The sequence below is a fragment of the Ornithodoros turicata genome, chromosome 3, assembly GCF_037126465.1.
Source record: "Ornithodoros turicata isolate Travis chromosome 3, ASM3712646v1, whole genome shotgun sequence".
Lineage (NCBI taxonomy): Eukaryota > Metazoa > Arthropoda > Arachnida > Ixodida > Argasidae > Ornithodoros > Ornithodoros turicata.
Genome location: NC_088203.1, coordinates 195,211 through 439,855, shown reverse-complemented (window position 1 = coordinate 439,855; position 244,645 = coordinate 195,211). Strand labels below are relative to the sequence as shown.

General features: G+C 46.7%; 11 protein-coding genes and 2 long non-coding RNA genes across 31 annotated transcripts in view; 4 read left to right on the top strand and 9 right to left on the bottom strand.

The window, feature by feature from the left end:
- Positions 1-43,039: 43,039 nt before the first annotated feature.
- Positions 43,040-43,851, bottom strand: LOC135387773 (serum amyloid A-2 protein-like). The gene is made up of 3 exons (XM_064616890.1): positions 43,693-43,851; positions 43,426-43,627; positions 43,040-43,373 (listed from the first exon to the last, which is right to left on the bottom strand). Exons 1-3 carry the CDS (start codon positions 43,694-43,696, stop codon positions 43,070-43,072), a joined length of 510 nt encoding a protein of 169 aa, XP_064472960.1. The 5' UTR covers positions 43,697-43,851; the 3' UTR covers positions 43,040-43,069.
- Positions 43,852-48,746: 4,895 nt separating this feature from the next.
- LOC135387772 (uncharacterized) lies at positions 48,747-60,735 on the bottom strand. Of its 3 annotated transcripts, none has more exons than XM_064616888.1 (9): positions 60,670-60,735; positions 60,227-60,299; positions 60,129-60,158; positions 60,043-60,075; positions 59,906-59,991; positions 59,651-59,755; positions 59,555-59,599; positions 59,451-59,492; positions 48,747-49,203 (listed from the first exon to the last, which is right to left on the bottom strand). In XM_064616888.1, the coding sequence occupies exons 1-9, from the start codon at positions 60,724-60,726 to the stop codon at positions 49,120-49,122; spliced, it is 555 nt and encodes a 184-aa protein (XP_064472958.1). In that variant the 5' UTR covers positions 60,727-60,735; the 3' UTR covers positions 48,747-49,119. The 3 variants fall into 3 exon arrangements, with proteins under 3 accessions (XP_064472958.1, XP_064472957.1, XP_064472959.1); XM_064616887.1 differs by lacking the exon at positions 48,747-49,203 and adding an exon at positions 54,098-54,308; XM_064616889.1 differs by lacking the exon at positions 48,747-49,203 and adding an exon at positions 54,098-54,308 and having other exon boundaries at positions 59,717-59,755.
- Positions 60,736-69,154: 8,419 nt separating this feature from the next.
- LOC135387768 (protein FAM76A-like) lies at positions 69,155-112,319 on the top strand. Of its 5 annotated transcripts, none has more exons than XM_064616881.1 (16): positions 69,313-69,453; positions 69,540-69,689; positions 81,739-81,808; positions 81,866-81,905; positions 82,055-82,174; positions 88,124-88,240; positions 88,292-88,375; positions 105,704-105,749; positions 106,030-106,094; positions 106,312-106,369; positions 106,421-106,576; positions 106,633-106,775; positions 106,832-106,894; positions 106,947-107,085; positions 107,135-107,236; positions 111,964-112,319. In XM_064616881.1, the coding sequence occupies exons 1-16, from the start codon at positions 69,328-69,330 to the stop codon at positions 112,051-112,053; spliced, it is 1,569 nt and encodes a 522-aa protein (XP_064472951.1). In that variant the 5' UTR covers positions 69,313-69,327; the 3' UTR covers positions 112,054-112,319. The 5 variants fall into 5 exon arrangements, with proteins under 5 accessions (XP_064472952.1, XP_064472950.1, XP_064472953.1 ...); XM_064616879.1 differs by having other exon boundaries at positions 81,511-81,808; XM_064616880.1 differs by lacking the exons at positions 105,704-105,749; positions 106,030-106,094; positions 106,312-106,369; ... (4 more) ...; positions 107,135-107,236; positions 111,964-112,319 and adding exons at positions 101,042-101,128; positions 101,606-101,777; positions 102,462-102,623; positions 102,676-102,813; positions 102,872-103,112 and having other exon boundaries at positions 69,156-69,453; positions 81,511-81,808.
- On the bottom strand, positions 110,858-114,421 carry LOC135387769 (FAST kinase domain-containing protein 5, mitochondrial-like). Its single transcript, XM_064616884.1, has one exon. The coding sequence runs from the start codon at positions 114,149-114,151 to the stop codon at positions 112,364-112,366; it is 1,788 nt and encodes a 595-aa protein (XP_064472954.1). The 5' UTR covers positions 114,152-114,421; the 3' UTR covers positions 110,858-112,363.
- Positions 114,199-115,078, top strand: LOC135387771 (dephospho-CoA kinase domain-containing protein-like). The gene has a single exon (XM_064616886.1). The coding sequence runs from the start codon at positions 114,366-114,368 to the stop codon at positions 115,047-115,049; it is 684 nt and encodes a 227-aa protein (XP_064472956.1). The 5' UTR covers positions 114,199-114,365; the 3' UTR covers positions 115,050-115,078.
- Positions 114,841-120,016, bottom strand: LOC135387766 (centrosomal protein of 83 kDa-like). Of its 9 annotated transcripts, none has more exons than XM_064616877.1 (10): positions 119,829-120,016; positions 117,710-117,832; positions 117,504-117,654; positions 117,166-117,381; positions 116,636-117,113; positions 116,195-116,577; positions 115,925-116,074; positions 115,788-115,870; positions 115,265-115,397; positions 114,841-115,043 (listed from the first exon to the last, which is right to left on the bottom strand). In XM_064616877.1, the coding sequence occupies exons 2-10, from the start codon at positions 117,811-117,813 to the stop codon at positions 115,035-115,037; spliced, it is 1,707 nt and encodes a 568-aa protein (XP_064472947.1). In that variant the 5' UTR covers positions 117,814-117,832; positions 119,829-120,016; the 3' UTR covers positions 114,841-115,034. The 9 variants fall into 9 exon arrangements, with proteins under 9 accessions (XP_064472947.1, XP_064472940.1, XP_064472942.1 ...); XM_064616870.1 differs by lacking the exon at positions 114,841-115,043 and adding an exon at positions 115,087-115,205; XM_064616872.1 differs by lacking the exon at positions 114,841-115,043 and adding an exon at positions 115,087-115,205 and having other exon boundaries at positions 119,861-120,016.
- On the top strand, positions 119,867-123,212 carry LOC135387770 (collagen alpha-1(XIII) chain-like). The gene has a single exon (XM_064616885.1). The coding sequence runs from the start codon at positions 120,307-120,309 to the stop codon at positions 122,056-122,058; it is 1,752 nt and encodes a 583-aa protein (XP_064472955.1). The 5' UTR covers positions 119,867-120,306; the 3' UTR covers positions 122,059-123,212.
- Positions 123,213-123,243: 31 nt separating this feature from the next.
- LOC135387762 (cohesin subunit SA-1-like) lies at positions 123,244-126,851 on the bottom strand. Its single transcript, XM_064616864.1, has 2 exons — positions 126,025-126,851; positions 123,244-125,974 (listed from the first exon to the last, which is right to left on the bottom strand). The coding sequence occupies exons 1-2, from the start codon at positions 126,682-126,684 to the stop codon at positions 123,326-123,328; spliced, it is 3,309 nt and encodes a 1,102-aa protein (XP_064472934.1). The 5' UTR covers positions 126,685-126,851; the 3' UTR covers positions 123,244-123,325.
- On the top strand, positions 126,842-141,521 carry LOC135387763 (CTP synthase 1-like). Of its 3 annotated transcripts, none has more exons than XM_064616865.1 (13): positions 126,842-127,040; positions 128,420-128,600; positions 129,143-129,312; positions 134,303-134,404; positions 134,455-134,571; positions 134,622-134,705; positions 135,011-135,379; positions 135,431-135,519; positions 135,572-135,666; positions 135,722-135,828; positions 135,887-135,983; positions 136,036-136,188; positions 140,729-141,521. In XM_064616865.1, the coding sequence occupies exons 1-13, from the start codon at positions 126,975-126,977 to the stop codon at positions 140,980-140,982; spliced, it is 1,884 nt and encodes a 627-aa protein (XP_064472935.1). In that variant the 5' UTR covers positions 126,842-126,974; the 3' UTR covers positions 140,983-141,521. The 3 variants fall into 3 exon arrangements, with proteins under 3 accessions (XP_064472935.1, XP_064472936.1, XP_064472937.1); XM_064616866.1 differs by having other exon boundaries at positions 126,842-127,044; XM_064616867.1 differs by lacking the exon at positions 126,842-127,040 and adding an exon at positions 128,096-128,243.
- A 5,364-nt stretch (positions 141,522-146,885) lies between these two features.
- LOC135387765 (uncharacterized) lies at positions 146,886-156,479 on the bottom strand. The gene is made up of 3 exons (XR_010421251.1): positions 156,405-156,479; positions 148,616-148,712; positions 146,886-147,153 (listed from the first exon to the last, which is right to left on the bottom strand). It is a non-coding gene; the product is annotated as an uncharacterized LOC135387765 (long non-coding RNA).
- LOC135387764 (SCAN domain-containing protein 3-like) lies at positions 152,498-156,404 on the bottom strand. Its single transcript, XM_064616869.1, has 2 exons — positions 155,762-156,404; positions 152,498-154,968 (listed from the first exon to the last, which is right to left on the bottom strand). The coding sequence occupies exon 2, from the start codon at positions 154,592-154,594 to the stop codon at positions 153,614-153,616; it is 981 nt and encodes a 326-aa protein (XP_064472939.1). The 5' UTR covers positions 154,595-154,968; positions 155,762-156,404; the 3' UTR covers positions 152,498-153,613.
- An 18,050-nt stretch (positions 156,480-174,529) lies between the features above and the next one.
- On the bottom strand, positions 174,530-234,484 carry LOC135387760 (LHFPL tetraspan subfamily member 3 protein-like). Of its 3 annotated transcripts, none has more exons than XM_064616861.1 (3): positions 233,959-234,484; positions 192,108-192,353; positions 174,530-175,587 (listed from the first exon to the last, which is right to left on the bottom strand). In XM_064616861.1, the coding sequence occupies exons 1-3, from the start codon at positions 234,368-234,370 to the stop codon at positions 175,385-175,387; spliced, it is 861 nt and encodes a 286-aa protein (XP_064472931.1). In that variant the 5' UTR covers positions 234,371-234,484; the 3' UTR covers positions 174,530-175,384. The 3 variants fall into 3 exon arrangements, with proteins under 3 accessions (XP_064472931.1, XP_064472933.1, XP_064472932.1); XM_064616863.1 differs by lacking the exon at positions 233,959-234,484 and adding an exon at positions 232,818-232,840; XM_064616862.1 differs by lacking the exon at positions 233,959-234,484 and adding an exon at positions 197,090-197,110.
- Positions 234,485-236,832: 2,348 nt separating this feature from the next.
- The window catches only part of LOC135389790 (uncharacterized), a 15,012-nt gene continuing 7,199 nt past the window's right edge, over positions 236,833-244,645 (bottom strand). The window contains exons 2-3 of the long non-coding RNA XR_010421580.1: positions 237,658-237,865; positions 236,833-236,932 (exon numbers count right to left, since the gene is read on the bottom strand). This is a non-coding gene — a long non-coding RNA (uncharacterized LOC135389790). The remainder of the gene's footprint in view (positions 236,933-237,657; positions 237,866-244,645) is intronic.

Below are 244,645 nucleotides of genomic sequence, written 5' to 3'. Positions count from 1 at the left end.
GCTCAATTTGCGCTCGTTCTGTGGTCCATCTTATCAACGACCGCTGTAATCTATCTTTTCTAACGTTTTTAACTCAAGAGGATTGCTCATTTAAACACAAAGGAAAACCATTGGAAATAAGTCCCCAAACGTCTTCATTCTACCGCGACTTTTTGTTGAGCAGCAGTGATGGATGACCCATTAGACGAAGAACATGCTTCGAGGACTCAATTCATCAGCAAAGCTCTTTTGGCAGAAACACTTATTTGCTTTCGTAGTACCTAATTAATTGATTGCAGCTCGTTCCTCCGGAGAACGCAAATTAGCAGATTACGTCGATATAACGTCACCTCTCCTGGCGACATCCCGATGTTCTCGTGAGGCTCTTAGGGTCGGAGCCATTTTACAAATAGGACGCTAACATTGATACGAAGAAAGATGAAAGTCACTGAAAAGGTTAGCCAGCTTGTTCTGGATTACCGGTCCAGGGCTCTACCAATTGAGCTAAGCTAACACGCCTTCTCAGTGACTTCCAAGGGTGCGTCATCTCAGTTCTCTCTACTGATACGAAACTCGAATTAAGTGAGCGGAGGGAGACCTTCAACGGTGGACGTCACCCACCGGCGATGATAAACATTTGTGGCAGAATACGTATGTTTGTCGAACAAACCCTTTTAAGCTTGTTAATGTAAAATCTGCGCCTTCGTTAGCCGGGAGAAACGACTGTGAGATCAATGGGAGAAATCAGATCTTGCATGAACGTTCATCTCGAACATAAAAAGGAAGGCCGCTTCCTGCACAAGGGAAATCGCTCATAGAAATCTGAAAAGAAGCCAGTTTTCAGTGGAAAAATATTCCTGTCATAAAGGTGCTTCCAAACGAGCTTTCCTTTGGTCCTCAAACCGGCAAAATTCAAGTCCAAACAAGTTTATCTGATGTGACGAAATGCAAAAATGAGGCTCGTTTGCTCCGGTAGCAGTATCGATCTCTGACGACCTTCTTCTTTTGGACGCCTCATGAATTTTTGGACGTCTCCCAACCGTTTCCACTATGTTCTCACCAGGGATGGGGGTTTCAGGAAACAAATCGGATTTAAATCAAATCAGCATGTTGTAGAAGACGCTAAATGAAATGCACATCAAGTTCGGATTGAAATTTATTCGGGTAAATCGAGTCACTTTAGATCCCGATTTCTTTTCAGGACGCCAAGTCAAATATTTTATAAATCCGGATTTTTCAAATCCACCGCAAATCCGGAACTAACGCTGCTGAACAGCTGTGGAATGGTTGTCACAATCGTTTTCGAAGCTCATATTTTTACACAGAATACCGATTTCCTAACAGTTGCGTAACTAAGGCCATTGAGCTCCATCAGCGGTAAGAAGGACGAATATTGTGCAGTCTTGTACGGTCACGTGACACATTGCTTCCTCTGCAGTATTTACGTACGAGTGCAAAGAACTATGTGAAATAGAGAGATGGGAACAGTATTTGGTGGAGAGTTGGAAGGATAAGGTGGGGTGTATCCGCCCGTTTCATCGACGCCGTTTCATCGAAAGCTGTTTCACCATCTCATTGAATGCCGCTTCACTCACACGTCACTATGTGGTTTCTACAAGACATGCAGATACGTCTTACGTTATGGAAGCGTATACGAAGAGGGGAGTCAAGTCCTGTAGATCACATAAACAAAATACAGAAACCGACACTGAAGATTTAAGACACGTAAGCAGAAAATGTTCGTGTTCCCGCGCGATAACTTTGATATTTGACAGTCTATTTGAGATCCATTTGAACAGTGTCATAACGGCGTTTCTGACAATTGAGTGTAGGGTAGTTGAAAGGCTAAATTACTGTGTGACTGTTTCTATATGAATGTCTATATTACTCGTCAGTCAAATCGGTTTCTGACGAAACAAAAAATGAGGAGGGGTCTTCATAACATATCCCAGTGGTGCCTATAGAATGGCAGAGGATAATTAGTTCTGATCAAATTACCGATTGTCAAACTACAAGAATATACGGGTATTTTGAAAATAAGACTCAAGTCCACGGTGTAAGCTGCCGGAGAATGTTGATTATTATAAATACACGTACTTGGGTGTCATTACTAGAAACGATCTAAAATTTGATAGCCATAATAAACACATGCGTTCTAAACGTACTCTACGACTTTGGATGTGATAAAGGAAATTTCGCTTTGGAGCAACGCAAGAAATTAATAGCGTATAAATAATGGGGTCTCCTTGGAATATACGCTTCAGGAGTCTGGGATCCCTAAAATGGCGCCCTATCCGAAAATATATTTAAAAAATGCAACGGTCTAGTTCACAGTTCATATTTTCCAGGTGCAGAAGTACTCCATCGGTAACATCTACGAGGTAATTACATTTAAATAATACAAATGAATGACTAAGTTGCGAAATCTTGGTTTGGTTTGCAGCCCTATGAATTGTCTCTGAAAAGTAGGCTCAATACTGCTAGAAAAGCGTCGCCAGGCTTATAAACGGAGAAAACAGCTGATATATCTAGGTATCGGTCATTGAAGTCGTTACGTCGTTACGTGTGAGGTGGGAAAACGAAGTTTTTGTGAACGCAATGCATAAAGATTGCTAAAAATTATTGGATTCGCCAACACACGTCATCAAGAAAAAACAAAACAAAAAAACTAACAGGAAAATTTATTATCTGTCATGATTGTTATGATGCGAGTATGTCCTTATATTACATACACGTATTTCAGGCATTTTATTGCAATAACAGTATGATTGCAGAAATAAAAAAACGATTCGATGAAACCGCATTCGCTGAAACGACCATGTTTCGACGAAATGGCCCTCGATGAAATGTCACAGATAGGGACTAGAGCGTCTCTTTTTTTCGCGCATTAAGTATAGGCGGTAAATTGACGTGATTCAATCTAAATTCCAGGGATTCCAAATCCGTAAGCAAAAATGTGATTAAATCCAAATTCCGGAGCAAAAGTGGGATGCAGCCCAATTCCAAATCCTGCTCATACTGAAGCCGCCAATCAAATTCAAATCAAACCTGCCAGCCTCCCTTTTGGTGGATTTAAATCAAATCCGAGCTTTCAAATCCCCAACACTGGTTCTGACTACCTCTTTCGTGGACGTTTTTTTTTTTATATTTATTAACGTATATCTGTACTGAGATGTATATTCCAGGTCATGAAGCCCCCCTTTCTATGAAACATACAAATTCCCTAAACATATTTATTGATATTGATGAGAAAGACCGACACCCGCGAGAACAAAATGATATTTACGAGAGAGGAGCGACTTTGTATACTATGACGCTGAAAGAGAGTGGAAATGACTTGCTCTCGTTTACGCATCTTATAGAAAAGTTCAAGAAAAGTTCAGGTGGTGTTGAAAGAAAATTGACGCAAATAGTAGATAGGGATATCCGTTCCGAGATGTGAGAGTGTCGGAAACTCATAAGATTGGGAAATAAATCGAGATAATTTTCACTGTGCGCTTTAAAAACTGAATTTGACCGCATAGCACGTTCTGCGCCAACCATCGCCACGAATGATAGGGTTATAATTTCTGATTCGACACGCTTTCGACGTCTTTACATCCAACAACTTCCCCTAGACAACAACACATTGTTCGAAGCAGTCAACGTACGTGGCAATCCAACCGTAATATTCAGTGCGACTCAGGAACTCAACTTTCAGCATTGTTTTGGTAGGTGTCACCATTCTGCAAGTGGGCTTCACCTAGCGCAAGGGTGCATTAGGTGAAGCCCACTTCACAAAATTACCAGTATGGCTATACTGTACGTACTTTTCCGCAAGAAATGGCGAAATGTAACGTTTTGATGTCAGGTGAAACCCACCTTACGGAGCAGCTAATGTTGCTTCGTGTCGTTTTCTCCCCTTGCTATTCTTTGTAAAATTATGTGCATTTTTTGGCACACTTTCTTTTCTTCTGTTCTTTCCTTTGTAACTTTACTTGTGCATTTTTATCATGTACTTTTTGTACTATCGACAAAATTGAGCAAGAAAAAAAAAACAACAACAACAACAAACGAACATTATGGGACAGTGATCGCAACGTCCGCCTGTACCATGGGCGTCCGTGTGACTTATTTTTTTTTAGCCTAGGTCAAAGTAATTCATTCAAGGGGAGGTTTTGAACGTACAACAGATAAACGCAGGACATGTATGCACAAGACAAGCATGAGGACAATCGAATGCTCTGATAATGTTCAAACGATTTGACGATATCCGAGTACAGCTCTTGATTCGACAGCTATTCTATTCAGTATAGCTTTTGATTCTTGATTCATTCGGCAGAGCGTCGCACCGGGCACGAAAGTAGCGACAGGCGACTGACGGGACTACAGGTGCATTAGCTATACCTGAGCGAGACCAACGGGACACACATGAATTTGCAGTACGCAACAGTTAACCACAACGTGAAGTTTGTGTGTCCCGTGACGCGCACTAACACCCAGCGTATAACTAACGTACCCTAACTTCTAACCTAACCTAACCCAACCTAACCTAACCTAGAGGAGAGCACTACAGTGTATGGAGTTGTAGATTGAGAAGTGCGACGAATATAAAAATGGAAGCCAATGACGCGCTCATTAGAAATGAGTCGTCCCAGTAATCCGGTGAACGGGGGAGGTTGTAACGCAGGTAGGGAAGATCATGTCGCTTTCTTGATTACCTTGAGGCGAAAAAGAAATTGGCATGAGAGCAGCAGAAAGTGAAATAGTTGTTGATGCTTTCAATAAATGTGGCAAGACAAATTTATAGAAGTAAGTGAGCGGTAGCGTGTTTCTTCATTTTTCTATTTTTGTTCTCGTCAAAAGTACAATGATTTGTAAATTATCATCACAACTGCACTATCCAGGCTTTGTCGATTGTTCTAGCAATGACTCAGGCAAAAACAGCCAGATATGCCTCACGAGTCAGCAAAGGTATACCATCCAAGTCCTCTATATAGGATAAGAGCCTTCGAATGCTTCCCTGCGATGATCAAAAACAAGGCGGTGACTTTGCTGGAGAGCAAGTCTGGTGGTGGTGGTGGTGGTGGTGGTGAAAGGGCTTGCCGTTGTCGGCCTCACGTATGTGGGCAACGCCACGACTGACGCCCTGGGGAAATGTGCGTCCTGGGCCGACTTCTAGGGGAACTGTGCCGACATATGTCTGAAAGCGTCTGAGGAAAACCCAGGAAAAACCCCAGACAGCACAGCCGGCACCGGGATTCGAACCCGGGTACCGAGCAAGTCTGGGTTTTCCTGTACCGTCTAAGCAAGGCTAGCGAATGGCCTGTCGCTGCTCTCCGCGTAGGAAGTACGCATATATAATATCACGTGGGATAATTTGTGATAGTACTTATACGGGTCAATTTCGTCTTCTCTTTCGTAAACGTATGACCGGAATGGAAATGAGACTTGCGGATGAAAAATGGGGTGGCGGGACGCCTTCCCTCACCTTCCGACGCCCCTGCATACAGACGGACTCACAGAACGGGACACCAGCCACGCGCAATTCAGTATCGCACCTGACCGACAACAATGACGTACAGGTGCGCGTCCCTCTGCCGTCAGCACTCTTTTCTTTTTCTTTTGCTGACCACTTCGATATTTAGACATTTCGTGGATCAGAACTCATCCCTCAGATTCGGGTCGCCAAGAATGGTCCCTCACTTGAAGACCTTCGTAGCGTGTGATGTCACTGATGAACTAGCTTGTGGACGTTACCTCCGGTGGACACAGGAAACTGATAGCCAACGTCATTCCCGAAGAAGCCCCGGAGGCGAGGTCGCATCCGTGAGGCACATAAATAGCTTGTTTCATAACACACACCATATGCGCACCACATTACACGCTATTAACGCGTCAATGTCAGGTTGAAACTGCCACACCGTTATTGGGGTGCACGAGCCCACAAAACAAGGAAGGGAAAGCAAAGGAGAGGTTAGTACAGATCATGGAAGTACGGGAGAAAAAAGGGGCCTCCATCTAGAGGTCATTAGTGGTAATTCCGCGCTCTTCGCTCGCAGGTAGTCAAGAATTATATTCGGATATCGTCTAATAATTTGAACATTATCAGAGGACCGTCTGCATATCAGAGCAGTCGATTGTCCTTGTGCTATTGTCTTGGGTCTATTGGTTGTACCTTTTTGCCCCCCCCCTTCTTCTTTGCCCCATGCTGAAGAAAAGTCACAGGGACGCCCATGGTACAGACGGAGAAATCGTGCCAAAAACGCACATAATTTTACGAAGGATACGAAGGGGAGACAACGATTCGAAGCAACACAAGCTGCTCCGTAAGGTGGGCTTCACCTGACATCAAAGCGTTACATTTCGAGATTTCTGGCGGAAACGTACGCACAATTTGGCCATACTGGTAGTTTTGTAAAGTGGGCTTCACCTAATGCACTCATGCCCTAGGTGAAGCCGACCTGAAGACTCGTGACGCCTACTAAAACAATGCCCAACTTTGGGGCGCTTGCGTCGAACAGTCGCCATCTTGCTTCGCGATGGCAATGACAACCGGTCGAACTGACGAAATCACGCGTTCTACAACTAATGCGCATGCGCGACACTCGGACTGGACGTTTCATTCGGGATAAAATGTCGCTGGTTCCTCTAATGACAAGGGAATTGCGGTAGGTCTTGTAAAAAACACAATGTTTGATAGGAAGGGATGTGTCCTGTGTAACGCTAGGTGCTTTCAAGTTGCTGCAGGCAGTGTGAGTTGCTGAGGCGTATGTCCGTCACCGTCATGAAAGTGTTTCACTCCTTTGTACTCTAGGAGCGGGTTGGAAATTGTTGGTTCATACTCTATCGCGATCTCAATGAAGGCGTCTGAGGGATGTTTGGCATTGTCAGTTCCGCGAAACTGCCTGCCTAGCACTAGTTGATCCTGCTCTTCGTTTTTAGGGCCAGAACAGTACTATTTTTGAAATGTGATGTGGGCAAGCTTTCGTTTGTCCCATCCGGGCAATAAGACTGCCCGGGTCCTTCAGCAAGATGGGCGTAGCACCTGTTCTTCGGTTTTAGGGCAACGCAGTGTTGTTTTTGTAACGCTATGCAACGTGGATCAGTAGGAAGATGACGGAAATGAAAAAGCAAAAAGAAGAGAGAATTCATATCAGTGGTGGATATTATACCGGATAATGCTTTACTATTACACGGACTCCCCGTTGGCGTTATCACGGAAATATTGGCGCAGTATGGGCAGCCCATATTTGTCCAATATTAAGCTTGTTTGCACTCCCCATATTGGTAGCCCATATGGGCCCGATATTGTATTGATATTGGCGTGCTGCTTGGGCTTTAGGTGTCGCACGGACCCTGTAGAGTCCATGCACAAAGCATATCATATAGGACTCTGAAACCCCGCATGAATAGGAGCTACTCTGCTGTCCACCAAAACCGGGTAAATTTGTTCTACGGAAGATTATCTACGCAGTTGTTCACTTAAAAGGAAAATATCATAATAAGAGTTCCACACGTTCCTGAAGGGGAAAACAGGAGTCGAACGAGAGTATTACGTAATTTTACACCCCTTGCTGCTGTTTAACTCTTACCAAACACCCTTGCAACTCCCTGTTTATCTGTTTCTATGCTTTCATGCTTTAATAACTCCCTTCAACCAGCGCTTTACTCCGCGGTAAGAGTCGAGCGCGGGGCGTCTGCATATTCTTGGTCCGTTTTCGTTCTTTTCATTGCGTAGTCTAGCAACACTGACATCGCGGTAGAGGCACTGATCTCTATAGTATAGGCTGGATCGCGCATAGGGTGCTCCACAGCGTGGTCACCGGCCGCCATATTGGTGGGCCCAACGCATTCTGTCGTCTGCATTTAGTGCAAGCGGGGCCGCCCGTATTTTTTAAGATTTACTTTAAACTAAATGGCATGTCATGCCAGTTTGTTGCAGCTTTGAGTACACTTCACACGGACAGAGAAAGAGGGATATTGTTTCACAGGTAAGCTCTTTATTTTTGGGGAAAAAATCTGTTTATTCGTATCGCATGCATATGACAACTCGGACTTGTTTGCATTGCAACTTCGCTGGTGCCATTGCGTACTAAGAAAGTATGTGTGGCTGCTCCTACACATCTCAAGACCATGTATTTTCAGAATAAGGATCGAGGTTGTGTGTTCTGCAATACACACAGAGACACTCGTAGAACATAATAAGATAACAGAAAAAGTCAAACGAGAACCATACAACACCAAACCACACAATAACGAACGAGAACCGCGGAACACCACACGAAAACCGAACAGAAAGGAAAACAAACAAAAAATATAAAAACGGAAGTACCTCACAACAACAAACAGTGTGAAACCTTCCTGAGCAAAAAAAAAAAAAAAAAAGAATTTTGTAGGTTGACATTCACCGAATTCACCTTCATGCGTATGCTCCCTATGCACAACACTTACGGCCCCCTATTCGGAATACAGGCAGCGGAGAAGAAAAACAAGGCAAATACCATTAAAAACTACAGGAACACATTTGGAATACATCAGCACACTGATTCCTAAGAAAGATGCGTGCTAATCAACAATGAGGAGCGTTTAAATCGCAATAAATGCTCCACATCAAATCGCTTCCCATTGTTTCCTACGGGAGCAGCCGGCGCCAGTGGGCCCTCCAACATGGCGGCCGGTTGCCGCACCTCTCTCCCACGCGGCCCTCTCCTATGCGCGATCGAGCCTTTATACATAGAGATCAGTGGGTAGAAGTGTGCGCCGCATTTTCGGTACGCAAATTCGGGAACGTTTTCAGTTCTAGAGCAACTATTTTTGCAGTAATCATATGGTATGGTCTTTTTAATCTTCATTCTGTGTCTTGAGGGTTTGAGTGGGGTTCTCTTATTATATACCTGCTATATGACATCAGAAGGTGTTTTTCAACAAATTGTTGCAAGTTGATCGTTTCCTTGGCCCTCAAGGCCCAGTCATATCTGGAGGTATACTTTGGCACCATTGTGTACAGCGAACGTTGCCCGTCAATAACGAGAGCTTCTGCATGGAGAGGCTCGGTAAGGCAATAGCCACAGACGGACAGGTTCATGTGCTCTTGGAGATTTTGACAGTTGCGTTCCCGTTGCGTGTCTACACTCTTGGATCTGGATCATGTGTTTCGCGCTGGAGTTTTAAAGTGGCACTAAAATGCAAAAACAACTTGTTCTCAAATGAAAGTCAGTGTTTCAGTTAGTATAATGCAAGCAAAATTAGTTGACACAGTGCTACCGTTCAGAAGAAAAACGCAATGAAAACGTCTTTGGCGGCAACGAATGGGAACCACAGGAGGCATCCAATGCAGGGGAAGCTTACATATCGTGGCCCTGTGGATTTGGAACTGGCCCAATCGTAGTGTTCCGTATATGCGCGGCATGATGCGCATTTTTCAATACCGATTCACTGAATTGTAGCAGAGAACAGTTTTCGCGAATGTTCCACTGACAACACATATCGTCCTTCGAACAGCGACGCCAGTTCGCTTCACAACTCGCACTATGTTTTTCACCGGGACTGCTCCATGGTGTGGCACGCGCATCGATGCGCGAGCTGAAACGACGTTCACTGCTTAGCGCCGAAGCAAGAAAGAGCCCGGTATAATTTCGATAGTAGTTCCGTAACAGAATCACAGTTTTGCATTATGATAACAAGTACGAAATTAACGTAGCCTGTAACGTAATTTGAAGAGAACATGTTTTTGTATTGCAGTGCCCCTGTAATGTGACTTCACGACTGCTTCCTGTTAGGGCAGGGGTGAAGGTCAGCAGTGTACGTAACGGCAAGCCCTATCACCACCACCACCACCACCACAAGCAGTGTACGTACCTGGTTGGTTTCCATGGCATAAAGTTAAGCAGAATTATGGTGTTTGCCTTCCGTATTTTGCGTACACTCGTACGTGGTCTGGAGCATGAGTTATGCATAATCTGGTTTGTGTACGTTTTGCATTTACTGTTTAGAATTGCTCGCTACCTGCCATTCTACCTTCAATAAATATGAGTTGCACCAATTTGTTGTTTTCTTGCAATATATAATTTTGGAGAGATTGCGCTACATTGAAGGACTGACATGAAATGCGTGGGATTTAGGGTTCGTATCCTCAAGCACAATCTACCTGGGAGACACCCGAGTGGACGACATTAAATCTCGAAACTAAAGGTAAACTCTTACTTGGAAACTAATTTATGCAGGCTCTGACAATTCGACGGGGCATAGAACCGCACGTACGTCATGTATGGGAAATTCATAACTACTCTGCATATCATAGCACAGTTGGTTAAATATGAAGACAGTGAACAGGAGGCATAGCGATAATATCTGTACACGACACTGAAGACACGGCATTTAATTTGCGTGAGCTTCAGTTTTTGCCTTGAGAAGGTATTTGAACTTGAGGTAAGTACCAACAACAACTTTATTTTGGCTTTGGAGAGTGGGGAGCTTCATCGCTACAGGCGATACTCTACCCCATTGCTGGTGGGAAAGTGGGAAATAAAATAAAGAGCCCCGTCACAATAACCATCGAAGTCCGATGGTGTCCAGAAATGTCAGAAGAGCTTTGCGCGCAGAGCGTTGCTGGGCTGGATTAGGCCAGGGGCCAAGCAATTTCGATAGGGAGAAGGGGCGAGAGTCGAGCTGACGAAGAGACTCGGAGAGTGTGGTTCAGGAAGGTTGGTAGTGGGAGCAATGAAGAAGAATATGCTCCAGATCCTCAAGAACACCACAGTGGCAGCAGGTGGGAGAGTCAAGTTGTCTCAAGCGGTAACGCCACTGAGCTGTAAAGGCCACATCGAGTCGCATTCGGTTGAATAATGCAGCATCTTGACGAGAGGTGTTTCGTGGCATGCGGAAAGCGAGCGTTGGATCAACTCTGCTCAACATAGAGGGGGGAAGAATGTCGGTTGTCCATTGGCGGGAAGCCAGGGGTGTCACTAGGCGTCGGAGAATTGAATGGCGGTCTCCTCTCAGCAGAACAATGCTGGTCCGTTTCCGATACGAGAGTGTTGCTTCTGCGGCGCTGTCGGCCTGCTCGTTCCCCACGACACCACAATGGGCTCGAACCCACTGGAGAACTAGCCTGTGGCCTGCTGCGTAGATAGTGTGGTAAGCCATTAACACATCTGTGACTAGGGGTGCGGATGGACCTCGTATGCCGGAATTTTCAATTGCTTGAAGTGCAGATTTGGAGTCTGTGAAGACTGCCCATTCCCGCGGTGTAAAATCAGCGATGTGTTGTAGAAAGAAAAGAATGGCATAGAGTTCCGCAGCTGTGGAGGAGGTTGGATGTGAAAGGCGTCTTCTGTGCACTACGCCTTCGGATGGTATGACGAATGCTGAGGCGGACTTGTTGTTTCGGGATGCGCCATCGATATATGCTGCCGTAAACGTAGAAAACTTCTCGTCTACCAGAGCATGAAAAAGGGCTCGGAGGACTTGAGGGGGACCTGATCTCTTCTTTCCAGAAGGTTTGGAAGGCGTACAAAAGTGGGCGGTACCGGTAGAGACCGGGGGGCTTCCGGCGGTATAGTGTCCTTAGTTATGAAGCCAGTGACAGCCTGGCGTGTCCTCTGCGCTACTCGATAGAAGTCGCCTGCAGGGTGGTATCTAATTTTCCTGAGGAGCGGGTGGCGGGGAATGTGAGCACGCAAACGGAGGAAGTGCCGAGCCGTTTCACGTTCACGGAGGACCTCAAACTGGAGCTCATCAGCTTCAGCCAGTACTTGCCGTGTTTCAGCCATTCTTGGAACTCCGAGGCATCGACGAAGGCTTTGAGCAAACAGGGACCGAAGTGTATTTAATGAAGTGGTTGATATCCTGTGCAGAATAGGAAGGCTGTAAAGCACAATCGCCCTCACCAATGCCGCGTGAACCGCGAGCAGGGAACGCTGATCACAGCCCCATCCTGAGCCAGAAAGATGTTCAATTGCGGGGAGCCATCGCTGCACTTTAGTTTCAAGGTGTTTAATGTGCCGAGCCCAGCGCAAGTCCGAGTCGATTACCACGCCAAGGAAGCGGTGGAAGCGTACCGGCTCAAGCTTTTTTGTACCAAGCCAAAGAGGGAATTTGGCCATAGCTTTGCGCGTGAAAGGGAGCTCGACACACTTTTCGGGTGAAAGGTCCATCCCAAGGTGCGTGAGGTACGTATGGATATTATTTAAAGCGAGCTGCAGGCGGCGGTCTATGGCTGGGCGTGATTTGCCTACTGTCCAAAGGGCGACGTCATCTGCATACACGGAAAACGACACTTTACGAGGAATTACTGATTGTAGGCCGGCCATCACCACGTTAAAGAGTGTCGGGCTGAGAATGCTTCATTGGGGGACTCCTTGTGGAACAGGATGCTGAGGGTTTTGGCCTTGGGACGTACGGACAGCGACAGTTCGGTCCGCAAGGAAGTCTTGGAGCCAGATGCAGAGCCGACCGGATACCCTAAACGAGCGCAAGGCGTGCAGCACACAAATGTGCGAGACGGTATCATATGCGCGCTTGATGTCGAGGAAAACCGATAGGACGATCCGTCGATGGGCACGAGCATGTTGAACTGTAGAGACTAGGTCGAGAACTGGATCCATGGAGCTTCGGTGGCGACGAAATCCAGCCATTTCGTGAGGGAACGCACGTTGTTTTTCGAGCCACCAGTCGAGGCGATGCAAAACCATTCTCTCCATCAGTTTCCCCATACAGCTTGTCAGGCTCACAGGGCGAAAGGAGGATAGGGCATTTGAGGGCTTGCCTGGTTTCAGGATGGGAACAACCAATGCCTCCTTCCATGTTTGTGGTAAAAATCCTTGTCGCCAAGACGTATTATACACATGAAGGAGAGCTTGAAGTGACCGCCCGTCAAGGTTTCGCAGGGCGACATAGGTGATTTTATCGGGTCCAGGGGACGAGCCGGCGTTCACAAGCTGCAACGCTGCCTTTAGCTCGATTAGTGTGAAGTCGCGGTCCATAACTTCCTGGAGACGGGGCCAGTCTTGGTGAAGTTCAGCAGTCAAACTGTGGACAAAACTGCGGTGTAGTGGCGTGGTCGAGGCAGCCGCCGGAGTCGTTAGTACCACACAGAAGTCCGTCGCTAGCGTGTTTTCGTATACACCCTTAACGATAGCCGAGGCCGCGAGAGGATTCTTTTGAGGGGGCGCCTCCTTCAGAGATCAGATTGTCCGCCAGATCTTCGTGGCCGGATCAAACGGTGAAAGGTGGTTGCAAAACTTGCGCCAACGCTTCCTGTCCTCTTTCTTAAGTTCTCGTGTTACTTTAGCTTTCATCCTGCGGTATTCCAGAATGTCCGTAAGTTGCCCTGTCCGACGAGCCGTTCTTTCTGCTCGGCGACGTAATGCTCTGAGGTGGTTAATTGCTGGGGAATGACCGACATGGCCTGTTACCCTTTTAGACATGACCACCGCTTCCTGAACACCGCGGGTAATGGCTTGAGAGAGAGCCTCTGGAGACATACCGGTGTGCACAGATGTTCTGAGGCCCGCACGAAAAAGTCTCCAGTTTGTGAAAGAAATCAGTCCAGTAGTTGCTGAGAGGGGCAGTCTGTCGTGCGAAATATATAGAGAAAATATATAGGTAAGTACCATTCGTTAAAACTGATAATCATACTTTGGTCTACTCCAGCACTTACTACCATGTGTGCATGTTCAACGCTCAACCCAATACTTGGCTGCAAAAGCGAACCTCAGGTCAGGTCTGTGTAGGAGACGGTGAAAGGTCGACTCAAACGACTCCCTCCAAGATATCGGTGATCGAAACTCCCTTTGCCGCAAGGGGGCACTTGGTGTCAATACCTGCAATACCCGTTTCAGCCATTGCGTGTCCCTCGAGGCAATACGATGGGGTTTGCTGGTAGAGAGTACAAGCTAACTGTTGCTTCCCGGAGTGGTTCTGTTCTACGTATATAGGTACTTGAACACGACAAACAGGGTCGTCGGATAAAAAAGGCAGGAATGAATAATGTATTGATGTGGTGACCAGGCCGTTATCTTCCTGACTCCTGTCAAAGCAAGATCTGGTGATTTACCGATAATTTAAGTTGAGAGTAAGGAGAGGTCTGAGGCCCTCCCAGTTGTCGACAGGCCTAAGAGCATGGCCAATTTGAATAACAACTTGACTAAAGAGAGATCAGCGTTGCCACCTAATGAGCGCAAGCAGAATGTAACACTTGAAACTGGCCACGTTTTTGTGCACCTAGGCTGGGGAGCTAGGGGTTATGTTGAAGATACCTGTCAGTAAGACGAGACTATGGGGTGTCTTCCCGTGTCGAGGCCTTGGGACAGACTGTGAAACTGACGGCCTGTAATGTTCATAGTTCTATATAGGATAGACCTTGGTCGTGGGGGAAGGCAAGGAAATTAGACGCTCAACCGTCCCATTGAGGAGAACCACCAGAGGCTCCAGCAGCTCCAGTTTGGAACCCTGGAGCTGCTGTCTAATTTGGTTCACTGCGCCTCGCTCCGAAGTCCAGAATCTCCCTGTCGCTAGAAAGGGGAGAGTTTCACTTAGGGCGATGGGACCTCTCCGTCTGACACAAGTGCGCGTGTCTTCGTCAACTGGACTCTCGCCCCTGCTCCCTATGAAAATTGCTTGGTCCCTGGCCGAATCCAGCCCAACATCAACACCAGCAATGGGGTAGAGTATCGCCTCTGGCGATGAATCATCGTCTTAAAATAATGTTGTTTCTTCTCCGCTCGACCCTCCAGACTCCAGGCCCTCGACAAGACGCCTGCCACCTCTGGAAGACACAAGGTAGAGGTGCCCTCGGGAGGTGGCAGAAGGAAGGCCTCACCCGGCTGCGGCCTGGGTATCTGAGGTGGCGGCCGGTAGCTCATTGTCGGAGCTCGTCTTCATGGTGGGGTCTGTCGGGGCCCTTGGGAGCTGATACTCAAGGCGGGGTCTGGCGGGACCTCGGATGGCGGGATCAATCATGGAAGAAGGCGGTAACGCCAGCGAGCTGCTGCTGCATGGCATCCATTCGGGCTTGGTTATAACGAGCAGGGGAGGCAATTTCTGAAGAAGGGTGGCAAGGGTATGTTGCAGAAGGCCCGCACCTCATCAGGGAAGATCATAGGGATTCCCTTCAGGGGGCATCAGAAATTAGCGACACAATTTGGCTCGAGAAGGAACTAAAGAGGGTGCCACTCTCGGGGGTCAGGAATAGTTAGGGTGCAGCTCGGCTCGTAAAGGGCCACTCTCGAGCACTGTGTGGGCCAGCACAGAGGAGGTACACAGCCAGTGCTCTGCAGTAGAATTATGCCCTAAGCTACTTTGGCCCAACTAAATTCGCCATAGGGGAAAGCTACTTGGGCCGTAATCGGGGTTGTAATGCACAGGGAAAAATCACGCCCTAAGGGGCCAAATACAAGGACCAGCGTATTCTGCTCGTAATCGCTGCGTAATCGCTCCATAAATGCACAGTGCGCGTATAGTGCACAGTGTGCCTAGGAAGTTACTGGCGCCCTAAGCCGGGTAGTTTTGAGAACAGCCTGCCTTAGTGAAAGTTTCTTGCGCCCTAAACGGGATAGCACTGAACAGCGCTTGTCTCACTGCATTTGCACGAGGCAAGATAATTTTTATGATGAATAGTTTTCTGATCTACGAACAACAACCGAAAGTTACGAGGGAAGGTCTTAATGCTGATCTGCGGGCACTAGGTGCACAGAGCGAAAAGAAAGACTTACCAAGTTTCATGACACTATTTCGTGAAGACTGGGAAAATTACCAAAGAAATAGCGGGGAGCAAAAAATGGCGACTATTCTCGTTCGGAGCCGAGAGAAAATACGGCGAAAGAGGGAAATTGGGTCAACAGCAAAAGCCTGAGTCTGGGCACACAGAGGTCTTTTGCATTATGGAGTTCATCCACCATATACGCCATCTTGTCAGAGGAAATTGGGGAGAAGGGAAGCACACAACGTTGCGTCTCCTAATCTTCGAATGCGGCTATTTCTAGCGGAATCTCCAGGCAAATGCTATGTGATACATGATAGTAAGTGCTGGAGTAGACAAATTCACTGTTTCTTCGCGCGTCATAGAAACTGTAGCTGAGCGTCTCTTGGCTGTGCTTGTTTTCCCTTTGTTGACGTTAGCTCCAGTAGTGCCTGTCGTTTCTTACACAAGTTTCATTTTCAAGCCTTTTTGGTGTATCAGTGAGCACCTTAGGCCTTTCTTTCTTCCTTCCTCTTTTGCATTTTCCTGTGCACAAAACCGAACAATGTCAAATTCCCTCTTCTCTGAAGAGCCACATGACATATGTTTAATCTAAAAAAAGATACGATACACAAGCGCTTGTTCCGTCCTCCTAACAATAATAATAATAATTTTATTTCAAGAATTCCTGAGTATTCGTGAAATATCAGCAAAATCAAATAACGAAGGTTCAAAGAAAAGCGCGCATCCCATCAATGCGCTGTCCCATTTCTCACTCTTCACGTCAAACCACCGCGCGTCAAACTACCCTGGATAGGCCTAAAAGTCGTAGAGTTAATATAGGAATACTCTAGAGAACGTACTTGGCGCGCCGTCAATGGGATTCTCCTATCCCAGAGCGTGACCACCCGGGAGCAGCCATCCGTTGGTCATGGACAGTGTTAGTGGACGAATTTCTACGCCCTAACTACAGCTGAGCTGCTCCTTTGTTGCCAACCCTGTGCAGTCACATGGGATAACAAACGGGGAAACAGCCGATGGTAGGAAGTGAGGCAAGCCGTGTAATTGCGTTGAGTACGTAAGAACCATCAGGATACGTGCAGAATTGATAGTGCAATCGGAATCACAAGGTAAACGTTGTCATATAAACGTGACTCATATTTTATCTATGAGATTACACAGCCAACCCTTTTCTTTCCCCCAACACAGATGAAGGTGTTTACCGCCTATGAAGTGTTTGAAGTGGCGTTTGTATGCTTTGCGAGCGAAATCAATAAATCGTTACGTCACAGCAAACGTCAAGGCACACGTGACTCTAAAGATGGCGGCGCCCGTGATCGGCGGCCAAACCGTTTGTAAACAATGCGGCGGTTGTTTCTGGACGACGTTTTGGATGTTTTTCGAACACAATAATTATTTTTATCTGATAATCTCGCAATAAAACGCGCAGTTTTACACATAAAGCCTCGTATTGTTCCAAAGATGCGACGACGACCGCGCGTTAAGACTTACCGCCGATGCGATGTACTTAAACAAAGGTGAAATGGGCTACCATGTTGCGGAAGAAGCACCGCATAAAACTACATGTAAACAAAGTCACATGACCTCAAAATGACGTTTTCTATGACGTGCGACAAGGACAAGATGGCAGTTTTGCCAAAAGCACGCGCTTGAGGGTAGTTACAACAATGGCGGATTTGTGTCACCCCTGTAGTCCGACCCCCCTTGCTAAAAGTGCGGTGGGCACCAAGCACTCTCCAGTGCACATTTCGCACCTTATTTCATTTGAGGCGCATAATACGCTAGTCAGTAAAGCAGGAGGTCGGATGCATACTTTTTGGAGCCGGAAAGGCCATTTTTCATTAACAACATAAAAAAATAGAAAACAAAAAACGACGAACCAGTCAGTCAATATAATTCACAACTGCGGCCGCCGTGGTGCCATCTGTGGAGAGTATCTTCAATTGCACAGCGCGGTAATTTTGAAAAACATTTTTACTGTCCCACTACTCCAACCGTCCTATACCTCCCGCCTCTCCCCTAATCGGTACGTAACCGGAAATTCTGGTCACCCATGAGCCGAAACCGTAACCGGAGTCGAAATATAAGGTTCCGGTTACCAGATCGTAACATACGCTTCACATGTAGAAGCATACTGGCATGCGAAAGTAATACGACTGTAACTTCAGTGTTAGGGCCAGCTCTCACTTGGCGACGCCTTACGCGACGTCGTGAGCGAAATAGAGCGACGTCGGAAATAGACGCGCATTTCCGGCGTTGGGAGAAAAGAGACGTGGAGCCAAAAAATAAAAAAAAACACCATGCCAGACTTCTTTCACGACATCTGCGAGAGCTGCAGAGAACGATATACTGGCGACCAATAAGGTGACACAGAAAGGCCACGCCTCCTGACTTTTCGTCTGCTTTGAACGACGGAATGCCACTGTGAACATGAAACATGGGAACAACATGGGAAACACGGGGAAAACATGGGAACATGAAAACCGCGCACTCTTACGGGACGGCGGAAATGTGCCCATATTTCCACCGCCAGCACACGATGTCGCGTCGGGCGTAGCCAAGTGAGAGCTGGCCCTCGGGGGATCCTGGAATATTGTAGCAAACGGTTTTCTCTATGCTCCATTTCAGCGGATTGACGGTAACCTAACTTGAACATAACCACTCGCCGCCGGCACTTCGATAAAGCTTTGTTCTCGTCAGCATCGGGTCTTTGTCAAGCTCCCACCCGATAAGCGTGGCCCATACACTGAATGTGCGATGAGTTTCGTACTACCTGGTTCAGGCAGCTTGGGCTCACAGAGATATCAAGGGGCTGATCTAGGATTTTAACGCAGAACGTGCTTAGACGTTAGTTTTCGTCACGGTCCAGGCCACGCCTGTCTGACCTTTCCCCCTTTCTTTATCTTTAATAAACATATCCCCCACCCCAACGCCGCGCTCGGGCGTGACGGGCGTGACGGAAGAAAAATTCGGTACCGTCTGGTTGTGGCGGATACTTTACTCTCGCCTACGGCCACAACGGAGACTGTAGCAGGCTATAGACAAAGTTTGGTCACGCTGTATGATAAGCTAGACACATTCTTTGTCAGCATGATCAAGCTTGCTTAATTTTTAATGATTAGAGGCCTGGTGTGAACGCGTGACAAATATCAAGCAGTGCAACAATATGCTGGTAAATGTTGTTGACCAAGCCGGTCCAACTGTTTTGTAGCTGTTGATGTGGGTCAACCGAGTTATTTACGCGGTGCCCGCCCCTCGTTGTCAACATCCCCGAATGGGCCAGTGTAACCTCATACCCAAAGCATGCAAGGTCTGTCTCTGCTTTATTTTTATTTATTTTTGTAAACAAAACAGTCGTCTCTTTTCCAAGCTACGAGGTGGTCGTGTGTTTTATTGTCTCTGTCAAGTTCGGGCGCCTCCTGGCGATCTCTACGGTCTTCCAGACAATGCAAAGTTTTCCCAACCAATCTACCGGTGACGCGCCCAGTAAGACGCACAGATCTGACCTCTCCTCACCGCATCAAAACTGCAAACATAAAAAGTGTAAAATTATCTAATTTTTAGCGAAAATTCATGACAGCGTTCACGTTGAGGTTCCTCCGCGTCTCACTTAGCAGAGCAGAAGTGCTGGGGTAAATCCCACAGAGACGGAACCATGAAGGCGGCATTCTGGGAGTTGGTTTGAAGAATCTCTTTTTCCCCCAAATTTGTCCACTCGATGACGACAGACGCTCAGGGAGGTGACGAATCCGTCTTCCTAAGTCCTGTTGCGTAGTTTCAGCACACTACTGCTTAGTATTACAATAAACTAAAATTACTAAAAACTAAATTAGTCGTAAAAATTTTGTCTTTCTTGGCGACATATGCTTCAGAGCCCTGCCTACGTCACGCAGACCCATGTTCATGGCAGGAACCACCAGCTCCGCTTTCACGCCGAGACTGGGAGGTGACACGGGTTCGAATCCTGTCGCAGGTTTTCCCTGGGTTTTCCGAGACTTTCCAGACGAATGTCGGCACAGTTCCCCCTGAAGTCGGCCCAGGACGCATACTAACCCCCTTCCTGCTGTCCTCTCTCCATCTGTCCACGTCTGTACGCCGCTCATAGCCACAGTTGCTTCGCGGCGCTAACGCGGAATGCAACCGAAAATAAAATTGTCCTTTCCATGATTTCCTTATTTCGGTTACCGGTGATCGTAACCAATAAAGGCCCCTTTGCAAAGTTGGAGATGTGAACTGTAACCGAACCGGTTTCGGTTTCAGACAAACTTTGGTATCTTCAACGAATGTCTGGCACTTGAAATTTCATCTTCCATAAAAGGTGGTCATCCTGTTTATGGGACGGGCATTCCATTGGAGGAATACTTGCGGTTAAGTTGTGTTTTAGATAAACATATGCTCAATATGCAGCCACAGAGCTCAGGATATTTCTCGTTTCTGTATAGACTTGCTTGACACAGCGGCCTCCACAGGTGGCGCCGTCACCGCGGAACACTGATGTCTCGCCGTGACACGCCGTTAGAGCCGACCCAAGATCGTGTCACTTCCCTGCGCCGGGCTGACGAGCTCCAACAAGAGCAAAACAGCTGTCCTCAGCTGGGAGTACACTATCAGACGATAAACATATGCTCAATATGCAGCCACAGAGCTCAGGATATTTCTCGTTTTCTGTATAGACTTGCTTGACACAGCGGCCTCCACAGGTGGCGCCGTCACCGCGGAACACTGATGTCTCGCCGTGACACGCCGTTAGAGCCGACCCAAGATCGTGTCACTTCCCTGCGCCGGGCTGACGAGCTCCAACAAGAGCAAAACAGCTGTCCTCAGCTGGGAGTACACTATCAGACGATAAACATATGCTCAATATGCAGCCACAGAGCTCAGGATATTTCTCGTTTCTGTATAGACTTGCTTGACACAGCGGCCTCCACAGGTGGCGCCGTCACCGCGGAACACTGATGTCTCGCCGTGACACGCCGTTAGAGCCGACCCAAGATCGTGTCACTTCCCTGCGCCGGGCTGACGAGCTCCAACAAGAGCAAAACAGCTGTCGTCAGCTGGGAGTACACTATCAGACGATAAACATATGCTCAATATGCAGCCACAGAGCTCAGGATATTTCTCGTTTCTGTATAGACTTGCTTGACACAGCGGCCTCCACAGGTGGCGCCGTCACCGCGGAACACTGATGTCTCGCCGTGACACGCCGTTAGAGCCGACCCAAGATCGTGTCACTTCCCTGCGCCGGGCTGACGAGTTCCAACAAGAGCAAAACAGCTGTCATCAGCTGGGAGTACACTATCAGACGATAAACATATGCTCAATATGCAGCCACAGAGCTCAGGATATTTCTCGTTTCTGTATAGACTTGCTTGACACAGCGGCCTCCACAGGTGGCGCCGTCACCGCGGAACACTGATGTCTCGCCGTGACACGCCGTTAGAGCCGACCCAAGATCGTGTCACTTCCATGCGCCGGGCTGACGAGCTCCAACAAGAGCAAAACAGCTGTCCTCAGCTGGGAGTACACTATCAGACGATAAACATATGCTCAATATGCAGCCACAGAGCTCAGGATATTTCTCGTTTCTGTATAGACTTGCTTGACACAGCGGCCTCCACAGGTGGCGCCATCACCGCGGAACACTGATGTCTCGCCGTGACACGCCGTTAGAGCCGACCCAAGATCGTGTCACTTCCCTGCGCCGGGCTGACGAGCTCCAACAAGAGCAAAACAGCTGTCCTCAGCTGGGAGTACACTATCAGACGATAAACATATGCTCAATATGCAGCCACAGAGCTCAGGATATTTCTCGTTTCTGTATAGACTTGCTTGACACAGCGGCCTCCACAGGTGGCGCCGTCACCGCGGAACACTGATGTCTCGCCGTGACACGCCGTTAGAGCCGACCCAAGATCGTGTCACTTCCCTGCGCCGGGCTGACGAGCTCCAACAAGAGCAAAACAGCTGTCCTCAGCTGGGAGTACACTATCAGACGATAAACATATGCTCAATATGCAGCCACAGAGCTCAGGATATTTCTCGTTTCTGTATAGACTTGCTTGACACAGCGGCCTCCACAGGTGGCGCCGTCACCGCGGAACACTGATGTCTCGCCGTGACACGCCGTTAGAGCCGACCCAAGATCGTGTCACTTCCCTGCGCCGGGCTGACGAGCTCCAACAAGAGCAAAACAGCTGTCCTCAGCTGGGAGTACACTATCAGACGATAAACATATGCTCAATATGCAGCCACAGAGCTCAGGATATTTCTCGTTTCTGTATAGACTTGCTTGACAGAGCGGCCTCCACAGGTGGCGCCGTCACCGCGGAACACTGATGTCTCGCCGTGACACGCCGTTAGAGCCGACCCAAGATCGTGTCACTTCCCTGCGCCGGGCTGACGAGCTCCAACAAGAGCAAAACAGCTGTCCTCAGCTGGGAGTACACTATCAGACGATAAACATATGCTCAATATGCAGCCACAGAGCTCAGGATATTTCTCGTTTCTGTATAGACTTGCTTGACACAGCGGCCTCCACAGGTGGCGCCGTCACCGCGGAACACTGATGTCTCGCCGTGACACGCCGTTAGAGCCGACCCAAGATCGTGTCACTTCCCTGCGCCGGGCTGACGAGCTCCAACAAGAGCAAAACAGCTGTCCTCAGCTGGGAGTACACTATCAGACGATAAACATATGCTCAATATGCAGCCACAGAGCTCAGGATATTTCTCGTTTCTGTATAGACTTGCTTGACACAGCGGCCTCCACAGGTGGCGCCGTCACCGCGGAACACTGATGTCTCGCCGTGACACGCCGTTAGAGCCGACCCAAGATCGTGTCACTTCCCTGCGCCGGGCTGACGAGCTCCAACAAGAGCAAAACAGCTGTCCTCAGCTGGGAGTACACTATCAGACGATAAACATATGCTCAATATGCAGCCACAGAGCTCAGGATATTTCTCGTTTCTGTATAGACTTGCTTGACACAGCGGCCTCCACAGGTGGCGCCGTCACCGCGGAACACTGATGTCTCGCCGTGACACGCCGTTAGAGCCGACCCAAGATCGTGTCACTTCCCTGCGCCGGGCTGACGAGCTCCAACAAGAGCAAAACAGCTGTCCTCAGCTGGGAGTACACTATCAGACGATAAACATATGCTCAATATGCAGCCACAGAGCTCAGGATATTTCTCGTTTTCTGTATAGACTTGCTTGACACAGCGGCCTCCACAGGTGGCGCCGTCACCGCGGAACACTGATGTCTCGCCGTGACACGCCGTTAGAGCCGACCCAAGATCGTGTCACTTCCCTGCGCCGGGCTGACGAGCTCCAACAAGAGCAAAACAGCTGTCCTCAGCTGGGAGTACACTATCAGACGATAAACATATGCTCAATATGCAGCCACAGAGCTCAGGATATTTCTCGTTTTCTGTATAGACTTGCTTGACACAGCGGCCTCCACAGGTGGCGCCGTCACCGCGGAACACTGATGTCTCGCCGTGACACGCCGTTAGAGCCGACCCAAGATCGTGTCACTTCCCTGCGCCGGGCTGACGAGCTCCAACAAGAGCAAAACAGCTGTCCTCAGCTGGGAGTACACTATCAGACGATAAACATATGCTCAATATGCAGCCACAGAGCTCAGGATATTTCTCGTTTCTGTATAGACTTGCTTGACACAGCGGCCTCAACAGGTGGCGCCGTCACCGCGGAACACTGATGTCTCGCCGTGACACGCCGTTAGAGCCGACCCAAGATCGTGTCACTTCCCTGCGCCGGGCTGACGAGCTCCAACAAGAGCAAAACAGCTGTCCTCAGCTGGGAGTGCACTATCAGACGATAAACATATGCTCAATATGCAGCCACAGAGCTCAGGATATTTCTCGTTTCTGTATAGACTTGCTTGACACAGCGGCCTCCACAGGTGGCGCCGTCACCGCGGAACACTGATGTCTCGCCGTGACACGCCGTTAGAGCCGACCCAAGATCGTGTCACTTCCCTGCGCCGGGCTGACGAGCTCCAACAAGACAAAACAGCTGTCGTCAGCTGGGAGTACACTATCAGACGATAAACATATGCTCAATATGCAGCCACAGAGCTCAGGATATTTCTCGTTTCTGTATAGACTTGCTTGACACAGCGGCCTCCACAGGTGGCGCCGTCACCGCGGAACACTGATGTCTCGCCGTGACACGCCGTTAGAGCCGACCCAAGATCGTGTCACTTCCCTGCGCCGGCTGACGAGCTCCAACAAGAGCAAAACAGCTGTCCTCAGCTGGGAGTGCACTATCAGACGATAAACATATGCTCAATATGCAGCCACAGAGCTCAGGATATTTCTCGTTTCTGTATAGACTTGCTTGACACAGCGGCCTCCACAGGTGGCGCCGTCACCGCGGAACACTGATGTCTCGCCGTGACACGCCGTTAGAGCCGACCCAGATCGTGCCACTTCCCTGCTCCGGACTGACGAGTCCTAACTAGAGCGAAACAGCTGTCCTCAGCTGGGACTACACTATCAGGCTATAAACACATGCTCAACGTGAAGCCACACAGCTTCGGCTATTTTTCCTTTTTATATGTACTTTCTTGCACTGTGGCCTCCACAGGTAGTGCCGTCACCGTGGAACACTGATGTCTCGTCGTGACACACCGTTAGAGCCGACCCGAGATCGTGCCACTTCCCTGCTCCGGACTGACGAGTCCTCACTAGAGCGAAACAGCTGTCCTCAGCTGGGACTACACTATCATGCTATAAACACATGCTCAACGTGAAGCCACACAGCTTCGGCTATTTTTCCTTTTTATATGTACTTTCTTGCACTGTGGCCTCCACAGGTAGTGCCGTCACCGTGGAAACACTGATGTCTCGTCGTGACACACCGTTAGAGCCGACCCGAGATCGTGCCACTTCCCTGCTCCGGACTGACGAGTCCTCACTAGAGCGAAACAGCTGTCCTCAGCTGGGACTACACTATCATGCTATAAACACATGCTCAACGTGAAGCCACACAGCTTCGGCTATTTTTCCTTTTTATATGTACTTTCTTGCACTGTGGCCTCCACAGGTAGTGCCGTCACCGTGGAACACTGATGTCTCGTCGTGACACACCGTTAGAGCCGACCCGAGATCGTGCCACTTCCCTGCTCCGGACTGACGAGTCCTCACTAGAGCGAAACAGCTGTCCTCAGCTGGGACTACACTATCATGCTATAAACACATGCTCAACGTGAAGCCACACAGCTTCGGCTATTTTTCCTTTTTATATGTACTTTCTTGCACTGTGGCCTCCACAGGTAGTGCCGTCACCGTGGAACACTGATGTCTCGTCGTGACACACCGTTAGAGCCGACCCGAGATCGTGCCACTTCCCTGCTCCGGACTGACGAGTCCTCACTAGAGCGAAACAGCTGTCCTCAGCTGGGACTACACTATCATGCTATAAACACATGCTCAACGTGAAGCCACACAGCTTCGGCTATTTTTCCTTTTTATATGTACTTTCTTGCACTGTGGCCTCCACAGGTAGTGCCGTCACCGTGGAACACTGATGTCTCGTCGTGACACACCGTTAGAGCGACCCGAGATCGTGCCACTTCCCTGCTCCCGGACTGACGAGTCCTCACTAGAGCGAAACAGCTGTCCTCAGCTGGGACTACACTATCATGCTATAAACACATGCTCAACGTGAAGCCACACAGCTTCGTCTATTTTTCCTTTTTATATGTACTTTCTTGCACTGTGGCCTCCACAGGTAGTGCCGTCACCGTGGAACACTGATGTCTCGTCGTGACACACCGTTAGAGCCGACCCGAGATCGTGCCACTTCCCTGCTCCGGACTGACGAGTCCTCACTAGAGCGAAACAGCTGTCCTCAGCTGGGACTACACTATCATGCTATAAACACATGCTCAACGTGAAGCCACACAGCTTCGGCTATTTTTTCCTTTTTATATGTACTTTCTTGCACTGTGGCCTCCACAGGTAGTGCCGTCACCGTGGAACACTGATGTCTCGTCGTGACACACCGTTAGAGCCGACCCGAGATCGTGCCACTTCCCTGCTCCGGACTGACGAGTCCTCACTAGAGCGAAAACAGCTGTCCTCAGCTGGGACTACACTATCATGCTATAAACACATGCTCAACGTGAAGCCACACAGCTTCGGCTATTTTTCCTTTTTATATGTACTTTCTTGCACTGTGGCCTCCCACAGGTAGTGCACGTCACCGTGGAACACTGATGTCTCGTCGTGACACACCGTTAGAGCCGACCCGAGTTCGTGCCACTTCCCTGCTCCGGACTGACGAGTCCTCACTAGAGCGAACAGCTGTCCTCAGCTGGGACTACACTATCTATGCTATAAACACATGCTCAACGTGAAGCCACACAGCTTCGGCTATTTTTTCCTTTTTATATGTACTTTCTTGCACTGTGGCCTCCACAGGTAGTGCCGTCACCGTGGAACACTGATGTCTCGTCGTGACAACACCGTTAGAGCCGACCCGAGATCGTGCCACTTCCCTGCTCCGGACTGACGAGTCCTCACTAGAGCGAACAGCTGTCCTCAGCTGGGACTACACTATCATGCTATAAACACATGCTCAACGTGAAGCCACACAGCTTCGGCTATTTTCCTTTTTATATGTACTTTCTTGCACTGTGGCCTCCACAGGTAGTGCCGTCACCGTGGAACACTGATGTCTCGTCGTGACACACCGTTAGAGCCGACCCGAGATCGTGCCACTTTCCCTGCTCCGGACTGACGAGTCCTCACTAGAGCGAAACAGCTGTCCTCAGCTGGGACTACACTATCATGCTATAAACACATGCTCAACGTGAAGCCACACAGCTTCGTCTATTTTTCCTTTTTATATGTACTTTCTTGCACTGTGGCCTCCACAGGTAGTGCCGTCACCGTGGAACACTGATGTCTCGTCGTGACACACCGTTAGAGCCGACCCGAGATCGTGCCACTTCCCTGCTCCGGACTGACGAGTCCTCACTAGAGCGAAACAGCTGTCCTCAGCTGGGACTACACTATCATGCTATAAACACATGCTCAACGTGAAGCCACACAGCTTCGGCTATTTTTCCTTTTTATATGTACTTTCTTGCACTGTGGCCTCCACAGGTAGTGCCGTCACCGTGGAACACTGATGTCTCGTCGTGACACACCGTTAGAGCCGACCCGAGATCGTGCCACTTCCCTGCTCCGGACTGACGAGTCCTCACTAGAGCGAAAACAGCTGTCCTCAGCTGGGACTACACTATCATGCTATAAACACATGCTCAACGTGAAGCCACACAGCTTCGGCTATTTTTCCTTTTTATATGTACTTTCTTGCACTGTGGCCTCCACAGGTAGTGCCGTCACCGTGGAACACTGATGTCTCGTCGTGACACACCGTTAGAGCCGACCCGAGATCGTGCCACTTCCCTGCTCCGGACTGACGAGTCCTCACTAGAGCGAAACAGCTGTCCTCAGCTGGGACTACACTATCATGCTATAAACACATGCTCAACGTGAAGCCACACAGCTTCGTCTATTTTTCCTTTTTATATGTACTTTCTTGCACTGTGGCCTCCACAGGTAGTGCCGTCACCGTGGAACACTGATGTCTCGTCGTGACACACCGTTAGAGCCGACCCGAGATCGTGCCACTTCCCTGCTCCGGACTGACGAGTCCTCACTAGAGCGAAACAGCTGTCCTCAGCTGGGACTACACTATCATGCTATAAACACATGCTCAACGTGAAGCCACACAGCTTCGGCTATTTTTCCTTTTTATATGTACTTTCTTGCACTGTGGCCTCCACAGGTAGTGCCGTCACCGTGGAACACTGATGTCTCGTCGTGACACACCGTTAGAGCCGACCCGAGATCGTGCCACTTCCCTGCTCCGGACTGACGAGTCCTCACTAGAGCGAAACAGCTGTCCTCAGCTGGGACTACACTATCATGCTATAAACACATGCTCAACGTGAAGCCACACAGCTTCGGCTATTTTTCCTTTTTATATGTACTTTCTTGCACTGTGGCCTCCACAGGTAGTGCCGTCACCGTGGAACACTGATGTCTCGTCGTGACACACCGTTAGAGCCGACCCGAGATCGTGCCACTTCCCTGCTCCGGACTGACGAGTCCTCACTAGAGCGAAACAGCTGTCCTCAGCTGGGACTACACTATCATGCTATAAACACATGCTCAACGTGAAGCCACACAGCTTCGGCTATTTTTCCTTTTTATATGTACTTTCTTGCACTGTGGCCTCCACAGGTAGTGCCGTCACCGTGGAACACTGATGTCTCGTCGTGACACACCGTTAGAGCCGACCCGAGATCGTGCCACTTCCCTGCTCCGGACTGACGAGTCCTCACTAGAGCGAAACAGCTGTCCTCAGCTGGGACTACACTATCATGCTATAAACACATGCTCAACGTGAAGCCACACAGCTTCGGCTATTTTTCCTTTTTATATGTACTTTCTTGCACTGTGGCCTCCACAGGTAGTGCCGTCACCGTGGAACACTGATGTCTCGTCGTGACACACCGTTAGAGCCGACCCGAGATCGTGCCACTTCCCTGCTCCGGACTGACGAGTCCTCACTAGAGCGAAACAGCTGTCCTCAGCTGGGACTACACTATCATGCTATAAACACATGCTCAACGTGAAGCCACACAGCTTCGCTATTTTTCCTTTTTATATGTACTTTCTTGCACTGTGGCCTCCACAGGTAAGTGCCGTCACCGTGGAACACTGATGTCTCGTCGTGACACACCGTTAGAGCCGACCCGAGATCGTGCCACTTCCCTGCTCCGGACTGACGAGTCCTCACTAGAGCGAAACAGCTGTCCTCAGCTGGGACTACACTATCATGCTATAAACACATGCTCAACGTGAAGCCACACAGCTTCGGCTATTTTTCCTTTTTATATGTACTTTCTTGCACTGTGGCCTCCACAGGTAGTGCCGTCACCGTGGAACACTGATGTCTCGTCGTGACACACCGTTAGAGCCGACCCGAGATCGTGCCACTTCCCTGCTCCGGACTGACGAGTCCTCACTAGAGCGAAACAGCTGTCCTCAGCTGGGACTACACTATCATGCTATAAACACATGCTCAACGTGAAGCCACACAGCTTCGGCTATTTTTCCTTTTTATATGTACTTTCTTGCACTGTGGCCTCCACAGGTAGTGCCGTCACCGTGGAACACTGATGTCTCGTCGTGACACACCGTTAGAGCCGACCCGAGATCGTGCCACTTCCCTGCTCCGGACTGACGAGTCCTCACTAGAGCGAAACAGCTGTCCTCAGCTGGGACTACACTATCATGCTATAAACACATGCTCAACGTGAAGCCACACAGCTTCGGCTATTTTTCCTTTTTATATGTACTTTCTTGCACTGTGGCCTCCACAGGTAATGCCGTCACCGTGGAACACTGATGTCTCGTCGTGACACACCGTTAGAGCCGACCCGAGATCGTGCCACTTCCCTGCTCCGGACTGACGAGTCCTCACTAGAGCGAAACAGCTGTCCTCAGCTGGGACTACACTATCATGCTATAAACACATGCTCAACGTGAAGCCACACAGCTTCGGCTATTTTTCCTTTTTATATGTACTTTCTTGCACTGTGGCCTCCACAGGTAATGCCGTCACCGTGGAACACTGATGTCTCGTCGTGACACACCGTTAGAGCCGACCCGAGATCGTGCCACTTCCCTGCTCCGGACTGACGAGTCCTCACTAGAGCGAAACAGCTGTCCTCAGCTGGGGACTACACTATCATGCTATAAACACATGCTCAACGTGAAGCCACACAGCTTCGGCTATTTTTCCTTTTTATATGTACTTTCTTGCACTGTGGCCTCCACAGGTAGTGCCGTCACCGTGGAACACTGATGTCTCGTCGTGACACACCGTTAGAGCCGACCCGAGATCGTGCCACTTCCCTGCTCCGGACTGACGAGTCCTCACTAGAGCGAAACAGCTGTCCTCAGCTGGGACTACACTATCATGCTATAAACACATGCTCAACGTGAAGCCACACAGCTTCGGCTATTTTTCCTTTTTATATGTACTTTCTTGCACTGTGGCCTCCACAGGTAGTGCCGTCACCGTGGAACACTGATGTCTCGTCGTGACACACCGTTAGAGCCGACCCGAGATCGTGCCACTTCCCTGCTCCGGACTGACGAGTCCTCACTAGAGCGAAACAGCTGTCCTCAGCTGGGACTACACTATCATGCTATAAACACATGCTCAACGTGAAGCCACACAGCTTCGGCTATTTTTCCTTTTTATATGTACTTTCTTGCACTGTGGCCTCCACAGGTAGTGCCGTCACCGTGGAACACTGATGTCTCGTCGTGACACACCGTTAGAGCCGACCCGAGATCGTGCCACTTCCCTGCTCCGGACTGACGAGTCCTCACTAGAGCGAAACAGCTGTCCTCAGCTGGGACTACACTATCATGCTATAAACACATGCTCAACGTGAAGCCACACAGCTTCGGCTATTTTTCCTTTTTATATGTACTTTCTTGCACTGTGGCCTCCACAGGTAGTGCCGTCACCGTGGAACACTGATGTCTCGTCGTGACACACCGTTAGAGCCGACCCGAGATCGTGCCACTTCCCTGCTCCGGACTGACGAGTCCTCACTAGAGCGAAACAGCTGTCCTCAGCTGGGACTACACTATCATGCTATAAACACATGCTCAACGTGAAGCCACACAGCTTCGGCTATTTTTCCTTTTTATATGTACTTTCTTGCACTGTGGCCTCCACAGGTAGTGCCGTCACCGTGGAACACTGATGTCTCGTCGTGACACACCGTTAGAGCCGACCCGAGATCGTGCCACTTCCCTGCTCCGGACTGACGAGTCCTCACTAGAGCGAAACAGCTGTCCTCAGCTGGGACTACACTATCATGCTATAAACACATGCTCAACGTGAAGCCACACAGCTTCGGCTATTTTTCCTTTTTATATGTACTTTCTTGCACTGTGGCCTCCACAGGTAGTGCCGTCACCGTGGAACACTGATGTCTCGTCGTGACACACCGTTAGAGCCGACCCGAGATCGTGCCACTTCCCTGCTCCGGACTGACGAGTCCTCACTAGAGCGAAACAGCTGTCCTCAGCTGGGACTACACTATCATGCTATAAACACATGCTCAACGTGAAGCCACACAGCTTCGGCTATTTTTCCTTTTTATATGTACTTTCTTGCACTGTGGCCTCCACAGGTAGTGCCGTCACCGTGGAACACTGATGTCTCGTCGTGACACACCGTTAGAGCCGACCCGAGATCGTGCCACTTCCCTGCTCCGGACTGACGAGTCCTCACTAGAGCGAAACAGCTGTCCTCAGCTGGGACTACACTATCATGCTATAAACACATGCTCAACGTGAAGCCACACAGCTTCGGCTATTTTTCCTTTTTATATGTACTTTCTTGCACTGTGGCCTCCACAGGTAGTGCCGTCACCGTGGAACACTGATGTCTCGTCGTGACACACCGTTAGAGCCGACCCGAGATCGTGCCACTTCCCTGCTCCGGACTGACGAGTCCTCACTAGAGCGAAACAGCTGTCCTCAGCTGGGACTACACTATCATGCTATAAACACATGCTCAACGTGAAGCCACACAGCTTCGGCTATTTTTCCTTTTTATATGTACTTTCTTGCACTGTGGCCTCCACAGGTAATGCCGTCACCGTGGAACACTGATGTCTCGTCGTGACACACCGTTAGAGCCGACCCGAGATCGTGCCACTTCCCTGCTCCGGACTGACGAGTCCTCACTAGAGCGAAACAGCTGTCCTCAGCTGGGACTACACTATCATGCTATAAACACATGCTCAACGTGAAGCCACACAGCTTCGGCTATTTTTCCTTTTTATATGTACTTTCTTGCACTGTGGCCTCCACAGGTAATGCCGTCACCGTGGAACACTGATGTCTCGTCGTGACACACCGTTAGAGCCGACCCGAGATCGTGCCACTTCCCTGCTCCGGACTGACGAGTCCTCACTAGAGCGAAACAGCTGTCCTCAGCTGGGACTACACTATCATGCTATAAACACATGCTCAACGTGAAGCCACACAGCTTCGGCTATTTTTCCTTTTTATATGTACTTTCTTGCACTGTGGCCTCCACAGGTAGTGCCGTCACCGTGGAACACTGATGTCTCGTCGTGACACACCGTTAGAGCCGACCCGAGATCGTGCCACTTCCCTGCTCCGGACTGACGAGTCCTCACTAGAGCGAAACAGCTGTCCTCAGCTGGGACTACACTATCATGCTATAAACACATGCTCAACGTGAAGCCACACAGCTTCGGCTATTTTTCCTTTTTATATGTACTTTCTTGCACTGTGGCCTCCACAGGTAGTGCCGTCACCGTGGAACACTGATGTCTCGTCGTGACACACCGTTAGAGCCGACCCGAGATCGTGCCACTTCCCTGCTCCGGACTGACGAGTCCTCACTAGAGCGAAACAGCTGTCCTCAGCTGGGACTACACTATCATGCTATAAACACATGCTCAACGTGAAGCCACACAGCTTCGGCTATTTTTCCTTTTTATATGTACTTTCTTGCACTGTGGCCTCCACAGGTAATGCCGTCACCGTGGAACACTGATGTCTCGTCGTGACACACCGTTAGAGCCGACCCGAGATCGTGCCACTTCCCTGCTCCGGACTGACGAGTCCTCACTAGAGCGAAACAGCTGTCCTCAGCTGGGACTACACTATCATGCTATAAACACATGCTCAACGTGAAGCCACACAGCTTCGGCTATTTTTCCTTTTTATATGTACTTTCTTGCACTGTGGCCTCCACAGGTAGTGCCGTCACCGTGGAACACTGATGTCTCGTCGTGACACACCGTTAGAGCCGACCCGAGATCGTGCCACTTCCCTGCTCCGGACTGACGAGTCCTCACTAGAGCGAAACAGCTGTCCTCAGCTGGGACTACACTATCATGCTATAAACACATGCTCAACGTGAAGCCACACAGCTTCGGCTATTTTTCCTTTTTATATGTACTTTCTTGCACTGTGGCCTCCACAGGTAATGCCGTCACCGTGGAACACTGATGTCTCGTCGTGACACACCGTTAGAGCCGACCCGAGATCGTGCCACTTCCCTGCTCCGGACTGACGAGTCCTCACTAGAGCGAAACAGCTGTCCTCAGCTGGGACTACACTATCATGCTATAAACACATGCTCAACGTGAAGCCACACAGCTTCGGCTATTTTTCCTTTTTATATGTACTTTCTTGCACTGTGGCCTCCACAGGTAGTGCCGTCACCGTGGAACACTGATGTCTCGTCGTGACACACCGTTAGAGCCGACCCGAGATCGTGCCACTTCCCTGCTCCGGACTGACGAGTCCTCACTAGAGCGAAACAGCTGTCCTCAGCTGGGACTACACTATCATGCTATAAACACATGCTCAACGTGAAGCCACACAGCTTCGGCTATTTTTCCTTTTTATATGTACTTTCTTGCACTGTGGCCTCCACAGGTAGTGCCGTCACCGTGGAACACTGATGTCTCGTCGTGACACACCGTTAGAGCCGACCCGAGATCGTGCCACTTCCCTGCTCCGGACTGACGAGTCCTCACTAGAGCGAAACAGCTGTCCTCAGCTGGGACTACACTATCATGCTATAAACACATGCTCAACGTGAAGCCACACAGCTTCGGCTATTTTTCCTTTTTATATGTACTTTCTTGCACTGTGGCCTCCACAGGTAATGCCGTCACCGTGGAACACTGATGTCTCGTCGTGACACACCGTTAGAGCCGACCCGAGATCGTGCCACTTCCCTGCTCCGGACTGACGAGTCCTCACTAGAGCGAAACAGCTGTCCTCAGCTGGGACTACACTATCATGCTATAAACACATGCTCAACGTGAAGCCACACAGCTTCGGCTATTTTTCCTTTTTATATGTACTTTCTTGCACTGTGGCCTCCACAGGTAGTGCCGTCACCGTGGAACACTGATGTCTCGTCGTGACACACCGTTAGAGCCGACCCGAGATCGTGCCACTTCCCTGCTCCGGACTGACGAGTCCTCACTAGAGCGAAACAGCTGTCCTCAGCTGGGACTACACTATCATGCTATAAACACATGCTCAACGTGAAGCCACACAGCTTCGGCTATTTTTCCTTTTTATATGTACTTTCTTGCACTGTGGCCTCCACAGGTAGTGCCGTCACCGTGGAACACTGATGTCTCGTCGTGACACACCGTTAGAGCCGACCCGAGATCGTGCCACTTCCCTGCTCCGGACTGACGAGTCCTCACTAGAGCGAAACAGCTGTCCTCAGCTGGGACTACACTATCATGCTATAAACACATGCTCAACGTGAAGCCACACAGGTTCGGCTATTTTTCCTTTTTATATGTACTTTCTTGCACTGTGGCCTCCACAGGTAGTGCCGTCACCGTGGAACACTGATGTCTCGTCGTGACACACCGTTAGAGCCGACCCGAGATCGTGCCACTTCCCTGCTCCGGACTGACGAGTCCTCACTAGAGCGAAACAGCTGTCCTCAGCTGGGACTACACTATCATGCTATAAACACATGCTCAACGTGAAGCCACACAGGTTCGGCTATTTTTCCTTTTTATATGTACTTTCTTGCACTGTGGCCTCCACAGGTAGTGCCGTCACCGTGGAACACTGATGTCTCGTCGTGACACACCGTTAGAGCCGACCCGAGATCGTGCCACTTCCCTGCTCCGGACTGACGAGTCCTCACTAGAGCGAAACAGCTGTCCTCAGCTGGGACTACACTATCATGCTATAAACACATGCTCAACGTGAAGCCACACAGGTTCGGCTATTTTTCCTTTTTATATGTACTTTCTTGCACTGTGGCCTCCACAGGTAGTGCCGTCACCGTGGAACACTGATGTCTCGTCGTGACACACCGTTAGAGCCGACCCGAGATCGTGCCACTTCCCTGCTCCGGACTGACGAGTCCTCACTAGAGCGAAACAGCTGTCCTCAGCTGGGACTACACTATCATGCTATAAACACATGCTCAACGTGAAGCCACACAGGTTCGGCTATTTTTCCTTTTTATATGTACTTTCTTGCACTGTGGCCTCCACAGGTAGTGCCGTCACCGTGGAACACTGATGTCTCGTCGTGACACACCGTTAGAGCCGACCCGAGATCGTGCCACTTCCCTGCTCCGGACTGACGAGTCCTCACTAGAGCGAAACAGCTGTCCTCAGCTGGGACTACACTATCATGCTATAAACACATGCTCAACGTGAAGCCACACAGGTCGGCTATTTTTCCTTTTTATATGTACTTTCTTGCACTGTGGCCTCCACAGGTAGTGCCGTCACCGTGGAACACTGATGTCTCGTCGTGACACACCGTTAGAGCCGACCCGAGATCGTGCCACTTCCCTGCTCCGGACTGACGAGTCCTCACTAGAGCGAAACAGCTGTCCTCAGCTGGGACTACACTATCATGCTATAAACACATGCTCAACGTGAAGCCACACAGGTTCGGCTATTTTTCCTTTTTATATGTACTTTCTTGCACTGTGGCCTCCACAGGTAGTGCCGTCACCGTGGAACACTGATGTCTCGTCGTGACACACCGTTAGAGCCGACCCGAGATCGTGCCACTTCCCTGCTCCGGACTGACGAGTCCTCACTAGAGCGAAACAGCTGTCCTCAGCTGGGACTACACTATCATGCTATAAACACATGCTCAACGTGAAGCCACACAGGTTCGGCTATTTTTCCTTTTTATATGTACTTTCTTGCACTGTGGCCTCCACAGGTAGTGCCGTCACCGTGGAACACTGATGTCTCGTCGTGACACACCGTTAGAGCCGACCCGAGATCGTGCCACTTCCCTGCTCCGGACTGACGAGTCCTCACTAGAGCGAAACAGCTGTCCTCAGCTGGGACTACACTATCATGCTATAAACACATGCTCAACGTGAAGCCACACAGGTTCGGCTATTTTTCCTTTTTATATGTACTTTCTTGCACTGTGGCCTCCACAGGTAGTGCCGTCACCGTGGAACACTGATGTCTCGTCGTGACACACCGTTAGAGCCGACCCGAGATCGTGCCACTTCCCTGCTCCGGACTGACGAGTCCTCACTAGAGCGAAACAGCTGTCCTCAGCTGGGACTACACTATCATGCTATAAACACATGCTCAACGTGAAGCCACACAGCTTCGGCTATTTTTCCTTTTTATATGTACTTTCTTGCACTGTGGCCTCCACAGGTAGTGCCGTCACCGTGGAACACTGATGTCTCGTCGTGACACACCGTTAGAGCCGACCCGAGATCGTGCCACTTCCCTGCTCCGGACTGACGAGTCCTCACTAGAGCGAAACAGCTGTCCTCAGCTGGGACTACACTATCATGCTATAAACACATGCTCAACGTGAAGCCACACAGGTTCGGCTATTTTTCCTTTTTATATGTACTTTCTTGCACTGTGGCCTCCACAGGTAGTGCCGTCACCGTGGAACACTGATGTCTCGTCGTGACACACCGTTAGAGCCGACCCGAGATCGTGCCACTTCCCTGCTCCGGACTGACGAGTCCTCACTAGAGCGAAACAGCTGTCCTCAGCTGGGACTACACTATCATGCTATAAACACATGCTCAACGTGAAGCCACACAGCTTCGGCTATTTTTCCTTTTTATATGTACTTTCTTGCACTGTGGCCTCCACAGGTAGTGCCGTCACCGTGGAACACTGATGTCTCGTCGTGACACACCGTTAGAGCCGACCCGAGATCGTGCCACTTCCCTGCTCCGGACTGACGAGTCCTCACTAGAGCGAAACAGCTGTCCTCAGCTGGGACTACACTATCATGCTATAAACACATGCTCAACGTGAAGCCACACAGCTTCGGCTATTTTTCCTTTTTATATGTACTTTCTTGCACTGTGGCCTCCACAGGTAGTGCCGTCACCGTGGAACACTGATGTCTCGTCGTGACACACCGTTAGAGCCGACCCGAGATCGTGCCACTTCCCTGCTCCGGACTGACGAGTCCTCACTAGAGCGAAACAGCTGTCCTCAGCTGGGACTACACTATCATGCTATAAACACATGCTCAACGTGAAGCCACACAGCTTCGGCTATTTTTCCTTTTTATATGTACTTTCTTGCACTGTGGCCTCCACAGGTAGTGCCGTCACCGTGGAACACTGATGTCTCGTCGTGACACACCGTTAGAGCCGACCCGAGATCGTGCCACTTCCCTGCTCCGGACTGACGAGTCCTCACTAGAGCGAAACAGCTGTCCTCAGCTGGGACTACACTATCATGCTATAAACACATGCTCAACGTGAAGCCACACAGCTTCGGCTATTTTTCCTTTTTATATGTACTTTCTTGCACTGTGGCCTCCACAGGTAGTGCCGTCACCGTGGAACACTGATGTCTCGTCGTGACACACCGTTAGAGCCGACCCGAGATCGTGCCACTTCCCTGCTCCGGACTGACGAGTCCTCACTAGAGCGAAACAGCTGTCCTCAGCTGGGACTACACTATCATGCTATAAACACATGCTCAACGTGAAGCCACACAGCTTCGGCTATTTTTCCTTTTATATGTACTTTCTTGCACTGTGGCCTCCACAGGTAGTGCCGTCACCGTGGAACACTGATGTCTCGTCGTGACACACCGTTAGAGCCGACCCGAGATCGTGCCACTTCCCTGCTCCGGACTGACGAGTCCTCACTAGAGCGAAACAGCTGTCCTCAGCTGGGACTACACTATCATGCTATAAACACATGCTCAACGTGAAGCCACACAGCTTCGGCTATTTTTCCTTTTATATGTACTTTCTTGCACTGTGGCCTCCACAGGTAGTGCCGTCACCGTGGAACACTGATGTCTCGTCGTGACACACCGTTAGAGCCGACCCGAGATCGTGCCACTTCCCTGCTCCGGACTGACGAGTCCTCACTAGAGCGAAACAGCTGTCCTCAGCTGGGACTACACTATCATGCTATAAACACATGCTCAACGTGAAGCCACACAGCTTCGGCTATTTTTCCTTTTTATATGTACTTTCTTGCACTGTGGCCTCCACAGGTAGTGCCGTCACCGTGGAACACTGATGTCTCGTCGTGACACACCGTTAGAGCCGACCCGAGATCGTGCCACTTCCCTGCTCCGGACTGACGAGTCCTCACTAGAGCGAAACAGCTGTCCTCAGCTGGGACTACACTATCATGCTATAAACACATGCTCAACGTGAAGCCACACAGCTTCGGCTATTTTTCCTTTTTATATGTACTTTCTTGCACTGTGGCCTCCACAGGTAGTGCCGTCACCGTGGAACACTGATGTCTCGTCGTGACACACCGTTAGAGCCGACCCGAGATCGTGCCACTTCCCTGCTCCGGACTGACGAGTCCTCACTAGAGCGAAACAGCTGTCCTCAGCTGGGACTACACTATCATGCTATAAACACATGCTCAACGTGAAGCCACACAGCTTCGGCTATTTTTCCTTTTTATATGTACTTTCTTGCACTGTGGCCTCCACAGGTAGTGCCGTCACCGTGGAACACTGATGTCTCGTCGTGACACACCGTTAGAGCCGACCCGAGATCGTGCCACTTCCCTGCTCCGGACTGACGAGTCCTCACTAGAGCGAAACAGCTGTCCTCAGCTGGGACTACACTATCATGCTATAAACACATGCTCAACGTGAAGCCACACAGCTTCGGCTATTTTTCCTTTTTATATGTACTTTCTTGCACTGTGGCCTCCACAGGTAGTGCCGTCACCGTGGAACACTGATGTCTCGTCGTGACACACCGTTAGAGCCGACCCGAGATCGTGCCACTTCCCTGCTCCGGACTGACGAGTCCTCACTAGAGCGAAACAGCTGTCCTCAGCTGGGACTACACTATCATGCTATAAACACATGCTCAACGTGAAGCCACACAGCTTCGGCTATTTTTCCTTTTTATATGTACTTTCTTGCACTGTGGCCTCCACAGGTAGTGCCGTCACCGTGGAACACTGATGTCTCGTCGTGACACACCGTTAGAGCCGACCCGAGATCGTGCCACTTCCCTGCTCCGGACTGACGAGTCCTCACTAGAGCGAAACAGCTGTCCTCAGCTGGGACTACACTATCATGCTATAAACACATGCTCAACGTGAAGCCACACAGCTTCGGCTATTTTTCCTTTTTATATGTACTTTCTTGCACTGTGGCCTCCACAGGTAGTGCCGTCACCGTGGAACACTGATGTCTCGTCGTGACACACCGTTAGAGCCGACCCGAGATCGTGCCACTTCCCTGCTCCGGACTGACGAGTCCTCACTAGAGCGAAACAGCTGTCCTCAGCTGGGACTACACTATCATGCTATAAACACATGCTCAACGTGAAGCCACACAGCTTCGGCTATTTTTCCTTTTTATATGTACTTTCTTGCACTGTGGCCTCCACAGGTAGTGCCGTCACCGTGGAACACTGATGTCTCGTCGTGACACACCGTTAGAGCCGACCCGAGATCGTGCCACTTCCCTGCTCCGGACTGACGAGTCCTCACTAGAGCGAAACAGCTGTCCTCAGCTGGGACTACACTATCATGCTATAAACACATGCTCAACGTGAAGCCACACAGCTTCGGCTATTTTTCCTTTTTATATGTACTTTCTTGCACTGTGGCCTCCACAAGTAGTGCCGTCACCGTGGAACACTGATGTCTCGTCCTGACACACCGTTAGAGCCGACCCGAGATCGTGCCACTTCCTTGCTTCGGACTGACGGGCTCCAAATAGAGCGAAACAGCTATACTTTTCACCGTGTTTGCTTTCGTCGACATTTTAGGTGGCAACAAAATGTTATGGCGACCCCCCTGGTAAAAAGCAAAGCAAGCAGAGAAGCGAAACTGTGATTGGCAGGTCGAGCCTCTTTTTGTGACTCCTCCCAATGGTCAGACGGCTCTGCCCAAGTACAGACGCGGCGACGGTTCGCCCTGGCAAACCTCACCCGGCGGAGTTTCGTGCCCAGAAAGAGTATCAAAGGTTTGGGCTTGACAGCCGTTGAGAATGGAGCTCCCGTTGGACGCTACCGCAAAGTGACAAGTTGGCGCAGTTATTCCAGTTTCGAACGCAAAATGCGTTGAAGCGATTGAAATTCATTGCCAATTGACGGAAGCGTATGGAGAGTCGTTCTTGGATGTCAAAAACGTTCGGAAGTTGCGTAAAGAATTTTACAGCCGGTCGTACTGAAATTCACGACAAGCCAAGGAGCGATATACCGCCAATTTCCGACGAGACAGTCGCGAAGGTTGAGCAAACCGTGCGTGACGATCGGCAGATCTCTTTTAATGACATTTTGGTTGATGAGGTTTCAAGAAGCACTACCCACAGGTGTGATGCAATATCGAAAGGTGTGCGCAAGACAAATGCTGACTATAAAGACCACAAACGACAACGAGTTGATTCTTCCCGCGAATTTCTTCGCCGCTGTACGCAGACAGAAAGGACAATTTTTTGGAGTCGATTGTCACGGGTGACGAAACCTGGGTGTTCCACTTTACATCTGGGACCAAACAACAATCATGCGAGAGGCGGCATCCCTTTTCGCCGCGAAAATTCAAACAAACACAGTCTTCCTGTAGATTCATGACAACTGTGTGTCCGGAGTGGGTATTGTTGGTCGACTTTATACCTGCTGGGACCACAATAAATGCTGTCAAGTACGGTGAAAGTCAGACGGGTAATTGAGAACCGGAGAAAGGAATGTTGAGCAAGGGCGCACTCTCCACGACAATGCTCGCCACACGTCGCTCTCCTGCAAAACTTTGGCTGCCGACCCAGTGACTACCATCTGTTCCCATTTGGCCGGAAGGCGATTCAGCTCCGACGAAGAGGTGAAAGACCAAGTTCAACGCTACCTCAAGGACATGGCGGCGAGCTCATATCACATGGGTTGTGTTCGAGAATCGGAGTCGTGACGTGTGAGTGTCATCGTACGTCGTCGACTCAAGCGACTGGACTCTCGAGCACCTCTAGATACCTCTAGTGTTGATTTCTCGAATTTTCGAGCGGGAGTCTCTGCGATGACGTCACGAGAGCCTCACCAGGGCACCCAGCAAGTGTCGACTCTCTCGAGTTGCTCGAGTCCAATAAACGAACACAACAATGGGCATACAAAAACTGTCACAGTGTCTACAAAAATACGTCGACCGAAATGGCGATTATGTAGAAAAGTAGATATTTGTTTAACCTTTAAAATGATGTAAATATTATAGAAAATAAACGTTTTTCTTTTGCGATTGCTCTCGTATTTTGTCCGAAATATCCGCGGATCCCAACCTCAGCATCATTCCGTCTGTCGACAGATTGATGAGTGTGATCAAGTGGCGCAACTGCCATGATAAGCGACCACACATCGAGTCAGCAATCAGTGGCTCCCATGAGTTGAAAACATCAAACGAATGGCATAATGTTTGCTCGAGCCAGAGCCTATACGCCGTGCTCTTGGCCACCAATGCTTAGGCCTCACAGGAATTAATGTTCCCTTCTTCCAGCCACACGATGGCTTCCCTTACAGAGTGTTTGACTATACGAAAATCTACGTGTAATACCCTTTTTTAGGGAGTATGAGGTCCTCTCCTCCGTATGAGTCTACCCGTGTGCGATCACCTCCGTAATGAAACATTTAGAGAAAGAAAAGTATCACGTAGCTTTTCCCTGAACATGTCAAACGTTGTCAGCAATCCATTCCTTTAGGGTTAATCGCCTGTGTACGCAACCAAGCCAGTGTGCAAAGAGCATTAACAAGCATGTTGGCGTACACTGACTCCCGGATAATATTATTTATTCATTATATGTGGCTCATATACCTACAGTGTAACGTATGTAATGAGAAAATAACTAGACCGCGTTCCGCAACCTGTGGAAGCTTAGGTAATTCTATCTCGCCAGAAATGCTTCACTTGAGGCACAACACCTTATCAATATCGGCAGTACGCTTGGAGTTCAATGAATGGCAATAGCGATAACGCATCGTGTTTGCGATACATTTTCATATTCCTCTTCCAAAAGACACGACACCTTGTGTATTTCATAATAAACGCGCTAAAAAAAAAAAAAGCAGAGAAAGGGACGGGCAGGGAGCAGACAGAGGTAACGCACTTTCTGCTTACACAGCGGTTTATCTGCTCCGAACAATACAGCTGCAAAACACAGTTTTAAATGTGCTCTCAACACGCTTACTTGTGCAGCTGATTGTATGACGGAAACTAGCTTGGTAGCAAATATTATGCAGTATGATACCTGTGTGTGTTTCGCAAATGTGAGCTAAAAAGTCAGAAAATGGGCAGAATAACACAAATTATATTCCTAACTACTCAATTGCGCTTTGCTTATAAAAGTTAATGAAATTGAGGAAGGTCTTCACATCAGTCTGCCTGATTAAAAAGTAATTGAAACCAATGACAATAAGAGATTATGCTTCATCGTTATGTATCTATCTTTGCCCTCTGTTTTCCACGTCTTCCGTATATTATGAGAAAGAGTCCGCCGCTACCGGTATTTGTAGCGGAAATACTTTTTTCCGTTGCCAATTGAAAATGTAGAGCGATCGTTACTCCGCTACTAAAAAAAGTAGCGAATGGCGAACTTGGCTGTAAGTAGCGACATGCTTCATGATGCATAAATACTGCAACGTCTTTACGCACATTCGTCAACAGGTTTCTAATGTGTTGCTTAGAGAAGGGCATGGTAGCGGAAAAGTAGCAGCATTGTACTTACGTTACATTTATATTGGTATCGTTAGTGGTACCGCGTTACTTTTCACATTTGTAGCGAGGCTAGTATTGCGCTACTTTTTATGGAGTAGCGGGTAGCTGTATTGCGTTACTCTGTTTTGTTAGCGGCTACAACACTGCCTATAAATACCTAGGTGCTTCAAATCTCAGTTGGAAGAATAACATAGAATATATCAGTAATAAAGATAGGGCAGCGTAACTGGGCTTGGCAGCTCTCGAGGTTGTGTCTCTTTTATACGCTCTAGCTTTGAAGAGCCATCCTATGTATGAACCTCACAAGGTACGAATAATCATACGACCACTTTCACATTTATTCCACGTTCATCAAAGAAATTCCCAATAAGCGACTTTTATATAAGAAGTCTCGTTGATGCAGCTCTATGTATATCAAATGTATTGTACAAATCCTTGTTGTCGGCATTTTTTTTACTTGTTTGTGAGCATTCCACCCCGTTCCATTTATTACTTTTACACATTTGTTTCTATTAACCCCTCTGAGGGTATTAATAACATTTAAAGAATAAAACTAAAATACCAAATATGATGAATACCGGGCAAATAAATAAATTTTTATTTTGTTATACAACCGTCGTAGTTTCCTCGGTTCCAAGGTCAGTATCATTCCCATAAGCCGCGTACTCTACTGGAGGCCATCTCCAACCACACCTACGACTGCTGGGGTTATAGGTACAATCTACAGCTCGGAGAAATTTGTCACCGCAGTCGTGTTGGTCTCTGCCGTGTCTTGTAGCTTCCTCGTACTTCCAACTCTCACCGCTAACGTTTTCGCGACAGTCGCTGATTTCCTTTGCGGCGTCCTTAGCTGCCTGAGACTTATTGCAGTTCTTGACGGCGTTGTAATTTGCTTGGCAGTGGAAGTACCTAAAAAGATGAACCATTTGTACGGATAACTCTATTTTTTAACGCTACTAACCTTTCGCAGTTCCTGCAGCGAGCCCGTCGCATTGTCTGGTAACCCCTGAACATTTCTCTAGTCGCACATAGCCTGTCTCCACTGAGAAGAGAGACAGAGTTGGTGCCCAGACATCGAAGCATGGATGCCCAGACGGGTCCCTGGAACTGGGCTTGAGCAGTCCACGTGGTCAACGCCACAAGGAAAAACGACAGCAGAAACCCTGCGTATGTCTTCATTCTAGCACGCTTGCAATACATCAGGAATAATAAAACACACGTGACTTACTCATGTTGATGCAGACGTATCTACTGTAGATTCCATGGCTTTTTATACCAGCAACACAGGACCGGTAATTCTTGACCTTGGAGGATTCTTCCGGGTTTGTTACAACCCCTCGCTACGTGTTGGCACTTGGCGAACAGGTCGACGACTCGATGGGCTTTGGAGCCAAAAACCGGTTCGTTTCCTCTCAGGGTGTTTGTATAAAGTGGTAAGCATGGACGCCAACTGCTTCATTGCCTCTTCTCTTTCAAAAATACTGATTCTCCAAAAACACTCTAAAAACAGAGTTTCACCGCATAGCACGCTCCAAGTTAACAATCATCCCGAACGGCAACGTTCTCCCTTGATATGATGAAAACGGGGGCGTACGCCATTTTTGTGACAATTATGAACAGCATAATGCCACAAAAATGATGTACGCCCCCCTCCCCCCCTCGGCCTAGTTTTCAGCAAATCAGGGGAAACAATAATGTCACTCGGGATGACGGTTGGCTAGGTGCGTGCTATGTGGTGAAGTTCATTTTTTTAAGAGTGTAGAACATGAAACAAATGTGATCTACATGACTTTGTGACATGACACGACTATGTTTTTTTTTTTAATTCCGTGTTAGCGCCGCGAAGCAACTGTGGCTATGAGCGGCGTATAGACGTGGACAGATGAAGAGAGGACAGCAGGAAGGAGGACACGACTATGTGGTCTACAGGACTTGACTCCCCTCTTCGTACACGCTAGTGTAGAACATGATAAAATTCAGTTGCTTACGAAACACTGTTTCTGAAAGCCAGGGATTGATTTAAACCGCGATAAGTCGAGCGGTCGCTGTGTCGATTATCCGTCACAAAATAGGTGAAATCATAGGCGGAGAGTTTTCATTCTGCCGAAGGTCCCCCCCTCCATGCACAAAGGTCAGGCATGGAGTCCGATTGTGGCGTCGTGAGGCGCAGGATTTAGACGTTCATTCGCATGAAACTCGCGATAACCAGGATGGGGTGCCGCTAATATAAACAATTTAAACACAAAACATTGAAAAGTAAACCTCTTAAAAATCCAACTCTCAAAATGAACTTTTAAAAATATACCATGTAAATACCAAAGGGGTCAAAATGAACGCTCAAAAAAATCTTTTCGTTTCGTTTAACAAAGCATCGCTAGCAACTGTTGAGCGCTCGTTCGTTCGTGCATGTGTTCGCATTGCAGTGACTTCCAAGTTGAGCACGGTTGTTTGGCGTACAAAGTACGAAGCATACTCATGCTCATAGGAGCCAAACGAAATTCGCTGACTTCGTGACCATTTCTCGAAGCTGATTGTCCATTTCACTCGCGGCCATGTACCACGTAACTGTAGCAACCGTAGGGTAGATTTGGGGGGATTCCGAAACGATTTATTTTTAACGATATGTCCTTAACCGTGGATTCCTTAGCGTTTTTATTTACACGGGGATATTTCGGTGATTATTTTAGGGCGTTCATGCTTAGGTGGATATTCTGGGTGATTTATTCTTAACAGTGGCTACTTGCGCGTATCCTCTGCTTAGAGATACATATTTTCTTCAGCGATATAATTTGAAACAGTTTATTTTTAAAGTGATCGTCGCATCCGTTTCAGGCGACTTGCAAACTACAGTGTCGTTTTATTCCTCATGAACTGTCGAACACGCCATCGCGAAAGCCCCACACGAAATAGTGGCGTTGTTCGGCTGTTATTCGATGGAATACATGACAAGAGCAGACAGCAGATGTTGTGTGTATTCCGTTAATCCCTCTCTCAAAAGGCGTGAAAACGTATTTATTTAAGAACCCATCCAGAATCCGGACCGGGACGCTTTTGATCCGCAGTCGTCTGGAACGCATTGTCTGGAACGCGTCTGCGAGGCATTGGGATGTCAACATGTCCGACGCGAAACTCATTATTGTTAACGATATATTTTGCAGCCATATATTTTTCATGGTGGATTATTGAGCGATTGTTTTTTAGGAGGGGATTTTCGCGCGGTTGATTTCTCATCGGGGAATTTTACGCAACTTATTGTAAAAGAATGTATTTTGAAACATTTTTTTCTTAAAGTATTTATTCCTAAAGACTTATCATAGTGTTGTAACCCCCGTTTATTTTAGCAGGGGGAGTTAAGCGTGATTTTTTAGCGTTTTATTTTTCCATGTTATTTCAGCATACACCATATACGTTATGTCGTTCGTCTTGAGACTCAGCTGGGTAGACTCCTCCTGTGTCCTGGGAAAGTTCCGGCGGGCCCCCAAGTCCCTACGCAGTCGGCGCCAATGAGTTTTGAAATCGTCCCAGCAGCGTACGCAGGTGAAATATCGTCTTTCAAAGCAAATTATGCAAAAAGTGTGTCAATGCAAAATAATCTAACAAAACGTAAGACGACACCTAACGATAGCTGCGGGTTCGAGTCCCGGAACACGCTGGCTTTTCGTTAGGTGAAATTCTAAATTGTATTGACACGGACTGTTGTCTAGATATGTGTCCTTCCAACGACGGATCAGCCCAAACAAGCGTCAATTGGAGCCATACATGAAAAGAAGCTCTGCTTTCTGTTATGCTGCTCAAGTGAGCGTCTCCTATCTAGCAAAAGTGTTGCTACAAAATGTCACTTCCGTAGCACGTTCATTCCGATCCGAGAGTAATCGGATGGATCCGGAAAACAGAGAATCGTCATTTCCAACTGAGAAAAGCTCAACAAAGGATTTTGGTCAAGTCATGACTACCTCTTACGAGGTTCATTCACTGCACAGAGAGTACTTGCGTTCGTCTCCAAGCCACGGAAACGCAACCGGAATGTCTCTCGAGGTATTTGAGGTTCCAATCCCACCACCGGCTGGGGTTTTCCCTTAGTTTTTTCAAGACGGAACAGTTACCCCTGAAGCCGGCCCTGGACGCATAATAACCTACGACTAAGGAGTCCTTCCTGCTGTCCAACTGTCCACATTTGTACGTCGCTCATAGCCACAGTTGCTTCGTGGTGCTTACACGGAATCAAAACAAACAAAAAATTCATCTGCTCTGCTTGAATGCTGGTTGGTGAGAGCGTTCCGTATTGCGCACAGTGTTAACGCTCGTCTCGCTTATATTTTATTCCATCAAGTCGAGGAATCGCTACAGGGTCATTTCTTTATCTAAACTGGACGACTATGAAGTAATTTTAGCAATTTTAACTAGCACTCAACTCGATATTCCAACGTTTTTTTTTTCTCTCGCAAGAATGGAAACTAAAAGAGCGAGTGTGTAACTATCCGCTTCGAAAAGAACCTTTCATCAGAACAAATTACGGTAGACAATCGTTAAAATATACTTGGCAATCACTGTTCAACCGATATACAGAACAAGACGCGGAACTCTGTCGTGTTTTCTTTAGGAAATATTACGTTATGCAATTTGTACGAATGCTTAATTGGTCCATTATGCATATACTTGGTATTGAAAATACCAATAATAACGTATATAGTTAGTATCTTATTGTATCGTTCAGTGCTTAATTATATTTACATTGGGTAGGCACTCAGAATGCCAATAGCGTCAATCCTTACTGGCTTTTTGCTCTTCCTTCCACCGCTAAGAAAAATAAAACTTTTTTTTCTAACCTCCGGAAAACTTGGTGATTAAAAACTCTGATAACCTCCCTCCAATTTTCGCTAAATGAAATCTACGAAACCCGGATTATTATGTTGGATAGCTTACTTTCTACTATATACGTTAAACCAAACTGGCCGCGCTTTTAAAGAATGAAAAAAAAAAATACTCGCGTTGATTTTAGTACTATTAAAAAGAATTATTTGATTAATGGGGGAAAAAAGTCCGTAGTAGCTACCAGGGGTCTCCCTTTCGATGCACTTGCCATTCACAATCAGTTTCCATGGCAACAGCCCCTTTCAGCAAAAGTTTCCAACTAAATAGAAGAAAATGAAACGGGGTCAGCCAGACAGGCTGCACAGTTGGTAACTGACGTGTTCAATGAGAGTGTTTGGATATACACCAAGACGCAGGTGATCTGATTGAGAAGCTTCCATTACGGTACGTGTGTTCTCCAGGATTCTCTGAGATGCAGCGAGTATATTTAAACGTCAGCAACTTCCTTTTCATTGTGTGACCGTCAACGACGAAGCAAAACACAGAACCTTTGCCCAATATTCCATATCGATCATAAAGCGACTGTAGAATTATCCCGTTACAATAAGAGGCATGTCATCACGTGGGACAGTAAGAGAGTTCATAATAGAAGAATTGATCCCATGAATAAAGTACGCACTTGGGCGTAGTCCGAACGGCAACAAAACTGGCGAACAGAAAGAGCGACCCGGCAGTCGTGCCGGAGTCTGCCAAGACCGGGGTTCGACAACCACCTGGAACAGCTGCTAAGAAAAAGCAACGTCTCGCAGCCGCAGCCAGGGCGACCGTCTTTGCAATTGAGGCAAAACGCAACGGTGGAAAGATGCTTGTTGGTGGAGGTCCGGTTATAGTGGACTCAGCAGTTGGCCACAGATCTAATGAAAGAGATCCCAAGGAGCTCAGTGATTATTTGCAGGTGAGGCTGCATGTTGTAAAACACAGGGCATTTTTTTTCTTGCTCGTTTACAAAGTGCCGAGACCCTTTCTCCCTAACCTCAATCAATATTTGCGGCGCCCGAACATTAAGGCTTCGTCATCATTGAAACCAGAGCGGCCGATGGAAATTATGCGTGACAGGAGTTTTAATACAATTCTGACAACCGTTGGTGGTATTTTTTCACTAATGAATTGGCGGAATTTCGGCACAACGAAACCTTAGCTCCTTGGTTAATATTTGTTCAGTATTTTACTATTTTACTAGCTTTATAAGACCCCGGATAAAAACGGTATCCATTTTTGAGAAGAGCATTTATTGTATATCAAGTGCTCCTCATACATGACGTGAGAATCTTGACGGTGGTTTAACATGAAAGCGTGTATTAAAACTCGTGGCAAGTACATGAATATTTTTGGATTCCGCGAAAGACCTGAAGAAAGAGCCTCGTTGTCTCTAAACAAGAGCTACATACCCACATTAAAGAACCCTTCTGAATAAGGCGATCAATATACAGTTTTATTCTGCTTCTGTTGCCATTTTACAAAAGGGTGGAAATTTTTCAGGTGGAATTTGACGACGTCTTCGGCGAACCGGAAGGAACGTATTCTTTGAAGCCGGTTTGGAGAACATCTACCAAGGTGTTCACCCACTCCAAGAACTTTTGTTACAAAGTGTTGAGTCTGCTCTGTGGGATTCCTCTGGCATTGATAATCGGCATTAGCTTCGCCTGTCTCTCCTTCCAACATATCTGGTGCATCGGACCAGCCATTCGACATTGCCGCATTAACTGTCACGTGGTCCGAGCGTACATGCGTATTATCCTGGAATCATGTTGCGCTCCCTGCTTCTACGAGATGGGTCTGCTGCTCAACAGAATAAGGGTCCAGCACGTTTCAACAACGGAAGTCGTGTAGCCTTCTTCGTACATTCATATCCCCGATGTGCCAAATCCTGCAATAAAAAGGCCCTCTCTAACCTATCCGGTACACTTCTTCCAAGCTTATTTTGTCCAGAATTGAGAACGTCTTTCTTTCCATGTTTTCGGGGGCAAATCCTGAAACGAGCACGTACTTTGACATCACCTTCGGCTTATCTGTTAATGAAAGAGAGGTGGAACTGACGCTGTACCGGTTTACTTATCTGGCCACCAGATTGGTGCCAATCAGCTCCATCTCTATAAAACACGTGACCCTCACGTCAAGTTAGTGCTTTGAGTTATGTCTCAAAGTACGTCCTCGTCTCGGGAGGTTTAAATAATCACTGCCATTTCCCCGAAAACACCTAAATTTCAAGTCGTTCAGTCTGCCTGGGATAACCGCCATGTAAGTAGATAAGTCTCATAGTGTTATTATAAAAATTGTGGATAAAAAAAACGCCCTGCATATCTAGCATCCTGGCTTAATCAGTTTCAACATCCCAATCCGTGCAATAATTACTAGTGATGTCGCTATCGAAATTGGAACAAGTTCGCTGACGTTCGATATTTCGCTTGTGTCTTTATCCCTCAAGTGTTTATGACTGGGTCTTACGTTTGCATTATGACGCTGCCGGTTTATTTGCGCTTCACCGGAAAAGACTGTAAAAATGCATTTTTCGCATTTATAATCAGCCCGTAAAATGTTCCTGTGCGAATATTCCTGACATTAAGAATCATTTTGAAAAACATCCAATGCGCTTTTAGTAGACATGGCTACGAAAACTTTAGGAAAGCCAAGCTGATGCATGTAACGTGCCCATCTTATTTCACTGTCGTCTTTTTGATGAGTTCTTCGATAGTTAATATATAGCTTTGTATTTTGTCGGATCACGATGATTCTGAAAGCTGGTAGAACGACATCATTAACAATGTTTCCCGCGTTCAATTGATTGGTCCCTGTTGATCAGAGACACACACACACACAAATGAAAGTGGCCACCCAAGGGACCTAAAGGACACTTTGGAACGTCTGTATACAGAAAGACGCAGTACAGAATGGCTCCAAATATATTCAACAGCTGGAAAGTACAGCATTCTGTAAATTAACAAGTGACATCTATGTGAATAGCAGCATATTATATAAGCTTCCATTGAAACAAGGAAAATATTGCAAAATTCCTGAGCAGGAGAACTATAGACTATAGAAAAATAAATTGTTGTTTACTGAGAGGGTTCGGAACTATCAAGTGTACTAGCTGAGAACATGACTCTCCTAAACTGAAAGGGAACATCTGTCTGGGATCCTCACTACGTCAACTTAACTAGTCTTCTTGAATCCGTACAAAATCGAGCCGCTCGATTCATCACAAATACTTATTCGTTTCCTTCCAGTGTATCATCCCTTAAACACTCTCTTCAATTGCCGGAACTCTCTACACGCCGAAGATATTTCCGTCTTTGTCGCTTTTTCAAATTCTTCCACAATCCCCAATTGCACCCTAACTTCCTGCCTCATACATTTCCGCCCGACTCCGGTGTAGATCCCTTCATTTCTCGTTTTTCCCAATGACCGAATGGAACTCTCTTCCCCAGGCACACATTTTGAAACCTTCAAGAATATACTTTCTCAATACCTAGGTTTGGAAACGTTGAGGTTCATTTTATTGTGATTTCTCATATTGTAGCACATTGCTCTCATTGTACTCACTGTAAATGTCTTTTTTGCCTTCCCTCCCTGATGTAACGCCCGCAGGGCCTTTAAGGTACAATCATAAAAATAAAAAAAACATGGCTATACGTTTCTTTGGCACAAATATGGTCGTTAGAAAAGAGGAGGCTAGTAATGTTACCGGTATCAGTAAACCGGCTGATATGCAGAAAATAGAATACTGTCGGAAACGGGATGTTGAATAGAATATAACTTGTCTCGTGTTTATATATATGAGAAATGTTAGCCGCACTTAAATATTCAATCAGTAAGGAGTAAATAAACCAAATTTGAAATCATTCTGCAAGATATAAAATGTCCATAATGCTCAGAGAAACATGGTGGAAAATTATATATTGCAACTACGTAGAAGGATATCGAACTCTCTATTTGAGCCCGAAATCAAGACGAAGTATAGGGATAGCTATTCTTGCGAATAATTTGGACTTGTCTAACTTTTATATTATCACGGATCACTTTGAAGAGCTGAGCGTCTCCTAAATTCATTTATGTTTATTGTTGTCTATCGCACACCTGCATCTGATGTCGCTGCCTTTTTTTTTATTTTACACGGTTATTTCACATATGTGTCCCAGCAGAAATATCGTTCATACCTAGGTGGAGATTTCAATATTGGCATGTTATTGGATCATTCTACGAGAACCCAGTTTCTGATGTTATTGGATGGATGCGAGTTCTGTAATACCATTGATGTACCTACGCGTATTAGAGAACATTCGTCAACTTTGCTCGATTTATTCCTAACAAATTTTCGTTTTTCATTGTTGACACCTTGTGTTGTGACAAGTGATATCAGCGATCACTTGTTTGTGAGCTTAATTGCCAACAGATCAATTACTCAGAGATGTTGAGAAAAAACGTTTCAACTTATTTCCAATGATAGTATGAGGACCTTCAACCCTAATGAAGCCTATCATGAATTTTTTTAATCGGTTTTTAGGATTGTGTGCCTTCAGTTTTCCTATATTTACAAAGAAATTAACCGAAAGCTTTCGGAAGCCATGGATGTCAAGTTCATTGTTGAAGATGGTACGTAAGAAAAACAAGTTATATCGAAGATTTCTGGAAACGACGGACTTAGCGCTCCTGGAAGTATATAAACAACTCAGAAATCAGCTCACAAAACAAATAAAACGGGCGAAGAAGAATTATTCTCTACTGGACAGACAGGGAAGTCGAACACAATTTGGAATACATTGAACAGACTATTAAATAGAGATATTAAGCCACTGTCACCTGATGAAGTCCATGTTGATGGAATGGTTTTAAAAGGATTCGACGTGCAGAAAGCTCTAAGTCATACTTAGTAGACTTATTTTCTGGTGATAGTTCCCGTCGACCTGTGAGGATTTTCCATATACTTCAAGCAAGTCGATGTTTCCTGTTTTCGTTGAAAATGCTGAGGTTCTGTCTACATTCTAAACATTAAGTAACACTAAAGCTACTTAACGTCTTAGAGAGTATAGTGCCTTGCCTGACATACATATTCCCCGAAAAGATGCAGATATCAGCTTTGCACAAAGCGGGAAATTCTTATGAGTTGTCGAATTTCCATACTTCCGGTATTTCCAAAAGCGTTAGAAAGGGTGGTATATAATAGGCATTTATCATTCTTCGAACAACATTCATTTATTGCAAACTCGTAAAATCGGTTTCGCAAACATAGATCCACAGAACTTGCTTTACTGAAACAAAAGAAATAATTTTTACGAATTTTGAATACTGGAAATGTACACTTGGGGCATTCGTGGATTTTACATGGGCTTTTGATTCGATAATTCGTGCTATTCTGAAAAAAAAAAATCTGACTCATTATGGTGTGCGCGGTATTCCTCTTTCTCTTATCAGCCCGTATCTCGAACATAAAAGTGTACGTGATAAATAATATTTGTTCTTGAGTTAAAGATATCAAGTGTGGTGTGGCCCAAGGAAGCATATTGGGACCCTTACTGTTTATTACGTATATTAATGACATTGTTAGTCCGGAAACGGAATTGGTTTTATGTGCTGATGAAACCATATTGTTTTTGACTGGTATTACTGGTACGGAATTGGTGACCGAACCGGTCACTGTCTTGCGAACATTTTTATGTGGCCTATTAACAATAAGTTAAAAATCAATGCACGTAAAACTAAATGTTTTCTATCCCAACCAAAAAACAAAAACGTGAATCGCCTGGGGCAAGAAAAGGTGTTGACTCTGTTAGACTGACACTGTCATTAGATGTGTATTTTTCTGTCAAGATGAATTGGGGTAATCATATTCATTCTGTGCGGTCAAAAATATCAACTGCAATGGGTACGATTTACAGGAACAATGACAACCTACCAGTTAAAGTTATGTTCACGCTCTATTATGCGTTGATACTATCTCACATACTGTTTCCTTCTGTGGGGTACCGCCACAAAGAGTATTTTGGATGATATTCTTGTAATTCAAAAAAAGTTGCTCTGTCTCATGGAATGTTTGCCATATAATCATACAACAGACCTATAGAAAAGCAACTTTTGAAAATAACACAACCGTCTTTGAGATATCCAATCTGTCACGCTCTGGTTACGCATATTTTCATCGCCTCCCTGGATTATCCCAAAACGTAGAACAACATATGGTGAACAAAGATTATACTCACTACTTTGCTCAAAAATGTTGATACAGCAAGTCCTACAAAAGATTCGTTAGAGAATACATCTCCAATTAAAACTAAAATTGTTTTTATTGCATTGCCGATGTGCTATGTATCTTTAAAAACAATTTGTTGATACAAGTTCGTTTGTGCTGTTACTGTATGGAAGCAGATGCTCCCCTCGTCAAGTCTCGAAAAGTGACTTTTTGTATCCATTCACCCGTATGCTCAAATAAATATTATTATTATTATTTCTCGTGACGGTTATAGACCAGTTGAATAATTTGTGCGGAGGATTACTACCGTTAAGCAAAGTTCACACAGGTAAAGACGTGCAGGAAAGATGCGCCTTTAAAAAAAAGAAAGAAATTCGTATCCCGTCCAATAAATAAACGTCCAATAAAATAGAACAATCACTCATGAGGGTGTGGAACAACATCTGCTCTTTTCAGTATCGATCGCGCCTAAGACATCGAAGGGCGGTGGCCAGTGGCGTCATATTAACCGGAGTATTTCGTATCGAACGATGTCGTTATACAAAACTTTGTGCAAGCACTAATGTAAAAACCTGCGCTTTTTAGCAATCCAACAGCTTTTTTTTTTGTCACTGTACGTGGACATGACATTTCTGGACCAACCATTTGTGGATTATTTCAATTGTTTCAGCCTAACGACGTCTTCCGGTTAAGCCGTGAACGGGACACAGTTCTTGCGTCAAGTGGGACGAAATTTGTGGCAATGCAGTTCTGGTGGTTGCTGTCATCGTCTGTGTAGAATGCTTCCTCTGAAATGAACACGAGTCTTCTTAGCTTATGAAGTATTTTTGTGAAACAGGAACGATTGACAACTGTGGAACGTCTTACACTCGCACAATAAACCAACATTTAAGCGTTTCCAACAGAACGTTGACGTGACAAGACCCATTATAAATAGCTATTTTTGCTCCACCCAAGTGAAATTTTATTTACTACAGTCGGTTACCCTGGTAGAACGTTTGCCCAGCCTTTCAGGGGTCATTTTCCAAACAAATCCAAGAACCAACACTTGCGCATCAATCGAAAAAAAAAAAAAAAAAAATCCTAAGGCGCATAACTTGAGATGTTTAGTATATATATACTAAACATTCCAGGTCATGTGCCTTATGAAGTTTTTTTCGATTGATGATACTGCGTTACCCCGCGAATACCTTAGTTGTTTTGCCTATGTGCAATTATGTTCACACTTCTCTCAAGGAAAGGCACTACTTTGGTCATACCCGAAAAATCGTCACACGTTTTTGGTTTGGACAATATGTATGACCTTGGTCGTTTTATAGACTGTGGCGCATACCAACGAAAGATCTGGGATGTCAAAGGAAGCTTCATAATGAAGTAGGCACGATATTGAACTTGTTTTCAAAGCTCGAAAATGCGTTTCACCTGTTGCAAGCTAAGATGGGAATATATATTGTCCATCTCGATTGAGATTGTGGCGATGTCAAATATTATGCAAATATGTTTCAGCGTGGCCAGTATTCACAATAACCGAAGATGTTCATTGTACATACGGAGTCATGCTAGAAATGGCTTCTTTTTCTTCTTTTCTTTTTCCAGGGAAACGGTTAAAAAGAAAGGGCGGTTGACAAAAAGGTGGAATTGATGCTCTTCACCCCAACTTGATCCTCCATGCAATTATAGTTAGCTGTATTTGTTATTGCAAACAATTACAGAAAAATTTCTTTCTTTTCTTTTTTTTTGCTTGAGGGGGGAGGCTACACCATGTTTCTCTCAACCGATGTCATCGACGCTTCTATGAACCGTTCCGAACCTTTATTTTTTCCCCAAGTCAACCTGAACCCAACCGAGTCCGAAATAATCCGTTTGCTCCTAGCCGATTTTTTTCATGCGCGTACGGGTGTTCCACCTAATGCGTCAAACAATCAAAATTTATATCGGGGGTAGAGAGATGTTGTCAAGACTTCCGAGCACTTTTATCAATTTTAGGTCGCGAGCAAATTGAAATTTTCCAAGCCACGTTTTCTCCAAAAAGAGAAAGCGGCATTGCAACATCCATTCCCGACTGCTACAATTATAATAAGCGTGAGAAAGCCGTCGTTACAGGAGGGACGCTATGCCTCCTGCAGGTTGAACGGTCTCATTAAATAGCTCTCAGATAAGGTAAACACGCGTTACCAGCTCTCATGGCTGACCTTGCTGGCCATGTCACGTTGAGACTGTGAGGTACCCCCGGCGGTGCTGTCTGGGGTTTTTCCTGGGTTTTCCTCGGACACTTTCAGATATATGTAGTATAGGCACAGTTCCCTATTCCCCGTTAGTCGTGACGTTGTGTGGCCGACAGCGGCACCCTCAGCCTTGCAGCACCATCACGTTGCTTCATTTTTTACACATATATAGTGTTGTCTGCGAACGTCCCCTTTATTGGTGCTTTCTAAGCGGGCAGACGCTTCTCCAACCTTTTCTTTCGATCATACGTGAAAGAAGCGAGGCGACGATTTTACCGGCGGTGAAAAATACATACACTCCTTTCCCTCTCCCAAACGCAATACCAAAAGTATCATTTCGGGGCAACACCCGCAACCTCCCCCTGGCACAGTTTGTTTTCCATGATTTTGCTGGTCACGGCAGCAGGGTTATACAGCCCAAAGTTAAAAGCGTGAGAGAAGGAAACAAGAAGAAACAGTTTTGTTCCGCCGCATCTTGCAAAAACTTGAGGCAGGCAGATAACAATTTGTACACCTCGAAACCACGTTTCCTTTCCTTTTCTTTCTTTTTTTCTCGTTTTTTCCCAGCCATTACCACTGTAGTAGTGAATGTATTTTGCAATGGAATGCGGCAAATCCCACACAGCGCTTTCAGTTTCATAAAAAAAGAAAACATGAGGTTGACTTTTCAAATGTGTGAGTTCAATTGAGCAAATTCTGGTGACTTAAAATTGACGAAACTGCTCGGAAGTGATGGGAAAAGCTACCCCAAAATATAATACCTTGGCCCCTTAGTTTTCGGATAACTAGGTTTTTAATAAGATTTTTAACACGTTATGTGAAACACCCTGTAGGATATTATATTCTTTGCCGCGAGTATTAGTTTCGTTTTCTCAATAGGATCACGCCGAAAACACATTTTTCTTCCATATTCCGCAAAATTTAGTAGTTGAACGTAGTCGTGAAAAAGGGTTTATGCGAAGATAACCTCACAAATCAGGAGAATTAGGCTCATAATATTTTCCTTCGGGCTGACGAACGTGCTCGTCTACGTGCGCTGTTAACATTAGAATGCGCAGAGGTGATATTCCTTCACTGCCTCGCAAAGGTTTTCGGTTCTTTCTATTTTTTTTATTTTATTTTTTTAGACAAGATCTTGTCAAACTATAGCTGAGGTTCTGCGGCGGTAACTATGGCGAGCGTAGCAGCAACGAAATGACGCCACATTATCACGTGGTGCAACGGATGCCACCAATCACATCACATCATGAGAGAACTGGTGACTGAACTTTCGAGTCCTACAGCTGGCTAACCTTTTCATCTTACATCACATCACTTGCAGCACCGCCATTAGCGCTTTTGTGCGCATTTTGTGCGCTTATAGCCACAGTACCAGACTCCTAACAATGGGGCAGAGTGGTTTATAGGGAGAGTTTGGCCATTAGGAGGAGCCTAAGTTGAAGCGCGTCATACGACGTCAAAGCTTACCGCGCTCTATTGTTATACCTAGAGTCCCTAGAGTTGTCCCGTCGTCAGCTGGTCGCCATATTGAAGCTGATCGTTGTTTACGATGCAAGGAGGGAAGACACGTGCGCACATCGTCCTTAAAACTCTTTCAGTTTGGCAACCAAGTCCCACAGGCCGCTGTGGGTCATAAGCCGGTTATTCCTGTAGATTACATTCACTGCGACAACAAATCTGTCGACTAGCTGGCGGACAGCATCAAAATGGCTTCGCGTCAGAGTATCGACACTGAGGTCCAACGTAGAGCAGGAGCGCCATTTTGTTTCCGCACCACACCGGTACCGTCCCCATTTGGGGATCCGAGACAGCTAACATAATGCTCCCTGTGGGATAGATAAGCGTGTATGATTATTGGGCGATAATCCATATATTGTCCACCAGCACGTCCCGATGATGTCAAGGCCGTCAGCCTTGATGAGCAGCTTGCAAGAGAACGGAACATTTCACCCGCGTACGATAGACGGCATCGTGCGCGTAATGCGTACCATAGGCCGCATAGGCGCTAAAATGCGCCTTAAGTGCGCGTGGCTACCGTGGCGAGGAAACAAGATGGCGCATGCTTGCTCTTGGAACTCAGTGTCGATATTCTGACGCGAAGCTTATTTAGTGACGCTAGGAGAGCTTGACAGTTGAGAAGCGGATTCTGCTTGGATTCAGGCTTTTTAGGCGGTGCAACGACGCCTGTGACGTCAAGATAGGCTCCACCCATGAGGCGGCAAAAAATCAGAGAATGGCCAAACTCTCTGCAATGGGCGGCTACGCACGCCATCTGAAGAGTGAGGGTGGAAGTAGAACATAGCCAAGCAGCACGCAACAACGCACCTGAACACGTAGGTAAGTTGTTCGGTCTCGTCCGTTGTTGTGTGCTGATTGGCTGTGTCTAGGGTCTCCAACTTTCGGATTAATCCGAAAAAGTGCGGAAAACATACGCCGATAAAGTTTTCGGATAAACTCTTGTTTTTGGAGATCCCAGAATTGGGCAGTCAGGGTTTCAATTCACAATGTGAGTCAACCCAATGCCGTCATTTCCACCAGTTCAGTTTTGACTTGGAGTTGGGTGGCCACGATATAGAGTTGTCGTTGTCCGCGGGTACTGTCAAATCACAGTAAACACCGCAAACGCGACATCTCAACGGCACATACGCTTGGAGCAACCGGTAGACACAGGTAAGTACAACGAGTTTCATTTTGTATGTAATGTATGATTTGGATCGTGAGAGAATGCGTCTTTCGTCAGTCGTCACACGCAATACTAAATGGCGACAAAATGCCTCAAAAAGTATCCCGACACGACACGTTGACAAAACTGCTTGGGTATCTCCTCTCCGTCGGCGCTATGTCGTACGAGGGTGGTGACGTCACCAACGAAGTAGCCAATGATTATGCCTATCTGGTGATTTGATTTGTTTTTTCTTTTTTTTGTGCGCATTAGCTACTAAGGCCATAATGCGCCAAATAGTACTGTAAGTGTTATTTGGGTAAATATGCTTATCTAGTAAATGTCCTGGGTCCGAGAAAAAATGGCGGATAGTGTGCGTTCAGAATACGACGAGTGACTGACTCGGTCGCGTTGAAAGACGAGTGGAATAAGGAACGAATTGTTCTAGTTTACTGCGTTTTATTACGTCAGCAATCGTTAAATAAAGCGTAAGCGAATGTATCTCTGGCAGCCCTGTTCCAGCAACACAGCGGTTCACAGTGTCATGTATCTGAGAATGGCGCACGCGAAGCTGTACTCGCCGGCAAAGGCGCATCGCAGGTGATTCCCAGCAGCATGCCTCTCTGGCGTACACTCGTTAATGCAAACGACCCTCCTTAGTGTACCACACATGAGTCGCAAATTTTTCTCCAAATTTGGGATATTAACTGAGCCCGGAAAATAATAACCTCTGAAAAGCATCTTCCGAATGTGGCCAAAAATGCTACGAAAATCCAGCCTACATCCAGCCGCCTATGTTCTACATGTACCCGAAGAGACTGTAAGGCGACCCAAATCGTCCACAAAGCGACGTCGCGGTATCTTGGAGAGGTGTGTGCCGTCGGACACGATTCTCAGTAACGACGTCTGTCTCGGACAGACGCGCGCACCTTCCCGACATATTTTATTCATCATAAAGGTGAATAAATCGGGTGTGAACGAAGCTTTCTATGTGTGCGACATGGACATAACCGCTTTTCTTTATTGGAAAACACGAGGCCTACCTTTTTCTTTGAGTATTGTAGAGCATAAAATGAAAAGACGGCCTGGAAGGAAACGCCGTTTAAATGTTCTGCCACGCACGGACGGACGGACGGACGAAACTTACCCAAAGAAATATTTTCACGATCCACACCAATCTTGGAATGCCACTCTGCGAAAAAATTCTCTCGTATTTATTTGAGCCACAGTGGTGGATGCTTACAAATCTCGGTAAGAAGGGAGGGACAAAAAAGGACACCAGTCCAAAGCCAGCCTCCAACGTATTCACCGTTAGCATTAGCAGCACGCTGCCGTTTATAGACGTCCTCTGTACAATGAAAACAGCTGTGTGGTAATTATTATGCCCTCTGGGGTGACTGACACATAAAGAAACTATTTCGTACTGGCAGAGATAGATGCTTGAGGGTAGTTACAAAAATGTGTTAGCAACAAACAAGTTTGGACCTTTCTATGTTACCTTGCGAGCAGCTTTTATAAGAGACGCTGCGGATGTAATGCTCAGAATTTGTGAGGCCAAACAGAAGACGGAGAATGAGAGCATCGCTGAAAACAAAGGTCCTTCAGGACACAAGTTAAATTGCGTAGTAATCTCACCTGGCCGAAACCAGCTCGACTGGTGCAGGTCCCCTGAAACAACAATACTATGCTACTTCCACAAACTGATTATCTTCTCCACTCACCGTAAAATAGAACAAAATATTCCTCTCCTTCTGAAATGGCGGTAACGTGGCGGTAACGTGGCGTTAACGTGGCTGTAACATAAGTTAAGGACAGATACCTAATTTCACTGGATCCGCAATCAAAGTAAGCAGGAAGGCCAGTATGATGCCCAGGACGAGCCAGTGATAAACCTGTCACAACCACCATATTTCGCAGTTGAAGCAACCATGTACGACGTAAATTATGTCTCGAGGTGGGCGTAGTACTGTAGAGTGTCTTATGGGTTTTTAAAAATTACTCAGTGTGTTTCAAAGTGAATTAACGCGTGAAGGAAGACTATATATCGAATCTCAAAGTATAAGAATTATAAAAATGCGTGGTCTAGAACATTCTTGTTTCAGTTTGTTCGTTACCTTGTCTCCTTTCAGGTAAAATCATTTTTGCTTTAGTGTTTATTCGTGTTTGTCAAAAAAAAAAAAGACCGACTACGGCACGGCAAAGACTCGTTATTATGCAAATGGTCGCCGCAAAACGAAGTAGATGTTAAAAGTTGTTTCTTACAAAGGATGTAACGGAGAAGAGTAGCAACAAATATTCTGCACGTCGATGGAAAGCCATGCCTCGATGGTGGCGAAATTCTTCTTCTTCTCCTTCACAAGGTGAGCACACTTATGCGGTGCCGCCATGGTAATTTCGGCCACCTAGTGTTCTCTAACGTGTGCCGGAAACAATGTTTACGGCCCCCCAACAGTCCTCGGTCCGAACCGAGCCCACCCGGGATTCCTTTTTGAAGAAACGATACGTTTCGTTGATTATGTAATTGAAAGCATCGTCAACGAGATTCCGCAGCTTGCTGTCACAGGCAAGTTCCAATGTAACTGTCCATACCCTACATAAACGTGCATTATCCTTATCAAAAAGGCGTTGAGTGTTGAGACCCTTACAAATGCCTCACAAATCTTGGGAATACCGCAGTCACGACAGGGATTCGCCAGTCGTACGCCAGAAACATTGGCAGAATCAACGGCGAAGAGCAACTTCTCGAGTCCCTCCGCCCATTGGGTGTGATCAATACTACTAAACTACTACTAATACTACTAAACAAAACAAAAACAGTGTTCTTGCCCTTCACCAAGCGATCATTCACAGACGTCGTATTGCCAACTGTAGGACCATTCCAGACTACCGCATCATCACCGACAACCGACAGACAATATCCAATCAGTCAATATACACAGTAAGCAAAAACAAATGCCTTGGTGCAATCAACTTTCCTGGTGTCATCAAATCGAAGCCGTAAAACGCAAAGCAAGCTCGCTCCTCAATGCCATGCGCACTATCGCTGGACTTGCATGGGGACCACAGAAACAAATCCTCCACACAGCATACGGGATCCTGCCGCAGATTACCTTCTGTCTGCCTCACTTCCACGACGGCAGCAGGACAGATTAGTATACAAGCTAGATTGCATTTATTCCATAGGCCTTAAGTGCTCGGCGTCCCACGTAGTACACCGGAGACAACCGCATTGGAAAAACCCAACACACCAAAACTCAAGGTCATACAACTCCAGGAAACAGCCAAACTCACCTGCGGCGCATGTACAGGCACAAGAACCACCCACATACACGAATTCATGTCAAATGTACCTGGTCCGCGTTTGGAAAAGCAGTTGGTAACCTCAAAGCAGTAGCAATCCAGTAGATCACCAATCACCACCATGGCGGAATACCCGGCCACCAACCAATGTTACCACCCTTGGACTAGGCAAGAAGAAACTTCACAAGAAGGGACAAAATAAGTCGTACTACAAGTGATAACCAGCCTGGAGAAGGACTACTCTCCGACTTACACTGATGGTTCAGTGGCCACCAATGGAGCCACATCAGCAGTGTTCGACCCGACAACACAAGCCACCCTCACGAACAAGCTCAGCCACAAGACATCATCCACAGAAGCAGAACTACACAGGATCCTCTCAGGGTACCCAAGTCATGGGTGATCCTCACGGATTCAAATCCGGCGATCCAGACAGCAAAAGAGCGGTCTCAAAGGTGGCCACTGTTCACCATCAGCCTGCCACTGTAATTGCTGCTGTCCCAGTTACTGACCCAGCTGTCTCTAAGGTGGCCACTGTCCACCAGCAGCCTGCCACTTTAATTGCTGCTGCCCCAGCTGTTGCAAACAGCAGCTACTTAACAGGCTGATGGTGGACAGTAGCCACCTTAGAGACAGCTGGGGCAACAACTGGGGCAGCAGTAATTAGAGTGACAGGCTGATGGTGGAGACTGGCCACCTTAGAAACAGCTGAGGCAAAACTGGGGCAGCAGCAACTACAGAGGCAGGCTGATGGTGGACAGGGGCCACCTTAGAGGCAGCTGGGGCAACAACTGGGGAAGCTTGGTATGTAACAATGTACAGTGGTTGGGTGATGGTGGACAGGGGCCACCACAGAGACAGCTGGGGCAACAACTGGGGATGCTTGGTATGTAATAATGTGCATAGGAAGGGTGATGGTGGACAGGGGCCACCTTAGAGACAGCTGGCGCAACAATCGGGGAAGCTTGGTGTGTAACAATGTACAGTGGTAGGGAGATGGTGGACAGGGGCCACCATAGAGACAGCTGGGGCAACAACTGGGGATGCTTGGTATGTAATAATGTGCATAGGAAGGGTGATGGTGGACAGGGGCCACCTTAGAGACAGCTGGCGCAACAATCGGGGAAGCTTGGTGTGTAACAATGTACAGTGGTAGGGAGATGGTGGACAGGGGCCACCATAGAGACAGCTGGGGCAACAACTGGGGATGCTTGGTATGTAACAATGTACAGTGGTAGGGTGATGGTGGACAGGGGCCACCATAGAGACAGCTGGGGCAACAACTGGGGATGCTTGGTATGTAACAATGTACAGTGGTAGGGTGATGGTGGACAGGGGCCACCATAGAGACAGCTGGGGCAACAACTGGGGATGCTTGGTATGTAATAATGTACAGTGGTAGGGTGATGGTGGACAGGGGCCACCATAGAGACAGCTGGGGCAACAACTGGGGATGCTTGGTATGTAATAATGTACAGTGGTAGGGTGATGGTGGACAGGGGCCACCATAGAGACAGCTGGGGCAACAACTGGGGATGCTTGGTATGTAATAATGTACAGTGGTAGGGTGATGGTGGACAGGGGCCACCATAGAGACAGCTGGGGCAACAACTGGGGATGCTTGGTATGTAATAATGTACAGTGGTAGGGTGATGGTGGACAGGGGCCACCATAGAGACAGCTGGGGCAACAACTGGGGATGCTTGGTATGTAATAATGTACAGTGGTAGGGTGATGGTGGACAGGGGCCACCATAGAGACAGCTGGGGCAACAACTGGGGATGCTTGGTATGTAATAATGTACAGTGGTAGGGTGATGGTGGACAGGGGCCACCATAGAGACAGCTGGGGCAACAACTGGGGATGCTTGGTATGTAATAATGTACAGTGGTAGGGTGATGGTGGACAGGGGCCACCATAGAGACAGCTGGGGCAACAACTGGGGATGCTTGGTATGTAATAATGTACAGTGGTAGGGTGATGGTGGACAGGGGCCACCATAGAGACAGCTGGGGCAACAACTGGGGATGCTTGGTATGTAACAATGTACAGTGGTAGGGTGATGGTGGACAGGGGCCACCATAGAGACAGCTGGGGCAACAACTGGGGATGCTTGGTATGTAACAATGTACAGTGGTAGGATGATGGTGGACAGGAGCCACCTTAGAGCAGCTGGGGAAGCTTGGTATGTAACAATGTACAGTGGTAGGGTGATGGTAGACCAGGGCCACCTTAGAGGCAGCTGGGGCAACAACTGGGGAAGCTTGGTATGTAACAATGTACAGTGGTAGGGTGATGGTGGACAGGAGCCACCTTAGAGCAGCTGGGGAAGCTTGGTATGTAACAATGTACAGTGGTAGGGTGATGGTAGACAGGGGCCACCTTAGAGACAGCTGGGGCAACAACTGGGGAAGCTTGGTATGTAACAATGTACAGTGGTAGGGTGATGGTAGACCAGGGCCACCTTAGAGGCAGCTGGGGCAACAACTGGGGAAGCTTGGTATGTAACAATGTACAGTGGTAGGGTGATGGTGGACAGAAGCCACCTTAGAGCAGCTGGGGAAGCTTGGTATGTAACAATGTACAGTGGTAGGGTGATGGTAGACAGGGGCCACCTTAGAGACAGCTGGGGCAACAACTGGGGAAGCTTGGTATGTAACAATGTACAGTGGTAGGGTGATGGTAGACCAGGGCCACCTTAGAGGCAGCTGGGGCAACAACTGGGGAAGCTTGGTATGTAACAATGTACAGTGGTAGGGTGATGGTGGACAGAAGCCACCTTAGAGCAGCTGGGGAAGCTTGGTATGTAACAATGTACAGTGGTAGGGTGATGGTAGACAGGGGCCACCTTAGAGACAGCTGGGGCAACAGCTGGGGAAGCTTGGTATGTAACAATGTACAGTGGTAGGGTGATGGTAGACCAGGGCCACCTTAGAGGCAGCTGGGGCAACAACTGGTGAAGCTTGGTATGTAACAATGTACAGTGGTAGGGTGATGGTGGACAGAAGCCACCTTAGAGCAGCTGGGGAAGCTTGGTATGTAACAATGTACAGTGGTAGGGTGATGGTAGACAGGGGCCACCTTAGAGACAGCTGGGGCAACAACTGGGGAAGCTTGGTATGTAACAATGTACAGTGGTAGGGTGATGGTAGACCAGGGCCACCTTAGAGGCAGCTGGGGCAACAACTGGGGAAGCTTGGTATGTAACAATGTACAGTGGTAGGGTGATGGTGGACAGAAGCCACCTTAGAGCAGCTGGGGAAGCTTGGTATGTAACAATGTACAGTGGTAGGGTGATGGTAGACAGGGGCCACCTTAGAGACAGCTGGGGCAACAACTGGGGAAGCTTGGTATGTAACAATACAGTGGTAGGGTGATGGTAGACCAGGGCCACCTTAGAGGCAGCTGGGGCAACAACTGGGGAAGCTTGGTATGTAACAATGTACAGTGGTAGGGTGATGGTGGACAGAAGCCACCTTAGAGCAGCTGGGGAAGCTTGGTATGTAACAATGTACAGTGGTAGGGTGATGGTAGACAGGGGCCACCTTAGAGACAGCTGGGGCAACAACTGGGGAAGCTTGGTATGTAACAATGTACAGTGGTAGGGTGATGGTAGACCAGGGCCACCTTAGAGGCAGCTGGGGCAACAACTGGTGAAGCTTGGTATGTAACAATGTACAGTGGTAGGGTGATGGTGGACAGAAGCCACCTTAGAGCAGCTGGGGAAGCTTGGTATGTAACAATGTACAGTGGTAGGGTGATGGTAGACAGGGGCCACCTTAGAGACAGCTGGGGCAACAACTGGGGAAGCTTGGTATGTAACAATGTACAGTGGTAGGGTGATGGTAGACCAGGGCCACCTTAGAGGCAGCTGGGGCAACAACTGGGGAAGCTTGGTATGTAACAATGTACAGTGGTAGGGTGATAGTGGACAGAAGCCACCTTAGAGCAGCTGGGGAAGCTTGGTATGTAACAATGTACAGTGGTAGGGTGATGGTAGACAGGGGCCACCTTAGAGACAGCTGGGGCAACAACTGGGGAAGCTTGGTATGTAACAATACAGTGGTAGGGTGATGGTAGACCAGGGCCACCTTAGAGGCAGCTGGGGCAACAACTGGGGAAGCTTGGTATGTAACAATGTACAGTGGTAGGGTGATGGTGGACAGAAGCCACCTTAGAGCAGCTGGGGAAGCTTGGTATGTAACAATGTACAGTGGTAGGGTGATGGTAGACAGGGGCCACCTTAGAGACAGCTGGGGCAACAACTGGGGAAGCTTGGTATGTAACAATGTACAGTGGTAGGGTGATGGTAGACCAGGGCCACCTTAGAGGCAGCTGGGGCAACAACTGGGGAAGCTTGGTATGTAACAATGTACAGTGGTAGGGTGATGGTGGACAGAAGCCACCTTAGAGCAGCTGGGGAAGCTTGGTATGTAACAATGTACAGTGGTAGGGTGATGGTAGACAGGGGCCACCTTAGAGACAGCTGGGGCAACAACTGGGGAAGCTTGGTATGTAACAATTAGGGCAGCGGCAACCAGGGCGGCAAGCTGATGGTGGGCAGTAGTCACCTTAGAGATAGGCGGGACAACAACTGGGGCAGCAACTACAGTGGTAGGGTGATGGTAGACAGCGGTCCCCTTGGTTATGCTACCTATTTAGATATACCTTGGTGGTATGTCAGAATAACCGACGGCTCATTTCTCAGGCTGTAGGAGTGTTCTTTAAGTGTAATATTCAGGCACCTGCCCGTCTGCACCTAGAGAACACTCCCACAGCCTGAGAAATGTGCGGTCGGGTAATCTCGTATACCAGTGCGATAGATGTGGTTGTGTTGCTAATTCACGGGGCACCATTGTCAAGGAGAACGAGGCACCAAATCACTCGGGAGATCATCGAAGCCCATCACACACTTTTAACTGGAGAAGGCAAATGTGTTAGTCAACCATCTGTTGCACTGTACGATAAAGAAGTTGTCTTCCCAAACAGCTATAAATACACACCTGTTATCTATTGGGAGCGATGCGGAGCGATGCGTCGTTCTGCATGTGTGAAGTCTTGAATGTCGGCACGTGTCGCCTGTTACCGCCCAAGCAGCACAATGTACCGAAACTCGAGTGCAATAGGGGTGGCCGGTATGTGTCTTATCAATGTTCTTTAGTTTCAAAAGTCTGTTCGAGGCCTTTACCTACCCGTCCACCCCTATTGCACTCGACTTTCAGTACATTGTGCTGCTTGGGCGATTGGTGTATTTATGCCTCCCTTTTTTCTTCAGTACACTTCAGTTGTGAGTGGTTCTGTGTGTACTTTATGTCCTCGTGTTTCGCGTCCCCAAATATTGCAGTATGCTATTCCCATTTCACCTAATCCGGATTACCCGATTAAAGAGGCAAGAGGGGTGACAGGCGTTTGGTGAAATGTTCCTAAACCGCAAATATCTCTTCTAGAAACCACAGATCGCAAATATGGAAGCTTCGTTAATTCCTTTGGTGTAAATTTCCCACCCACAGTTGTCTATATCGTTTTGCGCACTAGAGACGCATAATCTTTCAAATGTGATTAAGAGGTAACTCGTCACTTAACCATGCTGGAAAACCCATCTTTTCGGTCTCCAACATAAATCGCGCTCATTTTGATTCCGTTGGAATGACATTTCCGTTTGGGCGACCGGTCAAAAGAGGTTCGTCTTCCATGATAGAGACGTTTGGACTTTCCACCTATAATGGTCTCCCACAAGCCCCATACAAATTACGACAAAAAAAAAAGAACAACTGGCCAGCATTAGAAGGTGTGTGAAAACTCGACATGACAAGTGGCGTGGTGATCATTTCCCGCATCAGCTATTTTCTGGACCGCAGAGATCGGACAACGCAAGCGCACAATAATTTCGTCCAAGTCTGATAAAAGCATGGGATCTCGTTTCCTGTGGAGAACAGAGACGCCCATTGGATTTAGCAGTGCGACCAAAAATTGTGATTTATTATATGGAGGAGTTGTATGAATTGTTCAACCGATATGAGCCGTGATACTGGAGAAAACATAAATGTGACATCCGTGTTTGAGTAATGTCAATTGCCACAGACGTCATTTTTAGCACCCTGTTTTCTTCCTATAAAACTGTCAAGTATGCCAGTAAGATGCACCATGCCAAGTAATTTGCACCACAGAGTCACAATTATCGCATAATTATCACATAATACAGGGTGTATGCTATAAAAGCTCAGTCACATTTTCGTGCAAGAAGTGATACCTCCTTGATTCTATACCTCTATCACGAAAAGACTTCCTCTGCCTCAAAGTGAATAATTTATGCTAGAGGAACCTACGAAACGATTGTGGTTACCTAGCACTATGTAACAAAATAAATATGACCATGCAAACTTTCACCTCCATCCATCGGTATTGCGCATAGGAAACACATGAAGACGAAAGTTTCCATGGCCGTGTTTATTTTATTACGCAGTGAATGGTAACCACAATTTTTTCGTAGGTTTCTCTGGCATAAGTGATTCACTGTATGGCAGCACAAGACCGCCTCTCAAATAGATATAGTGTCACGCGCACTGACCTTTTATATTGAATTTAAAGTACGCCGCAAAAAGCTATCGTGCGCAACGGCGGTAGAGAGCAGTCTGTGTCCTGCATAGAACCTCGCGTTGACGCTACAAGGATCACATTCGTTGATTGGTCTTGAGAAATGTCTGCTACTCCGCTGTTCCGGGTTCTCAAAAAGCATTGCTCAGTCAGGATTCGGCAGCTCCTTCTGTCCCCATTCTCCGGAAGAACTGGCAAAACTGGTTTACAGCGGAAAAGGGACAAGGCGCTGACTGGCGCTGACCTCCACTGACCAGCGAAACAGAAGGAGTTCTCCCTGTAATGTATCGATGACGTGGTACCATACCTTCTCCTCCTGGTTGTACCCGGAGTGGCGAGCTAAGGAACGCGCGGGGCCATATGCATGAGCTTTTTATATTATTTTTTTTCTGGGAAAACAGATCAACACACAATTGCAACAAATGCGTGCAACAAATTGCACACATCAAAACCTTTCGTTCTATTCGGTAAAATGACACACACACTTTCATCAGACGTTTTAATCTGAAAACTTTTTGGATGACCCTCTGTACTCCTTTCATATATTCTATATATTAAAGCTAAACTACTTCAATATATTCTATATAGCTTCAATCCTTCAGTGCTATCAGAGCCGCCACAACACGAAGAACACAGACGAAGACACAGACAGTCATACCACTCACCACTCAAGTTTATTGGTACAACACACAGGTACAACCAAACAACACTTATAGGCATTCAGATAAGCCAACAAAAAAAAAAAAAAAGAAGAAGAGGAGAAGGAGAACGAAAGAGAAGGTGCCATATTCTAATCAAACACGGAACCCAGTGCTGTGCCTGAAAAAATGCCAACAGCTGAGTATTTAACTTAATGGAGAGCGAGCTAACCACCGTGTCCCAAATATCTCGAATAGATTGCCGTTCAACAAATGTTCTGCAAAGTTTAATCACTTCACTATGCCGTTTTTCTGTCATTAGCTGTCGCTTTGTACTCGTTGAAAGTAGCTCCCTCTGTGGGTGGCGACGACGACGTAGAAGAAGAAGATGCAGGCGGACGAGAACGTCTACATACGGTACGCGCGACTGGCCATCTACGCAGGCAAGACAGCGTTAGGATACTCTGCGCCTTTCATCTGGGCACCTCTTGTGACGAATCACGTCTTTAACGAGGTACGAGTGGCAGCTGTTGCGTACAACAAGTCGTTCCACATTGGCACTTTTCAAGGTATCTATAGGGAAAACATGATTTTATGCAGGCCTCTCGTACTCTGTTCGTCCTCATCATCATATATGTGCAACTGTTGCTGGGCACCGTTCACCCAGGTGCAGCAAGCGTCATGGTTTTCTTTTACCTGCCTTTCCTTGAGCTCAACAGGACGGGCGACCTTGACTTGCATTACTTTTCGGTACGTACCCCAACTGTAAAACCGGATCATCTAAACGTCAAAACACCATTTTCAGGAGTAGTAACCGCATTAATTGTTCACCATACCTAAATACCGAAAAAATGAGCTTTATCTGTAAATTGTGCTTAGGGCATTTTCCGCTGTGGTATATAAACAAAAACCGCTTTCTGCAGCACTCTCTCTTTCCGAAGACATTTTGCTGAGGTTTTCTACTCATATCCACTGCTTGGAATTGATATAAAAACCAATTATGCTTTATTGTGCTATAGAGAACATAAACGAGCAATCACATATCCCCTTCGTGATGCCCTCCATCAAGAGTTACCGTGCAAAATATTTTCGTTCTGTCACTGCTACTCAAGTGACGTCATCAAGTCCAGGGTGTCGGAGCGAACCGAAAACCGAAAAAAACCGCTATTTTGGTGCGAACCGGAGCGGAATCGAAACCGTATAAGTTTTTTTCACTCAGGAGGGAAACCGAAAAATATATTTAACGGTTTTCGGTCCAAGAAAAAACTTCGCCGGTTTGGACTAGACTACGGATAGGCGAATGAAACAGACGTCGTGTGCTTTGAAGTCATGTCATGGATACTAGCTTACGGTTACTGTGGAATGTATGTCGGTATACTATGACCCTTAGGCTCCCTTTGTAATGGTTTATCGTTCGCGCACGCACACAGACTTAGAGGTACATGTGTAGTGTTCGTTTTAATTTGATCACCGCAAACTTTCCGCAACTAAACAGCGACCCAATGGTGCTGCATAACGGCTTGTTTATCGGTAATGTCGCGCAACGCGTCCCTTGTTTGAGAGCAGCTAAGTTGAATACATTTACGTATACGCGAGGGCAAGCCCATGCGAAGTGGCAACTCTTTTGTGGACAGGACACGAAGAAAATAAAACGGAGCCGTCGAGCGCGTTTGTGAGTGAAGGTGAAGGTGTTCCTCGATTTGCGTCGTTCTCGTGCGGTGGTGCTTGCTGGCTAGACAGTAGCAACAGACATTCGGATGGGACGCGATCGCTCCAATCCAGCAAGAAAGTACTTTACGTATGATATGACGACAAACAAGTCCGTTTGTAGCATGTGCTTCAAGAAAGGAGAAAGCCCATTTGAACAGACAGTAACTTTCAGGAACCAGGAGCTACCAATTTCACAGCTGTTTATTAATATTAAATACCATGTATGCGGAATAAACGGGTTTACATTTTGTAACATTGTTTTTTTTTTTTTGTGGGGATGAATATTCCCAGCAGAAGCGGAACCGGTTAAAAACCGGTATGAACCGTTATTTTTTTGCTCCGGAGCAGAACCGGTACCAGATCGTTTATGATGTAACCGGAACGAAAACCGGAACGAAAAACGTTTCGGTTCGACACCCTGAATTCAAGTCCTCTGTCACATGCGAGAACTACGTCCCCTCATTCCAAATAGTGACAAAGTTGTTTGCGGCATTTTGTTGCGCAGCAAAAAAGGAAAGAGGGCCTATTTTTCTATAGCGTCCAATTTTGACTTTCCTTTCCGGTCCGCCTCCGAAAGAGAACGTTCCGCTATCAGTTTTCTTGTCTTCTAGCAGGACCTTGTAGCTTCTTATTGGCTCAAGCAGCACCGCTGTCTTATCTGCTGTGACGTATGGTGTTCATGTTATTTGGCAGCATACAGAACGAGGGTATCGTTAACAAGTGCCAAGGTCATCGAAAGCGAAACCCAATTGCCAATTCTCTATTTCCCATGGCAATAAGCGCCCATGCAGCACAGGGGAAATCATCCGTTCTGAAACCCATGTACCGTAACATTAATAAAATATTTTCAAATTCAAAATAAAGGGATTGTCTTTGGACGCGATTAGTAAAGTTATGCTCTCGCTATCAGACGCGCTGCTGGAAGCACTCAAGATTCCATTCGTTAGGAAAGCATTGAAACTATCACTAGGTGAAGAAGGCTTCTGACGAAAGTTACTGAGAGGAACGAAATCAGTGGAAGGAAAGTCGCATTAAAAAATATGAGCATAAGATGTGCTCTCGCTTTTTCTTCATACTTCTACATGAACGATATTTTTAAATATATCGTGGTTGACTAGGTTCTTGAAGGAACAGCCGCAGGTGGGGTACGTCTTCTCTATAGACGTCGTACATCTGTTCTACTCTGTGCCCCATAGAGAGCTCTTTGCATCTGTTAGAGAATGTATTCAAGAGAATGGTGTTGTCTCATTCCAAAATACGGCAGGCGCGAGTGTGGAAGCGTTCCTTTCACTTTTGCAGTTTTATCTAGGCTCCACTTTTATTTCTTTTGACGAGCATTACTATATACAGCGCCAAGGTATTTGTATTGGGTCTTGTGTCGCGCCTGTATTGTGCAATATATTTTTTGCAAAGATGGACCGTAAACTTGGTGTGGTCTTTGACAAAAGTGCTGTGTTTTAGGTATGTTGATGACTTTTTAATCGTTCTGAAACACCAAGGAAAGACTGGATCTCTCCGGTTTTATCGTCGTTTTACAATGTGCCAGTTCGCCTGCACCCTTGCACTTCTGCCAAAGACTGGATCTTTAAGAGAAAATGACAACTCTGTACGACAGAATCTAAACTTGTTATCTATCCACTATTAGAATAGGAAGGGAGTTGCCTCCGGACAGAAGCCGCCGATATTTCGAACAGAGACTGTACTTCTTCTGGGCGCCCAGAAGAAGAACAGTCTCTGTTCGAAATATCGGCGGCTTCTGTCCTGAGGCAACTCCCTTCCTACATCTCTACCGGTTCGCTGGATTTCTACCCATCTACACTATTAGAATAGGAGCTTTTGAATTTGCGTATATGTACGTTCTTAGAGTGTTTCTCATCTCTCCTCCCCCCGACTGCCAGTATTGTAGATAAATAAATGCAATATATTTATATACGGATCAGAATACAAAGCACTTTGTTTTGATGCTTCCCTACAGTTTAGCTAGCCTGAGACTCGATCTCGAACTTGTCGTTATCCCATAACACTTGGGCATGTGATTCGCCTACCACAGCGGTTTTGGAGCGCGCCAACTTGAATGTGATCAGCTTTCACATAGCGACGCTTCGAGCTGGAGGAAGAAAGGAGATGGCGCTCCATTTTGACTAATCGAAGATGCCTTCCATACGGAAGCTTTATTTTGGGCTCATATTGTAGGAGTAGTATAGATAGGGTGAGAAACTACGGGGGGTCCAAACTACGGCACCCCTACCCCTGAGCCCTGCGCGTATTTTTCCCTGCGCGGTGCGTGTGCGGAGGGTTGTCCACGTGATTATCAGCGGGGGAGGGCTGCGTGCGCGCTCATCGTAGCATATTTTTCAGCCTGGGCAGACTTCTTTGACCATACTCGGGCCGACTTCACATATTTTTCCGATACAACAGGTGAGCGGTTTACATGCAGAGACATGCAAAGAAGGATCATACACAAAAAGTACAAGTCAAAATATATTTATTAATGCCAATCAAGTTGAGATATATTTATTAAAGCCAATAGTGCTAGGAATTGTGATGCCAATCAGGTGAAGGAGAAAAACCCAGCCGAAAAACATTCACCACCTGTAACAGGGTGGTGCTCGGGTGGAGGGCTGCTGTGGTGGGCGGAGCGTGACCGGAGGGCTGCGTGCGCGCTTACAATTCACCCATGGGCTGACTTCTTCCACCATTTTCCTACTTGGGCCGACTTCCTTCCCGCGACAGGTGGGCGGTGATAGGGTGGAGGGCTGGTGTGGTGGGCGGAGCGTGACCGGAGGGCTGCGTGCGCGCTTACAATTCACCCATGGGCTGACTTCTTCCACCATTTTCCTACTTGGGCCGACTTCCTTCCCGCGACAGGTGGGCGGCGCTCGAGTGGAGGGCTGCGTGCGCGTTTACCATTCAGCCTGGACCGCCGACTTTCGTCATTTTTCAGCCTGAGTCGACTTGAATCGTAATTTTTCCAGCTACAACAGGTGTGCAGTAGGCTGTTTACATGCAAAGGATAGCCACACGCAAAAGTACAAGTGAAAATATATTTATTAAAGTCATTAGGAATTATGTTATGACTCTGTGTCAATGGGAAAAACTTAGCCAAAAATCGGAAATAGAAGGAACACAATACACGTAACAATACTTATTAAAGGTATGATACAATAGCATTGAATAGGTATCACAAATCAAACACAATATTTTTTTATTAACAGTAATCCCAAGTTTTCAATGAATCAGAAGTGATAGCGCATTTAAGATATTCTTAATCAATACGATTACAATCAAAATTATAAAAAAGTCTGAGATGGTAGAATCTGTTAGGTGTAAGTAATTTCGAGCACAATAGCTAATATTCCAATGTGACACAAATTTAATTTCTATTGAAGTGAATAGCGCAGACATAAGACAATAATTCGAATCAACACATAGCATTAATATAGAACCTAACCGACATGTAGGGAAATAATAGCTACACCATATCAAAACGATCACCACACTTAATCAAAGATATTCTTAATCAACATGATTATAAACAAAATTATAACTTGTATTATAAAAAGTCTAATATTGCTATACGTGAGAACCATCTTTGCAATAGCGGGAAGTTCTGATAGTTGTATGTAATTAACTGTGAACAGCAGAGACACTGAAAGACTATGGGACACGAACACAAGAGGAAATAAAATCTATTCCAATACAAAGAAGATATTCCACTTCACCACATAGCACGCTCCTAGCCAACAAACAGAACAAAGAACGACACGAACACAAGAGGAAATAAAATCTATACCAATACAAAGAAGATATTCCACTTCACCACATAGCACACTCCTAGCCAACAAACAGAACAAAGAGCGACACAAACACAAGAGGAAATAAAATCTATACCAATACAAAGAAGATATTCCACTTCACCACATAGCACACTCCTAGCCAACAAACAGAACAAAGAGCGACACAAACACAAGAGGAAATAAAATCTATACCAATACAAAGAAGATATTCCACTTCACCACATAGCACACTCCTAGCCAACAAACAGAACAAAGAGCGACACAAACACAAGAGGAAATAAAATCTATACCAATACAAAGAAGATATTCCACTTCACCACATAGCACACTCCTAGCCAACAAACAGAACAAAGAGCGACACAAACACAAGAGGAAATAAAATCTATACCAATACAAAGAAGATATTCCACTTCACCACATAGCACACTCCTAGCCAACAAACAGAACAAAGAGCGACACAAACACAAGAGGAAATAAAATCTATACCAATACAAAGAAGATATTCCACTTCACCACATAGCACACTCCTAGCCAACAAACAGAACAAAGAGCGACACAAACACAAGAGGAAATAAAATCTATACCAATACAAAGAAGATATTCCACTTCACCACATAGCACACTCCTAGCCAACAAACAGAACAAAGAGCGACACAAACACAAGAGGAAATAAAATCTATACCAATACAAAGAAGATATTCCACTTCACCACATAGCACACTCCTAGCCAACAAACAGAACAAAGAGCGACACGAACACAAGAGGTAATAAAATCTATATACCACTGCAAAGAAAATATTTCTAATCAAAACAACATAGACAAAATAGACATGTTAAAAATGAACTTCAACACATAGCACGTTCCCAGCCAACAATCAGAACACAAACGACACGAACACAAGAGGAAATAAAATCTATACCACTACAAAGAAGATATTCTTAATCAATATGATGACAATCAAATTACAAATTGTATTATAAAAAGTCTGAGACGTGAGAACCATCTTTGCAATAGCGTGAATATCTGTCATAACATTTCGAGCGCAATAGGGAATCTCAGTTTCATATTCCAACATTACTCAACTTCTCACTTTCTTATTAAGTGAATAGCATAGACGTAAGGAAATAACGAGAAACAACACAATCAACAGCTACAATTAATAGAGAGCCAAACCTGCGCACCATCCAACACATAGAGAAATAATAGCTAATCAATCTATCAAAGGCGAAATAGCACAGACTTAACGCTGAAGAACAGAGGAACACGCGGCGACACGTAAACAACAACAGAGGAAAATGATCTATCATTGAACCATCATAAAATCAATCAATATACAATTTTCATTCTAACAAACACTACGAACCTTAATGGAGGTATCCAAGACGTAGGAAATATGCACTGTTTTCACTCTTTTCCTTAAAGCCGGGAGACTTTGTCTCTATCTATATGGCCAAAGCACTGTGCATTATCACTCAAAGGGTTGGGGGCTATATTCCTTCATCCAGCAAACAGAATGCTCTAGAGGTCAGATAAGAGAGAGTTCAAAGGCGATATATTTTATTGTGCAGCGCAAATAGATGTCGATATCACTCGCGGGGGTCACTATCTTTTCGCATCCTTTCACTGAAACGGAAATCTTTCGTCAAAGTGGTTGTCAAGTCGGCTAAGTTTGTAGAGATGCGATATTGTTATTGAAGATGTAGAGAAAGTCCAAATTATTAATTGGTAGCAACGATACTCAATCAAAAACGAGAAACAAATTTAATTATGTCAATTTTTGTAATATCTTGCAACAGAAATTTCTAATGAACCACACAGAAATATCAAATGTGAAATGCAACTCAGAGTTATGAGGCATTCCCATCTTAGAGGTACTTACTTATGTCAATCGAGTGAACAATTGAAACAAATACAAGACAATAATTATTTCAGGCAGTAAGTTCACAACTCATAGAGTATCAGTCGAGTGAATACTTGAAACAAAATCAAAACAATAATTCTCACGACAGGCGGAGATTATAGCATTCTAAATCAGATAATAAAATTTTAATCAATAAAATAAACATAGATATGCTTTTAATTAAGTGTAGACGTGCACTTGAAAACAGAAGAGACAATTGCTCTACTTTGAAAAGATGGACAGATTTTGTACTCGATACCATAAGTCATGGGAAGATGTGATAAAAAACTGCTTCGAAAAGGAGGAGCCGCGAAACGATTTCATTATCGCTGCATTTCAATACGTCCTAGACATGGTCGTATTCGGGGATATGGTACAAACTACAGAACTGAAGGTGCAAGAATTTATATGCCGAATCTACAATACTTATAAAAATATCTGCACATCAACGTCGGAAGGGCCACTAGGATTGATGGCGGAGTTTTTGAGATTTGCTAACGAAGAATTGAAATACACTAGACCAGATGTAATTGTAATCATTGCAATGGGCATTGCATTCATCAAGAAAGCAGTCGGATCAAATTATCATATACAAGCGGTCTATATCGCACGATTCATTACGGATTTGTTGAAATTACACATATCTGAGATGGAAAGTACATAAAATCTTATCACGTGATATGTTCCACTACCACGGCAACGCAATTATTTTCTTCTACCGGTCTCTGCAACGATGTCGAATCAACAGAAGTTCAATATTGTCGTGCAAGGTCTGATGTATTATCACCTGTTGAAACTTAACAAACACATCAATTGCGGTGGACCACCGGACGATTTTCATCTAATACTCTCTTGTACGCCATTCAAGAATCTTCATACAAAGAAAGGAAACATCAATAAGAGACTATGCAAGTTCATCGCGACAAAGTGCAAGTTGTTGAAGCAATGCAAACATGATTGAGAAATATACATGCACTGTGGAATTTAATTCACGAAATAAGTTTTCACATGAGATTAGTGATCCTTTTTGTCGCGATGAACTTGCATAGTCTCTTATTGATGTTTCCTTTCTTTGTATGAAGATTCTTGAATGGCGTACAAGAGAGTATTAGATGAAAATCGTCCGGTGGTCCACCGCAATTGATGTGTTTGTTAAGTTTCAACAGGTGATAATACATCAGACCTTGCACGACAATATTGAACTTCTGTTGATTCGACATCGTTGCAGAGACCGGTAGAAGAAAATAATTGCGTTGCCGTGGTAGTGGAACATATCACGTGATAAGATTTTATGTACTTTCCATCTCAGATATGTGTAATTTCAACAAATCCGTAATGAATCGTGCGATATAGACCGCTTGTATATGATAATTTGATCCGACTGCTTTCTTGATGAATGCAATGCCCATTGCAATGATTACAATTACATCTGGTCTAGTGTATTTCAATTCTTCGTTAGCAAATCTCAAAAACTCCGCCATCAATCCTAGTGGCCCTTCCGACGTTGATGTGCAGATATTTTTATAAGTATTGTAGATTCGGCATATAAATTCTTGCACCTTCAGTTCTGTAGTTTGTACCATATCCCCGAATACGACCATGTCTAGGACGTATTGAAATGCAGCGATAATGAAATCGTTTCGCGGCTCCTCCTTTTCGAAGCAGTTTTTTATCACATCTTCCCATGACTTATGGTATCGAGTACAAAATCTGTCCATCTTTTCAAAGTAGAGCAATTGTCTCTTCTGTTTTCAAGTGCACGTCTACACTTAATTAAAAGCATATCTATGTTTATTTTATTGATTAAAATTTTATTATCTGATTTAGAATGCTATAATCTCCGCCTGTCGTGAGAATTATTGTTTTGATTTTGTTTCAAGTATTCACTCGACTGATACTCTGAGTTGTGAACTTACTGCCTGAAATAATTATTGTCTTGTATTTGTTTCAATTGTTCACTCGATTGACATAAGTAAGTACCTCTAAGATGGGAATGCCTCATAACTCTGAGTTGCATTTCACATTTGATATTTCTGTGTGGTTCATTAGAAATTTCTGTTGCAAGATATTACAAAAATTGACATAATTAAATTTGTTTCTCGTTTTTGATTGAGTATCGTTGCTACCAATTAATAATTTGGACTTTCTCTACATCTTCAATAACAATATCGCATCTCTACAAACTTAGCCGACTTGACAACCACTTTGACGAAAGATTTCCGTTTCAGTGAAAGGATGCGAAAAGATAGTGACCCCCGCGAGTGATATCGACATCTATTTGCGCTGCACAATAAAATATATCGCCTTTGAACTCTCTCTTATCTGACCTCTAGAGCATTCTGTTTGCTGGATGAAGGAATATAGCCCCCAACCCTTTGAGTGATAATGCACAGTGCTTTGGCCATATAGATAGAGACAAAGTCTCCGGGCTTTAAGGAAAAGAGTGAAAACAGTGCATATTTCCTACGTCTTGAATACCTCCATTAAGGTTCGTAGTGTTTGTTAGAATGAAAATTGTATATTGATTGATTTTATGATGGTTCAATGATAGATTATTTTCCTCTGTTGTTGTTTACGTGTCGCCGCGTGTTCCTCTGTTCTTCAGCGTTAAGTCTGTGCTATTTCGCCTTTGATAGATTGATTAGCTATTATTTCTCTATGTGTTGGATGGTGCGCAGGTTTGGCTCTCTATTAATTGTAGCTGTTGATTGTGTTGTTTCTCGTTATTTCCTTACGTCTATGCTATTCACTTAATAAGAAAGTGAGAAGTTGAGTAATGTTGGAATATGAAACTGAGATTCCCTATTGCGCTCGAAATGTTATGACAGATATTCACGCTATTGCAAAGATGGTTCTCACGTCTCAGACTTTTTATAATACAATTTGTAATTTGATTGTCATCATATTGATTAAGAATATCTTCTTTGTAGTGGTATAGATTTTATTTCCTCTTGTGTTCGTGTCGTTTGTGTTCTGATTGTTGGCTGGGAACGTGCTATGTGTTGAAGTTCATTTTTAACATGTCTATTTTGTCTATGTTGTTTTGATTAGAAATATTTTCTTTGCAGTGGTATATAGATTTTATTACCTCTTGTGTTCGTGTCGCTCTTTGTTCTGTTTGTTGGCTAGGAGTGTGCTATGTGGTGAAGTGGAATATCTTCTTTATATTGGTATAGATTTTATTTCCTCTTGTGTTTGTGTCGCTCTTTGTTCTGTTTGTTGGCTAGGAGTGTGCTATGTGGTGAAGTGGAATATCTTCTTTGTATTGGTATAGATTTTATTTCCTCTTGTGTTCGTGTCGTTCTTTGTTCTGTTTGTTGGCTAGGAGCGTGCTATGTGGTGAAGTGGAATATCTTCTTTGTATTGGAATAGATTTTATTTCCTCTTGTGTTCGTGTCCCATAGTCTTTCAGTGTCTCTGCTGTTCACAGTTAATTACATACAACTATCAGAACTTCCCGCTATTGCAAAGATGGTTCTCACGTATAGCAATATTAGACTTTTTATAATACAAGTTATAATTTTGTTTATAATCATGTTGATTAAGAATATCTTTGATTAAGTGTGGTGATCGATTTGATATGGTGTAGCTATTATTTCCCTACATGTCGGTTAGGTTCTATATTAATGCTATGTGTTGATTCGAATTATTGTCTTATGTCTGCGCTATTCACTTCAATAGAAATTAAATTTGTGTCACATTGGAATATTAGCTATTGTGCTCGAAATTACTTACACCTAACAGATTCTAACATCTCAGACTTTTTTATAATTTTGATTGTAATCGTATTGATTAAGAATATCTTAAATGCGCTATCACTTCTGATTCATTGAAAACTTGGGATTACTGTTAATAAAAAAATATTGTGTTTGATTTGTGATACCTATTCAATGCTATTGTATCATACCTTTAATAAGTATTGTTACGTGTATTGTGTTCCTTCTATTTCCGATTTTTGGCTAAGTTTTTCCCATTGACACAGGGTCATAACATAATTCCTAATGACTTTAATAAATATATTTTCACTTGTACTTTTGCGTGTGGCTATCCTTTGCATGTAAACAGCCTACTGCACACCTGTTGTAGCTGGAAAAATTACGATTCAAGTCGACTCAGGCTGAAAAATGACGAAAGTCGGCGGTCCAGGCTGAATGGTAAACGCGCACGCAGCCCTCCACTCGAGCGCCGCCCACCTGTCGCGGGAAGGAAGTCGGCCCAAGTAGGAAAATGGTGGAAGAAGTCAGCCCATGGGTGAATTGTAAGCGTGCACGCAGCCCTCCGGTCACGCTCCGCCCACCACAGCAGCCCTCCACCCGAGCACCACCATGTTACAGGTGGTAAATGTTTTTCGGCTGGGTTGTTCTCCTTCACCTGATTGGCATCACAATTCCTAGCACTGTTGGCTTTAATAAATATATCTCAACTTGATTGGCATTAATAAATATATTTTGACTTGTACTTTTTGTGTATGATCCTTCTTTGCATGTCTCTGCATGTAAACCGCTCACCTGTTGTATCGGAAAAATATGTGAAGTCGGCCCGAGTATGGTCAATGAAGTCTGCCCAGGCTGAAAAATATGCTACGATGAGCGCGCACGCAGCCCTCCCCCGCTGATAATCACGTGGACAACCCTCCGCACACGCACCGCGCAGGGAAAAATACGCGCAGGGCTCAGGGGTAGGGGCGCCGTAGTTTGGACCTCCCGTAGTTTCTCACCCTATCTATACTACTTGTAGGACCCTCAAATTGAAATACAGATACGCTAAACGCGCGCCGAAAAAAGTATATCCAAGACCCTGTGTGCGTGAATTTCATTCTGCAAGCAAATGCTGCTAAACCAGAACACAGGTTGTGATTACCCGCATTACCCATGGGGCCATTCTTCATCGAGACCTGAAGACTTTTAACCGCAGCACCTCTGGCCTTCACTTCATTATCTTGCAAATTGGACATCGAACACGAAGCGAATGGAAATTCCTCTCGTTGTTTTCAACACACGACCATCGAGGAGGACGACATTAGCACTGTAGTGCACATTCGGTAGTGGAAAGGGGATGATATCCTTTTTTCTGAGGGCGTTTCGTGCTGTTTGTAACGTGTTTTATTATGTGCGTCACCACATGACCATCCCTTGGTGACATCAAGATTCATGGGCTGTGTAGGAGTTTGTCTTCTCAAGTTTCGGCCAGCTGGCTTACACCGGAGCGTTTGAGCACAGCGGCCTCGCACGGCGCATAGCTCTGTGCTTGATGCAGGCGTTCGCCAGTTCCACCAACATGGCCATTTTCGGACTCATGTTCTGCGCCATGTTTGTTTCCATGTGGATCGACAACGCTACGGCGGCGCTTGCGGTTGTTCCCATCGTGAATGACACCTTCACTGCAATCCAGAGGAACACCTGCAGAAGAATGAACGATGCTTCCTTGAGGGAACTTGTCACCAGTTCCGGGAGCGGTCAAGGTATTTTTAAACCCAGGTCTGGATAGGATGGGGCCATCATTTTCTTTCTTTTTTCAGATGACGTAGTCATATCAGAAGAGCTTGAGGACGAACTATTGTAAGTGGATGGAGAGATGTGTATGACGGGTAGAAATCCAGCGAACCAGTAGGGCAGTATAAAGGGAGTTGCCTCAGGGCAAGAGCCGCCGATATTCCGAAGAGAGACTGTTCTTCTTCTGGGCTCATGACGTGTGACTTTCTCCATAGTAAACTGGAAAGAATGCGACAGACGGCGCTCATTGGTGTAGGCTTTGCTGCAACGATCGGCAACTTCGGCTACATCTCGGGCCATGCGCTCAATTACTACGTCATCGGCATGATTGAACAGTAAGGATTCTTTTAGATGCTAGGGAATGACGTCAAAACGACGAGCCATGTTTTTGTCGTTTGAGAGCTTTTGTGAGTTCCTCCCCTGACCATGATGGCTGTGGCTTTCGGAAGGACAAATTATGTGTCGAATTCGATTCAACATCACGGCATACGTACAGCTTGCGCCAAAAGTCCACTGAACACGTGAGCGGTGTTTTTCTCCGCGCCACCCTATAGCGGCGGCCGGAAGTTGGCGGGAGCGGCAGGTCCATTCATTTTGAGGGGGCGCAGAGTATAACACAAGCAGCGACCCACCGTGGCGTTTGCAGCAATTCCCCCACAAGGGCATGCCAGTGTAGCGTTTCACAAGGCAAATTCCTATCGCAGTTCGCAGCTGGAAGATAACAAGAATGACATAGAGCGACAACCAGTTGGCCCCCTTCTCCAGTTTCTTTTCTCTTTTTCGTTCTCGTGTTCCTTTTATTTTGTCTGGGGATGACGGGCGCTAGCAAATAAAAGCGTACGGTACTGACGTAGAGAGAAAAAAGAGCCAAATGACACTTCATTTATATTTTATTTAGTATCGCGTGAAGCCCCCGTTCGCGGAGATCACAGCGGACATGCGGTCTGGCAGCGACTGATAGAGCCGGCCCACGAGGTGAAGTACCTCCTTGAGGGACGTCAATTCCATGTTTATCGTCTCCCATAAGGCGTCCTTGGACCGATCGGCACCCGCTTTTTGCTCATTCGGAATTTCATCATGCCCCATGTATTTGCAAAAACGTTCAGATCCGGGCTGCCCGCAGACCACTCAAGCTGCATGATATCGTCTAGTTTGCGCTGGACAGTGAACGACATGTGAACCGAGCTTCTGTATTGCTGTATTGACTAAAGCAGCCGTCAGGGGAAGGACCGTCAAGGACGTATGGGAGCAGATGATCTTCGATCACTCTAACGTATGCTGCTCGGTTGAAGCGGCCATCTAGGCGGACAAGAGGCCCCAAGCCCTGGTGCGAAAGGGCGCCCCACACGCTCACGGAGTGCCGTCCACTGGAGACCACGCTGTGAACGTACTGGGGTAGATATCTGAAAAGGAAAAAAAAATGAATAGGGCCGTCTCGAAGCAGGCGCGGACTCTCAAGGCCTTACCTGCAGTTGGGAGGACGCCAAACCCGCCTCCTCTGGGACCACTTCGTACTAAACGTTGCCTCATCAGTAAGCAGGACAGAAGAACACCTACAGTAAGAACACCTCTCAGTGCTCCGGCTTCAGCGCGGGCTTCTGAACTGCGACTCCGGAACGGAGACCCCCGAGGCACGCTAATCTTCATCGGATGGTTGTACTCGACACTTGTAGGCTCAGCTCCTTCTTTAGATCGACAGCCCTCAGAAACGGGTCTACCACGTTTGCAGCAATTATTGCCCTGTCCTCGTCCGACGTCGTTGCCTGCGGCCGTCCAGACCTTGGTGCATCTTCATGTTGCCCTTCATCCCGGAAGCGCTAAATGATACGGTTCACAGAAGACAAGCAGCATCCCCTCCTCTCGGGCAATCGTTCGCTGAGAATGGGGTGAGCTGATGATGGATTGAGGGAGACCCCAAGCATCATACAGCATGATGCTTGGGGTCTCCCTCACCCCATCATCACTGCCGCTGTATGAAAGGACAAAGCCTTCTTCACCTCAGCACTAGTTCAAGATGACCGGCGACAGGGATTAGTCTGGAGCGGAGGCGACAGATCGTGTACATGTCGCTTGCAGTGCATTCTCAGCGAACGATTGCTCGAGAGGGGATGCTGCTTGTCTTCGGTGAACCGTATAATTCAGCCCTTCCATGATGAAGTGCACCTTGAAGATGCACCAAGGGTCTGGACGACCGCGGGCAACGACGTCGGACCAGGACGGGATAGTAATTGCTGCAAACGTGGTCGACCCGTTTCTGACGGCTGTCGATCTAAAGAAGGAGCTGAGCCTGCAAGCGTCGAGTACGACCATCCGACGAAGACTAGCGTGCCTCAGGGGTCTCCGTTCCGGAGTCGCGGTTCTAAAACCCGCGCTGAAGCCGGAATACCGAGAGGCAAGACTGCACTTTGTCTTACGCTACGCGGAGTGTGACCCCGCGCAGTGGAGCCACGTGCTGTTTACTGATCAGGCAACGTTTAATACGAAGGAGATCCCAGAAGAGGCGGGTTTGGCGTCCTCCTAACTGCAGGTAACACGTTCGCGCTTGCTTCTCGAGACGGCCCAATTCATTTTTTTTTTTCTTTTTCAGATATCTACCACAGTATGTTCACAGCATGGTCTCCAGCGGACGGCACTCCGTGAGCGTGTGGGGCGCCCTTTCGCACCAGGGCTTGGGGCCTCTTGTCCGCCTAGAAGGCCGCTTCAACGGAGCAGCATACGTTAGAGTCACCGAAGATCATCTGCTCCCATGCGTCCTTGACGGTCCTTTCCCTGACGGTTGCTTTATTCTACAGCAAGACAGAAGCCCGGTTCACATGTTGTCCACTGTACAGCGCAGACTAGACGATCTTGGTATCATGCAGCTTGACTGGCCCGCGTGCAGCCCGGATCTGAACGTGATTGAAAATATATAAGGCATGATGAAATTCCGAATGAGCAAAAAGCATGTGCCAATTCGGGTCAAGGACGCCTTATGGGAGGCGATAAACATGGAATGGACGTCCCTCAAGGAAGACGTAGTACAGCTTGGGACAAAAGTTTACGGAACACCGGGGTGTCGCATTTCTCCATCGGAGCGACATCCTGGTAGCAAACAGACGCGGACACACATACTGAGAGATGGATAGAATATACGGTCACCCGTTTCTTATTCGATCTCTTCCTGACAGCTAGTAGGGGACCGCTCCAATGAAGAAATACACCAGTGCCGTGTTCCGTAAACTTTTGTCCCAAGCTGTACTACACCCCGTGGGCCGGCTCTATCAATCGCTGCCAGACCGCATGTCCGCTGTGATCTCCGCGAACGGGGGCTTCACGCGATACTAAATAAAATATTAATGAAGTGCATTTTGGTTCCTTCCCAGGCAAAAATTTTTTGAACTGGTACCAGTTGAACTGTGTTATCGAACAGGGACCAGTTCAACCGGTCCCAGATCAACTGGTACCAGTTGGGACAACTGGTCCCTGTTCGATAACAGTTCACCCAGTCCCAGTTGCAACCGGTCCCAGTTGAGACTGGGACCGGTTAGAAACCAGTTGGGCCAACTGGTACCAGTTGAGACTGGGACCAGCCAGAAACCAGTTGGGCCAACTGGTCCCAGCTGATCGAACTGGTCCCAGTCTCAACTGGTACGAGTTAACCCAACTGGTTTCTAACCGCTCGCAGTCTCGACTGGAACTGGTTGCGAACCTCATTATTGAGCTGGGACCGGTTGAAGTGGCTTCACTTAGAGCGGCCTGCTCGTACAGAGGTTAGCTTGTATATAACTGGTGCCCCCTTGCAGGGTCGCTGTTGCCAGCAACGGCAGTTCCAAAGAACTGCAATGCAAAATTGTATTTTATTTGTAGTCAAACATTACACATATTCTAATGTACATGTAGCGTAACTATAACGTAATTAAATTATAACAGTTGATGAACTACAGAGTTACATGGAATAGATAATACTTCATGGTTGATTGGTTCCTTGCTTGACTGCCTTGTGGACATCTTGAATCATTCAACAAAGTATTTGAGACGATCTTAATAGCACACGATGGATCGATATTTTCCTATGAACCCCAGCAGCTTAAGGTTTCTGGAAAGTTGAAAAGGCACAAGTGAATATGCATTCAACTGGTAGTGTGTGCCTGGACAGTCACTCAATTTGAGCAGTCATGGCCCCGGAAAGTACGCGAATCTCTTAACATTTCCGTTGTGCAGTAGTTGGACCTTTCAACTAAGAGATTCGCCGGATTTCGGGGGCAATGAGTACTACTCTGGCGCACTACGCTAGTTCGACAACATCCGTGGTGTGAAGGATCTAAAACACGAGAATGAACGAAAAAAAAAGCAAAAATAAAAACATGAATGAAAAAAGTTGCTGGTAACGTTAACATAAACCGGATGTTGCTCGTAAAACGGCATGCACTTGCAGGTGTAACGAATGTGACGCGGAACAAAGAGAAGAGGTTCTAGCAGAAGTAATATTTCTAAATGGTGCACAAGGAAAAATCACTTAAGCATATAGTACTCACGATATAAAGCGGTCTCCACAGTTGTAGTCGAGCTGTAATCCTATAACACCCACCCGCCCGGCCGCTGGCGTTCATTGTACTGTCGCACTGTCGTAACTTGCAGACAAATCCTTTAGATTACAACACCAACGCCTATCCCAGGCGAAAATTTGAGCTGGGACGTCAACTGGTACCAGCTCGTCCCCAGTTCGCACCAACTGGTGGTCAACTGGAACCAACTGGTACCAAACTGGTGGTAACTGGAAAGTAAACTGGTACCAGTTCAAGCTGGGCTGGTGGCAACTGGGCACTTTGTGGTACCAGTTCAAGCTGGACTGGTAGCAACTGGGAAGTGAACAGGTACCAGTTCAAGCTGGGCTGGCGGTAACTGGAAGGTGAACTGGTACCAGTTCAAGCTGGGCTGGTGGCAACTGGAAAGTGAACTGGTACCAGTTCAAGCTGGACTGGTAGCAACTGGAAGTGAGGTGGTGCCAGTTCGAATTGGACCAGTTTATATATTTGGGGGGAAGTTTCGGTTTCAGTGCCAGGACAGTTTAATACGAAGATTGCAAGACGAAGTTATAAAAACGATCAGAAAGTAACTTTATTAGTACAAATAATCATATTTCAATCTTTGGTAGAGTTCCTACGAAAGTTATTTTGGAACTCTTATATTTGTATTTTATGCGTTCCTGCTCCCGCGGTCGCTTGCTTAGCAGCGTGCTTGTACAGCGATTTTTGCCCGTTATGTTCTTAGCGTGATGTGTGACATTTCTGCCCTTTCTTTTTTCTACGTCAATATCTTACGCTTTTATTTGCCAATGCCCGTCATCCCCAGACAAAATAAAAGGAAGACGAGAACGAAAAAGAGAAAAGAAACTGCAGAAGGGGGCCAACTGGTTGTCGCTCTGTGTCATTCTTGTTATCTTCCAGCTGCGAACTGCGATAAGGATTTGCCTGGTGAAACGCTCCACGGGCATGCCCTTGTGGGGTAATTGCTGCGAACGCCACGGTGGGTCGCTGCCTGTGTTATGCCCTGCGCCCCCTCAAAATGAATGGACCTGCCCGCTCCCGCCAACTTCCGGCCGCCGCTAGGGTGGCGCGGCGCGAAGAAAGATGTCACTCGCGTGTTCAGTGGACTTTGGGCGCAAGCTGTAGTTCAGCTTACCTTGGCATCCTGAATTTATTATACATTTGCTGCCGAAACCCAGGTATCCCTGTTTATTTACTCATTAAACAGTATACAGGGTGTCCCAGCTAAATGCAAACATATTTGTTATAAAAATATCACTTTTTCCAAGATCAAGTCAACTGTAATATAACATATGCTAAAGCACTCCTTAGGAGGGCATTAGCAAACTCCTAAGGCAATGTCTTAATTAACTTTCAATAATTAACGTTCTAATTATAAAAGCTACGAAGTTGTCCCAAGTAGAACATCTGGTCCCTTCGCTCACATGATACCGGAGCCGTTTTCAGAACAAAAATCCGTTCAATAGATCGGTCGAAAAAAAATTAGTGAAGGAACACCATTTCTTCTTTATTTCTAATTTAAAGTGCTGCTTTTTCCGTGTTCAACGAGCGTGTGAAATCCTTGGGAAAACGTTCCTTTTGAGCTGCGATGCCAAGTTCCATCATTTACCGATACGCTCTTTCCAGCAGTCTGAAAAGTGTGCGAAACTCGTCCGCAGGAGCTCATTTTATTCGTTGCTGAACATGAAAAACAAAAAATGGTGTCTCTTAAAGGCCTTAGCTTGAGTGAGGCTCATTGCAACCCTTATTTACTTTCAGAGACTACAAGTATGTCGGCGTGAGCGCAAAAACCTGGTTTCTCTTCCACTTCCCTCTGTGTCTGGTTCAAGTCATTTTCATCTGGTCGCTGCTTACTTATCTGAAGCTAGGAAAACAGTAAGAGGAGGCAGAGTAGACGCAGTATCATTCAATAGCATTAATTAACAGGGTGGAATCCAAACAGCAGGCCTTTATCGACGGCGACGTTCGACACAGTGTCAAGGAACAAATCAGAGGGCTTGGTCCTGTCACGTGAGTAACGTTTTTACCATGGGCTTATCACGCTTGCTCTATGAATGCATACAACCGAGAAAAACGCACGTATTTGTATGCGCATGTGCATGCATCTCTCACCAACCAAGAATATTGTAATGTTCCTTCTCGAATCCAATACTCCAAACTGTGACATCTTCTTTCTTGTTCGTGACCCCACCCTCTCGTCCTCCTCGTTGGCACCTTACAAATATTATTTGCAAAAACACCAAAACCTAGTAAAGCAAAGTTCGAAAAACACGTATTTAGAATTTGCCGAGGCACTCGTACAAACAGTCTAGTGTGGGAAGACTGCTCCACTGCCCGACCTGCGCTTACGTTCGCAAACGATGTCGGTCAGGTCCCAGGATCGCCACCAACATATTCAGAAAATTGATCTTTAGGGGAAGCTTGGCAACAGAAAACGTGTTTATCTACGGTGTACATTCGATCAACCTTTTCGAGACGCAAGGTCTGAAACCCCTATCTGGACAAATGATTCATCTGAACAATCATCTGCAAAAAGAATCTTCTACTATCTCAGATACTGCGGCCTTGAATACTATATACTACATAAATGATACTTGATGATACTACATAAATACGTAGAAGAGATCCTCTACGCGTGTTCCTCTCCGTGAGTCCCGATGATGGAATGTTTCTGATGTGGTTCTCAACCAGGATGTTACCGAAGCGTTAGCGCGATAGCGCGTGGAAGCAAGGCCAAGGCGATATCGTCGTCGTCCACGGGGGCCAGAAAGACCGAAAACGCAACACCACAAAAGCAGCAGATATGGGCGGCGCCCCCCTGAGATGGAAATTCTGGGAATATCCTCGGTGCGCCAGTGGAAATGTTGTGTAGGTGATAGCAGGGTGATGGGGGCAGCGTGGGACATGACTGCGAGCGTCTCCCAGATTGCAAGCGGGCCGAGCCGACTTATGTGCAGCGTCAGGGAAAAAGGACAGGGGGGGCGACCGGTAGCGGAGCGCGTTGCTCATTAGAGTGTCGCTGGTGATGCCGGAGGGTGCCACCACGAAGTAGGTGGAGGCATGAAGCACAGTGCGGGACCACGGCGTACCGCGACAGGCACTGGGCGTTGAAGCCGAATGGTGCCGGGTCGGAAGAAGCGAGCCGTGACCTCCCATTACGAGTCCCATGTAGGAAGGCGTGCTCTTTGGCCCACGAGGCGGGCCCTAGCGCCATCTGCTTCCTGAGCAGGCGTGCAGGTCTTCATGCCTGATGTGGTCGTTGTGAAGTTTTGAGATGATAGAAGTCCGAAGGTCAGCATATCATCCCACCCCATCTGTCACACCGTCGTCACATTTCTGAGCACACACTGCTACCTTTCAATTGGTCACCCGTCAAATCTTTTGGACAGCGTTCCCTCACTTTGAACTTGGGCCTCCGTCAAAACTTTCAGTGGATATTCATCATAGCCGACGTCTGATGCAATCATCGGCGAAAATTTTCCGTCATTTTGATCTGGTTGACATGAAGAGGCACCTCCTCCTCGATAACAGTGCAAGCCTGTCTGTAATGGAAGTGTGTACTGTGGAAACCTGTGTTCCCACAACTTCGGGGCCTCAGCCCGTTTGTTCCGTCGCCAAGGAAGACACAGCAAGCGAAAAATGCAATCAACAACAAAGATTTTGTTACATGCCGTTTGGTCACACGGGCGAGCTGCCAGCGCCACATCGCCAACACCGTTAAACAAGGCCAGAAAAAAAAAAACTAAAAACACACTCAGCAGTGTCTGTGTACTTGTATCTTGGAGTTTCTTGGAATCCCTTGGAAATCGCTGGGGAGGTGCGTTAGCTTAGCTCATTTGGTAGAGCCTTGGACCGATAATCCAGAAGGAGTGGGTTCGAATCCTACAGCTGGCTAACCTTTTCAGTGACTTCCATCTTTCATTACTTCATTATATCTACCTGATCCGCCGCCCTAACACGTGCCGTCGGTCACCTGTCCTGCCACCTAGTAGCACACCCAACAAACGACAGAAATGGCCTACATCCCCCCACCCCCATGTCTTCCACGTACACGTCATCCATAGTTCTTCGTCTGACATCCCCAGCACTACGTCCTCATTCGACTTGGTGGGGGGAATGCCTTGAGGCCTGAGCTTTTTGAGCGTGGCCAAGGTAATCGCGACAACTCCGTGGGCGGGCCGAACTGTCTGCTGCCTGCTGTTTTGTAGTGGGCCACGTCGGTGGATGCTACGGCAAATTTCTGGTACACCGCAAAGTGGACACCGGAGTCCTCTTTCTTCGGTAAGTGGGAAGGACGGGTCACTCAGGTGGCGATCAGTTAGGTTTAGTCCCTCGAAGGGCAGAGGCGCTTTGATGGGGTCGTCTGTAGGAAGCGTTCGTGGCTGCGCGGACCAGCGGGTACGGAGGACCACCAGCTGGCCCGTCCTACGATGTCCATCCCTCCGAACGATGCTTGCTCACGACTGCTTAAGAAAGAGCTAGAAGGGATCGTTCCTGCCCTTCTCCCCACTGCCAGCGTGTATCGTTGCGCAACAGTTAGTTAAGCGGCTGCGCTCACTGGGCACAATTTGGAATGGATTGTCTGTAGAAACCTACCATGCTGAAGAAACGCTGCAAGGCTCCTACGTTAGCGGGAACGGGATTCGATAGGGCTGATCATAAGCGATGCCAGCTGCACCTTGCGGGGGTTGATGGTTAGTCCCGCTTGCTTCATCCTTACAAGGACGATTGACAGGTGTTCAGAGTGTTCCTGAAATTTTATAGAAAACACTACTACGTCATCCATGTACGCCGCCACTGTACAATCAGCGCAGTCGCATCCCCGAGCCAGGACGATACGAAGCTCCCAAGGGCTCTGGGACCTTTGAACAGCACCAGTTTGGAGCATTTTATCAAGAACAGCGTCTAACACAGCACGCTTATGCACACTTAATGATCTCGGATTACAACGGCAGGGCCTAGCGTTACCCGTGTCTATGCTATGTTGTAATACAGAAGACTTCCCGGGTTTCTCCGTAAAGTCACCGTCAAACTGCCGCAGTACTTGTTCAAGCTGACGGCGCTCCTCCTCAGGACCAGGGAATGATCCAGAGGCAGTCTGGAAGGGGACGGTTCGATGGACGTCGCTGCAGCTTGCTTAGCTGAACTGTTGTCTTGTACGTGACATGGCGAAAGGGGAAAATCCTGACGATCCGTTTGTAGACATATCCTCCACTGGGCAGGTCCAGTGCCAGTTTCTGCCAGATGATGAAGTCTCTGTCCACGATAACGGGCGCTGCCAGGCCAGGAAAATGGACGAAGCGCTGCTTTCGTCGTCTCCCATCGAAGTGAAACCAGTGCACAACTGAAGTTTGTGCTGGAATCTTGTCATTGGAAGCAAGACAAGGGTGAAATCTGTGGATTGCAGTTACACATTCCGTGGTACGCAGTGTTCGTAAACACAATCGCAGATAAGAGAGACCGTAGCCCTCGTGTCGATAAGGGCAATGTAATCTCTTCCGAAAATCCGAACAGCGATGTTTCATTCCTTGTCCTAGATGTTATCTCGGACGGAAAAAAGCAAAACGAGCTAAAGCGTCTCCTATTGTCTTGCTCCTTGCAATACTGCTAGCAATATTACTGTCAGAGTCCCCACCCACAGACCCAAACGGCACCACGGACTCCCGTTCCGCTGTCAAAGGACTGTGCGCCGTCCCAACGACCGCGCGGACGAGCCGTGGCCCCACGTTGGCCGTCAGTTATGGAAACCAGTGCTCCCGCAACCTCGGTGAGTCAGGCCGTCTGTCGCGCCCGCTCGGAGGACACGACAAAGCCCGGTGTAACCGACAAGAAGAAAATGAGTTATTCACGTACATTCCGACAGTTTCTAAAAGCAATACTCCTGTCCTGGCAGAGTCCCCAGCCACACACCCAAACGGTACCACGGTCTCCCGTTCCGCTATCGAAAAACTGTGCGCCGTCCCAACGACCGCGCAGACCAGCCGTGGCCCCACGTTGGCCGCCAGTTATGGAAACCAGTGCTCCCGCAACCTCGGTGAGTCAGGCCGTCTGTCGCGCCCGCTCGGAGGACACGACAAAGCCCGGTGTAACCGACAAGAAGAAAATGAGTTATTCACGTACATTCCGACAGTTTCTAAAAGCAATACTCCTGTCCTGGCAGAGTCCCCAGCCACACACCCAAACGGTACCACGGTCTCCCGTTCCGCTATCGAAAAACTGTGCGCCGTCCCAACGACCGCGCAGACCAGCCGTGGCCCCACGTTGGACGCCAGTTATGGAAACCAGTGCTCCCGCAACCTCGGTGAGTCAGGCCGTCTGTCGCGCCCGCTCGGAGGACACGACAAAGCCCGGTGTAACCGACAAGAAGAAAATGAGTTATTCACGTACATTCCGACAGTTTCTAAAAGCAATACTCCTGTCCTGGCAGAGTCCCCAGCCACACACCCAAACGGTACCACGGTCTCCCGTTCCGCTATCGAAAAACTGTGCGCCGTCCCAACGACCGCGCAGACCAGCCGTGGCCCCACGTTGGCCGCCAGTTATGGAAACCAGTGCTCCCGCAACCTCGGTGAGTCAGGCCGTCTGTCGCGCCCGCTCGGAGGACACGACAAAGCCCGGTGTAACCGACAAGAAGAAAATGAGTTATTCACGTACATTCCGACAGTTTCTAAAAGCAATACTCCTGTCCTGGCAGAGTCCCCAGCCACACACCCAAACGGTACCACGGTCTCCCGTTCCGCTATCGAAAAACTGTGCGCCGTCCCAACGACCGCGCAGACCAGCCGTGGCCCCACGTTGGCCGCCAGTTATGGAAACCAGTGCTCCCGCAACCTCGGTGAGTCAGGCCGTCTGTCGCGCCCGCTCGGAGGACACGACAAAGCCCGGTGTAACCGACAAGAAGAAAATGAGTTATTCACGTACATTCCGACAGTTTCTAAAAGCAATACTCCTGTCCTGGCAGAGTCCCCAGCCACACACCCAAACGGTACCACGGTCTCCCGTTCCGCTATCGAAAAACTGTGCGCCGTCCCAACGACCGCGCAGACCAGCCGTGGCCCCACGTTGGACGCCAGTTATGGAAACCAGTGCTCCCGCAACCTCGGTGAGTCAGGCCGTCTGTCGCGCCCGCTCGGAGGACACGACAAAGCCCGGTGTAACCGACAAGAAGAAAATGAGTTATTCACGTACATTCCGACAGTTTCTAAAAGCAATACTCCTGTCCTGGCAGAGTCCCCAGCCACACACCCAAACGGTACCACGGTCTCCCGTTCCGCTATCGAAAAACTGTGCGCCGTCCCAACGACCGCGCAGACCAGCCGTGGCCCCACGTTGGCCGCCAGTTATGGAAACCAGTGCTCCCGCAACCTCGGTGAGTCAGGCCGTCTGTCGCGCCCGCTCGGAGGACACGACAAAGCCCGGTGTAACCGACAAGAAGAAAATGAGTTATTCACGTACATTCCGACAGTTTCTAAAAGCAATACTCCTGTCCTGGCAGAGTCCCCAGCCACACACCCAAACGGTACCACGGTCTCCCGTTCCGCTATCGAAAAACTGTGCGCCGTCCCAACGACCGCGCAGACCAGCCGTGGCCCCACGTTGGCCGCCAGTTATGGAAACCAGTGCTCCCGCAACCTCGGTGAGTCAGGCCGTCTGTCGCGCCCGCTCGGAGGACACGACAAAGCCCGGTGTAACCGACAAGAAGAAAATGAGTTATTCACGTACATTCCGACAGTTTCTAAAAGCAATACTCCTGTCCTGGCAGAGTCCCCAGCCACACACCCAAACGGTACCACGGTCTCCCGTTCCGCTATCGAAAAACTGTGCGCCGTCCCAACGACCGCGCAGACCAGCCGTGGCCCCACGTTGGCCGCCAGTTATGGAAACCAGTGCTCCCGCAACCTCGGTGAGTCAGGCCGTCTGTCGCGCCCGCTCGGAGGACACGACAAAGCCCGGTGTAACCGACAAGAAGAAAATGAGTTATTCACGTACATTCCGACAGTTTCTAAAAGCAATACTCCTGTCCTGGCAGAGTCCCCAGCCACACACCCAAACGGTACCACGGTCTCCCGTTCCGCTATCGAAAAACTGTGCGCCGTCCCAACGACCGCGCAGACCAGCCGTGGCCCCACGTTGGACGCCAGTTATGGAAACCAGTGCTCCCGCAACCTCGGTGAGTCAGGCCGTCTGTCGCGCCCGCTCGGAGGACACGACAAAGCCCGGTGTAACCGACAAGAAGAAAATGAGTTATTCACGTACATTCCGACAGTTTCTAAAAGCAATACTCCTGTCCTGGCAGAGTCCCCAGCCACACACCCAAACGGTATACCACGGTCTCCCGTTCCGCTATCGAAAAACTGTGCGCCGTCCCAACGACCGCGCAGACCAGCCGTGGCCCCACGTTGGACGCCAGTTATGGAAACCAGTGCTCCCGCAACCTCGGTGAGTCAGGCCGTCTGTCGCGCCCGCTCGGAGGACACGACAAAGCCCGGTGTAACCGACAAGAAGAAAATGAGTTATTCACGTACATTCCGACAGTTTCTAAAAGCAATACTCCTGTCCTGGCAGAGTCCCCAGCCACACACCCAAACGGTACCACGGTCTCCCGTTCCGCTATCGAAAAACTGTGCGCCGTCCCAACGACCGCGCAGACCAGCCGTGGCCCCACGTTGGACGCCAGTTATGGAAACCAGTGCTCCCGCAACCTCGGTGAGTCAGGCCGTCTGTCGCGCCCGCTCGGAGGACACGACAAAGCCCGGTGTAACCGACAAGAAGAAAATGAGTTATTCACGTACATTCCGACAGTTTCTAAAAGCAATACTCCTGTCCTGGCAGAGTCCCCAGCCACACACCCAAACGGTACCACGGTCTCCCGTTCCGCTATCGAAAAACTGTGCGCCGTCCCAACGACCGCGCAGACCAGCCGTGGCCCCACGTTGGACGCCAGTTATGGAAACCAGTGCTCCCGCAACCTCGGTGAGTCAGGCCGTCTGTCGCGCCCGCTCGGAGGACACGACAAAGCCCGGTGTAACCGACAAGAAGAAAATGAGTTATTCACGTACATTCCGACAGTTTCTAAAAGCAATACTCCTGTCCTGGCAGAGTCCCCAGCCACACACCCAAACGGTACCACGGTCTCCCGTTCCGCTATCGAAAAACTGTGCGCCGTCCCAACGACCGCGCAGACCAGCCGTGGCCCCACGTTGGACGCCAGTTATGGAAACCAGTGCTCCCGCAACCTCGGTGAGTCAGGCCGTCTGTCGCGCCCGCTCGGAGGACACGACAAAGCCCGGTGTAACCGACAAGAAGAAAATGAGTTATTCACGTACATTCCGACAGTTTCTAAAAGCAATACTCCTGTCCTGGCAGAGTCCCCAGCCACACACCCAAACGGTACCACGGTCTCCCGTTCCGCTATCGAAAAACTGTGCGCCGTCCCAACGACCGCGCAGACCAGCCGTGGCCCCACGTTGGACGCCAGTTATGGAAACCAGTGCTCCCGCAACCTCGGTGAGTCAGGCCGTCTGTCGCGCCCGCTCGGAGGACACGACAAAGCCCGGTGTAACCGACAAGAAGAAAATGAGTTATTCACGTACATTCCGACAGTTTCTAAAAGCAATACTCCTGTCCTGGCAGAGTCCCCAGCCACACACCCAAACGGTACCACGGTCTCCCGTTCCGCTATCGAAAAACTGTGCGCCGTCCCAACGACCGCGCAGACCAGCCGTGGCCCCACGTTGGACGCCAGTTATGGAAACCAGTGCTCCCGCAACCTCGGTGAGTCAGGCCGTCTGTCGCGCCCGCTCGGAGGACACGACAAAGCCCGGTGTAACCGACAAGAAGAAAATGAGTTATTCACGTACATTCCGACAGTTTCTAAAAGCAATACTCCTGTCCTGGCAGAGTCCCCAGCCACACACCCAAACGGTACCACGGTCTCCCGTTCCGCTATCGAAAAACTGTGCGCCGTCCCAACGACCGCGCAGACCAGCCGTGGCCCCACGTTGGACGCCAGTTATGGAAACCAGTGCTCCCGCAACCTCGGTGAGTCAGGCCGTCTGTCGCGCCCGCTCGGAGGACACGACAAAGCCCGGTGTAACCGACAAGAAGAAAATGAGTTATTCACGTACATTCCGACAGTTTCTAAAAGCAATACTCCTGTCCTGGCAGAGTCCCCAGCCACACACCCAAACGGTACCACGGTCTCCCGTTCCGCTATCGAAAAACTGTGCGCCGTCCCAACGACCGCGCAGACCAGCCGTGGCCCCACGTTGGACGCCAGTTATGGAAACCAGTGCTCCCGCAACCTCGGTGAGTCAGGCCGTCTGTCGCGCCCGCTCGGAGGACACGACAAAGCCCGGTGTAACCGACAAGAAGAAAATGAGTTATTCACGTACATTCCGACAGTTTCTAAAAGCAATACTCCTGTCCTGGCAGAGTCCCCAGCCACACAACCAAACGGTACCACGGTCTCCCGTTCCGCTATCGAAAAACTGTGCGCCGTCCCAACGACCGCGCAGACCAGCCGTGGCCCCACGTTGGACGCCAGTTATGGAAACCAGTGCTCCCGCAACCTCGGTGAGTCAGGCCGTCTGTCGCGCCCGCTCGGAGGACACGACAAAGCCCGGTGTAACCGACAAGAAGAAAATGAGTTATTCACGTACATTCCGACAGTTTCTAAAAGCAATACTCCTGTCCTGGCAGAGTCCCCAGCCACACACCCAAACGGTACCACGGTCTCCCGTTCCGCTATCGAAAAACTGTGCGCCGTCCCAACGACCGCGCAGACCAGCCGTGGCCCCACGTTGGACGCCAGTTATGGAAACCAGTGCTCCCGCAACCTCGGTGAGTCAGGCCGTCTGTCGCGCCCGCTCGGAGGACACGACAAAGCCCGGTGTAACCGACAAGAAGAAAATGAGTTATTCACGTACATTCCGACAGTTTCTAAAAGCAATACTCCTGTCCTGGCAGAGTCCCCAGCCACACAACCAAACGGTACCACGGTCTCCCGTTCCGCTATCGAAAAACTGTGCGCCGTCCCAACGACCGCGCAGACCAGCCGTGGCCCCACGTTGGACGCCAGTTATGGAAACCAGTGCTCCAGCAACCTCGGTGAGTCAGGCCGTCTGTCGCTCCCGCTCGGAGGACACGACAAAGCCCGGTGTAACCGACAAGAAGAAAATGAGTTATTCACGTACATTCCGACAGTTTCTAAAAGCAATACTCCTGTCCTGGCAGAGTCCCCAGCCACACACCCAAACGGTACCACGGTCTCCCGTTCCGCTATCGAAAAACTGTGCGCCGTCCCAACGACCGCGCAGACCAGCCGTGGCCCCACGTTGGACGCCAGTTATGGAAACCAGTGCACCCGCAACCTCGGTGAGTCAGGCCGTCTGTCGCGCCCGCTCGGAGGACACGACAAAGCCCGGTGTAACCGACAAGAAGAAAATGAGTTATTCACGTACATTCCGACAGTTTCTAAAAGCAATACTCCTGTCCTGGCAGTCCCCAGCCACACACCCAAACGGTACCACGGTCTCCCGTTCCGCTATCGAAAAACTGTGCGCCGTCCCAACGACCGCGCAGACCAGCCGTGGCCCCACGTTGGACGCCAGTTATGGAAACCAGTGCACCCGCAACCTCGGTGAGTCAGGCCGTCTGTCGCGCCCGCTCGGAGGACACGACAAAGCCCGGTGTGACCGACAAGAAGAAAATGAGTTATTCACGTACATTCCGACAGCTTCTAAAAGTAATACTCGTGTCCTGCCAGAGTCCCCAGCCACACACCCAAACGGTACCACGGTCTCCCGTTCCGCTATAAAAATATGTGCGCCGTCCCAACGACCGCGCAGACGAGCCGTGGCCCCACGTTGGGCGCCAGTTATGGAAACCAGTGCTCCCGCAACCTCGGTGAATCAGGCCGTCTGTCGTGCCCGCTGGGACGACGCAACAAAGCCCGGTGTAACCTACAAGAAGAAAATGAGTTATTCATGTACATTCCGACAGCTTCTAAAAGTAATACTCCTGTCCTGCCAGAGTCCCCAGCCACACACCCAAACGGTACCACGGTCTCCCGTTCCGCTATAAAAAAAACTGTGCGCCGTCCCAACGACCGCGCAGACCAGCCGTGGCCCCACGTTGGACGCCAGTTATGGAAACCAGTGCTCCCGCAACCTCGGTGAGTCAGGCCGTCTGTCGCGCCCGCTCGGAGGACACGACAAAGCCCGGTGTAACCGACAAGAAGAAAATGAGTTATTCACGTACATTCCGACAGTTTCTAAAAGCAATACTCCTGTCCTGCCAGAGTCCCCAGCCACACACCCAAACGGTACCACGGTCTCCCGTTCCGCTATCGAAAAACTGTGCGCCGTCCCAACGACCGCGCAGACCAGCCGTGGCCCCACGTTGGACGCCAGTTATGGAAACCAGTGCTCCCGCAACCTCGGTGAGTCAGGCCGTCTGTCGCGCCCGCTCGAGGACACGACAAAGCCCGGTGTAACCGACAAGAAGAAAATGAGTTATTCACGTACATTCCGACAGTTTCAAAAAGCAATACTCCTGTCCTGCCAGAGTCCCCAGCCACACACCCAAACGGTACCACGTTCTCCCGTTCGGCTATCGAAAAACTGTGCGCCGTCCCAACGACCGCACAGACGAGCCGTGGCCCTACGTTGGGCGCCAGTTACGGAAACAAGTGCTCCCGCAATTTCGGTGAGTCAGGCCGTCTGTCGTGCCCGCTCGGAGGACACGACAAAGCCCGGTGTGACCGACAAGAAGAAAATGAGTTATTCACGTACATTCCGACAGCTTCTAAAAGTAATACTCGTGTCCTGCCAGAGTCCCCAGCCACACACCCAAACGGTACCACGGTCTCCCGTTCCGCTATAAAAATCTGTGCGCCGTCCCAACGACCGCGCAGACGAGCCGTGGCCCCACGTTGGGCGCCAGTTATGGAAACCAGTGCTCCCGCAACCTCGGTGAATCAGGCCGTCTGTCGTGCCCGCTGGGACGACACAACAAAGCCCGGTGTAACCTACAAGAAGAAAATGAGTTATTCATGTACATTCCGACAGCTTCTAAAGGTAATACTCCTGTCCTGCCAGAGTCCCCAGCCACACACCCAAACGGTACCACGGTCTCCCGTTCCGCTATAAAAAAAACTGTGCGCCGTCCCAACGACCGCGCAGACGAGCCGTGGCCCCACGTTGGGCGCCAGTTATGGAAACCAGTGCTCCCGCTACCTCGGTGAGTCAGGCCGTCTGTCGTGCCCGCTGGGAGGACACAACAAAGCCCGGTGTAACCTACAAGAAGAAAATGAGTTATTCACGTACATTCCGACAGCTTCTAAAAGTAATACTCCTGTCCTGCCAGAGTCCCCAGCCACACACCCAAACGGTACCACGGTCTCCCGTTCCGCTATAAAAATCTGTGCGCCGTCCCAACGACCGCGCAGACGAGCCGTGGCCCCACGTTGGGCGCCAGTTATGGAAACCAGTGCTCCCGCAACCTCGGTGAATCAGGCCGTCTGTCGTGCCCGCTGGGACGACACAACAAAGCCCGGTGTAACCTACAAGAAGAAAATGAGTTATTCATGTACATTCCGACAGCTTCTAAAGGTAATACTCCTGTCCTGCCAGAGTCCCCAGCCACACACCCAAACGGTACCACGGTCTCCCGTTCCGCTATAAAAAAAACTGTGCGCCGTCCCAACGACCGCGCAGACGAGCCGTGGCCCCACGTTGGGCGCCAGTTATGGAAACCAGTGCTCCCGCTACCTCGGTGAGTCAGGCCGTCTGTCGCGCCCGCTGGGAGGACACAACAAAGCCCGGTGTAACCTACAAGAAGAAAATGAGTTATTCACGTACATTCCGACAGCTTCTAAAAGTAATACTCCTGTCCTGCCAGAGTCCCCAGCCACACACCCAAACGGTACCACGGTCTCCCGTTCCGCTATAAAAATCTGTGCGCCGTCCCAACGACCGCGCAGACGAGCCGTGGCCCCACGTTGGGCGCCAGTTATGGAAACCAGTGCTCCCGCTACCTCGGTGAGTCAGGCCGTCTGTCGTGCCCGCTGGGAGGACACAACAAAGCCCGGTGTAACCTACAAGAAGAAAATGAGTTATTCACGTACATTCCGACAGCTTCTAAAAGTAATACTCCTGTCCTGCCAGAGTCCCCAGCCACACACCCAAACGGTACCACGGTCTCCCGTTCCGCTATAAAAATCTGTGCGCCGTCCCAACGACCGCGCAGACGAGCCGTGGCCCCACGTTGGGCGCCAGTTATGGAAACCAGTGCTCCCGCAACCTCGGTGAGTCAGGCCGTCTGTCGTGCCCGCTGGGATACTCGTTCGGTATGGTTTGCGGGGCAGCCGAAACCCGTTCAAGGGTCCGTACCCCGTCAAGAAACTGGTCGAAATTGGAGGAAATCACTTATGCTATACCAAACGGACTGGAGGAAAGAGCATCAGTGGAAAACATTATACCCTACCATCCACGGAAGGATGGACTTGAAAGTAGCGGAGCGACAAAGAGGAGGCGCGAGCTCAATAAACATTCGGTCGAGGTCGAATATTCCAAGGAAACAGTTGTCTGGATCCCTACTGTAATCAGGCACATTACAAGCATTATCCAGTTGCAAGAATATGACATTCCCAACATGACGAGCTTTGATTTTCAGATTTCACGAAAAAGGTGTCCTGTTGTGCTTTTGTGGCTTCATTGCTGCTGCTAATTTACCAACCCTGGGAAGCATTGGGATACAAATGTGAGCATTTTATTAGACCCTTAATAAAACTAAAATGGTAAATATATTATACATATATCTTATATTAGCAAATTTAAGTAATTAGGAGTGCCTACGCCAATTGTCGTTGTTTATCCGTTTAAACATCTCCAAACCTCATGCAAGTTATCTTAAGATGGTGGGACCAAAAATTGTTATACGAGTAAAGCAGTTATACAAAATACAAGTGGGATGTACGGCTGCGGAAGTAACGCATTTTTTGCGTGGATCTTAGTGCAAAATTTCGGGCGCTATTGAAATAAATAAATGGCACGTCACGACAAGAATATCATTTTCACTCATGGTTTTCTGCCACAGCATTTATTCGTTTTCTAATGTAGTTGGATGCGACATTATCTGTTGTCAGGAAAGGGAACCACAACTGTACCCCTAGACAGGACGTTTCTCATTATACAGCTCTTTGGTGGCGCTCAAAATACTTTATGTTGATCAATGCAGGACAATGAGCACCTACTGGGTGGCAGCAACAGTGATGCTCTTTATTGTCCCAGCTGAGTCAGTATCCCAGTGTTCCAAGCGACTGATGACGTGGCCATTCCTCAATGGTTTCATGCCTTGGCACACACTCTTCCTTATTGGCACTTGTCTCACTCTCGACATCATGTTCAGGGTATGGTCCCCGTTCATACTTTTGCACTATGGCCCATAAATTCAACCAGACAGTTTTTCTCCCTCCTATGTGATTAGTATATGAACGTCAGTTTGCGATGTCAGTATGCAGTGGCATCCCCCCTACCCCCCAGCAATAATGGATCCCTTCCCATACCAGGCCACACAATGTAAGAATATCATGCCCCACGCAAAAAAAGAAAGAAAGAAAAAAAAACGACTTCGAGGGTTCCTCATATTTGTGGTGTCATTATACGGCACAGAAAGACAGAAAGCAGCGGTGAGACACGCCACGCCATTGTGTCCTGTAACCCGGCGCGGACCACACTCCCCTAGTGACACTGCTGTTGGTATATGACCTGTAAGATTTTAACGAACGGCAAAAGGAGGGGCAGTTTCATATGGTAGATGGCAGTTTGACAAACGAACTGTAAGGTTCTACCATTCCGAGACATCGTTTATCGATTCTGCCTTTGTTGAAGAATACTCCAATTCCCAATAGCCCATTTCCGAAGAGCAAATCTTTTCGGCAGCAAGGATATCCAGATGTCTGCCGATACCCATTTGACGTGACTCCTGAAAGTCCTCGTCAAAACGACCTTCCTTTCGTTCTGTAATTCAAGTGCTGTGTGGTTTATACACCCCCATCGCAACTGTGGATTTCTCATGCCATGCATCCTTCCAGGTGTCAGGTCTGAACGCGCTGGCCAAAGCCGAAGTCCAAGAGTACGTGCATATTCATGTTGCGCTGGTTCAAATCCTAATCACCATATTCACTTCTCTTGTCACCGAACTTTGTCACCAGAGCACAGTCATTGCAATAGTTACTCCGTACGCTGCGCACTTGGTACGACAAATAACTTCATGACGCATTAGAGCTCAAGATATTTCTTTTCCAGGCCGTAGCTCTTCAAGTGCACCCCATATACTTTGTACTAGCAGTGTACCACGCCGGGACCATGTCCTTCATGTACCCTGGCTCGTCGGTCTGCAACGAAATAGTTTATGCTCAAGCTAAGATTAAAACTGCTGACATGGTAAACCACATTTTTACGATATTATGAATAATCTGACTGCTCGTGGGCATCACCGCAGGCTGTGCCAGGTTTAATTCTGAAAACAACAGGTCTCATTTTGAGCCTGGTTGCTATCAACACCGTTGGATATTATTATTTCGACATGGAAGTTTACCCAGATCCTACGGAAGTCACCGCCGCTTCGACTGCTACATTTTAATATTCAACTACTCAGGCGAAACAACTTTGAAATGCTCCTCCAACAGACTGACTTGTGTCGACACCTATAATCCTGATTAAATTAGAGTGCCACGAACAAAGCAGGGGTTGTGTTTTGTGTTTGTGACTGACAGTCTCCCGAGCGGTGCATTACTAGCTGTGGGAAAATAATTTAGTGGACCTGCTTACGGGTTTCGTAAAAATTTATTCCTTCATTTACCCGAAGGTAACGTATTTATGGCATCTGCCTTGTTTGCGTGCACAAGATGCAACGCGCGGCATCCATTCGAAGAACTTTCCCAAGGGCAACAACTTTGTAAAGTAGGTGACAAAGGTGTTTCATTAGTTGCCTATACAAATGGTCTCAACCCGTATAATTCAATGATTCCGGGCGTGTGATTGTCCAGATAAGAAATCAGTGTGTCTTACGGGCACAAGTCTTTCTTTATCATTAGGCTTAGCGTGATTGGAATCTTAACCGCATTTGGTGTACTACGTGAGCCTCACACCTATCAAGGAACTTTAGGTGATATACGCGTTAGCACAGAGGCACAATTGGGCGAAGGTTGCATGACCGCCTCATAGTAAATATCTTTCGTCTTTGTAATTAAACGAGCATCAAGCCAGATACTACATGGCAATAACAATAGCTTCAAGAAGCAACCACTCTTGTGAACCTGTCCAACAAGGCTAGGATTGTGGCCTCTATCACGGCTGAGGTGCTTCAACGATTCTTCACTGCTGCCAGAACATCTGTCTTCGTACAGGATGAATACAAATTTTCGCACCCAAAACATGGCATTACATGAAATCGCTTTGTGACATTGCAATGTCAAAATAAAAGATGGGTCATCTTCCTCTGATGCTGTAACTTGAACAACTTGATCATTGATTTGATTTGACACCAGGTGTCACCGAATGTTTCTCTAATAATGGTTTGGCATACCCAGAGATATCTTCCATTTAGAAAGCAATGGATTTGTCCCACAGCTACATGTTCATTGATACTATAAAGAGGTGCTTACAGCATGCTCACGTTTCTGCCTTTCTTGGTTGTGATGCAGAACTGAAGCTAAGAAACATAACAGCTCGTACGAGCCAAACTGGGCCATTAGCTGGTGGGGAAAGACATGATTACCAGGAAAGGGTTTATGACACAACGTAACACTGAAATGACACCTAGGAGATGTGGCAGACTGGAACAAAAAATCCCCAGCTTCCAAGTAAGGTTAGTCCCAATCCAATGCTGGGAGGCTATACATCCCACATATATACCACATGCATCACAGCTATGCTGGTTATGGTTTTTGGATACTGTGCTAGATCACTCGCACTGCTCGAATAAGCTAATGAATGGTGGCTATTATTTATGCATCACAGTAAAGTTTTGCTGATGTTACTGCAAGGAACATGCTCTTTGTGAATGTGCACAATTCAAGTCTTCTACACATAGGAGACACACTAGAAAACAATTTTCAGTATAGGTTGTAAACTGAAGCTATGAGAGACCCTCCCATTGGAGGTACATCCCAAAAGCACCCCTGTAGTCCCCTAACTTATTTTATTTCTCATCCTGTTGCTCTAATATTTCCTCTGTCTTGTAGCAGAAAAGCTTTGAAATGCCATCTGTGCCAGAGACACAAAGCCTTTGTATGATCCTCGTTCTTGCATGAAAACAAAAATTCTCAAACTGTGAAGGCAGATGCAATCTTGAATTTTGGTGACTCAATGTAAATGTTTTACGATATTGGCACCCTGTTGTAGTGTTTTCAGCAGGTTATTGATATCACTGCCGCTTATGTTGTACAGCAGAATTTGTTAATGTTTGTAATTGTTTACTTTTGGTGGAAAAAGCATCCGAAAGAAAGGAATTAATCTGCGATATTGTAACCCGAAGAGTTAGGATATATGTCATGGGCCAAAGACACATCAGGAGGCCCATTTTCCAATAAAAGCAAATGTGTGCCAGCAAAGACACTAATACCCCTGCCATGACATTAAGTGCTTAATAGCTTCAGTCTTGATGTCATTCGTGTCATTGATGTTTAATAACAGTTTGTAGACTAAATACAGTCACTAAATAAGCTACGCCTCCGAGCATGCGCCATCTTGTTTCCGCACCACACTACCCACCAGTTGACGGCCTTGAGCTCACCTTGACATCTTGGGCACACTGTGGTGGACAGTACATGGAACACATGTTTCTCTACCCCACAGCGATCCTCAAATGGGAAACAAGATGGCAAACCTGCTCTCCCTTGGACCTCAGTGTCTGAAGAGAAGCTTATTTAGTGACTCTACCCTATCGTTGTCTGCACAATTTTATTCTACCATAAAACCACTTTGTTCCGTGTAAGGCAAGGTTATTTCATTATTTGGGGCTACACGACTATGCTTCGATGAAGGACAAGCCGAAATTTTTACCCACAAAGTAAAAAATGACCAAGGGGCCAGTATGGTGTTTTATGTGATTACAAACTGACTTGGTGGCACTATGTCATCTGCTCTGCCAGTGTGCCACAGTTTTGTAACAACGCAGTCTGACAAAAAATATTGTATACAAATAAGTGCATTAATGTCACCGGATAAAATGTGAAACATTGTGTAGTCATTGCAATGACAGTTGTGTCTGTTGCTTGACTGGAGATGATGGGCTCTGGAATCTGGGTATTCCTTCTTTGTCTTTTGACAGCTTGGTTGAGCACATCAATGAGAAGTGCCTCTTAACTTCACCATTGGTAAGTTCCTTTTGACTTTTGCAGCTACTCCCTGGGAAGTGTGTTGCACCATTGGGTAAACAGTGTTGTTGCTAGATGAATCCCTGAGATGATGCAACACAATCTCCCATGTAGCTGTGTTGTTGGAGGCACTGCTCATTGTTGGTTTGGCTCTGAATTATTATAGTAAAAGTCAACAGGGTTATCAACAGACATTGTCATTGCAGTGATTCCCAACGGAGCAGTGCCCCCAAAGAAGGATGTTCTTTTGCTTTTACTCATACGATGCTTTTCTTTCCAGGACTGCAGAGGAGCATTTCCCATTGTCAAGTGTACCTATTGTCGCACTGAATTTCAGCAAGAGAAGTGAGTAGCTACGAAATGCCACTTAGCACGACTTAGCATTTTGTCATTTTCAGCAAGCATGTAAGTAGATGTTTGTGCAAAGGGCAGGGTAAACAAAGAAAAGAAAATGCATAAATTGCAATTCTCTGTACATTATACTGTACAAAGAACCTGCCGTTAGCTATGGCTCTGGATTTATACGCACGTAGGCGTTTACTCATAGCTCCTTATTTTTCAGCAATAAAGGCGGCACCATCTGCAGAAAGTGCGAACAGAATGTAAAAGCCTATGGGAAAGTGGGTCTTTTTCCTATCTTTTACCGTATTGTAATGGTGGATGTTTTTCAGCCAACTGCTTGCGAATACTGCAACATCATCGCAGCATTCATCGGCAGCAAGTGCCAGCGCTGCACAAATTCTGAAAAGAGGTACGGCCCACCAGTAACTTGCGAGCAGTGCAAGCAACGATGCGCATTTGATCGCAAGGACGACAGTCGCCGTAAGGTGAGTTTATCCATTAATTTGTAAGGATTATTATTAAGGATTAAAAAGTGTGTCAGGTGGATGGAAAGCTACTCTGTTGGCTGTGTACTCTATCCTATAAGAGAGCCCTCGCCAAAGCAAAGCAGAATGACCGTCACTCCTCTCTTGGAAAGACTCACCACCATCGATCATCCAGTCAGAATCACCACAAGGGCCACAAGTGTGTACTTTGTTTTCCCTCTAGCTTTTTTTCGGCTCATTTCTCCGTTGTTGTAGGTCCAGTAGTGAAAGCAAGAGGCCCAGATTGGACCCTGCAGCAAATGGAAGCATGCCTCTTAAGTATGGCGGCAAACTTATTGGAAATATGTCGCGTCTACGTATGTTTTTGCAGCCGGAGTAGCACAGATGGACTGCTGGACCCCAATAGCAGCGATCACGTGGTAGCGCTGACACAGCTCCGTGAGCAGGTTTCCTCCCTTCAGAAGCAAATGACACTCAAAGACCAACAGCTTCTGGCCAAAGACAAGCAGGTATGAACAGACAGGATTAATTTCCTTGGAGCATGATGTTTCTGCACAGATTGCAGAGCTGAAGGCGCACATGAGTTCGGCGGACCGTGAGGCACGCAACAAGCTGCAGTTGGAACAGAAGAAACACTCTCAAGTGGTTCAGGAATTGACTGTGAGTAGTATAATTTTTTTCCAAGCTGGCCCCAATTTATTTAATTCCGGAGTTTATTGCGGTCGACGGTTAGAATTCTGAGTCGGCTGAACATAGAAAAAGTTGAAATTAAGCTGGCACATAGTGAACGAAAATATATTTATTTGCCAAAAAACTCGCGTATCTTAATCTTCCGCTTTCTGTAAATTGACAGCACACGTCAGCAAGATAGGCTACCGGGACTCATATTTCCGTTACCTTATTCCAAGTTAGTATAATGTTTTGATCTTGCACCCAATTGGTGCACTAAGAACTTGCAAAGAATGCGTGCACGTTCATTGCATTTGCGAGAGCAGAGTACAGAACAATGTCCCCCTATCCTGGTATACTCTTAGAAAGCCCTCCTCAGAGCTTACAGCACGTTGTAGATGGCCGTCAGAGTCACTGCCCACAGGCAAGAAATGGACTTTGAAGTGCATCTCAACCAAAGCACAAAATGATAGTAAGCTGAAACGAGGTCTGCGTAAACCATAATGGGTGGGAGTGATGGCACAGCTGAGGCGCTCGGTGGCAAGGAAGTCGTGTGATTGGCGGCTGGGAAGTCAGCGAGGAAAGGTGCAGGTTGTTGTGTGCTTTGAAAACACAAGTTTGGACGGGCCAGTTTTCTTCAAATTATGCGTGTCCGCCTACTGCGGGTTCTAACCGGAGAGCGGTAGAAACATGGTAGAAGGCTACAAGTTGCTTCGACACACAGTCTTCCGTGCGTCCATATTTTGGCTCACGTTAAAAAACCCTCAGCTGGGCAAAATTAATCGCATGATCGCAGTTGTCTCACGACGTAAAGCCCCGAATTATTATTATTATTCAAATTATGCGGTCAGATTGCGAAGACTGGACTGTCCTTCCAGGAGCACTCCTTCAAATTAAGCGAGATAGAATTGGCGAGGTTCTACCGTAATTGGTTGCAGCCATGGTGAAAGATAAAGAGAGGTGATGACATCCTACGGTGCGCAGGATAGCTGCTGAGGTCGCCTTTGGCTGTCCTGTAAGTCCTACTGCAGACCGAGAGATGATGATCAGATTGAGGGCTCAAGGGAGAAACACACACTGGACACGATCTTCGCGTGGCTGCACATCTTATCTTACAATGTGGTTGCAGCGCGTAATTTCTAAGAGAAAATTTTTATCCTGGCTATGGAGCCACAGAGCCTTCATATGGTGGTCTTTGCAGACAAATAAAATGTACATTGTCCGAATCAAAGACTGCACTAAACAATTGTATGTCACCAATCTGACATGACTAGCATGTGGCAACCTTTGTTCACTCTGGCAATGTGATAGCGTTAACGTGGATTTTGAGAAATTGTAACTGATTTCCCTGCATGTGTTCATTCATCCACGTTTAATGTACTGTATGGAGACTCGCATGATGGTGACCAACTTGAAAACGTTTAATGTACAACAATACTATATCATTTAACTGGGGTTTCCAGTTTACGTCGTTTAATTTATCGTAAATTTGAGGCGCAAAATTGGTGGTTAGTTCACTCACCATGAATCTGCCCTTTTTGTGATTTTCGACGTGGAGACACTGAAAATTGTTGAGAAAGCTGCCATTTTCTACGCATACAGTGAATGCACACTTTATTTACAGTTTTTTGGTACTGTACCAAATGCCTGAAATTTGTTATAGATTGTTAGGGGTAGAGGATGGTGGAGAGGACTATTCCTCCAGTTACAACCCCTGTGCCAGTAAATGTCAAATCAATCTGTCGATCAAACAACGTTGAGTTGGAAAATGCTCGCTCTACGTTAGTGCTTGATGCGCAAGCAAGTTGAGAAAGACACTGTTTTGCATGAGCTGTCCGAAGTGGGAGTTACCTTGATATAGAATTTGTTAATTCCAGAAATTATCTGTATGTACACCAGCTGCGTAAAAAAAAGGCCTTACATTTATAGGTGCTCTTAGGTTGTGTTCCCTTGCCAACCCAGAAACACTGAGCCCTACATTGGAGTCGTTCCCTCTATCTGCTTTGCTCTGAGATCCAACTGTTTCCATCTACCTGTCACAAATATTCTGGTTACTCGCATTATGGTGACATCGCTAGAAGCAAAGAGAGACAACTATTTTGAAAACTATTTTTAACATAGAGATACGTATGGGTACTACGAGCCAAAAGTTTCGTTGGAGGGCTAAACGCAATAAACGTGAGATGCAACTTAGATGAAAATATGTCAACTTGAATCTGAAATAACAAAAATGGTGGAGCACAGAAAGAAGTACAGTGAAAGCTGGAGGAAAGTATCATGTCCAAGAAACACAAGGAGCAAGTTTTAAAGTATATTTTTTTTTATAACTGAGAAAATAATTTTTCAAGTTCGGGGTCCTAGCAGACACTGTAAGAACGCTCTCGGCGACAGCCCATGGAAGGTGCACCAAGAGCATGATAAGTGCATGTATGGGATTCTTTGAGATACGTCACGAGCAGTGTGTCGTTTCTTTGAAATCGCAGCCTAGCGGAATAGCGCCAGGCACATGCAGTTTGGAGCGCGCAAACTTTAAATAATAACAATAACGAACGGTATCTTCAATTCAGCATCAGGCCCCGGGTACAGGTTGGTGTTGTCTGCTACGAGCAGGCAGTATGATGTGATTGGTTCATCCACTAGGAAAAAATGACGGAAAAGACTGCTTTCTCAAGTAGGACGTAAGTGCGGCACCGACAGTGTACATGCTTTTGTACGATGTAAACAACAAGAACTAACCGAGGTAGTCTACAAACACATCACTGGTTGAAAACAGTGGCGGATACTGGGCACGGATACTGCACTTTGGTACCTTCTCTTCAAGAAACTGTCTCCTCTCTTATGAACTGTTTTTACACTTTGGAGACTCCGGTTGGTGCAGAATTAACTATTTGAAGGACCGTTGCAAACTTGCTTCTGCTACTAGGCGTTCTTGTCATGCAGTCACAGGGTCCTATACCGGTGAATAAGGTGCGCCTTGGATGTGGTGCCCAACTTCTTTTCTCCGCTATAAAAAAAATATACTTTTTTAAAACATACTCCTCGTGTTACCTGGGCACGGTGCTTTCTTCCAGCTCTCAGTGTACTTCTTTCCGCGCTCCACCAATTTTCTTATTTATGGTTAAAGTTGCCGTGTTTTCACCAGCGTCGCATCTTGGCATAATTTTTACTCCCATTATTGCGTTTAACGTATCAACGATACTTTTTTGGCTCGTAGCAACCATTCGTATTAAAAATAGTTTTCTCTCTCTGCTTCTGGTGATGTCACCCAGAAAAAATGTGGCTTCTCGAAGCATTTTTCGCACCCTCTTTAGGATACATAATGCATCCAGTATATCTACGATCATGAGATGGGTAGATGAACACTCCTTCCTTACCGCGGCACGAAAACAGTTGCGATATCTTCATAATTTTATGCGGCACCATGCATCGACTGCACGGGTGATCAGAGGCTAACACCGTGACTTTAAACAGATACTTTGGGACAACTATGCCATGATGGCAGCTAAAATCTTTGTTTTAGTGGTTTCAAATTTTTATAACAAAATTGACGAGGATCTGTGACGTTTGGCATGGCCGCAAAGAGTGAGACCTCCTGCAAGTCCACAAGTCCTTATTTGACGCTCTTTGCCGAGCAGAAAGCAAGGTTGCTCGAGAGTAATCCTGGGGCCGAACGTGGGCCACAGATAAGCTCCTCGTTGTGTTTCCAGAACCAACAGCATTAACCAGGGAAGGATTCATTTCATTCCTAGTGGCTGTTATGGCGACTACATGGGATTGAAACTAAGACTACAAAACATGAAGCTCTTCTGATGCGAGTAGAGCTTTGTCATCTGTCGCCTCAGTTATTGCGCAAATAATTTAGGTAATATTGTACATATACCAGCCAGGGGATGATGTTTTTATGCAGTCCCAGGTGAAATACTCTTGTCTGCAAGCGTGTGACATCATCATTTAACATGCTGTTGTGTCATAAGAGTCTTACTGGGGCAAGATGAGACAGAAATTTGCGATTGAATATGCAATTTTTAACTGGTTCTAAAATAAGCACGGAGCGAGAAATTATAAAATGCGGATCATCTCATCTTGCCCCAGCCCTCATGGCAAGATGCGTGGGAAAAGATGAGATACACCGTGGTAGTCAACTATACAAATTAGTTTTTGCACTTTAAGCACCTACACGCCCACTGTATTCATGATGCACGATAAATCCACCAGGTGCTCCACCGTCCTGTGTTGCTGGTCGCTCGCTTTTAAGTGCACTTGTGCTTTGCTGGAAATATCCTAGGCAATATGCAAAAAAGGAATCTAAGGAACAAGCATAAAGCCACCTAATAGTTGAGTGATCAGTTTCTAAATTGCATTACATTTAAATTAAATTGTTGCGTATTGCCCCGTACATATCATCGAATGCATTAATTTTTTTGTTCAACACTGAATAACCGAGAGTGCATATATCTAGATAAATGAATAAAGAAATAAGTTGTGGACTTACACTGACAGAATAAACCTGCGACACGGAGCTGACAAGAAAAAGGACTAGAGAAAATGGCACATTTTGGCGGGTCTTTGCATTCCAGGCAGAAGTAACCATTTTTTTCTCTTCAACGCATAAACCAATCTGGACAATTGTGACGCGCAATAAAGCGGACATGCAGAGAATGGAACCTGTTTGGGTCTTGTTTTAGATGATATGTTTAACACATGCTGCTCTTCCACAGAACAAGCTCCGTGCACTGCAGAAGCAAGTGGTGGCTAAATCCAAGAACAACAGAAAAGCAGCCATTGACAGTCCATCTCTGATAACGTGATTGTCACAGCTTTGCCTCTTAAAGATGTTTTCTTTAAACTCATCATGCTTTTAATTCATTTGTATAGACAGAATTCAGTCAACTGACAGCACAATTTTTCTGCTGTTTTGTCATGCACATTAGCATCATGTTTATGAGGTTGACACAACTGTTTTCCAAGTGATTTGGTAGCGGAGTATGCTGACAATTAATTGGGGGCATGCGTTTTCTCTTCAACTATCCTTGCTGCTGTAGTATCTTGGGGCAAAAATAAAATGTGATTATGATGCTTGTCTCTTACTTTCTTGCAACTGAGGAAACGGACATAAGATTACTGCAGTCGTAGCGATGAGCCAAGAATTTCTTCCAACAGTCTGGAGAAGTGGTTGGCCTCAAAATAGGGCACTTGAATGACTGAAAATCCTAAACATCTGAGTTGCCTGACTTTAGCGCGTGCAATACCGTTCAAACGTCGTGAATCATGGCAGAAAGAAGATTTACCCTGGACAACTACAGCACAAGCCTCATTCTCAGGCTTCATAATTCCATATGCTAGCTTCTGGAGTTTGGCTTCACTTATACTTTTCTTCTCAACATGAATATCAAAAACAATGTCCGGGCAATGCATATGGGGGAGTATCTTAACAATACGTGCACCTTGTCCGCACAGCCTCTGGAGAGAGTCGTAAATTTCTTTTGTGAGCCGTTCTTGCATCGTTCCAATGTATTCATTATGTGGAGCTTGCAAGCAGCATCTCAACGTGTCTCCACTTAAAAGTGGGCCTCTATATGTTGGAGATTCAATATAAACTGAGTGATGCAGGCCCGCTAGTTCAAATTTGATGCTGCCGTGATGGCTGTCCATATTTATCTTGCTTTCATCGAGTGCGAGTCTTATCAAATCGCTTTGATAAAATCCCTGAAGCGCTAGGTACCAGACAGAAGAGACGAGACAATGGTGATATCTTTCAATTTCTTGGGCACGTTTTGGTTCCTGTAGTTCTTGGGACACTGCCTCGTAAAAGCCCTCATCCTCAGAGCCAAAAATTGCTAGCCCATAGAGTAATTTTGAGATTTCTTTAAGTCGAATTGTGTCCAACTTTGATGATATGTGGCTCCTGGCTGCTAGAAGAAAGTCCGGCTGGAAAATTCGCAGACTTGATGCCAAATTATACAGCTGGACAATTGTCGGCACATCCCAGTGTTTTATGTGCGGCTGGCACGCATGCAAGAGTGCTTTGCAGGAATCCACATGTTGCGTTGCACTGCTGCTGTATCGAGCTTCTTTTACAATGGCACACATGGCAGTGCTGGAAATGTTGGGAACCTGCCCAATAGTCTTTTCTATAACAGCCTTCAGGAGTGCTTTGTTACGTATTGGCTTCTTACACTTAAAATATCCTTGGCAGACGATTCCAATTTCCTCCATGCTCATCTGTGCTATCAGAGTTTGGAGATGATCTTGCAGGATATTATCCGCAGACGCGACCATCCACCGCTGTAAGTTGCTCAAGAATAAGTATTGTACGACATTGTGCACTGGGAGCTCGTGGAGGGACTTGGCAAGGTTACGAAGCGTCGTGCGGTTGTAAGCAGTTATCCTGCTCAAACGCAAATGAAAGAAACAGTCCGCAAAAAGCAGTTGCGTCTGTGGTGTCCAGCCTAAAGAACGTTTTGTACATTCCCGATCTAATGCATTCCACAGTTGCATGAAATTTGTGGTCGTCGTGCCCGGCGTTTGTGGCCACAGGCTAAGACAAAGAAGACAGTCTTTCAATTGGTCTCGTTTGGCTAAATGCACCTTCCTAGAGATTTGGTGCGTCAGATACGTGTGCGCATTGTTTTCGATGTCCCAGAACGAACCTTGGGTTAGAAGAGAGACGTCGCGGAATTCGTTGAACGGCCACGTATTTTCGGAAGAGAGCATCGCACCCACATTTTCTCTAGTCGGCTTAGCAACAACGGTTTGTCTGTATGCCGGTAAACGCTCCATAACTTGGTGGAAATGCTCATTTTCGAGTTCACGAAATACTTTTGGCTGGCTCTTTCTAGCAACGTTACTCACACCTGGCCGGCTAAACAGACTCGTGAGCGACTGTAACCTACGCAGTTCCATCATACTTTGGTTGGGTGCCTTTTCTCATTCAACACGGGAAGCAAGCACCACCGCAAGTTCATTAAAAAAGCCTTTGGGAACGAGAATATATATAGGATGATGATGATGATGATTGCGTACACATAGCAAGATGGCGATGATGTGATGTGAAGGTGTGCAGGCTATTCCTTTTCCGCTAATCGTGACTGCACATATTGCACTACCATTTCTCAGCGTAATGTTTCTGGTCGGTTTGACCGGCGGGATTGCCACTGGAAAGAGCACGGTGGCATCGATGCTACGTGGTCTTCACGTTGAGGTCATTGACGCAGATCAAGTCGCCCGTCAAGTGGTGGAACCCGGTACGAGGGCTTGGAAAAAGATCCGGCACGAGTTTGGAGATGAGGTTATTCTGGACAATGGTCAGATCGATCGATCGCTTTTGGGGCGCATCATTTTTGCTGATCCCGAGAAACGGCGTCGACTAAACAGCATTACACATCCTGAGATCTACCGGTCCATCGGATGGAAGTGTTTGTATCTCATGTTTAGGGCCCACCAGTTTGTCGTCATCGACTTACCCTTGTTATACGAAACGAAAGGCATGTTACCTTACATAAATAAGGTGATAGTTGTAAGTTGCAGTTCCAAGCAACAGCTTGACAGATTAATTGCTAGGAACGGCTACACTGAGGAAGAAGCCAAGAGTCGAATTGAAGCTCAATTGCCTCTTTCAGACAAATGTGCTATGGCCGATTTTGTGGTGGACAATACGCAGGACGAACAACATGCACGAAGACAAGTTGTCGAGATAGTTGACAAGCTCAAAAGTTCATACACACATTGGAAAGTACGCACAATACTTTTGTGCTTTCTTGCAGGAGTTGTTGGTTCTCTTACTTGGGTGCTATCGCATCTATAATGGACAAATATATCATTTTTTAATGAATACTCGTGTAAAGCAGAGAATCACTCTTTATTGCCTCAATATAGTACACACATTACGTGCAAGATTTAAGTCTGTCTTTTGCACAACCATTGTTTCTGGTTTATGCCGCTGCATGTCTGGTAGAGCCACCTTTTAAGATGCATACATTATTACCATCCTGTCAGAAAGTATTGAAAAAAGTGCCCTACCTTTCTATATAGGGCGTGGTCCGTTACGAGTCGGTCATCCGGTGCTGCTTCTATAATTCGTTGAAATTCTAAGTGTTTTCTTTTGAGGGTGTCCAATTCTTGCCTCAGCTTCTCATCAGTGTTTGTATTTGCCCTGGTGGTAATGTACCCCTTAATGTGAGAGAGTGAAGCATCTAACAGCCACTTTTTTGGATGCCTAATACCACTGTCACATGGGCAGTCTTCAACGGTCATTGAAACCAATGACCATTGAACATGTAACATGTCAACCTGTCAGGGAGCATTGGATTCAACACTCTTGGAGAAGTTGACACATTTTTCACTTGGAGGCGCTAGGCATACGCTCGATGGCCAATGGTTTCAATGACCGTTGAAAACTGCCCATGTGACGAGGGTATAATATTCTCTACTTTTATGCTCTTACTTTATCCTCAACTTTTTTCCTTAGAAGTCTAAAGATAGCTGCATTCTTTGAGATATTTGTATCCTGACCTGATTGAGCATGTTGCGCTAAATGTCCTACCTCATTTTTGCAGACTGAGAAACCATGAGAGCCTCCAGTTTTGTTCTCTGCACTTGTAGAGCTTTCTGTGCCTTCTTGTACTTCTGCAGGAAATTGTCAATCAGTTGCAAGGTTTCCTCTATTCCAAAGTATCCAACCTGCTTGAGTGCTGCCACTTTCCGGTGATACTCTTCTTGCCAATGATGCAGATCTGACTCTAAGTCTCGGATTTGTTTCACAAAGCTCCGCTTATCTCGTTCCCATTTCTCACTTATTTCCTCGTCTTTTTTCGTAACTGTTTGTGCACGCTGAAAGAAAGAGCCGCGCATCATCATCCAAATATGAAAGCTGAGCTCCTCAAATGCCCTATTGCATCAACGGCTTTCGACAGCCTAGGTTCCATTGGTATTATCTGGAAAAGTTGTTACCTGCAACTCCAACCTGAGTTGTTGTATAATTTGCTCGAGCATCTGTCTCTGTTGAATGTGCTCGTCAATTGTGGTTCCGTCTTTAAGACGTTGTTCCTCCAATAGATGAATGTGCTGTTGCAATGTCTCGGTCTTCTCTCTCATTTCTTCTTTCTCTTTCTTCAGCTGTTCAAAGAGCCTTTGTTCTGCCAATGCGACTGTGGACCTCTCGGCTTTAAGCTCTTCCTCTAACAACATCTTCTCGGATTCCAGCTTACGGATAATGCTGTAGTCTTTGGATCTGGCCACATTGAAACGCTCTCGAAATTCTTCCTCTTTTGAAGCCAGGATTTTCTTCTGCTCGGCTGCTGTCTTTGTCGCGAGCGTAGCTTCCAGTCTTGCATCTGCATTGTAGCTAGTGGTGACTGTGTGCACATTCAAAGCATGCTTTTAACCACTCACTTGTAAGTTCTATAAAAGTCTGTTCGTGACCACATTCAAGCTTAGCATTTTGCTTTGCAGCTAGGAGCCTCATCTCTGTTCTGCATTTCCGTTCAACCTCTGCCAGTTGACTTTTCGCCTTTAATTTCTCTTCTTGGATGCTGGACATTTGTTGCACAAGATTGCTCACTTGCGTTCTGGACTCTGATAGAGTCTGTTCCAGTGCTTCCTTCTGAGATTGCACACTGTCGAGTTTAAATTCGAGAAGACGCTTTTCTTCCTCAATGGTGGTGAGCTTCACCTTATGGGAAAGTGTTGCCGCTTGGGTCTCTGCAAGGACAGCATTACATTCGTTTCGGACTTGACTGAGCTCGGCTGCGAGGCTTTTATTTCTCGATTGTAGCTGCACTTGATCTCTTTGTAATGCAATAATTTCATTTAATATTTTGCTGTTGTCATCCCTGCACAGTTTTTGGAGCTCTCCCTCAAGTTGTTGTACCTTGGGATGAAAGTTTGATTAGCTCTGCGCAATAAGGGGAGGTAGAACATACTTGAGTCTTGAATTTCAATGTGAGCTCATCTTGTGCCCTTCGATGAATTCTTTGGATATTCTCAATTTTCGCTTCCAACGACGTTACCTTCATGTTTGCTTCATGGAGGTCAGTCCTGTGCTTTTCAAGTTGTGTTCGTAGCTGATGAACATGATTAGAAAACGTGGCACGCATTTCATCTTCAAGCTCCTTGCGTACTTCCTTTCCAGTACACACCTGAAAATCACATTTTAGTTAATGCTTTCCTCTTTGATGTGCCATTCCTGCTTAGGCTATATTTTGGCTCGCGGTATCGTTAAACAAGTTAGAAAAATACATCCCCATGTGATATCACTCACCTGTTGACGGAACCGTATCAATGCCATTTCCTTTTCTAAAATGATTTTGTCAGCTTTTTGAAGCAGAGCTGCTTGATTGGTTCTTGTATTCTGCATTGCTTGTAATGTCTTCTGAAGCTCTTTCTGCAAGTTGACGTAGTCTGCTTGCAGACTGGAAAGCAGACTCAATGGAGCGAATGACCTACTTGACTCAACGAATGACTTACTTGACGTGCTCTTCTTTCAACTTATCAAAGTTGTGTCTATGTTGGACGTTTCTCTGCCTTTCATCATAGAGCAGACCCTGCAAGTCTTCAGTGTCCAGTGCCATTGCTTTTTAGGGATCGATTCTAAATAGGGATGTAGTTTGTTACCACCACATTTTTCTAACCAAAGAATCATGACGAATCACCAACGAAATTAAATGACTCTCGTATAAATGACGATAAATGAAACGTATAAAAATGATAAATGAAACCTTTCTCCAAGATGACACGCCATGTTTACTGAAGACTACAGGGTGGATTTCAAGGCACTAAAGACACGCATTTTAGGTGCAAAAAAAAGGCCAAAGAGGCAAAAATTTTTCAGAATAGGCACAATCAACGTTGCACTACTGGCACTACGAGCGATGCATTGGTTGCTTTACGGTAACATAGCAGTCTATCGCGTGCACTTTGGTGACAGTTGAGTATGCTTCCATTATAAATTCTAATGTCATTCTTCGGTTGCACTACAAAGATTCCACAGAGCCAGCCAGCGAAATAGGTAGCAAAATATTATGGAGTTTTTGGTGTTCACAAAACCACTTTGATCGTGTGGTTTGTTCTGGAAGTCCAAAACCATTTCAATGTGTTCCGGGGTGAAATTTTGTCGCCTGTCACTACGAATTGTCCCACATGCCAAAAACTACGTCGATCGATTTGACGATGCATGCCGGTACCAACACGGGTACTCTTGAGGGATATCGTCGGGAACAGAAGGAGCATTATCAACAGAGCTGCAAAGTAACTCTTTAAAGGTACAACTTACAACAGTCAAGTCCGAGACACAATCTCTATTTTTCTTCCGGGTTTTCACTGTTGTTATTAGGTACCAACTCGCCTGCACCTTTCTCACATTAAAGGTAACTGAGTAACTGTAAATGCCTTTAAAGGTTTTATCTTTGGACCTTTAAAGGTAAGTAATTACTTTTTGTGTAACTAATTACAGTAACCAATTACTTTCTTAAATGTACAACTGGAACTGTGATTTAATTATTTTTTTACAAACTTGCACTCTGAGGAAAATTATTTCTTCAATGAAATTTCTGTGTCAAGTTTTGGGTACGGTGTTTAGGTACTGTGTGTAAGGTGCCAAGCATGTTGTGGGTTGTTTCGAAGCTTGTTTTCAACAAGTATTACGTACGATACACTGTGTGATACACACAAGAAGGAAAGAAATCCAGCGAACGAGCTAGTCAAAGGTTTACATGCCATCTTGAAAATAGATAACTGGAAGTAACTGAGAAATATTTAAATAACATTCATCGAGCAACTGTAACGGAGGAGCGTTTCTAAATAACTTTTCCTGTAACTTCATTACTCTTAAAGTCATGTAATTGTAAGTCAATTAGACTCTAAGTAGCTTATATAGACCTGGTCACCACTAAGCACAGCTGAAAGGGCAGACGTGGTGTTGCACCGGGTACAAGGAATACAGGCGAAAAAAAATCTACTTTCCGCTACAAGGGAGACACTTCTATTCTGTGATGTAGCACGGCGAAGCGTATCCTCGTTTTTTGTTCCAAAAACAACGAAATAAACATGAACCAGCAAGTTTAGGCACTTATCGGCGCCTATGTATATAAAAAGAAACACGAATCGAAAAAGAAAAATACAAGGCATTAACGATAATGCACTAATGGGACCCCTTCGACCTGATCCGTGGAAAGAACATCGAAAAGCATCATCTGTCACTATATAGCTTCGCTACAGCATTTAGTGACTCTAATCTGTACCACACCGAACGAAAAGGCCTGGAAATCCGCTCGCTACTGAAGACCTCCGGACCTAACCGGCTGCAGATGGCAGTACTTTCAATGAGCCATTTTGTAGTTTTCAGTTTTGCACCCTATGTTGCCTGTGCCTCTCTGAGCAGTTTATTTCATTGGAAATGCCATGACAGTAGGCTTCGGGGGACGGAAATGTAACTACAGATTTCGTTAGTGCTTCGAGGGATGTCTTACTTGAGTACAGATAAAATGGTTAAAAAGCAAGCGAGCTGGTGACTAAGATCCATGACGAAAACCCGAGACTGGGGTGTTGTGTCGTCTTTTTCCCAGTCTCGGGTTTTCGTCATGGTTACTTGAGTAATTTCACAGCTGTAGAAGGTACTACCTTAAAATTTTGGTATCAAGAAGTAGTCCGCTCGTTGTTATAAAATTCGGATATAGCACGTTGGATGGATGGATCGTATGGACGGATACTGTCTCCTGTGTCACCTTTTTCCTTAAACGTTGGCGTGCGTCATGCCGTCACACGAGCACGACCCTAGCGGCGAAGTACAGAACTAGAGCGCGCAAGTTGATTAATTTTATAGCCTCCTTCCGGTTAATGCAAGGCAACGAATGCATCTCGGTCTCAAGAACAGAATGTGAACACCACTGTGCCTTTTGTGCAGCCAGAAAATGAGTGAAATGACAAGTGTGTGCATTGCACCGAAGTGACTCGTAACCTCGCAACGAAGCTCATCCGATCCGCGATGTTTCATCAGTCATCGTGAGCGTCTGACTGTCCCCCGAGGGACAGACCTTTTTGTAACAGCTAGCAACGTCCACTGAACAATGAAGGAGGACGGTTCGCACAACGAAGCGTCACCGGACGTTCCGAAGAAATCTAGCGCCCTCGTCGTTTCCTCATGGATAGCAGTAACGTTCGTTGTAGTGCTCATAGTTGCTCTCGGAATGCTCTCCCTATGTCTTTTTCGCGTGAATGTCCTCGAAGGGAAAATATTGAGCCTCGAAGAACGCATGTTCAACATGGAAGAACAACGAGTGAGACCCACCAATATGTTAAAGCGCACGAAAAGAGACGTAGAGCCGAGTTGTTTGTGCCCGCCGGGGCCTCCTGGTCGAAGAGGACGGCGCGGTATGAAGGGGGATGGCGGAGATCTTGGACCTCCCGGACCTCCTGGTCTTCCAGGCAAGCCAGGGTTTCCTGGTGCCATAGGAATGGACGGCCCGAAGGGCGAACCCGGACCCATGGGTCTTCCTGGCATTGCAGGCCCGAAAGGAGACAAAGGTGACAAGGGAGATGGCATTAGGAGCACCAAGGGCATGAAACGATCAGTGACGCGACTACACGGTGGCACGCTTGGCTACACTGAAGTGATTGCGATGAAAGGAGCCCCTGGTGAACCTGGGTCACCAGGACCTCCAGGGCCCCCTGGATTTGATGGCAGAACAGGTCCTCCAGGTGAAATGGGTCTTCCTGGACCAAAAGGAGAAAAGGGGGATCATGGGTTTGTGGGCCTGCCAGGTGATTCAGGCCTAGTAGGTCCTCCTGGACCGAAGGGGAGTATGGGCAGAGATGGCCTGCCAGGAGACAATGGGAGACCTGGAACGCCAGGGCTGCCTGGACTTCCTGGACAGAAAGGAGAGCCAGGTGCCGTGGTATTGACGGATGGGGTGACGTTACCAACGTCATTTGTGCAGGGACCTCCGGGTCCACCTGGACTCCCGGGTTTGAAGGGAGACCCAGGTGCAAAAGGGTCGAGAGGGGAGAAAGGTGATGAGGGTAAGAAAGGAAAACGTGGCAGGGTAGGTTTGATGGGAATAAAAGGAGATAAAGGAGATGCTGGCCAGAAAGGTGATCATGGATTGATGGGAGACAAAGGAGAAAAGGGTGAAACGGGAGAAATGGGACCAGAAGGTTCTCCTGGTGATCAGGGTCAGCCCGGAGTGGATGGTGATATGGGACCACAAGGGTCTCCTGGACTGCCTGGCCTTCCGGGCCCAAAAGGGGAGCAAGGAAATCGAGGGGACTACGGCCCAGCAGGATTGATGGGCCCTCCAGGTCTCACAGGACCCCCAGGGAAGCAGGGGCCCAGAGGGGAGAAAGGGAACAAAGGCGAACCGGCTGTTGCTAAATACGTACGCCATACGATGGTTGAGAATACTGATGACAGAGACTTCTTTAGTGGGCCCCCTGGTCCTCCAGGACTTCCAGGAGTTCAGGGACCACAGGGTCCACCGGGAATCAAGGGGGCTCGCGGAGCTAATGGGCAGAAAGGTGAACCAGGACAAAAGGGAGATGCTGGTGGTCCGGGTCCCATGGGGCTTCCTGGGCCAGCTGGACTTAGAGGTGAACCAGGCAAGCCAGGATATGATGGACTTCCAGGATCAGCAGGGGAGAAGGGAGACCTGGGAAGCAAAGGTGATAAAGGAGAAACAGGATCTCCTGGTCTGGATGGTCTACCAGGACACCAAGGAGAACCGGGAATGAGGGGTAAACCCGGGAAGAAAGGGGAGAAGGGAGACAGTGGACTGTTCAAGTCAGAGTCGATGGTCTTCCCGATTGCAGGAACAACTGCTTGACAGCTTCAATCCAGGACATTTCTCTAAATGGTTTGCTGTTTTTTACATTCTATACTATATTGGTGACTTCCTTTGTACCTGACTTAGCGTAAAAATATTTGTTTTTTGGTCAATCATTCCAGCGTTATTTGTTTCTATTGATGTTACACTCTTTTGATAAGTAACATGGGTGAATCTCTTTTGCTATGCTTAACAATATTGTACTGATCGATTAAACAATTTACGTCTATGCGGAACAACAACATGAAGCAGATTTCCCCAGTTTTAGACGGGCTTATGGAAATCTTTATGATAGTGATGTTTCTTTGCAACTTTTGTAACTCAAGTGCAACATGCAAGCAATATTTGCTAACTCCTACCGTTCTCAAGCACATTCCCCAGTGTTTTGTGGCAAGCTTTCTATTGACTTTGTTGAAATGAACACACAGTTTAATTTGTTCAAGCCACCTAGGTAGCACTATTTTTATGCTGTTATGGTTTTTTGCATATATCCTAGTTTATTTTGAGTGATGACAGATAGTGCCAGCAAGTTTTCTGAGCATTTTATGGGGCTTGCCACTTAATGCTTGGGAATATATTTCATATTGCTGAGGCTGTATCAGCTTCATTTCTCCAGACTTGAACACTCACTTGACAATACATTATGGTTTAATGATGCTCAATCACTCGCTTTGTTTTGCTGCTACATTGTTTTTATCTGTATTTATGTAACCACGATCTCACTTAGTCTTGGATGACGATTAGGAATTTTTTCGAGTACTTTTTCTGTCGATTGCATAGTGTACATGTATAGCTTTTTCGATGCCGTCCTAGATTTCAAAGTATACACTTTGTGGTCATGCAAAGGTTACATCTTGCAAAGTAACTGTGGAGTAGTTTTGCTTAAGATATTTGGCTGGATAATTTGTAATTTTTATATTCATCCAAAATATTTGGGTCTAGTTCATAGCAACACCCCTTACTAAACTTGTTACTTCTTTTCTACAATTGTCCTTTACAAGAAATAGTGTAATCACATTCACTCATTCATGGTGCCAAATGTTTACGATTAAGCTGTATTATTTATGGTTTTGCCGATGCGTGTTTTTTTATATTGGTTATTTTTTAAATATGTGCAGCTATTTTGTGAAAGAAAATAAAGCAACATTATGGCATTGCTGTTCTTAACATCATAAACAACTGAAACACATTTGAAACACTTTATTACACGTCGAATAAATAATGCTAAGAGTACAACCTGCAAAACATATTTTGCCAAGTGAAAGTTTCAGTGACGAAATTCCCCGTCTGAACCACGATCTGAATCCATCTCTTCCTCTTCACCAACATGGCCGCCGTCATCGTCACCACGTTGCCGCTTGCGTCCCCTATACTGTCTCCCTGGAGCCCTGGCTACAGGCTGTTCAGCCTCTCCATGAACAAGGCTGGTCCGATACATAAGCAAAGGCTGCCAATCGTCAGCACGTGATGCCGGTAGCTTAGCCTGAACATGTCGGTCGAGGTACTGGAGCACAACCTTCTTGTCTGGTTTCATCAACTTGTTTGTAAACTCACAGAGCAGCTCAAGAAATGGAAGGTTCTGTGGAGGACCCAATGGATTAAGGGATGACTCAAAAGGCGTACAGGCAAATACGATGCCTTCTCGATGAAGAGCTGCTACAGAGTCTCGATTCTTTACTTGGTCCAGTCCAAAAGAAAGGGCAAATCTTTTGGCCAGTTCTTTGATAGCTACGAAGCTTTCGCCTTGTCTATTGACCACTCCATTCTGGTCACGTTCCAGGTTGTTGAAAAGAGTCGTCAGAGATGCAACCATCGTTCGAGCACAGTTTACCTTGTTGATCTCACGAGCTTTACCCAGGGTTGCCTTGATTATGTCTCCATAATCATTGTAGAAGCGAACGTAGTGCTTAAAGACATCCGATGCCTGTCGAACGCTGATGACATTGTAGACGACGAGTTTACAGAAACAGGCGAGAAAGTTCCGTCGCTTATGAAGTTCCTCAATTTTGCGATGTTCATCCTGGTCGTCCTCATACGCAGTATCGTCTTCAACAAAAACGTTGTTCTGGATGAATTTGCCAAGGTTGCCTTGGAGGCTTCGATCTGGTTCATAGACAAGAGAGTTAAATGGTTCAGTATCTCCAAGTTGCCGACAGAAGACAATGAGGAGGTCACAAATGCTGATGAAAGCTTCTTCTTTCAAAGAATCTTGTCGAGCACACAACATGTGAACCATAGTATCCATAAACTCTCTAAGTCTGGCTTTCAGATTGTGCACATCTTGCATCTGTATGTTGCCATCATCCAATCTAGCCAAGTCCCACATTATCCCTGCGGTGCAACAAGAGATTGCATATTTTACTCCTAGCATGGGCAAGTGTCTCTCACTTGACCCTTTCACCCAAAAGTCATAGATATCATTCCAGATGGTCCAAGGGCCCAGATTATGACAGCTGTAGAATATGGACACCTTCTTGAGTGCTGTCTGAACGGCATAAACTTCATCTTCATCTGCCTCCTCCCCGGCATCAGCGTAACTTGTCAGTGCGTTCTTGTATTTTCCAACAAGCGAGTCGACCAAAGTCCCTCTGGAAACCATGCACCGTGAGTGGACGGCAAGTTCTTCGCTGCACAGTGCTTCGTAGGTTTTGGCACAAGTCTCCAGCACCTCTGTGTCTTCGTGTCGCTCAACGATATCGTGAATGAGCTTGAGGAGGATGTCGAGCGATTTTTCTTGTCTGCTCGACGTGTAGATCTCGAGCTCAAAGTATTGTGGCAGCACCATGAGATTTGCAATTTTCTCCTGGTCAGCAATGTACTTGTGCAACAAGCTGGGAAGTGCTTGGATGAAGTGTTCGGTGAGTTTTACTTTGTCATCGCAAACTTGTTTCATTTCTTTGTTGGACATCTGTTTTCTGTTTGGCCCACGGCCTACAGGTGGTTCTCCAGTTGCAGCTTGTTTGACGCAGCAAACCATAATCTCAATTAATGACGTTTCTTGACGATCATCGAGCTGTTCCTCCGCAGGTCCGGGTTCTTCGAGAAGTAAGTCTGTCATGCACTCCCAATCTTTCATCATAGGATTGCTCTCAATGAGACTGTCCACAAGATAGGCGCCATGTTCATGAAGTTCACTCTCGATAAAGAACTGAACAAGATCCCGGATGAGAGGAGTGTTGACAGAACGCTTCTTTCCACGCTTTGTTCTCAACCCTTGAACAGCAGCTTCGTCTGGTTGGAACAAACGTTCGTTGAGGAACTCTCCAGCAGCTTGGGCAACCGCACGGTGAGAGCTATATACCAACTCGTACACATGTTCACAGTCCTTGTCAGATAAGATGTCACGATGATGCATGTGGATGCTGATAACAAGCTTGACAGCGTGAACTGCCACTTCGTATTCTTTGTCGAGCGTCATTGCTACGATGCGATCCTTAAATTTGTTTGTAAACAGCTCCATCTTGCTGGTAAGCTCTTCAGATGCATATAATGGCAGAAGCGCCTGGAGACATTTGAGTCGTACGTCACCTACTTTGTCATGAAGTGTCCACCCGAGGTACTTCAAGTATGAATCATCCAAAAAGTGCTGGTGGAATTTTTTCATCCACTGGCCAATTTCGAGCATGCAGATGGAACGGATTTCTGGCAGAGTGTCGCGGTATCTATGAACAAAAACACTTTTAAACATGTATGTCAGCATGTTTTTGATCTCATCAACGTTATCCTCCAAGTCTTGACGCTTAGTCATGAGAAGTTCCAGACGTTCGGTGGCACGTTTGTCACGGTTTTTTTGTCGCTCTGCCTCATACTGGCGCTGAGTATTGTCGAAGCTGATGCTCAGGTTGAGGGCTACGTCCACCAAGGCTGTCATCAGCTTCATGGCAGCCAACGATGCAGTGTGGCGGAATGCTCGGACCTGAAATGCAAAAGTGTTAATTCATTCTTTAACAAACAAGACAAACATACTTGAGAATCGGATAATCCTGTCAGTATCGAAATGACATTGTCCATGAGAAACTGGTCATAGATGATGCTGTACTGACACTGACGCACAAGTACTTGAACAAACTCGCAGAAGCTTTGTCGAAACTTCTTCCATTGAGGTCCTGACATGATGAGCGGATAATCCCCGCTTTCTTCGTCAAACTCTTCCGTCATCTTACGTATGAGCTGTGTATGGTCCATACTCATCATAATCTGGGGTGACACCCTTCCTTTACAGCCAGAACAGTTAAAGAAGAAAGTAATCAAGTCGCTCAGGGCTGCATCTTTATCTTGCTTGTAGGATTCAATCCAATCATCGATCACAACAGTCAAAGAGTGGCGACCTTGTTTGACGATTTCGTAAAGGCTGCTTGGGTCGTCCACTATGCCACCATCAGTAACGTTACGTCGAGCACCTCTTCCTCGACCGCCACGGCCACGGCCCCTGCCACGACCTTCGCCTCGACGTCGTTTACCGCGGGTTCGCGCTCCGAAGTCAACGTCGGGTGAAGCATCATTCGAGTCGTTCAAACCGTCGTCAATGTCTGGGAAGAAATCGTCAGGATCCGGAGCACAATAATCGTTGGCTTCCTCAGCGGCTATGCGCTTGCGGCCAGCCATCGTGGCAGTACGAAGAATCATTTTCTTACTTTCTTTGCCTGTTACTTACTTATGAGTTGAAAAACGGAACTTGCATGAAGAAATATGCTAGCTAGCCTCTCCTCATATCCCTGCAGAGACGGCAATAGCGCTATAATAGCGCCAAAACAGTGTCCTGTCTTGGCTTGGATATCGTTGTTATCACCGTCGACTGCGCGGAAACTTGCTCGGAGGGTTTGTGACAAAAAATTGCAATTTAATTACAAAAAATTGTTTTAACACTGCGAAATTGTAAAAGCAACACAGCTCCGGAAGTCGGAGTATCTGAACAAATGACGCGTGCCCTGAGGCTGTCCGCGTCGGTGGCAAGGCGGTTGGTTGCAAAGTTCTCGCCGCCCGTAGGTGCTTCCCAACATTTCTCTCCTTATTCTATAATTTTATTGTGATGGATCTGAACATACGTCTGTCAAGAAACACGTGTATTTCTGTGTGCGAGTTTGTAAAAACATATAGTTCTGTGACTCATTGCCAAGTGCCGAGGGGATGTTAAGACATCATTGTTAACATTCGGGTCACTCTCTCGTGTAGAAATAACAAATAGATGTGTCATGATTAGTACAGGACGTCTTTGAATCAAGGGCCCGAGAAAAATTGCACGCACTGGGCGTCCATGGCGAGTGCGACACGTGCTCCATTAAGCATGCGCTATGACGAGCGCCGTCCTTTGGAAGTGCATTTCGTAGTGCAAGTTCCCCTCCAGAAATATATATATGCGTAACTGTGATGACAGCCTGTTTTACCGCATATTCAGGAACAATGAGACACGTAGCTCGTCGCTATAGTTGTTCCGTCAAGACTCAGGTTATGTTACTTCAAAGCGCACAAATTGGCAAAAAAATACTTGAGTTGGTTGCGCATTTTGTCTGCTCAGTCTTTTATAGTGGGGGGTTCAGTCCAGGAGAGCATGCTGCGTACACTGCTAGGATCGTTCAAGTGCATGGTGACAACAAAAATTGGATGAGGGAGTTGGGATATCCCTATGTTCATTATATGAACATTATTTTCACTATCCAATTGTCTGTTCACTTTTCACTTTGCTGAAATTTCTTTGAAAAGCTGGCAGACAAATAGAAATCGCGATAGCTGTGATTGATCGACACATCAGTCAATAAAAAAATGGCTAGGAGGCGAAATGGCTAGGAGCTGGTGAAGATGATGCATGATGTAAAACCCTGAGACTAGGGAACACGAAGGGACGACACAATTCAATCAGTCTCGTCTGAAATCTGATGTGTACGAATATATCCTAAGATTTGGGCTTTACACGCCGTTTCTAGCCTTTCCAATACATCTTTTACAGCTGTGGGAAGCAAATACGAAGCGAATAATTGTATAGCGGAAGCAAATAGTTATATAACTGACCTAAATGCATTTACAGGTTGAGTGAAAACGCCTACCAAATGATGCAGTTGTGGTATTCAATGGTGTCTTATTAGCATTACCAAATTGAACACACTTCCTTTGCTTTGTCAAAATAATTGCCAAGCATTGTTAGCGTTGAGGCAACGAGGCGTGGATGGCATAGCTCTGTACGGCACACGGTAAGCAAGGGCTTGCCAAGCGAGCAATATTTTTTGGGATGTCTTTATGAAGCGGCACTTCCTTCGGTGGTATGGGCTTGCAGTTTCCCATTCAGTTTGCGAGAAAATACGCAATTTCACTTGGAATAGGAGTCTCGCTTGGGTGTTGAGAAAAGTGTTTTAATGCAATTTTCTAGGTAAGAAGCGCAGCCATGAAATACATCTTGGTCACAGGAGGTGTGATTAGTGGCATAGGAAAAGGAGTGATTGCCAGCAGTGTTGGAACAATCTTAAAGGCTTGTGGTCTTCGAGTGACTTCTATCAAAATTGATCCCTACATAAACATAGATGCTGGAACTTTCTCACCCTACGAACATGGTACATTTCTTCTTTCTTGTTCCTCCATATTTGGGAATGAAAAAATGGCTAAGATGATGCATAATGTAAACCCCCCCGAGACTAGGGAGGAGACTTTATGTTGTGTCTGTCCCTTGTGTGTCTCAGGGGTTTTTAGATTATGCAACATATTTGTGTTTATGGAGTGAGGCCAATGTGCTCAAGCAACCAGGTTTCAATCATGTATGAGGTTATTGAAACGATTCTACTGTAGTTGTAAACCAGTACATTGGGCTTTCTTGTGTTTTTTGCTGTGAAAACGTTCAAGAACAACATGTGCCACCCCTTTATGGTAAACTACACTGTACATTGTATGTCAGACCATGAGAATGCAATTTTGCGTAAGAATGAGAATGCTACAGTCGAAAATACGAGTTTTGAGCACGATTGAGAATGCGGAAGGACAAAGACACATAGAGGAGTGTTGTGTCGTCTGTTCTCAATCATGTTCAGTCCCATCCAACACGCTCTACACATTCCCGAGTTTTGAGTAAAATGATTCGTAAAAATTTCTTACGAAACAGGCGAGGTGTTTGTGTTGGACGATGGCGGTGAAGTCGATTTGGACCTGGGCAACTACGAGCGCTTCCTGGACATCACTCTTCATCGTGACAACAACATAACAACGGGGAAAATTTATCAACACGTCATCAACAAAGAACGGAGGGGTGATTATCTAGGGAAGACTGTCCAGGTATGTGGGGCGTACAAACTTGGACATTTTCTGAGGCTAGACCACACAAACCTTGACTGCCAATCGAGACGTTTTCCACGACAGTCAGATTTGAATAGAAATATGAGGTGCCTGGGAACAAGAGAACATCCTTTGTTGTCTACATGTTGTTTACATGGGGTTTGCCCTGCTTCTATGCACTGCTTCTGTGAGCTTGAAATATAAACTAACTGCTAGACCAGGAACAAACACAGTGCGAAAACGACAACCACGGGAGGAACCTCCAACTATGTTCCTCCCGTGGTTGTTGTTTTCGCGCTGTGTTTTTTCCCGGTCTAGCAATGAATTACCAACTAGCCCAACAAAGCATTTTGTTGGTATAAACTAACAATTACATCCAACCAATTGGGGCAGTCATGTTTCATCATTTGGTAATTGAATCCACACACTGAGGTGGACTTTCTCGAGACATTTCATGATGCAACTAATGTCGGACGTCAGCGAAACGTTTGTATCCGTGATTCACTCGCATATTTTTGTCTAAGATAGTTGTTTCAACCTCTTCATTATTCAAAGTTTCAAAATACTGTATTTTCACGCGTATTAGCCGCACCGCAGATAAGCCGCAGGACTCGTTTTTAGATACATTTTGAAAATGTTTTTGCAGATAAGCCGCACTCGCAGATAAGCCGCGGGTAATACGACGCGACTGCTTTGTGCACTAAACTAGTGATGCACATACAAAATCAATAGAGACGCTCAACGCTCGTCGACGCCATACTCCCTGCCAGCTGCCCTGTTCCCGTACTGGTCCGCGAAGTCGACGACTTTTAGTTTGAAGCCGCTGTCGTAGCTGTGCCTTCGCGTTGGAGCCATGCCTCACCTCTAACTGCCATGCCCGTGTCCACGAATGCTGCTGCTCTGGTCAAATGAGAACTGACGCTTAGCTGAACACGTTTCATCCCGATGTCAGGTGTATTGAACCCTTCCTGTGGGTCTGCCGACAGAGGAGACCGTCGGGAAGGCCATAAACCCTGTCCACATTCCGGTGTCGGAATGCCGTATAACAAAGGAGGTCAGTTCTAGTGTTCTACTAAGATCGGATTGTGCCCTTGTTGCATATCTTTCGTTGATTGACGGGTTAGTGGTGCTCCAGGAGACATGAATCACTGTCACCCCTTTTGTTAAACCTGTGTGGGGGAATGTATTCGGAAGGTCAGTCCACTCGAATGTGGACCCGCCCCTGTTCGGTATTGTTCGTGCACTGGCAGGGCGGTCCCGTTCCGAAAAACATGAGGCACTGTTGGCCCTTTCGTTTAATCCGGGGTATGGGGAAAGTACCATGAAAAATAGTCACCAGATAAGCCGCACCCGCGAATAAGCCGCAGAGCGTCCGCGAAAAAAAAAAAAAAACGCGCATAAGCCGCGGCTAATACGCGTGAAAATACGTTATTCGAGTTTTAGATATTGACGCAGCTCTAGTATTCACGTATTGCTCAGTGCTGCAGCAAGTGTTTGTTCCTTGTTGTTCAGAATGCAGATGGAACCGACGGGTTTAGGCAGTGACATAGTGGAGTCATTCAACGCCAAATGTCCCGGGGGCTCGGATCTTTATGAAAATTGTGTGCACTCTTTATTACGTCGTACAGAAATTCTAAAGTCCAATTATTAACTGTCTCGAGATAACGTCCTTCTCAAGTTTCGCTAAATGCTGCAAACCGTATTTTACGTATCATCTTTTTTCTGAAGCTTCAAAAAAAAAAAGAAAAGAAAAACAAAACTCGGAAGTGTTCTGTAAACTGTGAACTCTATGCAAAGAACATGTTCATACAACCTAGGCACGCAAATGCACATTGCCTATAATTACGATAGTTTTTCCGAGACGCAAATATGGCAAAAAACGTGATGTTACTTGTGAGTGCTGAGCATCTGTCTTTAGACTGGTCGTCAGGAAAAAAAATCACGTGGTAGTCACTACTTGTTCAAAGTAAACAATTGACGTCTCAGCTGTCACTGTTTCAGAGTAAAAAAAAATGAAGAAAACGTCAATTTTGCCCAATATGCCTGCATTCACCCCAAGTGCAAACAATTAGTATAATGCTTCTTCTCAAACATATTGAAAAATGTCGAGGGTTATATTTTTTGAACGCGAGAAATTAATTTTTATATTGCATACAGTGCTACGACCCTCGCGTTCGCTCGAGGGAAGGAAAACAGTCACACTGCGTTTTCTTCTATTTATATTGCACTTAAGAGCTCAAAATGGGGGTGATCAGTTACACATTACTACAAACTTGCGAGACAACACATATAAACTTGTCTTTAGAAAACCCTGTATGTCCCGCACGGACACTTGGTTTTGACAACATTGCAAAATCTCCCAGGGATGGTTATGGCCTTTTCATATGTGTCGGGCAGCCTATCCACAACCTTGTACAGCACAGAGCGTACGGTATTTTCAAAAATAAGAAAAATATACACGCTGGTAGGCAACATGCCCATGTGCTGCATGTGCGTTTGGCACTGGCAAAAGCTGGTATGTGCGCATAGTCAAAGACAATGACAAACAGGGTGAACTGAAATACTCCAAAAGGGGTATTCAAACAACGCCCCCTTGACGTTTGGCATGGAATGACCCAATGGTATTTAGCGGAGATGAGGAAGTTACTTGTCAAAAGGAACTCGTTACCAGTTAAGTTACTGCGCAAAAAATGTGACAGAGTTACTAATGAAGTTACAGGTAACGAAAATGAACTTGCAGCTTTCAGAGCCGTATATTAAGAGCGAGTCTGGCCATTCGGAGGAGTCACAAAAAGAGGCTCGACCAGTCAGTCACAGTTTCGCTCCTCTGATTGGTTTGCTTTTTACCAAGGGGGTTGCCATGACACCGCGTCACCTTACTGCCAGCAAAAATAGTGACGAAAACAAACGCAGCGTAGCGGGGATTTTGTAAATTTTTACAGACTACTCGGATTTTACGCCGCAAATGTACATCTTCGTATACGTTTCTCAGAAATCAGTTTCAACCAATGGACTCGTAATTGCTGGCTCCGATGTCCTAATGACAAGAGGTAGCATTTCAACATGCACTGAGATTAAGCAGAGGTGGCCGTAAAATTTCGAAAACGCGGACCCCTTTAAAATGGATCGTTGCGCTCGTATCACTGCCACCAAAGTCATAAAATAACGTTTTATTGCACCGAGATCTAAATAATGATTGGCGCGAGTTGACAAACACCGCGCTGCATCCCCTAAAACGGACCAATACCCTCCGTGTAAAGAAGCTACACCAGACCAGCGTACTGAAGTAAACAATGAGTTGAATTCATGTGAGGATGAACGGCTGTGAGGCCTGCCATGAGGGCTTGAGCAGATTTCAAGTTGAAGGGTGCGACCACTAGAGATGGGGAGGGTGATTCAAGGGGCCGCGTATATCAGTTTGAATCAAGTCGTGAGGTGAAGGTGAGTGAGGTTGCACCAAAATGCCCACCTATGGCACCTGCCAGATGCAATCCTTGTAGAGTGTTCAGAGGATTGGGACTGAGAACTAGAATTCCCATCTCTGTTTACAAGACGTGCTTGAACCAAGTAGACTTGTGAATGAACTGAATTAACTCATTCACTACAGCCTACGCATGATACCAACGATACTTGCGCATTTCTCCTTTGTCTAGTTGGCAGTGTAGCCATCTATGTTTGCCGCTGTAAGGTTGGTAATGCAGTGTTGAATGCGGGAGATAAGCTAAGCATGGCCTCAAGGTAGAGGGACCAAGTAGACTGAAGAGATCATTACGGTGCAACAGGATCAGTTGTTTCTTTTCCATTTCTTTTTTCGCTTGTGGCTTATGATCACATATGACCGGCATGTGACTGTCAGGTTTAGCGATTGAATTAACACATCGGCGAGTGTTCGGTCATGAATTCAGTTCACATTTTTGCGTGACATGCACATATCAATGACATCCCTTGTACATAGGCAAATAAAAACAGATGCTACGAAAGTCTGAAAGATGTAGGTATAATTCTAGAAAGCACGCACAATCAGACGACGTATTCCGAAAGGCGCTGACCTGGTCAAACTTGGCGCACTGTAGAAATCTCACGTGACTCGAGCAAGCTGGCCACAGACCATGCCGTTTGAGTTGGCCGCATAATGTTATGACGTCACGGTGAACGATTCAGTGAATCCAACTTGACTGAATGAACAAATTCACCAAAGCGAACTGGGTTGCCCATCACTAAGTCGTAGATGCACCATGCCACTTTCGATTTCTCGCTGATTAAAGATGACATTACGCGGTGGCTTGTGGCACCATCTGTTGAGAAGGCTCCGTGTAATCGGAACGAGTGACTCCACCTCGGATAAAAGTTACCGAAAAAAAGTAGCTCAGTTGCAGTAACGAGTTGCCCCCAACACTGGTATTAGTAGGTTCATGTTTTATAAGGCTCAGGTGTCTCTTTCCTCAGATTTTTTTTTCTCGATTTATTTAGTAGACAGACATCCTATTTGGATAAAGTGCCATCTATCTTTGATTGCAGATTTTTAATCCATTCAGTGCTTTGGATTACTCTGGGGTTGTGCTTCTCTTACGACACTAGGTTTCGGGAGTGTTTGAGATAATTTCATTAAGCTCCACAATTACCTCGTCCAAAAGATGGAATTTTACTGATGAGAGCTTGTATATCAGTCCCAGGTCAAAAGTTTCTCTCGCAGAATACCTTCTTCTTGAAGGATGAGTTAGTTGCGTTCCTTAACCACCAGGGTAGTTTGGCAGTGTTTTGTTCCCCTTATCCCGCATACAACGTAAACAACGAGAATTAGCCGGGGCAGGGAACTGAGGAGCGTCTAGGTTTGAGTCATGGAGGTGTCAGCATCTTTTTCCGTAGTTATTTGATTTAAAACATTTTTGTGTTCTGCTGGTTTATGCGTCCTCAATCTCGAGGATATTCTGCTGCCATGTAGCTCGCTTACTTTTCTTTTACTGCAACTAAAGCGCAAGTTTTGTTCTAGGTTGTGCCACACGTAACGGACGCTATTCAGGAATGGGTGGAACGGGTAGCGCTTGTTCCGGTCGGTGACTCTAATTTCACCCCAGAAGTGTGCATTATAGAGGTGAGTGGACCTAGATGAATGAATGCGTGTGAATGTGCGCTGTGTTTCAGCTGGGTGGTACCATAGGAGACATTGAGGGCATGCCCTTTGTAGAGGCCTTCCGTCAGTTCCAGTTTAGGGTCAAGAGAGAAAATTTCTGCTGCGTTCACGTCAGCCTCGTTCCACAAGTAGGTAAAACCTGCAAGAGATGTTGGCAGTGATGATTCTGTTCCTTTAGCCGAGGACAACTGGCGAACACAAGACAAAGCCAACACAGGCCAGTGTCCGGGAACTTAGGGGTTTAGGATTGACACCTGATCTTGTAAGTACCTGTTTCTTTTGTAAGACATACTGCATTCCCTATAAACGTGGGTCCAACTTGTGTCACTTCTGGGGCTCAAAGTAACGAGGAAACGCTGTCGAAAAAATATTAGTTAACTATTATTTGCAGTCTTAGTGGCATCCTTAGATAAAAGCGGTTTCTGATGCAAATCTAAGCAGCAAAAGGGAATGAAAGATGAACAAAGAAAGAGTTGTTTTCATATATCACGCCTTCTGTATAGCTACAATGGAAGCCACCCATGAAGACGATATTTACAACTATATCTGACACTTTGTAATCTACAGATAGTTTGTCGAAGTGAAAATGAAATTACCCGAGATGTCAGGGAAAAGATCTCAAACTTCTGTCACGTGGAACCCCGTCAAGTGCTGTGCATGCACGATGTGCCTTCCATCTACCACGTCCCAATCTTTATGGAAGAACAAGGCATTGTGGAATTGTTTGCGGAACGGCTTCACCTTGCTGTACCTGCTCCACGTCCTCGGAGACTCATGTATCGTTGGAGGGACTTGGCTGTCAAGGCAGAGAGGCTCATCCGCGAAGTGACCATCGGTCTGGTTGGAAAATATACCAAGCTAGAAGATGCTTATTCGTCGGTCATCAAGGCCCTACAACATTCAGCCCTCGCGTGTAACCATAAACTGACCATCAAGGTAAAGGACGTGGGTTGACCTTTGTCACTCTAAATACATTTTTAAAAACAGTACATCGATGCTGAAGAGCTGGAATCACAGATGAAGTTGGAGGACCCTGTTAAGTTTCACGCAGCTTGGCAGAATCTATGTTCTTCAGAGTAAGTCTTCCTGTATAGAGGATGTGTCCTGCAAGATATCCTTGTTACGCAGTGGTATCCTTGTGCCTGGTGGATTTGGTAGTCGAGGCATTGAGGGGAAAATTGCTGCGATAGAATGGGCCAGGAAGTCCAAGAAGCCATTCCTAGGTTGGTTGTTGCAAGATTCATAGAGGTGTGTTTACGATTATTCATTTGGTCGCAGGGGTCTGTCTCGGACTGCAGTGCGCCATCATAGAATTTGCTCGCAACGTCATTGGCTGGACAGAGGCCAATTCTGCTGAGATTGACCCAGAAACAGTGAGGCCTGTTGTGAGTATCTTTTATATTTTATCAATACTTGGCATGTGTGTTATGTGTGACTTTGAAGGTAATTGAGATGCCGGAGCATCATGTTGGCCAAATGGGTGGCACGATGAGGCTAGGAAAGAGAGAAACCATCTTTGGGAGCAGTGACTCTATCCTTCGTAAGTTGCTTTACTCACTTTATCTGCTTTATATATACCAGTGTCCTTTCAGGGAAGCTCTACCACAATGCTGACATTATCGAAGAGAGGCACCGACACAGATACGAGGTGAATCCACTCTATGTTGCTGACTTTGAAAGAGCTGGACTGCGATTTGTCGGTAAAGACACGACAGGAAAAAGGATGGAAGTCATTGAGTACGCTGGTGAGTCACATTTTTTCTCTCGAAATAAAGCAGTCATCGACAGGAATCGCGTCTCTCGATTGCCATATTTGGACATTTATCTTGCCTTCAGCACAATGATTGTGAATAGAACCAACACATTTTGAGTATTTTGAACCTTTAGGGAGCCATTTTTCGTACGTGGCTCGAACTAGAAGGGAACTTGTCTTGGTATGCGGCACACCATGAGTTGGTGCAGCAGCAAACTGGTGAGCACATGAAAGAATGGCAACCATGCAGGGTGACCACGAAGAGTGCGTCTGCAGATAGGGCACACCCAGGGCATGATCCATCAGTGAGGGAACGGGACACAAACTGTCCCAGACATGTGCACCTGAGACGAATCTATCGAGTTTGCACTGGATTTTGCGGCAAAGTTTTTGAAAAACGAGTTTAGACGTGTTTGCGATAGGCTATGGTTTCGCACCGACGTGGCAACACGACCAACACCATAGCCACGAGTTTGCCTTGTATGCAGAGCTCCTCTTACCTGCCGTGGGCGAAATCGTGCAAATCTGAGGAGAAAAATTATATAAACGCAAAGCAGCATTCTTGAATAGGTTTTAGATTATTTGCTTTTCAAACTACTTGCAATCTCGTACTTGACCGATCATGGCACCCCATACATAATCACGTTATTAAATGTTGAAATATTGTATATTTTCATCACTCCTCTTTGTGTGGGCGCACCCAAGATCAGCGAGGTTTGGGTATTGAGAACCTCCTACCTTGGAGGTCTGGCTCCACTTGTGGCTTCCACCCGGATTAGATGAGACTATCACAGTCTTGACTTTGATGACTTGTACCATGTCAGCGTGCGTTCATCAACTCCCATACAGAAGTAGCATGGTTGAGTGGGCGTCCGCTCGTTGGTGGTAACCAAGGTCATGGTTGGAATCCTACAACCGGCTGTGCTGTCTCAGGACTTTCCCCACGTCTGTACGCCACTCACAGTTGCTTCGCGGCACAATCAAACTGGAGTTGGGTGTGTTAGGAAAAAGCTTTGGGGCATTTGAGGCTTACGTGCTCGTGTCTGTCCATAAATGTACCTGCCTTGGCTAATTGTCGTTGTTTACAATTAATCGGGTTTAACAACAACTTGGTTGGACTACAACCATATGGACGTGGATGCCAGCTAGTCTTGTTGCTGTTGTTCCATAAAATACTAGAGCTGGGCAAATAGCAAAATTTCTATTGCGAATCAAATACCAATATTTCAGAGACACTACGAATACATTTCAAATATTTTTTGCAGTTGTGAATCGAATAATTGTTGATGGTACTTTGAATATTTTGAATAGCTACAGTATATCCATCAGCAAACAGTTACTGCTCATTCGTGGCATTTTCTGTCAGAATATAAAGAAAACCTCTACTTGAGGCTTTGACGTGTGCATTATGTTGGCAATGGGAGTCTCAAGATCCAAAGCATTCTGCAGCAATCCATATTCTCTAGTTGGGAAACTACATCAGCTTACAAACTATATCTCTTTTGCTGAATACAGTTGTAGAAGCTGCGAATATGTTTCTTGGGAGCTTAGGGACTACAATACATTAATATGTAGTGGAGATACACAGTCAGTCACATGTCCTGGGTGTTTCATCTAACGCGATAAAAAATTTTGCTAAATGGTGACGTACCCGCCTGCTGTCGTGTATCCTTTGGTGGTCCCTCAGGATCTGTCTCAGGATCTGTCTCAGGATCTGTCCTCGCTACAAAAGCGTCAGAACGAGAGAGAGGAAGTCTCTCGTGTGGATCAAGTTCGGTTTTTGTTTGTCTTTTTTCTGTGTTGTTTTGTGCTGACGGGCTGGAAAATTGGCTAGATATATCGAGCTCAGCAACTGAACTATTGCAGCGTGCCGCGGATCTTTCGGTAGGATACGATTGTCAAAAAGCTCATCCACGCAGGATTTAGCTAACACAGAAAAAAGTATTACGTAGACCTAGCCATCACTGCTAGTCCCCAATGTCCATCGCCGGCACTGTGCATACCGGAAACAATGCCATAAACTCAGTGTTGTACGTAGCGCCGCTACTAGTAACGGCGCTACCGTATCCGTTACTTTTTTTGCTAGTGGAGTAGAGATCGCGCTACCTTTTTAAACTGGTAACGAAAGAAGTACTTCCACTACAAATTTGCGGTAGCGCAATCTTTGAGCTCTACCGCTACTTTCCGAGCTGGGGTTCGCGACAACTCGACTTCGACCTATCATCAAACCTCCACTCTGCCTGCCTTCGATCAAGCTGCCCGATATCACAACTCATTCTGGGAATACCGGGCAAATAGCCGAAAGGAGGGCACAGAGGCCGTTATCTTACAAAGAGGATGTGTCCGCCACGTGTTCCCTATTTGGGATGAACCTTGAAGATTTGGTGCGTTGTCGGAGTTGTCTGCAAACTGACGTCACTCCATTCTGGAGCCGTCCTCGCTAGCTATGAGTCATGACATTCCACATGACATTGCACCACGTACGCTCAGGCGCTTGACAGTTGCCATTTCTTGTCCGCTGCAATGGAGGGACCATGGCCTGCTACAGTACAAAACAGTAGCGTGGTGTTCAGATGTCTACTATGCGCCTCAGTGGGAAAGCTTTATCTGTGCGTCAAGGAAGTCAACGTCCAATTTGAAAGGCACACCATGGTATGTTTACTAACTTCTCGTTCCGGGCAATTCGAGTTCTTTTTGTGACAAAGCTGCTGAGCCTTTTATCGGTAGACTTGCTTTGTGCTTTATTTGCTTTAGAGGAAGAGAAAAAGATTTGCAGGATACCGAGTAGGCTTTAGTAAATCTGTAAAAAAACGGTTTTCAAAATTTTAGCCTTCAGGCAACCTACGTGTAACCTCCATTGGACGTCGATTTATTATTTTGAGATATTATTTTATTATTTTAAGACGTTTGAAGTACGTCATCAACGATACTGTTTGTTTCTTTCCTAAAAAGTAGCGCATGAAGTATCGCGTTACTTTTTACGGGTAAAGGTAGCGGTATGCCGCTACTTTTAGGTACGTGTAACGATATCGGGATTTCGTTACTGTTTGCTCAGGTAGCGCGTATCGGTATTGCGCTACCTTTTCGGGTAGCGGGTACAACACTGCATAAACTTAACCACAAAGGATTACAATATGCGTATTATGCTGCAGAAGAAAAGACTGTGGTGACCTTGCAGAAGCCCAGCTAGACCAGAAGGAAAAAATAGGAAATTAAAAGAATTAAAATGGGAGCCCCAAAAAACTAATATGGCACCCTACTGGATACACGCAACGTGGGTCACTGTGACCGTAATACCCTCTACTACAAAAAAAAAAAAAAATATCTCGTATACGCAAAAACACCCTCGAGATTTTTTAATATGTTGTAGAGGAAGGCTCGTTCTATAAAACTGTGTTGGTTTCAGACATCTCTTCTGACCTCTTGATTGTGTGTGTTACGCTCGACTGTAGCGAATTTTGGAAAAATCGCATACTTTCCCAATTTTTCCTGCAATGACTGCGAATGTTAAGTGTCTCGCGATTTTTCCTTTTGAAGTATTCCATGAGACCTTCGAAGGAAAAAATATTCATTAAAATTTAATGGTTTGATTTTCCACAAAAAACAAAATGCGAAATAGGAGGAAAGTTGCGAAACTTCCGACCTGTGTGTACCAGCACCGGTTACAGCGTGGCTTCCTCTATACGCAAAAGAAGTTGTAGGTGCTTTCTATGAGCCGCAGGGTTTGCGCCAGAGTTGTGAACTTTGCTCGTGTCTAGCACCTGCCACATTGACATCTGGGAAGAAACGTTTCATGGTATGTCATTTTCCACTATTAGGGACTGCTAAAAAATTTCGTAAAAATTTGCAATAGTTTTGTGAGGGTCAAGCAGGTCCACTGGATCATTTGGCGTGGAATCACCAATGTTGTTCGTGTAACTGAGAGACCGAGTTCATTGGAGGAGTAAAACAGAAATGAACATGATAATTTCTACAGAAAACATTAGTTTCATGCTCAACTTTCCTGTTCCTTGTATCACTTTTTGCTATTTCACAGCTTTTCTATTCCTCCCGGTTAATGTTAACACAGCAAGAAGAGCAATACTTCAAGATATACATATCCACACATTCAGGACAGAAATGTGATTGTCTAACACCCTTAGAGTCATTCTAATAGCCGAAATCAAATCCAAATATGCTTCAAATGCGAGTATTGAGCATGTTGCAAAAGAGGTCCTTGGCCAGCTTCATAAATCACCACCACGAGGTAAAGCTAAAAGTGAAAGCGAAACTCATTCTGTAGTGTTTATGAGATCCACATGTCATTATCTACTTTAGATGCCGCACCGCTCATAAACTGTCGACTCTCTATGGGCACGGTAAAATTTTGGAAGCCCAGGCATGGTTGTCATATTTCTCTGCTTCATCCATCCTGATTAAAAACAGATATCTTATTGTAGTCACTATAAAAGCAAACAAGCTCTAAACATATCTACCTCATTAGAAATGCTCGTTCTTCACAGTGGTTTCGTATATTTATGCTTCTTCTCAAGATCACCCGTACTTTGTGGGAGTGCAATTTCACCCGGAGTACATCAGCCGCCCGATGAAACCCTCTCCACCATATCTGGGCTTAGTATTGGCATCCTGCGGACGTCTTTCTGGGTACCTGCTTCGTGGATGTCGTCTATCGGAACTCAGCGACGTGGGATCTTCTTCTGAAGATGACCTCGTCAATGCCGTGTCCAGCGAGGCATCCAATAAAGCTGAGCAGACTGGCTCTCAAGAAAGTGCTCAGTCCGAATGAAGTATTTCAAATGGTGAACAACACATTTCTGATACCTCATAATTTAGGCTGAATTGTGATGACTATGCAGTGCAGGAACAGAACATAATCCTGCAACATTCCTTTGTTTCCAAACACATTTTCAATCCCACACTTTTAGTCTTCTATGAAGAGGATCTCCTGCTTGAGAAAGCCGTGCAAGTCTGTAACATACAATTCAACCTAAATTTTGAGCATTGAGCCTGTTGAGAAGCGCCTGAAACACTTGTGCTTCCAATAGAATGTACATGCTAAAGAATTTGTTACATTGGCATATTTCAACTAGTAATTGTAGTATATGTGAAAGTAATCATGAAAAATGTCTTGCACCAGTTAATCCTCTCTGTAGGTTACACTGGAGGCACTGTATTGGTCATTGAACAATATTTACCATTCTTAAGCCCAAGGGACCATGTGATACATTCAGATTTTGTCTTTCTTTCGACTTGGTTATCATAAATTTGCCAGAACAGCATCAACTGTAATGTTACTTATTCTTTACAATAAATTTTGCGATAGGATGGGCAGGTTGTTTCTTGCATAACTGTGTCAATGAAAAGCAGTTGAGAGTGCACTACAGAGTCTCTGCACAACGACGACCTTGATTTTCATCAGAAATGTGAGAGGACATATGTCAGGGGACAAAGGGTAGAACGGCTTTTAAAGGTTCCCCCCAAAAGTATTTCTTTTTTGTTTTTTGCTACGTGCTTGCGTAATAGTGTCTCAAATTCAACAACAACTGCTTCAGAAGTGTTTCCAAACGCCTCTAGTGGCGGGGATCTCTCCTCCCCCAATGAAGAAACTGCTCCTAAAAAAGTGTATCTACCCTTGTTTGCCAGCAACCAACTCTACCACATCAGCCTTGACGTTTCCTCCTTCAGTGGCAGCAAGGCAAGCATGAGCGGAAAAACCATTTCCTTCAAGTACCATTTGTGCACCTCCATGAAAATTGTATCCAGAGTAAAAGAAAAACACTCATGTTGCTGCCACTTTGTGTGTTCTCTCCCTGTCTTTTCTGGACTTGGCCAAACGACTATATTGTGTTTCCCAAATTATAAGTTTATTAGTATCTTCCATATCCCCTCAGAGATTAGATTCCAAACGTTCCGAGCTGTCATTTTTTTTAAAATTTTCAAATCTATACCTATCTGACCCACAGACTAAATATGATAGTTTAACAGTGTGACCACTTGCAGTGTCTTGTTCTACGGAGTGTTTGTTGCAGAAAAAATGTTTGTTTCTGATATATCGGGTGTTTCATGAAGGTCCCCTGGCTGAGTAATTCGTCAACAGATAATCTGAAACAGAAGAAACAAGACAGTACACATTCATATTCATAATCAATATACTTACTCATTACCAGTTTCACAGCTGCCATATGGATATGATTTCAATAGCATTATAGAGGTATCTCATAACTCAACACCCGTTGACCCCAACGAGCCATTACATAGAAAGGATCAAGTCCAATGCAGACACGAGCAAACTATTTTATTATTGTCAATCATTATATCTTACACACAAGCTTTCGATGAATCGGAATTAAAATACGACCCCACATTCTTGCCACACCACATTATTCTTAATCGATACGATTACGATCAAAATTACAACTTTTATTATAACAAGTCCGAGATTCCTATACGTGACCACCATCATTGCGACACCAACAATTTTCCACAGCCAACATGATCATATAGTGGGGACACAACTATTAAAAATAGTTTCTTGCTGATAGATGAAAGGAATTAATCGAATTTAAAGATCACCAGAGAAGCCAAACTGTGCATGCTTTGTTCGCGCGAGACAAAACTCTTACTTGATTAATTTCGATCTTGTTGTATGTCAGCAGCACAGACATAAGGAAATAATCAATAGCGAGCACTAATAGATATGAAAAACGTCAGCAATATTAGAGGGAACCGGTTTCCATACTGGCGCCTTCTTCAACACATGTAGGGAAATAATAGAGAAACAATACTCAACCAATCTATCAAAACTAGAAATAATTAAAACAACCAACATTACAAATTTAATAAAATAATTTCAAATTTTTTATGATAACCACAACACCATTGCAAAAAAATTTCTACTGCAACGGCCACAAGGAAACAACACAAGTATTCATCTTAGTGTTCTAAAATGCAAATTATCATATTTTTGTACTGAGCAGCCAAACAACCATCACACACGACTGAGAAATACATTTGCTCATCCTGTATAACCTCAACTATGCGAACACTATGAAATACAATTTTCATTCTAACGAATAGACACTACAGGTGTTTTGTGAATCCGTTGGAGGCATCCACAGAGTAGAATTACAAACCAATTTCCAGCTTTTTTCCTTCCTTCCTTTGTCTCTCTATACAGCAACATTCTCTGTTCAAAGAGGGGAGATATACATATTGTCACCCCCAAGGTTTGCGCAGACGTGACATTTGTAATTTATCAAATCAGCAAATTTATGCTCATTATTCGATTCTGAAGAACACATGGAGAAAGTCGACATTATTCACTGATAGGAATATTATGCTGACATCATCTCAGCAACACAAAAAAACAACACAAGTGCTCATCTGAAATGGAAATTAATGTAAAAGTTTTATATTGAGCCAGAAATACATTTTCACATCCTGAATACATAATTCACAACACAGAGAATATTAAAGTCAGTCGAGTGAACACCTGAAAGAAAGACAAGCCAAATAATTTTCTTAGCGAGTGACATGAGTGCTCTACAAAAGAAACATATCTTTTTTGTTAACATACAACTATAAACTAAGAGAGGGCATGCTTCCCACTCATGTCAAGGTACTTGTACTTGCTGGGAGGTGGACACAGAATCTTTGAAAGCTTCCATTTTTCTTACACGAAAATGCGTCACATCCTTGTAAGTCCGTTTGCATAATTCTCGTCGGTCATCTTGCAAGCACGACATGGGCGGGATTTTAATTAAATTCTAAGCCTGATAGCACATGGAAGAAGAGGTGAAAGTCAATTTGAACGATTAGGAATCGAGGCATAAGAAAAGGCCACAATATTTTAACCATTTAAATGAGCACAGGTACACTCTTAGAAATGAACTTGACCACATGGCACGCTCCTCTCCAACCATCATCCTAAATGACAATGTTCTCGCCCCTGATTTGTTGAAAACTGGAGCCTATTCTGTGTCCATTCTGCACGGCCCAAAATAGTCTCCCGTTTTCAACAAATCAGGGGCGAGAATGTTGTCATTTGGGATGCGTGCCATGTGGTCAAGTTCATTTTTAAGAGTGTACGCCTTAATGAAGTGTAGAAGCACACTGGAAAACAGGACAAAGGAAACATGATAGAAGAGATGGACAGATTTTTGCACACAATACCATAAGTCGTGGGAGGATGTGATAAACAATTGCTTTGAAAGGGAAGAGCCTCGAAACGATTCCTTTATCACTGCATTTCAATACATCACAGACATGGTCGTATTCGGAGATATTGAGAAATTACATACGTGGAGGTACAAGAAATTGTATGCCAAATCTACAGTCGTTACAAAATTATCTGCACATCGAGTTTGGAAGGACAACTGGGATTGATGGTGGTATTTTTTGAAGTCAGCTAACTAAGAACTGAAGTACTTGACGCCAGATGTAATCGGAATCATTGCAAACAGTGTTGCATTCATCAAGAAAGCAATTAGATCACATTATCGGTGTGTATGATACGATTCATTATGGATTTGATGCAAGTACGTCTCTCTATTGACATGGAAAGCACTAAAAAGTGAAAAATGTTATCACGTGATGTGTTCCACTATCACGTCTATGGAATTTTTTTCGTCTACCAGCTGTTGCAATCACCTGGATCAATGATGTCGAATGAACAGAAATTTAATATTGTTATACAACATCTGATGTACCGTCACTTATTGAAACTCGACCATATCAACTGTCGTGAACCACTGGACAATTTTCACCTAATACTCTCTTGTAAAAGGGAACGTCAGTAAGAGATCGCACAGGATCATGGCAACTAAATGCAAGTAACTAAAGCGCTACAAATACTGCCAAGTCATGTCAACTGTGTTAATCAATACTGGATTCAAGCGACCCATCATAAGGAACTACTATATGATGCATTCTCACTTCATCACTCAAGACAAACACACCAAACGAAACTTGTGAGTTTGAAATAGGACAGTTGTACTTTATCAAAATAAACGAGTGTATAATTAATAAGTGTAGATTATTTTGTCATCACACGATCACTACACATCACAATGAGAACTGATTGATTTTGAATGTGTTTCGCATGGTATGGATAGAGTGAGAACAATGATTAGGTACAATTTCTGACAGGAAACTAATATTCCACACTACGTGCAAGAATTCTTTCTGAATCACATGGAGTCAGAGAGGACTGCCAAAGAGCTTTCTAGCCACCTACCATAAACTCCCTCTCCTGTGAACAATAGAATACAGAGAAGCATGCTTCTTTACAGCTTCAACTCCCGAAGGATAGAAGTAATTGATGTGGAGGGAATCTCTTTTGGCAACATATATCGAAAGGAGCACATTGTCGAAGTACAAGCACGATGTGGCCCTCGTTTGGTGTGTTACGAGAGCGTGTACCCGAGTGGTTTGGAGCCACCCACGTGATGGCTGTGCGTGGCTGAGCCAATACTGAGGTTTTGGACCGCCACTCAGTAGAGGCAACACTCCACTTTGGCTCCCGCTTCTCGCAGACGGTAACTTCGGAGTAACCCGACCTGAGGAAACTCATTTCTTTTACTCTCCTGTCCTGATTTCTGCTCAGCAGCGAGGGTTAACCTTGTGCACCCTTGGTTATGCTGCATAGAGCAGTGGTGCACGGTTAACGTTATCATGTTCCCTCATTGGGCTCGGTGGTGGGCGGCCGCACTACCTCCGAAAGAATCGGCAATCGTATGGGTCCGAAAAAAATTCAAACTTCTCATCGTCCTGTGGATGCACCGAAGAAATCTCTGTAGGGCTTATAAAACCCCGCTCCTTCCCGAAACTTCTGGTTATACATTCCGAAAACACACAAACCACTGTGGATATCCGCTTGCATTGTTGGTAAAGTACTGGGCAACACTGTAGGCCAAAAATATAAAGCGAGGAGACCTGTTGGTTGAAGTACAGGACATCATCCAAAGCAACAGTCCGGTCGAAAACATGGGTCTGGAAAACACGGTCTTATGATTTCTAATACTCCGCACAACAACCGTGGAAAATATTTCAGAAGAAATCCTATCGCGCGATTTATAATCGATTTTTTTCTATGCCGCAGTTGGTCCTGAGTAAAGGCCGCAGCGAGCTCTCGCGTGACGTGCATAAGAGCAAGGCCGCATGTGACTTGCGCATGCCTGTTTGCGCGATAGTTGGTTGTTGCCTGCTAGCATTTGCCCATTATGATGATTTTGAGTAGCGTCACTGTAGATACAGGTATGACGACGCAGCCTACGGTTATAGAAAAAAAAACACCTCTCTGCACTCCCAGCAACGGCGCAGTCCTGCGCCCCACTGTGTCCATTGGGAACGTCATGCTCACGTGACTGATGACGTACATAGAGGATCCTTGGGGCAAGGAGTATGCGAGGGAGAAAAACGAAACCGGATGCCTTCAGAGGAGAAGTTTTTATTCGGTGTCTCGAAAACCACGCCGTTTTGTGAGCTAAAACTTTCCACACAGCACGTAAGCCTCCGTGACAGTTTGAAAAAATCAACTTCCGGTTTTCCCGGACTGTCCCTTTAAAGATGACCACCATCGTGGACATTCCGGTAACAGTCACAGCTCACCACTTCCTGAACATAACTCGAGGCGTAATATCCTCCAACGTACGACATATCATGACAGTAATATATAAACATACCTGACAATGATATTCTTGAAGAGTTCCAGGACCAGAATGTAACATCTGTACGAAGAATCATGATCCGTCGAGACGGAAATGAAATCCCCACCAAGCACCTAGTTCTAACTTTTGAGTCAACAGTTCTACCGGAAACACTGGTAGCTGGTTATATCGTGAGCAGAGTGCGACCATACGTACCAAATCCGAGACTATGTTTCCACTGCCAGTTCACAGGTATGCCGCGGGAAGCTGACATGTGCGCAATGTGGTGAACCAGATCACCGTAATGACACCTGTGAAAACCAGAAAGTACAATTGTAAAGGAGAACACCTAGCATACTCACGCTCTTGCCTGCAGTGGAAACTTGAGAAATAATTTGTAACACTTATAATCAAGAGAACATTTCTTTCCCTGAAGCTGGAAGAAGGGTATCCTTTTTCAAGAGCACTCCTTATGCTCAGGCTATGCGCCAGGGGGCAACAGCAGGCCTGAGTGCATCACCCACAGTGACTCCCCGAGAGTTCGGCGCGGACCGTGCCACCCAGAGAACCGACCAGGGCACCTGCCTGATCGATCTTCCTTCGGCTGTGTGCCAACGGAGGAGGCTATGGAGAGAAGTTCCAGCACATCTGGGCACACAGGCACACAACATAATGCCAACACAACACATAAGAAACCACGACAAACGCATGACAAATTAAGAAAACCACGAATCACCGGACCCAAAAAGGACAGTCCAACATAACATGCAAAACAGAACCTTCAGATTTAAACATCTCTTCCTTTCATGTATGATGACTGTTTCCATTCTACAGTGGAACTGTCGTGGTGCCATACACAACTACGATGATATCTGCTACTTAGACAGGCATCGATCACATCTGTTCTCCTTGCAGGAAACATTGCTGAGTAAAAGACACACAACACTGTTCAAACATTACACAACCTTCCGCAAGGACAGGGAGGAGATGTAGCTATAATAGCGAACTCTGGTGTAATTGTCAAAGAGGTAACACTCAACACTCCTCTAGAAGCTGTAGCTGTTAGGGCACAGCTCAAGACTAACCACTGTTGTATCCTTGTACATTGCACCAAATAGCACACGTTACACATGATCAAACCAGCAGTTAAAGAATGGTGGTGCAGTCACAACAAGAACAGGTTTTATGAAGTTACATTTGCAAGACTTGGGATTCTAATACAATTCTATCCTACTATCTGATACAATTCTAATCCTGCTGTCCACATCATGTACAAATGAATGTGAAATAGAATATCTTGTGAGATAAATTCTAACTGGCAATCCGATCTTGGGACGTGCGAATGTCAATCCAGTCAAGGATGATATCGCACTGCAATTATCATTCAAAATTTTTAACCAATACAATGAGGATGAGCATCATGTATTAAACGTATAAGCACCCCCCAACGGAAGGCACGTAAACTTAATCGTATTATTTTTAAGCAATGTTTTTGCAGAGCTGATCATTAGGAGCATCACAGGTCGCACATAAACAGATAATTTATCCAATTTTCTGAATGTACATGAGAATCCTACCGAAAACTCTCAACCTTTTCAAAGACTTCTCGAAACCTTTGTGCGTCGTCAGGTATCGTTCAGCTGGCTAAAGCTTGCTGTTCCAGCCTCAGAACATCAGTTCTTTCATGTAAAGCTTGCTTACTGTGAGAATTACACACACAACAAGTAAGTTCGTAAACTGCAACACCTGATCAAAGTTTAATTAAACTCTTACTGATCTGTGGCAGTCTCATTTTTAGACGTTCTTCAGCACTTCGAGGTGACGACCGGTTGACTTCTGATCGTTGTCCTTTGGCGTTTCCCGAACGAAGCTGAAACATGGCCGGCGCCGAAGCGATTTATTATTCCGTGAATAGTGTAATGGTTCCTCACAAAGTTCCAGTAGTATACGTAGAGGTCCTATAGCCAAGAGTTTTCTCTAATCCAACACAGACCAATTCTAATCCTATTCTAAGCCAAAATCCAGTTCTAATCCAACACAAGCGAATTCTAAGCCATCTGGTTGGTCGTCATTCGCTCCGCCCACTTCACGTTGATTGGGTCATGCTAAGCCTACTGATCGTTTATTGGTTGACCGTAGCTCTGCTCCTTTATGCTAATTAGTTGGCTTGGCTCCGCTCACTTCACGTTGATTGGCAAATGCTAAGCCTACTGATTAGTTCACCATAGCTCCACCCCTTTATACTAATTACTTGATTCCGCCCATTTCACGCTGATTGGTGCATGCTGATCGCTAAGCAGAGCACCCGCCCCTATATGCTAATTAACCGGCTCTGCTGATTGGTACATTCTAAGCCCACTGATCACTCTCCACATTTTCCAGACTTTCTAAGCTCTCTGATTGGCCGTCCCCAATCTAAACCTACCGATTGGCCCGTTCTAAGCCTGCTGATTGGCTGACTAACATAGCCTTCATTAGCACCCACAAGATGGCGCGCTCGGCTGTGGCCTCGCTGCGGCTTGATCTCAGACAGACAGGAAAAAATACATTTAAACATTTATTGAGTACATGTTTGACAAAAGTATGGCAGTCTTAGAGAGATTGATTCCTTTGATGCTGGGCGTCGTTCCGCGGAAGTGACGGATCATGTAGTCGTCTCCAGGACAGCGGCTAAGAAAAATTTCGTCCTCCGCGAGTTGGCACTTCTACGTGCACTGGATATCTTAGTAGCTGTCGGTCACGTCCAGCGAGTGAAGGCACATGCACAGTGATTCAGTAGCGTTCTTGTCCAGGTTAATGCCGGACTACATAGGTACAACGTGCCACTCTCTCATGGCCAAGATGTCACAAGGGCATTCGTGCACGTAGGTGTGCTTATCCTTCTACAGCTTGATGCTCGCCGTACAGTTGCTGGCGTCCAGCGCGCACGAGACGCGTGAATTGAGAACGAGGTACCACATCCTTCAAGTGACAGTCCAAATGACGCTACTCCTTCACCTCATCCTCTGCACTATCTGAGGGGGGAACAACGTTAGGTGAAATCCAGCCATCTACGTCATCCACTCGAGCTTACCATATTCGCAGCTTCCGTACGGGTAGCAGTCCACGTCATTGTAGAGGTACTGTTTGTCGTCATACGCCATCAGACTTCTTTGACATTGCTGATGGTATACATGCACTGTTTCTTTCCCACTATTGACACCTGTTCGTGCGTAGTGTGCTTGAATAGGGTATCGTGGTACGTATCATGGAGGAGGTGTTTGCGCACAATGTTCTTTTTGACCTCTTTAGTTCTTGCTGTGTATTTTCCCTCTCGCTAATTTGATGGAATGCATTTTGGCTTTCAAGCATATTACTTCCTATATGGGTATGCTACCCGTTTAACTTCTGAACGCGCCAAGCCTACCGCGATTCCTCTCGCTGCACAGTGGATGATCACGATCGAAGGAAGACAAGTCTAAATGTTCATCGTCGACTACTGCACGTAACTGATCTTCGTAGTCCTTGCAGAATAGGCCGAGGATCAGAGAATCCGTGTCAAAGTAGCAGGTAATCACCGGACAAGTGAGCTTACTCAGCAGGGTTCCATAGTAGAACGAGTACATGATTAATTTACTCAGTTCTAAAATGGTAATGCCAATCTGCAGGGGGAAACCGCATCGCACTTTAGTTTTGCACATTTCGTACGTGACGCAATCAGTGGACAAAGTTTCCATTTGCACACATTCCGTCCGACTCCCGAGGCAAGTCGCCTCCTCATTGAAGGCTACTCAAATATCCCGCATATTAAATTTATTTAGCAGCGTTCTCACGAAGCGCATTATTTGAGATTTTATAAACATTTTTATTGAACGTCGTGCCCGAGGCGACGCGTCTGGCAACATTGTCCTCGATTTGGGGCCGCAGGAATGGTGCCTGACAAAATTTTAGAATTCTGTGAATTTTCGTCACGCTCATGCCCAATGTACAATAGAGCGCGAGCAGCGCGTAATGGACGACTACTCGACCTTGTCTTTGCACGTGAGCAGCAGCTTTTTGCTGTTGGCCAGCTGATACATTAATTCTTCAAGGACCCCTCGCTGGAATGGTGAGACCCATTGCTTCAGGGTCACGGCGTGGATAGATTTTGGGTACTCCAAGTCGCACACGTACACATATCCCACGTCCGAATTCGTTGGGTGATACGCATAAAATCCACGGAGCTAAAATCCTCGACCCATTCGAAATCGCCGACGGGGAGGTGCTTTACCATACTGAATGCATAAAGATTGTTGCAATCTATGTGCGACATGGTACACCTCCTCTTTATAGGGATCGTTGCCACTGCACAGAGGGTTGTTAGCCCGCAAATGACGCCGCTTGCCTGACAGAGCCCACCTCTAACACCCGATTCGGGAGTTCAGCACATGTCCTCGTCGATGATTAGTTCCAATTTTGCCTTCGTGTAATTTAGGGCACATTGCCACGAATAGGATGCCAGAGAAACGCAATGAAGCAATTCCAATCCGCGCGCGTTGTAGCACAGGCGACGGAAGTGCTGCATTACGTCAGCATGTAATAGGGCATCCGTTTTCAGGTATAATGCATTATAATCCCTCAGATTCGAGCATCCAAAACGTTGAAATACATGCAGCGCGTATTGATAGTCTTCGTCGCTTATATCTTCTCCCGTCAGATCGTTTCGGAGTGCGGATTTTGCCGGAAGAGCCAATTCATCATACACTGCGAAATAGGTAACGTGGCTGTACGGGAATACACCTTTACGAAGCAAGATTTCGTAGTCGTCTCCAAATACCTGCTTCAGGCATTGGAACGCCTCTGCGCCCCTCATAGATTTGACGATTTCCACGAACCCTCTCAGCGACGAATTGAAGTACTGCATGGTGTCTCTGAATAGGAAGGTGCCAATTTTGAACGACCGAATTTTTTCCGTGGAACTGGCCACGATGAAGGGAGCTCGCTTCCACACGAGAAGATGAAATTCCCGCAGCAGTCCGGCCAAGTTGTGCACCATGATGGGCAGTTTTTCTCTCGTCGTGCACGCCACGTCTTGCACAGCGTCGCGATATAATTTGTCTCGTCGGCAGTACAACTCTTGCAATGGTCGTGATGTCGGACACGGGGTAGATTTTGCGCGAACTCCCGTTTACAGTACGTGCCGTGGGTGGCGGCTCTGCGCTAGGCTCGTTGCGCATCATTCAGCGCCATTGAGGCTGGGCAGGCGTTCAGGGCAATCATCGTGTCCCGCATTTCCATCAAAGCTTTCACACACTGCCTTGCAGAATCTTCACCATGGTGCGTTCTGATGCGCATCACCTTCGAGTCGTGGGTACGCACGATACTGCACAGAAATTAGAGGTGACATGACGCTGCATGCCAACACCACTGGGCGCGAGAACGCTCTCTGTGTCCAACGTGACGAGATTCTACGAAATTTTTGCTTGGTTAGCAAAATTACAACATGATTTCGTTTACGTCCGCGCACAGGCGACGATGTTTTGTCATGCTCTTTTCCTCCTTAAAAGAACGCGTGCAACGTTCTTTTTCTGCTTATTTATGCTTATTTTTTCCTAATCAGTAACCGCTCGAGGGACTTGGTTCTGAAAAAATGTTCATCCATAGCCAATAAGTGAATTTTCTTTTCATACTCGAGTTTTGGGGGTCGCGACACGTGTACTCCCTGATCGATGTACTCGTACACGTACACAGATATCTTTTGTTTTTCTCTTCGAATTCGTCCAGATCAGAGTAGGAAACGGGGAAGCGACTAGGTCACCAATACTCCGATGCATAATTTTCATATCTTTTGATCGTGTATTCGAACCCTGTGGATGCAGGAGTGCGAGCGTATTGTATTTGAAACACTCACCCTCCTTACGTGCCAGTAAATGAATATTCGTTAGCACGTTCCTACGTTTAGACCAGTGGTTCTCAACGTTTCCAGCTCCCCGGACCCCTTTTGGCATTCGTCAAGACGTCATTGCCCCCCCTACGCGCGCTAGTGTGAACTACGCAGGAACAGATGCCCGACCACACGAGTACAGTTAGACGGCTTACCAGGTTGCCGAAATATGGTGTCCACTTACGGAAAATACTTTATTCAAGATTGACTAGGACCACAATGTCCACGGGACCTCGTGTTGGTAATCAGAACATTAATATGCAGCACTAGAACACATATATCATTTTCAGCATCGCTGACGCAGTCCACATTTTAAATAAAAATGAGGAGGGGAGAACGAACGAGTGATAGGCAGGCACAATTACGCCACGCGTCAGTGGGAGTTCCGAACACACAACGGTCAATGCGACACTTGTGACTGCCTATTCTTCAGGAGTTCCTCGATTCGCGGAGCTGTGCACGAAAGAGCGCAGATCAGATTCTTACATCTAGCTTCAGATTCTACATCAGATTAGATCAGACTCTACATCTAGCCTGCTTCGTTGCTTCTATTTGATCTGTAAAAGCGCCGAGAACCCAGACTCTCATAGGTAGGTTGACACAAAAGGAAGCAACGTGCGAAGCGCTTTTTCCGAAACTTTGAGGTAAGAACAGCACATCAGCGGCCAGAACTCTGTTATGGTTTTCCCTTCGAACGTATCCTTTGCTCCGCAATCAGTCTGCAGTTCCAAAAATTCGTCCTGACAATTATCAGGCACCTTCCCCACTGGGAGCTTGAAAGGGTTCCGCACTAGAGCCAAGTCGTCGTCCCTAAGTTCAGGGAAGTACCTGTGGAATTCCCCTTCCAAAGCTGTCAAATGGAGCAGAATTTATTTTCTGGGGAACGGTGGAACTTTGCCATCATGGTAACTGCCGCTAAGCATTGAGGACAGCTTCTCGAACATTGCGACGTTGCCTCCCTTCACTTTCCTTTTCCAATTTTGCAGTTTGCACGAGAAGTCCTTCAGTGAATCGATGAACTTGATTATGTTCGTGTTTCTTCCTTGCATCTGAAGGTTCAGCTTGTTCAGCTGCTCAAACATGTCCACCAAGTAGGCGAGACGCAATATCCACGCTTCTTCGCTCAACCAGGCGAAATACGTCGTCTTGCCCTGTTCTTGGAAGAATACCTTAAGCTCTTCACGGAGTTCGAACACCCTGGCAGTCACGTTTCCCCTTGAAACGTTTGTGTGAAAAAGGAGGAACTGATGTCCTGCGTCCATATCACTGCACAGCTCCTTGAAGAGTCTCGTGTTGAGAACTCCCCCTTTGACAAAGTTGACAATCTGGATCGTTAGATCCAGGACCTCTTGCAAGGAAGCTGGAAGCGTTTTTGACGCGAGCGCTTGACGATGGATCATGCAGTGGACTCTCTTGACCTCAGGAGCTCGCTTTTTCACGGCAGCCTGAAAACCCGATTTCGACCCAAGCATAGCCGGCGCTCCATTCGTACAGCAACCGCAGACGTTGTTCGATAAAAGGCCATGTGACTCGAAGAATGAGGACACTTTTTCGAAGACATCTGAGGCTCTTGTTGTAGTTTCTAACGTAGAGCAAAAGAGGAACTCCTCTTTAAATGAAGCCGCGTGCACATATCTGGCGAACACCAGCAGCTGGGAGCATGATGCCACATCAGTAGGCTCGTCCAGCTGAATTGAGAAGAGTCCAAATGCTGCGGATTTTATCTGCTGAACAACTTGATCCCTGATGTCGTCAGCCATGTCACTTATTCGTCTTTGAACAGTGCTGTTTGAGAGAGGAACAGCTGCCAGTTTCAACTCTTGCTCCTTACCCAATAATATTTCAACCATATTGAGGGCACAAGGTTTTATCAAGGTTTCGCCAATGGTGTGTGGCTTTTTTTGCTTCGCTATTTCCAGTGCTATGACGCTTCCATAAGGTTGTGGCCTGCAATTTGGAAGGCTCCCGTAGAGTCTAGCTTCATCTTTTTCAGGACGTTTTCATGACGCTGGAAAAAGCACTTTTCCTTATTGCTGTGCTGAGGGTGAACACTGTGCAAATGTTCCTTCAGCTTGGTCGGCCTCATAGAGTCGTTAGACAAGACCTTGTTACAGACGACGCATTGAGGCCTTTGTTCCCCGTTTATGACTGTGCATATGAATCCGTACTGAATATACGACTCATTGTACCCTCTTCTTTCGACGCTCATTGTAGCCTTCAAGACCTGTAAAACGGACAGGGACCATCTGATGTGGGGTAAATGGTTCACCTTCTTCACGGGGACCGTATGAAAAAAGACAACATAAAACACATTGGCCTTCTCGCTATACTTTGAGCAGCTGTTTTGGCGGCCAGTTTAACTGCAGTATGAAATGATGGACCCGAGTTTCATCACCAGCGGCACGGCCGAGCACGGTAACACGCTACTCAGTGACAATTACCAAGGACTAGGAGGTGGTGGGTTCAAATAGACAAATTAGCGGAAAGTACCCCATTGCATCCGAATTGTTTAGTTTTCACCGCGAAGATACACATTTGAACGTTTCGGACGTCCGTGGACACGAACCCACTCCCTTCCCGCTGATAATTTTCGACGCACCCGATGAACTCCTGAATCTCGTCCATCAAGGTATTTGTGATAGCCCCGTAGCTGTGCGAACGCCAGAGGGCGATGTGCGCGATTGTCTCCCCTCGAATTTCATTTATCATCAGAACAAATGCAAAACCTAAAGGGTATTCCATGCGCGTTCAATATAGCGACCATATCGTGAAAGTGAATAATTACTTATTGTTGCAAATCCTCTACTCCCTGATCGTGAACAGATGCCAATAGCACGAACCTTTTGACGATACCTCTAAATGCGCTGTCGTTCTGAAAGAAGGGTAGGAAGGATATATCCACATCGGGGTGCGATCGGGGGCGATATCGTGAGGGTCAAAAAAGCAGAATACACACCTAGGCACTGAAGACAGAAGCAACCGTCAAAAATGTGTAACAAGTGAGGCGAATAACTTACGTTTGAAGCGAGTTGTGGCTCGAAGCAGACTGTTCTCCCCTGAGGCCCTCCCGTGTCTTATAAATCAGCAGCAAGACTGCATGCCGCAACACATTGGGGCCATCTGTTTTATATCAAAACTTGCTTGCTTTTGCGTACTATCATGGTTTGGAGGTCGTAAATCATGTTTGTGAAGAAACGATGTCATGGAGCTTCAGCAGCCATGCTGCATGTCCCAACACGTTTGGGCCATCTGTTTTATATCAGAGCACAGAGTTTGGGGTTGTAAATCATGTTTTCAGAGAAACTGAGGCCGCACGTATTAAAACGTGAACTGTTCTGCCTCATGAGACAAGTCTATCTGAAGAAAAAACACCTATGAGCCCACGTCAAAGCGGACCGTCTGTATTACATCATAGCCGTCTCATTTCCACATGCTGAAACAAGTTTTCTGTAACCAAAATAAAGGGTTCGCTTATGCAGTTTGGTTTCCAAGAAGTACCAAATGGGGTTATCCAAGTCCTTCGCAGCTAACATGTGCTCTCGCCATATATCACCAGCTGTTCCGACGTTATTGTGTAAACAAAACCGCACCCATCCTTGCGCCTAAAAATAGCCCCATCCAGGGGTGCTTTATATAAACGTTGCAATATATACAACTCACTTGAGGTCCGTGAAGCCAGTGGAGTGCAGCTGCTACTTCCACGGTTTCGCCACGAACACCACCGCCCTCCATGACCACGTGATCATCCGTAACGAATGCCGAAAAACGGCGCCAAAAAGCGCGCGCTGACTGATCGAACTGCGCATGTGCGCTGCGTGCCCTCTCCTGTACCCCCTCACTCGTATTCTTCCTCCCCCCTCTGTTCTGAACGCTTCGCCAGGCCATCTGCTAATATTATCGGGAAGCAGAAAATGAAAATCCAGAAGACGAAGGAATACGCGATACATGCTGTTTTCCAGAAAGTGCAGAAAGTGATGTAATACGGGACAGGCGTACCTCAGTTATGCACACTGTTAGGCGGCAGTATTAAACGACTGATCACTGACATGCATCATATGTTTGTCTGCTTACCTTTTATTCCGGCGTTCGTCTATGGCTCGAACGTCTTCGAAATCCACGAAACGAATCACCGTCTGCCCAATGGTCTGCCCACGCTAGCTGCACAATGGTCAGACGGGTCGGCGCCTTGGAGGAAACAAACGCGAGCGAATCCACCGGTTCAATCAGCCTCAGCCAATCATGATCCCGAAAGGTCACATTGGGGACCAGAGCCAATGAAAAGTAAGTAGCCGGAATTTGGAGGGAAATGCCAGCGGCGACACTATTTTCGCGGCGGCGACACCCGCTTACTGTGCCTCCTCTGGTGAAGCTACTTCCGACGGTCGACTCCGGGTGAAGCGCACAACGAGAAAGCTATGTCTCACTATTGTCTTCAAGATGAGTAAAGTTAGGTAACAGTTGTGCTCATTTTCATTTCATTCGGTGTTTGTAGACAGTTGCACTGAGACGTAAGCGAGATATGTCATCTATTTTCGACAAGCTGGATAAACTGAAGAAACCCGGTGATGTGGACATTCAGAAAATGAGCATTGTTCCGAAGAACGAAAAGTTCGACGTGTTGGACTTACGCAAGGTGGACGCTATGTACAGGGAGGCGGTATACGTGGAACTCCTGATCGAAAACGATAAACGCGTAAAGGTGTACCTACCCAGTTGTTTTAAGCAACTCAAAGATGAAGATTTGCAAGAAATGCGTGAATTACCGGATCTGAAACTAGAGAAGAAGGAGGCGATGCAGGGATGAAATCGCATCGCCTGACATCAACTTTACTCACGCGAAGAAAAAGTGACGCATCCCACCGAGACCAGCGAAAGCCCGCGTCCCATATGTAATCATCAGTAAAATAAAAATACATGTATTTCCGATTTTAGGAGAAAAATGTGTTGTTGTGATGGATTAGGAGGGTCTATAGATAGGCTGATATGATAGGAAGCTATATTGATAGAATGATATGATAAGGATCTATGTAGAAGGATGATAATGCGTATTCATCGACTAAGCAAGTATAGTTTGTAGGGAGCTATAGAGACTAAAGGACACCACGCTTTTTTAAGCAGCAAACAACTTTTTTGGCATCTTTATTGATTTTAGGTCATTAGTGGTAAGATTATTGGAAAACAGGGATACAATGCTCTTCAGTGATTTCCCTTTCCCCAACAATGTCGCCACGATACAACAATACATACCACACATTGAAGAATACAGGCTTTGAATACAGACATCATTATGTTCGTCTACGATGAGATGTTTCAACCTGGGTTCGATGGGCGGCAATCCGTAGAAATAAAAGTAGATCAGTCTATCTTTTATTTACATGTAGAGCATCCAGTGCTCCCCGGCTTGCTGTCGCAGATCGGTGTTGACCCCGATTATTCCCGGTGTATCCAGCGCAGGCAGACGGTCGTCTCGAGCGTATACACCACGGAAGAGTGCTAAAGTCCAGTCGTTGTACTTTAAAAGTCTCTAGATGTCTTGCTCGAACATCGCGCGGGCGCGCTAATCCGCTCCTGTACTTATCCACGGACATGATACTCACACTCTCTGACAGTATCAATACGGTCGTGGGTTCGGCCAAGTGCGTCGGAACTTTAGTTGCAGACGAAAGGTCTCACATCTGATCGGTGACAGGTGGACGGAGGATTGATTGGGATCCAGGTCGTAGCAGAGTAGGAACTTGATTCCGATTGACATGCTTCTTCTTGCGTGTACAGACCCGCTTTATGCACGGTATTTTGCTGTGTGGTGCTGGTGTGAAGCACAATATCCAGGTAGCTTCTATACAAATTATTATTTGTAATCATGGTCTGATTCAAGAAAACGGCAACGTTCTTGAAAAGCGATCTGGTGAAGGCACTGACGGGGTAGTCTTCGTCGTCCTATCGCCCGAATTTGTTTCCGGTAGCGACCCATCGTCACGTACGTTGCAGACTTTCGTCACTATGTACGCAGATTTCAAATCCAGATAGCGATGCCCCAACTGCGAGAGTTGGAACTCTATAACGGAGGATATGTCAGCGACCGGGTAGAATACCTCGTATTCCCCATTCAGTATATGCCATTGCGTTCCTGGCACAGAAAATAATTGTGTTTCCGACTTATCCAACAGAGGAGTGTTGGGGTGTACGACGTCAATCGTGCCCATCTCACAACTAAATTGTTGCCGACGTGATTTATGCTGTCGAAGACGTCCAGTTATCTGTTCTTTCTTCATCTGGCTTCTCCGAGATCTCGGAGAAGTTCTTGACTCGTATCTTTCGCCGATCTTTTAAACGCTCTTCGGAAAGAATCTCCTTCCGACAGATTTTTGGCCACGCATTTAGCTGCGGCGACAGCCGTCTTTTTTAAGTAGGGCAACACGCGTTTAAAGAGTGGAATAGCGAAACGCCAGAGCTTGAGAAAATAAATTTCCTCCCCTCTGGTACAGGTGCGACCTGTATACCGTTGGAACGCCAAATTCGTAGACTGGTACCGCTTTAGTGTACATGCTTAAAGTGCAGCGTTAGCGTCGATCTACCGCGATTTTGTAGCGGTAGGTTGCGACCCGTATCGTCGCGTATAGAGACGGTGATTGAGGAAATTTCTCGCTGAACTAACATAAAGTACTGAACGGGAAGTAAGCTGAAACTCAGTTGCTCTTTCATTCTATCGTAAACGAATAGAATTAATTTCAGTATCGGTTGACGCCCGTTTCCCACTACGAAGGGCGTGACGAGATCCGTGTATATCATAATACAGTTAATGGGAAGATCTATGGTCACTTTGTTGACACCCGTATCATTTTTGGTAAATATGATTTTCGAACCAAAACCCAGTAGGTACGCAGAGTAATCGGACAACGTAAGCGACACGTTTTCTCACAAGGCAAGCGAAAACTTCCTCGCCAGTGCATCGTACGCGAGGGAAGCGACGGGTTGCAGACACTAATTGACGGCGCTCACGAGAGCTTCGGGTGTTTCGTAGTAATTTGGTGGATGTGAAATGCGCAGAGTTTCCGTCTCTCGAGTGTTTATATGAATGCAGTACGTCCTCAATATGGGATTACACATAATGCGCTTTCGGAATCCCTCAACGTGGATGTGCTTCACCTGAATGAAGTCCAGGAACTCGGTTGACAAGTTGAAATTCGCCGGGAGAGAGAGCGAGTAAGTGATGTCTTTGTATTCCACCCTTGATTCTGTATTGTTCGTCGCTCTGACGAATTCATTGAATGTGTCGGTAATTAGCGATCGGAGTTTCAAAATTAGATCGTTATTGATCAGTATCAGTCGACGAACTCGCATAATAATGGCCCTTTCCTTCACAAGCGGTAACACATTTGGGACCGTGCGTACTCTGCTACCCTCCAGGTGTCTGCGAGATGTCTGCGATTCCAAAAGCGAGATGCAGCGGTCTGTCGATTAATTTCACCGAGCGCACGCGCGATAGTGGCTTCAACACGTAATGATCTTCCTCGTCAGTCCACTCTACCCCGTATTCAGGGAATATTTTATTCAATTGTGTGTCCGTATCTTCGAACAGGAGCTGTTTTGTTTGCCTGTTCTCCGTTGATAGCGTCGTCAGGTTATCTGGCGCTTGGTTCACGTTCAGGAAGCTGTTGGGAATGGAAAATCTCTCTAGACGGACAACGTACGAATGATCCAGGTGTAGCGGCTTATCTAGAACGTGAAGTCGTTCAGCGTGTTGGACGGGTGCAGGTCTATGCTGGCGTTCGAGAGCAGGTACAACTAAAATTCATTTTCTGACATTGCCGGCGGGCACCCAAGAATCGTGATCTTTGGCGTATCTAAACCAAGTGGTGCCCAATGCCCCGTTAATTTTCTTCTTTCTAATCACTGCGGATATGAGTCGCTTATCGTACGAGGAATGATGCTGGACAGGCTTCAATTCCTGCTAGTAGAATGATACTAGTATTTCTTTTCCCGTCGAATTCTTTCAAGTACACTACGGGTGGATCGGTGTTTCTCGCTTGCCATACCTTGAACACTTCCGCCGTCTAGCTTTGATTGTAGCCTTTGGCGAACATGCCACGATCTAACGCAAGCCTCACCTGGTCCCCTACTTTATACTTGCTCTCGCGCGGGGTCGTCTTACGATTCAATCTGTTGAACAGAGCTAATTCATTCCCGGCATTCACGTTTCTCGGCTTTTCGCCCGTGACGGAATGTACCGAGTCGTTATAGTCGGCCACTATCTTCGGCAGCACGTTGATATAATTAAACTTTCCCTTACTAGTAAAATGTCTGGCTATTCTTTCTCTAATTGTTCTCTGTACGTGTTCACAGGAGGCCGCCTTCATTCCACTTTGTGTTGTATAGGGATTTAGTAGCGACTGAAAATACTGACGAACAGGGGGAGCCCTAGAATTTGCTTCCACGATGGTGAGGAGGTTCTTTGGAATTCCATGGCTGAAAACTCGTTGGAAAGCTCTCTTTACATCTTGCGGGCGCTTTGTGCGAATGGGGACCATGTACAGGACCTCGATAGTGTATCCATGACCGTTAAGATGTACTTGTAGCCTAAATTTCTGATATTTACACATATCCAAAAGGTCCGCCTGATATAAATCCCTCACGTGAATTGCAATGATAGGGCACCGCTTAAATTTTTTCGTCACGGACTTGTGAAGGGTGTCAGCATCTTTTTTCAGCTGTTCGATGGCTTCTCTGTGCGTGAGCTTGTGATGACATCGGTACCGATCCACTCAACCTAATCCTTTTTGCTTGATCTTTCTATAGGGCCCCATATTTGCTCCAGTGAGCAATTCGATGTATTTTCGACGTGCTAAGTAGCTCACGAGAGCCACAATGTTTGAGCAGTTGATTCGCTTTCCTCTATATACTAGCACATCCAATCTGTTGTACGGACCGAGCGTTCCGGAACAATACGATATAACTGGCATTCAGGGATATCGTTCGAAAAGTGGCTACCACGCACAAACAGTGACTTTACCTCCGATAGAACCCCTTTTCTGTAATTTGATCATCAATAAGTATGAGAGTGGGATATTGTTCATCCCAATCTGTGGGTATCCTGTCCATAAACTCCATGCCATCGAAATCCTTTTCTCATCCAGCTGCATACTTTCGTATGTAGAGTATCTTCTGTGGTGGAATGCTAAATAACTCAGGGTGTCTCATTATATTCTGCGTGAGCACTTTCTTGCCACACATGAACGTGCCTGAGATGAGAATTCAAGCGTTGTGCTGGAACCGCATGTGTATCGTGAAAGAACTTGAGGAGACTGTGTGGCGAGGTGTGATGCATCTTTATTTTCATCCTAAGCTCCTAGTGCGATTGATGATCGTCTCCAGGAGTCTTATTTCTTCCTGACACAGTTCCTGAAGCTCGCGCAGTGATTGCTCCCTGCAAGCCGATAGGTACTCGTCGAAGATTCCGCGTATGATGTCCCGCAGCTTGTTTGTGGTGAAACAGGAGCATGATATGCGGCAACACATCTTGACAAACTTCTCTCGCTCGTGTGGTGCGTCAAAGTGGAACCACGTGGAGTTGATGCACCTGAGTTGTGTCATCTGGTGGCGCTCTAATGAGGAAAGTTTGGACATCTGAGATAAAGCAGCAGCGAGGACACTGCCTAGCGCACCATCTTGTGGGCGCTAGTGAAGGCTATGTTAGTAAGCCAATCAGTGAGCTTAGAACAGGCCAATTGGGGACGGCCAATCGGAGCGCTTTGAAAGTGGGTTTCAGTGGGCTTAGAATGGACCAATCAGCGGAGATGGTTAAATAGCATAAAGGAACAGAGCTGTGCTCAGCGATCAGCATGCACCAATCAGCGTGAAGTGGGCGGAGCCAAGTAATAAAGGGGTGGAGCTGTGGTCAACCAATCAAGGCTTAGCATGGGCCAATCAACGTGAAGTGGGCAGGGCTAATGGCGACCAATCAGATGGCTTAGAAACGGCTTGTGTTGGATTAGAACTGGATTGTGTTGAATTAGAACTGGATTTTGGCTTAGAATAGGATTAGAATTGGCTTCTGTTGGTTTAGAGAAAACTCTTGGCTATTTGGACCTCTATGTATACTACTAGTACCAGTCCTCGATAAACCTCCTTTTCGAGAACCCTTTAACCACGCGTGGTACGATAAGTTGGGAGAGACGGGAGCAACGCGCATGGCTTTACCTAGTGGAGATTATCCTTCCTCTCGTGGTGGCCTTGTTCACCACATGGAGGTGACGACCGGTTCGTTTCTGATCGTCGTCTTTCGGTGTTTCCCGAGCGAAGCTGAAACATGGCCGGCGCCAAAGTGATGTATTATTCCTTGAATGGCGTAAACGCTCCTCAGAAAGTGCCAGTCCTCGAAAAACCTCCTTTTCGAGAACCGTTTAACCACGCGTGGTACGATAAGTTGGGAGAGACGGGAGCAACGCGCCTGGTTTACCTCGTGGTGACCTTGTTCACCACTACGAGGTGATGACCGGTTCGCTTCTGATCGTCGTCTTTCGGTGTTTCCTGAGCGAAGCTGAAACATGGCCGGTAACCGAAGTGATGTATTATTCCCTGAATGGCGTAAACACTCCTCAGAAAGTGCCAGTTCTAAAAAAACCTCCTTTTCGAGAATCAGTTAAACACGCGTGGTGCGATAAGTTGGGAGAGACGGGAGCAACGCGCATGGCTTTAACTCGTGGAGATTATCCTTCCCTGTGGTGACCTTGTTCCCCACTACGAGGTGACGACCGGATCGATTCTGATCGTCGTCCTTCGGTGTTTCCCGAGCGAAGCTCAAACATGGCCGGCGCCGAAGTGATGTGTTATTCCTGGAGTGGCGTAAATGCTCCTCAGAAAGTGCCAGTCCTCGAAAAACCTCCTTTCGAGAGCCGTTTTACCACGCGTGGTACGATAAGTTGGGAGAGACGGGAGCAACGCGCATGGCTTTACCTCGTGGAGATTATCCTTCCCTCGTGGTGACGTTGTTCACCACTACGAGGTGACGACCGGCGCGATTCCGATCGTCGTTCTTCGGTGTTTCCTGAGCGAAGCTCCAACACGTCTGGCACCAAAGTGATATATTATTCCTCGAATGGCGTAAACGCTCCTCAGAAAGTGCCAGTCCTCGAAAAACCTCCTTTTCGAGAACCGTTTAACCACGCGTGGTACGATAAGTTGGGAGAGACGGGAGCAATGCGCATGGCTTTACCTTGTGGAGATTATCCTTCCCTCGTGGTGACCTTGTTCACCACTTCGAAGTGACGACCGGTTCGCTTCTGATCGTCGTCTTTCGGTGTTTCCTGAGCGAAGCTGAAACATGGCCGGCACCGAAGTGATGTATTATTCCTTGAATGGCGTAAACACTCCTCAGAAAGTGCCAGTTCTCAAAAAACCTCCTTTTCGAGAATCAGTTAAACACGCGTGGTGCGATAAGTTGGGAGAGACGGGAGCAACGCGCATGGCTTTAACTCGTGGAGATTATCCTTCCCTGTGGTGACCTTGTTCCCCACTACGAGGTGACGACCGGATCGATTCTGATCGTCGTCCTTCGGTGTTTCCCGAGCGACGCTCAAACATGGCCGGCGCCGAAGTGATGTGTTATTCCTGGAGTGGCGTAAATGCTCCTCAGAAAGTGCAAGTCCTCGAAAAACCTCCTTTTCGAGAACCGTTTAACCACGCGTGGTACGATAAGTTGGGAGAGACGGGAGGAACGCGCATGGCTTTACCTCGTGGAGATTATCCTTCCCTCGTGGTGACGACCGGTTCGCTGCTGATCGTCGTCCTTCGGTGTTTTCCGAGCGAAGCTGAAACATGGCCATCGCCGAAGTGATGTATTATTTCTTGAATGGCGTAAACGCTCCTCAGAAAGTGCCAGTCCTCGAAAAACCTCCGTTTCGAGAACCGTTTAACCACGCGTGGTACGATAATTTGGGAGAGACGGGAGCAACGCGCCTGGTTTACCTCGTGGTGACCTCCGTTCCCTCGTGGTGACCTTGTTCACCACTACGAGGTGACAACCAGTCCGCTTCTGATCGTCGTCCTTCGGTGTTTCCCGAGCGAAGTGATGTGTTATTCCTTGAATGGCGTAAACGCTCCTCAGAAAGTGCCAGTCCTCGAAAAACCTCCTTTTCGAGAACCGGTTAAGCACGCGTGGTACGATAAGCTCGGAGAGACGGGAGCAACGCGCATGGCTTTACCTCGTGGAGATTATCCTTCCCTCGTGGTGACCTTGTTCACCACTTCGAGGTGACGACCGGTTCGCTTCTGATCGTTGTTCTTCGGTGTTTCTTGAGCGAAGCTGAAACATGGCCGGCACCGAAGTGATGTATTATTTCTTGAATGGCGTAAACGCTCATCAGAAAGTGCCAGTCCTTGAAAAACCTCCTTTCGATAGCCGTTTAACCACGCGTGGTACGATAAGTTGGGAGAGACGGGAGCAACGCGCATGGCTTTACCTCGTGGAGATTATCCTTTCCTCGTGGTGACCTTGTTCACCACTTCGAGGTGACGACCGGTTCGCTTCTGATCGTTGTTCTTCGGTGTTTCTTGAGCGAAGCTGAAACATGGCCGGCACCGAAGTGATGTATTATTCCTTGAATGGCGTAAACGCTCCTCAGAAAGTGCCAGTCCTTGAAAAACCTCCTTTCGAGAGCCGTTTAACCACGCGTGGTACGATAAGTTGGGAGAGACGGGAGGAACGCGCATGGCTTTACCTCGTGGAGATTATCCTTCCCTCGTGGTGACGACCGGTTCGCTGCTGATCGTCGTCCTTCGGTGTTTTCCGAGCGAAGCTGAAACATGGCCATCGCCGAAGTGATGTATTATTTCTTGAATGGCGTAAACGCTCCTCAGAAAGTGCCAGTCCTCGAAAAACCTCCGTTTCGAGAACCGTTTAACCACGCGTGGTACGATAATTTGGGAGAGACGGGAGCAACGCGCCTGGTTTACCTCGTGGTGACCTCCGTTCCCTCGTGGTGACCTTGTTCACCACTACGAGGTGACAACCAGTCCGCTTCTGATCGTCGTCCTTCGGTGTTTCCCGAGCGAAGTGATGTGTTATTCCTTGAATGGCGTAAACGCTCCTCAGAAAGTGCCAGTCCTCGAAAAACATCCTTTTCGAGAACCGGTTAAGCACGCGTGGTACGATAAGCTCGGAGAGACGGGAGCAACGCGCATGGCTTTACCTAGTGGAGATTATCCTTCCCTCGCGGTGACCTTGTTCACCACTTCGAGGTGACGACCGGTTCGCTGCTGATCGTCGTCCTTCGGTGTTTTCCGAGCGAAGCTGAAACATGGCCGGCGCCGAAATGATGTATTATTTCTTGAATGGCGTAAACGCTCCTCAGAAAGTGCCAGTCCTGGAAAAACCTCCTTTTCGAGAACCGGTTAAGCACGCGTGGTACGATAAGTTGGGAGAGACGGGAGGAACGCGCATGGCTTTACCTAGTGGAGATTATCCTTTCCTCGTGGTGACCTTGTTCACCACTTCGAGGTGACGACCGGTTCGCTGCTGATCGTCGTCCTTCGGTGTTTTCCGAGCGAAGCTGAAACATGGCCGGCGCCGAAGTGATGTATTATTTCTTGAATGGCGTAAACGCTCATCAGAAAGTGCCAGGCCTCGAAAAACCTCCTTTTCGAGAACCGGTTAAGCACGCGTGGTACGATAAGTTAGGAGAGACGGGAGGAACGCGCATGGCTTTACCTAGTGGAGATTATCCTTTCCTCGTGGTGACCTTGTTCACCACTTCGAGGTGACGACCGGTTCGCTGCTGATCGTCGTCCTTCGGTGTTTTCCGAGCGAAGCTGAAACATGGCCGGCGCCGAAGTGATGTATTATTTCTTGAATGGCGTAAACGCTCATCAGAAAGCGCCAGGCCTCGAAAAACCTCCTTTTCGAGAACCGGTTAAGCACGCGTGGTACGATAAGTTGGGAGAGACGGGAGGAACGCGCATGGCTTTACCTAGTGGAGATTATCCTTTCCTTGTGGTGACCTTGTTCACCACTTCGAGGTGACGACCGGTTCGCTGCTGATCGTCGTCCTTCGGTGTTTCCCGAGCGAAGCTGAAACATGGCCGTCGCCGAAGTGATGTATTATTCCTTGAATATCGTAAACGCTCCTCAGAAAGTGTCTGGCCTCGAAAAACCTCCTTTTCGATAACCGGTTAAGCACGCGTGGTGCGATAAGTTGGGAGAGACTGGAGGAACGCGCATGGCTTTACCTAGTGGAGATTATCCTTCCCTCGTGGTGGCCTTGTTCACCACTACGAGGTGACGACCGGTTCGCTTCTGATCGTCGTCCTTCGGTGTTTCCCGAGCGAAGCTGAAACATGGCCGTCGCCGAAGTGATGTATTATTCCTTGAATATCGTAAACGCTCCTCAGAAAGTGCCAGGCCTCGAAAGACCTCCTTTTCGAGAACCGGTTAAGCACGCGTGGTGCGATAAGTTGGGAGAGACTGGAGGAACGCGCATGGCTTTACCTAGTGGAGATTATCCTTCCCTCGTGGTGGCCTTGTTCACCACTACGAGGTGACGACCGGTTCGCTTCTGATCGTCGTCCTTCGGTGTTTCCCGAGCGAGGCTGAAACATGGCCGTCGCCGAAGTGATGTATTATTCCTTGAATATGGTAAACGCTCCTCAGAAAGTGTCTGGCCTCGAAAAACCTCCTTTTCGATAACCGGTTAAGCACGCGTGGTGCGATAAGTTGGGAGAGACTGGAGGAACGCGCATGGCTTTACCTAGTGGAGATTATCCTTCCCTCGTGGTGGCCTTGTTGACCACTACGAGGTGACGAGCGGTTCGCTTCTGATCGTCGTCCTTCGGTGTTTCCCGAGCGAAGCTGAAACATGGCCGTCGCCGAAGTGATGTATTATTCCTTGAATATCGTAAACGCTCCTCAGAAAGTGCCAGGCCTCGAAAGACCTCCTTTTCGAGAACCGGTTAAGCACGCGTGGTGCGATAAGTTGGGAGAGACTGGAGGAACGCGCATGGCTTTACCTAGTGGAGATTATCCTTCCCTCGTGGTGGCCTTGTTCACCACTACGAGGTGACGAGCGGTTCGCTTCTGATCGTCGTCCTTCGGTGTTTCCCGAGCGAAGCTGAAACATGGCCGTCGCCGGAGTGATGTATTATTCCTTGAATGGCGTAACCGCTCCTCAGAAAGTGCCAGGCCTCGAAAGACCTCCTTTTCGAGAACCGGTTAAGCACGCGTGGTGCGATAAGTTGGGAGAGACGGGAGGAACGCGCATGGCTTTACCTAGTGGAGATTATCCTTCCCTCGTGGTGGCCTTGTTCACCACTACGAGGTGACGAGCGGTTCGCTTCTGATCGTCGTCCTTCGGTGTTTCCCGAGCGAAGCTGAAACATGGCCGTCGCCGAAGTGATGTATTATTCCTTGAATGGCGTAACCGCTCCTCAGAAATTGCCAGTCCTCGAAAGACCTCCATTTCGAGAACCGTTTAACCACGCGTGGTACGATAAGTTGGGAGAGACGGGAGCAACGCGCATGGCTTTACCTAGTGGAGATTATCCTTCCCTCGTGGTGGCCTTGTTCACCACTACGAGGTGACGAGCGGTTCGCTTCTGACCGTCGTCCTTCGGTGTTTCCCGAGCGAAGCTGAAACATGGCCGTCGCCGAAGTGATGTATTATTCCTTGAATGGCGTAACCGCTCCTCAGAAATTGCCAGTCCTCGAAAGACCTCCATTTCGAGAACCGTTTAACCACGCGTGGTACGATAAGTTGGGAGAGACGGGAGCAACGCGCATGGCTTTACCTAGTGGAGATTATCCTTCCCTCGTGGTGGCCTTGTTCACCACTACGAGGTGACGAGCGGTTCGCTTCTGATCGTCGTCCTTCGGTGTTTCCCGAGCGAAGCTGAAACATGGCCGTCGCCGAAGTGATGTATTATTCCTTGAATGGCGTAACCGCTCCTCAGAAATTGCCAGTCCTCGAAAGACCTCCATTTCGAGAACCGTTTAACCACGCGTGGTACGATAAGTTGGGAGAGACGGGAGCAACGCGCATGGCTTTACCTAGTGGAGATTATCCTTCCCTCGTGGTGGCCTTGTTCACCACTACGAGGTGACGAGCGGTTCGCTTCTGACCGTCGTCCTTCGGTGTTTCCCGAGCGAAGCTGAAACATGGCCGTCGCCGAAGTGATGTATTATTCCTTGAATGGCGTAACCGCTCCTCAGAAATTGCCAGTCCTCGAAAGACCTCCATTTCGAGAACCGTTTAACCACGCGTGGTACGATAAGTTGGGAGAGACGGGAGCAACGCGCATGGCTTTACCTAGTGGAGATTATCCTTCCCTCGTGGTGGCCTTGTTCACCACTACGAGGTGACGAGCGGTTCGCTTCTGACCGTCGTCCTTCGGTGTTTCCCGAGCGAAGCTGAAACATGGCCGTCGCCGAAGTGATGTATTATTCCTTGAATGGCGTAACCGCTCCTCAGAAATTGCCAGTCCTCGAAAGACCTCCATTTCGAGAACCGTTTAACCACGCGTGGTACGATAAGTTGGGAGAGACGGGAGCAACGCGCATGGCTTTACCTAGTGGAGATTATCCTTCCCTCGTGGTGGCCTTGTTCACCACTACGAGGTGACGAGCAGTTCGCTTCTGATCGTCGTCCTTCGGTGTTTCCCGAGCGAAGCTGAAACATGGCCGTCGCCGAAGTGATGTATTATTCCTTGAATGGCGTAACCGCTCCTCAGAAATTGCCAGTCCTCGAAAGACCTCCATTTCGAGAACCGTTTAACCACGCGTGGTACGATAAGTTGGGAGAGACGGGAGCAACGCGCATGGCTTTACCTAGTGGAGATTATCCTTCCCTCGTGGTGGCCTTGTTCACCACTACGAGGTGACGAGCGGTTCGCTTCTGACCGTCGTCCTTCGGTGTTTCCCGAGCGAAGCTGAAACATGGCCGTCGCCGAAGTGATGTATTATTCCTTGAATGGCGTAACCGCTCCTCAGAAATTGCCAGTCCTCGAAAGACCTCCATTTCGAGAACCGTTTAACCACGCGTGGTACGATAAGTTGGGAGAGACGGGAGCAACGCGCATGGCTTTACCTAGTGGAGATTATCCTTCCCTCGTGGTGGCCTTGTTCACCACTACGAGGTGACGAGCGGTTCGCTTCTGACCGTCGTCCTTCGGTGTTTCCCGAGCGAAGCTGAAACATGGCCGTCGCCGAAGTGATGTATTATTCCTTGAATGGCGTAACCGCTCCTCAGAAATTGCCAGTCCTCGAAAGACCTCCATTTCGAGAACCGTTTAACCACGCGTGGTACGATAAGTTGGGAGAGACGGGAGCAACGCGCATGGCTTTACCTAGTGGAGATTATCCTTTCTCTCGTGGTGACCCTGTTCACCACTTCGAGGTGACGACCGGTTCGCTTCTGATCGTCATCTTTCGGTGTTTCCTGAACGAAGCTGAAACATGGCCGGCGCCGAAGCCATGTATTATTCCGTGAATGGTGTAAGGGTTTGTCACAAAGTACACGTGTTTACATCACTGAACTGCAATAGGGGATTCCTGCAGATCCCTATAGAACTTGATGATGTTGAGAAAACAGCACTTACTTGTCACAGGGGATTGTCTGAATGTGTCCGGCTACCTTTTGGACCCTTTCGGAGTCATGGTCAGTGAAGGACGGGGAATCTCATTTCACTGTGGTTTCGGAATCGATCTGTGGTCGATGCGACTGTCCCTTTAATTCCCGGCTTGTTTTCAGCGAGCGATGGACGAGGTGCTTGGCGATGCAAAATACAATTTCGCCACAGAGTATATGGACGCCATAATAATTTTTTCACGTTCATTCCACGCATGCACGCTGCAGGGTTGAATCTCAATCCCCGGGATGTGCAGTTGCCTACTAACCGCATCGAATTCGAATTCACGGAATCGGAATTCACGGAATCGAATCGAATTCACGGTGGAGTCCGGCACAGTCAGGCCGACTGAGGACAAGCTGAAGGCTATCCTAGACTACCCACGCCCGGTGGATATAAAAGCTTGGAGCGCTTCCTAGGTATGGTTGGCTTTTATGGAAAATTTATACTGCAGTGCGCAGACCTCACGTAGCAACGAACCTGGATTTTGCGGAAAGGTGCACGATGGTCATGGGGTGAAGCGCAGGATCAGGCATTTATCTATCTTGCTAAGGCGATATCCGAAACAGCTTGCCTATGTCTCCCAGATCCCAACTGCCCATTTGTACCGCAAACAGATGCGAGCGATCACGGCGTTGGTGCAGTCTTGTTACAAGGGCACCACCCTGAACTCCAGCCGGTGGCATTTGCAAGCCGAGCGCAATTATAGCATGACGGAGAAGGAGTGCCTGACAATCATGTTCACTGTACATCATGTCAACATGTATTTGGACGGTGCGAAATTCACTATTCAAACTGACCATCAGGCACTGCCCTGGATAAACAGGTTGAAAAACCTTGGTGGACGGCTCGCACGTTCAAGTTTGACGTTGCAGCGCTACGACTTCTCGGTGGAATACCGGAGGGGAACCTTAAATAAGGCGGCAGACGCGCTATTTTGAACACCGTTGACCCTTCAGGACGTCGTTATTTCGCAGGAGCTTATGGCCGCGGTTGACCAGACCGTCTCGGAGAAAGAGCTCCCGTGTTGGCAGATTGCAAGCAGGATGACCTCCTGGAAGCGCAGGGAACCGACGGCCTTTGTCAGCATGTGTCAAGGTGGCTGGAGACGTCGAACCCGGTGGACATGGAAGACGCTGAGGAGATGTACGACTCCTATCAGCTGAACGAGGATGGTCTCTTGGTCCGGTATATTCCCCAGGCGGACGACGAGGAAGTTGGTCAACGCCCCTTCCGGATCGTATAGTACCAAGGAAGCTACGTAAGACATCCCTCAAATACTTCCGTGATTCTGCATTCTCGAGTCACGGTAGCGGCAGGAAATTTTTTCTAAGTTCTGTCGTATCGCGACTTGGCCAGGCATGCAGGCATGAGACAGGATGTTTTGCAGTATACACGCAGCTGTCCGATATGTCAGAAGTCTAAACCACGTGGAGGGCAGCCACCCGGCTTGCTACAACCGATTGTTAGCAAGAAACCTTTGCAGAGTAGTCGCACGTGACGTAATGGGTCCTTATCCCAGAAGTTCCCGTGGTAGTCAGTATCTATTAGTTGTTACAGATCACTTCACGCAGTGGGTTGAGCTTTACCCAGTGCGGAACTCGGATCTGGGACAGACTGTTGGACGTTTTTTCCTGGTTTGGATTCCCGGACCAGCTCATCAGGGATAACGCCTTATATGTCCCAAGTAAGTTGTTTGTCGATTCCTGCTCTGCGTTGGGCATCCGACACGTAAAGACGACCCCTTATTATCCCCAGCTGAACAAAACTGAACGGGTTAATTACAACATCAATATGATGTTGGCATCTTTTAGCGAACGGCATAAAGATTGGGAAGCCTGACTTATGGAGCTTGGCTTTGTCACTCGTACGACGGAAAATGGGTCGACAGAATTTAACCCGGCGTATTTGAATTTCGGACGGGAAATTGCATTCCCCCTCGAAAACATGTTGCGAACACGGCACGCACAGCCTGGTCATTTGTACGCGAAGTATGTTAATGATCTTCGCGATATAATACGTGTCATCGATTGGGCTACACTTTTTGAACTAGTGCAAGTACTGCAACTTCTGCCGTTCGATTCGGCGAAGGTGCAGCTTTGGTACTGCACTTTCTCATTCGATTCAAAAAAATACCGCAGGAGTGCAGCACGAGTGCAGGAAAATGTTGCACCTCCTCATACTACCGTGCAGCGTTCTGTGCAACTCAGTCGATTCAGAAAAAAGTGCAGGGCGCGAGTGTAAGGCGGAAGTGTACGTCAGTGCAGCCCCAGTGCAGGTTGCACCAAAGCTGAATCGAATAGGAGAGTTGGCTCCTGTCTGTCGTCTGCTGCGCGCCGTTCGGTTAATTTCGACAATTTTTCAACGACTCTTTGCCCAGCGCCTTTGAGCTCGCAAACTCCAGGAGTGAGTAGGAGGAGGAAGACGAAAACAACGTCCACCGTGATCGCGGCGTGTAAGGTGTTGTGCGATTTGCGTTTGGACAGGAATCGAGTGCCACTGTATTATGTGAACGTCGCAGACACACATGTTGAAAAATATCGTTTCCATCGTCCTCGAGCGTAGGCCAAACAGATTTTAACACTCCAGCAACTTCAGCGGTGAATTCCATGATGGAAAACCGTTTGCTTTGGTGACAAAGTAGGCAGACGACACACTGCAAGCTTCAAGTACATTCAGAAACCGGATAAAGAATTAACGCGGAAAAGCGAAAACACGGAAGTTCATCAAAATGCTTAAAAAATTAGAATAGGGATACCAAAATTGAAAAAAGAACGTGAAGCTAGTTTTCTTTTCAGTGCTTTATTTTACGCAGCCGCCATGTTGTCGTCTGCTACGAGTTGTACGGAACGCTGCACGGTGGTATGAGGAGGTGCAACATTTTCCTGCACTCGTGCTGCACTCCTGCAGCACTTTTTTGAATCGAATGAGAAAGTGTAGTGCAAAGGCTGCACCTTCGCCGAATCGAACGGCAGAAGTTGCACTACTTGCACCAGTTCAAAAAGTGTAGCCCAATCGAAGACACTTAATCTCTGCTGCCATTCGTTTGGCACGAGAGATTCTTGAGGTCGTAAGACTGGAGCAGCCTCTCCAGTACATCAAAGGTGGACGCCAGGTTACTTGCCGCGTATGAGACCTGGTTCTAAGGCGAACTCATCCCCTTAGGGATGCAGCGAGAAGCTTTGCTGCCTCTCTCACTGATCGGTGGGACGATCCGTATCGGGTAAGCTAACTCTGGTTACTTACAGGCTCGAGCGCTGCAGCGTCCACGCACGAGACCTCAAGGACTTCCGTCAACGGAAGTCGGACAACGGAAGATCGCAAGGCTGTTCGTCCATGGGTGGTCCACAATCTCCCAACGAGACTACTGCCCGGGGTGGGGTTCCCAAGGTTACCTGCTATACCCTTCGCCCGCGTAAGCAGCCGAGATGACTTGTTTCCTTTTTTTTTTCTGATGCAGGCCGAGGTCCCGGACCCCTAGTGGTTCCTCCACCAAATGTGAAAGACGACCCCGCCGAACGCGATGATCGCTCCCTGCCTAACCCAAGATGGCTCTCCTCATATCCGACGCAGCATGTGGCAACCTGGATGGTGCTGTCCGACGACACAAGCGTCGGGTTCGTATCTTGGCATTGGTGGCGAGACCAGACTCGCCCTCTACGGACCGACCCATCAGCGTCTCTCCCCGAACTCTTTCGAGGTCTGACAGTGGCCGACCCGGTTCTCCTGCCGTCTACACACCCGAAGAGAGGTCACAGCTGTGGCACCCTCTAGCAATATCAGGAATCGTGCCGGTGCATTGCTCCTCGCGTGTCTTCAACAGCAGCATGCTGCTCCTGCCTCGATTTTCCTGTGGCCGTCGGATGTCCACGCTGCCCTGGAACTGATATGGAGGTACCAACCACAGCTATTGATTGGTGGCCACGCCCCCATTCGCCCTGCGGACAAACGCATATTGGACTTGCCGGACGTCCCAGAAACACAGAAGAAACAGACAGGACATAGATTCTGTTCATGCCCCTTTCCTTTCAATGCACCTGTTATCCATTGCGAGATTTGCATTTACAGTCAGCGAACACTTTTTTGCGCTTATTCTTGATTGTGCATGATGCTTAATTACTGGTGGGCTAGTACCAGTCTTTTTCCTAAAAATCGAGGGAATGTCTTCAAAATGCCGTCCGTAAAATGTTTTATTCATACCAACATTGTTAGCGACAATGGAAAATGACATACATTATTTATATGTGCCATTCCCAACAAAGAAGCAAACTCTTAACTGACCGTCTAACAGACTGGTTACAAATAATCTGACTTGTTAACGCAGAATAAAACCTTCATTTGGGACTCACTACAAAAACGTAGTTGCAGCATTCATAGTTTAAATTAAAAGTTGTTAGCGGTAAAGCACACTGGGCCACCGTGCATGTGACACTTAAAAAGGAAGAATTATGTTTTATGAGTAAGACGGATGACTTAAATATAATGGAATGAGATAAAATTATTGTTTCCATTACAGTAATGTATCTTCTGAAGCGTAGATGACAACAGTAGGTCCTCGGATGCATTCAATTCGGACTTGTTGTACACGACATTTTCAGCACTTTCGGGCACGTATTGCATAGAATTCCCTCTGTCAAGTAACCATACATATTACAGGAACATGGACAACTGCTGCGACTGTTGCATGATTGTAGCAAACAACTGATTTGCTATGGCTTCCTTTTCCACGCACTGTCCCACAGCAGTTATCTGAAAATTAGTCGCCTTGGAACACGCCGTTCTATTGTAACCGTCCACCTGCTGACTTTAGGCAGGGCTATGAAAGAAGTCGTGTTCGTTGTCGCTTTATGTCATCAAATGACAATTAAACAGTTCCAAATTTGTAAAAATGGCGGCCACCGCGTAGATGAAAGTATAAGTGCTGCCTTCAAGAAAGTTGCATGATATTACTTTACCGATGGCACCATTGATATACTTAATCTTGTCGATGGTAACTGCAACTTGACAAGCGTTCCGACTTCTGGCCCTTAGAGCTGGAAATTGTGCATGGACGTCGAGTATTCGGAGCGATAGTTTGGAGCACCTTTTGACCGCGATGTCCGGTGAGAATACTCGGAGAAACGGTCGTTGTCGTGGCCTCCGCCAGGCATCAGCATGACCGGTTGAAGGTTCATGGACTTGCGGGACGCTGTAGACTGGTTGTCCGCCATGTAGGCACTGTTCACCTCACCTACGATACATTGTGAAATGCTAATTATTTACAAGGGAATTTTTCTTTTTATTGCGTTTTATCACATTTATCAAAGGGCAAGCCCTGTCCAGGATAACAACAGAGATAAACTCAAGTACTAGTCACGCATCCTGTGAGGAGCACGAAAATCATCAAAAAGAGGAATAAAAAAGAACAAACAAAATCAGGCGAAAACATACACAAATTGCTGCAATCCAAATTGTACATCACGGCCAAAATTCGATACAAGCAAATCAAAAGGGAGATAGACAGATAGGTGTAGTGAAAGTACCCAGATGATAAATTGTGTTGAGGAAATGCTCCCTGATAGCCTTTTTAAATGCTAGTGGGTGAGTGATGGAACAGACATGTAAAGGAATGTCGTTCGAAGTTCGGCCACTAAAGGAATATATTGAAAATAAACCAAAGTTTGTCCGGCAGGAAGGAAAATAAAGAGCGAAAGGCTCATGCCTTAGGTGAGTAACATCATTCTGCATTGGGATCTGCCGCCTATTGGAAGGCGTGTGAAAAGGTCGCGTATAAGCAGTGCAACTTCAAACTTCAGGAGATCATACGAAGAAGAGGAAAAGCAAAGGACACAAGTGAAGAATTATCCACAGTGCTCGATTCTTGGTTACAAGCACATGGTGAAGGCTTCCAGGTGATGTTAGCCCATACACCTCAAGAGCGTATGTGAGATGGGAATGCACTAGGGCATTTGGTTTAGTGTTCCTCATGGGTGGAGCCTATTTTGACGTCTGAGTCGTCGTTGCGCCGCCCAAATAGCAAGAATCTTAGCAGCCATCTGGTGCGCCATTTTGATGCTGTCCACCAGCTGGTCGACAGCTTTGTTGTCGCACTGAATGTAATCTACAGGAATCACCGGTTTATTACCCGCCTGTGATAAGGGGGTATTTGTGGTCAAACTGAAACAGTTCAAGGACGAAGGGCTTTCGAAGGACGATGTTAGTACGTGTCTTCCCTCCTTGCATCGTAAACAAGGATCAGCATCAATATGGTGACCGGCTGACGACAGGACAACAACAGAGCATGGTGGGGGAGGTCGCTTAGCCGTGACGTCTCATGACGCCCTTCAAGTTAGACCCGTCTTAATGGCCAAGCTCTCCCTATATACCGTTTTCCCGTGGACGTCGCCGTATTTGAACCGCAGCGCTGTCTAGCTGGGGAAGCACGTTGAAGGCTGTTTACCGCACATGCCAGAGAGAAGGAAAACACACGGGACGTATGCTTCCTCCGTGGTATCGCTTTCCTCCTTGTTGGAATGTGCTGGGTGCGAAAGCGCTGGGCGCGAGGCTAAACGGTGTATAAGCGGCCCTGCAGGCAATTCCTCAGTGCTGCCCTCAGCAGCTTTGCCAGTGTTCTAAGAAAGAGAAGCAGAGAGGAGAGTACCGTGTGTAGAAAGCACTACTGAAGCTACCGACGGCAGCACTGAGGAATTGCCTGAACGTTCGTGCAAGCGGACCCAGGTCCCGTGGTCACCGCGTTGTCGAACACTTAAGCGGTTGGCGTTTGGCGGTTCGATAAGCTCTGTGAGTAATCCCGAGTTGAACAACATCAGACGCCATCCCAAATCGTTGCGCCCTACTTTAACACGTGTCACCCTCTGCCTGAGGTACTGCTTGTGCTGAGGTACAGGGTGTATGCTATAAAAGGTCAGTCACATTTTCGTTCAAGAAGTGATACCTCCTTGATGCTATACCTCTATCACGAAAAGACTTCCTCTGCCTCAAAGTGAATAATTTATGCTAGAGGAACCTACGAAACGATTGTGGTTACCTAGCGCTGTGTAACAAAATAAATATGACCATGCAAACTTTCACCATAGGAAACACATGAAGACGAAAGTTTCCGTGGCCGTGTTTATTTTATTTCGCAGTGAATGGTAACCACAATTTTTTCGTAGGTTTCTCTGGCATAAGTGATTCACTGTATGGCAGCACAAGTCCGTCTCTCAAATAGATATAGAACCTTTTCACTGACCTCATTCCGTCCGCCATACTTTTGTTTTCGCACGCGCTCGCACCACAGTTAAAGCTGGTAGCGTGCACGCGCCATGCACAAAAGTATGGCTGCCACAAGCAGGGGGAAAGGTATGGCGGGCTAGAATGAATGGTGTGCTTAGCGAAGGATGAAGTCGGGTCCGGACGACGGGCCTGCCGGCAGGTGGCTACCACGGGCTGCTTGCGCTGTCGTTTCCAGCGCCCTCTCCCTCACGTGATAGGGTATGTAAACAGCATCTGAGCGCGCTCCGGAGTGCAGCGCATGAGAAAAATAGATGGAATCTACCGAAAATAGAAAATAAATAAAAGCGAAGCGTGCGCGTGCTCATAGCTGTCTTATACGCACGTGCTGTCGGTCTCGGCAGCTGCAACAAATGCATTCTCAAAAACAAATCGTGTTTCCTTCAACTTGTATGTGGCAAACAGAAACAGAAACGGTAATGTGCGAACATCATTTGCACGACTGGTGAAGCACACAAATAGAAACTTTAGAATGCCGCACGGCTTTTTACACATAAAAAATTATGCTGCGTATCAATTAAGTGAGTTAGTATCGATGTGTACTGTGATAGCGGTCTTGCATTTGCAGCTGAGGAAAAGGTGCGTATCCTAAATAAAAAGCCATCATGAGGCATATTGTTGCCTGTTTCGAACACAGTTTTTGGTAGAGCATATTGGTGGATGACGAAACCAACGCTTGCTGTCAAACTACTGGGTAATGAAATGTATCCCATGCAGTACATCACAAAACGTACGAAAGGAAACGGTTCGGTAATGGTGAGCATGAGCTTGACGAACTCTTGCTTCGGGGGATGCCAGGCTTGTACAGCGTGAGGCCGTTAAGGTCGCTTCGGATCTGGACGGCTAGGTTCACCCACATTTTATCACACAGGCTCGGATGTGTATGCGCAAGCGTGACCCTCGGCATAGCCTTGCTTGCAGAAGCCCCACAGTCGCAAACCATAGTTTTCATGTGCTCCCACAGGACGTTCGGAGCCGCGTAAGAGCCAAAGCTCAACTTAGCGGGCATAACGTTTGCATCTCAAACGCTGTGTATTACGCGCGCCGTATTAGTTTTCCCAGTAATCGACCTTTGAGGGGGGTTGGGAGCAGACCTGTACACGTTACCGAAAAATAAAGGAACTAAATACCGTTACTCGTTACCATCAAAAAAAGGAACTAAATACGTTACCCGTTACCACAGTAACAAAAGGGACGCGTTCCCGTTACTCGATAGCAAAGAGTTACTTTTACGTTACCACGCTATTACAGAGCCGCGACCATGTCTAAATTGGCACGTGCTTCATTTGGTCCGACAATTCCATGGAATTCGCTTTGAAGAATAGTTGGTGCTCGAAATGGGCATCGGTCATTTTTGGTGTATTTGCTCGAGAGAGCCCCTGTGGCAAGACTGAAAAATTGCTGTGGAAAGGCATGGTTGCATCAAATACAGCGACCTTTGTTTGATGCATGTGTTGGATGCGCCTAAGTAGTAGCGAGGCCGACTTTCCTTCGTTCTTTTTTTTTTCTGTGAATTCAAGGTCAACAGCTGCTTTTAATCCCTTATTTTGGCTCCACTGTTAGGAGGCTACACGACGTCAGCACGATATTGTGCGTTTACGTAAAGTGATAAATGCTACACCAACGTCTACAAGCCGTTGTATAAACTGGCTCTTTGCATGGCTAACCTTTCCTTCCTTTTACTAAACTTAACCGCCCACCCCCCAACCCCCCGTTGTAAACCATCAAAGCAGCCAAGGTTCTCGGGCTACCTCCTCACAACACGACATTGGCTCGACGAGGTGTTCGATTCATTCGTGGAAAGCAGTGCCTTTAACGTATAATCCTCGGTACGGTAACTGCTACAGCTAACTAAAATATTGAAGACGCTTACCTGAGCACGCTTCTCCAAATTCGAATGCGACGAGCGGGATGCACTCGGTCATTTTAGTTTGGGAAGGGAAAGAAGACACTAAAATACTACATTCCCGTCACCTTTTGCCGCCTTAACCCTGAAGGTCTCGTCCAACCCAGGCCACACTCACGTGATTATCATCTGTGCCATCGCATAATCCAACGAGTGATCCTCACTGCAGCCCACAAGTGTGGCGGTGGGAGCGAAAATAGAGGGACTAAGGTTTCTTCCCGGGATACGCGGCTAGGCCAATGACACGGGCGAGCTGCATATAATAAACCGGGGATTTTGTGGTCCACGTTGGGTGGACCCACTTTACAAGAACACGGCGAATAAGCAGAAAATGACAATGCCATCCCAGAATCCAAGTTTCGGCAAGCTTAGTTATTCTAGTATATCCATTGGCAACTGCCGGGAGACAACACCCACACCCACAAACAAATCCAGGGTATTTTTCCAAGAATGCTTTCATGGTCAATGATACGGCCGGGAAGTGTTGCGCCATTCGTCATGCCGGTCACCTTAGGGCTCAACAAAAGAATGACTGCCGACCAGAGGCTCCCAGGAGCTGAACATCCAGGTCAGGTCACCTCGTGTTAGAAGCGTACGAGATTTCGGGAATTTCCACATACTAACTGAATATCGTCCAGGTTAAACCCGAGCGCGAACGAAGGAAAGGAACGAGTAACGTGAGTAACGAGTTACCGATTTTTATAACTGAACACGTTATTAGTTACAATTTTTAGAAAAGTAACTCAGTCGTTACTTCGTTACCGAAAAAAGTAACTGGTTACTGGGTAACGAGTTACGTACAACTGTGGTTGGGAGGGCGTCAGGGGGGAAGCAAGGGGGCAGTTGTCGCCCCCCCCCCCCCCCGGCCCTAGGCTTCCTGGCCCATCTAACATGGTCGTTTGAACACAATCACGTTTCCTTTCTTTTGTTTTTTTTACGTGGTTAGCTTGGTGCAGTGCGTAACGAACTTTCTGTTCATCGTTAATATGACTGGCATGGCCTGCTGTACATTATGCTGACTGAGGATATTTATATTCCTGAGTACGCATTATCCAGTATTCCTATCCAATTAGTACAAGGTTTAGCCTCCTTGTCTAGTGTCTCTTCAGACACTATGTCCGTCTCGGATTGTTATGACGATTCCGGCCTCCAAGGATACACCAGATAAATCCTGTCGTGAGAACGTCGATATCTAATTCGCCAGACAGCGTAAACACGGGTCAGCACCTTGCAAACAAATCATTTTATCCCTTATTCCCCAACACATTTAACGACGATGAACAATGTCCATCTGGGGTCAGCTCGTATTGGAGGCAGCACGCTTTTCTTTCATGGTGTTTGCCTGCTACAACATGTACCGTAGAACAGTTTTTCAGCACCCTGCGGAGGGTAAGAACCTGGTTTCGTTCCACAATGACTGAGGACCGGGTAAACGCGCTGTGTATGATGAACGGTTCATCGCGAAAAAGTGGATGGCGACAACACATTTGTGGAAAAAGCTATCAACTCTTTTGCGCGAGAAAAGCAAAGGCGCCTACAGTTTCTGTCTAAAGAGTGAGGGACATAGGGAGTGAGGGTAGAGAATTATCGTCTATACTGATGCTGACGTCCATATCTGCTGAATAAGCCACCACTTGATATTGTCAACTTGTCACAAGTAGACACGGCTGTTTCACCGTGTGTTCTCGTTTTTGCGAAATCAACAGAAATGAGATAATCGCTGACGGAAAGGGCAGCAGGAGTGGCGACGGCAAACGTACTATGAAACAGAAAATCAGGAACGAGCCTTTGCACGGACAAGGGATTGCGTTGCCGAGAAACGGCAAAACGTAAAAATTCCGAAGCATAGGGTTACTGACCCAAAACAGTATAGTTGCGGGCGCATTCGACACCCAGAACTAGAGGAACATCCCGTACCTTGAGCACCAGCCCAAACACCTCCACACCCGCCCTGCACTCGCGGCACCCATAACGACCCCACCCCAACCGCCTCCTCGGTCGGCATTGGTTTGCACCCCCCCCCCCCCACCCCTGGAGAAAATCCTAGCGGCGCCCATGCCAGGGGGTGTTAATCAATGTCCATGGGTGTATGCATTGGTAGCTAGCCGACCCGTATTGGGCATTCCTAAAAATTTTACGTTTCACGGTGTTGCTACTGCGGCAAGGGAGAATATTTGCTTTAGTGCGTCTCATCTCACAGAATGCCTTTTTGTATTGCCAACTCACAGAATGCCTTACGCAGCAATCGTTCAAAGTCCCGGACGGCCTATATTTGCACATGAAAACTAAATAAACAACCAGAGAGAAGACCTTGCGCGAGCGCTCGCGACTTTTGGCGCAGATGGGCTGTACAACTTTTCAGCCGGCGCGAATCTGTGCTGCAGGAACAACTCGCAACAGAAGAGCGTTTGTGAGCCCCACAAAAATGCGCCTTTCCGCGTGGCGCGCTGCGAGCGACAGCGCAAAAGCTCGTGCATTTCGCCGCCATCTTGTCCACGGCCGTGACCACGCGCTCCCCATGCATTAGATTAGGCGCTTGGCACACCAGTCCTTCTAGCCCGCCATAGGAAAGGCTATGCCGTCTGCGACAGTGACGTCAGATGAAAAGAGTCTATAGTGTCACGCGCGAAAATGTCACTGACCTTGGTTGGAATTAAGACCTATATATCCTACTTCTATACACACCTGGACATCCGCAAGGCTTCCAGCACCGGGGCAGCAGTGCTGGCAATAGCCGCTTCGCTATGGGATTTCATTCTAGCTAGCACAATTTGTTACCACGTGATTTGCCGAAACCGCGGCAATGTATGGTGGGCTGTGTTAACAACGACGAAGAGGTAGGAAGAGGGTAGCGCGCGCTTAGCAACAGTAGGTTACCATAGCAACAGCCTGTGTATCCTTGGGCGCATTAGGCTGGCTCCCGAGTGCCATATCCCGGGTTCTCAGGGGAACGTACCACTCAATGGTGTTTGTTATTCTATCCGGAAGCCGAGCGCCACCTATCGAGCTTTCTTCTGTCGTCTGCTTTTAAGTAAACATAGCAGTAGACCATAGCAGTCCTCTATAATCGTTTACTACCGTCGTATTTAATCGTTAATTTACCGCCGACATCCGATGATTCCGGACGCACACCGGAGCATGGGCGGTTGCAACGTGTTGCAAATGTTGGAACATTTCGAAATTCAGTACACCGGAACATGCGTCACGCTCCGGAACTGGCCCCGCTCTTCCCCAACATTCTCCGAAGAAGGGGGTGCGCACGGTGCACCCGGGAACATGCACCGGAAGTCACTTTGGAAGGGTTCCCCTGAAAGTGGGAACGTTCCCGGAGCACGAACCAAACGCACCCCTTGTGCAGCCGACGAACGACGGTGGCAATGGTGATTGTACGCATGTCATTTTCTCTCCCCAATAGTACTATGTGGCGCTTGGAGTGGCCACTAGCGTAACTAACCAATGACACGGCTCTCCCATAGGCAACTCCCACTTGTCCAGGTCTCTAGTATAGAGTAGGTCTAGCCTGTGACTCACCTGTCCCCTATCGGCGGTGTCGCGCGCAAAGGGGAGGCAGTGTTTCACACAACATCACCACCCGGGAGGATCATCTGTGATACCTTGGCGTCGTCTGCTAGCATGGGGGAGAAAGAATGCTAGCACACGACGCTGACGACGCACTAAGCCCACTAAGCGCTCGAGTGTCACAGATGATCTCTCCTGGTTGCTGGCGCTGTGTGAAACATAGCCTCCCCTCGGAGGCGATAATAGTATGGGTCGTTCGCGCGCGACACCGCCGATAGGGTACGTGCGGTCCACGGGCCGGAGCCAGACATCTCCCTGGGGCTACTTTGAGGCTCACATGACGCGCCCATAATATACCTGTGTTTGACCCTACTTGTGTCAAAAATGTCGGATTCATTCTCGGAAGTCATTGTCGGATATGCGCATTGTCGTACTAACGAGGTGGATTTACATGGCTGCAGTTCCCAAGAAAAACAGTCAAAAAGCGAGCATGTCAGACTGACGAGAGTTCACATATACCGCTGCAGAATTAGTGGAAAATTTCTCTACTAACATAGTCTCGATGGACATCAGGGAGAACTTGCTGTCTTCGTTCCCCAAGGTCTGGAAGACTCACGGGATCTTTAGAGACGGCTTCTGCCGGTGTTACGTCCTCAACTCCACTGTGGGTATCTGCGCTAGAGCCCCGCACGGGCCGACTTTTCCGGGCACGACCCGGCCCGCGCGCATCGAAAAATGGCCCGGACCTTGATGTATTTATGAGGCCAGACCCGGCCCGACGGCCCAGTGAATAGAGCCCGGCACGGCTCGAAGACTCAGCGTGTAAATCCCGGCATAGAATTTCCAACCGTGACGTACGCGTTTCTAGCGCTTATCAAACAAATTTACAAGTAAATTTATAAGAACGGAAGACACGGCCACAAACATATAAGAACTGTCGGTTTAACACCAGCACAGTACGCGACTTAAATAAAGAACTCACGCGGGCAAGCGCATTATCATTATACGGGGGTTACACTAATAAATCTTTAAGAATAAATCCTCTAATGAAAACTCTTTCAAAATATATCGTTTTACAATAAACCGCGTAAAATTCCCCGCCCAAGAAAAAATCGCTCAAGAATCCACCGTGAAAATGTATCGTTGCAATAATATATATCGTCATAAATAAACTGCTTAAAAATATATCGTTGAAAATAAACTGGTTCAAAATATATCCTGTGGGTGTATCCCGTTTAAAACTCTTAAAAATAACCTTTCAAAAATAAACGCGTAAGTAGTCACGGTTAATAATAAATCTCCCAGAATATATGCTTAAAGATCAACGCACACAAATAATCGCTCAAATATCCCCGTGTAAATAAAAACGCTAAGGAATCCCCGGTTAAGAATATGTCGTTAAAAATAAATCGTTTCAGAATCCCCCCAAAATCAACCATACGGTTGCTACTGTCACGTGGTATGGCCGCGAGTAAAATAGACAATCCGCTTCGACAAATAATCCCAAAGTCGGCGAATTTAATTGCACTCCTGCCATGAGTATACTTCGTACATCGGACTTGCATTCTTTGTACGCATAGCAAGCGTACTTCATTTGAACGTCAGTGTAAAGCGAACTCAGAGCACACGGACGAAAGAATGAGCGCTCAACACTACCACAGTTCCCGTCGATGCTTTGTCAAGCGAAATAACTCGGGACATGCATATAATGCATAGTGCGAAGAAGATCCCGATCACGCTCAGCCCCATCGCTCCCACCATCGCGCCGAGCCGCGCGCAATTAATTCTCGTTTCGGAACTTCTTTTCCGAAACGGTTTTTCATAACTGTTTTTTCAACGGCTTTTTTTTTGTCCTTCCTCCACTAGAAAGGAAAACATAGCAACAACACACACACACACCAGCATATATGGCACCCATGACAGACCACTAGGTAGAGGGCGAGTGCTAACAAGAGCAAAATCCACCAATATAAGTTATGTTTACCGCTATCATCTGTGTAGAGATACACATCTATCACTCCGCTGTCGTGTTGGACAACAGGACATTTTTTGACAGTTTATTTTTAATGATATATTTTTAAACAGTTTATTTGTGGCGATATATTTTGCAACGATATATTTTCATGGTAGATTCTTGAGCGATTGTTTTTTGGGCGGGGATTTTTGCGCAGTTGATTCCTTATCGGGGAATTTTACGCAGTTTATTGTAAATAATATATTTTGGAAGAGTTTTTCTTAAAGGATTTATTCTTAAAAATTTATTAGTGTACCCCCCTCAGCACTGCCACAGTTCCCGTCGATGCTTTGTCAAGCGAAATAACGCGGGACATGCATGTAATGCATATGCTTTCCTACGATAGAGAGGAAAACATGGCAACAACACACATACAGAACAAATATTGCAGCCATGACAGACTACTAGGTAGAGGGTGAGTGCTAACAAGGGCAAAAACCACCAATATAAGCTATCCTCTGCGTAGAGATGCACATCTATCACTCCGCTGTCGTGTTGGATTACAGGCAGACTTGTACGTATTTGGAGTATTGTATTTAAAATACTGTATTTTAAATACAACTTGTGGTATTTTGGTACTCTACTCAATACCCTTTGTTTTGTGTATTTGTACTCTATTTAAAATACATTTTATGGTATTTTCTACTCAATACTCTAATTACATATTTTGGATCTCCCTCTCGAACTTTCTGTGTCTTGTCTTTCCATTACCTTGCTTGTTCAGTGGAAATTTCCTGAGTCTCTCGGACTTGACCCTTCTTGGAAGTCTCCATTTAGAGATCTTGCCCCGTGTGTACTAATCCTTGGCGAGTGAGGGTTCTAATATGTGTACCCTGACGTTGTGACGCCGAATTCTAACCTCGCCGAGCAGGCATCTGCTAGAAGTTTGCTTTGTTCTGGATCACATATACTTAGTGGAGTCATGTGGTATCTCTGTCATCTGTTTGGTACTTATGTTTAGATGACTCCTATCAAACAGTGGCGGCTTGCGTAGTGCGCGGAGTTTAGGTGATTCATGTCACATAGCGGTGACTTGCCGCATTGACCAGTGACCGGTGACTTTTTGCGTTCAAGGATAAATAGTATCTTAATTGTATTTCAAATACTTTTTGAAGCATTTTGTTCTCTTTCTTACTTTAATTTTCATGTATTTATACTCTATCTTAATTACATTCTAACGTTAGTATTTATTATCTTATCCTAAAACATTTTTAGTATCTTGTACATGTCTGACTACAGGATGTATTTTGAAACAGTTTATTTTTAACGATATATTTGAAACAGTTTATTTGTGGCGATATACGAGGGGTGTTCAAGTCAAATCGGGACTTTTCATTTTTCGCAAAAGTAAAATGAACTTACAGGCGTGAAATTAGTTTTATTTTTTCTCCAGCTGCACTAATCCCCTTGTCCGAGCGTTTCATGAGGGCTTGGATGCCAGCAGCGTAGAAATCCTTACCGGCGCGTAGCAGCCATGATCAGACCGCATTCTTGACCTCATCGTCGCAGCTGAAGTGGCGGCCCCCAAGGAACGCCTTCAGCGGCCCGAAGAGATGGAAATCGCTGGGGGCGAGGTCTGGACTGTAAGGGGGATGTGACAGCAACTCTCAGCCAAGTTCCTGTAAGGTGCGTGTCGTGAGATGCGCGGTACGCGGGCGTGCATTGTCCTGTAGGAGGAGGACTCCTTTGGTGATGAGGCCCGGCCGCTTTTGCTTCAGCGCCTTATGCACATCCCTGAGAACCTGGCAGTAATATGCACTATTGATCGCACTATATGCACTATTGATATCGAGACATGTTATCCGTCGGTCCTTGAGGATCAGGCGCTCCACAAGTTCGATGTCCTCAGGAACTCTGACACTGGGATCTGAGCCGCTCGGCCGGGATCGTCCTGCACTGATGTACGGCCGTCTCGGAATCGTTTGCACCACTCAAACGCTTTGCTGCGGCTAAGTGTATCGTGGCCATACTGGGCCTGAAGTCTTCTGTGAATTTCAGATTACTTTACGCCTTCATTCACGAGAAACTTCATGACAATTCGCTGTTCGATGTGCGCGCTCAACTCGTTGTCGGCCATCTTGTCCAGCACGTGCCTTCTGTTTTGCACCAACTTTGGACCACCACATGGTGAACGCGGAGGCCTGTCGCGTGTGAAAATGACGAAAAAGAAGTAGCGCAAGCCATTTGTACACTCAGGAGACAAAGTTCCGGTTTGACTTGAACACCCCTCGTATTTTGCAACGATATATTTTCGTGGTGGACTCTTGCGCGATTGTTTTTTGGGCGGGGATTTTCGCGCGTTTGGTTCCTTATCGGGGAATTTTACGTGGGTTATTGTAAAACAATATATTTTGAGAGAGTTTTTCTCGAAGGATTTATTCTTAAAAATTTATTAGTGTAACCCCCGGTGGCTTTTGCCCTTGTTAGCACTCACCTTCTCCCTAATGGTCTGTCATGGCTGCCATATTATCTGTGTGTATTGTTGCCATGGTTTCCTTTCTAGTGCAGAAAAGTATATGCATTATCTACAACACATCGCTACACCGCGGGAATGGGCAGTCTTCACAGACTCCAAATCTGCACTTCAAGCTATTGAAAATTCCGGCATACGTGGCCCATCCGCACCCCTAGTCACAGATGTGTTAATGGCTTACCACACTGTCTACGCAGCAGGCCACAGGATAGTTCTCCAGTGGGTTCCAGCCCATTGTGGTGTCGTGGGGAATGAGCAGGCCGACAGCGCCGCAGAAGCAGCACTCTCGTATCGGAAACGGACCAGTGTTGTTCTGCTGAGAGGAGACCGCCGTTCCATTCTGCGACGCCTCGTGACACCCCTGGCTTCCCGCCAATGGACAACCGACATTCTCCCCCCATCTATGTTGAGCAGAGTTGATCCAACGCTCGCTTTCCGCATGCCACGAAACACCTCTCGTCAAGATGCTGCATTAATCCACCGAATGCGCCTCGATGTGGCCTTTACAGCTCAGTGGCGTTACCGCTTGAGACAAGTTGACCCTCCCACCTGCTGCCACTGTGGTGCTCTTGAGGATCTAGAGCACATTCTTCTTCATTGCCCCCTTCCCGAACCGCACTCTCCGAGTTTCTTCGTCAGCTGAACTCTCGCCCCTTCTCCCTATCGAAATTGCTTGGTCCCTGGCCCAATCCAGCCCAGCAACGATCTGCGCTCAAAGCTCTTTTGACATTTCTGAACACCATCGGACTTGGTTCGTTATTGTGTAGGAATATTAGACTTTTTATAATAAAACTTGTAATTTTGTTGTAAACTTGTTCTTGTGAAGGGGCTCGTTATTTTATTCCCCACATCCCCACCAGCAATGGCGTAGAGTATCGCCTCTCGCGATGAACCTCCCCACTCTCCAAAGTCCAAATAAAGTTGTTGTTATATGCATTATTTGCATGTCCCGCGTTATTTCGCTTGACGGGACGGGAACTGTGGCAGCGCTCGTTCCTTCGTGCGTGTGCTCTGAGGTCGCTTTACACTTACGTTCAAGTAAAGTACGCTTGCTTCGCGTACGAAGTATGGAAGTCCGATGTACGAAGTATATTCATGGCAGTTACTCATGGCCAAATAAATTCGCCGACTTTGGGACTATTTGTCGAAGCGGATTGTCTATTTCACTCGCGGCCATACCACGTGACAGTAGTAACAGTATGGTTGATGGGGGATTCTGAAACGATTTATTTTTAACGACATATTGTTAACCGGGGATTCCTTGGCGTTTTTATTTACACGGGGATATTTGAGCGATTATTTTTGTGCTTTGATCTTTAAACATATATTCTGGGAGATTTATTATTAACCGTGGCTACTTACGCGTTTATTTTTGAAGGGTTATCACACAGAACAAATATGGCAGCCATGACAGACCACTAGGTAGAGGACTTGCTAGCAAAGGCGAAAACCACCAATATAAGCTAGGTCTTACTGCTATCCTCTGCGTAAAGATACGCATCTATCACTCTGCTGTCGTGTTGGACTACAGGATATATTTTGAAACAGTTTATTTTTAACGACATATTTTAAACATTTTATTTGTGACGATATATTTTGCAACGATATATTTTCATGGTGGATCCTTGAGCGATTGTTTTTTTGGGCGGGGACTTCTGCGCGGTTGATTCCTTATCGGGCAATTTTACGTGGTTTATTGTAAAACAATATATTTGAATGGGTTTTCCTTAAAGGATTTATTCTTAAAGGTTTATTAGTGTAACCTCCTGTGTACTTGCTATGTTTTCGTTTCTAGTGTAGAAAGGCCTATGCAACAACAACGATAAATGATGACGATGAGATGGGGTGTTTCACCGCGGAGGTGCGGTACCCTACCTCATTGCACGTGGAACATTATGTGATGAAGGAAAGATGAAACACAAGAAAGAACTAAAGCGTCTGTATCAATCCAGTGGACGACAGGATGTCCATGAACAGGTGAACAACCCGACGATGGAGCACAGGATCTTCATAGGGGCCAATGAGTGTAGCCAAGGTGAGCGCCCTCTTTCTGATGCGGGCAAGCTCACCACACAATGTCCGCCTTTGCGTACAGTAGAGTGAACATTCCATAAGAATACGGCTATCTATATTCTACCACCATCCCACTATACTTTAGCGCTAACAACGAACACGGAAACTGATTGAAATGCGAAACGGAATCCTTATATTTTACAGCCTTTTTTGGGTGTTACGAACGTAATTAATAAACGTATTGCAAATAACACAAAAATTTGGCAGACAAAAAAGCTAAAAATGTAGAAAAACACAGGAGACGACACATGAGCGGCCGTTTCGAAACACGAACTTTCGGAACGAGTGCGAAAAATGGACCTATTCACGCTAGGCCGTGTGAGGCGTAACTTGCGTAAGACTAACGTAAGACTTGCACCAGAACAAGTACTAATATTCACCTTATCTAACATAACCTCAGTCATGTCGGATGCACAGTCTACGTCAACCCTCTCGACACATGGAATACGTACTCACCTTACCTAACCTATCCTCAGTCATGTCGGATGCACAGTCTATGTCAACCCTCTCGACACGTGGAATACGTATTCACCTTACCTAACCTAACCTCAGTCATGTCCGATGCACAGTCTGTCAACCTTCTCGACACATGGAATACGTATTCACCTAACCTAACCTCAGTGACGTCGGATGCAGTCTACATCAGCCCTCTCGACACATGAAATACGTATTCACCTCACCTGACCTAACCTCAGTCATGTCGGATGCACAGTCTACGGCAACACTGTCGACATGGAATACGTATTCATTTTACCTGACCTCAGTCACGTCAGATGCAGTCTACGTCAGCCCTCTCGACGCATTGAGTACATATTCACCTGACCTAACGTAACCTCAGTCACGCCGGATGCTGTTCGTCGGATAAGTTCCATTAAACAAAAACTATGTTACGCAATCCATACCCAAAACGCTTCTCATACTACTACATCCGATAGGAGGCGACTATTTGGTTCTCCATGCACAACACACGTCTCATGCGACTATATCGGAAAGCAGACAGCTATGCTATACATAGCCGATCACTCGCCCGTATGCACTTGTCTGGCAACAATGACAACGTGCCAAAATCGCCAAACGCTAATTCCACGCCTAACCGCCCGCCGCGGCATCGTTACTCAAGTACAGCCTCCGGCAATTTCCACTTGAAACGTTAACTTGACAACCCTTCTGTGCTTTGCATGAGACACTTTCAGTCGTTTCGCACGTCAAGGATGACGTGGAGATGTAGCGGTCCGTGGACAACGACGAGGATGGCCGCGCACCTAGAGCACCGGCTTCAGTCTCACCGGCGCGTGGACATCGTCGTCGTCCGGGTCACCAAATGTAGAGGAGGTGGTGTTCCCCTTAGAGCACTGCACGGGCATAATTTTCAGGCCCGTGCGATATAGCCGGGCTCGGCTGCAACGGCCCGCACCCGGCCCGGGACCGACGTTTTCAATAGATTTCCAGCCCGGGCCCGACCCGAGCCCGATCCGTCGGCCCGGGCCCGGCCTGTACCCGACTGTTTCCATGCTCAGGCCCGGTCCCAGCCCGCCTCTGCTCTATGTGTTCTCGAGGCTCGGAGGCGCATTTAGATTTACTAAAGAGCACAAATGGTCTGTGGTACTGTGATGTTACACGTAAGCTTTGTCTGCGCAGTGTGGTGACATGTTGCACATGCCGCAGGGTAGGAATGCAAATAATTTGGACTACCTGGGGTTCGTTTGACATGCGCTATGCTCTGGTCTCTGGAAAAAACGCTCTGGAAAAATATGCTCTGGAAAAAACACACTAACCCGGTCCCCAGGTTTTTCCCCAGTCTCAGGGTTCGTTATGAAGATCAATTATCACCAGCTCGCCTGCTTTGTCGCCGCTCTCTGTATAAAAAAGTGATATTGCTCAGAGGAGAACACCATGATACACCATACCCCGTGAAAAAAAAAAGTGGCATTAAAATTCAGCTGTCCAGTATCGCCATATATGTTCGCGTACATGCCCGACCATGGTCGGCGTTGTCAAGCTCGTACCCGGCCCGGGCCAAGAGGCTGAAACCCGAGCCCGGCCCAGGCCCGCATAAAAAACGCAAAGCCCGGCCCGGTCCGGGCTCGGGCTTTCGGGTAAGCCCCTACATGAGTCCCGACCGGCGATGATGGTATGCCACGGAGAGGTGATGACGGTGGCCTAGCTCCATGGTCGCGCCGATGGAACTGAAACCGGTGCTCCAGGCACGTGGCCGTCGTCGTTGTTGTCCACGGCCCGCTACAGCCGCTACAGAGATGCTACTTCCCTGCTGTTTTCATGTTGAGACGCCGGAACATTATAACGCACTATAAGAATGGAAGCGAAAACCTCAGGTCGGTGGCTGCCCATATTTCGGGCAGAGCCTCATAATTGACATTCCATTTCATCAGAATACTTCTTTGGCACAATATATCTTTAAATACACTACCAACGAATGAAATAAATTGGTAGCTGAGACTTTTGCTTTCATCCGCCTTTCTATATTAGAGTTACCTTTGTAGAGCGAACCATTGGCGATGTACTGGTCGGGTAGCAGTTTCACGTAGCGCGTGCCCAGTACGAATGCAAGAGCAGCTAGGACACCGCAGTCAGCTACGCCGATCACTGCTAGGATGTACGCCCAACGGATGCCGCACTGACCAGGATCATAATCAGCTGCGTCTGCGCCACACACGTCTCGGACAACGGAAGCGTCCCAGCCAGCGGGGAATGTCAGCACACCGATGACCATGCAGACAGCTGTGGATGAAACAACTTCAGTTGGTTAATCAGCTCACAGTATTAACATAATGGTGCATAGTGATGCTTCAAATTCATTTTTACATACGACTTTCTTCGCACTAGGCATAGGATCACACACCCAGGTAAACAGGATCAAGTAAGATCATAAAAAATTTCAAAGATGCCCAAGGAGCACGACGCAAAGTAATATGACGACAGGGGCAACATGAGGCCTTTTTAATTGAACAGAGACAAGAAAAGACGCCGGCAGAGCTAAAGCGGGAGCAACGTGTCAGAGTACCGATCAGCACCAGGGTATGTGCCAGTGCTCCTTTCATCGCAGCTGCGGCGTAGACACACACAACATCTGATACACTAGCGAATTAAAAGCGAGCTTACCGAATAAATAAACTAGCGTCGACACGTTCCAGGGCTCTAGAAGGAGTTGGCGTCGCCGCCCTACGTGCCGCTGTCGTGCGGGGGCAAAGCATTCATTGTGAACTACAACGTGAACGTAGTCAACGGCACGATCAAGTACTTGGTGAGCGACACAGACGAGCCGGACATGCTTCGGCACTTTGGAAGACCGTATAATACATCTCACGGGGGTGACGGTTTTGCTTTTAAATACGGCGCGGCCGAATCTCGTTATATTGCCCTCGGTTGCCTTTCTCTTTCTTTTTACATTTTATCACATTTATCAAAGTACAGGTACAATAGGACTCAAAGGGCAAGCCCTGTTAAACAGTCCAGGATAACAACAGAGATAAACTCAAGTACCAGTCACACATCTTGTGACGAATACGTACACAGGGGGGAATCATGAAAGACATACACAAGCCCCTTCAAACCAAAATGTACATCACGGTCAAAATTAGATAAAGCAAAACAAAAGGAAGATAAGACGGATAGATGAAGGGTAAGCACCCACCAAAGCAGCACCATGTACTGAACGTCGAGTGCAATAGGGGTGGACGGTATGTCTTATGAATGTTCTTTAGCGTCACGAGTCTGTTCAAGGCCTTCCACCTACCCGCCCACCCCTATTGCACTTGACTTTCAGTACATGCTTGGGTGCAGATTGTATTAAGACTTCCTTTTTAAATGCTGAGCGATGGAACGGACGTGTACCGGACTTGGTCGGTGAACAGGACGACGACCGTGTCACAAGATCTCGAATCATTGACATTGATGAACGTCAAACGAGACTTTTCATGAAATCACCGAGGCAACGCAAGAACTCGTTTCCGAACAATAATGGCGTTTCGAAAGCGCTTTCATGATTCAAGGATAACGAGAACATCGATTGCACAGCTGCGTTTGGTGCAATTTATGCACAGCGCATAAACTGAAAGGTGTTCAACTATTAACTCTGATTGATCGCAATCGCATAACAAAAGATGGGAGTTGTCCCATATGTGGGAGAGACATCGTATTTCTTCCATGAGTTGCGAAGGTCAGTGGATTTCCTCAGAGCAATCTTGTTATGGTCCTTAACGAAGTGTTACACAAGTAAGCAATTAATTTTGTCTTTTCTGCCGCCCGTCTGAACATGTGAGAAGCAAAAGTACATGGAAAGGCAAAGATGCACAATTTTCGTCGTTATTAGTGCAGCTAGTTTCATTGACGTCCACTCGTACAAAAAAGAGTTTCTGATAACTCATTTCGAAGAGGTAAAGAAAAGCAAAAAATTGATTCAGAAGAGGGCCACATCGTCAATGGGATGATATTTTTTGAAAGAGAGGATCATACACGGTGGATCAGTTCTAGCTCCTCGTCTCCTAAGCAAGCCATCAACGAAGCAAAATTTTGACTTGTTCTTCCGGGAAACGTTCCATGTTCACCGGCTGTCCAGCGCAGTCCCATACACAAGATTTATTTTACGGGCACAGGTACACCTATGTCCGAGAGCGGCTCCTTTAAAGAATCGCCCCTTATCTTTGAATTCATTCGGATTACCACGGCGGAACCAATGTATGTACTACTCGACCATTCGCAAATACGTTTATTCATAAAATTGTGGCTAAGATCCAGTATATTCTGATAGAATGGTTTCGTACGAGCTGGCTCACGCTTTGAACAACTGACCTCTCCAACGACACGCAGAGTGGACAAGGTTCATTTGCATCGGTTCTTAAGAGGAAGGTTCATTTTAGTCATATGGGTTGTATACAATCGCTAAATAATATTTTCCTTTTCTACCATCATAATGGTGGCCGGCTTGTTGCTATACTTTCCTGGGACGCCCTGTTACTACCAAAACACGTATGTATCATTGTTTTCAGAAATCGCAGAAGAAACGTCGCCCACCGATTCACGTTTCGTGTAAATACAACTATCAACTGCTTGACCATTATCATCTTAACCAATTTATCTGTTGTTGTTACCGGTAGTAAGGAAGATGATCAACTTGCAAGTTGCTTTGAAAATGCATTTGCGTCCGACGTCATTTGTGCAGTTGTACATGACGCTCCTATTTAAAATGCGAAAAAGGCAATGGTAAAAAGGAAAAGAAAGTTCAGAAAAGCACAGGTTTTTGCTGGTCCGCTGCCGTAGGGACTCTTTACGGATGTCGGAATGCACATTAATTTCCTGCTGTACCAAAATGTCCGGGTATACCCAGTGAAGCATCACCAGGGATTTCCCTACACCCCCATCAGGGGGTGTACACCCTCCCTGCATTTTTGCAACCCCCCCCCCTGAAATTTCTCAGGTGACCCCTACCAACTCGGCCACCAGCACGTTCTAGCTGGTAGTGAGTCCGGCGCAGCGAATTACATCATGTACTGTCAAACTTGGGCTGTAGGACCACAGCCATGCAGATGATCGTAGCATGCATTTATCTAACTATCATTTGAAAGTGACTGTTCAATATGCATATATTGCGCGCATATACGAGCAAAAATGCGTGCGAGTCCGCAAACTCAATGTGGATCACGAAGAACCATTTGCGCCCAACTCAATCAAGCGAGGTATTCTGCTTTTTTCGTCTAAGGTTTTCACCGTTGGCTGCTAGGTATTCATTGAGCTTCGTGAGACAAGGTGCTAGTCTTTTGTCTTTGTCGGTCGTGTCATTATGCATCTTAATGTTGAAATGCCGTTCATGATGAATCTGTATTCTAATGTACTGTGTTCTAACATGTACAAATAAAACGGGAAAGCTGTGCAGATGTCACCATTGTGCCACAATTCTTTCCGTGTCTAAGAAAAATTCCGTAAGCGGAACCTTGACCAAGCATACCCCCGCCCCCATTGAAAGCTCGGCACCCCCCCAGCAATGAATTTCTGGGGAAATCACTGAGCATCACATCAGGACCATTCACTGATGTTACTACAGCCAATGAAAGAGTCCCCACGGGTGCGGACCAGCAAGAACCTGTGGACTTTCTTTCTCTTTTTACCATAAACACTGATCTGTCCCCCTGGTTAATAGAATATCTCACTCACAAGTTGTGCGTCTGCTCGACGGTATTCGATCCGGGCACAGACAGACCGAAATTCTTACTGCTTATCACTTTGACCTCTAGTAGCATTTTCGCTTCTATAGGCACTCGTTCAAAACTATCTATCTCGATGGAATCTGTACCTATACTTCTGTTCTCACGAGGCTGTTAACGGAGGATACGCATTAGTTTAACATTAAAGTTATGCGCACATACCTTTATAGGCTGGTAACGCTGGCAACGTTTTTTCTTCGAACTGTGCGTGTGATTGACGATGCTTTTTGCTATCCAATAAACACATGGTATCTACGAGTACAAGTAAGGAAATGCGTCGTCCATGTAGAAAATTAAGCGAAAATTCAGTGTGTGCAATTTTCAAATTGGTGATTTCTTTTGTGAGCGACGACGGTTGTAGAATGATATTTAGAGTGCTTGTTGCGAGTTCTTCTGTTTTTTTTTTTTTTTATTGTAGTACAGCATTACTCGTTGGGCTCAATGGACTGCGACCATGCAGGAATCAATCAAAGAAAGAACTACCCATTTCCCTCGTATGAAAACTACATATATTGAATTGTCCGACACGAACGTCACTCCATGACAGATGGCGTTATAGGGGGCAGGCGGTGCTGGGAAAAGTTTTCCCACGGCAGGTAGAAAATTGCCTAGTCTTAACAATGGTGTCGGTACGCATCCCGGTCAGGGTCCTTGAGGAAGTCCCGCCTTCCTTGACCTGATGTCAGCGAACAATGGAGGGACGCATGATCAATGAATGTCGGTTACGTTAACACATGAGGAGGTCACGCCCGAGAAAGTTTGAAATTTCTCAAATGATCTGAAGAACACAAAATATCATTTCAACAGCAATAAAAAAATATGCGTGCGAGGAAATAAGGACACCGCTCCACGGAACTCATCTGCAGAGCATTGATAACTAACTGTTGTAATTACTCATGCTACAAAAAATTGGAACTGGGCGCCTGCCTCCCGCTCAATCTCAAATGATGTTTTAACCGGAGAGCAGGTTGTTGAAAAATCGAAAGTGCCGGTGAAGGTAGATGTACGACTGCTGGACCAAATCTTTGGGAAATGGCTCTCGATCTGAGGCTTCCATCTAATAGTACGTTTTAAGGCTTCACTCGAGCGCGCTGATGATAGAAAAAAAGAAGAAGAAAACCGCTGATAACGTCCTTTCAAATTACGATTACACTTGAATCCTGTGCTTTTGCGAAAAACCATCAAAGTGACTGAAACACAGAGTGTATGCAGATAAACCTAAGTGGGATTTGCACACGTAACTCGTTGTCTACTTACCTGACCAACTTCCTGTGGTGCACGTATACTACGGAAAACTCCTGGAAGCTGTACAACGTAATCAACAACAACTTTAGTTCGAGGTGGGGAGTTTCCTCGCCAGGGCTCCGCGTACTCAGCGTACAAAAATAAACAGAGCATCGAAAACATCGGCCTCCATGCATTAGAGGGCAGCATGGCAGTTTCGGGAGAGTTCTATTCGTACGCTAGGGGAGCTATCGCTACAGAAACCGAAACGATGTCCCGTTTGGATGTTCATCGGTAGTGCCCCTAGCGGTACCTGCACGCAACTCTGCTGCGACCGCCATGTTGCCATATTCTATGCACGGAAGACGTTGTTTTCGACGTTCTGATTATTTTTTGTAGCTTTCTCACGCATAAATGCGCCGTAGCGCAGGACGGGGAATGCCACTTCGGTTTTTCTGGACACACCCTTTAGAACATATGTGGCAGCCGTTCTCAGATTATTAGTCACATGATTTATACTTGTTTCAAAGGTTTTCGTTTAGCATACCTCAAATATCTGCCGAAAGCCTTGCTTCTTTTATGCTCTTGTGAGAGCGCAACCCCTCTTATTCCATGTAAATGAGTGCGTGCATTTTGTTACTCGCGTTAAATCGTATTTTAACGAATGTCAACCATTGCGTCACGTCCCCTCGACGCGTCATTACGATGGTGCTAAAAAGTACTGAAACAGTCAAATGAAATTTTGTGCGGAGAAGGAAGTCAATGATCACGGCTACGGTATCTATTTTACCTTCAGAGCGGCATTGACGATAGGCACAAGCATCATGGAAGCAAACGCAAACAAATGATGATGCTTAGTGTTTCAGCTGTCAAGGATCGACCATGGTTCCAGTCTCGTGAAAAAAGACTCAAGTTATACGAGACGCAGTCATAGAAAGTGACCGTAGTTTATTTTTATTTGCATTATATAAGAGACATCATATTATCACCTCCCGCATTCGACACAAGCGCAATGCGTGGATACCGTGAAAAAAAGAAAAAGTGACAATTATTTGACGTCATCGTCTGTGATTCCGCCGAACAGATGTCAGGTCCAGTGAGTATGGTGGATGCGAGAATTTCAGACATTTTCTCTACTGTCGTATACGCACATACGTCCGCATTTCTCCAAGAATTCATTTAACATCACATCATGATCGGATTTCCGCGCAGCCCATCACATAACCATCATAAACCATCACATCACGCAGACCTTCATTCAACTTCAACTTCAGAACCCATCACATCATAACCCATCATTCACCTTGAAACCCCATCGCACACTTCAAGTTCCATAATCGGAGTAAAATTCGAATGATGACGAGTTCTGAAGTTCAACTCCATGACCCACAGCGACCGATAACCCAAGGCTCGTAAGTGCTTATAACAGTTGCAATGGGAAATTTTTGCACTGAATTGTAACATGGATTGTGCAACCTGCGCAGTACACGGGTTTTCTTTTTGACTTAATTGCTCCGGTCTGGTCTTATTCCGGCTCGTGACATGACTTAGCACAGACACGCATACGGGGCTGTTGAAGCCATACTGCACGACTACTGCATGGACAAAAGTCATCCACGAAAAAGCATGCAGAACGTAAAACACAAACAGCCGCTACACCCCATCGCTTTTTGCTGGCGAGCGAGCCAGACATAATCTTATATTTGTTTTTACTTCATCTTTGTGACAGATTTTGATTTAGGAACAGCAAGCCGGCCTTTGGTCAGGCTGACCTGTCCGAAATAAACGTATATCCCCCCCGCGGGCCAGACATAACAGCGCGAAAGTCCAAAGTTCAATGCGCCGAAAGTCCTCTCCACTAGCGCTTACATTTGCATCCTAGTACAGTGAAGAAGAAGAAGTATTTATTTGCAACAGTAGAATTGCGTACAATGTAATTAACAGGATTGCTAGGTCAAGCCTGTGATGCAATCCCCAGTCAGTGGACCATAACAGCAAAATAAAGTTACATCAAGTGCTCTGAACATCAAATGAAGTTACAAGTACACATAGCAATAACCTTTAAGAAAAGTACGACATGCGCAGCTTGGGGTAAGAGACCATTTAAACGATTTGTTATTGCATTTTGTGCATAAGATTTGGCTTAAGTTTTGTTTTGGTTCTTGCCTTATCGTTATAGGTAAGGTATTCCATTCCTTTCCACCGCAGTACTCTAGGGTAAATTTGCCATAGTTCGTACGCGGCCGGGACAGGGAGCTTGACCATCCATTCATCCCTTCGTAAGTTGCAGGTGGAGGAATAACGAGTAAATGAGACGATATGAGTAACGTTATTGCCATGAATTATTTTGTGTACCAGCGAGCAAACTTTGTACTTTATTAAGGTGAAAATGTCCATGGCGGATAGCAAGTTAAATGCAAACGAGATGGGAGTTTCTCGGCGACATTTGCAGTAATATACGTAGCGCCCTTTTTTGCAATAGATATAGCGGGCCAAGTGTTGTGTATAGGTGAGACCATATACCTCCAATGCGTAGTTAAGGTTTCCACCTACTAATGCATAATACATGTTAAGTAGAGTGTGCATGGAAAAGAATCGTTGTGTTTTCGATAGTGCGTACAGCCCAGAGCACATCTTGTTACGAATTGTAAGGATGTGGTTGCTCCAGTTTAAGTGTTCCTCTAGGATTACGCCTAAAAACTTGGTTAGCTGTACTCTTGGTGGATGGTGTTAAGAGAAGTAGAGGTGATAGTTATCGAACTGTAGCTGGCTTTGAGAAGGGCGAAACACAACGTAATTTGATTTCGCGAAGTTCGGAACAAGTTTGTTGCTCGAAAGCCATTTTGTTAACGTATCCAGCACGTTGTTCGCTCGCTTAAACAGCTCGTCAGGTGTTTTGCCGTCTACGAAGATGTTGGTATCATCCGCGTAGAGGACACAGCTTTCGTGCAGGTAGTTAGGCAAGTCATTAATAAAGGCCAGGAATAAAAAAAAAGGCCCAAAATCGAGCCCTGTGGCCAGGGGCGGATCCCGACTCTCGGTTTGGGGGGGAGGCGGTATTGTCGGAGCGCGTAGTGGGGGAGACTGTCTCCTTGGATCCGCCACTACCTGTGGCACTCCGATTCCGCAGACGCTGCGTTGTGACACGTGCTTTCCAATTGCTACGAACTGCTCTTTCTCAGTGAGATAGCTCTTAATTAGTTCTAAGGTAAACCCACGTGTTCCGTACTTTTGCATTTTTAACAGTAAGATGTTACGATCGATCAGGTCGAAAAGCCTTGGACAAGTCAACAAAGATGCCCATAGTGAGCAGCTTTGAATCTATGTTGCGCTTAATTCTTTCCGTGACATTACTGAGTGCCCGTGGACTTTCAAGCCTCCTCAACATAAGTTCTTCAATTACCTTACTCAGAGAAGACAATGTGGCAAGCGGCCGGTAGCTCGCCAGATGGAGTTTCCTACCCTTTTTCTATATGGGTACAAATCGAGCTACTTTTAGCTCCTTAGGACAGACGCCACTAGTAAACATCTCATTGACAAGGTCAGCAATGATACCAGCAAGCAAGTGGCGGAACTTCTTTGGGAAGCTGGCAGGAACGTTATCGTGGCCTGTGGATTTTTTTTACAACGTTCGGAGAACACCCAGCACAGACGAAACTTCTTCGACAGTGACTGGTGTGAGAAAAGAAGTTACAGGGTTATCTGGGACGGAAAAGAGGTGCGCGTCTGTGGCCGGAAGGAAATTCACATGCTCAGTAATGATAGAGAAATAGTTGTTAAATGCATTTGTTATTTCGACTTTGCCACTGACTAATTTCCCCTGTTCGCCCATGATGGATGAAATCTCGTTTGACATCTTAGTAGGTCGGTTTATATAGCAGTGTTACTTACCTTCCAGACCTCCTTTGTGTCTTTAGCACATTCATTTATAGAGGCAGAAAAGTGCTTCTCTTTGGCAGCGTTAAGTACCCTTTTTAATATATTACTGTATCTAGTGTAGCGAACACGCAGAGTCATATTCTCAGGGTACATCCTCCACTTCTTATACAAGTTGTTTTTGTGTTTTATGGATATTAACAGACTTCTTTTTTTACCCACGTTTTACGAGAGGTACTTCTTTTACTGTGCAATCTAGTGGATTTTTATACAATGGTTCTAGGGCCGTGTGGAAGTAGGTGAATTTGTCTTATGTTGTCACGGCAACTGAATCCCCATGTTTGTGCTCTCAAGTGACATTCAGCAATATTGTAGTCTAAAAATGAACGCCTTTTATAATTGGTATAGCAAGAATGCTACTGGTACATAATCAGATCATGGTCCGAAATGTCGCATGCCATTATGCCATAGTTGAAGTTTTCTACAAAAAGATTAGTGATAATGTGATCTATCAGTGTACTTGTATTTTGTATACTGACTCTTGTATAGCAGCATCAAGTATATGTCTAAATCCATGATTCGAGAGTATTTCTTGGTATAGTGATTACAGGTAGAATTACTGCAGAGCAGGTCGATGTAAATGTCACCCAAGATAATTACGTTCGTTTTCGTAAGGGTGAGGTCATGTAGAACACAATCCAGCGCTTCAAGAAACGCAGAGGCATTACTCAGCGGAGATCTATACATGATGCCAACAACGAGAGGCCGATTAGCAAATGTTAAGTCACGGTCGAGAGATAGCGTGGAAGCATTTCTATAAATTGGCACTCACAGAGGTCTATACTGATACTGATATCTGTCCGTGGGAGCCAGTGTGGTTCTATGCGTAAACTCTACATTGTAGCCCTCTAGGGAATAGAATAAGTCATTATTTAACCAGGTCTCAGACAATGCAATAAATGTTATTGCAGGCTTTACACTCTGTACAACTGTTTTCATTGCCAAACTCCGTTATGTTGAGATGAACAGCAGACACGCTAGCCTTTGTCACAATATTAGCTAAATCATTCATACAGTACATGTTGCAGTGCTGGGATACCTGGGTATAATCTTTTCCAGATCACATTCTCTGTCAATGCGTGTTGCCCTCCCGTTATCCTTTTTTCTGACGTATACGTTGTTCCGTGCTTATGCCATACTATCCTTATAGTTGAGCGTTTTTGCCTTTATCCTGGCCTGTCGGAACAACCTTCTATTGGTCTCAGTTAAGTTTTCGTGCACATAGATCCGCTCGTTTTCTGTTTCAACGTCACGTAGTCTTCGTTTATTTCTTAGCCATTCCTCAGCGTGCTTTCTGTTGGAGGCGTAGAAGGTCATACCTAGGCCATGTTGCCTTTGCCTATAGTACAGTCCGTTCCCCACTACGCATGAAACTCACTTCTACTGCTTCTAGTTCTAGTCCTTCTCTGGCGTCCACGAAAAGCAAGCACCCGCCACCTGCAAATTAGGCCCCATACCGGACAAGAAGCGTTTATACCCACATTTATCTTTCAGTTCACACGTGCTCGCATAAGTAACACCCACGAGATGTAAGCAACGTCATGTACCGGCTAAACATTGTCAACTTCAAAATTTTTAACAGGGACTTCATCATTCGACCTCACGTTCAAAACCAATCACAATGACTTTACCTTCAAAACCCATCACAATGGCTTCACATGCAAAACCCATCGCATTGGCTTGCTTTTGAAATCGATAAAACCCCAGTGCTGGGTAAAAAACGGACAAAGGACGGTTATGAAGCTGAATGCCGACGGGTGTATCCCGTTTGAAACCCTGTTTCCGCCTATGGCTGTCCATATGTTGGGGAAACATTTTTTCCTCCGGCGACACTCGAATGGTGTATCCCCAGTTCGAGATATGATAGTACCCTTTCTTAAACCCTGAAACCAGACAACCACAGACACGATGAATCAAGTTTTCTTCCCTGTTTTAACAAGTGCCGAAAGGCTCTTGTGATCCTTGATCATGTAGATGAGACGCTTTCCTGCTTGCCGTTTTCATGGTTGTCCTTTTCTGAAATCTGCGGACCTCAAAATGTGTCGAGAGGAAATGTGGAACGCGAGACAATGACTGCATTTGCGTCGAGTCGAATGATTGAGTTGTTAATGAGTTCTTGGGCACGACTGAAAGTCAAAACGAAAGATATCCTTTGTCTCTATTTGTTGCCAACGGCATTGATTAACAGATAGAGAGAAACTCTGTTGTATTGGAAAAGGAAAACCACGCTGTTGTTGTTCGTGACCAAGTCCTATAAGGGGTAAAACACAGTTGTAGTAAAAAATTGCATCCCGTTCACGGCCTCCAGTGGAGGTCGCCGCCAATGTAATACTGTTAAATGCCGAGCTATACTTATTGATTGTGGTCAAGAATCCCGGATGGTTGAATGAGCCTTTACATTTACAACGTGAGCCGTGCAACAACTTTCGTTCTTGACGCATGGACGCACATTGGCTCAAATTCGTGGCGGCCACATAAAATATGGCTCTCAGTTAGGGTTGCCACCTTTCGCAGTGAAAAATACCGGCTGAGGGAGAGGAGGTGGAATAGAGGGAAAGGAAGAAATGTACGCGGGAAAGGGAAAGTAAGTGAGGGGTCGACAGTATACAGAGAGAGAGAGTGAAAGAACGAGCGTACTGGCTCAAGACAACAATGATAATAATAATGAATAACTAAGAAAACGACTGGTGACTACGGAGTTGGGTCTGTGCTCCAGATTTATTCAAGCTGCAGCGGAATGTTGAAAGGAAAACCCGGTAAAAGCCCCTATGAAAGGTGTTGTGCCACAAATACCGGCAAAATGCTGCCGGTATCACCTTCCTACCGGCAACCGGCAGAGAGAGCAAATAACCGGCCGTGCCGGTAGAATACCGGCCTGGTGGCAACCCTACTCTCAGTCAGCATCAGAGTGTTCACCGCACTCGCAACCTTTGAAATGTGGAGCAGCACCACGCCAAATGTCACAAGTTAAAAGTACGTCTTCCTAGAAGGACGCAATCACGCCTAGCATTAAGGTCAACCTCCAAGTCCACGTGATCACGTGACCGTGCAACAAGTCGTCTCGTAAGGATGTTATGAGGAGGCATTATTCATACAGCTTGACATATTCGTGAGGAACATTTCCTTCCCTTGCCCCCTGAATGGCCGAATGAAACTTCCACATGGCATTCATGCATCAATATATTTTATCATCAATGAACAAACCGGATTTTTCGGGAAGATGCTGCTTTTCATGTTTTCTCAATGGGAGAAATCTCGTTTCGAGTCAAACAAGTAGTGCACATCAAGTAATGTTCTCGCACAGAGAAGGAAGTTCCCGGGATGCGTGAGAGAAGCGCTCTTTGAAGCTCTAAATCGAGCTTTGGGATAGACATGTGGCTGCAAGCTGGCGCTATGCAGCTACAGATTCATTTGATTTCCTCCATTGTTTTACAAGTTTCATTACTGGCATGTTTTACCGCTTCAGCAACAAACACACAAAACATGGCCACGTCCTCACGCAAACATCACTAGGAGTCCGAAATCTCCCTCATGTCCAGTGACTGAGATGCAGCTTTGCTGCACGTGCAAGACTATAAGCGGTCTCCGAGGAGGAAGGAGAGGCGGATTATGCTTTTTGAATGACATTGTTTATCGGTAGATACGCTCGCTGCAAGCAAAGGAATTACACGTTTGGTAATTGTCAACCACGTTCCTTCACGAACTGTTTAGTGCCCCTTTAAAGACAAGCGCCGCCTGCGCGGCTGCAGCGGTCGCTCGAGTCGCCATCACGTGATCCTCTCTAAAGCTTTTTTCTTTTTTTGCAAGGCTTTGTTCCTTACGCTGCTCTCCATGTGATTTTGCTTTTCGAAAGTCATTTATTGTGAAAATGTGAGCACCATCGTAGAAACGACGGATGGTAATACGTTCATGTCCCGGCTGCAGCTCTCGTTGAACGGAAAGCAGCTCTGTCACGGGAACACGTTTCATTCGTAAGTATACATGATCAGCTGTTTTAGTCGCCTGTGTGTGTTCGAGACATCTGGAATCGTTCGTTTGGGACCGGACACTGCGCTGCAGATTCATTTCATATCATCTGTTGTTGTACAGATCTGATTAATGGTGCTCTGGGTACAGCATTCTTTACGACTTAATCGAGAGACGTACATACGTTGCAAGTCACCGTTGTCACACTTGATGTTTCCGGTCCCGCCTACCCCTTTTACGCTCTGCACACTGACTCGTCTTCTAATGAAAGAGCCAACATCTGAACATACAGAAATAAAAGTGCGCGTTCAACATAATACGCGTTGTCCGCTTTGGTGGCGCCGTGCTGTCTGGAGGGTCACGTGAGCGGTCACGCATTGGTAGACAAGAGCATCCCAGAATGCAATGCGAAGACGGCTCACACACGGGTGACACAAATCCGGCATTGTTGCAACTACCTTCAAGCGTGTGCTTTTGGAAAAACTGCCATCTTGTTCTGGTCACACGTCAAAACGCCATTCTGAGGTCATGTGACCTTGTTTACATGTCGTTTTGCCACATACCGACATATTTCCGTCGTCATAACAAGAAGAGATGAACGTACTTTGCCAGCGTAAACTATGCAGTGCTTCCTCCGCAACATGTGAGCCCATTTCTCCTTAGCCTAAGTCACCGTGGCTTAAGTACATCGCATCGGCTCAGTGAGTCTTAACGCGCCCTCGTCATCACATTTTTGGAGGTCGTCAACAATACGGGACCTTATGTGCAAAACTGCGCGTTTGACTACGAGATTATCAGATAAAAATAATTACCGTGATCGAAAAACATTCAAAACGTCGTACAGAAACAACAACCGCATTGTCTACAAACGGTTTGGCCGCCAGTCACAGGCGCCGCCATCTTTAATGTCACGTGTGCCTTGACGTTTGCTGTGACGTGCGACCAGGACCTGTCCAGGATACATTGCGTTCGCCCAGCACGCTTTCGTCTACGGAGCAATACATTGGACGCCAGTCCGTGGCGGCTACGCTCGTCCTGATGGAAAACTGCAGAGCCGTTTATTAGGAGAGTTTCGCCATTGGGAGGAGCCTGTCCCAAAGCTGCAAAAGGGACGGACAAAGCAGTATAGGCGCCACAACAGAAACAGCTGTTTCTCCTGCTTTGTGCCCCTTTTGCAGCTAAACTAGTAATATTTCCCGTGTTTCCGGTGGGGTGTTCAGCCCGTACCCTGACTGCTCCATCCTCTACTGCGTGCATGGCCGATTCACCTTTGCCACATTACCGTTGTGAAAACGGGAGACGTTCACATTTTAATCGGCGTGACGTAGTACCGAACGCAAAGACATGACGAAACAAGCCTGAGCATGAGCAACACGAGCATACGCGTATGGTCATGTGTTTCATGCTGCACATACTTACGGCCGTATTCCCAAACCACCCGCAACTTCGCCCTAAGGGCGCCCGTAGCCCAGGGACCCTTGAGGGCGAACATCCCCTCAGGGCAGCATGCGTTTCTCAAACGTAAACGTGCACGCGTGACCTGCGTGCACGCGCTCAGCGAAGGGATGGCCACCGGGAGGCTCGAAGGGGATTCGGATTCGGCCCGATTCCTCGTAGAACGAAGCAGAAGCGCATGCGCACGACCGCGCTTCATTTCCGCTTCCGACGGCTGTCGTCTGCTACTATGGTATCTGCTGGCGTTTGTCTTGCAAACTTCATGTCAGTATTGTGTTCAGATGTTGTATAACTGTTGGGTATATGAATTGTACCCATCTCATCATCGTCTCTTTATGTGTGTATGTGTCTTGCGCTAAAATGGCAAGATTGTAACAATCACTGGATGGGCGGACAAGGGAACCCACGATTGTCCATGCCCCTCCTGATGTTGAGACGTTGGTATAATGCACAGACGACTTCGATAAGCAGTATCTTTCTTTGAATTCATATTCGTCGTACCGCTCAAGATGGTTTTTCCCATTCCCGAGTTCGTCGCACTGTCGGCATAAAACCGTTATGGAATCGCTCGACGCGATCTGAAATCGCACATGTCCTCCATGTTTGTTTCGAGCCGAGCGTCCCTCAGGGGGCGTACAGGGAGCTCGCGAGCTTGCTTGGCTGGCGCGCGCCCTTAGGGCGCCCCTTCCAGATACTGGCGCTTTGGGAAACGAAATTCTCCTCCCTCAGGGCCAGCGCTTACATAGGGAGCCCTCAGGGTTGTTTGGGAATACGGGGCTAGGCTTGTTTCGTCATTTGTCTCGTCCACCAGCTAGCTTGCGTTTACGCCGTTTTATGAGTCACCAACGCAAAGCCTTCAGTTTCATGATTTATATCTGTGGCGCACGTATTCTTTGTCGTGTGCTGCAGAACGAAGGCAGCTTTATTTTACTGCGTTATCCCTAATAAGATAGGCATTTGGTGCAATGCTTTCGTACCAAAAATAATGAAAAACGTTGCATATATTCAAGATTTTTACTGCATATTTCCAAGATTTTCAGTGTATTGCTGCATGCGTATTTATTCGCGCATTAGTGATCAGTTTTCCCTGTTGTCAAGCAGCGCAACTGCCATCATAAGTGACCACCACGACCTACTAGATTATAACGACCATGTCACAATCAGAAAACCCTATGAGGAGCCTGTCCGCACGATCCGCCAGGGGCGCTACTGATCGGCACAACACGATTGGACGATGGAAATTTGAATTCTGAACGCGTAGAAGCGTGTGTACGACTACCGTAGCAGACGACAGCGATAGCCCCTACGAAAACGCGTAGAATGATGATGATAATCAACCTCAGAATGAAACATCTGTGGAACGTCCACCGCTCGTACAGATATACTAAGGTAAGCTGAAGTACAAAGTATTGTAGTAGTTGAGGAAGCAATAACTGGGCAGTTGTTTTCAACCTAAAAAAATATATTCATTTGCAGTGGTTCTAATAGAATTCGCACTTGATAACCTGCCGTATGTGTGCAAACATGATTGAATATGACTAGTTCGTCCTGGGCCCCAGTTTTGAAGGATATATATATATATATATATATGAATGTATAACTGAGTACAGATGGACGCGAAAACAAATAGACTACAAGTAATGAAGAGACTTGGGAGGCCGTATAAGGGTTAAAAACACTTGCTACTTTTATTACATTAATAATTAAGGGGGCGCTAGGAATAGATTTACAGTTAGGGGTCGACGTTTCGGCAGTCAGCGCTGCCTTCAACAGAACTGGCAGCGCTGACTGCCGAAACGTCGACCCCTAACTGTAAATCTATTCCTAGCGCCCCCTTAATTATTAATGTAATAAAAGTAGCAAGTGTTTTTAACCCTTATACGACCTCCCAAGTCTCTTCATTACTTGTAGTCTATATATATATATATATATGCAATCAAATAATGTTTGTTGCTGTGTTAATATATCACTTCCATATCTCAAAATAATTCCCCACGTCCTCCCCACATGAAACCAAACAGGTCACGTAAGATCTCTCATAGCTCCTTTTTGATGCCTTGTAGGATCCTACAAGTCTGCTATACGTAGCCGGATACAGGCAATGTCGTGTCCTACAACTCTCCTGTATTGCCGAATATGGGACAAGTAGGACGCCACAACTCTCCTACATAGCCTAATATGAGACATGTAGGATCCTATGACTCACCTATATGTGAATTAATATAGGACATGTAGGATCCCACAACTATCCCACATGATACAAAATAGGACATAAAGGATCCTACATCAATTTGTATAGGGTAAATAGGATCTCATACAACCTATTTAGCTTTTTTTCAACAGGGCGATCAAAAGCGCCACCGCTACCTTCCAAAAATGCGGCGCATAGAAGGGGTGCGCCTGACATGGTCGTTATAATCTAATAGGTCGTGGTGACCACTCATCGAGCCATCAATAATTAGCTGTCAGGTGGTAAAGAGGAGATATGTGCTGACGTACTTTCTGCTCATGTGCATGTCCACGCAAAGGCAACATTTCGCGATGAATTTCACAGCACTTTGCAGTAACACATTCTTCCAATAAAAATATTGTGATGTTTCACGCGATCTCTATATACGAGGGGTGGTGGTGGTGGTGGTGGTGAAAGGGCTTGCCGTTGTCGGCCTCACGTATGTGGGCAACGTCACGACTGACGCCCTGTCAGTCACGACTGACGACGTCACGACTGACGACGGGTGTTCAAGTCAAACCGGGACTTTCTGTCTCCTGAGTGTACAAATGGCTCGCGCTACTTCTTTTTCGTCATTTTCACACGCGACAGGTCTCCGCGTTCACCACATGGTGGTCCAAAGTTTGTGCAAAACAGAAGACACGTGCTGGACAAGATGGCCGACAACGAGGTGAGCGCGCACATCGAACAGCGAATCGTCATGAAGTTTCTCGTGAATGAAGGCGTAAAGTCACCTGAAATTCACAGAAGACTTGAGGCTCAGTATGGCCACGATACACTTAGCCGCAGCAAAGCGTTTGAGTGGTGCAAACGGTTCCGAGACGGCCGTACATCAGTCCAGGCCGATCCCGGCGGCAGGACGGCTCAGAGCCCAATGTCAGAGTTCCTGAGAACATCAACTTGTGGAGCGCCCGATCCTCCGACGGATAACATGTCTCGAACTGGCTCGAAAGACGAACCTTTCTGTGGGAACGTTGAACACTGTCATTCATGAACACCTCCAGTTTCGGAAAGCCGGTTTTCATCATCAAAGGAGTCCTCCTCCTACAGGACAATGCACGCCCGCATACCGCACATCTCACGACAGGCACCTTACAGGAACTTGGCTGGGAGTTGCTCCCACATTCCCCTTACAGTCCAGACCTCGCCATTTCCCTCTCTTCGGTCCACTGAAGGCGTTCCTTGGGGGATGCCACTTCGGCTGCGACGACGAGGTCAAGAATGCGGTTCAATCATGGCTGCTACGCACCGGTAAGGATTTCTACGCTGCCGGCATCCAAGCCCTCGTGAAACGCAGGGACAAGTGCATTAGTGCCAGCTGGATATTACGTTGAAAAATAAAACTAATTTCTCGCCTCTAAGTTCATTTTACTTTTGCGAAAAATGAAAAGTCCCGGTTTGACTTGAACGCCCCTCGTACAATAATAATTATAAGAGGTAATAGATGTCTACAAGAATTTCACACCCGAATATCGCTGCTCGTGTGAACGCCCTCGCCGTAATTTCGGTTTGCAAAATATATTCAACAACGTAGCTCAACAAGAAAATCAGAATGTAGAAGCTTGTTGTTACAAGTCCCGGGACTGGAAACGAATAAAAATACACCTCTCCAGGCTAACTGTGTAGGTCGGAAGCTCCACGGAAGTAGTGCGTTTCGAAGCTCAGAGCGTTGTTAAGCTCACCTTCAGATGGAGGAAGTTGCTCGAGTTGTTGATATTCCTTTATATCGCCTTATTTGGACAATACCCACAATATGCCACCAGGTTTTTGCTATCAGGCTTTGCAGTAGCATTTCTGTACGCAAACTTGACAACGAATGTCTCCATTCCGCGTCTAACCAGCCTAGGCCTAACTCAACCCGTTTGACCGAAAGCCGACGGTCCTGACTCCCATAGCTGAAACTCATTCGCGCTCTCGTGCCAGGCAAAGCATGCGTCGAAAGTGCGTCTCTGTGCACCTGCGTTGAACATTGCAGTGCGTTATGCGATTCTCTACCTGAATGACAATGCAAAATGAGCTTTTGCTGCCTGTGTCAGATGCACACAGCTGATATTTTGTTCATGCATGTGATGCGCATGCAAGATGAAAAAATTTCTCAGAGTTGTCGCTAATATAATCACAAAGAAAGAAGGCGGTGATGCACACGGAAGGCTAAGTGAAAAAAATGCGAAATGGTTGCGGTCCGCTGTAACCTAACTACTGTAGTTAACTACAGAAAAATGTTGATAGTGGTTGTAACTAGCATCTTTGCAAGTAGTTTCTAACTACTTTTTAATTACCACGCAGTAGTTTACCTACAAGTAGTTAACTACCACAAATCCCTCACTATCAGAAAAAAGGGAGTGAAATGATGCTCGAACACCCTCGCGAACAGCGAGCGTGTTGCAGCGACACCTTTCCGTTACAGTATTTAATGCCGGGTGTTCGTCAAGGGGCCTCACTCCCCAATGTTTATGACGAGGTTTTTCCAGACTACGCAACAGTGCGTTCATTTGTTAAGATTATCGAAACACATTAGCAAATTAAAAACAATTACAAACCCCCAGTGCTGGGTAGGACGAGTGCGGAGAATAAAAGCGACAAGGACCGGCACTGATTTAATTGTTTTTAAGTGAAACATGTACCAAGCAGCCCAAACACTCGCTCTGTTACATCTGCAAATAATGGAAAAAGAGATGCTTGTGTCTGACATGGCCAAAGTAGTTGTATGTCGCTACACTGCAGCACTCAGACAGGACGAACATTTGTCTCCTTGTTTTAACCCCCCTTCGTCCTGTCTGAGTGTTGCAGTGTAGCGACATGAACTGTCACAAACTCTTCCTGCCGTTGATCAAAGTAGTTACATCACTGCAGAAAGCATTTTCTTTTCGCGAGTCCTGGATGTACCAAGAAAAGCCGTTGGTGACAGATATCCTCGGAAAGTACACAACATTACGTACCGAGGAACAGGTACTGCATGCGGACAAGCAAGCTGGTACCTACATCTTTTCTTCGTGTGCTCATAAAGATCCCCGCTTCTACAATGCAGTCTTTTTATATATATATAATTGTAATTGACACTCAGATCGGTCATTTCATTCTAGGGAAAATGTCCGTGGAAATACTCTCTAATGACAATGGAAACGACAGGTCAAGTAAGAAACGCAATATCCGATAGAAAGGGATATCTGTTCTATAACGCCAAGTGCGTTGAAGTTACTGCAGATGCAGTTCGAGTTGATGAGGCATATGCCCGTCACCGTTACGAAAGTGTTTCGCTCCTTTGTACTCCACGAGCGGGTTCTCGTATTGCAATCCCAATGACGGCTTCTGAGGTGTTCTATGGGACTACCTGTATCTTGAGCAAGACTGAGAGTTCCGTGGGACTGCCTGCCTAGCACTAGTTGATCCTGCTCTTCGTTTTTAGGGCGAGAGCAGTACTATTTTTGAAATGTGATGTGGGCAAGCTTTCGCTTGTCCCATCCTACAGTTGGCAATACGACTGCACCTGTCATTTGCGAGTGTGTATGCCTCATCTTTTTCATCGTCATCCCACTCACGTACTAACCCACAGGCACTGAGGTATGGTACCGCAATTGTTGCGGTGAATCACCTCGTCCCATAATCATACATGTAGGTTTGTAGTTGTTGTTTCACCTGCTGTTCATGTTTTGGGGCGATGGCAGTATTGTTTTCGCAACGCGGTGCAACGTAGATAAAAAACAACAAGAAAAAAGAAAGAAAAAGACCAATGAACTAACATCACTTCATGACAGAGTGGAAAACGGAGTGGTTAGCGTTCTTTCAAATGTGCTTGGGTAGGGCAGTCAATGGAACACCCTACAAGGGGAGAAGCCTAAACACCCCAAAGGGAGTTTCCCTTTTTTGTGCGAGTGCTGGTAAAAAGGTCAAACGAATGGCATAATGTTTGCTCATGCTTTTGCCAAGGCCAACGCCTCCAAGAAGTATAGACAGATTTGTGAGCGATGTTGGTATACTGTAGCAAGGCTTAGGTATCGCAGAAATTAGGAGTTACTGTTGTTGCTCACCCCCTGATGCTTCAATTCTTCCAGCCATATATAGACGACGGCTTCTCTTGCAAAGCGTGTAATTATACGAAAAACTAGGATTACTACGCTTTTCAGGGAGTATGAGTTCATCAGCAAGATCCTACACGTGTTAAACATTTGCAGAAGACAAAATATATCGTGTAACTTTCCCCTAAACATATCAATCCCTCTAAACAATAAATTGTAAACAGGCATAATCTCCTATGTGTATACTGCTACCAAGCAAGTGGCAAAGAGCATTAATAAGCATGTTAGGATACACCGCGAATATAATATGATTTTGTGTGGCTCACAGTGTATTTAATGCGAGCAAATAATTGGATCGCGTTTGGCATCCTGTGCAAGCTAAGGTAATTCTATCTCACCTGCGGCACAAACATCTTCAAGCAAAGTCGGTGACGTTTGGGGACGAACCGTATTCTGCTCGTGTAGCTGGAGGTTTGTACACGGGCATGTATCACATACACTGCGGCTCTGAAAAATCGTGGAGCAATGATTTCCACAAAGATGACGTTCCCGGTACAGCGGTATAGGAAGGGACCGTCTAGTAAGGGCGCTCTGAACATGAGGAGGGAGTTAGTGCTGCGGTCGCCGGGCGCAACGGGCCCTATGTGTTTTCGTATTCCTGTTCCAAAAGTCACAAAGTAGCTTCGTTTATTTGCTCTCAACAATAAAGTTGCAGTTTCAACTATGTTAACAACGTGCTCACGCTATATAGTTTTCCAACTGATTGTATGACGGAAACTAGCTTTGCAGCCCATATTATGCAGAATGTTATACAGACCTGTTTGTACTTCGCAAGCTAAAAAATGCACAGAACAACGCAAACTATATTCGCAAAATATTCGATTGCGCTTGGCTTATGAGATTTAATGAAATCGAGGAAGATCGTCAGATAACAGGTCTGCCTGGTTAACAAGGAACCAAAAGGAATAGCAAGAAAAAATTCAGCTTTTTTTCTCTGTGTTCCATTTAATGAAAAGTAGCGAAGAAAGAGTCTGCCGCTACCCGTATTTGTAGCGGAAATACTTTTTCCGTTACCAACTTAAAATATACTGGAATCGCTACTCCGCTATACTGCAAACCGTAGCGAATACGGTACCAGCGCTACTAGTAGCGCCGCTATGTACAACACGGCGCAGTAGGCACTCTTCGCAGAACAAATCACGGCCATTTTTCGCTTTTTGTCCTAATCTTGCAAAATTAGAGCGTCACGGTAATGCTGCAGGTTAGGCCCCATATCCTCCAAATCCCCCTTTCCGACGTCTCAAATCAATCAAAAGCTCATTTCATCCGAAAAAAAAATGTTTGGAGGTTCTGGGCTTTCGGTTGATCTGGGCCGGCAGTGACTCATATCCCCCAAATGCTCTTTTCATCCGAGCGCCCAGAACCACCGAAAGCGGGATACTTGAAAGGACACGCTTCCCCGTTTGTCAGGGAGAGGAGGAAGGGGCTGTTCTTGGGTGTGCGGGAATCCAATGTACTTCCTGCAACTGACTCAGACGTGAAGTTTGCGAAGGAAAGGTATTATTGATGTCGATCGCGTTCAAGAAGTGATCCGATCCGAATAGAGAGATATTTTCCATATGAGTGGCTGGAGTCCAGGCACTGTGTAGGTCATGATAGTGGATAACGAATAGTAACAAACCGCCCACGGCACAGGTCCCGAAAAAGGCTACAAAAAGGACCTCCTCCTCTGCTTTCATTTAATGCTTTCTGTTAATACAGTTCAGACGTTCAGAAAACACTCTATTAACCGGCCGAAACAACCCCTAGAAAAAGCTTTCAAGCAGTATGAATGCATGAAACCAACATATCGTCTGAACTGTCAAACTCCTCAGAAGGCGCTTGAGGTCTGTGTGTTTTTCGCCGTCCCGCTACATGTTCCAGCCACAGGACACACCATTCCCACCATGTTCTTTTTCCGTGCCTCAGTGTTCTTTTTCCGAGGACCTCCATGGGCTTCCGAAGATAGTGCTTCTCCCGTGAGCAACGTGCATGAATAAAATTAATTTTCGAAATATCTCTCTGTTCAGATCACTTCTTGAACGCGATCTCATTTGTAGACACCGAGTGTCGTCATTTCTACCCACCCAAGCTCAGGCTTCTTCAATATAGATTCCGTGCATCAGCTCTCATTTTTATATCAGTCATATCTGTTACATCTAGCGGAGATCCAGATGCTAGATGTCTAAGGAGAATTATTAAGCACGGGAACAAAAGAAGCGGTAGAAGTCAGCGGACCGCATACATCACGTTACAGAACATTTCGAACACCGGATGAGCAGCACCCAAGGACCCACGTGACGGCTAGGATCACGTGACCCTCTCTGGTAAGCTGCAGGAAGCACAGCCCGAGGCAGACTTAACTGGAACGCGACTTCGACCGCCGAATCGGGAAGAGAGCCACCCTAGCTGCGCTTAGAAGAAATACAGGGAAATAATGTTTCGACTGTCCTACTTATGGCGAATTCGGGTGACCATGTTATGGCAACACGGCCTTGTGCTCGGAAATTGCTAGGTCGGCTCCCGAGCTGGATCACGTGACAGTTGCCACCCGAGCATGAGTGCCAGGGATCTAGCGGTTTTAGGATCAGGATCAGGCTCGCCTCATCCCCTTTGAATCAGGGCGGAGTTCGAACACGTGGATCAAGCTAGGGGCATCGCGGTCGCCCGTCTTCTGGTTCCGCCGTCTGCTAAATTACGTGAACTTGGACGTGCGGGCCAATGAGGGCACTCGTCATCGTTGCAGTGCGGATTTGACGATACCGGATATAGTTGGGCAACCCGCTCCTCGATAGTTTCGAGACCGCGCGAAAAAAGTGCTAGCTGGCAAATTCTGGGCGCTCGGAAAGCGCCACGCAAACATGCGAGATTGCTTTGTTTCGGCCAAGCGAACATGACTGTTCGGGATCTGCAAAAAAAAAGTTGCCACGAAATGACCACCCGAATTCGCCATTATGATGCGAGGGTGTCCTCCTTTGCAAGAGTTGTGGATTCGGCATTACCATCAACTGTGGTTATCATCGCGACGTTTGTTTGGGTTTGAGGCGATTATGTAAAGGTGTATGCTGACCGATATCACGCGGATGCGATGCTGTTATCTCATTTACACACAAAGGTGGACACCAAATCCCATAAATTTGCCATAGACTCCGTGCATCCTCATTTGTTTCATCAGAAATTTGAAAATGCCCCACTGAGCGAACGCGACCACCTTCGCGTGTATCAATGAAATAAAGTAATCACATCCATGCAATTCAGCCGACATACATTTTGCACGGGAGCTGTGAGCCCGCGTCAAGTCGTTACTGCGACTTTTTTTTTACGGCTCCCACCACGACTTAAAGTGGAAATAAAATTCATTCATTGATTCTTCTTTCACGTACACCTTCACATAATCGCCGCAAACACACAAACAAACATCGCGATGATAACCTACAGCTGAGGGTAACGCTGAGTCAACAGCTCATGGCAAGGCGGACGCTCCAGCAGCAACAGTGGGACAGTCGAATCACTGTTTTTCCTTTATTTCTCGTAAGAGCCGCTAGGGTTGCTCTCTCCCCGACTTTAGCTCCGCCAGTTGAAGTGGCAGTTAACTCTGCAGTGGCAGTTAATCCAGTTAACTCTGCATTCCCGCACACTTAGGAACTGCTCTCCCTTCCTCCTTTCCCTGTTACACGGGGGAAGCGTGTCCTCTCAAGTATCCCGCTTTCGGTGGTACTGGGCGCTCGGATGAAAAGAGCATTTGGGGGATATTGGTCACTGCCACCGGCGTGCCCAGATCAACCGAAAGCCCAGAAGCTCCGAATATTTTTTCGGAGGAAATGAGCTTTTGGTTGATTTGGGACGTCGGTGGAAATGGGCGTTTGGAGGATATAAGCTGCTACCCCCGCTTTCGGTGGTTCTGGGAGGAGGAGGAGGAGGAGGAGTGTCGTTGGGAGGAACCCGAGAGGTCTGCCTGCCTGATTAGGCGGCATGTTTCTCGGGAAGGGAAAGGTGGTGGAGAGGAGGAGAGGAAAGGGTGAAGTGGAAGACCGAGCGGAATCCGCTCGGGGGGAGGATAGCTGCGTCCATGGGCCGACTTCAGGGGAACTGTGCCGGCATTCGCCTATTACACATCTGAGGGAAACCCAGGAAAAACCCCAGACGGCACAGCCGGCCCGCGGATTCGAACCGCGGACCTCCCAGTCTCCAAGCGCACGCGTTACCGCTGCGCCACCGGAGCTGGTGGTGGTTCTGGGCGCTCGGATGAAAAGAGCATTTCGGGGTCACTGCCACGTGCGTGCCTAGATCAACCGAAAGCCTCCGAATATTTTTTCGGATGAAGTGAGCTGTTGGTTGATTTGGGACGTCGGAGGAAATGGGCGTTTGGAGGATATGAGTTTTCTGTGAATGTCAAGTCTTATCAGTAGAAAACAAACACCCTTTCCAAAAACAGAGACTGTATTTGCAATGCCATGGTGAGTGACCTTCGCCAGAGCACAAAATCACAAGTTGCCACGGTCATACATGAACCCGTGCAAATGCATCGGCTCGAGGGACGGGCAGCGGCAAACTGCAGCGCTAATAACTGTGACGTAAACGTGAAGCAAACACAATAAAAAATGGCGGTACTTGAGCGAGACGGGCCATTGAAAATGCATGGCCTGAGATTTTGCTTGATTTTTAACTTTTTCTCTGCACGGTCATAAGGATTGCTAAAAATTGCAATAAAACGTCAGACGAATGACTGTCCTTCTGTAAAGTTCTCGGCGTACTAAGCCCCGTCTTCTATTTGTACGATGCTATCGTATATGGCAAGACTAGTCCTATTCTACACTCCTCATACAAAACCTCAGCCAGAGATGCGTTAATAGTATTCTCTCTCCACTTGAGCCGCACAACAAGCGGCGATTTTTGTGAAAGATCAATGAAACAACCCAAATGGACTTGCGCAACATTAAGCAAACCACACGAATACTGGGCCGACAGTCGTCATCGACGCATTTGTTTTGAGCTCATTTTCCTTGTCAGGTTGCGTCATCACACGACGCAGTCCTACTTCTGTCAGTGAAAGGAATATATTGCGAGGGCTGCCTACAAGCGATCGTGCACAAGTTTGTCTTTCGTGATTCAATGTTTTGCTGGTTTGAGCTCTCGTGTTTGTGTGTTTTTCACTCATCGCTCATGCTCGCCTACCATAGAAAGCCAAAGAGGCTACCTGTTTGTTGAATGAACAATCTGCAGTAGCACAGCTTGGAAAATCTGTTCGGTATTAAGGTCGATCACGTTGAATAGGACCATGATAAGGACCCCATATCGACATTGAGTTCTCCCAAAGTTTACGGGCACGAATAAGGCGGTCTGCCACGGTTTGGGAGGGGGGGCGTTGAACGCCACCTATACGTTTATCCCTGAATAAGTGGTTCGCTAATCTTCTAATTAATCCTTGAAATCCCTTTGCGTCCTTCTTTCAAGTGCATTATCACCTTCAATAAATCATGGTAATAATTATAGCCGGATTCCTTTGTCGGCTGAAGGCCATATTCTGTAGCCTCAAACGAGAGGCATTGGAAGGAAAATCGCTCTCAGAAAAGACAGGTGGTCAAGGACTTCTCTCGAGAGCGGCAGGAACCTGCTAGATGTAACTACGATCAGTATGATTCTTATAGGACGAATTATCAATGCAGACGCCACTTAGGGACCTATACTGAATTCCAGGGAACAGGGGCCAATTTCGTTACACTAGCTTTCTCCACGCATAAGAGAGTCCAAAGTAGCAGAGAGTTAGACCACACTAGGACCCCCAAGGTGAAGAGAAGGTTCAAGTCTGCGTACCTATGTAACCCAATAATAATGCATTAAAGAGTTACAAAACGAGCATGTCACATGGTGTCAGAAAAAGTCAAGAACCTGTCGCTGCCAGACGGGTTTGAGTGAGCAACGACAAGAATGAGAAGTTCTCACCACCGTCGAAACTCAGCTTCGCAGCACAATAACGAACGTTCAAAAGGACTTTTGACCTCTGCTTGAAAGCGACCGATGCAAGAAGAAAGCCTAACTCCTCCCATATTGGCCTTTTCGGCGCTGCTGAGGTGGTGGTACTGGTCAGCCAATGCGACGCTATAGTCAAAAAGGACTCGAAGTAGCTTGCTGTTGTTGGCCACAAGGAACTTATTGGAGCCACACTGATGCCAGAAGGGAATCAGTTGTGCCTAACTCGTTACAAGTAACTCGTTACTTGGTAACGGTTACTTTTCTTGGTAACGAAGTAGCGATTCAGTTACTTTTTAAAATGTGGTAATAGTAACGGAATCAGTTACACAAATTGGTAACTCGTTACCGACGTTACTCGTTCCTTTTGTTCAGCGCGGGGGAGCATGCGCGAAATGGGTTACGCCACGATATAGCAAATCCCGGATCTGAAAATGCACAATTCCAAAATTGCAAAATCAAAGCTTAAATATCGAGACTCCGTGTGACGCTATGCGTGCAGATCTGACCTGCGTGACCCCCGACCACGTGTGACTCAAAGCATAGGCGCCGACTGCGGGGGTCTGAGCCCCCCGGAACTTTCCCATGGGGCGCAAGGCGTATCCTTTCCTGTGTTGCGCGTATCATTGTTATAGCGGCTCGAGCACGACGAGCGCATGCGTTAAATGTTTCAAGCTTGTGAGCCTCGTCATCCCGTCGTTCCAGCGCCATTCCATACTAGGACCGGGTCGCACTGCGTATACATTTCTAACACATTATAGGCCCTAGACGGCAAGACACAAAGACCATTCTTCGTTGCACGAAATGAACTCACAGTTGAAGATGAGTTGATCTACAAGGGCCAACGTGTAGTCGTATACGCAAAAATATGCGAGCAATATTGACATGCAAAGCTGCCTCAAGAGAGCACGAGAACGCATCTATTGGCCGGGAATATCAATGCTGAAATTCAAGATTGTATATCAAATGTAATGTCTGGCAAAAGTATAACAACAACAACTAAATCATGACTATGGCCTGGGGTGATTCACCGCTTGAGAGCAGTACCCTACCCCATTACACGAGAAGCATGAGATGTGAAATATGAAAATGAAGTTATGTGCAAGTCCAACTCGAACTCCCGTCGTCTGGTTGCGCAACGCTATACGTCGCACAAAAGGAAGAAGCACATGAAAGAAGCGCCAATGGTCCTTGAGATGCAGGGGTGGACCCTACAGCGTCTGGAGCAAGCCGGTAGCCAAGAGGAACTCCAAGAACATCACAAGTGGCAAAAGTATAGACAAGCATGGTATGCACCCAGAACTGGTTGCCAGCTGTCCGGATATCACCCGAACAGTGGGGAAATTCAAGGCTTGCGTTCGGTGTCCGGCGTTCGGTGTGTAATTCGGACATAAAATGTTCGGGAATTGGCCAAGTCATAGTAAAAACCTTACGAGTTCGAGTTTCTCGTTTGCGTCATCGTTACCAAAGATTGAGCGATAGCTAAAATGCGTAATCACAGCTACGTTGATCTACACGAAGATACAGTAGAGAACCCATTTTTCGAACATTCTGTGCCAAGTGCTCAGCTTTCAAGACTCAAGAATTTGATACTTTCCTTCACAATGCACTTCGTCCAATCCAAGACGGGGCAAAAAATGGAGGGCGGCGTGGCAGTAACAGCTCCCCATAGTTTGAGACAGTTCACACAGCACTGGGCAAATGAAATTGACAGGACCAATAAAAATGCAACATTACGCATTCCATTCCAGCTGGTCAGTCAGGGGCCTGCCTGCTTATCTCGCCTTTCAGCGTGACCGGGCTGCCATATCGACTTCTATGGTTTTCTCCCTGACGCGACGCCCAGCTATTTGTACTCTGAGATAACTAAAGCAACGTTTCGTAAACGAAAATTCGTATATCGTATTGATTCAAAGTAAAGCCCACTGAGTTGAACTTGCACCCGCCCACCCCCTCAATGTTCGGTATTGGTCGACGGAAATGGTCGGAACCCTACCCAGAACTCGAACGCTAATATCAGTGGGAGAGAGTCTGTACAAATACCGTACTTCTCTTGTTTATTTGAGCAACTTCACTGAGGTTGGCGAACAGCAAGAACGGCTTTAGTAATAAAACAAAACGAAAACACATTTCACCGGATATGGCATACCAGCCGTTCTGATCTCGGACAATGGACCGCAATTCAGCTGCGTGGAATTCCAACCAGGCTACCCACAATCGAATGGTATATGGCTGAATCAGCTGTGAAGACCGCCTCTAAAACAGATGGTGGTGACGAGATCCGCTTGTCGTTGTTGGTCTCACTTATGTGGGCAGCGTCACGACTGTAACCGAGATGTGATGACATGATATGAGATGTAGAGATGATGATGGTCGAAAGTTTTAAGATGTAGGCCGGTCACTGCCAAGGTTGGCCAGGGGTTCAGTGAGCAGAAAGAAGCTCTACCTCATAGTCTTTGGGCGACTCCAGATTCCTGAAGGAAGCAGACTAGGCTGCGAGGTTTGGAGTGTCTTGCCATGAAAGACGCTCTGGAATGAAGGATATCATCAAGCGTGCAGTTCCTGCAATGTCCAAGGTGTTTATCCCGCACCACAGCATATGCACTGCAATGAACCAGGATATGCTCGATGGTTTCGGTGAGTTGATAGAGTGGTTCTTGTCCTACGTCCCATAAGCAATTGTTCTGGGTTTGCTGCTGCTTCTTCCCGTGGAGTGTTGCGATGACCCAGAGGAATTATTGATAATTACTCTGCCTTTACCAGCTTCCGTGGCATAGTGGATCGCTTAGTTGACCGATAGTTGATCGCTTTCCACGCCGAGACGGAGCTGACACGGATTCGAATCCCGGCTGTGCTGTCTGGAGTTTTCCGAAGACTTTCTATACAAATGTCGGCACAGTGCCCCCTGAAGTCGGTCCAGGACACATACTAACTCCTTCCTGCTGTCCTCTCTCCATCTGCCCACCGCCGCCTCATCGCCGCGCTAACACGGAATAAAAAATACTTTGCTTTTCACCACTCAAGTTCACCACATAGCACGGTGAAGGCCAACCATTGCACAGAACGAAACCTTTATCATTCTGCTTTGTGGAAAGTGCAATTTGTGTAGGTGCACGAGTGAAAGTTTTCACTCTTAGAACATAACTTTGATCAGAACCAGATCACTAAGCACAAAGTATATAGTGATCAATAATTCCAAGTGTCTCTTCTAGGTCATTGCAACACCCTACGGCAAGGTCCAGCAGCAAACCCATTGGTTATGGGTAACTGGTTATGGGACATAGGACGAAGGCCACTCTCCCAACCACAAACAAACTTGTAAATCCACATCTATGATCAAACAACGCAGAGAAAAAGGCAAAGAGCTGAACAGTACTACAAAGTCTGGTCCTCACTATTGCGTTTCAATGCGTCCGTCTGCGATCCGACACAAGCCCTTTCAAGCCTTCAAGGTTTTAATACTCTAAGCCCTAATAATAAGCCTGTAGAGGAGGTGGTGTTCCTCTACACGAGTCCTGACCGGCGATGATGGCATGCCGGCAGATGTGCGTGGCCTCACGCTTGGACGGTGCCGGTAGAACTGGCTGCCAGCAGAGGCACGTCGTTGTCATCGTCGTTCACGGGCAGCCACAAGCCCTTGACGCCAACTTCTTTTGTCATAGACAGTGTTATGCGCATGCAATGAATTTTTGCCGACGTACTTGGAGATGAATGAGCAATTAGTGGCGACTTCTGCACAGTGTTGCCCGTAACTTGCAATTCTCATTTTCTAAAAAACTATGAGCGCAATTGCGACATAAAAGTACCGAGGGCTCAGGCTGTCGAATAGATGCGATTTTACTGCTTTACAGTACCTTTAAGATCAAAAGAGGACGAATGTACCATTATCTCCCTCCACGCATTGACCGTAAGGTCGCTGCGCGTAGACTGCTCCCTTCCGGGGAAACTTGGGAAAACGTCCGGGGAACGAGCATGTGAACTGTTAGATACGACAGCCCCGTGCGGACAGAATGAAAGGTACGGTACCTGTTACACTTGCGGGTCAAAACCTCTCAGTCGCCTTTAACGCGCTCGGTAAAGAGGTAAACACCGTTGGTCCCATATTTTTCGGGACAAGTAGATTCGTAACGCTATTTTGTGTCACGTTCGGAGAAGCACCCTGTGTGTTAGCATGAACGAAGCAACGCATAGGCGCCGACTACGGAGAGGAGGGGAAGGGCAGGCCCCCTCCGAAAAGTCTACCAAGCTGTCACTCAAGATGAACGTTACTTGGCAGTTACGAGAGATATCCAAAAAATCGCATGCTTCATGCAAGTGAACACGACACTCTTGTAAAGATTTGCCTTATTATTACACAAAATCCTATGCAACCGGTCGACCCCTGTGCATGAAGCGGGGGTAAAGTACCACGTAGCCTGAAGCGTTTGGGCCGGGAAGTGTGCCCCAGCCTCCTCCGGCGGATTGAAAACTCTCCGCCTATGAAGCAACGCCTTGAAGATTCTAAAGAAACTGAATTCAGTTTACGCAGAGCCAGAACTGTATATTAAAAGGGAGTCTGGCCATTGGAGGGAGTCACAAAAAGAGGCTCGACCTGTCAATCACAGGCTCGCTCCTTTTTTTTGTTTGTTTTTTACCAAGGGAATCGCCATGACACCATACTGCCACCAGAAATGGCGACGAAAACAAACACAGTGAAGCGGGGATTTTGTGACAAAAATTTTTCACGGACTACTCTGATTTTACGCTGCAAATGCACATCCTCATTAACGTTTCTCGGAAATCAGTTTCCACTTACGTTCATCCATCGATATCTAACTGAAAATAATACGTTTTGTTGCCGGTGTTAGGCCTATAGTGAACACTGCGATCGCGGCGATCACAACGAAACCATAACAAAAACGGCACTGTGGTGTATAATCTTATATTGAATTGCTGGATTTCAAGGATATAAACATTCTTGCCTTTTAGGTTCAAACTATTCATGTAGATTTGTTTAAAAAATCATTCCAACGACAGAATATGTCCCATCAGGTGGTTCTGCCGGCAGCGGTACAACTTCGGAAGCAGACGACAATTTTCGAGGCGCCTTACGCTCCCTACACTGTAAAGTGAAAAACACCCTTATGGGTGTAAATGGCTTGTCCTATAACTCACACCACTTTTTACGCCGTATGGTCTGGAACACCATGTTTAGAGGGTGTATTCTGTGTAAAACACCCTTTGAAAGGGTGCTTTTCCTTGAAAATGTCTTTCTTGTGCACCCTTTAAACACACTTTTAGGAGGGTGTAAGGTTAAACACCCCCTAAAAAAGTGTCTAAAGGGTGCAAAAGAAGGTATTTTCAAGGAAAAGCTCCCTTTCAAAGGGTGTTTTACAGAGAATACACCCTCTAAAATGGGTGTTCTAGACCATACGGGGTAAAAAGTGGTGTGTGTTATATCGGACAAGCCATTTACACCCACAAGGATGTTTTTCAGTTTACAGTGTAGGTGGTGTTCATCCAATCTGCACCAAAAGTTCACTATAGTTTTGCACATTGCGAAAGATATCCATTTGAATCCCATCCAATCTACTTGCCACCCAAAATGGCGTTGCCCATGTTGGATACGGGGACATATAGTGAGGATAAGTTGATTGATAGCGCGATAGGACTCTATTCTATTGGTCGGAAAGCTGAAAAAGTGGGTGGAGCTTCAGGTGTAGGCATGACCTATTAATGGCTTCATCTCACCACTTGGCAGTCATGTTTTTCGCCGTTTTTCACAGCACGGTGACATTGAAAAGGCGCCCAAAGTTCCACTGACCAAAAACATTGAAAGATACAATACAGTAGCTCGGCAAACTTTCTTCAAACTTGATAAAACCGGCAGTGCTGGGAACAGAGATAAAAAGGCGACACAATACTTCCCGGCATTGGTGGTTTTTTCCACTTTAAAGAATCATGTTTCACCAAGCTGGCCATATTTTTACACGTCAGTCCCAGCCCCTTCATGAACTGCTTGCTGGCCATTCAAGAACGGCGTCTTCCTGGAAGTATCGTACTTTCCATTCTCCCTATTCTTAATGAAAAACAAAATGCTGATAGGTTGTCACACGTAACAGAGGATAACCGGAAGACAATTGTCTAGAGAAAACAATCGAAAGACAACCTAGCCCATCCGTAAATCGCTTGTGTAACATCATCAGAGCAGATTGAGAACAATAGGATCCTATCAGTTGACCTGCTTGTACTGTGAAGGCATACAATGTGATTGATGGTGACCCGTGGGATCGAGTGTACACAAATGCTCAAGACATTTCTTGTGCCAATGCATTTCCTAGGCCCCCGATCATCAACTTTCACATAGCGATCGTTTTATTTAAAGTTCGTGCGCTCACTTTTGGTAGACTCGCAGCGAAGTCATGCGCATTTAACGCGCGTTCTGGGATAACGACAAGTTCAAGATCGGGCTGCAGAAAGTATGTACGTGTATCACCGCTTTAATGTACAATTTATATTTCGCAAATTCAGAAGTGAATTTAGTGATCAAATTGTGCTATTTTCTGCGGAACTCGCTAGCAATTTTTTAAGGCATCCGGGAGCCATCAATGTCGTGTTCTTTATTGGACCGTAGAGATCTGAAATGCATGACTCACTCTTGTTCGCTTGCAAAATCGCGCTGGTCTATGAATTTTACTGCGGAATGTCATGCTTGTGTCAAGAACTATGGTTTATCAATTATTTTGACACAATTATTATTTCCTCCACGTTTGTCTGGTCATCGCGATATTTCTGACCAACTTTTACAGTCCACAGCGACAACGAAACGTCGATCACTGTTTGTAGGAGGCCTCTGAGACGTGGTACCGACTTTCCGTCCGTCCGTGTCCGCGCGGAACGATATGGTACATTTTATTGCCGTAGCTCGGAGTTTAATTTTCTTGAGGCCTTTATAAGAAGGTTACAGCAACGTTTCCGTATATTACAGTTATTCCGTATATTCCGTAAATTTCATAATTACTGTTATGACCGTGAGCTCAACAGAAAGTAAGTAATGTAAAACAGAACTGCATAGCACGCTCAAGGCCAACTCACAATGATAGCTTTATGTAACAAAGCAAGTGTTTGGGCTGGTTGGTGCATAATTAATTTAAAAGTGATTAAAAAACCCCAGTGCTGGGTAGGACGAGGACGAAGGATAAAATCGACAAGGACAGGCACTGATGTCAGTGCCTGTCCTTGTCGATTTTATCCTTCGTCCTCGTCCTACCCAGCACTGGGGGTTTTTAATCACTTTTAAATTAAAGATACTTTTATCATTCTTGACTTGTAGAAAGCGTGCGCCTTTTTGTTACAATTAAGATAAAGTGTTAACATATGACGTGAGATATACGAGTATTCTGGGTGGTTGGCTAGGAGAGTATTCTCACCTCATCCTGGATCAGACTTGTACGTATTTGAAGTATTGTATTTAAAATATTGTATTTTAAATACAATTTGCGGTATTTTGGTACTCTACTCAATACTTTTTGTTTTATGTATTCGTACTCTATTTAAAATACATTTTATGGTATTTTCTACTCAATACTCTAATTACATATATTTTGGATCTCCCTCTCAAACTTTCTGTGTCTCGTTTTTCTATTATCTTGTGGAAATTTCCTGAGTCCCTCGGACTTGACCCCGATATTGGCCCTTCTTGGAAGTCTCCATTTAGAGAAATTACCCCGTGTGTCTTGGCGAGGGAAGGTTCTATTATGTGGGCCCTGACGCGGTAACGCCGAATTTTGACCTCGCCGAGCAGGGAGCTGCTAGAAGTTCTGGGTTACATATACTTCACCTATATATACATATATCACCTACGCATTGCTGATGAAGGCCCAATAAGGCCGAAACAGCTGTCCAATGCTGGTGTGGCGACGTTATACTTAGTGAAGTTATGTGGTATCTCTTTGTCATCTTTTTGGGACTTGTGTTTAGATGACTCCGTCCTACCACACAGGGACGGCATTCGTAGTACGTGCAGAGCCATTAATGGAACATGCCTATACCTGGAGCTCCACCCACTTTTTGAGCTCTCTGGCCAATCACGAGCCAAAATACAGTTCGCTATTAACCCCAGGCTATCCAAGCTATATATTACCTGTATTAACTGGGTGCCGACATTTTCGGGAAACTGGATTGGATTAGATTGAATAGGCTATTCCCTGACGATCTAGCAACATAATGGATTTTGCGTCCACTTTTAACGGCGCCATCTGGATGGTGAGGGGCACGCCGGGAAGACGCAGAATAGCAGAAGCAGAAGTGCTTGCTAGCAGAACTGATTGGCCGGCAGAACCGCTAGTTGGAACAGACTGCCGGTATTATACGTATTTCAACTATGAAACGTAACAAGACTGAAACAAGAACGGGCAAAGGTGTGTATATGAATAAAAGTATGTCATAAAATGAAAATTTTTGGCCATTTGTAGCGTTTTTCTCGCTATTTGCCTGTGATCGCTGTCGTTACTAGGCCTAACAAGGACGACGAAACATATTATTTTCAGGTAAACATCGACACTGGAGCATAATTTAAAGGTGATTTGCAAGATAATTGCAACAGAATGTACACTTACGGAATAAAATTGACGTAATTTGTGGAAAAAAAATTGTCATGAAATCCTCGCTTCGCCGTTCCAAGCTACGCCGCCATTTTCGGGAAAATTTTGGTGTCATGGCGGCCCGCATAGAAAACGGCAGCCAATGAAAAACGCTCAATTTGATTGACAGGTCGAGCCCCTTTTTTAGGCTCCTCCTAATGGCCAGACTCCCTTTGGCATACACGGCACTGAGTACGCAGGGTTTAGGTGATTCAGGTCACATGGAGGCGATTTGCCGCATTGACCAGTGACTTTTTGCGTTCAAGGATAAATAGTATCTTAATTGTATTTCAAATACTTTTTCAAGTATTTCGTACTCTATCTTACTTTAATTTTCATGTATCTATACTCTATTTTAATTACATTCTAACGTCAGTATTTATTATCTTATCTTAAATGCAATTTTGAGTATCTTGTACATGTCTGTCCTGGATATAGTCGCGACGCGCTGCCCCACACATGATCGAGTGAGGACAACAACGGCAAGCTGGTCTCGTTACTACCACCTCTGTTTTTAGGATGTAGGAACATGAAGTTATGTTTTAAGAGTTCATTGTGAAAAGTATATAGTTAAAATACGATGCTAGGTACCGTGTACTTGGAGATGAATGTAACGAGAATGAGGTACTTATGACGTCCGTATATTATATATATAAGATAATTTAATATTACCTGAGCATCCGTCGAGATCATCTTACATCATTTTATCGGCTCGTAATAAGACTCGTATTTATTAGTTAAGTATTTCTTTCTTTGCCTTCGTAGTGAGCGACAAAGGCATTAAGCTATTGGGGGCTTTATCGCTTGCACGCGTTACGGGCTAACGAGGGGCGGGACACTCGTCGAGAAGGGCACGTGATAAAACACGTGCATGGCGCGCGCGATACGTGAAAGGCGTGGTATACGTCACGCGCAATGTGTCCCATCTTTTTGAACTTCCTGTCCGCCTTTTTGAATTTCCCGCCACTCGTTAGCTCGTAACGACCGTAACGACGATAAAGCGATTAAGCCAGCGACGTTGTATCTTTCCAAGAGCGGCACTGGTCAACTGCTACAGGGAAGATCCCACGAGGACGTATTCTAACGCCAGAGCCGTCGCGAGGAGAATTGCTAGAATCCTCTTTCTCGAACAAGGATGCTACCCACCTAATGTCCAAAATGAAACAACAGCAGGGAAAAGCTGCCGTGAAAGGCGAGCTGATAACAAAGCATGTACCACTCCATGTTGTGTCAGAAATCAGGAGATGGGATTCGAGAGTTGAATTAAACCTGTGGCGTTTGTGGTCTTGATTCAACAGCGGCCGGCATAGCAGTGTAGATAACCACCATTCCTCATATGAGCGACCACACAAAAGAACCCATCACTATATCTCAACGAAGAAGAAAAACACCGTGAAATAAGCGATGCAGGTATTTCTTTTTAGCTCAGTAAAAACCTCCGCACTAAAATGGAACACCTCATTTGGCCTGTCGATAAAATATTGATAGGGTAAAAGGATAAAACGCGCCAGTGGCGTCACTAGGGAGGGGTGCGGTCCGCTCCGGGGGATGCGACAGAAGGGGGTGACGTACCGCCTCCTCCTCTTTTTCTGTAGCGAAGTGACGCGAAGAACAACATAAGAAGCCCTCGGCGATCGTGTGATTTTTTTCTGTGTTCGATATGACACTGTTATTTATCGTGTATCGCCTCGGATGGAAAGGAAGACATAATTGCGGGAGGGAGGGGGCGCATACCCTAGTGATGCAACTGAAGAGCGCGCCCGTGGCTCGGCGTCTTCTTCCAAGGTTTTTAGTGCTCCGCAGTTACATGAAATGCCAATGGAAAACAATTTAGACCGCAGGCGTAGTCTTGCTTAGTTTCACTATTTTACTCAGAAAGCTACCGTTACAGATTGGCAGGCTCCATGATCATCGCCATGTTATTAGGCATTAAAGTACTTTTTCAGTCCACGGATGCGAAAGCCGATGTGGCAAACATGCCCATTATTTGTCTTCCGCTTTGCCTTTTCCTGAATTTTGACAGCATTGGGGGAACCATGTAAACAACTTCTTATTAGACAGAGAGTCATTGACAGCATTTTTAACGTGTCTTTCCTCACGTCGAGACTGGGAGGTACCCGGGTTCGAATCCCGGTGCCGGCTGTGCTGTCTGGGGTTTTTCCTGGGTTTTCCTCAGACGCTCTCAGACATATGTCGGCACAGTTCCCTTAGAAGTCGGCCCAGGACGCACATTCCCCGTCAGTCGTGACATACGTGAGGCCGACAACGGCAAGCCCTTCCACCACCACCAACGTGTCTTTCCAGTAACTGCGAGTCGTTTCACCACCGTCACCAACGTGTCTTTCTCATATTATGATTTCTAAAGCGCGCATAAAATGCTCAAATATGCTGTCAGTGAATGTAACAACGCAATTTCGAAACGGCAACGATCGACATACAAATGATTCGGATGATCGTCCTGCACTTGTACTTCTGACCGTAATTGCTGGTGGCGGCGATCCCGTTGCTGTCAACAGCTTTTATTTATTTATTTTTATTTATTCGTTTCCAGAGGGAAAGCCTTTGTCTGCGTCATTGTGTAAACGAGGACGAAGCGTTTCCTCTGTTGTGGTTCTGTGTACACAGCAACTAGTCCATATCTCTGTTGTGAGGATTCAAAACCACCACAACCAAACGATATTTCACTTAAACGAAGCGAGCTCACGTTACGCACTGAGATTAGCAAAAACGTATTCTTCATTAAAAATCCCTAATTTGGGTAAAGTAATCATTTATTATATCTTGAAGCGTCCATCATGGTCATGTGAAAGCAGCTGTCTATAGACCCAAGCATCGTCATCACATTCAGCCAGCACAGAGAAGGAATTCTTCGCCTTCATTGTAAACTGAAAAACACCCTTATGTGTGTAAATGGCTTGTCCTATAACTCACACCACTTTTTACACCGTATGGTCTGGAACGCCCTTTATAGAGGGTGTATTCTGTGTAAAACATCCTTTGAAAGGGTGCTTTCCTTGAAAATGCCGTTATTTGCACCCTTTATACACCCTTTTAGGAGGGTGTTTAACAATCTTACACCATCCTAAAAAGGTGCTTAAGGCGTGCTAAAGAAGTCATTTTCAAGGAAAAGCGCCCTTTCAAAGGGTGTTTTACACAGAATACACCCTCTAAAAAGGGTGTAAGTTATAGGACAAGCCATTTGCACCCATAAGGGTGTTTTTTAGTTTACAGTGATACCTAGAACGATCTCCTGACCAGGGCTGGCGAGAGAAATTAGCTGCCCCGGGGTTACGTTATCGACAGGCTCCCTCCTCACGTCTCGAACACCACCACCTTTATTTTAATATGGTGAATGGGGACTTCCATCGCCAGGGGCGATACTGTACCTCATTGCTGGTGGTGATGGGGGAATGAAATACTGAGCCCATTCACAATAAGGATCCAAGTCTCACGTCTCGATAACACAGTCCAAGTATCTACGACAGGCCTGGGTCCCGCGAGCCCCTCAAGTGGCCCGGCTACTCCACCCAATCGCCGGCCTGCTCATGACCACCACTAACCTGTAAACATTCAACCACGCTTTTTTTTCTCTCTCTCTCATTTTTAAATTCATTCATACCTTAACGTACTGCTTTCAGTGCAGACACACTTAGAAGCCATTCTCAGAGCAAAAAAATAGAAGCACGTTTATACAAGTAATTTATGATGAGAAAAGAAGAAAGAAACATTGTGCACAAACGAGATACAGACGGACGCCCGTAGTTTCACCTAAGCCTCTACTAGCCCTTTCGTTATAAGAAAAGAGGCTGGTGATGTGTAAAGCGACGAAAAGCGTTGGCTCAGCTGTATCACACGTTTGTGACCACGCTGGACTCCCAGGTTTAATTGTTGGATGGAGAACTACCACTCTAAAAAAAAAAAAAAGGGATTAAAACGGGGAGTAATTGCAGCTTCTACTCCCCTAGTCTGCAATTACTCCCCATTTTAGTCCCCTAACCCGACGTTTAGTCCCGACATTTACTCCCCAGGACTGCAAATTGTCACTGAACTTCGCGAATGGTCTCCTGGATGCAACAGTCTACGTAAATATGTGCCTTTGGTCAATTTGAAGGGCACAAGGCTATATAACTCAGTCAACGTAGCAATTTTCCAGCCACACAGAGTAAGAAACAGTTAGCGGATATTTCTTCGCAAATTGTGCCCTACGTATGGCGCAAGATTTTATATCATGGTCGATCATCTCGATATATCACGGTTGACAGTTTGCTTCAAAGTATTTTCATGCATGCACACGAATTATGTACTTGGGACTCTTACAACAGCGCGTGAAATGCAGTCTCCACTCTGTGACATTCATTTACTCCCGTGCATTTACTCCCGAAAGGGACTTTTTTGTGGCAATGCATTTAGTCTCCAAGAGGAGTAAAAGTACTCCTTTTTTTCTTAGAGTGTACGAGTCTATATCCTGGAATTACATTCGTTGTAAGAGCAAAGTATTAAATGCCACTGATACTTTTTGAGTGGATAATGATGAAACGTTGATAATTTTCATACCTCGAAGCCTCTTGTCTGTGTCTATGCATGTTTTCCACGGGTTGTTTATAAATGATACCGCTTATTTCATTTTCAGGTTTTCAGCATGTTTTGTCTAGCGCTAAGCGACACTGAATAAAACAAAACGTTTTGCTGGGACGGTTTTATTTGTTATTGTTAGTCAGCATTTGTCCCGTCAGGTTATCTGTGTGCTTCATTCGCGCTTTAATTCATTCGCCACGTTTTACTTCCTCATTCATCGTCACGTGATTTGTTGTTGCTGGGACTGTTTTATACCACACGCAGCGGACACAACACGATCAATTTTCATTTGGCACAAAAATTTCCAACATGATCACCTACGAACTTAGTTGGGCATCGCAAGACTCTCATGATCGGCATATCTCACCCATCATTCCTTTAACACAGTAAAAGACTGCAACCTAAAAAACGACAATTTCCGTGGCCACATGAAACCAACGACACACTTTTTGCGTCGTCCCTTATCGGGGTTGCAGAGCATCCGTTCTGGATTACTGCTCACCCAGTGCACGTTTTTCTGCCCACCAGTGGAGATTCATTACATGCTGCTGACAGTAACACCCAACCAATGTTATGTGCTCTCCTTATAAAATGGAGATGCGTAGTAGAAAGCCTAAGTCATCGTTTAAAAGTACTAAACCCAAAGAATACCGTAGTAGGAAGGCTGCTCATTACGTCCTTACGAGGAGGGGCGACAAACCTGAAAGCAACTAATGTTAGCTGAAATAGTTTTTAAAAAATCCAAACAACTAAATCACCTGTCCTTTTTGTTTTTCAACTGGGAGCTATGTTATTTTTCGGTTGCCCATGAACAACAAACAGAGGTGGTCCTCCCATTCCACAGATATCTGTTACCGCTCCGTAAACAACTGTTGCGAGTGAACAGATCATTCCACGTTTTGTTATTTTATCACCCACTGACTTTTATAAAACCGATTGTTCTCGTAGCTTACCTTTGCTACAAGACGATGCTTCCGAAACAACTGCGGCAAATGGATTAGTCCATAAAAACTTTGATTTTAACTCAAAGAGGGAGGTGAGTTTCGTCAAAATTTCAAAATGTAGTACACAAGCCGTCCAAGGTCGAACAATGCCAGATTACTTGAAGCAAATGCCAGGCAGCCCAATGACCCGAATCCGTGTGTCGGTACTTTGCCGAAAATTATGGTCTTGGAATGTCCCCACAACAGGTATTGTGCGGTTCCTGACCTATATTCTTAAAATAAAAGAAGATCAAAGTTGACAACCATGTGTGTGTAGTGCACCATAAGGAAATTCAGGGCGGTCAATGTCAGACAGCAGTTCGCAAAACGTTCTAGAATGCAACAGCGTTTAGGCACGTACCATCTGCTTAATTGTCATCACCATCAGAGGGCAAAATAATATTTGCAGAACACACCCAGCATACCACGGTCTCCCCACCAAAAGCAAAATGACAAAGAACGACTTTTAGGTCGCACGTAGGCGTGTTACCCTCTTGTTCGATCAGTGACCGCTCTCCAAAGAACACCGCTAAGAAAAACTCTGCTTTAGCACCAGCTAACCAAGTAGGTGGAATGCTTACAACAGCATCTCATGTGGCGTATTGCAAACACAGCCTAAGACCAGATTCACGCGTTCTGGATAACTTATGCCAGTGTACCGGTTATTTGATAGCGATGCTATTCACGGATTCGAGGAAGAGATTATCAGAGGGACTTGATGGGCATCGCGGCACAAAATACAACTGTCAGGAACGAAAGCTCTTATTTGTCTGGCTTCCGAAAATATCCTCCTGAGTTCCTGAGTTGTTACTTCTTCGAAATTTGCACGCATTATTGTAAAAATCCAGTTTCTGGACAGGAAAGAACAAAGTAGAATTTATGCAGCAAGCCTTGTGCAGTTTGGGGTTTCTGCTACGTGTAAAGCTGATTTTAGCAGACTGTAGTGGTAGTTTAAAAAAGCGTGCAACCGTTTGCGATCGCCAACCATAATTGACCAAGCGGAGAGCAGACAGGACAGCAACTTTCCTTTTGTGTACCAACTCGGTCAAATTTGCATTGCAACGTAAACCTCAAAAGTTGCTGCTAATTATATTGGCTGAAACAGACTTACCACAAAAGACTTGCATCCATCCACAGATATGAAAAACCGTTGACGAGTGGAACACAAAGAAAAGCAGCATACAACAGATGCATAGCAGAATCATGACCACGGATAATCCAACAAAGACAGTGGCCGCTCGAAAGGCAGCCGAAGGGATGGAACTGAAATCATCCAGTCTGCCTTGGCAGGTGACATCCTGGCCATCCTGAATCAAGTGACAAAACTGCCATAAACCAAAATGACCAGTGCCTCGGGATTCCTTCGTGTCACCCAACCAATGGGGCTGGATGAATACCACTACGTTGATGATGGCGAAGCATATAGTAAACACTCCCCACAGTACTCCGATGGCTTTTGAGTTGCGCATGTAGTTCACCTGGTACAAGTTGAGCTCACTCGTATATTCGTACTTGGGTTCCATAGTGAACACTCGGAAGGAACTTCACTCGCAAAATTGAAGCATATCTGTTCCAGACACACCGGCCGACGTCTGACGCGGAAAAGCTTCACGTGGGGGAGAAGGTCTCCAACATGGCGGCCTGGGAGGAAGGGGGACCGGACTGACGGGTCCTACTGGGTTATGCATTGTTCTCGTTCGCTTTTTTTGTTCTTTGCCAGTTTCGTTTATGTGTTTACGGTGGAGGCAAGAAAGATGGGCACGTACGTACTTCACGGACGTCTCGATGTGTCGTACAGCGTTTGTTTTTAGACTTGGAAGGAAAAGGTGTTCGCTTGATAAGCCTCATTGAAGGTGACGTAAGAATTGGTGTTTAATTTTCTCTACCTGGGGAGAGTTGTGGTATGCTTGTTTTATGAGTTGCAACGAGCATACGTGTCTTTATTTCATATTATTTTGCCTTTATATATGCACGAAAATGAAATTGTGATAAAGTGCCTTTAAGAGCGTCGCAGATAGTACTGTGACATTGTCAAGAATAAAGCTTCCGTAACATAGATTAAGTGGTACCACGAGAATGAAGCGTTGCGCGAACGAAACGAGGACAATCAAGGACGACGTTACAAACCCATGACAATGGGGGGCATAAACAGGAAGACGAGAAAAATCTGAGTGTGGGCACTCGTTATATACGCTCTAGCTGTTGTAACTTGGGTGGCGGAAGACTTGTTTCCAGTGAAGGGAGGGACCAGTCTCTACTGGGTCCAACTATGTTTATGTCGCAATTTGACACTTTATTTATTGACTCGTTTGATGGGATATTGAAGTGCACTTGCGCGAGACACGGTGCATTTCAGATGGTCTGACAGGCAATATGAAATGAACGGACATCCGTAGCAAGCCCTAAGTGACAGATAGTGGGGCCATATTCCCAAACGACGGGCAACTTCGCCCTCAGGGCGCCGGCAGCCCAGGGTCCCTTGAGGGCGAACACCCCCTCAGGGCACCATGCGTTTCTCGTACGTAAACGTGCACGCGCTAAGCAAAGGGCTGGCCGTCGTGACGCTCGTAGGGGATTCGGCCAGATTCCTCGTAGAACGAGGCAGAAGCGCATGCGCAGGACGGCGCTTCATTTACGCTTCCGGCGGCTGTCGTCTGCTACTTTGGTATCTCCTGTTCTGCTTGCGTTTGGCTTCCGAACTTGTTGTACAATTGTCGGGTACTGCGGATATGATATGTACACATCTCATCATCGTCTCCTTATGTGTGTGTGTTGTACAAAACGGCCAGATTGTAACAATCACTGAATGGGCGGACAAGGGAAGCCAGGATTGTCCGTGCCCCTTCTGATGTTCAGTATAGTCTGTAGTGTTCATGCACACACAACTTATCTTTCTTTGAATTCATATTCGTCGTACCGCACAAGGTGGTTTTCCCAGTCGCGAATTCGTCGCACCGTCACTACGGCAATAACACCGTGAGGGTACGCTTGAATCGCACGAAGGCGATCCACAAATGCACATGTCCTCCATGTTTGTTTCGAGGCGAGCGTCCCTCAGGGAGCGTACAGTGAGCTCGCGAGCTTACTTGGCTGGCGCGTGCCCTTGGGGGGCCCCTTGCAGATACGGGCGCTTTGGGAAACGAAATTCTCCTCCCTCAGGGCTAGAGGTTACATAGGGTAGGGAGCCCTCAGGGTTGGTTGGGAATACGGGGGCCTCACAGGAAGACGCTTCGTTGACTGCAAACGCGAGAAAACACACAAGGACTACTTTTGGTTGTTATTGTGGCTGGACGTTTCGTAGTGCAATACAAAGTACCTATGAGAAACGGAGGAAGTTCCTGAAGGAGTCTGTCTGAATCCTGCCAACGGTGACCAAGAAGATTGTTGCCCTTTCCTTCTGACCCGCGTCAAGTAACTCGTTTGCTATGTCACGTTCTGTTCCACCGGAAGCAGCGACGGGAATTCATAATCTGTGTAGTCACATCGTTGGAGAGTTGATCACTCGCTCGGCTGAAACAAAGACTACTGAGACGTCCCGCGGAAGTAGCTCGGTCTATAATGTTAGTTTGAGTGGTTCCCAACTGTGACAAAAAATGGTCTTGTTATTTAAACTATATAGCACTTATCAACCGCATCTTACAACACTGCTTGTATGCGATTAAAAATTAAGAGTACACGTCTCACAATCTTACAATACGCTGAACTCGGATCGTGGAAAACAAAGAGGTATCATCGGCCTTTGATGCTAGATTTGATGTTAACGTCCCGGACGCCACAGCGATGAGACAACGCGAGCCAACCCGAGAAAATACGATAGCGAATAAATATTTTTTCTGACCAGCAAATGGCCTTTTTAAAACATTATCTTCGTCGCCACTAATTAATGTTAGCTGAAAACTGGAGTACGAAGTGTCCCTTTTCTTCGATGCCCTCCCTCTATTTTATTTAGTTTATCAACATAGAAGCACAAAAATTGACACACAAGCAGAGTGCCGCGCAGTTTATTTACAAATCATCTTGGCTGGAAACCAGGCACCTACGGGCAGCAGCATAGAATGTAACGCCTGAACAGCTTTCTTTGTTGCCTGTGAAAGGGTTACCTCATAAACGATGTTATCGTTCAAGAGAGTAAGGAATTGGGCTTGTTGATAGGATATTCTATCTAAGAGAGGAATAGCAGTGAGGATCGTCATTCCGTCTTCATCCTGGATTCATGTGGGATCCCTCACTGCCATTCCTCTCTTACAACGTTATCGTTATTTGCTGTTAAGTACCAGGAAGTGATAGAACAACAGACGCGAACCCATTGTTCGACTGTGGCGTTTACAATGATGTGGGGCAGCGTAGGGCGTTATAAGGTTAAGCCGTACAGAAGCAAAAGTAATTGAGCGGAACATTCGTAATCATGGCATAATCATTTCTATAATAGCTTGTCGGCGGCGTTCTTTCGTTGTATGGATTATGAAGTCTGTGTGATTGATGACATGACGCGAACAATACCGTTGGCCAACGAACATGCGAGGGTCAGATAGCTCGGGTTGGGATGATAATGAGCGTGAAACCGATATCCAGAAACAAGTCAGTCCGTGGGAGGTTAACTTGAATCTCCCAATGTAAGTTATTTATCACAGTAATGCTAGCTTTTGAACCACTATCAAGAAAACCGTTGTAGTCATGTGTCCTGCATGTTTGCAGCAAGTTATGCCAACATGAAATGTACGGAACTTTACAAACGTTATTTTGCTGCTTAGAGACAGTCGATGCCAGGTATTTCATCACCGCCTATTGTTTTTATCCCCAAGACACTTACAAGTTCCTCTGCAGGATAAGATTGTCCAGTGGGCGGGTGATATCAGAGTTGAGAGGTATGGTCTCCCAAGAACCCTCTCGTGACAAGTCGTCCTGTGTGGCTGGATCGGGTCTTCCGGTGCGCGGAGGGCGACTGGTTAAAGCACTCCGAACGAGACGTCTCAGACGACTGAGACGACGGTTGAGAGGCTCGTGTAGACTGTAAGATGCTGCACGCGGGGTTTCAATATCAGTGGTAGTACGTTCATTGTATGATATTCACAATTAACAATTGTCATTGGCTGATGCTAGGTCTGTACTCACTTATGTGGGCAGCGTCACGACTGTATAGCCAGTATGAGATGAGACGATATGACAACAGATGTTGGAATAATGACGGCCGAAAGCGAATATGAATATAGCTGGTTGAAAATCAATAATGGGGCGCAATTCCATCATTCTGTGCACCACCACTGTGTCAACCGATCATATTTTCATTTAGTCACATAGGAAGGCGCACCGAATGAGCGTGTTTGCTCAAGAAGAATCGGCGCAGACTGCAGGAGGGTTTGTCCTCTACTGCACCAAGAACGTCATCAATGAATTCAGTCGCTGAAGTAACCTTAAAATGTGCATTTCTCAAAGAGACGCACTTTATGCGAGAATCACAAGCAATAGCCCGCTGTTTTGGCTGTTCGAGTACCCACATACCGGGAACAATTTTTCCACCCTTGATAACTGCGATACTGAAAGTTTATCTTTCCCATAAGGTAGCACGCGTATCGATGCGAATCGAAATTGATTTTTTATTTCTTAATGAAGATAGTCCGTGTTGTTTTATTTTATTGATAAATAGAAGCAAGGTTCAATGGAAAATTTGGATTATCGATTCCACGGCTTTCAGAAAATAAAAATGAAAAGTTTCGCAAACAAGCCATCAATGAACATTCGTAGCAAGAATTCACTATTTTACAATGCAAAAGTATTCATTTCAATTGAAACTACGAAGTTCACTTCATCTAGCGGAGCAAGCCGCGGTAACCCAAGCGTCTATATTTAACCCTTTCCTCACTACGTAAACGAACAAAAAGAAGAGCAGACAGAAGCTGTAAAATATGAACTGCAACTTGCATATTATGCAGCCTATTTTGTCGAGTAAAAAATAAATAAGCGTATATCGCTGAAAATAACACACACACACACACACACACACAAAACAGAAGAAAACGGAAGATTTACAGGAAAAACAAGAACACCGAAATGGGTGTGATGCAGACGAGGTATCCTGCAACTCATCCACAAATGTCCTTCATGAATTTGTTCACGGCCACATGATATAATGATCAAACCCAATAGAGACTATTTGACCAGCGGCATGGCCGAGTGGGCTAAGGCGTCCACTCGCTGGTGGTAGCCAAGGTCGTGCTAAAGACTGGGAGGTGGTGAGTCCGAATCCTACCATCAGCTGTGATGTCTGAGGTTTTCCCTGGGTTTTCCCAGGACTTTCCTGACGAATGTCCCCCTGAAGTCCGCCCAGGACGCATACTAACCCCCTGTCCCCCACTCCTTGCTGTCCTCACTCCATCTCTCCACGTCTGTACGCCGCTCATAGCCACAGTTGCTTCGCGGCGCTAACACGCAATAAAAAAGTGTATTCATCTACCTCGCAGTGTGACGCGAAAGAAAACATGAGAACAACAATGACGAGGTGTCTTCGGGATAAAAGGACCGGATTTCAAAACAACATTCTAGGCTTCGTTTTCGAGCAAATCCTGCAAGCAAATCATAACCTATTCCTACCGCAGGCTACACTTTTGCGCTTCCATAAGTCGACCGCATGCAGTAACGATCTAACCATAACCTATTCCTACCGCAGGCTACTCCCTTCCGCCTACATCGTCGGCAGCATGCAACAACGATCTAACCATAACCTATTCCTACCGGCGGCTACTCCCTTCCGCCTGCATCAGTCGATTGCATGTAATAACGATCTAACCATAACCTATTCCTACCGCAGGCTACTCCCTTCCGCCTACATCGTTGGCAGCATGCAACAACGATCTAACCATAACCTATTCCTACCGCAGGCTACGCTCTTGCGCTTCCATCAGTCGACCGCATGCAGTAACGATCTAACCATAACCTATTCCTACCGCAGGCTACTCCCTTCCGCCTACATCGTCGGCAGCATGCAACAACGATCTAACCATAACCTATTCCTACCGCAGGCTACGCCCTTCCGCCTACATCGTCGGCAGCATGCGACAACGATCTAACCATAACCTATTCCTACCGCAGGCTACTCCCTTCCGCCTACATCGTCGGCAGCATGCAACAACGATCTAACCATAACCTACTCCTACCGCCGGCTACTCCCTTCCGCCTGCATCAGTCGATTGCATGTAATAACGATCTAACCATAACCTATTCCTACCGCAGGCTACTCCCTTCCGCCTACATCGTCGGCAGCATGCGACGACGATCTCACCATAACCTATTCCTACCGCAGGCTACACTCTTGCGCTTCCATCAGTCGACCGCATGCAGTAACGATCTAACCATAACCTATTCCTACCGCAGGCTACTCCCTTCCGCCTACATCGTCGGCAGCATGCAACAACGATCTAACCATAACCTATTCCTACCGCAGGCTACTCCCTTCCGCCTGCGTCAGTCAATTGCATGTAATAACGATCTAATCATAACCTATTCCTACCGCAGGCTACTCCCTTCCGCCTACATCGTTGGCAGCATGCGACAACGATCTAACCATAACCTATTCCTACCGCAGGCTACTCCCTTCCGCCTGCGTCAGTCAATTGCATGTAATAACGATCTAACCATAACCTATTCCTACCGCAGGCTACTCCCTTCCGCCTACATCGTCGGCAGCATGCAACAACGATCTAACCATAACCTATTCCTACCGCAGGCTACTCCCTTCCGCCTGCGTCAGTCAATTGCATGTAATAACGATCTAATCATAACCTATTCCTACCGCAGGCTACTCCCTTCCGCCTACATCGTCGGCAGCATGCGACAACGATCTAACCCTAACCTATTCCTACCGCAGGCTACACTCTTGCGCTTCCATAAGTCGACCGCATACAGTAACGATCTAACCATAACCTATTCCTACCGCAGGCTACTCCCTTCCGCCTACATCGTCGGCAGCATGCAACAACGATCTAACCATAACCTATTCCTACCGCAGGCTACTCCCTTCCGCCTGCATCAGTCGATTGCATGGAATAACGATCTAACCATAACCTATTCCTACCGCAGGCTACTCCCTTCCGCCTACATCGTCGGCAGCATGCGACAACGATCTAACCATAACATATTCCTACCGCAGGCTACACTCTTGCGCTTCCATCAGTCGACCGCATGCAGTAACGATCTAACCATAACCTATTCCTACCGCAGGCTACTCCCTTCCGCCTACATCGTTGGCAGCATGCAACAACGATCTAACCATAACCTATTCCTACCGCAGGCTACACTCTTGCGCTTCCATCAGTCGACCGCATGCAGTAACGATCTAACCATAACCTATTCCTACCGCAGGCTACTCCCTTCCGCCTACATCGTCGGCAGCATGCGACAACGATCTAACCATAACCTATTCCTACCGCCGGCTACTCCCTTCCGCCTACATCGTCGGCAGCATGCAAGAACGATCTAACCATAACCTATTCCTACCGCAGGCTACTCCCTTCCGCCTACATCGTCGGCAGCATGCGACAACGATCTAACCATAACCTATTCCTACCGCAGGCTACTCCCTTCCGCCTACATCGTCGGCAGCATGCAACAACGATCTAACCATAACCTATTCCTACCGCCGGCTACTCCCTTCCGCCTGCATCAGTCGATTGCATGTAATAACGATCTAACCATAACCTATTCCTACCGCACGCTACTCCCTTCCGCCTACATCGTCGGCAGCATGCGACAACGATCTAACCATAACCTATTCCTACCGCAGGCTACACTCTTGCGCTTCCATCAGTCGACCGCATGCAGTAACGATCTAACCATAACCTATTCCTACCGCAGGCTACTCCCTTCCGCCTACATCGTTGGCAGCATGCGACAACGATCTAACCATAACCTATTCCTACCGCAGGCTACACTCTTGCGCTTCCATCAGTCGACCGCATGCAGTAACGATCTAACCATAACCTATTCCTACCGCACGCTACTCCCTTCCGCCTACATCGTCGGCAGCATGCGACAACGATCTAACCATAACCTATTCCTACCGCAGGCTACACCCTTGCGCTTCCATCAGTCGACCGCATGCAGTAACGATCTAACCATAACCTATTCCTACCGCAGGCTACTCCCTTCCGCCTACATCGTTGGCAGCATGCAACAACGATCTAACCATAACCTATTCCTACCGCAGGCTACACTCTTGCGCTTCCATCAGTCGACCGCATGCAGTAACGATCTAACCATAACCTATTCCTACCGCAGGCTACTCCCTTCCGCCTACATCGTCGGCAGCATGCAACAACGATCTAACCATAACCTATTCCTACCGCAGGCTACTCCCTTCCGCCTGCGTCAGTCAATTGCATGTAATAACGATCTAATCATAACCTATTCCTACCGCAAGCTACTCCCTTCCGCCTACATCGTCGGCAGCATGCAACAACGATCTAACCATAACCTATTCCTACCGCAGGCTACACTCTTGCGCTTCCATCAGTCGACCGCATGCAGTAACGATCTAACCATAACCTATTCCTACCGCAGGCTACTCCCTTCCGCCTACATCGTCGGCAGCATGCAACAACGATCTAACTATAACCTATTCCTACCGCAGGCTACTCCCTTCCGCCTACATCGTCGGCAGCATGCGACAACGATCTAACCATAACCTATTCCTACCGCAGGCTACACTCTTGCGCTTCCATCAGTCGACCACATGCAGTAACGATCTAACCATAACCTATTCCTACCGCAGGCTACTCCCTTCCGCCTACATCGTCGGCAGCATGCAACAACGATCTAACCATAACCTATTCCTACCGCAGGCTACACTCTTGCGCTTCCATCAGTCGACCACATGCAGTAACGATCTAACCATAACCTATTCCTACCGCAGGCTACTCCCTTCCGCCTACATCGTCGGCAGCATGCGACAACGATCTAACCATAACCTATTCCTACCGCAGGCTACACTCTTGCGCTTCCATCAGTCGACCACATGCAGTAACGATCTAACCATAACCTATTCCTACCGCAGGCTACTCCCTTCCGCCTACATCGTCGGCAGCATGCGACAACGATCTAACCATAACCTATTCCTACCGCAGGCTACACTCTTGCGCTTCCATCAGTCGACCGCATGCAGTAACGATCTAACCATAACCTATTCCTACCGCAGGCTACTCCCTTCCGCCTACATCGTCGGCAGCATGCAACAACGATCTAACCATAACCTATTCCTACCGCAGGCTACTCCCTTCCGCCTGCGTCAGTCAATTGCATGTAATAACGATCTAATCATAACCTATTCCTACCGCAGGCTACTCCCTTCCGCCTACATCGTCGGCAGCATGCGACAACGATCTAACCCTAACCTATTCCTACCGCAGGCTACACTCTTGCGCTTCCATAAGTCGACCGCATACAGTAACGATCTAACCATAACCTATTCCTACCGCAGGCTACTCCCTTCCGCCTACATCGTCGGCAGCATGCAACAACGATCTAACCATAACATATTCCTACCGCAGGCTACTCCCTTCCGCCTGCATCAGTCGATTGCATGTAATAACGATCTAACCATAACCTATTCCTACCGCAGGCTACTCCCTTCCGCCTACATTGTCGGCAGCATGCGACAACGATCTAACCATAACATATTCCTACCGCAGGCTACACTCTTGCGCTTCCATCAGTCGACCGCATGCAGTAACGATCTAACCATAACCTATTCCTACCGCAGGCTACTCCCTTCCGCCTACATCGTTGGCAGCATGCAACAACGATCTAACCATAACCTATTCCTACCGCAGGCTACACTCTTGCGCTTCCATCAGTCGACCGCATGCAGTAACGATCTAACCATAACCTATTCCTACCGCAGGCTACTCCCTTCCGCCTACATCGTCGGCAGCATGCAACAACGATCTAACCATAACCTATTCCTACCGCAGGCTACTCCCTTCCGCCTGCGTCAGTCAATTGCATGTAATAACGATCTAATCATAACCTATTCCTACCGCAGGCTACTCCCTTCCGCCTACATCGTTGGCAGCATGCAACAACGATCTAACCATAACCTATTCCTACCGCAGGCTACACTCTTGCGCTTCCATCAGTCGACCGCATGCAGTAACGATCTAACCATAACCTATTCCTACCGCAGGCTACTCCCTTCCGCCTACATCGTTGGCAGCATGCAACAACGATCTAACCATAACCTATTCCTACCGCAGGCTACACTCTTGCGCTTCCATCAGTCGACCGCATGCAGTAACGATCTAACCATAACCTATTCCTACCGCAGGCTACTCCCTTCCGCCTACATCGTCGGCAGCATGCAACAACGATCTAACCATAACCTATTCCTACCGCAGGCTACTCCCTTCCGCCTGCGTCAGTCAATTGCATGTAATAACGATCTAATCATAACCTATTCCTACCGCAGGCTACTCCCTTCCGCCTACATCGTTGGCAGCATGCAACAACGATCTAACCATAACCTATTCCTACCGCAGGCTACACTCTTGCGCTTCCATCAGTCGACCGCATGCAGTAACGATCTAACCATAACCTATTCCTACCGCAGGCTACTCCCTTCCGCCTACATCGTCGGCAGCATGCAACAACGATCTAACCATAACCTATTCCTACCGCAGGCTACTCCCTTCCGCCTGCGTCAGTCAATTGCATGTAATAACGATCTAATCATAACCTATTCCTACCGCAGGCTACTCCCTTCCGCCTACATCGTTGGCAGCATGCAACAACGATCTAACCATAACATATTC

Bases quoted from the DNA above. Each gene is read 5' to 3' on its own strand.
- LOC135387764 (XM_064616869.1), bottom strand. From the start codon at position 154,594: ATGGTTGAAATATTATTGGGTAAGGAGCAAGAGTTGAAACTGGCAGCT.
- LOC135387773 (XM_064616890.1), bottom strand. The intron at 43,374-43,425 runs GTTAGTAGCGTT...TCATCTTTTTAG, and splicing joins CGCTGCAGGAACTGCGAAAG to GTACTTCCACTGCCAAGCAA.
- LOC135387763 (XM_064616865.1), top strand. From the start codon at position 126,975: ATGACGCGTGCCCTGAGGCTGTCCGCGTCGGTGGCAAGGCGGTTGGTT. The intron at 127,041-128,419 runs GTAGGTGCTTCC...GCAATTTTCTAG, and splicing joins TTGCAAAGTTCTCGCCGCCC to GTAAGAAGCGCAGCCATGAA. The intron at 136,189-140,728 runs GTGAGTCACATT...CTTCTTCTCAAG, and splicing joins GGAAGTCATTGAGTACGCTG to ATCACCCGTACTTTGTGGGA.
- LOC135387760 (XM_064616861.1), bottom strand. From the start codon at position 234,370: ATGGAACCCAAGTACGAATATACGAGTGAGCTCAACTTGTACCAGGTG. The intron at 192,354-233,958 runs GTAAGTCTGTTT...TTTCATCCACAG, and splicing joins ATGGATGCAAGTCTTTTGTG to CTGTCTGCATGGTCATCGGT. The intron at 175,588-192,107 runs GTAACTCTAATA...AATGTATCGTAG, and splicing joins CAATGGTTCGCTCTACAAAG to GTGAGGTGAACAGTGCCTAC.
- LOC135387770 (XM_064616885.1), top strand. From the start codon at position 120,307: ATGAAGGAGGACGGTTCGCACAACGAAGCGTCACCGGACGTTCCGAAG.
- LOC135387766 (XM_064616870.1), bottom strand. From the start codon at position 117,813: ATGGCACTGGACACTGAAGACTTGCAGGGTCTGCTCTATGATGAAAGG. The intron at 116,075-116,194 runs GTAACAACTTTT...TCTTTCTTTCAG, and splicing joins AACTCAGGTTGGAGTTGCAG to CGTGCACAAACAGTTACGAA. The intron at 115,871-115,924 runs GTTGGATACTTT...AATTTCCTGCAG, and splicing joins AAGTGGCAGCACTCAAGCAG to AAGTACAAGAAGGCACAGAA.
- LOC135387762 (XM_064616864.1), bottom strand. From the start codon at position 126,684: ATGATTCTTCGTACTGCCACGATGGCTGGCCGCAAGCGCATAGCCGCT. The intron at 125,975-126,024 runs GTATGTTTGTCT...TTTGCATTTCAG, and splicing joins CAGGATTATCCGATTCTCAA to GTCCGAGCATTCCGCCACAC.
- LOC135387772 (XM_064616887.1), bottom strand. From the start codon at position 60,726: ATGGCTTTCCATCGACGTGCAGAATATTTGTTGCTACTCTTCTCCGTT. The intron at 60,300-60,669 runs GTAAGAAACAAC...TGGTTGTGACAG, and splicing joins TCTTCTCCGTTACATCCTTT to GTTTATCACTGGCTCGTCCT. The intron at 60,076-60,128 runs GTGAGTGGAGAA...TTGTTGTTTCAG, and splicing joins ATATTTTGTTCTATTTTACG to GGGACCTGCACCAGTCGAGC.
- LOC135387769 (XM_064616884.1), bottom strand. From the start codon at position 114,151: ATGATGGAACTGCGTAGGTTACAGTCGCTCACGAGTCTGTTTAGCCGG.
- LOC135387771 (XM_064616886.1), top strand. From the start codon at position 114,366: ATGTTTCTGGTCGGTTTGACCGGCGGGATTGCCACTGGAAAGAGCACG.
- LOC135387768 (XM_064616879.1), top strand. From the start codon at position 69,328: ATGCAGGCGGACGAGAACGTCTACATACGGTACGCGCGACTGGCCATC. The intron at 81,906-82,054 runs GTAAGTGGATGG...CTTTCTCCATAG, and splicing joins GAGCTTGAGGACGAACTATT to TAAACTGGAAAGAATGCGAC. The intron at 106,095-106,311 runs GTGAGTAGCTAC...CTTATTTTTCAG, and splicing joins ACTGAATTTCAGCAAGAGAA to CAATAAAGGCGGCACCATCT.